The 284782-nt window shown below is 39.2% G+C and overlaps 15 protein-coding genes and 2 non-coding genes across 21 annotated transcripts; 5 read left to right on the top strand and 12 right to left on the bottom strand.

The window, feature by feature from the left end:
• Nucleotides 1–16610: 16610 nt before the first annotated feature.
• Nucleotides 16611–19963, top strand: LOC148082343 (G protein-coupled receptor 26-like). The gene is made up of 3 exons (XM_087788171.1): nucleotides 16611–17356; nucleotides 17423–17536; nucleotides 19696–19963. The coding sequence occupies exons 1-3, from the start codon at nucleotides 16680–16682 to the stop codon at nucleotides 19931–19933; spliced, it is 1029 nt and encodes a 342-aa protein (XP_087644297.1). The 5' UTR covers nucleotides 16611–16679; the 3' UTR covers nucleotides 19934–19963.
• A 4464-nt stretch (nucleotides 19964–24427) lies between these two features.
• Nucleotides 24428–35664, top strand: LOC148082342 (carboxypeptidase Z-like). Its single transcript, XM_087788170.1, has 11 exons — nucleotides 24428–24729; nucleotides 25268–25297; nucleotides 26287–26661; nucleotides 29282–29500; nucleotides 29555–29784; nucleotides 31794–31955; nucleotides 32033–32191; nucleotides 32631–32766; nucleotides 32845–32984; nucleotides 33977–34076; nucleotides 35135–35664. The coding sequence occupies exons 1-11, from the start codon at nucleotides 24630–24632 to the stop codon at nucleotides 35485–35487; spliced, it is 2004 nt and encodes a 667-aa protein (XP_087644296.1). The 5' UTR covers nucleotides 24428–24629; the 3' UTR covers nucleotides 35488–35664.
• A 28704-nt stretch (nucleotides 35665–64368) lies between these two features.
• On the bottom strand, nucleotides 64369–65256 carry LOC148082341 (homeobox protein HMX2-like). The gene is made up of 2 exons (XM_087788169.1): nucleotides 65087–65256; nucleotides 64369–64874 (listed from the first exon to the last, which is right to left on the bottom strand). Exons 1-2 carry the CDS (start codon nucleotides 65247–65249, stop codon nucleotides 64369–64371), a joined length of 669 nt encoding a protein of 222 aa, XP_087644295.1. The 5' UTR covers nucleotides 65250–65256.
• Nucleotides 65257–67595: 2339 nt separating this feature from the next.
• On the bottom strand, nucleotides 67596–70206 carry LOC148082340 (uncharacterized). The gene is made up of 3 exons (XM_087788168.1): nucleotides 69828–70206; nucleotides 69431–69571; nucleotides 67596–68023 (listed from the first exon to the last, which is right to left on the bottom strand). The coding sequence occupies exons 1-3, from the start codon at nucleotides 70204–70206 to the stop codon at nucleotides 67596–67598; spliced, it is 948 nt and encodes a 315-aa protein (XP_087644294.1).
• An 11847-nt stretch (nucleotides 70207–82053) lies between these two features.
• Nucleotides 82054–85081, bottom strand: LOC148082339 (alpha-2 adrenergic receptor-like). Its single transcript, XM_087788167.1, has one exon. It carries the CDS (start codon nucleotides 85058–85060, stop codon nucleotides 83813–83815), a length of 1248 nt encoding a protein of 415 aa, XP_087644293.1. The 5' UTR covers nucleotides 85061–85081; the 3' UTR covers nucleotides 82054–83812.
• A 14685-nt stretch (nucleotides 85082–99766) lies between these two features.
• Nucleotides 99767–125936, bottom strand: LOC148082338 (protein Dok-7-like). 3 transcript variants are annotated; one of them, XM_087789499.1, is made up of 13 exons: nucleotides 125831–125936; nucleotides 125691–125736; nucleotides 123573–123803; nucleotides 122398–122598; nucleotides 116941–117060; nucleotides 113740–113838; nucleotides 112885–113636; nucleotides 111518–111566; nucleotides 110819–111334; nucleotides 109693–109781; nucleotides 108345–108414; nucleotides 104449–104607; nucleotides 99767–102142 (listed from the first exon to the last, which is right to left on the bottom strand). In XM_087789499.1, the coding sequence occupies exons 1-13, from the start codon at nucleotides 125882–125884 to the stop codon at nucleotides 102006–102008; spliced, it is 2523 nt and encodes an 840-aa protein (XP_087645625.1). In that variant the 5' UTR covers nucleotides 125885–125936; the 3' UTR covers nucleotides 99767–102005. The 3 variants fall into 3 exon arrangements, with proteins under 3 accessions (XP_087645625.1, XP_087645626.1, XP_087645627.1); XM_087789500.1 differs by lacking the exon at nucleotides 104449–104607; XM_087789501.1 differs by lacking the exon at nucleotides 110819–111334.
• A 620-nt stretch (nucleotides 125937–126556) lies between these two features.
• Nucleotides 126557–143507, bottom strand: hgfac (HGF activator). The gene is made up of 14 exons (XM_087788165.1): nucleotides 143291–143507; nucleotides 143159–143222; nucleotides 141907–142000; nucleotides 138063–138136; nucleotides 137852–137995; nucleotides 136445–136576; nucleotides 134522–134632; nucleotides 134122–134296; nucleotides 133198–133295; nucleotides 131220–131481; nucleotides 128692–128831; nucleotides 128316–128456; nucleotides 128092–128234; nucleotides 126557–126868 (listed from the first exon to the last, which is right to left on the bottom strand). The coding sequence occupies exons 1-14, from the start codon at nucleotides 143339–143341 to the stop codon at nucleotides 126692–126694; spliced, it is 1806 nt and encodes a 601-aa protein (XP_087644291.1). The 5' UTR covers nucleotides 143342–143507; the 3' UTR covers nucleotides 126557–126691.
• A 5000-nt stretch (nucleotides 143508–148507) lies between these two features.
• Nucleotides 148508–183134, bottom strand: rgs12a (regulator of G protein signaling 12a). The gene is made up of 18 exons (XM_087789498.1): nucleotides 183017–183134; nucleotides 180564–182381; nucleotides 178393–178479; nucleotides 164784–164805; nucleotides 162515–162684; nucleotides 161058–161150; nucleotides 160586–160729; nucleotides 160038–160220; nucleotides 159216–159366; nucleotides 158755–158852; nucleotides 158459–158650; nucleotides 157871–157944; nucleotides 157653–157779; nucleotides 157232–157328; nucleotides 156459–156520; nucleotides 155839–155950; nucleotides 155094–155645; nucleotides 148508–149313 (listed from the first exon to the last, which is right to left on the bottom strand). The coding sequence occupies exons 2-18, from the start codon at nucleotides 182334–182336 to the stop codon at nucleotides 149054–149056; spliced, it is 4197 nt and encodes a 1398-aa protein (XP_087645624.1). The 5' UTR covers nucleotides 182337–182381; nucleotides 183017–183134; the 3' UTR covers nucleotides 148508–149053.
• A 1536-nt stretch (nucleotides 183135–184670) lies between these two features.
• Nucleotides 184671–187052, bottom strand: msantd1 (Myb/SANT-like DNA-binding domain containing 1). The gene is made up of 3 exons (XM_087789497.1): nucleotides 186425–187052; nucleotides 186067–186344; nucleotides 184671–185708 (listed from the first exon to the last, which is right to left on the bottom strand). Exons 1-3 carry the CDS (start codon nucleotides 186671–186673, stop codon nucleotides 185408–185410), a joined length of 828 nt encoding a protein of 275 aa, XP_087645623.1. The 5' UTR covers nucleotides 186674–187052; the 3' UTR covers nucleotides 184671–185407.
• A 4254-nt stretch (nucleotides 187053–191306) lies between these two features.
• On the bottom strand, nucleotides 191307–202952 carry dtx4a (deltex 4, E3 ubiquitin ligase a). 2 transcript variants are annotated; one of them, XM_087789494.1, is made up of 9 exons: nucleotides 202854–202952; nucleotides 202446–202660; nucleotides 199126–200311; nucleotides 194826–194887; nucleotides 194141–194302; nucleotides 194005–194066; nucleotides 193365–193685; nucleotides 193194–193283; nucleotides 191307–192494 (listed from the first exon to the last, which is right to left on the bottom strand). In XM_087789494.1, exons 2-9 carry the CDS (start codon nucleotides 202651–202653, stop codon nucleotides 192264–192266), a joined length of 2322 nt encoding a protein of 773 aa, XP_087645620.1. In that variant the 5' UTR covers nucleotides 202654–202660; nucleotides 202854–202952; the 3' UTR covers nucleotides 191307–192263. The 2 variants fall into 2 exon arrangements, with proteins under 2 accessions (XP_087645620.1, XP_087645621.1); XM_087789495.1 differs by having other exon boundaries at nucleotides 202818–202926.
• A 320-nt stretch (nucleotides 202953–203272) lies between these two features.
• Nucleotides 203273–203344, bottom strand: trnaa-cgc (transfer RNA alanine (anticodon CGC)). Its single transcript has one exon. It is a non-coding gene; the product is annotated as a tRNA-Ala (tRNA).
• Nucleotides 203345–205161: 1817 nt separating this feature from the next.
• LOC148082332 (uncharacterized) lies at nucleotides 205162–206923 on the bottom strand. Its single transcript, XM_087788164.1, has 3 exons — nucleotides 206814–206923; nucleotides 206621–206705; nucleotides 205162–206092 (listed from the first exon to the last, which is right to left on the bottom strand). The coding sequence occupies exon 3, from the start codon at nucleotides 206078–206080 to the stop codon at nucleotides 205484–205486; it is 597 nt and encodes a 198-aa protein (XP_087644290.1). The 5' UTR covers nucleotides 206081–206092; nucleotides 206621–206705; nucleotides 206814–206923; the 3' UTR covers nucleotides 205162–205483.
• Nucleotides 206924–207478: 555 nt separating this feature from the next.
• coro1b (coronin, actin binding protein, 1B) lies at nucleotides 207479–219059 on the bottom strand. The gene is made up of 12 exons (XM_087789493.1): nucleotides 218927–219059; nucleotides 218683–218812; nucleotides 217822–218027; nucleotides 217613–217735; nucleotides 215471–215600; nucleotides 213121–213302; nucleotides 212915–213034; nucleotides 210959–211063; nucleotides 210744–210889; nucleotides 210615–210672; nucleotides 208898–209224; nucleotides 207479–208680 (listed from the first exon to the last, which is right to left on the bottom strand). The coding sequence occupies exons 3-12, from the start codon at nucleotides 218023–218025 to the stop codon at nucleotides 208558–208560; spliced, it is 1518 nt and encodes a 505-aa protein (XP_087645619.1). The 5' UTR covers nucleotides 218026–218027; nucleotides 218683–218812; nucleotides 218927–219059; the 3' UTR covers nucleotides 207479–208557.
• A 982-nt stretch (nucleotides 219060–220041) lies between these two features.
• trnar-ucu (transfer RNA arginine (anticodon UCU)) lies at nucleotides 220042–220128 on the top strand. The gene is given in 2 exon segments: nucleotides 220042–220078; nucleotides 220093–220128. It is a non-coding gene; the product is annotated as a tRNA-Arg (tRNA).
• A 463-nt stretch (nucleotides 220129–220591) lies between these two features.
• On the top strand, nucleotides 220592–231231 carry LOC148082329 (oxysterol-binding protein 1-like). Of its 2 annotated transcripts, XM_087789491.1 has the most exons (17): nucleotides 220592–220888; nucleotides 221634–221804; nucleotides 223462–223670; nucleotides 223762–223930; nucleotides 224406–224517; nucleotides 224605–224788; nucleotides 225222–225339; nucleotides 225586–225643; nucleotides 225779–225943; nucleotides 226849–227094; nucleotides 227335–227455; nucleotides 227616–227719; nucleotides 228330–228425; nucleotides 228502–228689; nucleotides 229129–229364; nucleotides 229483–229521; nucleotides 230286–231231. In XM_087789491.1, the coding sequence occupies exons 2-17, from the start codon at nucleotides 221665–221667 to the stop codon at nucleotides 230426–230428; spliced, it is 2328 nt and encodes a 775-aa protein (XP_087645617.1). In that variant the 5' UTR covers nucleotides 220592–220888; nucleotides 221634–221664; the 3' UTR covers nucleotides 230429–231231. The 2 variants fall into 2 exon arrangements, with proteins under 2 accessions (XP_087645617.1, XP_087645618.1); XM_087789492.1 differs by lacking the exon at nucleotides 229483–229521.
• Nucleotides 231232–231884: 653 nt separating this feature from the next.
• Nucleotides 231885–237735, top strand: LOC148082328 (N-acyl-aromatic-L-amino acid amidohydrolase (carboxylate-forming) B-like). Its single transcript, XM_087790204.1, has 8 exons — nucleotides 231885–232285; nucleotides 232489–232725; nucleotides 232782–232977; nucleotides 233044–233137; nucleotides 233213–233320; nucleotides 233615–233727; nucleotides 235483–235751; nucleotides 237720–237735. The coding sequence occupies exons 2-8, from the start codon at nucleotides 232493–232495 to the stop codon at nucleotides 237733–237735; spliced, it is 1029 nt and encodes a 342-aa protein (XP_087646330.1). The 5' UTR covers nucleotides 231885–232285; nucleotides 232489–232492.
• On the bottom strand, nucleotides 235854–240149 carry LOC148082327 (claudin domain-containing protein 1-like). The gene is made up of 4 exons (XM_087789490.1): nucleotides 239616–240149; nucleotides 238462–238569; nucleotides 238213–238350; nucleotides 235854–238100 (listed from the first exon to the last, which is right to left on the bottom strand). Exons 1-4 carry the CDS (start codon nucleotides 239905–239907, stop codon nucleotides 237880–237882), a joined length of 759 nt encoding a protein of 252 aa, XP_087645616.1. The 5' UTR covers nucleotides 239908–240149; the 3' UTR covers nucleotides 235854–237879.
• Between the last annotated feature and the right edge of the window lie 44633 nt (nucleotides 240150–284782).

Below are 284782 nucleotides of genomic sequence, written 5' to 3'. Positions count from 1 at the left end.
ATTGAAACCTGTTTCTTTCACATAATGAATGATCTCACGGATTGAACTCCACACTGCTATTTTTTTGAAAACGCCACTTTTACTTAATTAGTCAATTACACAGACCCAGGAGTATTCATATCATTAAAGTTGGGTCTGTTGGTTCCTCTGACTTTACTACACCTGCTGGTAAATTATTTTCCATTTATTATTATGTTTTATACCAAAAACAGTGATTTATCTGGTTAGTCATGTTGGACTGCTATTATTCTGAACATAGCTGTACTTACTTACTTACCTTTATACATTTATTCATTCCATATTATTTGTTGAATAGAAAAGCAGTGATTAACAGAAAACATGACTCCCTCTTGTCGTGTCGACAATGATTCTCAAATGTAATGAATATGCATTTCTAAACACACAATGAAGAGTTGTATTTTATTTAATAATTCAGATCTCCACCAATATTTAAGCATTAGAAATATCTTATATTTGGATCAATAATAGTCAAATTCCATTTTCTAGTACATCTTTATGTGCTTTTTATAAGCGAGCAGGGAAACGTGACACACAGCAGTAAAACACAAGTGAGATAAAATCTCAATATAACAATAAAATGATGATTAACACACAATAGAATACACGACTCAACACAAAAGCGCATTTGTAAGAAGTGTTTTTAAGAGTGAACACGTCCTCGTCTCCTCAGGGTCTCACTGATTGTTGGGTCAGCAGGATGGAGGTCCATCTTCCCGACCTCCTCAGCAGTATGCAGGTCACAAGCCAAGCAGAGATGATTGCGTATTAAAGAGCTGTGGGCGAAGGTCAAAGGTCACCAGGTCCTAAAAGAAGCCAGTCCGCGCAGAACTGACTCCCGCTGATTGGTTCAGGTGATCCTGAGCGACCTGAAGCAGTGCGACAGCACTTGTCAATTGATCCATTATTCGGAACAATTTGTTTTTTCCACCTGCTTTTGTCACATTGTGTTCGATAACTGTGTGTGTTCATCAGCATTCATGTCACAAACAATCAGCTGCATTTGATGGATATCGATCACCTGGATATTAGCAGCAGAAGAAATTCAACCACTTTTGTTTGTTTACATGTTATCGTCTCTTAGAACTGGAGTTGACAAAAGTCAACATGAACTGACCATAGAATGACTTCAACGTTTCACTTCGACAAGGTTCAAACTGATCATGTATTATGAAGATCATTCAAGTTATCGTACCAACTGTTCATTGATGTGAACTGTACCTAAATTATTTACTTTAGGTATTTTAAGTCAGTGTTTTTCAACCTTTTTTGAGCTTAATCCTCCACTGCAGACAAGTTCATGAGCGTCAGGTACAAAGATGTTCGTGGATTTCCTATTAAAAACACTCAAACCCTGAAAATGGTTCTAAAAAATATCCAGATGTATGAATCTGTGCGCGAGCACGAATCCGAAGACTTTTCCATTTGTTCATCCAAATCAACTAGAATTCGGCGCAGAAGGGTTCATCCCTTTCCTCGCCTCTATTTAAGTATGTCAATTATATTTAAATGAAACAGAACCTAAGATGTATATTCGTGAAAACATGAATACAAACTTGTTAATTTTAAACATAACTGACATGGATCACTCTTGATAATTAGTTCAGTTCAGTTATAATAAGAATACTTTCCCACCAAGTATTTTTCGGTCCTTAAACTTCTAGGCTTTACGCAGTCTAACACTGGTCTAAAAATGATATTTCTTTTAGCTTTCTAGGCTTAGACTAGCCATCCAAAAGATGTCCAACATAGGTCTAATCTTAGATGTATTTTAGATGACTAAATAGACGACTAAAACATGATGTCTAAGCCTAACTTTTTTTCCTCAAAGTCATTTTCCTTTTTTTCCCAAATATATTTTTGATATTTTGAGAAACAGAGCAACATAACCACCAGTGATCTTGATGTGAACCGCTGGTGTAAGATTAAAGCGATCAATTCATATTTTCCAACACTTGACGCTACAAACCCTCCAAAAAATACGCAACTTGAGGCTGCAGACATCGATAAAGGAAACTAACTCGTACAGAAAACACATGGAAAGCTTTTTACTCTTTATTAACTGTGTGACTTTAGATCTTATTCTAGCTGGACATCATGACGACCACCAAGACAAAAACCAACAGTAGCTATTTGAAGTAGTCATGGGTTCAGTTGATGTCCATCGACCAGATGCCAAAGTGGATCGACGGAACAAAAACATATTTCTGTTTTAGGTTTCCTTTATTGACTCATAGAACCCAGGCAACAGGTAATTACTAAAAAGGGAATTGGGTAACATTCTGGCAAACAGCAGTGGAACTGCACTCATCTAGGAACTGCATGGAAAAGAAGACGCGAGTTTGCTAAATACAGACAGCTGCACTTTTGATTCGAGTCCCACATTATGATCCAGTTCACTGAAGATCCCTGGCCTGACTAACAGAAGGACTATTGCAAGAGTTCAAAGCCGTTTCTTACATAAATAACATGTTCATTCACTCATTTTAGGCGCAGGTCCTGTTGGCGTCGAATGATTCTGTTATAGTCAAGGGAAGTGTGTTTTTGGTCAGGCAATAAAAAATGGTCTTTCTTAGGAGATTTTAACCCTTGTGTTTTCTCAGGGTCAATGTGACCCGAAGATGTTTGTGGTAACCCTTTTGTTGCGTCAAAATGAATGACCCCCCCTGACCGAATACATATGCGGTGGTGGAGGTCGTGATCCAGAGCTTGCACAAAGAATAACACAAAAACGTTTTTTTCAGGCCTTTTGGTCATCTTGACCTTGAGATAACATAAGGGTTAACAAAACTTTGGACCATTTCCCCAAAAACTGTGGAATAAAAAAAAAAGTATTCTTTTGAAATATATATAAAAGCATCAGTCTACAGATACTTACATACTTAGATTTCAGGGAGTTGTTTTTGGCTCATGGTTGATAAATAATAAAAGCTGAGGCTTAAAACCATTACAGAGCCAAAGGGGCTGCTTCACTTTTTATTATTAAAACATATTGTTTAAATAATGTTACGTATACCTTTTTTTTTTACATAAATTTAGCTTTTTAAAACTTCATGTTCATTTTAGGGGCATTGATCTTTAAAGGGGTACTTCAAAATCCCCCTAAACAATCTTGAAATAACAATGTTTGGCAAGATAAACTAAAAGAAAATAATCATTAAATTTATCTAAAACAAAATTACCTTGAAGAAGTGACGAGAACAAAACCCAATCACAGCACTAACAGATGAAAGTTGCTTCATAATTCATGTTCTTAAAAATCTACTCTCCGTCAAATGTAGGTTAAAAAGAAGTCCCACAACTTTCTCTTATGATTTATTCATGGTGGCACCATGGGGGTTCATCTAGTGCAGAACCTCTGGCAGCTGTCACAGTGCTAGTCTGCAAGTGCTGCCACAGAAAAAAAACAACCTTTTATTCACTGTCGTTTAACAAGCTAGCGGTGTCTAACTCGGTATCTTAAAACAAACAATCCTCATTAAAAAACATGTGCATCCATCACATCAATGGACTCAAAACATCAGCACTGACCTATATCTTCAAGATAAATCCGCACAATGGTTATATGAGGGTCAAGATGTGGTCTCTTGTACTGCACACTAACCCACTCTTCTCCACACAACATATACGTATCAAACTGAACAAAAGGTTTGGTTTTGAATGTAGAACATCACCAACCAACGAGGAGCGTTACTCACTCATTGTTAGTTATCCTGACCGAGATCATGAATTATCAAGAGGCGGGTGAGTCACTGTGTAGATTGTCCTGATGATGTCACACACATGAATATTGAAAGCTCTGACTCCTGTGATGGCAATAAAGTTGATATCAGTGTGTTTTTTCAAGGAGCACAGAGTCAAGTGGGACCACCTACAAACATTCATTTATGAGGGTTATAACATCAAACTTTGTTGATAATGAGATCATTTTCATATTCAATGTGAAACTTCTCTTCTGTTTGCCTACGCATATGTACCGGTGACTAAGCTGAGGTATTTGATTCTGTTTTTCTAACACTTTAATCACGGATGCACAGGGAGGTGGTTATTATTAGTTATACCCATGACAAAAATGACTGAAAAAAAATGACTGACAGCCTGCTAACACTGGTAAGACCGGAGAACAAACACACCTGAGAATCACATCAGAAAGAGAGTATGAAATAATCTTTCTACCTGAGCAAACCAAATATAATTTTCTCCACAGTCGAACAGTCGATCAATACTTGATCTCAAGGCTGAGCAGAAGCTGGACTCAGTGATCACACTCTCACCGTACTTCTCTGTACTGAGACTGTCATGATGTATCCTTCAGTTTGAGTTTTATTAAGTAAGCCATCATTAAACAACATTTACAATTCTATAAACCGAAATGCTTTCCTTGTTGTACGTGATCTGTCTTCAAGCACTTCTCGATATGGTTTACTGGCCACAAGGTTATAGGTATGAGCCAAGACATGAGTAAATGTCCAGCTCCTGCTCGTCATCCTCCTACTAAGAAGTGAGCGGATTATCACGATTATCATCATTATCATCAATTAACTGTATCACGATACAGTTCAAAAGTCCACTAGATGGCACCCTCCACGAAAATAATTCCTTCCTTGAATTAGTAGATCAGAACCAAAGATTAGAAAGAAGAGAGCACCATCTAGTTTCAAAAGTTTTAAGACACTGTATTGTGATACAATGTATGCAGTATCATGAGGCTTCATATTTCACTTTCACCTTCCCGCTTTTATTTTGTACAGACTTTTCCTGGGTTTCCTTTGTTTTCGGTGCTCTCTTGACAGTCAGTGAGCGCAATGGTTGGCAAGATCCACAGCTGTCGACTAGATAGATAGATAGATAGATAGATAGATAGATAGATGGATAGATGGATGGATGGATGGATGGATGGATGGATGGATGGATGGATGGATGGATGGATGGATGGATGGATGGAGCATAAAGAGTATTCTGCTGGCCTGAGTTGCCGTCAGCATGTTTTCCGTGGACCATCAATAAACCTCTTAGCAGTTCGCCTTTGTGACCAACTTTGTATCTTGGATGCTAACTTCCTGACTGCCTTTTGTGTCAGTGCTTTTTGTTCTATTGTGGTGAGTTCTGGATTTTTTCTGTTTTTACAGTGGATCACGCGCCTCACAGCCACCCTTGTCCTTGTTTCTTTGGACTTCTGTTTTTTAATTGTGATTTATTAAACTGTATTTTGTGAACCACTGCCTGTTGACTTATTATCCTTCGCTTCTGGGTCACCTTTACCATCTGATTCATTACATCATAAACCCATCACTACTTTGTAGCTAAGATGTTAAACCAGATGGATAAAATCATGGGCTTATGCTCTTTAAAAAAAAAAAAAGTTTTCCTGCTTCCTGACAAAGAAAAGGCTACAAAGTGCCAACTATTTTGTATAGCTGTGAACAGGACAAATTGTAGGTGCCACTTAGTCTTGAACTCTTTAACTTTATCTGTCTGAGCATGTGATATTCCGGTTCTTGAGCAGCCCTTTAAAGTTGGTCTCCTGTGTGATTTCCAGACATGAGGTCACCTGAGCTCCACAATGCCAAGGTGCTAATTATGGATCTGATAATGGAGCTTCAAAATTCAGTTGCACCAAAGAAGATGGCGGACTGTAGACTGAATCACCGGCTGTAGTTCCTCTGTTTGGAGAATGTACATCCAGGCTTCTCGCGCGCAATCGAGCATATATTCATGTTTAAAGTCTCCCCTGCTACAAGAAAGCCTCTCAATAATACAATGGTTGGGAATGTATCCCATAACACCCAAAACGTTCACCAGGTGCATCCAGGCGATTGACTGGTTAGTCAACTAGGTTTTTTTGTGAATCCGTGGAAGTGTTTCTGGTACTGTGTCAGTAGATGTTCTTCCTCGATATACTGCTGACTCGGCTCGACAGCATGGCTTGCAGAAGAAGGCGTTCTAAATAATCTCTGACTTGGTATTGGAGATACACTTGTCGCTGCGACTCCTGTTGGTTCCATCATTACCCACTAGTGCCCCACAGATTCAAACTGTAGTTCCCTGAATGTGTGACACGTTTCTCTTTGCTTGGATAGGATTTTAAGGCTCTCATTCCCCTTCTGGTGGCCAGTAGATCATTTATGTTTCAATTAATAAGTGTAAATAAAATGTTTTGTATGATTCAGTTTAATAGTCTTTGGACATGCTTGTCCTAGTTGCATCATGTAACTCGAGTTACTCTCCAGGTAAATACCATTTATTGATAGTGGACAGTCCAGCAACAGTTATAAGGTATGAAAAAACAACATGTATATAATATAACACGAAATAAAACGACAGATAAACAGTTTACAGAAAAATATAAACGAATATATATATATATATATATATATATATATATATATATATATATATATATATATATATATATATATATATATATATATATATATAAAACGATACAATAATGATAATAAAATTAAAATGACAGCAGCCAGTCGAAACATCGAGAGAGTTAATGAAAAGGGTCAGTGAGTTTGGCAAAAAGTCATTATTTTATGATGGAAGAGAAAAATGGCCCAAAATTTCAGATCTAATGCATTTTGCACGAGATTTTACAATATTATAGGCTATAGAGAGAATGTAAAATAGATTAAACCAGTAGGAGGTCAGTTGTAGTCATGACCAAAAGAGATCAGAACCATCTAGGGTTGTCATAAGAACTGAAAACTTGGTACCAGTTCGGTACCAGCAGGCAAACAATATGACGGTGCCAGCTTGTTTTGGTAGTGTAAGTATCGACGTGTTCTATTTCTAGTAAAACCTTGAAATGGAGTTGATAAATGTATTTAAATTGTTCAAGTAGAACATTTATACAAAATGGATTCTTATAGATGATTCTGTTTTATATCCTTACATAGCAAAGTGAAAGTGAGTTATTATTGTGTGGTAACTGTTACACACTGAGATGAATCTGGGTTCATTGTTGAGTTTAGATCTTGTAACATATGTTCTTCAAGTTTGATTTGTGATATTGTATGACATCAGACACAGCTCTTGGTTATAATGAAGCTCACACTCTCGGTGCTGCCGAGGTGTTGTTAGGATCTGGACCTCCTGAGATAATCAACTCAGCCTTTTAAACTGTGTTCCTGTGAAACTGATAAGAGAAGCTGTTCACCACGTTGGAAGAGAAAATGGGGGTTACCATAGAGGCAGACAGAGATGGGGATGCTGTAACCAGGGGCAACAGGCCAGCATGACCTAGATGGCACATGTGACAGGAGCCTTCAGGACCTCCCTGAAAACTGCAGATCCATCCCAGCAGCCTCGTTACTTTACGATGAAGCGGCTTTGCTCTGACGGGAATTTCTGGAGACAATTTGAGACGAGGCTGGAGAGAACTCACGTTCAGCAGTGAATCCATCCTCAGCTGAGCTGTAGTCACGACGCTTAATCCTAAAATCCAAACAGCTGAATGCAAATGAGTTTGGAAAACACTTGTTGGATGAGATGATTCCTCCCCCACAGACAGGCTTGGCCGAGAAAAAGAGCGTTCGTTCTGAGAAGTGAATTATAGTTCTGGAGCAAGAAGCTCTTGGACAGTCCAGCTGCTCCTGCTTCATGACCTGGGTCGTAGTTTTCTCACGTTTACTTGGTTGACTATAGTATGGGTATTCCTGGTGAGGCAGTGATGTGATTTGATGAAGAGAATCACCAACATTTACCATATATTCTTTAGCTTTTTAACTAATATATTTATTTAAAATGCTCTAAAGCCACTGTTCTACATAACAAAAGTGCCACATCTTGAGCTACTTCAATTAAAGCAGCAATTGGTAACATTTTATCTATGGTTTTAACGATGCTCTTCACTATGTGACTTTTTCTGGACAACCAAACAAAATGCTTTAAAGCAGAAGGGCATAGACAGTTTTCATATGAAGTACTAAGATCTTTTTAAGGTTACCAGGAAGCTTCAATAATAAACGAAAGCCTTTCTCTCCTTTCTGTAAACAAATGTAGTTACCCCTTCCTTACACTGGGGGAGCCAGAAACAAACATATCAAACGTATGCATTTTGGCTTTAAGTTATTGCTGTTTATCTTTTATTCGGGTAAGTACAACATCACAAGACTTCCTCAGAATTGAACATGTATTGAAGACAGTGTTTACCTTTAATGTTACAGTTAAGTTAAACAGACACTGAGACCCTAACCTCACCTCTCCTGACTAGACATAGAAAATCAAGATTTATATTTGAGATAATATTCTCGTCTTAGCTTCGATACAAGACGGATGTTTTGAAGCTTCTTTTTGGACGATGAAGACAATGATCACTGAGCTCTGGTTGCTACATTAAAGTTAACATACATTTCTGTCTATAACTCTAAAAAGGAACAGATTACTTGAATTTAAACTATTGCTTTAAATGAAAATTTAATGCAAAACATAATTTGTGGTTCGCTGATGGTTCTGTGCACACACTTTTACACTCCTAAGCTTTGGAACAATCTTCCTCTCTCTCTGTGTTTGATGGATCTACTGACTCTTTCAAGAAACATCTTAAGACATTCTTATTTGTGCGGGGTTTTTCTTAATTCTCTTGGGGCTTCTGGGTTTGTCACGGCCTTTTAAAGTATGTTTTTTAACTGTTTATACTGTTTTTGATCATTCAAGCACTTTGTGACCCTGGTCTGAGAAAGGCGCTTTACAAATAATTACTTACTTACTTACTTGCTTAATGTTAAAATATGTTTAGGATATGATGAAATAATGCAAAGAAATAAGCAAAGCACTTTCTTTTGGTATTTATCTAATATTAATTGAACTCTAATTCATATAAACTAAGTTGATCTTGCTTACAAAGAAAATAAATATCGGAGTTATCAATACAAAATAAAAGTAGACTAGCTTCATCAATATACCTTAATATCCAAGCCTTAAATGTCTTATATATGTTTAATTCAGTTTATTCTTGAATGAACATTAGAATTAATAAGAAAATAAGACAATATTTACTTGATCTAAATTGAACAAATCTGGAGTGGAGATATTAAATATTCACCATCTAAAAAGAAGTTCCTACATCTCACATAAATCTTGCTCTTAAAGTCATTGTGTCCTAAATTCTGTGATGTGTGTAATATGATGAGTAACTATGTGAATATTTAAATATTAAAAATTGTTGCAGCGCATGATTAGATTATACATACCACTCTGTCCCATGTTTGAAGTAACCTGAGACTTTGTATTGATATGAAGGTCATTTTAAGGACACTTTGAAGAGGCTGATCATGTGACAGATGTTTTATGTTTGCTTATTATTAAACAGCTTGTATACAACGTTGGATATTTTATTTATTATAACTTCATGTTGCAAAATGACATCATCAAAATCACAAGCGCTCGGACGGTTGAGAAAATTGGAAACAATTGAAAAAACACAGATCCAGATAAACATGATTTCCTGGTGTCCTCCCTGTATTCTATACTTTGACTGATCTCCTCTTGGTTTAAAGCACCTCGGTCCCAGGAGACACCGAGTGGGCGTCGGTAGTCGAAAATAGTTGGATGCTCAAAGCGGATGAATCACCTTAATCCTAATTAAAGATTAAGCAGCGATCGCGGGCGGGTTTTTCTAAAACCTTGCTTTACTTCTCCGTACGTGCTTATGCAACACCTGTGAATACTTCATGAGTCAGTACTGAAAAAGTAATGACATCTGGCTGTGAGGTGGAATCAATCAGAGGAGATAAATCCGAGGAGTGTTAACACGGTCATAACCATGTCAAACACGGATGCCTGAAGGTCCAGACGGATCGACCAAGAGGGGATGTTCGCCAACTCATTGTGAGGATGAAGATGATGATGAGGCGGGGACACAAACTCTGCACTAAAGCTGGTGTGGGTGGTATGTCGTTTGCATTCTAATGCCATACGTTCCCATGATTACCGATGCACACCCCCGGCAATCCTTCAACTATTAAATGATTCCCTTTAACCATTTTCCATGGATCCAGGGCCTCGAGAAGATCCTAGCAGTGGACAGAGGTCAGTCAGACATCCTGATCTCTCTACGGTCTCACATCGTGGATCCATCAGATCACATGAAAAACAGTGGATTCCAAACATCGTCAACAAGTAATTACGTTCCTCTGTTAAGGATTAGGGATTCAAATTAGATTAATCCCGGGCTGGAAATAAAATTAATGAAAGACTGTAAATCAATCTGAAATCTGAGCGTGAGCCTGATGACACGCAGAGGTTACTGAAGAAAAACACCTCGCCGAAAGTTTAGAACTGAGCTTGCTTGTTGAGTTTAGTTCAAAACGGGTAGATCTGAAGGGGGCTGTTTAGGGGATCAAACAAGGGAGGCCGTTCAAACATATGGATGAAGCTCATCAATAAAACACTAAAGGATGCAGCTCTCAGATGTGTCCCTCCGTCCTCACCTGGTCAAAGCTTTCTATTTATGCTACCTGTCCACCCCTGCTATCAGCTGTCCACTCTTTCAGGTCAGCAGATAGAAAGAGACTTGTGAACAATGCGGGGGGGCTGACAGAACAGTGGACTCACGCCGGCTACCAAACCGCCTCCCGTGGCCTTTAGAGATCACCCGGTCTTTCAAGCCAATATTGCACCGACAGTGTATATCATCATCATTTATGCAGAGAGGCGGATCGGTCTGGACTGTCGCTATGGCAACGATGACAGACAACATGACCTCTGGGTTTACCTTTGCCATCTATGTGGCCCTCCATGTCTTCCCCCTTTTCTATTAAAAAGTATATTTAACCCATTCATTTCCATTTTTACTTGATTTAAATGGCATTATTTGAGAGATTTAAAACGTGTTTTTAAACTAAAATAATAAAATGAAGTTTTATCAATTTGTATTATAATAAAAAAATATTATAATGTTTATTGTTATGTTGTTAAGCAAGTCATTTTGAAATCCTGTGGTGATCCCTGCTGATGAAAATAAAGTATGGCCACTTATTTTCTCTTGAGCATCGTCACAGAGCAGTATTGTCGAACTTTTCATCATATATGTTCGTCCAGTTCTACAGAAAACCAAGATCTTCCTCACAGACAGACAGGAAATAGCTTCACTCTGTGCTGTTTTCATTACCCGTTAGATATTGTAGTAAAAAAAGCTTGATTGAGAATTGAACGTTTCATTTGTACATTTTACAATAAAAAAAAGTATAACAGAGACCGTGGGCTGCATGGAATCTGCTTGAGGGCATCGAGCTGGAAATACCTTTTTAAATAAACTATACTTATATTTGTAGCAAATTGACAAATATTAACAGATGTGTCATACAAATACTTGACATATAAGTGTCATGTCTGATTTTATTTTAAAAGTGGTTTTGGTTCGTCCTTACTGAGTTCCACAGCACCTGTTGCTCTGACAGTAGCTGCAGCTCGTCATGTAACCACCACCTCAGCAGGAGAGCTTAAAGCCACCTCTCCTGCAGCAACAGGTGCCAGATTGTAATCATCACACCCTGGTATGTATGTTCTCTATTCTCTCTCCGTGGATTACATTATTTGTTGTTCTTAATATTCATCTCCTTCTTGGGCCTGAGCCTATTTTTTGTTGTTTTTTTTTATCCAGCGTGTGTGTTTTCTCTTATCAACGCTCTCTTGTTTTGTTCTCCGCCGGACTTGTAGTGCGCTTTTAGTTTCCCTTGGACTTTGATATGGACACTTGAACTTCGTTTTTTGTCATTAAACCGTTTTTGATTCTTTGAGTTTTTGTCTGTTGTTTGGTTGTTTGCATCAGCACTAGTCCAAACCTTACAATAAGCCCTGATAGCAATAAATAACACATATATAACACCAATATCTATATAAACCTTTATTGTAAAAAATAATTATACTTGATATAATATTATATGTATGCATGTGCTGAGCAAGTAGTCATAGGTTTATAGTATATACACATACTGTACATACTACGTTATTAAATATATAGCATGTATGGAGTTCATGGCAATATAACCATGAACATGATTCATCATCTCAATGTATCACTCGTCGTCCCCAGTTACCACCTCTTTAATTTACTTGTTTCAAAATATGTTTTGTACCTTTATTTTAAAGGATGTTTATTTGTACTACAGATCATTCTGTCGGTCTTACTTCTTCGATAATCACCCCTTATCGTCACAGACCTCCCAGCGAGACGCTTGTTTCTTTGTGGTGTTCCGAGAGTGTTGTCACGTAGTGAGGCATGTGTAGGAGGCCCATCTGCCACTGCAGCAGGAACACGGTAAACACAATCCTGAAGTGCCGTTCACGACCGAGCCAGAGGTGCTTGACGTCACTCCCGCGGAGGGTAAATATCCGGCAGCAGCCATCGCCGCTGAAAAACACTCGATGTGTTTGAAGATGATTATTATCATATTCTACACCCTCAACATAGTGTGTTCTGTATTGATCTGATGCAGCCTGGGGACTCGCATCAACTTGTGGTCGATACTGGGCGATGCAGGGATCGTATGAGCTTTAACGGACCTATTTTTAAGGTTAATGATTTATCGAGAGTTTGGATTTGATTCTCAGTGCAGTTATTTTCTTGAGCAAACATTGATTGACAGGCTTTTGTGCATCAAGGTAGACAAATAGTGAAGGAGGAGCTCATCATTCCCATGTTTTTTTTTTACTGTGTCCCTGGCTAACTGGGACACACAAGAGCATAGAAACATCAAACATACAACAATCAGGTAAAATACAAAAATAAATACTGAGATAATGCTGACAATTAGTATAAATGAATGCAATTATGCAATACAATTATAAAGATGAAAATATATGAAAGTAAAAATCAAATCAAATTGTAAAATAAAGAAATTCAAGCAACGTTCTGAATATTTTTCTGCTTCCCCATTTGACGTACCCGCAGGTGACTTTTTGACGTCTGCTCTTAAACAACAGCAATTGTATTTTATTTTAATTACAAATTACTTGTTTTATTGTATTAAATATTATTTAAGGGCAACTAATGTGTTGATCATCAGTATGTGTCTGTTTGTAGAAAACTCACAAAACCTTTCTTTGAAATATTTACATTACAAAATCTGATAAAGTGTTTTGCGAAATGCGTTTCTCTGGAGATAGAGAGATGTTTATCACTGAGCATAATCGATCCCAGAAGTCTCCACCTCAAGGGTACTCGTTGTATAAACAAAGTGAGGCGTGATAACAGCTGACTGGAGGAGGAGTGGAAACATTATTATGTCATAATGGATTCCGCTCACGTAAGCTCTTGTTTGCCGAGATTCGAGGGGGAAAACATGTACGTGAGTCAGGAGAGTTGGAGTTTGACATTAGTTGCCCTTTAATCTCTTTTTTTTTCATTCTATTTGTTCTGTCAACACCACAAAACCACTTGTCGACTTTACAATGCTGACAATAAAGGTGTTTGGATTCAGTTTTTATAACAGGAGTGAACAATCCATTATGTTGTAAGAATGACTTCTTACAACTTGTGGTCCTTTGTCGTTGCAACCATGGCGTCACCACATACACTTACCTCAGTACCGTCACAGAGTCTTCTGAGGATTCAGGAAGGACACAACAAAGCACTGTGGACCTGAAACATCCAAGGTCAGGAAGCGTTGTATGGATCAAGAGCAGAGAATCGCTGAGGCACAAATTTGTATTCAGAAACCACACTCATATTCTTTAATTAAAAATAAATAATGATGAAGATAAAGGGGGCACTTAGGTAACATAAGATAACATTTCCAAAATGTTTATAATGAATGAGGTTGATTTTCATATATTCAGCTCCATTCTGTAATTATAAAGTTAATAATCCACCTGAACCTACTTGATCCTCTCTTCAGATGAGTCTAATCTATTGTTGTTCACAGCAACACAAAACAGTTCTTGGAATAAGAACTATTCCAGGACAATGCGTCCATATTGACCCTCTCATCTGACTACACACACCTGAGTGGACAGAGTGAGACACTATTATGGAGGCTGAGCTCCAGACGTCTTCAGGCGTGAGGAAACCTAATCTTGCTAATTACTGCGCTGAGTGTCTTTTGTGCTGTGAGTTTCACCTGGTTAGATAATACAGTGCCACTTAGAGTTTTACAGCAAGTGACACCACATCGCACCTAAAAATAGCTGTGCACTTTCCCCGGGGACCAGCTGCAGCGCTCTGTCAGGTGGCGGCTGTGCCGTTTGTAGGATTGACGTCCCTGCCGCTGACTTTTTGACTTCAGCTCTGAAACACCAACTCATTTATGGCTCCTATTTATGGCTCCCTCGGCTCTGAGGTTGACTCTTCGTGTTGGTGTTACACCAAGATGATGATGGTGAAGATGATGGTGAAGAGGATGACGATGATGATGACGATGATGATGACGATGATATTATTTGATCCCTCTCAGGAGTTAACAAAAGAATAAACAACACTATGCAATAGATGTGTCTACAGTCGTCAGCCTGACTCTCTAAGTTATTTTCCACCCATCCATCCACTTCTGTCAATCCATCTCTCCATCCAACAAATAATTAGCCATTCTTTAACCTGTTTATCCATCCATTTATCCCTTCTGTCCATCCATTTATCCACTTAAGTCTAGTGATCCATCCATCCATCCATCCATCTATCCATCCACTTCTGCCCGTTCATCCATCTATCCACCTACCAATCCATCCATTCTCTTCAGTCCATCCATCCATCCCTTCTGTCCATCCATTTATCCACTTAAGTCTAGTGATCCATCCATCCATCCATCCATCTATCCATCCACTTCTGCCCGTTCATCCATCTATCCACCTACCAATCGATCCATCCTCTTCAGTCCATCCATTTAATCACTTCAGTCTGTCCATCCATTCTTCCATCCATCAATGCAACCATTTTAGTCTAGGTATCTATCCATCCACCAATCCATCCATCATCTTAAGTCCATCCATTAAGACCCACCAACCCAGCTAGCCACTTCAGTCTGTCAATCCATCCATCCGTCCATCCATCCATCCATCCATCCATCCATCCATCCATCCATCCATCCATCCATCCATCCATCCATCCATCCATCCATCCATCCATCCATCCATCCATCCATCCATCCATCCATCCATCCATCCATCCATCCATCCATCCATCCATCCATCCATCCATCCATCCATCCATCCATCCATCCATCCATCCATCCATCCATCCATCCATCCATCCATCCATCCATCCATCCATCCATCCATCCATCCATCCATCCATCCATCCAACCACTTTAGTCTATGTATCTATCCATGCACCAATCCATCCATCCACTTCAGTCCATCCATTCATTCACTTCAATGTAGTGATGGGTCGATGAGGCCTCATGATACCGTATTGGTTGATGATATATACATGTTATCTTTTAAAAGGCCACTAGATCTTTTGGCTCTCATCTACTAATTTAATGAAACCTGGCATAATTTTCAGTGAGGGTGCCATCTAGTGGTCTTTCAAACTCTATCATGATACAGCATCACCTCATGAGGCCACATCAACCCATCAGTACATTGAAGTGAATGAATGGATGAACTGAAGTGGATGGATGGATTGGTGCATGGATAGATGCATAGACTAAAGTTGTTGCATTGATGGATGGATGGACGGACGGATGGATGGGTGGATGGAAGGATGGATGGATGGATGGATGGATGGATGGATGGATGGATGGATGGATGGATGGATGGATGGATGGATGGATGGATGGATGGATCAACTGAAGTCCATTCATCAATTCATACATCCATCCATCCACTTCCGTCCATCCATCTCTCCATCCATCCATTATTTTCAATTGCTGGTGAACTGTCCATCAATTCATTAACTAAAACATGTAGGAATTATTGATTCATAAACCATAATTAAATTAGGACCATTCTTGTGTATAGAACCTTTTTTGATCAAATAAATTAATTTGTTGTCGAACAAAACCTCAAGTAATGTAAACATTTAAAAAACAATCTTCCTAGGATTCCCCTGCTTCCTATTTGATTTGATATTTATTTCATACAGGGTTGTATACCTGGCTGAATGTCTTCTGACGTCTATAAATAATTCATTTGGGGGAAAAGGATCTATCTGCCTCTCGTTGAGCACCTGGTGCCATCTGACTGAAGCGTCTCCAATTATCCAGCAGCAGCAGCAGCAGCAGCAGCAGCAGCAGCAGCAGCAGTGAGTCAGTGCGCGTGTCCTCCTCACATCCACTCATTTGGAGCCAAACTCTACTTTCCACAGTCCTCCACAGAAGACACTTCCACGCGTGATTTTGGCGGATTAAGTCTCTCAAAGTAACCAGGTTCACCACCAGCCTTGTGTTTTTGGTCACAATTGCCGAGAGTTTCACGTTTTTCCATTATTTTTCCCGCTGGTGAGCGCGCACTCCAAACGGATCCTAGGTGATGCTGAAAACCTTCAGGGAGATGGAACACGAGCCCGCGAGTCTTCCCCGTCACTCGTGGACGCGGGTGGGAAGTGAGGAGTCCGCGTGAGTCGGGGGATGGTGTCCAGGACCAGCACGCTGGACAGCTCCTGGAAGTCGGAGCGCACCAAGGGCGCACGGGAGGTGGACGTGACGCGTTCGTGGATCAGACGTGAACGCGCCGCGATGGCTAGTCTCTGCGTCGTGGACCACTTTCAATAAGACATGGACTTTGCAGAAATCCTTTTCTCTTTATTCATCGTCGTGGTTGCGGTCGTGTCGCTGCTGTCCAACTTGCTGGTGCTGTTATGTTTCGTCCACAGCAGCGAGATCCGCCGGCAGGTGCCGGGCGTGTTCACCATGAACCTGTCCTTCTGCAACATCCTCATCACCGTCCTCAACATGCCCGCTACGTTCGTGGGGATCGTCCGGAACCAGCAGCCGTTCGGGGACTGCCTGTGCCACACGCTGAGCTTCTTGGAGACCTTCCTGACCGTCAACACCATGCTGAGCATGGCGGCGCTCAGCATCGACCGCTGGATCGCGGTGGTCTTCCCGCTCAGTTACTCCACCAAGATGCGCTACAAGGACGCGGTGGTGATGGTGGGCTACTCCTGGCTGCACTCCTTCACCTTCTCCCTGACCGCGCTCCTCTTCTCCTGGCTGGACTACAGCCACGTGTACGCGTCGTGCACCTTGCAGCCGCGCGGCAGCCGCGGAGGCGCGGACTGGCTCCAGTTCACCATCTTCACGGTGGTGTTCCACGCCACCAGCTTCATCCTCTCGCTGCTCATCCTGTGCTTCACGTACTTAAAAGTGCTGAAAGTGGCCAGATTTCACTGCAAGAGGATCGACATCATCACCATGCAGACTCTCTTCCTGCTGGTCGACATTCACCCGAGGTACAGTACCTGCTCCACCGACGTTTACGCACACACTTACTCAAAGTTATCCCTCTTTTTTTTTAGTGTGAAACAAAGATGTCTAGTCGAACAAAAAAGGAGAAAGCAAAGAGCCACCAAGAAGATCAGCATCTTCATCGGCTCCTTCATCATCTGCTTTGCTCCTTATGTCATTACAAGGTAAGTTTAACTGATTGAAACGCATTCATAATTCATCTCACAGCAAAAAGTGATCTTAATACATTTTTTAATATTGAGATATAAGAAACTGGTGTTACTCAATGAACAAAAGATGACCAAGATAAATATAACTTCATTCTGAATTAAAATAAAATTGGCACACCAAAACAAAAAATTGTATTTGAATTAGTTTAAATCAACAACAGTAAGTAAGTCAGTAAGTCATTTTTATTTATATAGTGCTTTTCCAGACCAGGGTCACAAAGCGCTTAAACAATCAAAACAATATTCAATAAAGTATATACTTTAAAGGTCAAGATAAAACTGAAAACACAACAGGAGTTCCAGAAAATCAAGGAAAAGCCTGAACAAATAAAAACGTCTTTAGATGTTTCTTTAAGGAGTCAGTAGATCCATCAAACACAGAGGGAGAGAAAGATCGTTCCAAAGCTTAGGAGCAACAGAAGTGAAGCATCTTAAATAAAAAATTCCATCAAAAACATTGATAATGCATAATAATGTGGATATCGTGAGGAGGATTATTATTATCTTGATTCCCTCCAGGTTTTGTTGCTCCAATATTAAATAAAACATGATAATTATATGATGGACAAAAAATATTAAATTCCCTGACATTAGAACTTTGTTTAAAAAACAACAACAAAACATTTATATTTAAATATTATTATTAAAGACAGTAAGATAATATAAGAAATTGTCGGGGTGGTCCGTTTCCCTTAGAGTAGCAGCTATAAGAGATATGTTGTTTATGGTGTGTTCATCAATTTAACTATTATGGTCTATTTAGATCTATGCACAACCCAATGGAAGCACAACTCGATGTTTATGTAGCATATTGTGAATCCTGCTGTAATCTGAGCCCGATCATTATTGCCCCTGTGCACTCACCAAGTGGTTCTGAAACCAGAGGAGACTGTTAACACGTGGTGTAGTGGCAGCAGCTCCACGACACATGAGACGTTTGTCACCAGATGTGATGCCGGTGATCCATCAAGTCTGTGTTTGTGTGTGTGTGTGTGTGTGTGTGTGTGTGTGTTAGAGATCCAGAAAGGAGGAACGGCCATTAAGAAGAGAGAGTGATATGGAAATTGAAGTAACCCTGTTACTACTTCCTCAGACTGGAAGTTACAACAAAACACACATTTTTTAGAGCTGACCCTCACTGATATTCTTACATCCATCCTTCCATTCGTCCATTTTATCTCGGCATAGTCAGGAGTAAGGATAAATTATTTTACCGATGTAAGTGTACGAACTACACAAATCATATGCTTCAAATGAGTGACGTGTCACAACTGATAAAAAGGCATTTTCTAATGTAAATATTTCAATTAGAATCATTTGTTGTACAAACGTGGAAAGTGTGATTTATCATAAGGAGATAACACCATATTTTCTTACTTTTTCAAAGTCATAAAATGGCTTGCATTTGCCAGTAAGCAAGATTCAGTTCAGTTATTTAGCTTTAATAAATGCAATATGTAGCGATTAACGTCGAACCGTTGTATGCACTGTATGTGTAACTGTGCACGTATGTCCTTCAGTGACTGAAGTGATATAACATTGTCGTAAGACATTTTATCTCCACATTTACACAAGTGATTCTTGTTGGAAAATATCTTATCTTTTATTTTCTAGTTTCTTCCTGAAACCAAATCTGTGTGGAGCTGAACTACTGTGCTAGTCCTGAAAAGAAGGCAGTTGTCCCAGATACTTCTCTAACTGTTGAAATGACCTTGACAAAAGTCTAGAGTAAAGAATTTTAATGAATTCCAAATTACTGCCACCATTCAGTCATGCTAAACTGGGGATTTTGATTAACACAACACACAATCTATAATTTAAATAGAAGCATACAATTCAGGTTTTTTTTTTTATAATTCAAACACAATTTTCTCTTCGCACAGAGGTAGCTCAGATCTAACCCACCCGATCGTTTGCTGAAACCTAAAGTAGATTCATGTCCATGTAGTTATAGTGACCTATTAAGATGCACATGTTAAGATAAAATACAGAGATTATGTATGTATATAAAAGTAAAAATGAGGAATTTGACGAGAGTGAAGGGAATAAAGATAGATTGAGCCTCCCAGAATGAAAACGCATTTTGACTCTTGTTATCTCTGCCTTCCCTGCAGGTTGGCCGAGCTTCTCCCCTTCGTGGATGTTGACCGCCACTGGGGAATCATCAGTAAGTGCCTGACGTACAGCAAAGCTGCATCCGACCCCTTTGCCTACTCGCTCTTACGTAAGCAGTATAAGAAAGTCATGGTTACCGTCGTCAATCGCCTGCTCCGCCGCGAACTGTATCCCTCGTCCGGCCATAACAGCTCCTTGGACACGGAGAACGATTATTGTCTCCAGAGGATCAGCTAATGCTTGAGGCGTCGACGTGACGGATGCTTGCTCGAGAGTGTGTGCTCTGCAAATGATAGGAGACACGACGGTGGTGATGAGATGGCGAAGGTGTGAGAGTAGCCAGAGCGGATTCATCTGAAACAAACAAACAATTCAGACATGAGCTCCGTCAATAACGCCGGGGTTCACATATAGATCAGTTCAATTGACCAAAGCCGTTGGTTCACGCTATGGTTATGGTTGGATACCTCGCCGGCTCTGCTTTCACTTCCTAGAATTGCAGGGTTGTGGAACTCGCCAGGTTGACCTTTCCTAGTCCACAAAGACTGTAGAGAGCCAGACGCTCCACAGGGACCATGTGAAAGGCACCAAAGAGCGTCGGTCTATGTTAGCAAATACAGTCTTCGCCACTGCACATAGTTGCCATGTTGCAAACTGACTGTGTCTCACAGCTTTACACTGTCATTGAAGTATTAGCAAACACACGTTTGAATTCAAGATATATATTTGACCCTCAAGAGAAACATGATGTGTGAAACCACCTGTGTCCACCAGCATCATAAAATAAAAGACGGCCAGCATCAGACTTTTGTGACTGAACTGGGTTATGTAACTGTAACCTGACTGTGTACCGTATCAAGACAACAAACCTCCGCCGCAGAGGCTTGTGTTACACAGACATTAGACTGAGTCTGGCGTAATCCAAACAATGTTGTGTAATCCACTGATACACACCTCAATGAGAAGTTTGTGTAAAACGTTCAAATCGTAGTTTTCACTTGAATACTCACAATACACAATATGAGGGGTGCTTGCTTTCACAATAGTACACAACTAAACATTACAGCAACATGTTATCATGCAATAATACTTGACACAGATAAATTAAATCATCAAAGTATTGTAACACCACTAGACACAAGTAATGTAACCTCGTTCAACATTAAAATATATTTTTTGTTTGTATTTTATGTTTGAAAAGTGGAAGAGTAGAAATCAAAGCTTGAGTACCCTTGTTGTGTTTTGTGATGTACACAATCTTTTGTTCTGAATTCAACATTATATAACGTATTCTGATAAAAAAACAAAACACAATCTTAAGCAACACTAAAATATATTGTATAACAGGGTCCCCAACCACCGGTCTGTGAGGAATTCTTTACCGGGCTGCACGAATGCACACAGAGAAAGAACAACATTTACAGTTTTGTTGTATTGATTAAAACTCTAAAATGTGGTTTATTTTTAAGTAAAAACAGACTTTCTATTAGCCTGAGATAAGTTATGATGCTTGTTTGGGTTAACTTTATTCAAAAGTAAGATTCATAAATAAACACAAACTCTAAATGGAGTCATCTTGTTGCTGACTCAGCATTATGATAAAAATGTCATGCACTTAACTTAAACTTAAATAATACCTAAATTTAACCAGTCCCTTGAAATACAGTTTGGGGATACCCGTGGAATAACACAAATTAACACTATGTTGTATTCGATTTTATACAACAATATTTAAAATATGACACATTTCACAAAAAGTCACCATATGAAGGAAATGTTTAAGGCAATGTAGCAGTACACAGTGAAACAATGCACGACACAGTGATATGAAAAATTGTGTACATTGGTCAAAAGAAATGCTACACACACTGATAGTAATCAAGCTAACAAAAGCAATGACTCACAACAAGGTAAAAATACTAAGTTCTTTCAGCTGTGGTGTAGGCTGTTTTGAGATCAGAATGCTAGACCTTGCTAGTAGGGATGTGTTAATGAGGCTTCATGAAGCAGCTGATGGTGTATCATGATACAGTTTGAAAGACCACTAGATGGCACCCTCAGTGAAAATGATGCTAGGTTTCATTGAATTAGTAGATCAGAGCCAAAGATTATAAAGTAGAGAGTGACATCTAGTTTTTAAAAAAGAACACTGTATCATGATAGAATTGATGCAGTATCATGAGGCATCATTAATTACTACCCACTAGAAACATTTGATGAATCTCAAATTACACTTTGAACTGACACAAATAGTGGACAATAAGGAAGGAAAGATAAAAAAAATGCATAACAGCAAATACCATAAAAAACACCAATCAACATGTCATACCACAACACAACACACTACAGAGTAGTTTATTGGAGTACACAATGTCACTTAATGTTGCACTTTGAGCAATACAACAGATCATAAGATGGTTTCAATGCACAGTATATGACACATTAAAGTTTTATTTGTCATCACAAATTCATGTTACACATTGTAACACACACGTTCCTCTGTTATGAAGGTATAAATCCAACATATTCTCACCAGCACCTACAAACATCCACTCAGTATCTGTGTTCTTGTCACAACTTTTTGCTGACGTTGACAAAAGCTAAGTGTCGGGGTTTTTTCGCCGCTCATGTTGCACTCATGTCGATAGTGTGACTTTGAACATTCCAGCGGTCGTGTTAAAACTTGACTGATTAATATGCTGATAGGATTTGCTCAAAACCATCTGCGGATAATCTGACAGTCGGGAATATTACTGGATGTGTCCTGCTCAGAGTCAGATTGTAACTGAATGTATTAGAAAATTACTATTTTAACGTCACATTTATACCAGTGAGCTTCATTTCACTGCTAGAGAGAGTTTCTATGTCCATGTTGTGTATATTTTGCAACGCACAGAAAGAAAAAAACTTATTGTGTAGGTTTTCTTAAAGAAACAATGTAGCACAGGGAGGTTTTCAACATAATGTTGTGTTCCTGCTGGATTTAAACATGTGACTTTTATAACCTGTTGCTTTATAATGGACGAGTCTCTGGATGTGTTTGACGCACATGTGTCGTCTTCTGTGAGCCACTTGCTGTTCTATGGCAGTGCGATAGAACTTTAGTTGAATATGTGCAATAAAACGTGTCAATTAACAAAGTATAATGATTATGTATCTTTGTTGTTGTTGTGGCTGGACTATGACTCCAATGACATGATATTTGCTGATTTAATCTAAGTGGCTGAGCAGAATGAATGTAGCTAATAGAAACGTCTTGTTGGTACAGGCAATTTGTGGGATTGAATCACTGGATTGATTTAGATGAATAGCTTAGTTAAAATAACATCTTGATTGTTTTGCATCAACCTAATTGCTGTAATTATGCAGCGGATGATAAGAAGCAAAGGCCACAGCCCAAGAATAATCACAGCGACAGGTTAAAGGTTATTATTTTCCTAATTAGTCATTCTGCCGTATTGTTACCCGCAGACCGAGAAATGTATGAGCTTCATGATAATGCTGTTAGGTTGGTTTCATCGGTCTTTTTCGATTCACACATCCTGAGCCAGCATGAAGATGTTATCTCATCATCCATTTCAGATCCCACATTCATTCTCCTTTCAACGTGGAGAACCAGCAGCTGCTTATCTTTAAAAGCTATTTCTTTCAGGCTAACCAAAGGTTATATTTATAGGTAAGCGGTGGAAATTTATTTTTTCTTTTCTTGAATAAACTCTTTATGTCTTCTTTTGGAGTATTTGTGTGTGTGATCATTTTTCTTCCTGATTTGTTCTGTTATCAGGGCTTACATCTTAATATTGATTCATCCATTCCTTGTGAAAGAGATCATCGTTCCAGCCTCTCCTTGTGAAACACATTCATGATGATAAAACATCAGTTTGCCTGATTTGTATTTAGCAACCTTGCTAAGAAAATTGTGCTTTTGCACAGTTTGATAATGACTTGGCACCGAATCAAAATCCAGTTTTCTCTCCATGACCCTCCCAGGACTCAGCTGCCCAACTCTATACTCCTCCCTCCCTCCCTCTTTTCTCCATCCATCTCCCCCTTCGATCCACCCTCCCAGCCAGTCGCAGCAGGAGGTTCTGAGTCTGGTTCTGCTCGAGGTTTCTGCCTTCTTAAAGGAAGTTTTGTTATTTACTCATTGTTGAGTTGCTTGGATCCGTTTTTATTTTCTCCAATATAGTCATACTTAAACTGTTAAGTGTCTTGATATAACTTTAACTTTAACACTCTAAATAAAAATGTAATTAAATTAAATTAAATGTCAACAAATATTATTCAGAAATAAAATAGAAAACATATTTTATTCAAAGAATGTCTTGTACTTGATGATTTTAGATTAAAAGCAAAGCTTTTTTCACATTTTCATCTTTCGCCCAATAAACTTAACTATATAGACATATAAATGTTCACCTGTAGCTTGACACAGTACAAAAGTAGAAATGTGGAGTACCAGGATCAAAAAAAATGAGCACAATGAGAATGTTATTCTGACATTTGAGAACTGTTGTTTATTAAATATTTAAATTAAGCCTACATTTGAACTGTAAGACACACCACTCCAGTTAGCCTTGAGGTCCACGCTTGTTGACATTTTATTTTTATTGGCCGAAGAAAGTCACGTGTCTGCATGTCTGGTCGCGCTTTTATTTAATTTGAGTTAGAAAACGCAGACAAAACATAAATCCTTGTCATTGATGCCACGTAACAAATGAAGGTAAAAAAAAAAGAAAAAAGAAAAAAGAAATTCATTCCACATGATCACACAATGATCTGATAAATACGACATTTCCCAGCACTTGTTCAACGTTGCAGCTCATTTTTTGTAACTTGATATTTGACCGTAATACTTGTAATAAAAGCCAGGAAAAATCTCTGCGGACGTGGGGAGCTCGTGCACGTTCTCAGCTCGAGGTGCCACATCGAAATGGAGGGGAAAGCGCTGGGAAAGATCAACGTGATTTTACTTCTGATTTCCATTTCTTTCGTCTCGTCCTCTCCTCGAAGATGCGACCCAGGATCTCGTGGTAAAGTTCTTCTTTCCGTCTCGAGTTTAACGTCAACGTCACACTTTTAAAGTAACAACCTGCTGCACAGTTGAGCATGTACACACACACACACACACACACACACGTTTGATACAAACACAAATATTAATGCTTATAATATTGATCCAGAACAAAATAGTTAGTGAACACACTTGTTTAACTTCTACGTTGCACGTACATCTAAACTCACACGTGGACACACACTTACAACATTGATCCATATACACAAACTAAATTACACACCTTCCCACTCAGACGCAACACAATCTTTAATACACAAACTAACTGTTAATACAGAACACAACCATACATTTGCACACATGTATTAATATGATGCCAGAATTTAAAGCTAAGAGGAACACATTATAACACTTTACATTATACAGTTATTACATCACAAAAACACACATTTATGTGTAATATTGGCGACAATACTGCCTTGTAAATCATGTTTGACTTTGGGCCATAACTTATGAAAACTTGCAGCCTGATGTTGTGATTCTTGTGGTGTGTTTAGGGTTCTGCAGGGTGACTGTGCAGGACAAGCGTGAGTACAGAGACATGTTTTGTTGACCTACATCCACTGTCCTAGTGATACTTAGAAACTTGCTGTGGACTGTGAATTTTGGAAATAAAATTAATAATAACTAATAAAAAATAATTTGAATATGTGGTTAACAAACACATCTGGTGAAAAGCATACAGAGAACATGAAGAAGAATTTTAAGGATTTTAATATCGCTGCAGTAGTTTTGTTTATATAAAGGGCGTGTTACTGTGTCTGCAGCCAAAAAGCCAATAAATAGTTTAATACGACCATTAAAGCCTCTGCACAGACAGATTTCTGTGGCCTTCAAATCCATTCAAAGCATGTCTGACGATCGTGTTTGTAGAGACCTGCTCGTCTCTGTACCCTTAAGTCTCAGATTCAAGTCACACCCAACATTTGTATTTTAGCTCGTGTACAGAGCATGATAGGACCTCGTACTGTAGACATGGGCAAAGGATGATCATGATTAATCTGATAGTTAAATAAAGAAAAATGCTGTTTTCCACTTTTCATTTCCACATATTTTTTCAAGTTGTTCTCTTAATGAGTATTTATTTATCTTCAAATAATTTTGTAGTGAATTGAAGAAGGATTTTTAATTCACTTTTTATATTATAGTTTAAATATACTAAAATGACGATTATAGCTTAATAAGCTTAGCTATAAAATGTTATTGTATGTAGGTTCTGTTCCTTATTTCGATTGGCTTGACGGCCCCCTACATAATTCACAGTATGGGATGTGGCCCCTGAGGTAATTGCCGCCCCTGTCCTACTGCATCAAAGTGAAATCCCTTCACTACAGTGATGAACTCCAGTATCCACTGATCCATCATGTGTATTTTTAGATGATCAATGGCTGTATAAAATATTCACATGTTAATTTTCCAGGGACCTATGATGGAGCACACCTCTGATAAATGTTATATGGGACTTATAAAGCAAAAGTGAAATCAAGATAAGTTGAATACTTCCGTTGTGTTCCAGCCAAGTGCACAGAGATGATGCTGTCGTACTGCGATGACATGCCTTACACTCGCACCATGTTCCCCAACATCCTGGGCCACAAGTCCTGGGAGGAGGCGGAGCTGGGAGCCGAGTACCTGCTGATGAGTGTGGTGGAGTCTCTGCTGCAGGGCGAGTGCAACCCCGAGGTCCGGATGCTGGGCTGCTCGGTGCTGGCCCCCCGCTGCGAGGGCGGCTCGGTGCTGAAGCCGTGTCGCCACACCTGCGAGGAGGTGCAGAGGCGATGCGGTCACGCGTTCGAGAGGATCTCCATGGCGTGGCCCTACTTCCTGAACTGCGACCGTTTCTATGGCGGTGACCAGGAGGGGTGTTACGACCCACTGGAGGGCCTCCAGGGTGAGGACCGTTAGCTTTCATAAATATCAGGCCGGGCTTGATGAACGACACACACTCAGCACACGGACAGTTTTAGAGCAGCCATCTCCCTCCACGCACATCTGGTCTGCACACATCTGGATCAAAGTAACATCCTTAACTCAGCACTTACTTACTTACATAAGCCTTTAGCTCAACATTTTGTTAAAGGCTTGTGTCAGTTACAACTATGTTAACACTTAAACTACACAGAGATTCACAATTAACATACTGTAATATTATGATAGTTTAACAATGTTCTATCTATCTATCTATCTATCTATCTATCTATCTATCTATCTATCTATCTATCTATCCATCCATCCATCCATCCATCCATCCATCCATCCATCCATCCATCCATCCATCCATCCATCCATCCATCCATCCATCCATCCATCCATCCATCCATCCATCCATCCATCTTTTTTCCAATAGCCACAGAAATACAGCAATTTTTCATGAAAAATAAAAAATAAATCAAAATAAAATAAGAACAAGAACATAAAGAGAAAGAACAAGATAACACAATCTAAGTCTAAAGATAAAGAAAAAGAACATAGATATATCTATGTATAATAATGTGAAATTAAAACTTTTAAAATGATAATTACATAGCAAGTATGTGCAAATGTACAAATATTTCCAGACACACAAAGAGAGTAAACACATGTAAATGGTCCAGTGGTGTAAACTATACAGGCAACACACACACCTCATTAACCCCTCCAGGTTAAACGCTGATGTCACGAGCGCCACCTGGTGTCCTTAATGACAAACAGCAGACATCGAACATATGTTCACCATCACTCATTGTATATTTAACCTTATTTAACCTTTCAGATTATGTAGAAAACAATCTAAATATCTGTAGATGTTAAGTCTTCTCTAACTAAGAAATGGAAGGAACCATTCGACGTGTGTCCTCATTAAACATATGATTTCAATATCAATCTAATGAATCAACCCATTTTTTTAAAACAAGCTCATGGAGTTTTCTACATTACAAGAGGCACAATAACAAGTCAGCAGCTACGAAGCTGTAGTTTCAGGTTTCTATTTATAGACCATGCGTCATAACAAAGGTAGCAACAGAGCTTGACTTTACTATCAGGAAATATCGACACTAACACGTACTTTGTGTAAAGCATTTTAACAACACACTTTTATTAGAGCAGAGAGGAATAGACTTTGACATCAAAAACCGACTCTGGACCACCTGATACCATAAAATATAAACTATATAAGTCCCTAGTGTTGTGGGTTTTCTCACCATCATTGGAGGCATGTCTAAAGGTTTCAGAAGTAAATAAATTTTACTGTTTCAAACTAAAGCTACTGTCAAATGGCCTTTATTCTTGAAGTTTTAACTAGATTTGTAAGAATCTTTTCTTTCAATCCAAGAATGAATTAACTGAAAAACAGCAAAAAATGTTGTGTTAAGTAGCGAGATGCACACCTGAACAACAAACAAAATCATTTTTACTAAAACATGTGTGTATATTTTCATAAAACAATGGCAACATATAGTAAGTTAGTTGGTAAGTAAGTCATTTTTATTTGTATAGCGCTTTTCCAGACCAGGGTCACAAAGCGCTTAAACAATCAAAACAATACTCAATAAAGTATATACTTTAAAGATCAAGAAAAAACTGATAAATATAGCTGCAGTTTTTCGTGGTCTTTCTATTTAAGATTGGATATAATTAAAAAGGGCATTTCAAAATGTTTTTCTTGTAAAATTGATAGATAGAAAGAAATGAATGAGTCCCTGAGACTATTAGTGTTGTATCATGGGAGGAGTATTCATGCTCCATCTGCTTCTCTGCTCACTGATGACAGTGTTCAGAGGACGACTGTCATCAGAGATGCTACATTTGTTGCTAGTTGTTTTCAAACTAGACAAAGCTGCATTGTATTGTTGGAAATTTTAGTGGAAGCTCACATCTCCAGGTCCTCCTCCATGAGCAGCAAATGATCTTGTTGAACACAATTTTATTTGTATAGCGCTTTTCCAGACCAGGGTCACAAAGCGCTTAAACAATCAAAACAATATTCAATAAAGTATATACTTTAAATATCAAGATAAAACTGATAACACAACAGGAGTTCCAGAAAATCAAGGAAAAGCCTGAACAAATAAAAATGTCTTAAGATGTTTCTTGAAGGAGTCAGTAGATCCATCAAACACAGAGAGAGAGGAAGATCGTTCCAAAGCTTAGGAGCAACAGCCTGGAAGGATTTCTCTCCTCTGGTCCTGAACCAACATGTGTCTCCATGTACTCCATGCGTCAGTCCCTTGTTACCTACCCACACAGCTGGATGAAGCTTTGATTTCATTTTAATTTTGATTCAAATGACATGAGGTCCAAGACATTTGTATGTTTACAGAGAAGACGCGATCCTAGCTTTTCATCCAGTATTTTTCTCTCCCCCTTCTTTTCTGTCTCTTGCCTCATTGGACTTCTCATGCATTCCATGAGCTGCTCAGAGTTTCTAGTGTCAGAGTGAGTGCATACCCAAAAACAACAGCAGATCCAGATGATTCTGCTCAGACTGGACAGAATCTTAAAACATAAGATTGATCTTTTGTCCCGTTTAGGCCGGGCTGACGAAGAAATGAACGACGAGGTTCCTCCCGCGAGCCTCTCGACCTCCATCCAGTACAGATACCACTCCAACAATGACATGAACGGCATCTTGAAGGACGTCGAGAGTCGATGCTCCGACATCTCCAGGACGTACAGCATCGGGCAGAGCACCGAGGGACGGGATCTGCTCGTCATCGAGTTCTCCAACAACCCGGGACAACACGACCTACGTAAGTCTTGAGAGTCTCCTTCTCTTGGTCATGTGACGAGACCTTGTCCTGCAGTGGAGCCAGAGATGAAGTTCATCGGGAACATACATGGGAACGAGGTCTTGGGGCGTCAGATCCTCATCTACCTGGCCCAGTACTTGTGTTCAGAGTACCTGATGGGGAACGAGCACATCCAGACGATCGTCAACACCACTAGAATCCACATCCTGCCCTCCATGAACCCGGACGGCTACGAGGTGGCCGTCTCCGGACAGAGGGAGAGTAACTACGGCGACGAGGAGGAGGTCAGTTTATCTTTCATGGATCTTTTAAACGTCTTCTGGTGCTGCTAAGTGACCCACTTCTGGTCTGATACATCACACGTCAGTGATTTGTGGTGCTTGATACTCATTGGTTCAACTTACACCAAATACTCTCTTCACTTTGTAGAAACAATTATGTTAGTTCAACCTTTACCTTTCCTCGTAGTCCCTCAAAACCAGGCATGTGTAACCACAAAGAGAAAAAATTATGTATATAATTTATTTTTTATTGATTATAACTGTCTTACAGGTGTTTTGTTTTGAAATAAGATGGTATTTTCTCAGAAGTAACATTAGTCTCTGACTCTTGACACGTCAAGACGCTCGTTTCAGTCAAGTTTACTCTAAGAATAAACCTGTTAACCAGTTGAAGCATTTAATAATATGATGGTCAGTCTGTGAATGTAATGTCGACATCAAACCGGGCCTCGGTGCAAAAAAAACCCCTGTAATCGAAAATGGTGTAAAAGTGCAAGACCAGGCCCTTCAAAATAAAATAAAAAACAACATGGTTGTCAATGACAGAAAAATCTATTTCAATCAAATAAACTTCAAAAAAGCTTGGGTGCTCACTTTTACTTGTCTATGGACACCAAGCAGGAATTGACATTAAGTGTGAACATAGTGATAAATAGTAAATAACAAACGTTACTGGAAGAAAAAGAGGAAAGTTTGAGTAAAATTCGAATTGAGTTAAACCTGGGATTAGTCAATCAGACGATCTTATTTTTTTTTTTAAGATAGTTTATCACTCATTTTACAAAATTGAGTTCTGTTGCCAAAATATCTGAGTTCCCAGGATGTGACTTAGGGTTTGTTAATCCTGCTTCTTGAAACAATCCTCTGATTCCAAATCATGCAAAAGGTCCATTAACTCGGGACCAGAATAGGAACCAGTGACAGGGAACAGTTGTGGAAACACGTGTTAGATTAGTGCAGTGTCATGTAAACAGACCTTAAATCTTGGATCAGAACACATCAAAAGACTGCAACTGACAGCTACTAGAGCAATAAAACAAGGATTACAATAAAACAACTGGCAAGAAAGAGCTTGAACGTAAAAGTAAAAAGTATCTTAAAATAGTGTAATATAATAGAATGTGAACACTTCAAGGCTCTTGGATGAAAAGGAAACCAGTGCCAAAAAAACAATCGGAAACATTTACGATCTTCCACAGAAGCAGAAGTATCGACAATAGTTTAGGATTTAGTCGATTTAATTTCTCCATTTTGCTCTCTAAATAACACAAGCTTGATCCTAGTATCAGATGTTGGTTAGCAACTCTTGTTTTAAAACCTGGAGACACCAACACAACAAGAGCCTTGTCTCGTTTGTCGTACAGACAGAAATTTGGCAAATGCAGATGGAGAGTTATGAGATTGCAGTTACACTAATCCAACACAAACTATATTTAAAAAAAACTACAGTGCTAGTGAAGTGGTTGATACAACTTTTTAAATAAAAAATATTGTAAATAAATATAATTGGAATATTATTCCACCCAGGTTTGTTTAAGGGGAGCTTCAGAGTTCTATTCACAGAGAATATCATGCATTTGTTAACAGGATAGATTTATACAATAGTCCTCTACATGTAAATAATATCAATTATGTATAAAAAATTGTGATAGACGGAGCAAATAAGGAAAACTGTGTTCTATGAAAACAGATCTAAAGGAGTCCTCACTGTGAATTCAACAACCCTCATTACTAACTTAGTTTTGAACATTTGACTTCAGAGTCAGATTCTCATCTCAATACGGTTCATTTTAATTCAGCTGAAAATCTTGATCAAATACCTCTGAGTTAACATCAAGCATAAGCATGTTTCCGTCAGAGGTGGTGGATCAATATAGAAGATTTACTTTGATATTACGTATTTCTGCATTTCAAACAACAATTCATTATCCATTACATACAATGATTGTTTTTGTTTAGTCAATTCTTCATGTGAAGATCTGTGTGTGTGTGTGTGTGTGTGACCTCCGCAGGGCCAAACACACAACACCTGGAACATCGGTCGCACTAATGCTCAGAACATCGACCTGAACAGGAATTTTCCAGATCTGACCTCGATAGTTTACAGTCGACGCAGGCAGAAGCGCTTCCGCACCGACCACATCCCAATCCCAGATTATTACTGGTTTGGTAAGGTACGGTAAGAACGCCGGAATACTTCGAACAGGTCCGACCACACAGTGTGCTGCTGCTGAAAATGTTCTGAATCCAGGTGGCTCCGGAGACGTATGCCGTGATGAAGTGGATCCGATCCATCCCTTTCGTGCTGTCGGCGAGCCTCCATGGAGGAGATCTGGTCGTGTCGTACCCGTATGATCTGTCCAAACACCCGCTGGAGCGCAACATGTTCTCCCCAACACCAGACGACAAGGTTTGAGCTGAATAATCTGGTGTTATTCTAATTATTCAAAGTTTATGGTTTGAATTTTGCATTTAAAAACAGAACTTCCATTATGTCTGAAGTTTGAAATCATAAATAAATATGATTTTCTGATTATTGGCGTTTTAACATTTTTATTTAATCTATTATAGCAAAACTAATATGAATTATTACAGTATAATTTAATACAATCCCCATTTACTACACATTATCTCATATTCAAGAGATTTCTTAACGTACAAAAGTACATTAAACACATCTTAACCTATGTTTATAACTTTTTTTAATTTTTTAAATCAAGTATCTCTCTATAATAATTTCAATTCTGAATAATTTGTCTTAGTGTTAACAGTCGATATGATAATAACGTTGTTTGATTTATTAAATACAAGTTTCGTCCTCCGTAACATGTTGCTTTCGTCTTCCTCAGGTTTTTAAGTTTCTCGCTAAAACGTATTCTACGACCCACGAGACCATGTCCAATGAAAACGCTCAGTGTGGATCCTCTCGATCCCTCAGTGAGAAAGGAACCGTAAATGGAGCTCATTGGTCCAGTATCGCCGGAGGTAATGAACATATTCAACCACCAGAGGGCGCCAGTTATTTAATTTCAGAAACTACGGTCTGTTCTCGTCCCCGAGCAGGGATGCAGGACTTCAACTATCTTCACACCAACTGCATGGAGCTGACGGTGGAGCTGGGATGTGACAAGTTTCCACCTGAAGACGATTTATTCATCGGCTGGCATGAAAACCATGAAGCATTGATCTCCTTCATTGAAGCAGTAAGATGTGATTTTCTCGCAGCCAATATGTGTGTATTAAGGATTAATAATATACTTTAATATTTACATTTCCATGTATTATTATATTGTAATTTCATAAATATAATTATATTACATTAATATTAGAAAATAGAAATTAAAATAATCTTCATCAAATCCATATTAGTATTGTTGGGAATAATAAAAAAATGTTAATAATAAGTGTTTCCCCACTGTTGGGAAGTTATTACAATAGTCAGCTTGTGCTAGCTCTGTGTGTGTTATTGTGTTGTGTGTGTCTATGTGAGTGTTTTTGTGTTTGAGTCTGTGTTTGTGTCTGTGAGTATGTTGGCGTGCATATATGTGTTTGTGTTTTTTTTGTGTGCCTGGTTTGTGTAGGTGTATGTCTGTACGCGTTTGTGTGTGTATTTATTATGCATGTCTGTACATGCTTCTATGTGTGTGTGTGTGTGTGTGAGAGAGAGAGTGTTTCTGTGTGTGTTGCTGTTTAAAAAAGCCAATTACAGCCTACTTGTGTGCAAAACATACAATAATATTATATTAATATACAATTATACTAAGTTATTAAGTAAGTAATATTTTTTTAAATCGCTTAAACAACATAGTTGTTACATTCTATGAATGAGATGATCTAAACAACTATTAAAGTCTTATTGAATTGAAAGTGTGAGGAAAACAGAAGATATATAGAATAAGACAAATTAAATTAGGGAAAATCTAAAACTTTTTTTTATAGAATAACCATGGAAATAAATAAAAAATTCAAAGGAAATACACAGCCCAAAATGGTAAACATTATCAGTGTAACTGTGTGCGCCCCTTACTTTTAAACTTTTGGTTTATAGTCAGAACGTGACAGTAGTTGCATCCTACAGTATCCACCACTAGAGGGCACTGTCGGTTTTACTATCAGCAACAGCCGCTGTGAACCGCAACTTACCCTCGAAACACGGAATAATAAGTGACGCCGTTGTTGTTGTTCTCTTGTGGAGGTTCATAGAGGAATCAAAGGCATCGTTACTGACGAGCAGGGGAATCCAATTACAGGAGCAAGAATCGCAGTGCAAAGAGTTCGACATGACATCACCACAGGTACATTTTCTTTCTTTTCTTGTCAGCAAAATAGACCTTTTTGTTGACCGTTAGTGACCTTTCACATGTGCAACGTCCATGTTTTTGCTGTTTCTTATTCATATTATATTAGTTCTTGTAGTATTTGAAGCTAAATGTTTTTATAATTTTAGAGTAAGTGAGTACACAGGTTTTGGATTTGTATGAATGATAACTACTATCATAAGTTTCATTAAAATAGATCATCATTTATTTGAATTAATTATAACATCTCTATATTTGGACATTGGGATATCTGTTTACAACTTAATATAGTAACTTCATTGATGTTATATGTGATGAAAAAAGAGCAACTTTAATTCATGGTATTTTTCAATAAGAAAGAAGTAAGTAAGAACACATGTTTCGTTAAAAGATGATCAAAATAACGACTGGAAAAATTCAATGTTATTGCTTCTTGCATGCATGACGAGGATCCCTGGTGAACTAAATTACTCAGAGAGCTGATATATAAGTTAGAGGTGAATATTGACAATTAAAATTAAAAGAACAAATGAAGACCAAACTGTTTAGTTAAAAAAAGGTTTTCCATTTTATTTATTTCTGCGCCTTAGTTGTGTTTATATTTATTCAATTCATATCAATATATAGGTAAAAGTATTGGAATATATTAATATATAGATTTCCACACCTCTAAAACAAATCAAAAGAAGCTACATTTCTAATATATGTTTTAATAAATAAAATAATATTTTAAATTAGTTAAATATCTGTATGATTCAGAGTTAATTTTATCGGTAAATGCTTCTAATTTGTTTTAATTGAATTGTGTCACCTACATTTCCACAGATACACACACATGGCAATAAAAGACCAAAAGGAAAGCTTTTTATTTCCTGTTTGACTCGACATTGGTCACTGAAGTGAATACAGATCAGGATCACTCATGAAATGATCAATGATTTTCATCATGTGCTCTTGAAAGGATACATGTATCCATCTTTCCTGGTACACAAACTGCTGAATCCTTAAACCCCAGCAACACAACAGTGAGTGAGTGAATTCTGTTTGTTGTCCAGTTGACACGGGGGAGTACTGGCGCCTCCTGACCCCGGGCGTTCACATCGTGTCCGCCTCGGCTCCCGGATACAAACTTTCGGCGAAGAAAGTCTACCTTCCTCACGGCATGACCCAAGCCGGGCGAGTGGACTTCGTGTTGGCGAGAGAATTTTCGGCGAACGACACGCTGGACGAGGACGACACCACGACCGCCTACCAGCGCTTCGACCCCTACAACCAGTACGAGCGCTACATCCAGATGCGTCTGCTCAGCCAGCCTCAGGAGGAGCGGGCCGAGAAGCCCTGGTGGTGGAGCTACTTCGCCCAGCCCGGCAGTGGACCCGTGCCAACCTGGCTGCTCAAGCCCCAGTGATGCTCCTGCTGTCCAGGAAAAGCACACAAGGACCATGTTTGTTTGTCTCGCAGTAACTATCAGAGTAATTGGACGTTGTTGTACTTTCAGCTCACAATAGAAGCAACTATGCTACTGTTCTTCTTGTTCGCTCATCTTGATGTTCACTGCTTTAGATAATAAACATCACAAATGTTGCTTCAGACTTTTTTTTTTTTAAGGACAATCAGTTTAAACTTTATTTTATCGAAACAACAACTGAGGAAATCTGGTGCGACTCATCAGGATTATTTAAAAACAGATGGTTATTAAACCAAACCATAATCTTCAAAACTAAAATATAATGCCATATAAGGATTACTTACTTTGTTTAGCTTTATGCTATTACTATACTACTCTGTCGACTACTCTGAAAATAATCCTAACCCTGAGTCGACGTAAGGGTGATTAGAAAATGAGTGAAGTTTGAACATCATTCTAAGCATGAACAATGTTTTGTACTGTATTTTGAGTTGACTCATGTTTGTTTATAACTATGTTCTTATGCAAAGCATTTTGTGACTCTGAGAGGATATATTATCATCTTAACCAGGTCTTTCTTAACAGCTTTGTTGTACACAGACTCTTATTTTGAGAGAAAGCGGTAAAACAATTCAAGTAGTTAACGCTAACTATTCAATGGATGGTGGAAAATCAATCCATCGTTAGTGAGAGCAACTTTAATAAGATGATGGAAATAGTGATAAGGTGAAGATTAGAGATCTTGCCTCTATAAGCAAATTTAGTTTTTGGATCATACCTATTTAACCCATACATGTACAATATGTTTAATTTGCGGCACTGAAAATTGTCAGCTACTCCTTTTTATTCTCAACTGCTGGCTCAGGACCCAAAAGTGGGGGCGAGGAGGATTTTCCTGGTAAAAAAAAATCAGTTTCTATCCAGTATAACTACAGTTAGACTGCAACATGCATTGCTGTGATTTTTAAATTTAATTTAATACAGTTCCATGTTTTCCCTGATTAAAGACGGACTATTTACCATAATCATTTTTTACATTTCTGATCAAATTAAAATTGTATTTTTGAACTAAAGTAAAATACTGCAAGATGTGTTGTGCATGTTACTGTTCCTTTAAGACTGAGACAGGTGAGGGAGCTCATGTGAGCGCGAGCCTCAGCGACAGTGCTGTGTGAAGTTGCGTCTTTTACCATAACACTTTTGTTGTCAAATAAAAGTGTTACTCGTTTTTCATGCATCCCTTGAAAAAAATCTACGGAGCATTTGTATTAAATATCCTCATCATACCAATATTTATTTTCAAAAAACTCAGTGAGCCGCATCAGAGGGCTAATAGCCGCGGGGTTCCCGATATTCTCCAACACAACCAGACCAGCACTTTCTCCACCTGGACCATTATTGATGGGCTGATGAAGCTTCATGAAACAATGTCCTATTTTTAGAGCTCAGTAGGTGGCGCCCTTGGTTCAAAAATAAAGTCAGGTTTTAATAGAACAGCTTTTCAAACAATAGATTATAAAGCGGAGAGTGACCTCTGCGTTATGAAGCTCCATCAACCACTACTCACCGTCCTCTCATCTTTTTTTTTAATTGTTATTGTGTCATTTATTGTAAAGATTGTTATTTTATTAAAGGCCCAACCTGTGATACTTAAGTATTGTTTCTGGCTCCCTCTAGTGTAAGTACAATGTTGGCAATTTTCTGCATTAACATTTGTGGAACAAGATAAAGGCTCTTGTTACACTGTCTCTGAACCAGTAAAGTAGTTTGATGGTCACATGACACTCACAGACTCTGTGACGGTGTGTCGGCCAGACAAAGTAACTTAATGAAGAACATTCTTGAAAATAACAGCTGGAGAGTTAAATTTAAACATGGCAAGAAATACAGAAATTATATAATCTGTTCCTTTATGTTGCACTTAGTGATATTCTCCTTTATGATGCTATTTTGGCGGTAAATGGTTATGAACCTAACAGTTTCTGTATACCAACAGTTTATAAACAAAACCAAGTGATCAAGAAGATTTAAAAAAAAATTAAATGACATCAAAACTCACCTGCAAATAAATAAGTTCCTTAGTTTATGTTTTACTTTGATGTGAGATATAAGAAATTAGACAATAATGAATGAGATGGTTCAAACAAATAAAGCTGCAGTCACATACAGCTTAAGCTTTTGAATCACTGACCACAACCAAACATCACAATCGTTTACATCATGATGGAAGTTTATGGAAAGAACATTTTATTTAATTATTTTTGTTCCTCAGAGGATAAATTACAATATTTGTTTTTTTAATGAAGTTTTGTCATTGACAACTAGTCATAATGACCAATATGGGTAGTTGAATATATTTTAAGACTTATTTATCTAATGAATCATATCGTGTAATTGAACTTTTGAAGAAGAGAGGTTGACGAATGATTCAGGAAAAAACTAGACTACAAAAATTGTGTTTATTTGAAGAAAAGAAAAAAAACGATGTCCACCACCCCCCCCCCTTAATGTTGTGGGGGTTTTTTTAACTCAACATTATAAACGAATTGACGGTGTCATAAAAAGTAGTTTAGTTCATGTTAATACATTTGACTGTACATTGTACTATAAATAACCCTAGTCACCTCCTAAACTCTTCTTATAATTCTCATTTTTTATTGATTGAGTAGTTGATTTGTCATATAATGGAAACAGGTCTGACCAAAACTGGAGTAACTAGACTGAATGCAAAATTCATAAAACAAAATTGTATGTTAGAATTGACTAAATTTAGCGACAAAATAATATTAACATAATGGACATGTGTGCATTACCATGCAAGTTATTTTATTATTCACATTTTTAGAAATATCAATTTTAACTTAAGGGTTTTAAAATACATCTATTTTTCAGTTATTGTTTAAGCTCCAGCACGTTTTTAAAACAACTGATGTGGCGCCGGTGACACCACACAACCCCAACAGGTCAAACCATGTTACTGAAATTGCAACGATAATGCAAGTGTAAAGCAGTTATGACCCAGTTTATGACTCGAAAAATGTCCTGCTGTCGTCTCATAGTCGAAGTACACTTTAAGACTTTAGTGGGTTCACTGTATCATGTCTCTTGGTCTACCGTTAAAAACTCCAATCAAGATAAAAACTCATTTCATTTCCCAAAAACGGCTCAGTGTCAGGTCCAATTGCCTCTGCTGGTTCAGCGGCAGCAATTACTGAGTGGTACATGTGCAGACAACTGCAGCGGTGGGTGATAATAAGCCACTTTCTTTGTTACAGAGCTTGAATCTCAACCGGGAACACGCGAAGCAAAGATAATGTGTCCAGTGAAGTGTGGCTGTGTACCAAACGGCGGCCAACATTCTTGTGAAAAAAATCCCTCGTCCGTGACCAGAGCAGGTCCGGCAGGGGTTAAAGTGATTCTTGATCCTCGGTGTTGTCACGTCCAGCAACAATGGAAGATACGAGAAAAACTCTTTTGACAACACAACGTTTTGTGTCCGGTCCCAGAGAGTGGCTGGTGTTGGTGACCTCTGGGAGAACTTTCACAGGCTCCTGTTCTGTTGCTGTATTTAGAGCTGGTCGTTCATCGTGACGGTCGCAGGTCATCGTGCGTCGAGACCACACAGATGTGGGAGTCTAATGATGAGTGGTGTTTGTTGACATGTTCATCCTCGGTTTGATTGTGTACGTTGGTATTGATTGTTGCTGTCATCGCTCTGATACTTCCCACTTACCACGGGTCAACTGCCCCATCGACTGAAACCACGTTTTGTTGAAAACATAGAGGGAGAGTTTGTGGACATGAGAGTAAAACTAAACACACACACATAAACACTGATTCCTATATGTAAATACACAACTTCATGATGTGTAGATTATTTATTCGAATGATTTCTAAAAAGGCTGAGAAAAGCCCCCAAATAGAGATATTTAATGATTTAAAAATACTTGGACAGGGTTTGGCAAAACCACTGATATTTCAAAAGTCAACTTGAAAACAGAAACATTGAATTTCGCAATTAATTCATTTTTAAATAGAAATGAATGCTGAATATAATCACAAATCTTATGCATACATTTCTTACATGTACAGTATGGGGAAAAAGTTTGGATCGACACACCTTCTCATTCATCGCTTTGTTTTCATGATTATTTACTTAATATATTCTCACTAAAGGCATCAAAATATAGATGAACACATGCAGAATTATGTTCTTGTGTGTGAAATAACTACAAACTTGTGGTTTCTTCACAGTAGCCATCATTTTCTGATGAAATGCTACGCTAGGCTATGCTATGCTATGTGAGCCTTTTCAGGGTCACTTAGTGCCTTCTCAATGGGGTTTGGACCATTAGTTTTGTTGTGCGGAAGTAAGGTCGATATATCCGTAATTGACAACCTTATAATTCATTTTATGGGAAGAACCAATCAGCTACTTAAAGAAAAATGTGTGACCATCAATAACTTTAAGAAATGAAGATAAGTCAGATGGAAAAATTGCAAAAACTTTGAATGAGCCCTGAAGGTGTTTCCAAACTTCTAGCCTGTCCTGTACAATAAACACAACACTTAATCACACAAATCCTGTTGTTCATACACAACCACATACACATATGGCACATTAAATATATAGTAACACACTGAACATTAACTAACATCACATGCACGTTTGTTATTTAAACACAAACACAAATAGCAAATGCACCTGCAAGGACACACTCACAAACACAAACACACAAGCGCATGCACACATGAACACATACATAGGTACACACAGGAACATAAACAAACACACATGCACGCAAATGCACACAAAAACATAAACACACAGGCACACACAAGAACACATAAGAGCACCCAAACGCAAACACACAAACACATTTATACTCCCATACACACATGCACACTCACACACCCATATGCAAACACACAAACACTGGCACACACATACACAAACATATGCACAGACTGTCACACGCTGACGTTCACACAAACACACATGAAGAACACACACATGATCCCCTCTACACACACACACACAAAAACCCCAACACACACACACGTCACAGGCAAGCCCACATGCGCACACATAAACACACACACACACACACAAAACATGAGAACAGAGACAGACACACTGAGCTGGGCTGACTCTGTTAAGGAGAAGTTAATAAGAGTTTAAGAATGATGAGCTGAGCTAAGAGCGTAGAGAGACTGACGGGTCAGGAAGTTATTCTCAGCACAGTCTAGACGCTGCTGAATTATGGCCAGAATAAAACATAAAGCACAATTGAAATAAGTGTTCTTGATCTTAATGCACATTACTGCTACGTCCCCGGGATAAAACACTTAAAAGTCAGTCGTGGGGAAGAGAGGCCAGAGGGCTCTTTAGACTGGGTCCATGTTCAGGATGCACCGAGCTACTTTAGCTGTCATGCAGCTACATCTTGAAGGCCTCGTCGGGTGCACCCATGCTTGGCTTAAGCCATTTAGCAGCAGCTCGGTTAACTGGAAGTGACAAAATTTCTGATTCCAGCCTGATCTTGGAATAACACCCCTGGCGTTAGCGAGGCTGTCTCCCCCGGTTTCAGTCTCTCGCAGTCCCACGACTGCATTTGTGGCTGACAGAAAATGCAGACGACAGAAATTGCGAGGAAGATGCCTCATGAAGTTACAACTGTTGCCCTGAGAATTCAATTCAATGGAAAACACAACAATTACGGGAGGAATGTGATCCGGCTGACAGCCGCGGAGGGAGCACTGCTGAGACTATTGCTCCAAGAGAGAGGAGATGGGCACAAGTGTCTTCACATGAATAAAACAAGATGGCATTTGGCCACTTAAAGCCGACGCTTGCCGCAGGGCTGGAGTGCCGGATGAGTTGGGAGTAGCTAAGAGTTGCTCCTAGCTAGCAGCAGTGATCATGAGATCAACAGAGCCAAGTGAGGAGACTTTACAGCTGACTAGACACGAGTCAATGAGCTTCAACAGGACAACAGTACTGTTGCAAATCAACGATACTTCTCAGACAAAGTGCTTCTAAAAATGATGTCGTTGTTTTTGGTGTATACGAATCAAGGACCTCATCAAGGATTAAGAAAAGTACAACAAGAAACTAGCTCCTTCCCCCATACACACAGATCCCACTTAGGTTGGACATGCATGTTTCAGTTATTCACAAAATACAAGCTACTTTGTATGAATTATTTCTGTTCTTCAGAAAACTTACTTATTTACTTAGTTTCAATGGTCTTTGGTGAGCCTATCCAGGACCAGTGTCTCAGAAGGATGTTCCACCTGTGGGCAGGGCGACCCTTCTTCTACTATTTCCTGTAAAATCTTCTAATAAAATATTGGCATGAACGGAGACAGTTTCACCCTGAGACACTGGGATCCTCTAAAACAAGCTTAAAGGGCAACTAAAGTGTTGATTTGAATGTCTTAAATATAGCTTGGACCTCTATTGTTTCATCATTTTCTATTTACATTAGAAAATGTGCTTAACTGAAAAATATTTCCCCTGGAGATTAAATATTGTTAACCATAAACACACCCACTCTGCTGTGATTGGCCAAGCATCCCACAAGTCTCCACCTCCAAGAGACTCATTGTATAAACAAAACGGACATCATTACATCTGGCTGGAGGAGGAGTGAAGCCATTATTACATCATAATGGACTACGCTCTCGTAACCTCTTCTTCGCAGAGATTTCAGACTGGGGGAGTAATAAGTTATACTTACTGCATCTTGGAGAGGAAGACCTTAACATTTGAAACATGTGAGTGAGTCAGGAAAGTTTTGATTTCACATGAGTTGCTCTTTACAATATAGACGTCCTTTCCAATCTTTGGAACATTTGTCATGTCTAGACTTCAATACAAGTGGTATATTACAGACGAGCACCATGGAGGTGTATGGATGTTTTAAATGTGTCTTTTTTGGAAAAGCAGGACAAAGCAAAGGACAAAGAGCACCTTTCGCGACTGTCATATGGACAAACATTTCTCACAAATGACATGTGTGAACGTTGTGTCTCTTTGAGATATATTGCACTATATGAAACAAGGCTCCTCAGCTGAACAAAAACAGTTTTATTGTCTCTTTATTAATGGAGGAATGGGCTGCAGGACACTCCACCTCTTGTGATTATTTTCCTTCTGTATTAATAATACACACAACCCAAACATTGAAACCCCTTGTTTATAAAGCTAATGAGCTTCGATGCCAGCAAATTATTCTTTATATAGTATGTATACAATTTATTTTTTTAACCTCAGCCTCGGCCTTGATCTGGAAAAGTCTTGGTCAAGTCTATGAGGGACAATGGATTTCTCGGGCTGCAAAGCAAATACTGTATATCACTGAGAGGCAGTGGAAGGCATGTTGAAAGACTGGCTGAACTTTCACATCTCATCAGGCTCGCGAGTAAAACTAAAAAGGTTTGGCACCCTTGCCTTAAGGATTTTCCAGGCTTTCAAAGACTCTCCAAAGTCTAAAGAAAGTTGATCTTTGAGCCTCATTCAAAGTGCTCCAGGGTTCAGTAAGTAAATGTGTTCCACGCAGACGATTCAACAGTTTCAAAGTATCCTTAAAATGTATTCATACTCAATTCGTCTGAGATGAAAATCACTATCATCCTCAACAACAATAGGAACTGTGTTCATCTGCATCATAGTAGTTTAGATTGGAATTTCACTCTGTGTGTTTTACTCTTCATCAGTTTTAAGATTATTTTACAAGAGGATGTTCAGGAAACATATTTCTGACTATGTACATTCCATTTGGTGCCTTTATAACAGTTTTTTCATTTTCAAGGATTGATAATCTGATGGGAGAAAATAACTATCATAACTTAATGTTGTGTAGAAAAAAAAGAAAATAAATTGAAATTAAATATAAACAAATTAAAGCTAAGTTAAATGGAGATGACTTGTGATTACAAAGGTAATTATTTAGATTATAACTCTTTGTTGCATTGATAATAACTAATAAATTAATCTTCCTAAAATAGTTATATAAAAAAGAATCCCCTTCATTCATAGCAAAGAACTGTATATTTGTTTATGATATGAGACAAACAGTCTGTGTTCAACTGCACTGCAATGTTTTCTCTTGTAAAACATAAAATTACTGCTGCACATAAACAGAGACCATTTAAGATGCAAATAAAATGGCCGAAAGCCATTCTTCCTGATGAAGTCGGTCTGGTCCAGAGAGCCAGTTAGGCACAGTCCTATGCACATGAACTTAATACTTGTACTATGTGGTTAAAAAATGCACAATGAGCTAATTATGTGATGATTTATCCACTTCGACAAGCGGTAATTTCTCCATGCTCTTTAAAGATAGCGGAGAATATGGCGGATAACTGCTTAAAGCCCTTGGGAGTCGGCAGCAGCTATGCTAAATGTGGCAGCCAGTGTCAGACCAAATCAATACACGCTTCCCAGAATTCCTTTGGTGCCATAATCCTTGCTGTGCTGGGCAAAGAGCAGACGGAGGCCTGGTCTTTTGTTTTCCACCCCTGTTTTCTCAATAGCGGCTGCACATACGGACATGACAGGACAGAACATAAGCTAATTACTTTTCTAAATTAATATAATCTGCATTTATCATGTTATAAACAATCAGAAGGATTTTGATTGTAACACATTTTTTCCTTCTATTCAAACCTGTTGCCTACCACAGACATTTTTTGGCCTCATGTCTGAACCAACTATATTTAAAGTGCCTTGCCCTTGGTTTTATCTTCATAGCCTGTCATGTACCTTAACTGTCACAACAATGATTGAAGCTCTTAATGTGGGTCAGAAGTACACAGATTTACATCAATAGCATTTGTTGAGATACAATCTTCAAGTTCTCCAACAGGGCACTGGTCAACTCAGGCTTTAATTCTCTCTCGTACCTTCTGTCACAAGAGCTTTCATGAAGGGGTATCATACCTCTGATATGACGCTACTGTTATATGAACATTTCTTGTTAAATAGGCTTCTAGACTATCCATCCATCCATCCATTTTCTACCACTTATTCCCTTATGGGGTGGGGCTGGAGTTTCCTCGGCGGAGATGCGGAGGACACCCTGGACAGGACAACAGTCGCAGGGCACACAAAGACAGACAACCTTTCACAAACACATTCATATCAACAGACAATTTCCCAAAGTTCCCAATCAACCTTTGTATGTTTTTGGATTCTGGGTGCACGGAGTAAACCCATGCAACATGGTGAGAACATACACATATACATAAAACATACTCCAAGTCTTTGAACTTTATATATAGCAATCAAGGTGCAATGGACAAAAGTACAACTGTAGCTAAAACAAAACAATAAAATAGTTGAACTTTATAGATAAAGTCAACACACAGTGTTCTGCAAACATTAGATATTCTAAATAGAGTCAATTTAAAAACATTATTCACTTAGTTGTAGTTTACCTTCGAGTACGCCTTTGATCATGATTTGTAAGGAGAACAATCATACAAGTATTATCTCTAATTCATCAGCAAGGGGCCCCAAAGAGGGGAGCCTCAGTGTTGGTTTAAGTAGTTCCTTTGGATGAGGATTTGCTCAACTCTTTCACCTCAGCAGGTTATAATTTGAGAAGCATGAAGTGAATTTCACAGTGAGAGGCCCCAAGAATCTTCCGTCAGATTTCACAGATCTCATTAAGTCATAATCTTGCATTATCTGCCTTAAAATAACAGGAGATAATCCCCGCATCAGGCTAATCAGGTGTGGAATTGAGGAGACTCCAGGGCGGACTAGGTTCCCAGGCAAAAGAAAACACTGCTGGCCTAAAGAAATGGGAGGTATATGCATTATGAATGCTATTTTCCTTTTGTACGCGTACGTCTACTTCCCTCTCACACCAACAGTGGTGATTTAATCCAGAATGAGGAGCTGAAGGTGTGGGGCGGAAGATTTCCAGAACATCACCTCTACTCTCATAAGCCGCGCTCCCTTACTTAAGCCATCAGGCGTTCATAAAAAATGTAAAATTAACGTTTTTAAAGTGGAACATGATTCTGTTCTGCGCTCAGGAGGCAGTGATGCGTGATGGTTGCATATGAAATGCATTTGGTCATCCCCCTGGCAACAGGGAAGGAGAAGGTGCACTGAGTGAAACGGGAGCAGAGTGTTTTTATTCCTATTTTAATGGGTTATTCTAGTCTCCGTGTCTCTGATGCACAGCTACTGTAGAATCTTTTCCTGCTCAATTGAGGCAATAGAGAAAATGTAGGGACAAGCCTCGGTGGGAGTGTTGGGGAGCAGTCGAAGAATCTTTCGTGTTGCAAGTGTGGTGGTCTTAATCCTTCATTGGTTGTTCAGGGACAAGATATCCTAGAAGTATGGTGCTGCAGACCACCATCATGATCTCACGGCCAACATGGATGGTCTCAACAAAGACATGGGCATTCTGGCATACTTCCTTCGGAAGTGGCAGCTTCAGCTCAGCACGGGCAAGACAGTGTCGTCAGCCTACCACCTTAACAATTGGGAGGCAAGATGGGAACTAGTCATGTATGTTGGCAACAACCGCCAAAAAAATGCCAAAAAGCCCCCCCAAGTACCTTGGTGAACACTTGTCCCGGACACTGTTTTCTAAAAGCAATATCAGGATGAATTGAAGGCCAGGGTCACATCTAAGTTCTTGCTTATCCGCCGCATGGCAGGTAGCACTTGGGGAGCTTCCCTGTGACCATACACAGGCACAAATAAGGTAAATACTATCATGAATACTGCCCTCCAGATAGTAACTGGTTGACTGACTGAAGCCTACCTCAGTGTCTCACCTGCCAGTCCTCACTGGAATACCTCTGGCCAGTCTCCGACGAAATGGGGTGGACTGGCACATCCTGCTAAAGGCGCCAATAACACCAGCACCACCATATAGGCTATAAATCTCACAATCCCTACAACAAGGCGGCACAAGAATTGCTAAAGGCTACTCCTGAGGACCTGTCCAAAGAGGCCTGGCTGGCAGTATCCTGGAAACAGACTTCTGAGAAGACTGGGCCATCTCGCATGCACCGATACTTCCAGGGCCCATGTGGCAGTGTAAAAGGAACTGACCTACAATGCCATCTATGGACCTCGCTGAACCGTCTACTCACTGGGGTAGAAGTGTGGCCTATCGGACACTACGGCATGCAAGGGTGGTATGATTGAGCAGACTGCCGAGGATATAATTACCAACTGCGCCCTATACGGCCCACACAAGCCGGCCTCTTCGACTAAGGGCCAGTGACAAGGACACTGATGCACGACACAGTTAGCCATTGGATGATACATGGATGATACTAGTTATATTTATAAAGCTCGTCTGACTCCTAAACTGTTCAATTTGTTTGTCATAGTCGACCAGAGTTTCAATACCAGAACACATGAACTACTGCAAGGGCATTCAATTTGTTTTCTTGGTTGCTCTACTTTAATGAAACATCATGGTCTTGGCACAAAAACACACCTTCTAGGGGGGAGACTTAAGAGTATGAGGTAAACATGGACTAGAAAGATACATAGCAATTAATATTGAGAGCAAGTACTGTAAGTTACACAATCACACAGTCATCTATACCAGGATAAGTGCTATCAATGATCTTGATTGTGGCCAATTATCCATATGGCTAAAAAGTCATACTTGAAGTTTTTTTTAGCAGCAGAATCTTTCACAACAGGGCTGACCTTCATATAGCAAATCGTTAAACAAAATGCATTTTATATCATATTTATTCTTCCCTCCAATTTTCTGAGCCCTCTTCCGGCACCAGGGGGCTGCAGCCCTCGCCTTGAAAATCACTGCTCTGCACCACTCCAAATGTAGATGCAAAACTGGAAAAGGTTAAGAAGGAATTGTCGAAAAATGAAAAATAAAAGTACATCAAATGAAAATGTAAAAAATATATCAGGAATAAATCAGCAAGAGTAAGTATAAACAAATATTTTAATGACATTTGATATAACAACAAACAGTTGCATATTATGAGATAAAAGTGAAATAAAAATTAAAATAAGAGCAGAAATTAAATTATATTCAATGAGGAAGGGAAAGAGGAAGGAAACACAAACAAGGTTGCCTTCGCCAATTTGTTTCAAGCTGTTTTGACTTGTAGTTTCTAGTAGTACAACACAATAAAATCTGGTTATTTGTCCATAAAAGAGGTTTTACTAAAATACCTGAACTTCACTGACTGAATTGTGCTCAGAGGAAAATATGTTCTTGCGTGTTCAGTCTTTGAATAAAAAGATAAATTAAGAGAAGCCAAGAGAAGCCACCACAAGAGGAAATAATCTTGATCCAGCGCAGCAGCGACTTCTGACTCTATAGGCACAAATCATTTCCCCTTCTTGTCATCATCAATCATAATTACGCTACAGTTTCTTCACCTTGGATCAATTTGTGCCACTGAGATCAAACAAGGATGTTAATGGGAGCCCACATTTCTCTTCAGGTAATCTATGTCATGTGGCGAGTCCCTCACTGTTTCTGCACCAGCCTGCAGCTAGTATCGCAAATATTTCTGTAACTCCCCTGCTCTTCGTGTCGCTGGCCCAACATGGAAATCTCACAACGGCCAGTCTTTAAGCTACGCCTAGTTTGGCAGGAAGATATCTGCTCTTTAAAGCTGGTCTCAGTGCTAACCAGCAGTGACATGCAAACACCGTCTAATCATCATTGTTTCAGTCACAACACAAACCGGCTCTCCAAAGGTTTCACCCACAGTGCAATTAAAGCAAATTACTCAGCAGCCGCCTGGCCTCTCAGCCGGAGGAGGTGGGATGTATGTGGAAGTGTTTCATTTTAACACTCATTTTCTCGTAGTTAAGTCCCAAAACAGTGTGAGATCCTTAATCTCACTTTTCAATGGGTGTGAGACAAAGGTCTTTCAAGTCTTTATTAAAAGGTTTCTGCTTATAAGACAAAAAAAATATGAGAGAATAAAATCAGTGTGTTCACATTCCCATCCTTACAAAGATAACTCTAAAAGTTAATTGTATACCGCTATCCTAGCTACTTGGGGCGAGAGGTAGAGGTAACCCTGAACAGGTCAAACAAAGAGACATGCAACCATTTATTTACTCTCAGACCTATGGACAGTTGAGATTTCTTGAAAAATGACTTTTTGGATGTGGGAGGAAACACCAGAGTGCAAACCTTAAGCTGTTACACAACTATGTGCCACCAACAAAGTTTATATTTCCATTTCATTATCAGATAATTTTACCTTTAATCAGAAAAAGTTTTATTTTCCTCAAGAAATTGCTTGAGAATGTTCTTTCCTTAATCCCGATCAAGGTCTAGGTATGATGGAATCTAAAGGGTCAATGTTAGAAAGAAGAATTATTATTCTGTGTTTAACAATAAAATTGAATACAATTTTGTTTTCATGAACTACATCCTGAAGTGGACGATTGCGATGTTCAGTTCTTGAAAGTGTGTCAAATGATGGCGCCGTCTTGAACCTCAATGAGTGGAACCACAGATGTAAACAAGCCCCAGATCATGTATTTGGGGTTTATGTGGTTATACCCCAGATACTGTGTCTTTTTGCTTTTGTAAACCTCCTGAAAACAATGTCTGTTCTCCTGACTTACCTGCTGTGTCAGCAGCAAATGTTGCTTAAGTGAAATAAACAATCGCACTCTTCTTATTGCATTCATTTGATGAGATATACACTACGATTTTGTAATGTTCTAGACAGCAAATTCTTTATTTGGGGACCTTAAGCAAAAATGCGATTAATTTAATTAATTAATTACAAATTCAGTAATTAATTAGATTTAAAATATAAATCGTAAATATAATTTATATTGTAAAATGATGTATGATGGGACAGTGTCCTCTATTTGAGGTGAGTAATTATTTTAATCCTTGCGTTATCTCAGGGTCAAGGTGACTACAAAAACACATTTGGTTTTTGGACTTCGGGTCACCTTGACCCTGAGATAAAACAAGGGTCAACTTCTGAAATTAGTCAGCGTTTGACTTGAGTGTTTGCTTGTACAATCCAATGCTATGATGCCTAGTGAGGAAACACCAGATTCCATTCCATTATTCCAGTAAACATAAAAAAGGTTAATGTAAAAAGTTTGTCTTTAGTTTAACATGTACAGATATCAACTTCCTCTGCAGCCCTCAGGTCAGTAGCACAGACGTGATAACTGGAAGCAGCTTCTGCATATGTTTACGTTAAAGATTGCTAAGTGTAATCTATATGTTTTTTTTTTTCTTTTAAAAGGGCGTCAATTCTCTCACAACATTGCTGTTCCGAACACACCAGACCCTGTGACCAAATGATGAATGAAGTCGGGGTTTAGCACGACTCTGACTCAGACGTGTAACACAATAGTGTTGCATGAGAGCTCCATCACTGTTTGTAGTTAGGGGGAGGGGGAGGGTTGTTTTTTAGCCACAGGTCTTGTAGTTTAAACGCCTCGTCACTTTAAACTAGTGTGATGTGAAATTTGGCCGGGTGACTGATGAGAATGCTAATGTCTGAGCAACTGCATCCTGTGGCTCTCTTGCCTCAAATCAAACCCAGAGCGCCACAAAGAAGAGATGAACAGCAGCTCTGCCCGGGCCAGACACGCTGGTAATGGAATCCTTCAACATGTCGTTTTGGATGAAAGAGTGTGTAACCCTGATGTGACTCACCATTGAATACAGACTTGAGACGGTTTATTGAGATGGGAACTTGAAGTCGTGACATGTGAAACCTGCTGCTTTCTTTTGTCAATATTTCAATTTCAACAAGTACGCAAACAGAACGATGTGTATCGAGGATATTGATTGGAAATCTCCTTAATGTTTTTCCCTTTTCTTTGGCTATACGTTTTGTGGTTTGTCCGCAAAATGTCGGCAAAGTTTCATGCATGTTGAGAGGATTCTCTGCTAGCTAGTCAACTTAAATCACTAATCCTTCGTCGCTCTAGCGACAAAGTTGTTTATCTTTCCCCTCACAACAAAAATACACTTTTTCATCAGCTAGGAAGAAAAAGAAATACATTAGAAACGCTGACCATGAGTTATTTATCCAGGACGACGCATCATCGACGATTGTTTGTGTGGGTTACATCAACCGAGGTCTACTGAATGTTGTGGATTGCAACACAATAAATAACAATAAGTACTAATAACCAGACAGTTGAAAATGATCCGAGAAAATCTGGTATCTGAGTGAGAAGCTCTGCCCTCTGTGTAACAAGCTCCATGTTGCAGTCAAACGCTGCGTTTAAGTTGTACATTTCACAGCCACGGTGACTTACTGGTCTCTAATTTCTAAACGTGTGGGCATTAAATGAGGCCGAAAACATTTTATTCTCTCGCTGTAACGCTGTCTACAAAATTGTGCAGCGCAGAGTGTAATCATGCAACGCTATCTGGCACAGACAGTCGACGGCGGCAGTGAGGCGAAACCTGCAGCCCAGAACTGCTCCACTTAAGGGGAGTTGACATGAAGGAAGCAGACAGGCGAGAGTGGAAAGCCCTCCAGTCATGCAAAATGCAAAAGAAATATGACTTTATTACAGCTCCCTAATGGTGACATAACAATCTGTTCAGCCACTTCCCCCTCGATTTTCAAATCATTTTTGAAAAAGTACTTAAGTGTACAGCAGACGAAGAGATTGAAGAATTCCCTCTATGAACGAGGAAAAATACAACTCATTTTTTTCTACTTCTGTCCATTTAATTATCTTTATATTTTTCAAGATTCTGCTAAAATATCTGTTCGTTATTTTTCATTAACTTATATCGGAGAGGAAAAAAAGAAGGCGACAGAAAACTTATTTTAGATGTTTAAGAATAATTAAATTAATTTACTGGAGCCTTTCCTAGCAGAACAGACATGGGACACCCTGGAAAGACCACCTGTAATGTAAAAAAAAATAACACATCACACATTCACGTCTGCGGAAAATTTTGAGAAGAAACCAATGTCCACGTGAAAGAAAGTGAGCTAATAAATACACCTAAGTGTGAGCCACGGCATTTTCTCTGTGGTTAAATGACAAGAAGTGTTGGTAACTGTGTTTATATTGTTGTTTACCTTGTCAGGAAAAGCTTTCCTTCGGTTCACTGTTCATCTTCATTCATGTATTATTGACAAGAACATTTTGCATCCATCTATTTGTCAGTTTTGTTGAAAAAACAATGGATTTCTCTGCGACAGGGTTGGAGTTTCAACGGTGAATAATAGATGAGTGAGAGCTTCTATCTGTGAGTCGTGTCTCATTCTCATATAAATTCATTCATTAGTTTATTTTCTGCGCCGCTTGCTCCCTTATCCTATCCCAGTAGCTCCGGACGGGAGGCAGGGGACACCCTGGACAGGATGTCGATCCGCAGCCACACAAAGACAGACAACCATTTACACACGCAATCATAACTACGGACAATTTCCCCAAGTTCCCAATAAACATCTGTATGTTTTTGGACTGTGGGAGGAAATCGGAGTGCCCGATATATACTACTAGAGAAAAAAACACACCACAGAGATTTGAAGTCACGACAAAGATTGACAGACAAAGGAGGTTTTTGAACACACAACAATCAAGGGGAACAGGGATCAGGTGAGACAAAGACACAGATGACAGGATCAGGAAGTTAACAAAACAAGGATCAGGACTTCACAATAAAACCAGGAAGTGAGATGTAAGGGAACATAAATGACAGGACAGAACAATTTTAAAGTAGAGCATGATCTAATGGCCTTATAAAATGAAAACACTGTAACTCTATGATTTTTGTAGTTGGTCTCATGACACATTCACTTCTCAATGCATTCGCTACATAACCAAATTTAATGCCAAGATGATTACAATTAAATCCTCTTGAAGTTCTCAGTACAGGGGTGGGATGTCTAGTCTTCCCTGTGTGGAGAAGCTCACGTATCAGTGGGATTCCTACACTCCGGGGTGAAAGTTGGAGAAACAACCTTTAAGTTCAAAGGTTTTAGAAATGTATTTCTCCCAGGTGGTATATATATACACCTGTATGTTTATTTTTACTTAAATTGACTATGACATATCTGACTCTAAGTTGTTTATTATGACATTAAGTCATGTTTTCGTTACTTCATACTTCAAATAGAGTCCTTTGAACGTGTAAAACACATCAGATGATTATTTGAGGTGAGCTAAGCAGAGCTTGACTTCTCTTTCAATTCAATGAGCATTTTCTACAGAGAGAATCATGTGTTGTCAGCATAGAAGAAAATAGTGAAACAAAACAACTCAAAGAAAACAAGTTAAAACTTCTGCCATCCCTATAGCTCACCGTTTTCCAACATGAGGACTAACTGCTATAGATGATTTGAGGTCTAAGGACAATTTCATGATGGTGACTATGTGACGCTCAGACTCACTGAGAGCAGCTTCTTGCACCATCTGTAACGGCACACTGCTCATGGGCATGCATTTGTTACAGTTGAATGCTCCGAACAAGGCCAGGGTGCTTCAATCTGAGTTAAATGTGTGACTTTTTGAGGGTTAGTGAAGAGATCAAAGTACAAATGTGGTAAACAGCTTCAGTATGTGGTTCATTTGATAATAAGGCAGCACTAGATAGACTCTTTTAGACATGGATCTATATAGAGATGTACATGGCTCTGTGATAAACACGAGGCATTATCATTATCTATATTCCACTCAGTACGATGACTTGAATGAATGAAAACTGACATGTTAGACGTTGAAGCCACTGAATTACAAAAGGGAACGAACCACAGACAAAGCATTTCAGTCAGACATGACTGGAAACGTATGCTGTGTCTCAAATCGCATACTACTCTTAGTATGCTAGAAGTTAGTATGCATCAGTTTAGTGTACGTACTAACTAGTACGCAAATCCTCCACAGATAGTAAAAGATCTCAAATCAAACACTGCCGCTACACACTAACCGGAAATCACATGACAGCTTCTTCTTCTACTTCTATTTAACGATGTTTCAACCAGCTGTTTGAACGCTATCGCCGACACCTGCTGGCAGCATGTTTTGCAACTTTGGAAAAAGAAATAAAGGAAAAATAAGAGAATCTAAATAATTGCGAGATATTTAAGCTGGTATCAGCAGCGAAGACGTGTTTATCCTCCTACTGCTGTGGAAAAAGCATCTGTAAGTATATGAATATATATGCATTTATATATGACGTAACTTCCGTTTAAAATGTCACTAAGATGGTGGCTGTTTAGTGTGGTTAGTGTCCATCGAACCATGCTCAGTTTTGTGGGCGTGTTAGTACACCAATTTAGTGTGCATGACGCACAAATTTTCGCATACTAAGAATTGAGACACACTAACGCACTAAAAATACTAACTTTTAGTACGCTAGTATGCGATTTGAGACACAGCAATAGTAATAAAAATGTAGTTTTCCCTATGAACAAAATGTTTCTTCTGTCCCCTCCTCTCTCTTATTTATTAGGTAATAACTCACAGCTTGTATGAATCCTGCAATCATCTGTAGCTGTTTTTAACTGCTACACATTTTTCTGTTTATTCACTTTTTGTTCCTTCATTGATCCGTTTTTTTGTTGTCACATATATCCTTGAATATGATTCCGACTGTGTTCCAACTTGTTACTTAATTTTGCGTTGTCGAATTAAACAGTTTTATACAATTTTGAAGTGATAATCATTTTCTACTCACCATCATGTCGACAAGGGTTGAGATTATTTCCAGAGTAATCTGTTACTTTGTAGAGTTATGGACAAAAATGTATGTCCATGTTGATGAAGCGATTGACACTCGTCTGTAGTATCCATCTTGTATTGAAGCCTCGACGAGAAGAATTGTTCCATAAAACATTTAATAAGTCCAATTTTAAGCTTGCGTGTAACAAAAGTTAAAGAATAACAAGTGATAAAGTACTCTGGATAAACGGTGTAAGATCATATAGACTAGCTGTCATCGCTCGCAATATTTACCCATAGTACTTAGCCAGTCAATTACAGTTCCAGCTGCAGATCTTCAGAGGTGAAATTGACCTCCACGTGTTTGCATATTTTGAGGACTAGAATGTTATTTGTTTAACCTCCAATTTAATGACAAACCAATCATTTTACAATGTGAATTGAGGCCATTTTATGACATTGAATTAAAAAAATATATATTTCTCTATTTAAATAATGGAGTGAATCTGGTCCAATTTCAGTTGACATCCCAAAAATAGCTGGACACCAGTGGTCTGTTAAATAGGACTCATTTATTTGTACACAAACACATCACACATCAGTTTTGCATTGATAGAGGTGTGTGTTTGTGTGTGTTTACTGCTGACAGGCTAGTTAAAGAGGCGCAGGTGATGCCACTAACACTATCACTCAACAATGAACAACAGCCTTTCACTGCATCAACTGCAGCTTGACTCAGATTCCACTCAAATGCCGATTGCTCAGTGACACGTCTGTTTACCAAAGTTGAATTCATCGCCGTTGCACTTGTGATGATCAGACCCAGATTGAGCTGAGCGTCGCACAGCTGCTCAGTCCTGAGGGAAAACTGATCCGGGAGCACATACGGCCGATCCAGAACCGTCCCAGTGCACATGATCGGGTTTTTGTTGCGAGAGATGTGGGTCAGGTGTGGGTTCTTTCACCAATTGACTGGAAGAGGCGTTTAAATCAGCAGGAAATACACCTGCTGTCAATTAACTTTCACACTCAAGCTCACACCGATACAGTTTATGGAAGGAAATGTATTAAGTTTTTTTTTTAACATTTTATTGTTAAAGTAAGAATAAAGCACATTAAAAAGATTTTTTTAAGAACCCAGTTAGAGGTCAGACAAATGCAACACTGATGATGCCATAATGCTGTTTACCGACAGGCGTTGACAAAGTTAAGCTTGGATAGGTGAGGAAATATAGATAGTGGTTTTAATATCTCTATCAAAAAATAAATCTGGGTTCAATGTTACACTGTTTAAGTCTCATGTGAAGCAAAGCATTTGTTCGTATCTATTGCTGGCTGAATGTCTTCGAAACTGAACTCTTCTCTTGAATTTTATTGATGAGTTATTTATAATGACTTATTACTGATCATTAATAAACAGACTTGACCCTCCAGAGCCTCTCTCTCCCGCCCTCCCTCACACAATGACACGCTTATTTGGCCACAAGCGAATGCAGACTTTGAGCCTCCAGCTCACATGTTCGTCACATTAGCTTCTTCCCAATTCAGTCGATAAGCTTCCATTAAGAGCGGCTAGTTTGTCAAAGCAACCTGTGACCTCCCCTCACCCCCCAGGAGCCCGATGGCGTGCGATGTCCGTATCAATATGAATGTCAGCGCCTTCACCCATCAGCCACAACTCCCTGTGTCCATTAGTCTCGAATATCTGTTTCCTCTCATGTACTATTGATCTTTTTTGTTTCTTAAGTTGCATGATGACCAACGACCAGATTCTCTCACAGACTCTTTATTTACTCCTTAAACGACCGACTCAAACTCTGGCACGGATCATCCTGGCTTTAGACTCCAGATCAGATGTTGTTTTGTTTGTCTCTGGTGCCCTTAAAGGTTGCCGTGTTTCATCCTTAAGGCCACAATGAGATGGTTTGTTTTCCCACAAAGACATTCAAACAATCTGGCCGTTCATTACCAGAGGTCAAAAGGTGCTGCCATTTTAACACCACACATGTTTCTCACTGGGCTTTTCCTGACATCCTAAACACTGGAGAGCTTTTCATAAACTTGATCATATAATATACAGATCTCCCTGCCATCTTTTTAGGGCTTTGTAAATCACATCTTTACCTAAGTGTGTTATGTTTGGATTCAACACAATTGTATAGGAATGACTGTTGAACTAATTATAACACAAAGTAGAGAGCATGTTGCTTGTTGCTGTGGGCCCTGACACTTTGGTACTCCCTCCTCGGTTTCTTGAGTTTGCTGCAGAACTTCTTTGGTGTAGGTGGATGCTTCCTCGTCCTCATCCTCAAAGCGACTCTCTCCAACACATGCTCTATTCCGAAATTCTGGCCGTTCTTCTCTCCGATGTGTGCTAGAAAAGCTTGCACTGCCTTGTTTGTTTTTGATCTCATTTTGCTGATGCTGTAAAATTATTGTTTTCAAAAAAGGCTTCTGTGGCGACACTCACTAAAAATATCTGCCGTTACAAGTCCACTCAGATATGCTTACACTCTCCCGTCCAATGAGTGGCGCCCATACAAGTAATACTAATCATGGTCCGGTAGGGGACGGTTGTTTTGGCCCCTTTTGACAGTTGAAATGTCTGTATTTGGGTAAAAAGCCAAGACGAACTGACATTCTAAAATATTACCTTTAATATTTCTTTAAGACAGCAAGACAACATCCTCTACCTAAACCTCTATAACATGTCTCATCATGTCTATCAAGATTTCTTAATCCATTGACCATTGGAAAATAGAACCATCAACATCCAACCACAGTTTACATCTTCTGTCAGAAGACTCACAACAAACACTATGTTTAATAATTACCAGCAAAATATATAATAATTGTTTGAACATGCACTGCCACTTTCCTGCCACCGGGGAAGTGTCTAAGTTGGTTCCACACGCTCTTGAGAGACAAGGACGTATGACCTTTGGCTTTATTTGTGTCGTCGCCCCCTCATGCAGGACCTTTTCATCAGATACGGTCACCGTGATCCCTCAGCCCCCTTTCAATTTACAGGCCACTCTGTCACAGCAGACCACTGGAGTGGACGGATCGATACGACCCCTGAAAGGCCCTCGGGAGGGTTGAGATGCTCCCCCGGTCGCTATCACATTTCAGCCATAATGAATGGGTTGTTGTTTATGTTGTAACGTGTAGCGTCACTGAGTCCTTAGAACAAAACCATCTCTTAGTCCAGGAATTAGTGCACCAGTGGTGATGGGGGGGAGGTGGGGACTGGGGGGTGAAGACAAACTCTGGTCGCAAACCATCCTAATCGTGTGTCTTCTTGGTGATGACATAATCCAGTTTAATGGAATGGATGTAAGACCTCAGGTTGGATACATACAAGTGTTTCAAACCATTTTAATCCAGATGTGTTTTTTCTTTCTGAAAGGGTGATCAGGGTAAAATGTTTTCCTCACATGTACCTGGCATTGATTCCCGTGGCCCCCAACAGATTTTCCTATTACTTGCAAACAATGCACAAGTAGAATCAATTAAAAAAAGGTATATTATAAATGATAAAAATGTTTTTTTTAATACATTACTAGCTGAAAAAAGAAGGTATAGGTATAGGTATAAGAAGGTATACATAGAAGTAGTTGAAGCAGTCCTTGGTAGACCACGGAAAAAGAGGAAGCCATGGATCAATAAAGATTCTTGGAGCCTTGTAGAATAAAGAGAAAGAATAAATAAGACAATTCTAGACACAATTTCGGAAAAGATCAAGAAGCAGCTAAAAGAGAAGTATGCAGAGAAGAAGAAAGAGGTGGAGAAAAGTATAAAATCAGCCAAAGAAAATGTTTGAAGAACATCGCTAGTGAAGCCGAATACGCCGCAAGAAAACAACACATGAAGACACTAAAGACATTATGTAAGACCCAGACAGAGTACAGCAGTACTAGACAAAAATTGTAACCTCATCAGTGGAAGAGACGCAATTAAGTTAAGGTGGACGGAACACTTCAAGGACGTGTTTAATAGAGAAGAACCAGAAAACCCAATAACAGAAGATGATGAATGCGGCTTCAATGACAGAATCGAAGAGATTACAGTAAATTAACCATCAACAGGTGAAGTCAAAGAAGTAATACAAAGACTGCAGAATAGTAGGGCACCAGGAATCGACTCAAATTACTAAAAGCTAATGTAGAGTTCTCAGCAATAAGGGTACACAAATTGTTAGCGAAAGTATGGAACCATGAAAAGATCCCAACAAACTGGAAGAAAGGGCTTATCATCAAACTAGCAAATAAAGAAAACCTCAATGTAAGAACTCTAGAGGTATAACCCTAATCTCTGTTGTAGGAATGATACTTGGCAGGATTATTGTAGACCGTATAAGAAATGGAATTGACTGCAGACTGAGAAAAGAACAAGCAGGTTACAGAACAGGAAGGGCAACAACAGAGCAAGTCTTCATACATCATAGAACAAGTCAATGAGTGGCAAGCAACACTATACATTAACTTTGTAGACTTCGAAAAAGCTTTTTATTCTGTCCATCACAAAAGTGTCTGTGGATAATCATGGAAAAGTATGGAATCCCAGCCAAGATAGTCAGAATGGTCAGAACGTTTTATGAAGACTTGAAGTGTGCAGTTGAAGATCAGGGAGAAATATGTGAGTGGTTTGATATTAAAACCGGTGTCAAACAAGGTTGCAATATGTCGGGATTCTTATTATTGATATAGAACAGTACGCAAGAAACCAGGAAAGAATTCAGATAAGTGGCCAAGACATTGAAGAGGTTGAGAGCAGTTCCTTTACCTGGGAGCAACAGTTTGTAAAGGGGGAGGCGGAATGAAGGATCTGAAGAATAGACTGTCAACATCAAGAGGTGCATTCATCAGACTCAAGAAGATCTGGAGCTCCAACAGAATCACAAGAAGAACGAAGCTAAGACTCTACAAAACGCTAGTGGTGCCAGTCTTGTTATACGGATGTGAAACATGGAAAATAAACAAAGGAGACAACGAAGCAGTTGATGTGTTCCATGGTAGATGCTTAAGCCGAATACTGGGTATACATTGGCAAGATCACGTCAGAACTGATGACCTGCTAGATAGAGCCGAGATGAAGCCACTGAGTGAAAAAATGAAGTTGCGTAGATGGAAAATGATTGGACATGCGGCAGGACCACAACAACGATTGCAATATAGCAATGACATGGGCACCAGAAGGGATGAAAAGGAAGACCGAAGACCACCTGGAGGCGTAATGTCGAGAAAGAAAGACAGGAAGCAGGAAGGACACCATGGTCTGAAGTGAGGACTGCAGCAGCTGAACGGGAGAAGTGTAAGCGCTCTGTGAAGGCCTTATGTGCCACAAGGCACAAAGCGGATCGGTAACAGGTAACTAGCTGAAATACTTGACATGAACGGGTTGCCTTCCCCCCTAAAACCTTCACTGAGTGGTGAGTATTCTACATCCTGTTTTTCAATTAATTTTCTTTTTCATGGAAATAGATTTCTCCTCCACAAATGTATTTGTTGTCTTGGTTGTGTTGCAAAAATAAGTATCTTGTACTCATACAGACTAGAGAGTTGATGGTGAAAGCGCTAAACCAGCATGTCTAGAGGGTTGTGTTTATCATATAATCATCAGCAGCTAATGATCTTTCAGAATGCACAAAGAAAGCCGATGGCAAAAGACACGCCTTGTTACTCAGCGCACAAAGTGCCAAGTGTCAGTGGTGTTGACTAATAACTAATTATAAGGGCAATTAAACAACAAGTCAGACATGCAGCCAGCTCAGAACAAGATCACGGATGAATTGCTGATGCTGAGATTCCATCAGAAGGATGTCATTCTGCATTAATGTGTGTGGGACGTCAGTTAGCTCAAGCTCTGGTATGTTCTCAGCCTAGTCTCACACAATCATGTGTGAAATCTTTCACTCTCTTACAACAACGACCTTCCTGTGTTTGTTTGTCAACATCAGACAAAAACAGAGATGATCTCCAAACTTTCCTTTTAATAAATTGTTATTTCAAACTGAATATTGAACATTTATGATGGGTAAAAGTTGATGTACCTTACCAGTACTCTCATTTATTCATTAGTTTTCTGTGACGCTTAATCCCTTATGTGGGTCGCTGGGCTGGAGCCTATCTCAGTTTCATCAGGCAAAAGGTGGGGGACACCCTGGACAGGACACCAGTCTCAGGGCACACAAAGACAATCATTCATACACACACTCATAACTACAGACAATTTCCCCAAGTTCTCAATCAACTTCTGTATGTTTTTGAAAGGTTGGAGGAAACTAGGGTTCCCGGAGTAAATCCACGCAACACAGGGAGAACATACAAACTCCAAACAGAAAGATCATATGTTCCCTCTTGAAGGAAACCAGCAAACTTCTTGCTGTGAGACGATGGTTCTAACCATTACACCCCGAGAGTCCCACTTCAGTACTCTCAGCTTCTGCATAAAGATTTTTTAGCCAACTGGTGATGATGTCACAATGAGCAGCTGCGCAGAAGTAAAACATGTTTTGTGGCTACAATGAATCCTGCTAAGGTCAAAGAAACCTGAAAAAATTATGAAAAATACATTTTTTAAAAAGCTATTTTTTTCACAGAAAAGCAGCTCTTGTTATACAGAAAGTTATGTTATACATCAAATCAGAATTCACATCTAGCTTTTACATCCACTAACTTTCTTGTACTAACTTGATTTTCTAATATATTATTATAATAATATATCTAAATATTTGAATGGAAAGAGAGTTTTGTGCAAGCAAACACTTACTGATGAGTACAATAGAAGTCCAAGATCAAGAGACACTTACTGTATATCAACACTTTAGTTTCCCTTTAATGTTTATAAAGGTGTTTGTTTACAGTGACTATGCTATTTGAATTCACTGTTAAAGTAAATAGTCAAACAGTTTTCAAGACCTGATATCTAAAGAAATGTTTTATGTACTTTTAAACCGTTCTATGTTCTATAATAGCCACAGAACAACCTTCAGATAAAAACAGTAAAAATAAATCATATAGAGTTTGGTTTCACTCATTTTTTCACAAATTTTCACTAGTTTACAGGGTTTGAACAAATGTACATTCAGAAATTTTCGAGTGGTGAAACCATTTTTATTACACTATTTAGTCACTAGGGGGAGACAGAAATACTGTTCATATGCTATTGATTAGACCTTTAACAGGCGTACAAAAGCAAAATATCAAACATACTTTCTAAGTACTCTTACAGTCCAGAGACCCAACTCTGCTGCTGTCGAGACACCATTAGTATAACTTGACTAGTTATCCAGAACTCATTACGTTTTCACAACTACTCAAAGTGACTTCTCTGTGTTACGTCTCGGTATAAGAACTGTAAAGAAGTAAAACTCACGCTACTATGCTACCAGGCGTTTTCTCACGCAGCATTCGACATCTAAGAAATCACGCAAAAGTCTTGAGGGTTTAAACGTCAGTAGAAGAAGTGGAAACATGTGAGGGGGGGGGGGGGGCTCTGATGGTCAAACTGAAGCACTGCTGACAGTTGTAGACGACCGGAAGGTGAACATCAGTCCAGAACCAGACTCAAACTGAGTTGGCAGTTTGTCAATTGCATGTATTAAAATACATCAATACCACTAACTGAGCGCAGATGCTGTCTTGACTTGATCTTTGAGTCTGGTTGATCAGGTGGAGATTTCTAATGGATTTATGGAGGGGGGGGGCTGGTGGGTGGGATGTGCTCGACCAGGGCAGGTCATTTGAACCTTGTGGTTTTCACGGAGCAGAGTGCTGAGGCACAAAAAGCCGACACTACTGCGTTCACGAGTGTCAGACTGCGGGAGAGTCAGGAAGTCTGGCGACTGTGGACCCACACCCTCCTATCCATCTCACACACACTCCACCAATCACTGCTGTCGATTTACATTCACCACTGTGCACAGTCTCTATTAAGGCTTGTGGCTACTGCAGAAAATAAAAAATCAATGCTGTGTGAAACTAGTAATTAAACATACTCCATTCAACTTTCTTTATTTTTTGGATTTAAATCAAATATATAAGTAGTTAGTGAAAAATATTTAGAAAGTTCTTGTGGACACAACACATTTTTGGAAAATCAAAAGTATTTAGAATGAATTGCATAATTCAAGCTCAGACTAGGAAAAAAGTTTATAGTGTGTATATAGCTCAGTAACAACATGATAAATGTATTGTTTGTATTGTATGTTGTATGAAAACAATTATGATATCTGCCTGTTATCTGTAAACATCCACATTATGTATTAACTTGTGGCCAAAAACAAGTTTATTTTGTTTGCTCTAAACAGTGTTTATCAAAGGTACAATTAGCAAGTTTGTACATGTGTGTGTCTGCAACTGTGTGTGTTCTTGTATGAATGCCTTTGTGTGTGTGTATAGTTGTAAATATATTGATATCATCATTCGACTGAGCTATCGGTGGGGAGATACAGTACTAGTAAGCTGGGAAAATTAGTAATTTTCAGGCGGACTAAGTGCTTGAGTGAACTAGTTAACATTGACGAGGCCTTGAATGGCTGTGACAGGGTGAGAGGCTCCACCACTGAAGAGGGAAGTGACCTGGAAACACTGTGCATCTTGCCGGGCCCTTAACAATAAAATCTCTTCAGAACTGCTGAAGCACAGCCACCTAAACACACTTTCCTCGTATTTCTCCCACTCTCTCTCGAGGAGAGTTTACAGTCTGTTTACACCTTCAGCTTGAACCTGAAAAAAGGAATCAAGCAACTGGAAAATATATTTCTTGAAGCATTAACTGATGAAACTTCAGGTTTAACATTGCATTATTATTTATTAGAATAGAAAATCATAAAATGTCACATCGTAAACAAAAAAAACGTTAACCGTGTATAATTAAATATACAAGAAGTGATATTACTGAATAGCTTCAATAAGAAAAAATAATTCATACGCGTTATATTTTGTTGGAGATAAAAAGGGATTTGTGTGTCTTTTAAATCTACTTTTTCATGTGTTATTAAAACACAGAAGAAAGTAAATTTAAATTGAAGTTAACTCATAGATTGGGAGTATTGTTGCTTTACAGAAAGTAGACAGTCTCATCATAAATTAGCTACCTTTGGTTATTAGATTTGAACAGTCTGGATGCAGATGAAAACAAATCTCCACTTGTAAAAGCAATCTCTGGATCTCCAGGTCGGAGCGAAGGTCTCCAGATACAATATACATTTTTTTAAATAAATGTAAAATAAAGTGTATTAATAACGGATTATACTGCAAGCAAATTACCTTATTTATAATATTACTATTATTAATATTTATTTATTATTAGTTATTTATATACTTTAATAGTAATGTGTTTATTTGTTAGTAGCTCGACATTTCAGGGATGAATTAACTATTTTTATTTATTTTGTTGTTGATTCATCGTAAAATTGCGTTGAATACCAAATATTATGTTGGTCTTTGTGTGACATAACACTGAGCTTTGTTTATATTGCCATATTTCCATGAGTGACCACCAGTGCACTCCTAAATTATCTGTGGTTGACATAATGTTCACAAAACTTTTTTTTGAAATAGTTCTTGATTTATTTTAATTTGCCTTTCACACTTTTACTTAAGAATAATACAATCAATATTTTTTTCTTGAATCACGGTTCACCCTTTAAAGGCATTTATTTTGTAGCTAGCGAGAGATGACAATATCAGTTTGTCTCTGAAAAAAACTTTTGTTTCGTTTTCCCTGAGTTTCTTTCTACAAGTTTTACAATTTCACGTCAGGTTGAAGGTTAACACTTATTGTAGAGTTAAATACTTAAAGATACATGGGATGTACGCTGTGTTTGCACGCTGTGTAAAAATACAAACTATAAAATATGAAAGACAAAATAACTGGAATAAAAAGTTTGAAGTTTTATTGTAAATTCAATCGTGAAGAAATGTTGACAAACGGAATTAAGTCCATCAACTGTGAATAAAACATTAACATATAGTGTTTCATAAGCTGTATCATTCGTAGTTTAAACAGAAAAACGTTACGAAAATATTATTTGCAGCACTGTGAACAGTAAGCATACATTCAAATTACGTAGCAATAACAATAATATAACAATCATAATATTAATAATAATAGAACCAGGAAGACTGTTTGACGTTAAAGTTCTTACTAATATACAAAAATAAAGAATTTAGAAAAGCTATTAAAATGAAGACAGGCTGAAAGTGACCTTCTATAATGAGGTAAAACTTTCAGTCTCCATCGAACAGTCCCAAGTATTTCCCACTGTTGGATAAATACATGTACGGCGATGCGTTTGCTGCGGGGTAGAGAATGGGAAAAGACACGGGCACCAGGCATCCTCCCAGCAGACAGTTGTCTTTATAAAAAGTCGGCATTTGCATGTTGTTCCCGGCGTCTGAGAACTTATCCGGAACCAGGGAAGGGTCCAAATCCGAGCAGGACAACTGTCTCTTCAGCTTATTGCGTCGGTTCTGGAACCAGATCTTGACCTGGGTCTCCGTCAGCTGCAGGGACGAGGCCAGACACGCCCTCTCCGAACTGCTCAAGTAGCGCTTCATGTCAAAAGTGGCCTCCAGCTGAAAGATCTGTCTCTTGGAGAAGATGGTGCGGGTCTTCTTCCTCACGCTGGGCTGTGGCTCCGACGACTGGGCCTGAGAGTCCGGGCCCTCGGAGTCTCCGCTGTTCGCCAGGGAGCGTCCGGTCCTGGGGGGGGAGAGACCCCCGCGGTCCGATCCTTGCGTCCGGGCTGAGGGAGACGATGAATCTGTCGGTGAAAAAACGAACGAAAGATTTAAAAAGTGATCGAAAGAGTTTGTTTAATAAATCAAACTTAAAGTATAGATTCGCGAGTTTCGAGGACGCAACAGTGTGTGTATGCGTGTGAGAGTAAACGTGTGTATCATGCTTCTTTCGTGCGTTATGTAATTTTGATATTATTTTGATAACTACCTGACTCGTGTTTTCTTCCTCGCCCCTGTTCGTCCCGGCGCTCCGGCTGCTCCCGGGGCTCCTGCTCCCCCCATGTCCCCACGCGGGTCTTCAGGTTCAGAATGTTGTCGATGGTGAACTTCCACGACGCGCCCCGATTCGGAGCCTCCTCCGTGCTCATCGTGGCCGATCCGTGTCCGGGACACCAGCTGGTAGGACGTGGTCCCTGCAGGACCCTGCGACCACCATCGCTGCCGGACTCAGACTGACAGCACCAGAGTCCACCTCACAGTGTGCGCGTCTGGGCTCCTGCGGCTCGTGATTGGAGAGCGCGAGGGCGGGATCCACATCCACGGTGAAGCTTTAAATAATTCTGTCACTCTCGTTCGGACTACACTCGCGCCAAGACTTTGGGGTATTTGGGTCAAATTCAGTTTTAAAGACACGCGTGTTTTTTTATTGGCCCCGAAGAGCCCGAGGAAGAAGAAGAAGGTGACGGAAGGAGATTCATTATTCAAAATGTTCTCATCTTTCTGGGCCCACGTGTTCATGATGAATAAGTCATTTGGCACCACTTTATGATTTTCCAGTACCACAGCACTTTTTCTTCACCCCCCCCCCCCCAGTGTCCTTGTTTATTTGGTGACTTTGTTCCACACCATTGACTTTTACGACACACGAGAGAACAACACTTATACGACAATTACAACAAAAATAGAATTCATCTAATGAGGTGTATTTTCTTTCCTTGAATTTGACTTTCTACTTTAAAAAAAAGTTTATATAAGTTTTGAATTATAACCAAATGATTACAATCCAAATTAGTAAGTGATTTTTACTACTACTACTTTTTTTGCATGTTGTATTTTTTGTAAAATGGTTATCTGTTTGCTGTTCTTCTTATGCTTGAGTTGTTGGGCTGAAAATCGGTCAGTCCATCCGTGAAGTACACATTAATTGGTCTGATAAATCGAATAATACTAGTTGTTTTACTTGTTAACTAACCTACTGTAGATAGAACTAATCTTTTATATTTTCTAATTATTTTTTATAAAGGAACACAGCAATATCCAGCCATGACTGAACCACGTCTGTTCAAATCTATATAGAACAATAACTTGCTTAATGGATACACTTTTTTCTTATATATCAATCAATACATATACACACTAATGGCTCCAAATATTAAAAACAAAATAAAGTGCTTCTCTTAGTTATTTTTACATCTGATATCTTTAAAAATCAAATTGATTACGATCAGGATGAATTAATTTTTAATCTCTTGAAAGAAAAAAGTTAAGTTAAAATACCACACTAATGACAAAAATGATTGTAAATGTGTGTATTATCCATACAAACTGTATACATTAAGTGGTGTAGCGTTGACTCTTAAGCTCAAATTCATGGCTGCGTTGACATGCTGGTCCCGTTGTTACATATGGTATTTTTTAACATTGTTTTCAATATTGTCTCAACCTCTTGATGGTACACCCGGCATGATCCTCCACCCTCATTCAGTGTTTGGCTAACTTATGGAATCAACTTTACCAACAACAGAATTTGCATTACATTTTCAAAAAGCTTACGAATACATTCAATAAATTATCTTACTGCAGCCATGAAGGCAAAATAACGACTTTCAAATCAACTTTTTAAACACAATGGCAGGTTAACTTTTGACTTTCCTTTTTAGGTTTTTCATCAGATCCATTAAAAGATGCCAACCTAATCCCTGGGGTGTTACTAAGCGTTGCGTATATACTTTACGTTATGCTCTTAGAACAACTGACTTTTACTGAAAATGATCAATCATGTGTTTTTTCATCGCAGCCATGTTTTTTTTCCGCGTCAAAACCTTGAGTTCAAACTTTTCAAAGTTATTATACTGACTAAATGTATTTTATTTTCAGATATCAGACAGAATAAATCCTATAAACGCATTTGAAATTTGCAGTATTGTATTAACCTCAATGTTTGCAGGGACCGCATTTTATTTAAAAACATTTGCATTAAATATACCTTCTTCTCGCCACGCACCAATGTAATAATGTGGATAGTTATTGTCCATTAAATCATTGTTTTACGGATTATTCTAATTGAGATCGGAACGTTACGTCGAATTTAAAGAGAAACACACAACAGTGTTCGCTCCGTAAACTTTATTCACCTGTGGACATTTCTGTGTACAAAAGTATTTTAGAAATAGTTTTCATTTATAAAAGGCGCCACAGAAAGCGACGAAACAGGACAAGACTGTAGCGACTCACTCGAACGGTCTCTCTTTACTCTGGGAAACATAAAAATCGCGAAACAACTTATATTTTAGATGAATCCTCGTTCGATCTTCAGGGAAATGATGAAGAATATCTGTTGAATCTGTGGAACAAATGTAAAGAATAACACAAGTGTTCTAACGTAAACTAAAACAATCTAAAGATCAACTTGTTTAGTTTATATATATATACATATATATAAAATGAAAACTATTTTTTTTAAATAAAAGTATTATGGATCAGAGTCTTCAAGGTCACACCAGTCCAGTCATCTGTGGTGTGAGGAAGGACAAGGGGCTTCCGAAGTGAGCAGTCAATGGATAGTTCAGGGAGTTGCTGAAGCCCACCAGAGGGGAGGGGACTTGATGTAAACCGCTGAGGGCCACCGGACTGATGGCGTTCTCGTGATACAACATGGGGACCCTGACGACCCTCTGAGCGGCGTAAGGTCCGGCGGGGCTGCCGGCCTCTATGTCTGCAGCGATCTGTCGCTTCCATTTGTTCCTGCGGTTCTGGAACCAGATCTTCACCTGGGTCTCCGTGAGCTGCAGCGACGAGGCCAGACCTGCGCGCTCCGAGCTGCTCAGGTAACGCTTGAGGTCGAAGGTGGACTCCAGCTGGAACACCTGACTCCGACTGAACACGGTGCGGGTCTTCTTTTTTCGGGCCACCTTCACGTCACCTGTACCGGAGGAGTAGGAGGATTATAAAGACGCATATTTGCCAATAGCGTGAACACAGACAACAACTTAACAATGTGTCTTGTTAAGGTTCAATCGTGTGCGACCCTGAGGGCGACCTCTATCACGATCACGTGACTTCGGGGTCACAAGTGAACATGGTGGATACTGCTCGGTGTGTGGCATAACAGAAACTACAACAATTAATGATTATTAAGTCACAATATTTATTAACGCCCTTATTAATACTCATTTTAAGGCTTGTTACTCTCTGTCGTGCAGAATGAGCTGCCATGTGTATTCCAGTTCTGGCTAAGGTGTGTGTCTATTTAAATACTACTGCCACCAGCTGTCTGATAGAGCTGGTATTCATCAACCATATTGAAATACTTAAAACAAATTAAACTATACTTGAGTCTCACCAAACTTACCATTAAACCCTTTTTGGCATGTTTTGAAACTTTAAACGTTTTAACTTAGTCTTAGTAAATCACCCACAATCTTATATACACAAACTGGGACCCTAGTAAATCTCCCCCAATAAATCCTTACATGACGTCAGGATATGACTTCTATAAATCATTAAGACTATATTTAACGATCTCCCCCACATTTTTATTTTTAATGAATACTATAGATTTTCAGTACACTTTCTCACTAGGTCTGGATTCAAAACTGCAATACTACAACCTGTGCCAGCAGGCGTGCTAGTGATGCTAGGCTAAATCTGGACAATACAACAATGTCGCTATAAATAAAATATGTGTGCGAAGGACAGATTGTAAGGAGAGACTGAATAAAATGATGATGTAGCCAAGGGTAGAATATATTACCGATTATTTACAAACATGTACCTTATTATTTATTTTATGATAATAAAAACACATTTTTTTATTTTCTAAAAGTATAAACAATAAACAATGGTTCTGAGAAGTAATCGTTTTTTCTGTTAATATATCATGACGTGCTTAAAATTATTGAGCAATTTACTTCTAAAATATGTTGTAAATTACTTTTTCCCGCGGGGCTAGGTAAGTCCTGATATAGTAGAGGTCCCGTTATTCGTCAACGTTGTTGTTCAATGATTTTATATTTAATATATATGCTTGAGGTAAATATATTCCAGTGGGTATAACTTGTATACACGTGGTATATTAACTGTATAACCCCTTGAGGAGAATTGAACCTCTGATTTTTTTTATTTATTGATACTTATTGAATTATTTTCCCGAAACAATTCCATCTGTGAATCTGTTATTTATTGTATCCCGAACTATTGAATTCAGTTAAACTTCAGATTGTCCTAAAATGCAAAAATCATTCTGAACACACCAAAATCCCTCTAAAGCCACAGTAAGATTTTATCTTCTTATAAACCGTTAGTTTATTTTCCGCCTCCAGGGCCTCACCGGACTCGCTGCTGCTCTCCGCGCCGCAGGGACGCGCGCTCTCCTCCGGGTCCTCGCTCTCCTCCTCCCGCCTGCCCTGCTGCTCTCTGGCGGACACGGACTCTGGGTTTTCGTATGATATGCTGCTCAGATTCCGTGGACCTGTGGTGGACGACACAAGAAAATCAAATTCACCCAAAACACTTTTCTGTGCCGGCTTGGCAGCGCAGACACAAGAGGCTGTTGTTCGTCTGCCAAACATTTACGCATGAACCAGGACCGAACAGCCTTTTTTTTTCTCTCTGGCGTCTTATTTCTTATCAGGGTCACTAAGGGCACTTTATCAGTCGGTAGATCCATTTTTTTTAAAGAAATCACTGTAAGTCTCCCAGAAATATGAGCCATGAAAGCAGCTTACTCCTCCAACCGCCGCGGTCCGCGATCGGTGAACTCCCGTTAGCGCAAGACGTTCCTGAGCCAGGTGACGCTTCCGAAGACGGGGATGCCTCGGTGGACGATGTCACGGTGCCCGGCGATGTCATGGGTGACGCTCCGGAGCTCGACAGAGACCCGTTAACCGACGCTCCGCTCCACGCCGCGGTCCTAACCCAGCCTCGCTCGCCATCGTCGGTCAGGCGTCGCACGTCCAGCTCGGGACACGACCGGTGGATCGACACAGATTTCTCTCCCGCTGGTCTGTCTCTGTCATCCGAACTCCTGAGGAGGTTTTCGATGTAAAAGGACGATCCTCGGGAGGCAGGAGGGAGTTTGGACGCGTGCACCGTTTCATCCAGCATCGTACTTTCTCTAGTGATCCAGAAACGCGTCTTGATTCCAGAGAGAGGTGTCAGTGGAAACCATACCGACGCCAAACTAGAACCAGGATCGGAGGTCAACAGGAGCCCGTCGTGGAAAGACCTAGGATGGGAGTCTCTCTCTGTGTCCCGGGCTGGATGCAGCACTGCTCACATATTTAGGTCAATTAGGAGCAAAGACACAGTCCTGAGTCGCAGAAAGACACAGTACCGCCTATTGGTGGGATCTGTCCACGCACACGCAGCGCTCCTCAAATCCTCGAAATTCAACTTGGAATACAAGCAAACTTCTGTAAAAATGATTTAGGTGTAATGTCTTTTCCGGGGATTTTGGGTTTTCGTGTGCGTTTGCATTTCCCCATGTATAGAGCACACAATAAATATTATAAAGTATTATAAAGCCAGTAGAAACAGATGTCTTTGTAGGAGTGACGCCATTTATTTTGAAAAGTTGGAAAAAGATGGGCAGTTGCAGAAAAAAAAAGTAAAATGGCAACAACGCAAACATGTATCAAACAATCTATAATAAAACATGTGTAACTTTCACGCGAATTAAACATTAACATCAAGTGCTTTCATTTAAAAACATACAATTTATTATCAGCAGCTTTGTAAATAATGTAAACATACATTAAATAGAACACTTTACTACACTACTGCTGCTGCTGGTACTACTACCACTGATAATAATAATATTAATAATAATAATAATAATAATAATAATAATAATAATAATAATAATAATAATAATGTTTTTTTGCTATATTAAAATGATCGCTACTTGTGTGAATAAAGACATTATCAGCCATTATCAATATTATTATTATTATTATTGTATTTATAATTATTATGATTATTGTTTTTATTATTAGTGTGGTGGAGGTACAAGTTGAGTTTTAAAGCATTTTAGTTTACGTTAACTAATAATAAAAATGTCCTTTCGCAATATTTTGCAAAATAACATTAATTCAAAAGTTATTAAAATTGTTTAAAATATGCTTGCTACAACAACGTAGTTCTACATAACCAAGCTGTGTTATCAGTGTTATCTTGTCCTTTAAAGTATATACTTTATTGAGTATTGTTTTGATTGTTGAAGCGCTTTGTGACCCTGGTCTGGAAAAGCGCTATACAAATAAAAATGACTTACTTACTTACTTACTTACCATGTATAACATACATTAATACATAAACAAACGGCAAATAATATATGAAAGTTTAGTTCCATATTATTATTTTTTCGTTATTATTATATATATTGTTTATTATTTTGGTAGATGTGGTCGCGCCTGAACCAGAAACGATTCTTCTCCTGAACAGGCCTCGAACCTCAGCTTCTCCTCTAAACCTGTGAGTGGATTTGTTGACCTCAACCCCGCGACCTTAAACGACCATTTATTGCAGATCAACATGAGTTAATGAGAGCTGAAGGACTGAAAATGTTTAGTCAGCTTCAAACCTGTGACTAAAACTTTGCGTTTGGACTCGTAATAGGATTGAGGAGCTTTACTTTTATGTGTGAGCAGCAGGTTCGGAACATTCCAGTCCGGCATTGCTGCAGTTTGATCCACATCCCTCCGACTCTCCTGAGCTAGAAACCAAAGTGGCGTGAATGTTGCACAACATGAAGGAGCGAGGCTGAGATCATGCAACTGTTGCTCTCCAGGTTGACTTTTCCCTGCAATCCTCTTTAAGTATTAGTCTCGCGGTCTGCGAAAAAACTTCACATATTTGACTCTAACGACTTCAGATTTATTCAGATTTTTTCCTTAACAAATGAGTTGATAAAACGTCCCTACGACCCTGGTGAACTGGGACTATGCGAACTATAGGTCTTCAGACGGAGCAGCACTGAACGGCGGAAAGTTCAATTAAGTTGTAATTTGATGAATGAAAGAAAAAACAGAAGCGTTATATATAATTTATATGTTGAAATATAAATATAACCTTAAAAATAGCATCAATGGAACATGAATTACCTACGACTAGAACATTATTAGAATTATTAATTAATTATTAATTATTAAACAGATACATGGTGGGAATCAATTAACTCTTTGTCATAGGAAATTGCAAATAGTTCCAATATTTATTTCATTAATAGAGATAATAAGTTGATAATAGATTCATGTTTAAATGCATAACTGACCAAATGACTCCCATACCATGAAAAACGTAGGTCTTACGTTGCCATGACAACTTAAACATGTTCAAAAGTTTAAACGTGTGAGAGTGGGAAAAATGCTCTAATAGTTTAATTTGACAAGGATAACATTAAAAACAAATTGTTCTTATATATTAAATATACAGTTGGACTGTCTTGACATTGTTTATACGTTTTTTTTATTTGGGAGCTGAGGTACTTTGAGGTACTTTTAGCTCTAGTGACCAAAGTGAATAGTGAAAAAGCATGTTGAGCCACATTTATTAAATCTCTTGCACACTTCAGAGCCGATCTTGTGCCGGGACTAGTAAGACTATTAACTTCTTAAATGTGGGATCAAGCTATTGAAACACTTCGACGGAACAAAATGTGTTTGTAAGAAAGTGAACAGGAAGATTTGGGCACTTCATTCAATCCTTGAAACATTGGCACCTCGGTTATGTTGGCACATCAGGTTTACCAGCTTAACTGCAACAAGTATTAGTGTCCGATATTGTGTGGTTGTTGTTAAACCAATATGACGCTGTGTTGTTGTTTTTCCTCACACAAGTTAATTTGTGCAGACATGTTTGTGCGTCGTGATCTTATGCCACTTCGCCAACAGCCACAACAACCACGATTCGTCTCGTCTATGAACTTGCTGTGAACCGAAAATCTCTTAATTGATGCTGGCGGGGCGCGTTTGCAAGGTGGACTGATGGATGGTCCTGCGTTCGTGGCTCTAGAACACAGTTTGGAAGAAGAAATGAGCACTCAGAAAGTACCAAAAGCTTAAAAAGATACTTCAAACTTAAAGCCTTTAACTATAACGAAAATTAAAATTGTGATTAGTTAAGTTTTCAATCGTGGCTAGTAAAAGATCTTTGGAAAGGTTACATTTATACAAATCAATGCATACCATTATACTTATTAATTAAACATTTCATTATTTAATGTCACTACACACTAAGAGTACAAGGTTTAAAACAAATATGATTCCAAATAAAAATAAGTCTGGAAACGTACTTATAATATATGAAATACAATAATCAAACCAATAAACTGTTTTAATTTCACAAGAATAAACTTAAAAAAGATGTCCAACCAGATTGTTACAATAACACAACTGATAAAAAGTGGCAGCACATAACTTCTTCTGTTCATCTTTTGATCTGAACCATTCCCTCGGACTGATGCTTCAATATTTCATGTTTCATTTCATTTTTCAATATCCACTGGTTCTCTGCACATCATAGTGGAAAGATAGAGACAGAATGTGCAGAGATACTTTGCCATACATCAACCACAATGATGACTTTTCTTTCATTATGAAGAAGAAACAGGTTGAAAATTTGCAGCCTGTGATGTGGCAGAAGATGTTAATACGAATGATGTTATGCTCATTAGCTTTACTCTAAAATAAAAAACACTTGCGCCAAATAAAATGGCCGATCATTCACAGAAGTAGTCAATAATTAACTGCATTTTTATTTTCCCTTTAGACTTAGTGGCAAACCCATCAAAGAGAGAAAAGATTATGGAATTCCATTGGGAATTTTTGGAAATGTTCCTTATGTTTACGTCACGGAGCTACTTATGGAACCACAAAATATCAACAGGCACCATTGGCACTCGCTGCTAATGCTAGGTTGTAAATATGACGTCAGCTAAAGCACGGAAAGTAACATGGGTTGCCAGATATTGTGTCAACAGAGCTATAATCAACTCGCTTCTGTCTCAAGTGGACGAAAAATGTACAAAGTGCAGCTCAAGGCCGGAACCGATCCGGCTCCGTCGCCCACCACCATGCAGGGAGGATGATCATGCTGGTGGGGAACCCGCGTCATGGCCGCCAGCAGAAAGAGCCACTTTGGTGACGCACGCTGCTGAGGGTGAAGCCTGAAATGCAGTTGTGTGTTTGAGGTCGGTGAGGTCCAGACATCTTAGGTCAGCCCAAACGGGGGCAGTCAACCAGAACAGCCCTTTATGCCACATCGAGTGTGGGGCCATTGACGAGTCCGCCTGACTCCGGGCTCTGACACAGCCTTCCACTCGCTCTATAGGTTCAGCCCGCGAACAGAATGGACCATCAGAGGAGATTTTAAACGCAGGCCGCTCCCTGTCTCGCAGGTCAGCGAGACCTCCAGAACCCTGCTGTCAGTCATGCCAGCGCTCCTTCCTCCTCATTTATACCTGCTCCCGACTCCCAAAAGAACACTCCAGGTTACAACCATTGAAAGTGACACATAGTTCTGGGGCTTAATCCCCATTAGACGCCAGCTCAGTGCACTCACTTCTCTGGGACCGGCCACATTGTGGGAGCTTGTTTGCTTTATTGCAAAAGCCTTCTGCACAAAAGCCTGTTAACAAAAATAACCTTGTTGTTTCTACGTGTGTGAGTCCTGATCTGATCTGGGCAGCAAACAAAGCACTCTTCAGTCTTTGCTGGGAATAAACTATTAATGCCTGTTTGTTTAACCCTTGAACGGCGAATTAACCCTTGTTAGAGACAGCTTGTCAGGCGGGTACAAAGGAGGAGAAAAATGCTTGATTTTGGGAAACCCAGCGAGCACTAATGCCAGACATCCCCACGACCTTATCCACGACTCAGTGGGCAAAGCAAACATGAGCAGATGAGATCAAATCAGCCTGTTCGTCTCCTGCCACTGTGGAAAAAGTAGAGACGCAACCGAAGAAAACACTTCACAACAGTGAGAAGTGGAATGAAAATGATCCAGATTAGCAACAGATTCCACCGCTGGAACAAACACTTGATGCAGGAAATAAATATGGTTAAAAGTTTAATTCAAATGCAGAAATACTAGTTGAATTTCTAGCTTTAAATACATTTTTACATTTATTCCACACGTGGTTTGTGCCGTATGAAGGCTCTAATCAAGCCTAGAAAATATCCAAATTAACCACCATCTTGCATTATTTACTTTCATAAAGTAGACTTTTAGTCAAATTAAAAATACGTTCTACTGTTGAGATCCAAACTAACTTTTTGTATTCTGTTAAAAATCTTAAAAACCTTTTTTTAGTTTTTTTTTTAATGTTGTTCTTCCATTTGCATTGATGTTTTATTTATATTAAAAATGTTTACTATATATCTATTCCACAACTGCCGCTATTTTTAAAAAGATTTAATGATTTATTTTTCTCATTTCAACTGGTTTATTTTTAAATAGAAAAAAAAAACAATTGAGATAATGCAACAGAATATATAATAATAAGGCTTCAACCTGCGACCGTCTGATCTCTAAAGAAAATTTACTTAAAAGAAGAAGAGTCGTAGTTCATGTTTATTCTTTAGTAGCCACAAAAGAATAGAAGAATTGAAACCAGTGTGGCCGATAACGGTAAAAAAAAAAGTTTTGTTTTGTCTGATGTTTTGTTTCTCAAAAAAACAAACACTTTTGACCCGAGGATCGTCACTGAAAAGTTCAGCTGAGAGTTTGTTTACCGTTAGACCACTAATAAAAACGATTGAACTATCTGAGATTTGTGCGACTTCCAGGCTCTGACTTAAAATGTTTGTCACCAGGAAAAGTTACGCCTGTGGTTCTAAATGGTTGTTAATAAACTCAAACTCAACAATCTCTGATTCAATCCATTTTAAAAGCAGGTTAAATTAAGCACAAATTCATAGACATTGCACACAATTATGTTTTTCTTATGGTTCTGGCGCTGAACCTGAGCAACACATGCAACACTTTAGAGATGATGCAACTTCTTGACTTGTGAAATGATTTTTATATGTACTGAAAAAGTAGGAAATCATAGTTCTAAGTACTTGTTTTAAGGTAAATACCTTAAAACAAACGACATGTGGACCAAAAATAAAGAGTTTTCAGAGTGAGTTCAGTGATTCTGCTCTTGAGATCAAAGGCGTTCACGTCTTATTGTAATTTGTATTTCAAATGTGTTTTTAAAGTTGTAATAACTACTTCTTCTCAATGTAATTGAACACGATTAGTGCTGCCATACACAGGAAGCAAGCTGGACAGACCCCTCAGGGGGGGTCATGGGGCACTTTGGATGGACCGCAGATGCACATATACACACTTATGGACATCAGATCGATGAGAGACATCTTCTGCTGATCCAAGAACTGCGATCCGACCAGACTTCAAATAAAAGAATTCTGTCAATGACTTCGGTGAATGAAGGACTTCTCTTGGGTTGAACTCAGTGTGACCCTGGAACCCCCCGTCCTCAATAAAGAGCCCTAATACAAACCCAATCAAAATACAAAAGGAAAAAAAAAACATGTTGCCTTGAAAGCAGCAGTAGAAGTTGGGTTGTAGGAATCGCGTGAGAAGGAAGGCGAGCCGCCGAAGTAGCAGCTGACTGAGCGGAGAGTGCAGTGGCCCCGAGGTCAAAGCACTTCTGTCATATTAGCTTATACACAGAGCTGAGATTTTCAATAAATCATGGCCTTGAAGGATGCTGGGAGGCTGTTAGGACTGGCCCCCCTCCGGCCCCCACTGAAGAAAGCGCCTCTCAAACTGAGTATTCTCTTGATTTTATTTATTTCTTTATATTGATTGAACACCATCGACATATTTATTCGTTTATTTTGATCAAATGCAATCTTTTAAATGTATATCCATGATGCAGTGCACAAAACTGTTTTAAGATCCAAATTGAAAGTGATTCAAAAGTTTCATGAAAAAAAAGAAGAGCCTTTTTTTATTAATGTTAGAATTTGTAATGAGAAAAACGTTAAATGATTGTGTGACATTTATTTAACGTTAATTAAACGTGAGAAAACTGTCTTATTTCATGTTTTTATTTTCTGTACAGCCACCACAAAAAAAAAAAAAAGGTTTACGACACTGGCAGTAAAAGTTTCTGATTCTGATATATTCAGAGAAACCTTTTGTGTATTTTGTGTATAAATATTTTGTGCGCTGGTACAACGAAAAATATTTTTCCAACTAACATAAGAAAATCTTAAAGGCAGTTCAGTTCAATGTCACGGTAGATATGAAACAAGAAAATACGAAGCTCATGCTCAAAATTTATACGAAAGTGAATGTTGACATGATTCTCACATTTAGCGACAAAAAGGTTAATTTTGAGATTCGCAGTTGAGAAAACACGGGACAGCGCAACAGTGCAAGAAAGTTGCGGGTTTAGTTCCAATAAGTTGCAATGATCACAGGATGCGTGGGGTTTTCTACGTTTTTTGTGGCGTAAAATAATGTGTTTTATCACCTTGAACGTTAACAATTATTACAATAAATGGATACATAATTATATGACATATAATATATATTGATAACAATTTACAAAAAATATATATATTTATTCAAAAATGTTGAATATAACTATAGAAGCTACATGGCCGTCGAAAAATAAAAAAAGCATTGAAAATGACCTCTCATACGCACATACACGCACGCACACGCACACGCACAAATAAAAAAACTAAATAAAAACTTGACAAGAAGTTTCATAAGAAAGTCTATAAAACTAGTGTGACAGTGTAGATTGTTTTTTTGATTTATCTTTGAAGGCTGAATTACATAGAGGTTTCCTCCACTTTTAGATGTAAATCTTGACTTAAAACACGAGCTTCGAACGTTATCAATAAAATGTTAAAGTCACTTCTAAAAAGGAAGGGCACTCGTATACAAACTTTGAAATAAGACAGACAAGCGAGTGAAATTTTGTCAAAAACCTCTAACGGAAGCACGAAAATTAAATGAATAAAAATAAATTAAATCCATTGTATTCGAACGTTAATTTTGTTGAGTTGTTTTTATTTGTTGCTTCTGATTTCGAAATGAATTTCATCGTCGCATTGCGACGATGAAATTATGAGACATATGAGAGAAAACAAGCGGAAGAAGTTGTCTGTAAGAAATTAATATTCAATAATAAACGGAAAACTTTACTGTAAACTTCCAAATGATAAAATGACAGAAAAGCGATGTGAATATTCTGCGTTTTATTTACTCTTAAAGATAAACCGACGGTTCTGTTCCTTTATAATTGTCTATTAATTTTCACCATTATTTGTCTTAGAACAAAATAAATTCAAATATCAACTAACAAAAGAATATATGCTTTATTTTATACAAACCGTTTTTCTGGTTATTTAAAAAATCAAGAGTCTTTTTTGTAATCATGCACTATCTAAAATGTACGTTAGAAGTAAGTAAAAGTAAGTTAGTAATAGTTACTTGTAAAGCGCCTTTCAGGGTCACAAGTCGCACAAACAATCAAAACTTCCTAGAGTATGAACAAAACACAAAAAAAGAGGCAGCGAACAATGGAGTGATTATTTTCCAATACTCTATCACACTCCCACAGGCTATTATCAGAAAACACCAACTATTATCAGTAAACAAAATTATAAACGTTAACAATAAAATGAATACAACTGCGATTGGTAAGTTTTACCACTAGATGGCAGTATCGTGTGTTGCCTCGTCCTTTTTCAAGCGTTGCAGTATTCGATAAAACGGGGGAAAATCGAATGAAACCATAAAGAACTACAATTGAAAATGTGAAATCAACAACCTGAAACAACAACATTTTCTGTTAAACTGATACATTTTTAGACTGGGGAGATTTTCATCTCACTCACCTCTTATTATTTTCATATTCATGTTTTTTCAGTGTTTGCATGTACTTTGTGATGTAAAAACCTGATTCATCATGACTAACCACTGTTTTCAAGACCTGATCATGTGGAAATATATCAGACAGACAAAAACAAGTTGTATATTTTTTTATTTGACTTATTAATGCAATGTCATTTATTCATTTAAGGACATAATTTTAAATATATTGAACAAAAACGTTTACTAATTAAATACCATTTATTATATTATATTATATTATATTATATTATATTATATTATATTATATTATATTATATTATATTATATTATATTATATTATATTATATTATATTACATGGTTCCTTTAGGAATTGAAAATTCCTACTTATTACTTACTATCCAGTTTGGGACTTTAACATGCAAGTTATTAAGATCTGAGATACTTCCAAGTTATCTTTTTCCCTCCACACTACTTTAGGTCAGCTCCATTGGAGCTACATGAATGATGAATGTTGCCCAAGCCCCTCCTTAACCCACCATTGTTTTCCCCTCTGCTAAACTGTTTGTGCAATCTTAGTCGATCATCTGCAGTCAGTGGTTCAGCCATCAACACTTAAGCGCGCAGAAACTGGGTTAAACTGCTACATTTTCCAAGAAAGGTTGTGCACAAACTTGGAAATATATATATATTTTAAAGCTCCTGTGTTTGACCTTGTCCAGCATATAGTAAACAATTGGTTGAAAAAGGCTGGATACAAAGGAGGTCGATCTAGAAGATAAAGACGTACAAAAGTCTTGCTGAGAAGATAAAATGCTGATCAAGACCATCTGGCTCAAGAAAAATGGACATCATGCTGACTGACCTCGTGTGGAGGGGTCAGCAGCTTATCAGCAGGGGGTCACTTCATGTACAGGTGGAGGACACACAAGGAGAGCAACATACATGCTTGTGTAAGAAACAAATAGTTTAACAATCAAACACCATGTGCAACTGTGGGAGGAAACTGGAGTGCTTCGAGAAATGTGATACAAATGAGGTGCTCAACAACAAGTCCATCTCACCTGATTTACAGTCTTCACACAGCTCCATAATTATGGGACGTCTGCTTTGTTTCAGCCTCCTGAGTAATTACACATCAGAGGAACACTGATTGCACAACACCGCGGGGACTTTTCTCCACTTCCAAGCATCTTTTCACACTCAATGGCTTCCTTATGTACGCTTGACACGCGGGGAATTTCTTCTTTCATAATAATTTCAGTCGCTGTTGTAATTACACTGTGAGATTTATTAAAGTTAAAGGTCCGGAAAATGTATAGCAATGTAATTATCATCTGTAGCAGATGTAGTGTTTGTAATGACCTCTGTTAACTCGCGGTCACCATTCCTCTCCTGCTGCTGGGTAAATATGTTCCCTGGAATAACACTGGAGGATTGAATCCAGCGTTTAATTACGCAACATGTTGTGCGCTAATACATTTCCTGATACTGTGGACAAAGCCACAGATGTTGATCTCAGGAGGATGAAGTCAGTCCTGATATCTGTGACTTTCATGTGTAAAGTCCATTCATTTTTCAACCAGTTTTCCCTTATTAAGGTGGCCGAGGGTTCGAGCTGTATCCCCTCGTCCTCAGTCATCGCCGAGATCTCACAGGGTTTCATTTTCTTTAGCTGCGGGGGACGTAATGACTGCTGCCATCTAGCAGCTGGAAGTTCTATTTCAACAATAAATTGAACAAACGCCCTATATATTTCCATGTTCATTTAAAATAAAAATAATTTTGACACAGTTCTCAATGAACGTCTGTTGTTTTAGGACTAAAATCACCCAAGCAGAAGGAGAAAATATGGACTCAGGGCACGTCTGTTACTCTGTAGAAACAAAAGCTGCTTCAAAATAAGAACAAATGGGAGAGTAATAAGAAGTCCTGCTGAAGCTTACAGGGTTTTAAAGGTACATGTTCTGCTGTAGTAAACGTTAGTCAACACTGAACTGCTGTGACATTCGATCACAAAAGAGACTCATCAAGATGTCAATTAAGCACAAGTTTCTTCATCACCTTGTCAAACGTGTGTGATTAGAGGAGTTGTGTTGAAACAGACATGACTAGATGATCATCGCTGATCCTGCGAAGTCTTCTCTCTTTATCTCCTGATGTGCGTATGAAGGATTTTAAACAGTCTTTTGTATCATTCTTCCACTGTGCCGTTTATATATATTGACTTCAGCAGCAGAAGACGTTCTCAGTGTGTGGAGGGGAAGAAGAAAAGAAGTCTGACAGCAGCAGCAGGATGTGTGAGAGGACCACCGCAGCTCGTCTCCCACAGCTTTGTTCACATGACAAAGAAGGCATGTCACGCTTATGCATTTCTGCTCCCGGCTGCACTAATACGAAAAACATTGATGTTAATGTGATGTTACATTGTCTGCCTCTACTTTCACAGATTTAAATGTCATCATTCACGGTTCCTCGTCTGAACATGCTCGTGGACGACAATAGCTTGAACTCTCTGAGATGATCTGCTCTGGGCCTGCTGATGAAGGTTCGCTGGAGGGGAGACGCAATAAGAAAGATGATCCATGCAGCGTAGAGTCGGTGAACCTCTGAGGCGTTTTTTTCCGGCATAAATGTCCGGCTGTGAGCAGCAGCAGATGGACTCATAACACTTAACAAGAGGCTTGAGAAAAACACGGTCAGTGGCGACAGACAGCAGAGCATGAGTTTACGTGGGGTCTTAAGGCTTTACCCCACGTCTGCCCTCGGGGTCTCTGAGGGGTATTGGATTAGGAGGCAGTCAGACCAAGACATCAAACTTCAAGAAAGGTCACAGACAGAGTGAGGACCGGAGGGACTCCACATCAGAGCATCCTCATCACTTTCACGAGCTCGAGTGTGCTCCTGCATCCGGCTGTCGTCTTCACTAGAAACTAATACAAAAAGATTTCCTCACGGACTTCGTTGGAACCACAAAAACAGCTTTTAATTTCAGGACAAGCTTGTTTTTTACACTTTTCCACTGACAATGAAATCTATAAACTCTACAAAACTGTTGCCTTTTCATGAGCCTCTGAACATAAACGTCTTAAATGAGCAACACGATAAATTGAAAGTACAACTTAATCATAAAATTGACTTATTTAAAGAACGAGAATTATAAGCTAATAATAATTCATTTAAATGATTCAGTTGATACTGATTTAAAAAATAAATAAATAAAACAAACATCAAATTCCTAAATAAAAAACTGATTTACGCCAGCACTAAGAATGTTCCTGCTATAATAAAGGCACTGTTTCTAAAAGTAACACGCTTAACCCTCTCAGGGGCCAAGGTCTTAAGCAAGCAAGTTTCGACAAAATTTGATTTGATTTCTTTGCTGTTTTTCATAGGTGGAAGGTAGAGTCAGTTAAACTTAACTTTACCAACTTGCACTTTACAATAGATGTCTTACCACACATTTAAAAAGGAACATTTGAGACAAAACAAATACTTTTATTTCCAGGCCTTACATGTATATCTTTCACAGTGTCTCCTCCTAGATGATTTATTTTGTTGAAGTGTTGAAGTATGTAGGACGTCAGCTTCCTCTGAGACACCCACATATGCTGGAACAAAACATAGACGACAACATGACAAGCAAGTGTTTGTGACTTTCAGAAACATCATTATGTGCTTGATTAATTTCCATTAAGACCATAAAAAAATATCAGTACTTAGAATTGCTTCAGTAAACAACGCATGATTTGAAAAACTACACGGCAGCAGGAATGATAAGCTAAAGCACCAGGTGAGGTAGTATGATAATAACATCAAGTCAATAAATAACATATCATTTTATAATCTGGAGCTACAGTCCTTCACTCTCAGTCAAGTCTCATTGTAACGCCGCCACTGAGGAGGCGCAGCAGACTGTTTGAGCAAGACGTGACTGTAAACATGACCTCGCCTGTTAGAATCTGTCAGTGTCGGAGACGACTTTCTTAACAGGAAGTTAAGACGAGAAACATACCCAGCAAGAGCCTTTATCTCGTTTTTGTACACGCACAAATAATTGGCAATGGAAAAATTGAGTATTGCAAGATTGCAGTTACATTATTCCGACACTAAGGGGAGACAGAAACACTATTTAAAATCTTATGGATTTTGGCTTTATTACTTTCAAGTAATGTGAGGTCACTCAGTGACATTTTGTGGATTAACAGAATGGCTAGGCCTTGAGTTTGACTCATTTGATTAGGATGATAGATGATGGATTTAGGTATCTTGCTAAATGATCAATAAAATGATTGAAGATGATCTCTGGCTTGATGGAAAAAACACTACAGAGTAACAATGTGTGGTATCTTCAGTATCAATTCATTAATTGTTATATCAACAACAAACTGTTTTAAGTTTAAAGGAAAGTTGCACAGATGTACAGAGATGGACTTTTGACAGAAACAATTATAACAGAATACATAATTTAGTTTGTTATCATTTCAATTGACCGTGTAGATGACAGGAACCTTAGGACACCAGGTCTAAAAGGGAGAACGTCCATGAACTTCCCAAGTTAATTTATTGACTTCTATATAAAGGGTTAACTTGGTTAATATGCCCAGTGGATACCTTTCTTGTGAGGCGTCAATTTGGGAGGAGGCCAATGTCTCTCTTGATACTTAGATGTTGGATGGAATATCAGTGCAGCTTTACAATGGCATTGATTTAAAATACATAAGTTAGAAGATGCCGTTAGCACTAACCACCCACATGTACAACCGTTTAGATGTTGAGAGATTTTAAAGGATGAAGAAAAATGAACAAGAGTGATGATGGAACAAGACACAAGTGCATATTTGATGAAGGCATTCGGATCAGGGGGAACTAGAAAGACTTCCTACATGACTTGCACAGAATTTTCTGGAAAGCCCTTCTGAAGTCTCTGTTGAAGATGGTGTAGATGGCCGGGTTCAAGGAGCTGTTGCAGTAGCCGATCCAGAAGAAGAACTTGAAAAGCGGTTCCGGGATCTTACAGGAGTCCCGACATACACTGTACAAGCTGTAGCTGAAGAAAAAGGGAAACCAGCAGACCACGAAGACTCCCATGACCACGGCTAGGACGAAGGTGAACCTCTTCTCCCGGGCCTGGCTGACCTTCTTCTTGGCCAGTGAGCTCCGTCGCAGTTTTCTTCTTGAAGTAAAAAGGTCCATGGACTTGTTGCTGACCCTGGAGATTCTGGTGGAGCGTTTTGAAATGGAGACGATCCTCTTTGCCGTCTCTACAGAATTCGATTTGATACTTTTGACCTCAGAGGAGGAACTCTCGTCCAACTCGACGTCCTCCGTGGGACCCACCGTGACGGTGGGGCGACTGGGCGTGGGTGGACTCCCACAGCGGCCATTCTCCTTCCTCTCGTGACACGGCGACGGGACTTTGCTCACGCCGTTCTCCGTCTGTGTCACGCCATCTGACCTGGCCTCTTTGACGGACATGGCTCTGGTCCTGGTCTTGGCCACCTGGTAGATCCTGACGTAGACCAGGATCATGATCAAGCAGGGGGCGAAGAAGGAGGCGATGCTGGAGGCGAGGATGTACCAGGTCTCGTCGTTGAGCTCACACTGAGGCTGAGCGCTCAGGTCACTGCTGTCGATGGAGATGAGTGGAGGAGACGAGATGGATGCGGAGATGAGCCAGACGATCAGGATGATGCACTTGATGCGCTTGGGAGACCTCTTCAGGTTGTATTCCACCGCCTGTGTGACGGACCAGTACCGGTCCAGACTGATGGCGCACAGATGCACGATGGAGGAGGTGCAGAAAAGAACATCCAGCGCCAGATAAATCGCGCACCAAACTTTCCCGAAATACCAGTATCCCATGAGCTCGTTCGCCAGGGAGAAGGGCATCACCAAAGTGGCCACCAGAATGTCGGCGGTGGCCAGAGACACGAGGAACAGGTTCTGGGGGGCTTTCAGAGCCCGGCTGGTCAGCACCGCGATGCCCACCAGGACGTTCCCGATGATGGTGAAGAGGATGAGGAAAGTCACCAGGGCGGCGATGCCCGCGATCGCCGCCAAAGAATACCCGCCGCCTCGATCCCAGGACGCGCTCGCGTTATTAAACGGATCCATCCTCGCGCTCAGAAGAGACGCGTCTCCCTCGAATCCCGTCCGGACCCCGGGTGTTTCTGGAAGGACGAGACGCGGCGCGCACACCTGAGGATGCACGCGCAGTTGGGGAAAGCCTTCATTCTCCGCGCACAGACGCGCATCCTCACGCGGAGTCAGAAGCGGAGTGAAGCGCGCTCTGCTCCCTCAGCTCTGGTGTCCCATGTGTTATACAAGAGCGACCCTCCTCCCTCCACCTGCTCCTGCTCGTCCCTTTGTTCATGTACTTTACTTCTATTATCACTCTTTTAATATGTTTGATGATGATGATGATGATGTCACTTTATACAAAAACACAGTGAGGGGAAAACCTGTTATTATTTTGATGAGAAATTAAAACCAGCTTTCAGATTGGCCCTTGTAAAAAGTAAAAAAAACAAACGAAAAGGAAACATTTAAATAAAGGACAGTTAAGGATTCACAGCACGTCCAGAGGTGAGCAAAGATATTTGGCACATTCGTTTTTGAGTGAGTGGAAGAAGATTGGAGTTGACGTCTGTTTAATAACATCCATGTTTGCTCAGGATTATTGGAGATGTGTGTGTGTGTGTGTGTGATGTCATCATTAACACCCTGATCTTCATATCTGTCCAGCGGTGTGTACTGTGTGAAATGTGTGTGTGACAATCATTACATAAATGTGTGAGCAGAGCAAGCAAACTGACAGACAGGAGGAATATATATATATAAAAAAAAGCTTCATTGCTATAAATCAATTGCAGCATCTCTATAATTTCCCACCATTATTCACGCACCGCCTCAGCCAGAGTGCTGTAAATGTTTATTAATCAACGCTCAGGTGACAAAGTGACTCATTCAGATTCAAAGTCAGCATATAAACCAGATCAATCTTTACCAAACTACCAGAGAAGGTAGGCACTATTACGAAGCCCAAATGTCTGGCAGTTGAAAAGTCGGGATAAAGTTCTTCAAGGGCATTGAAGTTTTCGTACTTTCTACCAGGAGTCCTTGCAGCAAGAAGAGATAAGAACTTTGATGCTAATCTCTGTTTGATGGGAAGATCACCTTTGTACGCATGGAAACCTGCATTAGATTCTGTAGAGTCATTACATAAAGACGAGGATGTGTCTTTATGTAGACCTCTTTGTTCCTGTCACTGAGCTGCTGTTTCACTCCTGATGAAGTCTCTTTTGTTGAAGCTTTGGCCCTGCAGCAGTAGCGTGTTCCTTAACAATCAATCATATCCAGATCAAGGACCGAAACCACACTTAACACACTGTGAGGAACTCACATAGTCATTAAAGTCCTTATGTGGCATTGATTTGCATCAGATAGAGACCAGAAAGTTTTCTTTAATGGTCTTGAGGGTCACCCAGACGTGAGGCGGACAAAGGTCAAACCCACCAGCAGATGGAGTAATTTACTTCACTCCGCCCTTTGAAAAGGTCAAGTTCACAACTGACGCTAATTCATTCAATTGAAGTTGATGTTGTTTTATTTTAAGGTATTAATTCACATCAAGTTGTTGTGATCTTGCCACTCAATAATTGTCAAGGAAGTTAAGACGAGACAAACACTTGCTGTCATCCACTAAACTTTTGAGGTTCACCCTTATGATGAGTTAGATGATAAAAATAACTCGGTTGACATCACAAGAGATTTTAACAAATTTGGCAAAGTGGTCTGTCATTGTCATTCAGGAAGAGATTTCTGGGTAAATCAAGATCTGATTGGCATATCACATGTATGACCCTTTAAATTATGTTAGAATGAATTTATGCTGTGTCTTTATATATTTTATTTTGAAGTCATGAAATATCCTAAAAAGTTGTTAAAGGGCCACTAATGTGAAAACCCAACTTTCCTGACTCACTCACATATTTCTAATGTTGAAGTCTTTCTCTCCAAGACACAGTAAGTCCATCATCATGACCATGTTTTGAACTTATAACTTTATAAAGTTCTCCCTCGTCTGAAATCCCGACGAGCGAGACGTTACGTTAGTGAAGCTCATTATGACGTAATAATGGCTTCACTCCTCCTCCAGCCAGATGTACTCACGCCCTGCTTTGTTTATATAACGAGTCCCTTGGCGGTGGGGACTTCCCTGACTAATGACACGTGCTGTACCAGGGTTGGCTGTACAAGTCAATTTAAAGATCAATTTAAGAGACACTTAAATAAACACATTATTTTTCTGCATAGTGTCTACAGCAAACATGAAAAGCGAGACATGAATAACTTAAATAAGCCTAGCACTCATGTTAAAGGGCTATAAAGCAGCAATATGAGAGGTTTAAAAACTTGTTTCTGAAGACTCTAATACAAACAGGTAAGTTGAATGCGCTATACAGTTCTACTACATGGGTCATGACTATTAAAATTGAATCAATCATTTCAGAAATAATTATAATATAATTATGTCAAATGTTACTAATTGCTGTGTGTTATCTGGGTTATATTTCATTGGTGCTTTACAATGCATGTAAAATATGACATAAAATACAATTATGATATTTACATACAGATTTTTGAGCGCTCGTCCTATTTAGCATACTTATTACTGCCACACTACTATGCATCATTTTAAATGGACGGAGGAACTGAAATAAACCAACTCAGATAGTAAGTAAGTAAGTAAGTTATTTATATACAGTTTTAGGTCATCTCTGTCCAGCAAGTTACCTCAGAGTTCTCAGCCCTACTGGGAAATAAACAGTAAAAAATAAAAAGGTCACAGTAAAGATTAGTGATTAGATATGAAAGTATTAATTTCACATGTGTTGACACCTCTGCTGGGCTCTTCCTCTGACTTGTTGCAACAACGAAGGTGTAGTCAGCGATAGAAAACATAGATACTTCTCGTAAGAAATCAGTTTCAAATGTGAAATATTAAGGGCAGTTCCAATTGAGGATAGGAATAAGGACAAGGAGACTTGAGGCGGAATAATGAGGGACAAATAGGACAGAGAAAGAGGTAGCTAAGAGTAGGACAGATATATACAGTGAGTTAAAAGAGACACTGGAAAGCAAGGAAAGACGTATTCAGGATAGTCAAGTAGAAATATAAGGCACCATAAAAAGAGCAGCAGGTCAGATTAAAGATCTGGAAAAAAAACTTTTGATAGAGTTTCTACAGAAGTGTTCTACTGTGTGTGGAAGTCAGGAGCGTCCGAGGAAGTGTTTTGATGGATGTGCAGGACTTGCATGAGGGCGGTGAGGAAGTGTTGAGGTGTGCTATAGAAGTGATGTCCTTCAAGGGAAGAGCAGTAAAGGGGTCTCAGTGAACCATGATGTTTGCTGATGATGTAGAGATGTGTAGGGTTTGTAGAGAAGTGGATGTTTGAGATGGAGAAATGATGAATGAAGTTAGTAAAATGAAGGTAGGCAGTCAGGCAAACAACAGGTTTCTAATGTGAGTATGAGTATATGAACAAGATAGGAGTGACTGTAAATGACACACAAGGGATTAGGGGAAAAAACAACCCCATTAGGAAGATTCTAGATCAACACCAGGCAAAGGTTTAAAATTGCACATCAGTAACTTGAGCTGAAATGATTTAAAGAGTGATTCCTGTAAGTACTATCATTTTACCTCATTGTTTTGGCAACAATATTTCATATTTGTTCCCTGTTTGGGGCAATGATCAGGTGTGTTTCGTGAATGTCTACCCAACGTTCATCTCCCTCGTGCCTCCTGACGACTACGCTGGAATTTAAACGAGCCTGCCTTCACTCCACCTTGCACCTGTTCCAGCTCTGTGTTCATTCACACACAGCCGGGGATTCAAACGTGTCCTCGAGCACGGCTGGCGTTTAAAAAAATCATGACTCCAAAACATTGAGTTGAATGCGATGAGAAATTGTTCACAAATAAGAACAAAGAAATGGGTTTGTTTTCTTCGACTTATCAGCAAGACTGTGACATTTCTTGACTCTAATTCTCCAGCCCAGAGCAATGTGAACAAGGTTGACTGAGTAGTTCTGAGCGTGTGACTGAGCCGGAGCGCTGAACACCATCTCCTGAGGCACCAGTGTGAAACAAGTCTGACACTCTTGCGTCTGTGCGCTTGTGTTTGCTCACCCACTCTTTGACAAGATGATGGATATGTGCCCAAAGAGCGGAGCTTCTCTGGTCCGGCAGGCTTGTAGTGTGACGTCTTTGTAGAGGATCTACCACAGCATTAGCTTCTTCAACCTCAGCGGTGTCATGGAAAGTCTCACAGAGACTGACTGGCATTAATGTTACACCAAACAAGATTTTGTGACACTTGAACATCACTTTTATAAAAGTAGGTCAATTGGCTGCCATCTCTGGGTCAATCAAATCCTTGAGATTGTTGTCAACACCTTCTTTAACTCCCTTTTCTCTCCCCACCCAATCTGCGTCTGTCACTATACTCTGGGCTCTTCATTCATAAATGCGCCATTGATTTTTCAACTTCTGTCTTTGTTGCTGTTGCACTGAGGGCAGTTAGACACCAGACTGACATTCCAATGATTACACTCCTTAGAAACCTGATTGGTTGCAACAGAAACCTGCACCCACTGAACCCCTTTGTGGAACACTTTGTGGGCCACCTGCTCTATGGCATGGATGTGAAATAGAAGGTCCATCTTGTTATATTATAAACGATCACAAGAGATTTCTCAAGAGAGTTACACCTCAATTCCATAGCACAGAGAGTGATAGAAGACCATCAAAAAACATAAACCAAATCTTAAATATAAGAAGTTTAATAGCGTTCACATGTATGTTTTGTACAATAATATTGACATAAGTGAAGCGTCATTCAAGGTCAACTAATCTGTTGATTTAAGTGTGTTTTAAATCGATCTTGGACTTCTATTGTACTCATCAGTATGGGACTGTTTGTAGAAACCTTGTATTTGTTTACATTATAAAATGTGCTTAATCCCCGCCCACTTGTTTACCGTAACCACACCCACACTGCTGTGATTCGTCAAGCATGAAGGTTTGTCACCGAGCGTCATCGATCCAGGATGTCACCACTCCCAACGGACTCGTTGTATAAACAAAGCGGGGCAAGATTACAGCTGGCTGGAGGAGGAGTGAAGCCATTATTACATCAAAATGGACTCCGCTCTTGTAACCTCTTGTTCGACGAGTTTTCAGACAGGGTAGAAGAAGGAGAAAAAGACTTGTTTAAAACAAGTGAGTTAGTCAGGAGAGTTGGGTTTTTACATAAGACTCCCTTTAATAACTCTCTCTCTCTCTCTCTCTCTCTCTCTTTCTCACTCTCTCACCCTCTCACCCTCTCACTCTCTCACTCTCTCACTCTCTCACTCTCTCACTCTCTCCTGAACTAATGGAGATTGAAGCCTGGATAACTGTTATCTTGCTGGTCTGGTTGAGGTTCAACATGGTGTTGTCAGACTGGCTCTTTTATTTTATATTCTTCTCATCGATTTGTCCCCGATTTAGACCCACTATTCGCTTTTTATTGACCTGAATGTTTTGGCTTGAGGCCAGGACCTTAAGTGAAAGGGACAGGGACAACAAGGAGAGAGTGCATCAGGCCAGAGTACTTCCTCCGCTCCAGCCAATCGAGAGCCGGCTAAATGTCAGTACACAGAAAGGCCAGGCTATCTAATGAAGATTGCTGTTGACTCGCGGAAATGTCAACTAGTAAACCTTCATATTGGTCCATGTAAACACGATAAGATGATACTATCACTTTCACCTTCTTTGTCTGGGTCTATACACTCTTTTCTCTTGGTTAAAAACAGTCCAACAAATTGTGTTATGACTCTCATACGTATGTGAATGTAACATACTGGTTTAGAAATGATCATCAACTCAAGCGTATTCACAGGTTTGTGTCAATCACTGCTGGGATCAGTGTTGAAATCAGTGTTGCAATAGATTTTTATCTTCCTCGTCCACAAGTGCTCAAAGTCTCGTTGGACGGCGCGACAGACAGATGAGTGTGAGAGTTGTGTGTCTGGGAAAAGATTAGTCACACTGTTGAGTATCAACACTCAGCCTTGTTTTCAACGGCCTCATCTAACAGAAGATAACTTTTTCCTTTTCACAAAAAAATCTTCTCTGAAAGAGAAAAAGTCTTTGAATATTGGTGAAAACCTTCACATAGAAAAGGAAAAAAAAAGGCAATTTGAGTGCATGGCCATGAAGATGTTTTCCACCAGGGACGGAGTCCAATCTTTGACAGTGACATCCCTCATTGCCTGCTTTTGTCTGGAATGAAATGATGTTTCTGGGCAAATGATACTGGGCTGAGTAGTTTTTTAACAAACAAGGAGTCTGACATATAATACCTGGTGGGTTTTCCAGTGATACCTTTTCTAAAAAACATAAATATAAACAATTGAGTGAAATAAAATGCTTATTTTCTTCAATCTCTATGTCTCCTCTCTAAGTAAAAGTCAGAGAGGTTTTTGTAAGGTGTGCGCCGCAGAATTGACAAACTGCGTAGTTTTCTTCCGCTTGTTCGCTTTCAGATACGGTCGCTTTGGTTTCTGAAACCAAACACACAATGATTGTTGAATTCGCCAACGCTTTCTCTGGCGACTCTCCCGGGCGCGTAGTGTCGGCAGGTTCATCCAAGTGCCTGACACCGGGAAGCAGCTGCAGCTTGTTTTCTCCGTCGGTCTGGACTGGTCTTGAACAGAAATTCCGAGCAAATGAGCTTTTGATACCGAGAACCTAAAAAAATAGTTTCAAGGCCAGGACCAATCTTTTTTTTGGGGGGGGGGGGGGGGGGAGCCTGCATCATGGGTCTGCTAAAAAAAGAAGTGCACCTTGTTAGGAGGATATTGCAGATGCTGCTACTTCCTACTTGATAAGATGCGTACTGATGCAATTGCACTGTCATAGTTTTGGAACAATTAGTCGGGGCTGTCAATAGCTGTTGAGAAACTACAAAAAGACTTGCGACATGCAGAAGATCTTTTCGGGTCAATAGACATCAACGAGTTGAAGGCTGTGCTTTGGTCTGCTTTGACCTGTCGTCCCTTTCTTCGCTCAGTGTCCATTTCATCTCGAACAGTGTGGTTTCTGAGGCAGGGATCTTGGATGAAAGATGATGACTCTTGGTCCTTCTTCCCTCAGGTGATCTTCAAGTGAGCAGTCAAAGGACTTGAAGGGTAAAGTTTGCACTCTGCCTTTTTCTGAACACTTAAAAAGGTCACACATGTGAAATGGAAACGCAGACACATCTTAAAGCCAAGTATACGGTGGCCCTGAAGGACAAAAAGGAATATTCAACGGAAGAACAATAACAGGAAATGGAGCATCTATCTATTGCGACAAGGCTTGTTGCTGATTGGACGGATTGCATGTCTATCTATTGGCTAAAAACTAATCACTATAATCTCTAAAGGTTTCATTAAATATGTGATTTTATTTTCTAAATGTGTCATCATTGAGGCTATATTCTGTGTCTGCCAGATGAACAAACCCCCTCCATTCCTGGTTGGTGGTTTTCAGTCAACAATGTTCAAGTCACCGTAACGTAGATTCAACAGGCAAGCCATCCAATCAGCAACAAGCCTGATCATGGCAAATACATGTGACCAGGGTGTGTATTGGCAAGAATATCGGAGATTTTTATGCTTCACGTAACAGGGGAAACAATACGATATATTGTGATACTGTAGGAACAAGGATATTGTTTTAAAACCAAAATATGTCCAAACGTCAACTTTAAAAGCTGCTGGAGTCGACTGTATCTGCTGGTCCTCAGTCATTGCAGAGATTTCTTTGGATTTTGATCTTCCTATGGCTGTATGTAATGACTGCTGCCATCTAGGGGCCAGAACTTTAAAAAATCAACAAATAGAGTTAATATTTGTATCAAATTATATTGTAGTTCCAACATGACATACTAACACCAAGTCAGAGGGGAAAGACGTATAGAAAAGTATAGTAGGAGAGACTAGGGAGGGTGTTTTAAGTTAGTTACCAGGAGACTGACTCTCTGGTGGAAACCCCTGAAGGGAAATGTTAACAGTGAAAGGAGAAATGCCAGCAGGTTCCCTGTAAAGACAAAGTTTGATGAATAAAACAGAGTTGATTAAGAACAAACATGAGCCACACATGATATGAAGCCACTACTGTCTAGAGCGGCATTAATGGCTCACGCTGGGATGAGAAGCAACGTTCCACCCAGTGAGAGGTCGAGGAAGATACGGAGCCTCGTGGCCCTCAACCTTCCGCTTGGTTAGCTAAAACCACTTTGGGTGGATCTGGTGGAAGAAGTGAAACGACAACAGGAAAAAATTTCAATTTGAATGAACATTCGTTAAATCTGAAAACCTAAAAATGAACTCATAATTCTTAAACTACTGACTCACTCACAAATTTTAAATGTTGAAGTCTTCCTCTCCAAGATGCAGTAAGTCTCTCATAATGACCATGTTTTGAACTTATTACGTTATAAAGTTCTCCTCTGTCTGAAATCTCAGCGAACAAGAGGTTACGAGAGCAGACTCTATTATGACGTAATAATGGCTTCACTCCTCCTCCAGCCAGGCCTCACACCCGCTTTGTTTATACAACTTGGATTGATGACGTGGGGTGACAGACCGCAATGTTTGACCAATCACAGCAGAGTGGGCGTGGCTTTACAGGGAAAAATAGTGTTTTCAGTAGGTGTGGGTAGTAGTGGCTTAAGCACATTTTCTAATGTAAATATTTCAATGAAAGGAGAGTTTTCTACAAACATACATACGGATGATACAATAGGGTCCAACATCTATTTAAGACTCACTTAAATCAACACGAGTTGCTCTTTAAGAGTTTTTCAAAGTTTTGTCGGACATGTAGGGTCGTCTGGTGGTTTCCTGTCCCAGAGTGGGGACCGTATTGATTCAGATTCTCTCTTCCACCCATTATCAGGCTTCTACCAGGACGGTCGGCTATCAAATTCTCCCCTTCTACGCAGAGGTTGGCGATAAGCCATCAAACTTGGCGATTATGATACGCTATCACTGTTGTCCCCTGCGACACACACACACACACACACACACACACACACACACACACACACACACACACACACACACACACACACACACACACACACACACACACACACACACACACACACACACACACACACACACACACACACACACACACATTTACTCCAATCCTGGCTCATCTGCCTATTAACAGATAAAAAGCTCTTTCATCTGCTCCAAACTCAGCGACCTTTGTTTTTTTTGTGTTTGCTGCGTCTAATGGAAGTCGTCAGCATTTCCAAAGTATTTTGGGGAACAAAGTGACACACTCGGGCGGTAGCTACAAATATATGTTCACTTTCACAGGTTCCATCAAAGAAGGCGGAAGCAACTGTTTGCACATTCCCCTTATTTATCAGCTGTGAATCGTCCAGCAAGACATAGGAAGTGTTAAACTTTCAGTAGCTCTGACTTTGTTTATTTAATTTTGTTTCTTTATTACTCAATAAAAACTTTTTTTTTATTGAAATCGTTTTTTATTAAAGCTGTCTTTTTTATTGATTTATATTTTTTGGATTCAAGCAATTTTTCTTTTTAAATAATGAAGAAACAATGAAAACACATTAGAGATTCTGTCGAGTGTGAAAAATAGTTTTTCTCTACTGGATTATCTGTCATAACAAAACCTGGTGAGAATTACCTGCAGTTGATTCATCCATTGAATATAATCAGGTATTATCTCACTGTAGGAAGTGAGATAAGATTATACACACACACGCACTAGATTCACACATACTTGGTTCACTTTCGGGGAGATTTGACAAACACACCACCATGGGGGACACCTACATGTGTCGATTTGTGTAATCGTTTTTTTCCTAAACCTATTTCTTTAGTTTTATTAAATTGTCTTTTTCTCAACATCTTTGATGACCGTGAGTTATTGTTGCAGGTCTGGAGTCGGTGGTATGGGTCTGGTCTGATGGCCGAAGATCTTGTGCTGTAATAGTGGTCTTGAAGCAAAGTGGACTGCGATTATATTCCCACCGTCCATACAGTCCAATCCATAGCAGACGAATCAATATAACGCTTATGTTCTTCAACTCCAGTTGAATGCATCACTTGAGCACCAGTTCAGTGGCAGGTGTTCTCCTCCCAAGAGCTCCAGGGTTCAGAGGTGTCTCATGGAAAAACTGTCAAGACACGGCTGTACCCTTCATGTCCGCTTTCTGGACATCTGCATCAACCACTATAGTCCAGGAAATAATATCATTGTCACGTGAACTCTGTGTTAACCTGAAGAAGTAAAATACAAATCGAAAATAATTATCAGCTTTGCTATATTCTTTTCTTATTAGTTGAGATAACTATGATTAGTCACTTTAAATAAATACAATTGAATTAAATAATGATTTTATTTTTCTGATGGTCTTGGACATGCTTTTTCTTAACATTCTTTGGTAGCGTGTTGGTCTCGGCTGAGATGTGTGGATGTAAAAATCTATATACAATTCAAATGATAAGATTGAACAGGTTCTGGACACATCTCCTGGTGACGGGGAACAATGAAAATTAATATTTTAAAAACGTTTTCTATTTGGTTCTTTAAATTTCCGCCTCGAAACAAAAAGTGAATGAACGAATAATACAGAGTTGGAAATGACTGTGAAGCTGCTCATTGTTTTAGTTAACCTGTTTCAAGTAGTGATGGGTTGATGAGGCCTCATGATACAGTGTCTTCATTTTAAAAGGCCACTAGATGTCACTCTCTACTTTATCATCTTTGGCTCTGATCTACTAATTCAATGAAACCTGGCATCGTTTTCACTGAGAGTGTGTCAGGGATTTTCTCCCGGACAATCGGAATGAGAACAGATACAAGAGTTAGAATAACAACCAAATCAGAATCCAGATTTTACCACCAGCAAGGAGTGGAGGCGCTTCTTACGACTTGTCCCAAACCACTGATGTCCTTCGCTTCTTGCTGCCTTTTTATTCGAAAGCTCAGAGCATGACACACTTAAATACAAACAGTTTGTTCATTTGTTGCTGGACGCAGCCAGCAAAAAACGGTTTTCTGTATGAGTCAGTGAGCGCGGCATAACAGCCTGGACCAACTTGCATATCTTGGTGAGGTCACTGTATCTTAATGCGCAAACTGTCATTTCTCGAGAAACTAAACTCTGACTGGGCACATTCCTTCTAGCTTTTGTGAGCCGCAGCAAGCATGACTACATGTTTATTATGATAAGACTATAAAAGCAACATAAATTCTTTAACGGGGTGCCATCTAGTGGCCTTTCAAACTATATCATTAGCATCAGCCGCTTCATGAGGCCTCATCAACCCATCATTAGTTTTAAGTATCTGAAATAAATTATGCTACACTTCCAGATATTACAACTATTCGTGGACAACACTCACTCGTGTGTTGAGGAGTCTCACTGTTCCATCTTCTTTTAAAACGTTTTTTTTCAAAAATTATGTGGTTCAGCCATTAGCAACAAACTGAACCAATTCTGTACAGTTAGAGACCAATAATTTTTTTTATTCTTCAAATGAACCTTTTCCAAATTTGTCTTTTTAAAATGAACATCATGAGGACAGACAGGTGTCACAAGCATTATGTGTTGAGCCGAGATATGATGATTAAACAGCAAATAAATAAAACCAAATCAACTTGTGAAATAAGGTAACAAAACATACACTTCAGTGTAAGAAACATTGCATTTCAATGAATTCCTGAACTTTTTGAGTCCAGGCTGAACATTCGATGGATCAGGTCTTGACCTGATTCTCAATACCTTTGACCCCTGTGTGACCCTCAAAGCTTACGTATGTAGTATCTAAATGTTTCCTATTTGTAACCAGAAAACAAGTAGCAGTGTAGTATTTCTTTATTTATTCTATGATCTACGTTAGAGTGAGTCATTAGCTACAGATTGTAACTGTTTCCGGAAGCTTCTCTAGGATAGTAATGATGACATCATCAGGTCACCTACAATCATCAGTCATCGTATCAGTGATGCCAGCGATAACAAGATGAGGAGGCGTCCATGTTGGTCAAACAAAGAGCACAATTCGAGCGTCTTTCTTATTTCCAGCCTCAGTAACACACGGCAGTTTATGTTGTGTTCATCTTCCGTTGTGTTACGTAACCACGAGGAGGAGGTGTGTGTGAGAAAAACCATGGCAACCTCAGGGAGTCGGCTTATGGGAACTTGACCGAAACCTATTTTTGGTTTGTTTTTGTGAGACACAATTGAGTTTAGCTGATGTCCAGGGTCCAATGACACACACACTGGAAAGGTCAGCGACTGTTTATTGGGTTGTTGTTTACAAACATGGTGAAACCCTGAGGCTTCAACCATTTGCAGCAAATCACCTCCAACAGAAACACGGTTATTTATCGACGTTCAGTTGTGGGAGACACGACTGTGTGACGATTACTCACCCGGGATCTTGAGGTTGTTTTTTAAACACGTCATTCATTTACAGATGTGATAAAAAATCCATTAACAATGACCAGAGTTGCCCTTATGCTCAGAAATATGGAGTCAGAAGTGGGCGGGTCACAGGGGGGCGTTTGAAAAGTCCGCAGCACACACCCAGTGACCCGAGAAATGACGAGGGATGAGTTAAACGGGCCGTTGACCCACAGATTGTAACGTGTGAATCACATGGTGTCGTTCTCAGATGAAAGGGTTTTATGCTCGTCACCTTCTCAAGGCGGAGTAAATGGCGGTGAAGGCCGTCAAGGTCGTAACCTCTGGGGTCGAACATGATCTGAAGGACTGACATTCAGTTACAGATGGTCCCCTTATTATTATTATTATTATACTATAATGTTTTTATCATTTAACTCTTGTTGGCCGATCACTTTAGCATCAGGCTGCATTTTATTTAGAGCAGGGAAACACAAAATACTGCAGACAATATTATGGATACGATTAATTTTAAGTGGCGGACGCGACGACACTATATCTCAGACTAGATTGTTTTGCCACAAAGCTATTTTTACTCCCCGTTTAGGACATACAAAAGTATTTTAGATCCCCATCTGACACATTTTAATTCTCTTTAGTAGATCCTAAAATAACAAACTAAGAATCTCATTTAAATCCAAAGAATGTGCTTAAAAGGATATTTTGATGGTTTGGACATGAAGAGAAAAAGCAGAAAGTTACAAACTCAAAACTGCTTTTATTATCCTTAAAAGTGAAAGTGAAGAAAAATCAATTCAGATGAAGCAAGTGTTGCTGTCATACATATATACAGTTGAGGCCAAAACGATTAGTTAGAAAATGTTCCTAAAATTCTTCCCAATGTTTGCAGCATTGATAAAAGTTTGATAGCTTTTACACCTTATTAACCAATCAGATTTTAAACCCCGCCCACGCAAACTCTGAGCTTTCAATCAGCATCAAAGTAAGTAAGTAAAGGAATCCAAGGACACATTGAGGAACGTTCACATTGACAGGGATTATTTTTACTCATCATTTCAAAGACAAAGGAAATCAGTCTTGAGCTCAGAAAGAAGACTTGTTCGGCTCAGGAGATGGGAAGGTTATGCCATTTCCAAGCGTGTCACAGTGTCTAGAAGTGCTGTACGTTGCATCATTGCCAAGTAAAAGGAGACAAATTTAGTCAGAAACTAACTTGGGTGTGATGCAAGATTTCAAGAACTCTGGAGAGAAAAAAATGTCAGATGTCATCAAGAACCACCAGACATCTGCAAAGATGATTGTTGCTGATCTTACCTTTTCTGGAGTTGCTGTTTCAAGGAACACAGTTGTGAGGGAAATTCATTGTTATCGTCTGAGAAGAACCTCTTTACCCAGGGGGCGCCACATTAAGCAAGAGTGAAGTTTGCCTGTGAACATTTGAAAGGTAAAGATAAGTTTTGAAAGTCTGTGCTTTGGTCTGATGAGACTAAACTGGAACTGTTTGGGCACATGGATGTTAAGCAATGAGAGGGAGAAGCCTTCATTCCAAAGAAGACGGTTTCCACAGTTAAACATGGTGGTGGGAGCATCTGGCTGTGGGGTTGTTTTGTAGCCTCGGGCACAGGGAGTCTTGTTCGGGTGCATTGCATCATGAAACAAGATGAAATAAAATACAGAAATCTGCTCGTAGTCTATAGGTCGTCTCTGAGTCTTCCATCAAGAAAATGACCCAAAAAACATCGAAATGAGTCCAAAAGTTTCTTAAGGATACCAAAACAAAGGTCCTGGAGTGGCCCGCATTGAGCCCAGACCTCAATCCTTCTAAGAATCTGTGGCGGAGGCTAAAGGTGAAAGTCCGTGCTCGGAAACCACGCAATTTGGAACAGATGGAACCATTTGAAACTGAAGAATGGGTCAGATCCCTCAGTAGATCTGTGCCAACCTAGTAAAGATCTACTCTAAGAAGTTGTGGTCAGTTGTTGCTCAGATAAGAGGGCTAATCATTTTGGTCGTCTCATGTTTGCCCTTTCTTGTTTCAATTTAGTCTATAAAAAAATATATTCTGGTCATACTTTGTTTGAGGTCAACACTTGTTGTGATAAGAGTTCTGTCTAATTTCAAAAGGGGGGGCTCATCATTTTGGCCTCAACTGTAATTCTCTGCTGTACCTGGTTTACTAATGGACTCCCAGAAAAGTCAAGATACAGGACACTCAACAAATAGTCGACAAGATAAAAGCATTTTTCTGTTTATTGGATGTATTTACACCATAGTATCCAAATGCAAATGTCTCCTTCAGTATGTGTGAATATGAAGCAAAACTATGGAATGAGAACAAACATGATGCTGTGCTGCAGACACGAGGCTCAGTCAAATGGAAAAAGTCCTACATTTTCTTACATGAACAAAAACTCACAGCAAAACAGTTGTGTCGCTAAATAAATCAATAATTTACTGCACAAATGTTGAAACAAGAAAAGAAATGGCAGAGGGACACACACACACTTTCTTCTCTCTTTGAACACATTCCTGTCCTCACTTGTATATTTTACTGAAAAACTTTTCAAAATAAACTTGTTTCTCCAGCAGAGGACGAACATGATCTTGATTCAAAGGAAGCGGATTATTGGGGCTCATAGCACTGCTCGGATGAAGCTTGCAAGAGAAGCATTTTTGCAGTGGTAAGTACCTGTGAATAACAGGGTTGTTATCTAGACAAGGCTACTTAGAGATGAGTCTGGTTCACTGTGTCTCTATCACTACACAAACACACACAAGCCTGAAGACAAGACAAGAATAGAGCTCAACCGAACACGAATGAGAGCTGTCATTCATATCATAATTAAAAAAGGAATGATTTCATATCGGACTGAAGTGTCAAAAACACATTTGATTATGAATATATAAAAATAGACGCAAACCTTGCAGCGTCAAAGCAGAAGTACGATGTTAAACAGTCGTGTCATCGGTGAAAGAGAGTGAGGATTGAAGTAGATCGTGAAATATCAGGGCTGCTGTACAGGTGGAGAGAGTTCAGCTTTCAAATGGTTGTTTGTTTGAAACCCTGCTCGCCGCGAATATATGTAAACATGAGCTCATTTTGTCATTAAGATTGTTTTTTGGTGAAGTCGTTGTTTGGTTGAAAGTTAAACTATGAATTCATGAAACCGTTTTTACAATATCTTCATTAAAAGTTAGGAGTTCAACCAACCAGCTGGATTATTGTTATGTTGACAGATGTCGACGCTTTTCAGGATTATACTGCTTTTGTTTGTCTCAATATATTTTGATTTTTTATCAAAAATTGAAAATGAATTTGGACTAAACAAAATCATCATTTGTTCGACAAATACAGTATACGTTGAAATTGAGAAAAGAAAGAACTGGAATATTCTGGACAGCTGACTTACCAACTTTTAGAAAGAAGTGAATTCTACGAAGCTGTAAGAAAAAAATATATATATATAAAAATGTAATTTCCAGGCTATGAGGGACCACTATTTTGAACGCTTTGACCTATGCTGCTCCAATTTATGGATATTTAAGGGTTAGTGGTGTCCAGGAGGTGCAAGATCAACTGCTATTAAACTAGAATAAAAGAACGATAGTTTGATCTTGCTTCACACACAAATACATGTGATGCAGCTTTTAGGTTAACGGTGAAAAATCTGGCTGTTGAAAAAGCAAATAGAGATTCTGCACTTAAACTTGAGAGGTGCTGGAGACGGCAGCGTAAAGACCAAACATAAGGCAAAAAGTCGACAAAAGCAATTTGAGCAAATGAAATCAGATGAATCTACTTATTTATCCAGCCGGGTAATAAAACATTAAATATAAACTTTCATCTTATTGACAGTTGTCAATTTGTTTTTTTTTCTTTTTTTAAATTTAGTTAGAAAGGCTTATATTCAGGTGAGCTCTATAGACCAGAAATGACAGATTTTTTTGTCATTGAGGTTAGTTTCCTGCAACATCTGTCGAAAACACTGGGATGGAAAAGCTCCTTCTTTTGCTCTATTCTTCAACAACATTTGACTCATCTTCTCTTACAAGTCAAAGTTATCTTTAGAAGCCGAAAATACCAAAAGTAAGTTCTGAACGATGGATCATTAATGGTTTGGAAGAGGGGAAGAAAGATGAAAGTGACTCAGACACGGAGGATAGAAAGTTGGCACATGCTCAGTGTAAGATCACGGTCATGTGATGAGGAATTTCAGGGAAGCATTTTCACATATGAGCAAAACCTTGAGTAGAGAGTGAAAGCGGCAAGAGACAAAAATAACATGATTGGTGAACTTATCAGAGCTGCTGACTCGGCGCCGGCTGGCACGTCTCCGCGTCGCAGCCTCGGGCCGCCGCGCTGATGTGATGCCATTTAATGAGATGCCAAAAAGTCATCCAGTGCTAAAACACTTTCCGAGGAGGCCACATCGTCGCGTCGCCTCACGATGACATCTGTATCCCAGCACAGTGATGAAGGTGACGTCAGCGACGCTCCGAGATCCGCTTTTTCTGCTCGTCCGGTTCTTCCCATGAGCTCGGTCAACGTGTCACCGTCAGTGTTGTGTCGTCCGGCGTCGCAGATCCAGAGTGTGCAGGCCTTCCTGCCGGCCCAGAGCGTGCTGCGTCCCCACTTTGTGAGCCGTCTCGGTGGCGGTGATGTCGATCTGAGCGTACTTAGTGCAGCTCTTTCCTGTTGAACACAGAGAACTTTTAAACATTTCAACACGTCACCGTGAGGCTGGTGCTGCTTCTTCATGTGCTACGCTAACACATAGACTGCACTGCAAACTACTCTTAGATCAAATACATGATGTGACACAGTAGATCATTTTCAAACACAAGTTCACTAATTGTTTTTGCAAAACACATGTCACTGGGGATTGACGTTCACAGTAACTACATAAGAAAACAAATCATTCTGTGCATGAAATCCCTGATGGGTCGAACAGATGATGATCATTATCACTTAACAAAAACAAAAGCGACAGTGTCGAGATGAACTGAAAAGGTTAATTTGAGGTAAGTAGGAAGACAAGAAAGTGTAATATCAATTTCCTTTTCCCTGCTGCTCCAATTCAATTACAAGTTTATTGATGTAAATGAAGCAGCTATCGTTGTTTGTGCCGTCATGAGTCTGTGCTCATCTTTTGTCAATCAATTTAATTGTTACTAACAAATCAACAACATCACTCATTTAAGCAGGATGACTGTTCCTTTGTGTGAGTCATGGGATCAGTAAGGTCATTTTTGAGTTATAAATTAATATTAAAGCAGTAATAGAAAAGATTGAAAATATGGTTTTGTGAGAACAACACTGTCTGGTTATTGTCCGTTGCAGAGTTGCCAAATACAGTATAGAGTTTGCACCTGTGGGGTGGCTCGAGAGTTTGACTACATTAGTCATGACTTAAACATTAAACAGATTCTTTCAGAAACAATTAAAAAAAACAATGATGTCAAAATGTTACATTTTGTTGCTTTAATATACATTTAAATGATTGTTTCCCATTTTTGTATTTTGATTCAGCGAGCACTACGCCAATGACACGGAGGGACTTCAAGTTTGATACTCCTTTTCGACAGAACAAAGGTTCTGTCAAGTCAAAGCAGTACATTGAGAAAAATATCTTTTTTCATCTGTTTATCCATCCATGTTAAACAAAAGAGCATGTTTAATGTTAAAATAGAAGAAACATTAAAGATTGAGTTGTTTAAACAAAAACAAAAAATGAGAGATTACACATGTATTTCTGAAACTTTGAAGGAGGATATAATGAATAATAATGAATGAGTATTAAATATTTTCCAAAATATCAATCAGTCATTCTGTGTTTATTTGATGTCATCTGTGTTGCTCCTTTAGAGGACTTTGTTTATGCATGAGGAGGATTGTTGTCCATGAAGATTTTCAATGCTGTTGGCTGCCTTGCAGACAAACTAAAAAGTCGCTTCACGTTCCTGACGTCTTCACTAAATTGGCCTTTTTTATCTTCATAAGAGGTCAGTCTGCGGTGGAGGCCCTTGCTGCCGACATGAGCTCGAGAGAGCACGGCTACACATGGCTGAATATGCAAATGCCTCTCATGAAGTTCCCCTCATGTGCAGAAGAGTCGAGCTCTGCCTCCCACATTAGCATCGCTCTGCTCTCAACCGGCTGTGTAGCTTCAGTCAATGACTTGTCACAACCATCCAAGGCAACAAAAGCTTGTCATTGGACAACCTGAGCGTGCTCCAGAGCACACACGAGTGGTCACCAAAGAGAAACTCATCAGAGGCGCTGACGTCACACCTGTGATTGGCACGACCTCTGACCCCTTCGTCAGTGACCTCAGCTGCCAGATTGATGAGGCTGCACGTATTGCTGACACTAGCTATTGACCTCTCGCGATATATTTAACTGCTGCACATGTCTGGAAGGTCACATGATAGAGGTAGAAAATGCATGGAAATGTGCATTACGGAAAGTGGAATTAAGTGTGTTGGAAGGGTTAACGTAAGAGAGACGTAATTAATAGGTAATAAAATAAATTCACTTCAAGGGTTACAAGGTGAAAGGTGGTGAAAGTGAGCAATGACTGTTCATCTCTTAACTTGTTGAATGAACATGTTATAAAACCATCTTCTTTCTCTCCCAAGAGTGCAAGAAAAATGCAGGTATTCGGGAACTTTTTATCGAGGCCATTTAAAAATGGACTTGAATATGAAGGTGTATTACACAGAATACTGATTTTGATTGAATCAGTCAGCTCATAATATCATATAAAACAAAACTATATCTTCAGAGTTCATAGTCATCATTCACATAAGTGAAAATTAATAATAATAACGTCAAATCTGTAAGACCTTTTGAGAAAACATTTTGTGTATGTGTCTATAAAACAATAATGAAAAAACTAACAACATCCTTTAAAAACCACCATTTTTGTTTTTGCCTGCAGTGTCAGTGAACTGTGAATAGTTCTGGGGTGGACTGAGTTAGTTCTATTGCATTCTTACTCAGCAAAGGTGCGACTGTCCCCCGGCTGCCTGGTTCCAGCAGCTTCAGCTCCATGTAGTTGAGCTGCTTCTTGGATGTTGGACTAACGGGAATATTAACATAAGTCACAACATCACGTTCAGGTGGTGGCACCTCGAGGGGAAATACGAACACTGCTCCTGTCGATGCAAGAACAGTGACGAGACTCAGTCAGGGATGCAACCAGTTAGTCTGCTTCTGTTAGTGGCCGTGCTGTCATTGTTCGTGTTAATGTCTGCGCTCACTTTGAGAACGGGCGACACACTCCCAAACCATATGTGCAATCATGCACCACTGGGGGTCTCTCGCTTGAGAGAAAATAGGGTTCACCCTCACTATGCTGATGCCTTTCTCTGTAACACCACCCTGTCTATTATTGTGTGTTTCTATCACAGGTGTCAGATTTAAGAGGTTGATATGAGCCATGTGTTCATTTTACTCCCCTGTTTATGCAACCCATCAGAGATTTTCTCTTGATGGAGGGATGTGAGAGTGCTCTTGGTTGGCACTTCGGCAGGATTCAGAGAATCACTGTTGGTCAACTCTGTGATGGAGGAGGAGAGAAGTGATGTTCTACAAACAAAGGGCTTCACAGTTGAAATAAACTCAAAGGCACAAGGTGTGTCTGTGTTTGCCTGCTGCAAGAAGATGAGACCAAGAGTGTATCCTCTCTGCGCTCAGCTGCAGAAGAAGTTATTCTGTACAATCACCACAACAATTCTCCCTGAAAACCACACAAGGAAATTACTGAAGCATAAGTTGAAACACAAGAAGTGGCTTATGGACAGATTAAGATCCCAGTAAGTGTGTGCAATCTGCTTCTTAGTCAGTAAGGACAGAAATAACATTACGATAAACTTCCTACAAACAGACCCTCGACAACTGTTTTATCATTAAGGATTTAAAACAACCAAATACAGCAAGTAACCATTAAACAGACCTGTGGTGGTGTCGGTTTTTTTCAGGTTTCTCTGACTGTATAGATACTGTGCAAAGCTGAGTAGGGCTGGGTATCCATTGAAAATGGTTGATAACTTGATAACGGTTCCTAAACAATCCTTTTTTTTCGATGCCAATTTTATCGGATCAATTCTAGCAAGTAAAATATTCAGCTTTACTAAATATCCACTCTGAGCTGTTTTCTTACAAAAAATATTTAATAGCAAATACTTTCCTGTTCAAAAAAAGCACAAACTTTAGCAAGTAATAAAAATCGCTTTGTTTTTTTACTGCCTTTGTCAATTATGAGTTGACAATGATTCCCATCTGAAAACTTGAAAAGTCATGAAAAGGTGAAGCATGTTTTGATACTAATTACTTCCGAAGCATTTTGTTTGGTGACACAGAAGCACCGAAGTTCAATACTCAGCCCTACAGCTGAGGAGCAGGGACTCCATATTACAGATGAATACAAGAAAATATTTATTTCCAGAGAAGTCACTTGGCACTGACCCTCGTTAAATCGCCACAGAAATGCATACCACAACAAGAAAGTGGTCCATTGTGGCACCGATGACTCAGCCTTCGGCCACGTTCTACAGGTCTGAAACCCTCTGAAGAAGACATCCACGGGCCAAGGTCTTGTTGAAAGGACCTTTGCAGTGGCTGCTATTGCGGCAGCCGCTGTCCCCCACAGCGAGACCTGGGGTCGCTAAGGTAGCTTCGAAAGCATTTTCAACTGGTTTGAGAGAAAGAACAAACATCCAATGGTAAAACCACCCTCAGGATTTGAGTCGTGTCAATCTCTCGAACCTCCCTGTTAAGTGAAAATAAACGGTGAGGAAACTGGGACGCATTAGGTAAGATATGTTCAGAAGAAAAACTGCTATTCATCCAACCCATGGTCCGTTGTAGATGTGCTTGATAAAGGATTGAACAACCCACATATGTATAAAACTGCAGACATAAATGAAGTAATCCTACATTTTAATTAGTTATTTTGAGTAGGAGATGTTCTTTCCATATGTTTTAATCCTGAGAAGTCAGTGCCTGGGTTGACATTAACAGTAGTTGTATAGTCAACCAAAACAGAGAGCAGGGACACCACAGAGTGAGCTGCACATAAGAAAAAAAAAGTAAAAAACATAGCATTCAACAAACTGAGTGAGAGCATTGCAAGCGATCTGCAACAAGCACAGCACAGCTAAGTCCGCTGCCTGCACGTCTCAAAAAATTAGCTGCTTGGTCAGGCAATGCGATGAGGAGCGTGACAGCCAACATGTGTGGGTGTTGGTGTGCAGGTAGGTGAATATGACAGACGGCTTTTGTGCAGCGTTCTGACAGATGCAGGGACTTAAGAGAGCGGGTGAGCATTGAACTGAGGGCGAATAACTAGCTGTGGGATGTTCAAGTAGCCAAATGTCCCCTGATAAATGTCATTTCACCTCCCATTAGGGAAGACAACCCGTCACACAAATGATTTTTTATGAAGGACATTGTATACAGAGGATTTAAATCAGGAAGTCTTCCTAGGTACAGAGGCTGGACCTGTGACATGAGCCGACAGGTACGAAGTTTGGAATTTAGTTTCTCTTGGTTAAGGTTAAGGGTTAAGAAGACCCTTTATAAAAGCAATGTTGTAACCAAGAGCTCAATTACACTATAATGATGGTGCTAAAAATGAAATTCAGGTCATTGGAATTTATCTTTATTTCAAATCCTCGTTCCCTTGGAGTAATTGACGGTGTGTAAGTTGAATAACACAATACTGTATAGCCATAGTTAAGAAAGGGAAGAACATAAAATGTGAGTAATTAAGCTATTATTTGCATCCCTTCCTTTGCAGACTGAGTAAAGCATTCATTATATATAAACATGGATAATAACAACTACCACTCCATAACAGCATACATGAGGTATTTGTTATGCATGTCTTAGTTATTCTCAAAACAATAAAAAACAACAACTTTGCCTCAGTGTTCAAAAGTTTTGTTTGGGGGGTCAAAATGAATTAAACTTAAACAAATTAAATTGGTAAAAAATATTGCTACTATACAGTATATGATGATGGAGTATATGGTGCTGAGGAATGAATTTTAAAATAAAATAACTTAACATTGTTTTTGGTTTATCCAATATAAGCTCAGGCTTAAACTAAAAAAAACATGACATCAAATCGAGGTTAGCAACATTTTCTGACATGAGCAAAAGGTCCAACAGTTGTGTTGTGCTATTTTTGACAGTTCCTGACACTTGTTTCTTCTGAACCCGGCCATACATCTCATTTAAAAAGGCGTGTCCACATCATAGAAATGATGGTCCAGCCCCTCATTCAATCTAGATCTAAATAGTGTGTCATATTTAGTGAGCCCCTAAATGTCTGTAGTCAGAAATATAATGTGTGTCCCATTTGCTTGGAAAGACACAGTAAAAAGGTTAAGAGTAATATTTGAATATACTTTACTTCAACAATTTTGGTATCAAAGTGAAAAAGTGGTTCCAAGGTGCTGTCAGACATCACTGCAGTCACAGATTAGGAGAATGGTTCAACTGTGTCGAAGGGAATTAAAGGATTTACCCCAGGAACAATTTGACAACCAGAGCTAGATTCATACATAATCTTTGAGTTCATGAGTAGGTCCATAATAGTACAAGTATCGACTGTCTTTGAAAATATACAGTATGAAAACAACTAGTTTTGCTGGTTAAGGTCTATTTTACCTGTGCCTCATTTTATACAGAATGTCCTTGTTTGTTTCTGGGACTTGTTGTTAATCCTTATTGGTTGGTTTTAGATCTGATATATTGAATGATGTCTTCAGAAGCCCACAAGAAAGCATGCACTTAAAAAAATGCACTAACACACTGTAAAGTGTGTGGTGTAATGAATGGTAGCACCAATCAGGCTTGAATGTTGCATGTATGTACACACACTCACCCTCTGTATCTTGGGAAAACCTTTGCTGTCCACAGATGCCCATCAGTTCATATTTGCTTTTTTCTTCTCGCTGAAAAACACATGCAAACATGATTAAACACAAACACACACACAATGAATTGTGCATTTAACTTTAAGGCCCACAGCATATGACATAACCAATAAAAAGAGAAAAAAAAAGGAAAGACATTTTAAAGATGATCTTCAACAGTAACACTTTCTCGACACTAGAGGGAGCCAGAAACACCATTTCAAATCCAACAGATTATGCTTCAAAAACAGCATTATTTATTAATTATATCTTACTTAGCAATGTAAATCTCTAATAGTTTAGGGGCAATTGACACGGAGAGAAGAATTCACAGATGATCAGGCAAAATAGATTTAGCCGTTTTTTATAGCAAGGAAAGTATGAATTTCATGGAAGGGCATCATAATTGCATCGTATTTAACACAAATTCATTTGCTGAATGAAAGTGATGCCATAAATGTGTGAACATAGCAAGCTACTACCAGTTGTGTATCTGGTGATCAAAGCTGCTCAAACTAAATTCTTCAACACAATGACAAAGCTTCAATAAGTGAACAGATTTCAGCTACTCATACAAAGATAAATTAGACTATGAAAACATTTGATTACTGCCTCTATTATTGATGTATTTAAACAATAATATGTTTAAATGAAAATAGGGAGTGAGGCCAGATGCACGTAGATAAGTTAACTACCACAATCTTGAGGAAAAGGGAAAACTTCTAGCTTGTTAATATGGAAACCCACAGCTGGCTAAGCATTGAGGCCCTTGAAGAGGATGACCATTAGGTCTGCTCAGCCACAGCAGTAGTAGCTCCAGGGTGGCTGTGGATAGATATGGGTGATCTATGGATTATTGCTGCCACAAGGCAAGTCGGGATTTGATCACGCCTACTGGGCGGCCTAGATGATGAGGGTGTTTGATGAAGTAAGAAACAAATCGTCCAATTGCCCTCCAGTTACATCACTGAAGATGTGTCATAGGGCAAGAACAGAATTAAATTTGCTTTTCCATTGAATTTACATAACTCAAAAATATCATTTTACAAAATTGGATTTCACACCACCATGAATTAACTGCAAAACTCGTGTTGAAACCTTTAAAATTGATGTCAAGGTTTAAGCAATCATGCTTAAAACTGATCCTTAAAGTCTACAATCCACAACATGATTATAACTTGAAAAAAATAGAGAAACTTGTGTAAATTGTTTACAAATAAGCTATTATATAATATGTTGTAATATTTACTGATGTAGCAGCCAGAATGTGCCAGTGAAGATGAGATGAAGCTGTTTAGAAGGATTCGTATCTTCTACCTCAGAGTTTCTCTCTGACGTCCGACTCTCCATGATCTCGTAAGCAGGATCAGCCCGACGCCGTTCTTCTTTGATACAAAGCCTTTTGTCTGGAGAGATGGAGAAAGTGGTGTGAAAACAGTATAACAGCTTTAAATTTCTAATTTATGATCAAGACGCTTCAACAGGAACGGTTGCCAAAAGTTGTACAAAGAGGTATTCGTCACCCGTTAGTACAACTTGAGTTTATTAAATCATCCATCATAGATACAGCACACTCTGCAGGCAAGAGAGAAAGAAAGATTCACAAGAATGTTTGATATTATACTTTCAATCCCTGGGTGTCTCTGAGGCAGTTCAAGGTAAAGGTTTGGTTGTTTTTTAACTGTTAGGGTAAATTGTTTTCAAATGTTCTTTTCTTTAGAGCTGCAGAAAACATAGTAACTAATGTACGTTTGATCCTGAATATAATTAGCTGCATAAAAAGATTACTCTATGTTTAATTTGACTGGATTCCATGTATGCATGAGTGCATATTGTCAGAGAAAACTAATGATACTGTATAAGTCATGTGTGTTATTAAGTGATTTAAACACAAAAAGGTCACCTGACCACAACATGGGGTCACTATCATACATGTATCCAAATGATGCAAGCACATTAATAAATGGTTAACCTTTTGCACACTCACTGATGGTAGTAGGCCGCAACGCAGAACAAGCTCCACTATTAGGACCAATCAGAAATAAGTGTCTTGCTTTAGGACACAGCGACATACAAATCTTGTGCTGGAATTGATCAGGCAACCTCTAAATAACAGCCCAAGCATTGTACCGCCCCAATTAATGTTTTGATACTCTGATTGATTTCTTAACTGAAAAATATTACATCCACATATTTACACGTGTTGTTATTTATTTAATCCTTAAAAACCTTGATTTGTAAAAAGGAGATAAAGAAAAGAGAAGAACAGAAATGTAAAGAAAAGGCAAAGCTGGTTTCATTTGACAATTTGCAGAACCGTAAAGACAGAAAGTAAGAAGAGGAAACCAGGTGGAAAAAGTTTTATTAACAATTGAAAGGTAGGAAACGAGTCCAGTGGAAAGGAGAAGACGACTTGAAGCAAGAGTGAAACCGTTGAACTCACCTTCCCTGGTCTCTTCTTGATCATTCATCTGTTCCCAATGATTGTCCATGTTATGTGCTCGCAGGCCTGAGCCCCATTTATGAGCATCCTGCTGCTGGTTTATGATATAAAGCTGGCTGGTTAAATGGGTTTGGGATTTGAAAATTACTTTGTTACGGAGCATGTGAGCTGGAAGGACACGGGGAAGTGGCTGACACTGGGCTCCCAGACATTTCAGACAGTTTTCATAAAGGACTGGGTTTTTGTCTTTAAAGCCGTCTGGTACTGGCGTGCAGAGTTTAGTCGATGACAGGTTCATGGACTCATACAAGTTGAGCTTCCCGATATTTACTTCTGGCTCTCGATCTACTCCCGGATACATCAGTAGATCAGCAAGCAGACTGGCTAGTTTCGTGTGCAGTAGATTCTCCTTGTTGATTTTCCCATTGGTGGAGCCAGACGTGGATCTTATCACAGCATCGTTGTCCTGGATCCCTTTGAGTGTTCTGCCTGGCCAAGTGTCTTCACCTTGATCTGCTGGATTATAAACATGATGTTGCGGAGGCAACATACTTTTTTCATGTCCCTGACGTTTTGGAGTCGGTGCCCTGACTCTGCTGTGTCACTCTATCAAACGTTCATCATGTCATGCTCACAAATCCGTGCTTTGTTCATCTCATAAACACAAATCCATGCTTTGTTCCATAATTATAGACTCACCTGGTACGGCTGGCACCGCCAGATTGTTGGAAGGAATGAAAGGTGTTACCTGTAAAATGACACAGAATATGAGATGGCTTAGATAAACACTGCAGATATAGTTGTGCCTCTGAGCCAGTGAGGAATACCATGATTTAATTGAAGAACTACTCAGATACTCCTTGTATTTTATACCTTTCAATTTGAAGACTCCTCAGCAGAAGGAAATAGATAAGATCATTTTGTCTTATTGGTTGGTTTCAATCTTGTAACTCACTCTCATATTTGTGTATTCGGACAGAAAGCTGTATTGAACTCAGTGGCGCAAATCATCTTTTAAGTTCAGTTAATTCACAAATGAACTCTTGTCCTTAGTCAAACTCTCTTCAAACTGCTTAGGCTGGAGGATAAACAACACATTCTGTGCCATGGTAAGCAACAGCCAGCTGGTGAGAAAAAGAAAATATCACAACAAGGTGTGAGTCTGCTGTCACCCAGACGGCGTTGTGAGACAGATGGGTCGTGGGACAGTAAGTTGTTTGGACAAGGACTGCAGTGACATCACTGCTCCACATTGTAAACAGCAAGGGACAGAGAGGATGAAGATGGATCACGAAGAAGCTTGCTAATTACTACAGCAGTTTATGATCATCATATCAAGAACACAGATGCCTTTCAAGTGTGATCTCAGCCAGCTATTCATCCTTCTGACCCACGACCTTCATCACTTTTCTTTTAAATTAATATTATTTACATACATGTCAGAGATGTGTCAAACTGTATGTGATCTGCTGGTGAAAATCTAAATAGATGTTCATGTTGATATGGTGACCTATAACTATGACAATTTTTAAGATAAGATAAGGAAGACTATGGACGTCCAAATAAGTTAAACTGATGTTGAAGGAAAATGTGATATTTTTGTGAAGCGCAGAGATAGTTAAGATAAATTTAGCCTCAAAAAGCAGGTACTACTGCTTTCTTTTAGGTAAATCTATATCTTACTCACTTTTACTATAATCGCATTTTAAAGGAGAAAAATACATCCATGCATCTTTGAGTTAGATACAGACTTTTGAAAGCATTCAGTCGAGAGGTTTCATTTAAATCATGTCTGGTTTCGTGCACTACAAGCCAGAATATTTGAATAGTCCCGTCCAGTCCCATTGCCACTTCTATCAGATACACTCATCTATTGATAAAAAGCCAGTATAACTGACTGCCATGCTGTGATGTGAATATGCACTCAATTCCTCTCACTCTCTCTTTCTGTTCAAATGGATAAACAATACAATAAAGAGTTTAACTGCTTAAACTCTTAAACATGGGGCCATTTTAAACCACAAAATATTTAACATGAACAGTAATTGTCAAGATAAAGTTCTTACCTTGAATCCACCACACACTGAGCAGATGGTTATGATGGTCTTGGAGACGGATGAGACGGAGCTACCGGAAGAATGGGCTTCAGGATGCAGATTGTCACTAGCAGGCAATATCGTGGCTCTCCTTCTCTGACCCTGCACCTGGTCGCTCACTGATTGCCAGATATTGTCTGTCGGACTCTGGGGAGTCTCTGTTGCAGTTGAGGCTGCGTCCCGAGAGTCCTCAATGTCTCTGGATGCTCCTCCTCCCTCCTGCACCAGACTCCTGGGGCTGTCGTACAGGTACCTCAGTGATGTTGGCACCTGGTACTCATGTCCTGGGATGCTTGGGCAGGTACAGGGGCTCAGGTCTTGAACCAAATGGGGTGGCAGGCTAAAAACAGAGCCAAAATCCTCAGCAGGTGTGATATCCAGACTGCTAGTATACGAGGAGAAGCTTCCGGTGTAAGAAGAATGGCTGCCGGTGGCAATACCACTATCCGATGAGCTCTGGCGGCCGATTTCTTGCAGCTGCCGCGGTGCCTGGATGCTAGGTCTGGTCCCCCCCACATGGTTAACAGAAAGCTTCTCAGCAGTTTGAGAAGTGCCTTTTATGCCCACAGGAACACTATTATCAGCCTGGTTGGTGGAAGGTTCACTCCAGATGACTAGCCTGCTGCCAATGCTGCCGTCTGATTGGCTGGTGTCTGAGGTGTCAGAGGATCCAGAAATGCTATGATCATCTCCACCAGGAGAAGGACAATACACAGATGACACTGTAAAGAAAAAATACAAAAATAACTATTTAATGTAATAACAATTGTATAACAAGCAGAAGTATGCAGTATTTGGATTTTCCATTTTGAGGAGAAACACTACCTGTGCTGCTCCTGTGGGACAGCATGCTCAGACGCTTCTCTAACTCCTGGGTCTCATGGTTCAACCTCTCTTCCGAATTAGTCTGACTGGCATTTGGATCTAAAGGAGAGGGACAGATCACAAATCAATAAATAGTACAACTCAACCTGCTAGAGGCTCAGCAGTTAAGAAAACATTTTGGGGGAGTTTTTAAAGAACACAACATTAACAATTAAGGATATAATTCACACCCAAACTATTAATAATTAACTGATAATTAATCTTATATTTCTTTATTCCTGAGGTGACTTACAATAATATCTGGGTTTTAAGTGTACCGTGTAAACATGTTGAAAAACAATGCTGATACCACATATTGTCAATATATTAAAATCGTTAACCATCGCCTCTGTTTAAACTCACTTCTGTGTGTCTCCTTGCCAGTTCATTGAGGCTCATGTAATGTACTAGGAGAGTAGTATACGGTAGTATACGGTCTCATCAGTTTCAGCCATGCGAGTGTTCTTGTTTTGATCCCTGCTTGTGTGCATGGGTTTTACCTCATTCAAAGGTGCAACATGTAAAAATGTACATCCCAATTATAACAGCTGCTGGAACATGCAATATTCATGTACTTTTCCATGTCCTTGAAGGAGAACATGCATAGTATAAGGGGTGACATAAAGCAGCACTGGAAGTACTATGAGCCAGTATACATTATGTGACTTGTTTCTTTTCTCATGGTGTTCCTTCTATCAGCTATGGTGGTGATAAGAGGCCAGTGGTCATGATAAAGTAACTGGATGTAATCCAAACCAAATACATTTGTAAATAAGACACTTGTCCCTGGTTACAGGCTCCCATGAGATGCTGCAGATCATTTAAACCCTCAAGAGAAGCAGCAGGAGAATGTATGAAGCATAGAGAAATATGTCAAGGAAGCTCAATCAAGCAGTTTCCATCTCTGCCAGAAACAGAGGGAGCTGGTCATTTATCCTTTCACTTGATAATGAAACATTGGACGATACTTTAATGAGAGTTATGACCCATGAAAGGGAATGAGAATCCCTCTTGCTTCCCTCTTGATGCAACCTCTTCAGCTCCACTGCATAACCTTCATGATAGAAGTCAGAGACGATGTAACGGTAAGTCCTGGAATTTTCTTCATGCTTCATAAGTCATCAGCTGTTTCATGTCGTTGGTGCGGGGGACGCTGTCATTTACCTCCACTATAATCCTTGCTTCTATTATCACAAAGTTTAGTCAAAACCTTCTCTGTTCACCTTACAAAGTTTTACTTCAGATACTTATACACACATATCGAGGCATTTTGATTGTTATTATAGTGGAGAAGATGTTTATTGTTTGCTATACTCTATTTCTGTAAATCATGCATCAGATGACAGTTGTATTCGCATAAACTCTGTTAATTTGATATCAGAATCAGAGTTCAACCAATAACTTGATACACTTGTGCAACATTAAAAATGAAAAATATGATCTTGAACATAAATAAGAATGCAAATTTAACTATTTACATAGGTGTGAAATATGTAAAACCAAATGTAGCATAGATTTATATAAAAGCCTTCTACATTCAATCATATCCTGGCGTATTAAAATAGTCTGTCACTCTATATTATGAAAACAGATCTATATGTGTGTCTTTAGTATTCCATAAACATCATTTATGATAATGAGACAAAACAAGTTTTCAAGACTTAGTCTGACATTTCGGCATCAGAGTCAGATGGAAAATCTTTCGGAAAAATCTGCTCAGAGCCTCATTTATTTATGATTGTGGTGTGTGTAAGAATTAATGTTGCAGGTGGCTGTCAATGATCTTCATAACATGATGGATTGTCTTAAAAGAACAGTTTTTATATCATTAATAATGCATAAATGAGAAAGCCAAACTCCAAATGAACACTTAAGGAGGAGGTGGAACATTGCAGCAATTAATCAAAACAGCTTCTAAAAAGACAGTAAAATAGAGAGGCAGGCAGATGAACTGCTGAGGTGAGTCAGACAGACACTCAGACAACAACCATGAGCGAACTGTGTATGTCTGTGTTGGTGGGGGGGTCTTGGTGTAAGTGGATTCCTATGGATGAGGTTACATGCATGCATGGAGTGATTAGAAGGCTTTGGCTGCCCTGCGTATGTGAACTGTGACTTTGACCTCCTCCCTCACTCTGGTAGCCCCATCGCTATTTATTGTACAACAATAATACGAGTATGAGCTCAACCTGTGAGCAGAAAGATTTGGTTCAACTAAGAATATCTGCAGTTGCCACATTACCTACTCAGACACAGCATCAGTGTGATGGGTGCCACAACATGCACATAATAGGCCAAATGCATTAAACCATAAGGAGATGCAGTGTAGACGTCCAAAGTTGAGGCTAAAATCAAAAGCCTTCTCCATCAGGACACCTCGACTTTGGAACGACTTGCCCAAGGAGATAAGACTGGCTGAGTTTGTGACTTCTTTTAAATCTCTTTTTTAAAAAACACATTTTTACAGACCGGTTTTTGTGTGATGTCGCCTTTTAACCCTTAACTGGGTTCATCAACGGGCTTTTACTCTCCTTTATTTTCAGTGTTTTATCATTTTATTTAATAATATTTTCCCTGAATGGAAAGTGTGTTGTTTTCTCTTTTTTTATAACTGTGCTGTTTTAATTGTTATTGCATAGACACGTGCATCACAATCTTTCCGAGAAATGACTCTGAATCTGGTACAGAATTTCAATTAGGTATTCAATAATGTTGGTATTATATACAGTATAGTAAAGACATCTGAATGTTTCTACTGACCTGTGTCTTCCTCTGTCCATGTCCGTGCTTTTATCACAGCAGTACAATATGTATTATTCCACTCATGTTAAAGGTGACCCCTGCTTTAAATCCACCATGTGCACATGACGAAAGAATTGGGATGACTAACTCAAAGTGAAGATGCCTTACTACACAAAACAGCTGTCACTCAATTCCGTCGCATCAAAGCATTTCCACTCAAGTCAGGAATCTGACTCACTATCCAAAAGGATGTGTTCCAGGAAGTGTTTCACCTTTGTGCTCCACACATCAAAGTGGACTATGTTGACCAGCAACAGCACATGTATTTATTTCATCCATAACATCTTCCACAAACAGAGCAAGTTTAATTATTAAGCTGCTGATCTTTTGTAAAGTGTTTCGAATACATCGCATACTGACCTGGCAATACTGGCCGCAGTCCAAAGGGGCCTCTTGTGGGGGAGATGCCTCTGACGATGCAGTCGAACAGAAAACTGATATGTTCGCTCTCAGCAGATGTGAGCAGAAACACACCGGCCCCTGTGCAACAAACATTTCATTAGTGTCAAAAGTAGATAGAGAGTCAATGATCAATGATCTGTATTTAATATTTTTTATCGTCATCACTTTTTTTTTGTATATCAAGGTTACAACTATATTGTTATATACATGTATTTTTGCAATATAATTTGATACCTCTTTGAAACTGTTAATAGCAGTGAGACCGATTGGACAGCATGTGACAGAAGTGTTATGTAACTGCCTTAAACAAAACACACACTTGACAACAGCATGAGTGCAATGACAGCTTCCTGTGAACCATTCAGGGATATTTCCTCAAATGATTTAGGGATCCAGATGGTAATTTGGATCACTAGCAAAATATTATCTATATAGATATATTCATTCATCTGTTTTTGAGGCTTTTATTTTCAGAATAGTAATGTTCTTATGAGCTTCTAGAGCATTTCTTTCTCAATCAATCACAACAGACTTATGCACATTTGCTCAGCAGTTGGTCCACTTTTATCTTTCACTCTTACAGAACATATTTTATTTGATTATCTTACCTAAGCTTTTGCTCTTATCCTTTATTTTATTTGAATCACAAATTTGGGTTCGACAGTAGAAACTCTGGCCGAGGTCAAAGCTTATTTATGTAAACTGAGTGAGAACCAAAATGACCAAGCTTTAGACCGACAATTGAGTGCACCTGGAAAGAAAGTGGGACGGAGTCATGAGAGAAAAAGTGTATCAAGGACAAGAAGAGAATGAAAGAAATTTGGGACTCTCAGTTTCAGGACCGTAGACTTCAGCAGTTAAGTCCAGCCAACTTATCGGTTAAACAACCATCAAACGATTCTAATTATAGAGCATGGTGCACATGCCTCTATCTTACATTACCGATCACAAGAAAACCAAACACTCAGCAGAAGGGAAGTATTGTAAAATGTGACTTGAGTAAAATAAAAAAGGAAATCTAGGAACATCTACTCTAACAACAAATAAATGAAACCCTAGAATTTAGTATTAGAGTAGTACAAAGTAAAATAGCTGTGTACAAACACATTGATAATCAATTTTACAGAAACACTTCAACTAAATTCCCTGCCATGCGTTTTGACCCCAATAATGTTCTCCTTGATACATACAATTTAATGAAAAACCCAAATGTTTAAATCAGTATTACGAATACATGTGTGAAAACACAAAATCAAGGATAAAATAAACACATACAGAAAAAGGGTTTTAAGAGAGATGCATTGTAAGTAAAGTAAAGTAAAGGTTATTTGTAAAGTTTAATTTAATTATAAAAAATAAACAAACTGTAATCTATGGTATGAGCTTTTGAAGGTGTTTCAAAGCTTAATGTGAAATCATTTACCTTTATATAACACAAGCTATACAATAGTTATACCGATAATAATGTAGTGCAGTAAATGTTCTAATTACCCTTAAAATATTTCACTTAAGTAAAGCAACACAGTATTTTTGTTGCACAGTTATTGTGTATCTCTGCCTATCAGACACACGTCTAGAAACCGTCCAGTCTTCTGTTCTCAGTCAGCCGAAGACTTTCACACCTTCTTCTTCTGTTCACCAAAGTTGTAGCGAGGCAGATTTGAACTTTAGGTACCAAATCAATCATATTCCCACTTGGGGACTTGGTGACTGTAATCTTTGCAATTTGGGGAACTTTACAGCCCAAATTCTTGTTTGTCCTATTGCAAAGACACTGTCTCGCTATGACATCACATTCAGCAGCTAATAGACTGATCATCATTATGGTTATAGAAAGTTAAGGGCAGGATTTTGATGCAACAACTGTGAAACGTCAAAATCATCTTCAATCTTGACTCCAATAATTGTGAGTTTACAAAAGTATTTTCAGTTGGTCAGAGAGTTCAACAACTACGATTCAAATAAAATTGAAAGTAGAATATTATTATGTATTAAAAGACAGTGTAAAGGCACGGACGAATGTCTTTCCTTGATGTTTATGGACGGTATTAGGACCAGACACTGTTCGAGTAATAAAAAATACATTTCTAAACTATTCTTTCATACAACATTATTTGTATTTAAGATTTAAACATTAATCCAGCCTGCAATCTGTCCTACTACGATTCTTAAAGCTTAAGGTGATGCACCCCCCAAAGCCTCTTCCTGACTAAACAAATGATGTTTTACAAGGCGGCAGGTGGGTCACACATTTCTGAGACCACCCATCACCTCCTGACTTCACTTACATTCCTAACACTCAAGGATTGTTTGACGACATGGTTAAGGGTCAGAAGCAAAGCCTATTGAAACAGCATTTTCTTGAAGAAAACTCTCAAATCTAGACCTTACACCATACATATACAAGACTATATAGTTGGATATGACCTCATGACCAAGTTTTGTTTTTAATTTTGTGATGATTGAGTCTTGAAAACCGGTGATTAAATATCAGGTGCATTGTGAAAACAGCAGCTGGCTTCTAAATACATAGGAATCTTTTTTTTAGCAACACAAACATTTTTTGTCATCACCAGCTTTCATTTGATAAATTGATGCGGTAAACTAGGCAGAGTAATTACTTTTTACTTTAAAGAGGCATATGTCAGTGAGGTAGAAACATTTGGTCGATTAAGAAAAATGGATCCACGATTCTGGCATGAAAAAGATGAAGCTATCACAAGACAATTTCACCAAATATCTTTAGTTAAGGTCATAGTTAATGGTTAAAATATAAAACCAGACAAGAGTGATTGTTTTTTACTATAAAGAGGCATCTGTCTGTGAGGCAGAAACATTTGGTCGATTAAGAAAATTGGATCTGCAATTCTGGCATGAAACTGACAAGGCTGTCACTAGACAATTTCACTAAATATCTTTAGTCTAGGTCATAGTTAATAGTTATTATCTGAAATTTAAAAAATACATTACATCATGTTTTCTCAAAAACACAACAAAGTTGCTTTTTATGCATACAGTATGTTAAAAAAAAGATTTTCAAAGTGATATACATTTTGAAGATTGTGAAAATAATAAATGGATTGCTTTTTCTTCCCTAAATGGGCACATAAATGTGCATTTTATCTTGGAGAAGATTAAAGGACAAATATGTATTTTTTTTTGTATTTAACATTACGGTTACGATGAGAATTTGAGGTCATTTTCACTCAAATACAAGCCACTAGAGAATACTCACGGCTCGCCTTTGGTTCATAACTGGAACTTCAATATAGTTGTTTTGTGAAACTGTGACTACCACAAAGGAATGGTGAGTCATAACACTGGCTGACATTTTTCTGCAAACAACTCAATTAAATTAAATTAAAGAACAATTAAGTGAATCATTTCATTAACTCACCCACATAGCAACAGGAGACCATGCGAAATGAAAAATGACTTATAAAACACCAATCATAGGCAAGACACAACAACACTTTTGTAATCAAAACAAGTAATATCGTAATATTTGTCAGCTAAGTGGGTGAAACAGACTTAGAAAACACATAACATGTTTCAGAAGACTTAAAGCTCTATTAAGTATCTCTATGAGGTCAGATAGGACTGGGAGAAAAATCACAATTTCATGATCCAGGTTAAATTTAAGCCACTGTAGATTCTATACGAAGAGAGTCTAAAATTTAAAACGTACTTACAAGCCTGAGAGATATAATGCAACCAGCCCAACAAAGTCTCTCTGTAAGACAACCAGTATCAAATGAGCCATTGAAATATGGTGGCACCATAAAGGACATCAAGAAGCTGTTTTCACGTTTCAAAGGTCAATTTCTGGGACAACAAATCTGTTTTCAAAGGATGCTTCTGTATGAAAGCATGACAACAAGACAAGGCCTTCAAGTCCAGCAATCTCAGACACACAGGGATACATTCCTAAAATGTTTCTATAATTTAAAAAAAATTTGATTAACTCCTTAGAAAAGTATTGTACGACAATCAGATTATTCCATGCATTCCGTTAGTTCAACGTGTCAGGCAAAGAATAACAATGGTGCAGCAGGATATGATGCAAGACGACTGAGACCAGATGATATAATTCAGGCCGAGGCAACTGAAATGCATGACCTGTGTATGTGTAACACAACACCTCAGGCATGTTTATATCATTGAATGCTATGTTTTACCACCAACATAATTTACATTAAACTTCCAAGTAAGAAACGTATAAGCGACCTTTATTACCAACATTTTTCAAAAAGGCTTAATTAAAATGATCAAAATATGTTCTGATTGTCAGATAAATTATATTCATAAATTATTTCCACTTAGCCGCATTGAAAAGACAAGAATATTACCTTAAATCATACACAAAATTGTTACCAAGTACCATAGGAACAGGCAGTTTACTTTGCTTGACCTTCTGCCCAACATATAAGATGATTTAAAACATTTTCTTTGGAGAAGAGAAGAACGACTGTCTATGTGGAAGGCTTCAAAGGATTGGATGAAACTACAAAGTCTGCAGAGAGATACAAGAAGTTTTGGTTTGCAGACTCTCACAGCCCAAAGTAGAAATGCTCCACCAAAGAAGTGAGCAGAGGTGGCTATGAACAGCTTGTACACATGTTTCCTAGACACCCCCCGGGTGAGATGTTCCCGGAATGTCCATCGATGAGAAGGTGAAGAGATTATGTTTCTCGAGTGACCCAGGAACACCTCTTTGGCTGCTGTTCCCACATGGATGATTTGTTGCAGATCTTATTGCCCCTTTTACACCACATCAATATTGCCACAGCACACTCGCATGTTAATAATAGAACTCCTTTGACAACATGACAATCATCATCATATCTCTTAATAATAAGCTTTGGTAAGACATCCTGATTGGCTGTTCAAAATAATAAGCTAGTAAACACGACAGGTTTCGAATAAAAACTTAGAAGGAAATAGTGTTCTATACATCTTTATCGACTTCAAATTGTAACAGAGTGATCCGATAATCCTCTGACTTAGACTCTGGACGCAACTCATGGTACTGGGAGGAGCAATTTCACAGTTGAACAAAAGCTGCAAATGAGCCACAAATCAGTCCTTTAATGTGAGCGAGACGTATGGAAATCACAGCTCATGACGAGAGGACGTAGTGAGCCGTTATAAGAATGTGACCCAGTTTACATCAGACACTCTCTTCTTCAGATGTGTTGAGGATATTCTCTATTGAATGATGAATTTGTTGTTTACATTTATTTTTGTACTCTTACTGTAACCCTTTGAAATAAAATAATAAAGAACACACATATATATATATATATATATATATATCTTCATTATTTATTCATTATAAATCAATATATTTGGAGTATAGTTTCAAAAAGATAAATACTAAATTCATACAAAAATATACATTTTCAAAGCACTCACAGTAGCCACATCTGGTTCCTCCTTCAAACACAAATCCATTAGGTACAGGTCCATATCGGCGCAGGTCGGGAAGGTTCCAATGGCCGATGATGGTGGTGGGGTTGTCCCGAGCTAGAGCTAACAGGTTGTTGCAAAGATGAAGAGTGGCAGGTCCACTTTCTAACTTTGTCCCGGGCAATACGCCCACACTGAATCTGTGAACTGCAGAAGCACAAAATTAACAGGAGGGACTCAAGGCATCTTAAAATGGCATTTGCATTGATGTTTTTGCAGTGGAAAGTTCTGTATTAAAATAACACATCTTTGTCTTAAATTTCAATTTGAGAAAATGGTCTGTTTTGCTTATAGTGCAAACAATGAAAATTCAAATCTTCCACCAATTTTGAACACATCAATCAGTCACAAATGAGCCAAAATGTGTTTAATACGAGATTGAATATGCTTCACTGGATTGTTTGCCATGTGATGGAGCAGCTTGCCAATATGTCCTCCACAGGCATCACATCATCCGTCAAGTTATAAAAGATTCATTTACCCCAAGCTTGCAGATGACAGGCTCGCAGCAGCACCTCCCAACACACATGCACCTCTACGTGTGCGCTCAAAGATTGGAATAGCCACGGGTCTTTTAATACTGTCATTAGTTTGAGCTTTAACGTTGAGCTGGACCGCAGCCAGCAGCTGTGCTAACATCCACTATTTATAGAGACCATTTGTTCCTCGCTTACATAAGTCATTGAAAATAGTAAGAAAGTAAACAACCTTTTCCCACATTACTTTATTTATTTATCCTTTGTTATTACTTTTATTGCTGTTATTTATGTCGGCTGCTGTACGGCAATTAGAATTGTAATTTCCCGAAGGAACCTTCACGGGAGATAATGAAGCACTCTCTATCTATTACGTTCAAATGATGTTTAATTAGCATCAAGTGAAATGTCTTTGCTCGTGGGCAATGTAATAAAGTAGAATGGAATCTTGCATTACTCTAATTGTGTTTGTATCTTTAACTTCTGTCTTTTCTAGTTCCCGTCACATCATGCTAAAAATGTCACACTATGCGTCAGAGGACAATATAAATCCTTATAATCCCTTTATATACGTGTCGCTCCGACCGCATGAGTGCGTTTCATGTGATTTCAGGATGATATCTGCTGACGTAAATATGGGCTCACCTTCTCCTAGACTGTAGCGTAAACGGACCTCCCAGGCCTGCAGAGCCTCCCTGCTGTCAAAGCCCAGCAGAGCCGCCTGATTCAGGCAGAGGATGGTCAGCGTGAAGGCCACGCTCTCGTACCACTGTCCTGTTTCCAGACCACAAATCTCCTCCAAGGTGACACTGCCACGCTCCTTGTTCCCCTGAGCTTTGTCAGACTTGTCCTTAAACACTTGCAACACCAGGCAGTCTGTGGGAGTCAGAGAGTGCGTGTGAAACTCAATCTCATGTTTATGTTTCTTGTGTATGTGTTACAGCCGAATACATGGAAATGCCCTTTAAAACATTTAAAAATAACACGGAGAGGATATCTATCTAAATAAGAGCATGAATATGACCTGAATAAAATGTTATTTGTGCAAAGCAAAGTGACAATATTATGTAATAGCAACCTTCACCTTCGCTTTATAATGCATTAAAATTGGTTATATGGTATGTCCCAGAGTGAGTCTTTTCTCTCCTTGTCACGCACACACACCTCTTAACACATAAGGCAGGCATGTGAGACAGCTGTGACAACACGGGTATCAAAGCACGGAAGAGAACCGGCTCACGTTGACCTGCAGCAGCAAGTCCACTGGTAAATACAGTAAACAACGTAATTCTTGGTTAGGAACTGGAAAAAACACCCCTATGTTTTCAAATAACATCTCACACCAGGGATTACTGTAGCATGTAAAATTATATTTAAAGATAGTGATAGAGTGCATTTGTATTTATGCTTTTCATGCCCCAACCACAGGACCAGGGAACGGTTCTGGTCCCCATAGCGTTTGGGCTCAAAGAGAAAAATTTAAGTTGTATTGTATAGATTTTCTACTCTGAGTTTTATTTAAAACAAAATGTCATTTAGAGAAAATTAGTCGAGACAGCATCAATTGAGATGCATTTTTATTCACTTAACGTTTGTTTTTTGCAGGTCATGGCCATGCCGTAAAAATTATACTAACTTTAAACCAGTCCATGGTGCAAAACATGTTGGGGAACCGTTTTATCGGATCCAGCAATTATTTTTAATAAGAACATAAACAAAGATCAGACATCTCAAGCTTGTCTAGTCTTTCCTTGGCCGACTTCTCACTGAATGTTGTTGGTTAATATGATGCTAAAGCCATATTGTGAGTTCAAGATATACATTGGGGAAAAATGGTTCCTTAAAAAATATATATTTTTTACTTGGAATACAATTAGATAATTGTAAATTTAAAAATGATTCATAACATTTATCCCACTAATATTTACATATCTCGATAAATTGAAATGAAAACTGAATGTAAATTCTGTCAAAGTTAACACAAATAAATTCATCACAAAAAAAATACTGGGAGGATTTAAAAGTTTATATTAATCGAAATATTAAAATTTCAAATTAAAAAACACGTCTGTGTACTATAAGATAAAAAGGATGAGCATTCTCCAAATATTGAAATTATATTTGTAAATTAAAAAAGTATATTCATTTGATTAAAATTAGAATAGGAATGGAATACGTTTTACTCAGGGATCTCTACAGAAACTTGTTTTTTTTTCTGTAGATTTTTTCAGTTGTTTTTCAGATGAGAATGTATATCTATATGTATGTCTTTATTATTTTATGTTATGTTATCACCATGTGCCCCTGGTGTGAGTGTACATATAGTTTTATTTAAATAAATGTATGCATGTCTTGTTTCAACTTTTAATAACTAATATTATTATTAATTAAAATTAACAATAATAATAATAATGCATTTAAAAATATATATATATTGGAAATAAAATGTTTCTTAATGTTAACACAAAGTTGAATTACTTGTACTTATTATTAACAGTTATTGACATGAATAGTAACATTTTAAAATAGCGACATGTTCATTATTGTGAGAAAGTTACAGGTTTGTACCCGGAAGTAAATAGATTAAACCATCATAAGGCGCCGAAAATAACATTTTAAAATAATAAAAACTCGGTAGAACTGAAAGATGTGCGTGTTCTCTGTGGCTAAGCTAAGGTCACACAGGTTCCATGAGTTCTAACAAAATCTCTTAAACGTGTCAAATGAATTCAACATGGTGTTTGTTCTCCAGGAGCTTCTTACCTGCTACAGGCGAGGGTTTGCGAAGGACGAGCCACCTTGTTTTCCACTGCAGAACAAACACACTTTTTTAAATAACTCACTAGAAGTTTAAACACCACGAAAAACACATGCAGGCGGTTTTAAAAATGAAGTTTATCGACCTTTTTTCCATCTCTGAGTCTAGCGTATCCTTCCACAACCACAGAATCCGTCATCTTCAGTCATGGTTCCGGACAGCTGCTCGTGCGCGCGAGTGACACTTCCAAATAGCTGCTGGTGGTCGTGCGCGCGCGCGCGGGCGCGTGTGGACGTGTGTCACCTGGTCTGCCTCGCGACCACCTGTTGAACCTTAGAAACATTCCTTAAAGAGTAGCAACAAACGAGTGGTTTCTTTGTTGTTACATCGATTTAAAGTTACTGGTGAGAACATGACGGCCTTTACGTGTTTATTTGTTTTTTATTTTTAATTTTCATCAACTCATGTAACAAACTTTTAGATTTTAAATCAAAGTCCTAATATTGAGTAAATTATTCTTTTATTTTTCATGCCAGTTAAAATGCATTTTACAATAAGAGCAAAACTTTATTCCTACATAGTGTGTATTAGGAACGTTGCCATCTAGCGGCCAAAAGATCTCCACGCAGCTGCGAAAGCAATACATAAGTAAGTCATTTTTATTTATATAGCGCTTTTCCAGACCAGGGTCACAAAGCGCTTAAGCAATCAAAACAATACTAAATAAAGTATATACTTTAAAGATCAAGATAAAACTGATAACACAACAGGAGTTCAAGAAAATCAAGGAAAAGCCTGAACAAATAAAAACGTCTTAAGATGTTTCTTCAAGGAGTCAGTAGATCCATCAAGCGCAAAGAGAGAGAAACCATCAGGATATTCATTTATTTTGAAAATTATACAAACTTTTATTCAGTATAAACAAGTTTCACAAAAAATAAAAAATAAAATGTTTTGTACAATGCATAGAAAATACAAAATGTTGATTAAAGTTCAAAAACCTCTGTCATAAAGCATTTTTAGGTTTGCGTTGGATGACTGACTTGATCCAGTCAATGTAGTTTGTCACTCGGGTGTAAACACCGGGTTTTCCAGTGCGTCCGCAGCCGTCGCCCCAGCTGATGATCCCAAACAGGAAGCTGACGTCGTCCCTCTCGCAGGCCAGAGGGCCCCCCGAGTCACCCTGAGGAGGGAGACACACACACACACACTCAGATGCTCGCTCATAAATATTTGTGCACACAGAGTGAGTCAGACAGTTGAATCCAAGATGAATGTACGCACACCGACTTCAGAGGGGAATCCCCATTAATGTTGCAAACTACTGCTTTATGTCACTGTTATGAATAACTCACCAACATAACAGGAAGGTTTCTCATCCAACAAACTCCAAAATAGAAAAGACGTAGGTTGTTTAAAGCTTGTCACGAAGAGGCAGTACACAATGTTACACTTCATGAGCTCAATAATTGTCTGTCAAATGGAGGCTTAGATAGTAACTTGCATATTAGTTCTGATAGTTGTTCCTTGTTGACACCGGTGACATCTTGCCACGTTTTTTTATTACCATCTGCGTTGTAAAACTGACCTTTAATATGAGAAGAGAGACATCAAAGCTCTGGCTGATACTTCACTTTCATAAAAACATCACAGACTGTTATCTCGTTCAAAAATGTCCTGATCGTGAACCGAGAAATGATTCGAGGCAGATGTTTCGGTTTCATCTGCTCTTCTCAACAAATCTTCTATCCTCATCTCACTTATTGAGATTCTTTAAAATCTTCTGTCATTTTTGAGAAAATAAAACTGCACAGTTTGGATTTAAAAAGGTGGCTTTATACCAATATGCTACCTTATTGCTACTCTCTTTCTGTGATTGTGGCTCCAAAAAGTTTAGTATGACAGATGATTTTGTCTATGTTGTGTTTGTAGGTCAATTGAACATATTAAAAATGAGCAAAAGAAAAAAAGGTTTTCAAAATCCAAATTTATTTTGCTATCTATAGTAGTAAAGCTATGATCATAGTCATCCATGTGAGGTGTATACAGTATATATACAGTAAGGTGCTTTACAAATATAAATGACCTACTTATACTCATTTATTCTGACTTGACACAAAGTCTGTCATTTTTTTTTTAATAAAGCGTATAATAACAGTTATATTAGTATCACATAACCATCATCGCTCTTCTGGAAGAGTGAGTCATGAACAAACAATTGATCAAATGTTTAACATCACTTAAGAATATCTGAAAAAAGCCATTAACTTGAGTCTTTTTCTTTTGTCTAAATAATTAGAGCCAGAACTAGAAATGATAAATAGTCAATTTTGAGGTGAGAATTTCAAAAATAACCATGACAGTAATTGATTTATCCCATAATTAATTCTAAATGAAAATACAAACCTGACATGCGTCGGCGCAGCCGCTCAGTCCAGCGCAGATCATCCCGTCAGTCACATGGTTTCCATAAACCTCCGGTTTCGTGCAGGTGTCCTGTGAAATCAGTCGGACTCCGGCCTCCTGTAGAGTGGTGAAACCCTTCTTCTCTGTCGGGACGACATCACACCGAGATTTGAACCTTCAACCGTCGGAAAGAGGAAGACAGAAAAAAAAAAAAAGGAACTGACTCTCGCCCATGGATCCCCAGCCGCTGATGCCGCAGCAATAGTCGTCAGGAAACACTGTGCTTTTGTCCGGCAGACAGATGGGCCTGATGAACGGGGTCTTCTTCACACAGTGGCCGTCCTGCTTCTCCAGCCTGATCAGGACTAGCACACAGAGTTGTGGAGTTGTGAGTGAAAGTAGGTATTGTGTATTCATCTGCACAAACTACTCTCATTGTATAATTGTCTGAGGTGAACGAGAATCCAAAAGTGACACACTCTCTAGACAATCTCACTGTTTACACAACTGCTACACACATTTGTTCACACAGCTGCACACGCATACACACAGCCGCTCAGGTGAGTCACAATCGCGTGTGTGTGAGACAGAGATGATTACCTATGTCATGTTGCGTTGCATCGAAGCTGACAAAGTGCTTGTGAAAGACGTATTTGGCCACTCGGAAGGTTTTGCTGTTGGGATTTGTGACGTTTAAGTTCTGCTGACCCAGAACCACACGTAGTTGACTTGGGAAGGGGCTGCAGAAGACAAGCAGGTTTGATTAATTACACAGCTTACATATATATATATATATATATATATATATATATATACAATTTTACATTTATTAGTAGATTTTATTTTATGTAGTTGAATTTCTTGAAGGATCTCCTTGACTTCAATCATATAATAAATATAATAAATAAAGATAACCACACAAATCATGAATCAGCTAAATCTTCCCCTATTTCCATAACTCAGTCTCGAGGATCTGGAGCCTATCCCAGCTACACAGGGTGAGAGGCGGGTGATGCATTGGAAATCTATTTAACTTTACATTCTGAAACAAGCCATAGATCAAGGCACGTCTACACCTGCCTCAGTTTTATTTTTAATACCTTTTACATTTAGTAATCGTTTACATTTCATTTGACTTAAGAAAGCGACTACATTGTGGCAGCCATGAGATACTCTGGGCAGATCTCAACACAAGGGTTTACCAGAATTCACCATTTTTTATCATATACTTAGTGTTTCATTTGAGCTGTAAAGTGTGATCTTCCTTTCTCTTTCTGTCAATGTTGAATTATTCTTCTCTTTTCCGTGAACTCCACTGACATCTGGTACCACAGGTGCGTTGTATCATGACTTATTAATAACCCTTGTGTTAGCTCAGGGTCAATGTGACCCGATGTTCCGAAAACAAATAACTAACAACCTCCACAACTGCATGTGTATTTCTTAAAGCCGGCAAAGGTCGTTCACCGTGGCCAAGTGGCAACACAAGGGATACCACAAACACCTTTTTTTTAGGGCTGTCAGGTCACCTTGACCCTAAGACAACACAAGGGTTAGGTCAAGATACAAATAAGGGGGTAATAATTGTTGCCTTAATATTAAATATAAAGCCTGACCATGACTCTAGATATTGTATTTCTGACCAGTTTCCAGCTGAAAGCGCCTCAGTGACCTTGACTGAGAACACATTCCTAGTAATTGACATCACAAGGTGACGGATGCTTGTGCATGTAAACAGACGAGAAGCGTGAGACCTTTTTAGGTTTTCCTCGAACTGTTTGTCTAATTATAGGCAAGTCCATAACGCCGGGATGCTGAGGGTCAAAGGCTTTTAAGCGTCGAGCACACGACCTCTGCACCAAAGATACCAAAGTATCTGGAGCTTGAAATATATATCGTAGTGTTTCTGACAACATTTGTAACCACACGCATCGAAAGGAAATAATATTGGCTTCCATTAAACATTATAGATAACATTGTGTGCCGCCTCACCGCATTATAGATATTTACTTATTGTTTAAGAAAAAAAATATGACCAATGGATAGAATTGTTTTTGTTTTAACCAGCGATGCAAACATTTGTGCTTAGATTAGATTTGTACAGTAGTTTAGAGTCATTAAATGTTCCATTTAGATGATATATTTGACTGAGGCATTCAAAGGTAACTGAGGAGTTGCTGTTTGATCAAATCACGATTTGCATTCGCTTTTGTTAAAACTGGGGTTTTTTTCGGTTTACCATCACATTAAAATTGTAATATAATCTATACTGAAAACCTTCCTTAGAATAAAAAAATCAATATTATTTCTTCGGATTCTGGAATATTTACATTGACATGTATTTTGAAAATGACTTTCAATGATTCTCCATCATATGATACTGTAAAACATACTGTATTTATATATTTTGTATAATCATCTGCACTGTTCACAATGTTAGCAATCCATGGTGACATGTAACTGAAGTCGTGGTACATTATTAAATAGTAAATATTCTGTTCATATACTGACCTTGACCAATTGCAACACAGTAGGAGTGGACTGGTAGGAAACTTATTTCTGCTGTACATACTCCTACTTTTGTGGTTTATACACTGAATACATTTATATATGTTATACATTTTTACAAAACCCTTGAGCCATCCCCTTATTCAGGCGAACAATATTCACAGGCGAACGGAAAATATCTTCTTTTATTATTGTTCTTCAAATTCTGCAGCCACATTTACACAACTACAAATAAACTGCATTTCAGTATGTTACCGATATTACATATTTATTGCCACAGATGCTATTTACACCTTTAACCCATTGTGTTCTCTCGGAGTCAAGATGACCCGCAGGCCTGAACACAAATGTGTTTGTGGTATCCCTTGTGTTATCTCAGCCTCAACCTCCCTGGCTACTAGAAATAAATATGCAATGGTGTGGGTTTTCCACCTTGAGCAAGGGAAGGGATACCACAAACATATTTGGGTAAAAAAGGGGTAAAAAATGGGTAAATAATGAAAAAAAGGTTAAAAAAATGAAAAAAAAATCGTTCTTATTATGTATCCACAATCATTTATAATATCCCTTTTTTTTCGGTTTAAACAAAGTACGTTGAATATATTTTCAATAAGACTTACTTGTCAAAGAAGCAATGTGCCGCCGAGACGATCCAGCAGGAGGAAACTAGAGTTCCAGCACAAAAGAAGGACTCGCCCTCGTAAATGGCTGCCACCCAAGGGTGAGTACCAGGCAGCGCGGAGCTTCCGCCAAGGATTCTTCCTCTAGACACAGTCAAGCGCTTCTTGTGCACCGTCCCACACGAAGGCCTCTTGGCTGGTTTGAACGTCGTTGGCTTATTCGCTCCTGGGATGGCGTTGATGCTGACTCTTCTAGAAGAGGCTGTAGACAAAAAACAGGATTAGTAACAGGTCCTTTTAACTCACCATTCTACCAATTAAAGATACAGAATCAAAATTATACGTTTATAATCCATTTTTTCTTTAAGGCTCAGACTTTTCCAGTGTTAGAGTTTAATGCCAACAGTGCGCCTGAGTGGCAGCTCGTCAGGACACAGACTGAATTTTCCTCTCAAGAATATATAAAATAAAAAGATTAATATAACCGTATCCCTCACAAAATACTTGCAACGAAGTCTGTAACCATAACATTTTAAAGCAGACATTGTCAAGTGCGGTCCAGGGTCCACATGTAGCCCTTAGTGAGGTCAGAGTGAATAAAAAAAAAACAATATATAGATGTTCTTGGTCTGTACATAAAATGTACTTTAAAAAATGTACTTATAATTTACTTACTAACTTACTTATTGTAAAAAGAAATCCATTATAATCGAACTTGAAAAACGTTTTATATCCTTTTTTCTTACAAAAGTATTCTGAATGAAAAAGTGAACAAACATTATTTGAAAATAATGTTAAAAAATAATATTTTAATTTAATGCTAGTTTCACATATTCCAAATACCCTTTGACCTTAAACCTGGATAATATTAGTTTTACAACGTTTTTATTTTTATTGTCTGTCAAAATAAGTTGAAAATCTATTTGGAAATAAAGTTTCTTTATATAATTTTTTTTAAATGTTTTCTAGTTATTTGATCAGTTATATTGAAAATATTTAACTGAAATAAATGTAAAAAAATGAAATAATGTACAATTTGTTTAGTGTGTAATATAATAAACTTTTCATAAATTTTGAAGTTGCTCCATCATTCCAAGGCTTTTTCTGTATCCCTTTTTTTATTTTCCTCCATGGTCATAGTCATAGCACACAATGTGGGCCTTTACAGAACTTTATTGTTCACCTCAGACGTACACACAAAGACCTGAGCGAGTGCTTGTGTGTACGTCTGAGGTGTTGATCACAGAGTTACTGTGTTGCACCTCAGAGGAATGAGTCTGGCCCTGAAAGTGCTCTGGTGTGTGTCCAGCACATTATAAAGTGTGTGTGTTAAACCGCCTAAGACGACCTGCAGCTTGAAAACTTTAACAACATCTCCAAGAGTCCAGGTTCTCTGAATCAGTGGCACCAAAGTGTTTGAATGTTTTCACATGAACTTTTTCACGCCTGATTCCAACTAGTTGAATACTGACCCAAGAAAGTAGCACCATGAACAATGCAGTATCTCTGAACACACACCTCTTAATATCTCTCTTAATAACGCATTATTAATCGTCCCCGAAGAGCAAACAAACTCTATTCCAAAAGAGCTACACACATCTGTCAGAGACACAGCTGGTAGAGTCCAAGCACACTGCTGGCAGCACAACACACACACCTGCGCCAAGTCTCTCGCCACATTCCACCTTCCTCTAGTCCTTGTTATTAAAAGATATAATCACTGTTTCTACAGCGCGAGATGAGTTGATCGATTAACAACACTGACAGGTTTTGGAATCTATTTACTACAATGATAAATTCCTTCAATTACAAATGGGTTATCATGTGACCATAATGTGAAAATTATTACATTATTCTTTTAGTTGTCAGGAATGTGACTATATTTCCTAAAAAAGGTGTCTCGCTTAATACAAAAAAAAATCTAGTCTACCAACTAACGTGGAGAAAATGTCTTTAGAAGCGTGGATAGTTGACTCACACATAGCCATGACACAAGGAGGAATGTCACAATACTCCCAGGAGATGGCGCCGTCATTCAGCGTGTAACACCAGGGCATGTTGTCTCCATCTGGATTCCTGTGCGCACAGAAACGAGCATGACATCATTGTTTTGAACTGATGGCATTAGTCAGAGGAATATATTTCTGCCTGAGAGTCCACTTTTCCTTTCTTCTGTGTTGTTTAGAAAGACCTGCCTTGATCGACTAGAGTTGACTTTGAGTCCCATTACACACATGTTAGTGTTTGGAAGGTTTGTCAGAACTATTTATACCTACAGGATATCTTGTCTTTTAAAAAAAGAAAACTATCGCTAACAAGCTCTGTAGTCATAGCAACAGTTTCAGCAGAAAGGAAGAGGTGGATGTATAGAGAGAAGTCATAATAATGATCATCACTGACTGAGGTTCCAACTTGAGGATGAAAAGTGGATGCGTAGTGAATTATACATGGTTGAAGCTCAATAAAGATACTTTTATCTAGATGATATTTGAAGAGTGACAGTATTGTGGGTTCATGTGACAGATTTGGTAGTAAATGGTAATAAACAAAATATATATTTAATAACTTTTCAATTAAAAAAAGGGGATCTTAGTTCCCTTTCACTCTAACAAGACACAAGATATGATTTTTTTCAAGTCTTCAAGTGTGTTGAGTAATCAGCAGATCTGGTTGAAAATGAAATATCACAGCTTGATTTCACAACCTTTGGCAGAATCTCAGTCAATTCAGCTGAGCATGCAGAACGCCTGACGTCAGTGTCACACACTTTACGACTTAACATGTGCTTTAAGGAAGATTGTTGGTTCATTCTGAGGAACAAGAAGTCCTGATGGACAACAAACTAGTCTTGTACTTTTAACGTCAACATGTATCGCTGCGAGTGGATCATGCGAGGACACACCTGCAGTAGGCGTGTTCTCCGAGGCCTCTGAGGGGCGACGCTGCCACAGTGCCCACGTGCAACTCATCGTACAGCAGCTCAGAGTTCCAGGGCAGACACTTAGCGCCGGACTGCGTGGTGTTGGCCAGCCCTCTGTAACCTCTGCCCCGGCTGGAGAAGCACTCTGTGTCTGGTTCTGAAACACAAGAGAACATCTGTGATCACAGGTCCAGGAGGAAAGTTCAATATAATAGCATGCTTAACACATGGAGCCAGTTCAAGACCTTCTGAAATATTGTAAAAATGAAAAGAGAGAAATATAGATTCGATTTAAACTATACGTATCGGTAAAAGTATTCATAATTATTGAGTTTTTGATGGACAGATTATTACAGGTCATCAAAACAAAGATGGCTCTCACCAAGACTGCAGTCCGGACCGCTGTAGCCTTGCCTGCAGTAACACACTTTCTTGCCGGTGTCACTGATCATTCGACACAATCCTCCGTTCTGACATGGGTTCGCTCGACATTCTGGAACACATCAAGCCCCATCAGAAAAACTCAGTTTGAGGCGCAGGGAAGGTGCAGCGGCAGAATAAATAAACCTGGAGGGAAAGTCTAAACATATGGTCCGTGAGTACAAACATTCATGGGGCAAAATGTGCAAGTTCTGTGCAAGTGAAAGTTGGGGTGAGGATTAAACAAAAGACAAAAGTCTTTTATTATTTAAAAAATAATTTGAATAATTACACAAATAGGCTTTAATAGGTATGTTTGGTTGAATTAAGTACATTTTTGTTTCTTAGTGTTTAAATGTATTAAAATGAAATCATTAATACCACAGACATGTCTTAAATGTAAAAATAAAATAATTAAACCATTAAAGATTAAAATATAACATGAAATGTTCAAATATAAGCTTTAAAATATGTTAATATTAATATAATCTTAAAAACGAAATATTCATACACAGAAAGGATAGTTTACTTTTTTTCTACTCACCCTCATATCGACTAAAGGTTGGGATTATTTTCAGAGTAATCTGTTCCCCTTTAGAGTTATAGGCAAAAATGTATGTCCATTTAAATGTAGCTACTGGCGCTGAGTTGTCGCCATTTTCATCTTTGTCAAGACACACTAGCAATATTTACACGCATTCTGTGTAGCATGTTGGTTCTTTAGCTTGTGCAACAAACAATCTTAAAATATAGACATGTTTAGGTTTTATCAAAACAATTATTCATGTCGAGGCTGAAATAAAAGATGGACATTACAGACAAGCAGTATGGAAGTGTTTGGATGTAAGGTAGAGCCTGACCATGAATAGATCTGAAAGTAAGAACAAGAATTTTAAAGTTGAATTAACTAGCAGCCAGTGAAGAGTTTTAAGAATCAGGGAAATGTGAGTTCTTCTACTAGAGCGGCTCAGAATTCTCGCTGCAGAGTTTTGTATTAACTGCAGGCGAAGCAGCTCCTTCTTGTTTAGACACCAAATAAACTTTTACAATAGTATAAACGAGAAGACACAAACACATGGATTACAAGCTCCAGATTGTGTTGTGTCATCATTTTCCTAAGTTTAGAGAGTTGTGAGGGTGAGTAGAAAATGAGTGAAGTTTGAATACTGGATCACTTTACGATATATCTTTGAAAACATGTTAAAACAATCCAAAGATGTTATGAATGTGTTAAAAACATACACAGAAAAAAAGATATCCGAGCACAAATACAGGTTTAAACACATGTTTTAAGAATACACAAGGATGGAGGCTCACTATCCCACACTTTGAAAACCACTGGCCTAAAACAAAACCAACACCGGCTTGATTGGTTGCTTCACCCTCGACTGAGGAGAGCTGTTGACTCCACTGGTCCGGCAGAGAAGAAGCATATCTTAAGAGCATCTCCAGCCTTGTGGGGCTATCACTTTATACAATGTTATTATTACTGGGAGAACTGCCCCGATCCGTATAACAAAATAAAGTTTCGGCTGAGGAAGCACGAAACCGCCCAACCACTTTCAAGTCTTACACGGATGGGATCCTGCCACACATCCCTGAACGCCCCCCTATTGAAGTGAACCCTCCAAAAGGACCAGCGGGGCGTGTCCTAAAATACTTAGTCACACTGAGTCATAGAATCTTCCATTACAAGTTTGAGTAACTATGGAGCTGTGATCAAAGCTTGGGAAGGGCGCTCACTAGAGCTCAGCGCAGGAGTCGTTCGAGGTCGAGTCTCACATGTCAGGTGTCCAAATATAATCTAAGCTTCGATCAATCCCCTGCTGGGTTTCATTCCTTCCGACCAGAGACGCTGCAGGAAGAGATGAAAAGGTGTTCTTACTTGTGTAGGGCACTCGCTCACACCTGACGTCTCCGGCCTCACACGAGCATTGTTCCACGTTACGGAGGTTGATCCGTCCCCATGACTCTCCGGTGTCATAATAGTGCAGGTGTAGGGTTTCATAGCACTTCCCTGGAACAGAGGAAGAGAGGAGACATGAAGGGCGAGCTTTCACTGCTTCCAGGGCAGGCAACAAATGAAACATCTGTGAGCCCTGGCCTGCTGATGAACAACCACTGTGACTTAATGCTCAATGTTTCCAGTTTACTGGAGTGTATGAAATAGAAAATGAAAAAAATCATTGAACAGAGAACAAGATTAAAAGGAGGTTGTACAAAATATTTACACATGGTCGGTGCAAAGACAACATATTGGACAGGAATAGATGGATGGGGTTGTTCAATTTCAGGTGACATGTCATGTGACCAGGTGAGTGAAGCTCAAGCCACAAGACAGAAATTTCAAAGAAAAAGAGCTTTATTAAAAAATAAATAGTAAGTAAGAAAAAATCTGATTTGAGTCGTTGTTTTTGTTTTAATAAGTAATTTGAATGGAAATAAATGCATTAAAGAAACAATATGTAACATTATGACATAATTATATATTTTCATAATACCTGTAGTGATGGTTTATTTCCTAACAGTCATGACTCTAAGATTCATGTAGTATAACTTTATAGCTGTTATTTTAAGAGTGTTGTCTTCAAAGTGTAACTTTGTCTGGACCACACACTGGTCTCTGAGTGTCATGTGACCACCAAACTGTGTTACAGCAATGGTTCATATGAAGTATTGACAGACTTTTTTTTTAACACACCAGGAAAACAAAACAAGAAACTGACACAATAAGAGCTTGTCTTGATCTTTGAAGTATGTACTGTTTTGAGTATTGTTTTGTTTGTTAAAGCGCTTTGTGACCCTGGTCTCGAAAAGCGCTATATAAATAAATATTACTTACTTACTTACTTACTTACTATCTTGCTTTCTAAATAAATGTGTATGCTGGATTTGGAACCTCGGACATTTAACGTAATTTGACATTTTTGTTTTAAAATATATATTTAGCTCAGTTCAACTTTTTTGTTTAACGTCTCATGAGAATTTAAATGAGGATCTTGGTCAGATTTAGACAAACATCAATTTTTGACCCTGGTCTAGATAGGCACTCTAGAAATAATCATTACTTACTTACTTAATAATAATAATAATAATATGTTTTATTTATAATGCACTTTACATTTGCACACACATTTTAAAGTGCTTTCACTTTATCACTGTTTCAGGTTCACTACACTGGACGTGTGCAGAATTGTTGAACATAAACAATGGAGGGACGACTAAACACTATAAAAACACACAGAAGGAAAGATGGTGGACGACCTCACTCAATCCAACCACTGACACTTACTCTGCTCACACAGTCTCCCAGAGAAAGCCTCTGGACACTGGCACTCAGAGCTCGGTGAGTCCGGGTAGCTTCTGCACAATCCTCCATTCTGACACGGACTCCCTCGACACGGGTCGGTGGGTCGGCGCGAGGTGTGGACGGAAGCTGAGACACGGAGACAAACAAGTTAACAAAGTGAAAGCGCAGAGCGACTTTCGGTGAAGGCTCTGACCGTTTGACCCACGGTTCTCCAGCGCACAGTATCCTCCCATCCTGTCTCGGTCGAAGTTCGAGGTGAGAGAGCACCTGTCGAAGGTAAAACATCACGTCAGAAATGTAAATACAATGATCGTAGGACAAGTCGCATCTCGTAGATTACATCATCTCACACACAAGGTTGATAAAAGAAATCAACAAAACACATTAAAGACGATGTTTCTAGCACTCTTCAAGTCTATATCTCTCTTGGATCCTTCTTATTAACGATCATCATTATGTCGAATTATGTCGTATTTAAAGTAAGTCATTGGCAGGTTGTTGCCTGTCTATTTAACCTACAAAGGAAAAGTCTTAATCCAAAAATCTGTTCTCAAGTGGAGTGACAGCAGGGATTCCCACACATCCATTTTTATCTCTTCTTTCGGTGACACTTCCAAAACTACAACTCCTATAATTTACTTTAATACTTTTCCTGTGTCAGAACTTTCCCGACATGTTTATGGAAGTCTCACAGTACTTCCATGTACAAGGTATATATCTTAAGAAAGGTTCTACAAAAAGTTTAAAATTGAATCAGACTTAAATTTGTTTGAATCTTTAGAGCTTAACATGAATAAAATGTAAAAATAAAAGGCACTTTTCTAGGCTGCTTTGAATCAATGTCTCTGCTAAATGACCCAAACCAAACCATGACGCAAAAATATACATATTTAGTTCAACAAAAGTTATCTGATTCAGGACCTGCTGTGACCCGTTCATTGTATTTTGTGTCTCATCATTCACTGTCTTGTCACACCTGGCCCTCCCTTGTACACAACATCAGCATCTCAGTGCTGCCACTTAGATGACCCTCATGTGTCCTACCGGCACATTTTCCCCACGTCTACTGTAACGAAAGTCTTTTCCTTCTGGCTCAGTGTGTTGCACCATCATACACTCAAAGCTCTTCTCTAAGGGCCTCAAACTTGAACCTGCAGATCGACGGCCATGATGCTCTTTATAATGTAGGCATCATCATAATGACGTCTTCTTGTGTGTCATCACACACTGTGTGGAGGCTGAATTATGATCCCACACATATTTCTTATCAAAGACCGGCACATTTATTCATTCTACATTCATACCTGGAGGCCCCGGGAGCTCTTTTATACGCTCGTGAGCACATCACTGAACAATGCAGCGTCACAGGCTGAAGTAGCAGGATGTGTAGGAGGACCTAAGTACGTAATCGTATCAGTCCATTCATGTCTCCTGAGGAGCTGGATTCCTTTTGTCACTGTGGATGCAACTGTGAGGAACATGAGATCAATTCTGTTGATAGACCTCATCAGCTTATTTCTCTTGTGGAAAACTTCTCTTTGACACTGCAATGTTGAGACATGCAGTGAGACAATCCTGGAGATCTACACTGTGACCAAAATCTTCACTCATAGATAGATGACAGGTAAAGATCCAGTGTGACCTTCAGTGTCTTGTTTTAGGAACGGAACCAGCGCCAGTGATACACTTTCAGCATCAGTTGTTGCCTCAGATGAGAGCATCTCATGACATTTAAAGAAAGTTCAAAGTGTTGTTAAGGTTTGTGTGGTACATGACATTTTACAAAAGGGACCTTTTACTCAATTGAAAATGTAACATTTACTCAAGTATAAAAGGGAATGTTCAGAAGTAACACACATTCACGTATAAAAGTAACATTTTCCTCAAGTACAAAAGTAATTTTTACCCAGTAATTATTGGATTATAAAAGCATCATTCACTCAAGAAACATTTTACTCAATTAAAAAGTAGCATTTTACTTAAGTACAAAAGTAATATTATAATAAAGTACAAAAGTGTAACACCTACTCAAGTACTAAAGTAAAACTTTACTACAGTACAAATGTAACATTTCACTTAAAAACAGATGTAACATCTCAGTCACGGATCTCAGTTATGTATAATTAAAGTGGTGGAATTGTAAAATACTGTTAGACAGGGGTCTGGGCGCTGCAATCCCCAAGTATGGTCCACGGTGAAGAGTTTTGGCTATTTTTAAATCCCAAAACCATTTGTTTTATTGGCAAGATTTTGGAACTGTGGAAATAATAAGTACTTCTTGGTTAACAACCAGGTTAAAAAGATACATTGTATAAAATACCTTTTCTTTGAAAATACTTCATTAATTTTTCAATAAAACAGCTTGACGGCATTCTACTTCTTCTTTTTGGTTATCTTAGTTTACATGTGAAGTCTTGTTGGGTACAGGAACCTGGAGAGATGTTACAATTTTAAGATAAGTTTTAAGACATTTCCTATAAAAAATAATAATTTAAAATTGCAAGAAATCTTAACAATGGACATGACATCTTAACAATTGTCAATCAGATACTATAAACTTATATTATCCATATTATTATATTATTCATTCCAATAATGTACAACAGCATCCATAGTTAATTTAATGTGTTTGTTGTTTTTGTGGAGGAAATAACTTCACCATATCATCTTAGTGCTTGAAAATGAATCAAATGAAGTGGGTATTGTCAACCACCACCAATTCCAAGAATTCTTTATCGCCATATCTAACCCAGACACAGTTCCGGTATGTCTCTTCTGGAGGATATCGTTCCTCCATGACATGTTGATGTAATCACAAGTTTGCCAAAGTGCACAATTACACAAAACATGTATGACTATGTGTTATTACAAATCAGAATCACTGCACAATATTAACAAAAACCCAGACAATTAATTTTAACATGTTAATTTACCAAAAAATATGAAGATGTTTAGGTTTGTTTTGGTCTTTTTATCGTGCAAAACCGAAACAAACCTACATCCGCGAAAACAACCAAGACAGGATCAATATGTTATATATATATATATATATATATATATATATATATATATATATATATATATAATATCTGATTCACATCTTTCTACAGCTAAATAGCAGTTGAGGCGGTGTGTGCTCACAAACTTCTACGAATCTGTTACAAAAAAGTACAGTAAGTAACATTTTACTCAAGTGCAAATTTAACAGTTTATTCAAAAGCAAAAGTAACATTTTACTCAAGTACAAATTTAACAGTTTACTCAAAAGCAAAAGTAACATTTTACTCAAGGTAACAGTACTTTCTTGGCCTTTGAACTTGAAAAAGGTTGGTATAGTTTGTGGAAGGCCTTCAGATTACATGAGACAATGTTTTTTTAAATGTAAACTGTCCATAAAGGCAGGATAAGGTTCATCCCATCAGAGATGCTGCATTTTCAAGTGCTAAGAACAAATTGGTGGAAATCCTCGATTGTGTTAAGGATTCAAATGATTACCTAAATTTATTTGTTTTTACCTGTATCTGCATTTATTTGTCCTCCATTTTGGCCACATGTGACTGATAGTTTGAACCAAGGGTCGCCAAAGGAGCTGTTCAGGAGCAAATATCTATTTTTCATACAATAACCATCTTATTATGTTACATTTTTTGTTTCCTTTTTTTGTTGCCACATCGGTCATTATTCAAGAATCAATAATGTGATTGGTTCATTGGAGAAATATCATTGATCCATAATAATATATATTGAGTTATTTCAAGTGTGAGCCAAACTCATGGTAGCCCTTCGGGTCACACGGTGTCCTTGGATTATCTTGCAGCTGCAAAAACGTAAATCACCATTTCTGGTGGTATTTGCAGTCAGTTTCCGACCTAATATGAAGTTCATGACATGTAATGGAAAATAACACCATTACAAAACATGATGATGTCACTTCAGCAGGGTGAGTGTGCGTGTGTGCGGTGATATGTGTGTAGTAAACATGTCTTGATTCCATGATTACACACACTTATAGTCAGAGGAAGATGAGCAGGACTCACCATGGAGTTTTGAAGAGCTCGCTGATGCAGTGATGATGAATCCTTCCACCCTGACGAAACGGGAATTTACACTCTTTCCCTGACGTTGTGAAAACTGCCGACACAAGACATCAGATATAAACTAAATTTAAAAAGCCATTTGACTCTATTGGGAAACCATTATTGCATTAAAAAATATATATATATTTGACTGCTCTGTAATTTTAACCATATTTCGCTCATATTGTATTGCACACAAATAAAAGTGTGTCATCATAATACCTCCAGAAAATGTCCTTCAGATGTGAGAATAACATGTAAGAATGGCACAATTGTCTATGATGACTTGTTTGGAATGTTTCCTCCACTTCATCATAGATTTTACGCTTCAACCACAATATGAAAAACATTTATTAAACTTTGAGGGAAAAAAATCTGAAATTTAATTCTAATGACAGCTTCAAATGATTTGACTATATCAATGTGACAGCCTTGACTTTGGACTCGCCCAGTGTGGGTGTGCAATTACATTTCCTCAGGGGCCACATTTGATACAGTGGCTTAAGATAGGGGCCATCAAGCAAAAATAATGGAGTGAAAGGTATAAAAGTAAGTAAGTAAGTAAGTAAGTAAGTGATTTAGATTTTCTAGATCAGGGTCACAAAGCGCTTAAACAAGCCAAAAAATAATAGTCAAAAAATATATACTAAAAGATCGAGATAACACAGAGAAAAAACACAGGTGTCCCAGATCAGGGAAAAGCCTGCACGAATAAGAAAGTCTTAAGAAGTTTCTTGAAGAAGTCAGTGGACTCCATCAGGCGCAAAGAGAGAGGAAGATCATTCCAAAGCTTAGGAGCAACAGCCTAGAAAGGATCGTAATAAAATCAAGCTAAATATGCTTCAATTATTATTTTACTATAAATTATATAACCTTTATTGAAAAAAATCTGATATAAAGCACCTTTTTTTTTCAAACTATATTTTTAAATTCACTAAAATATTTTTGGTGTGCAATAAACAAAAATAAAGTGGAGGAATAAAGTCCTAAAACAAACATTGATGGTTATATTAAGAAACTGGTAATAACTGCTAAATAAATCATCAATAAAGTAAAATAATAAGTCAAAGTAGGAAATACAGGCTGCATGCACCCAGGTTTGAACTTCTCTGGTCTCTGAGATTGCGACAGGTGGGATGAAAAGCAAAAAGGCTGGAATCCAACTGAAAGTATATCATTGGATATATTGATGACCAAACTATTTTTGACGTACCTTTCCCGCTGCCTGCGGGGGTCAGCGTGGAGATGACTGGACCGGGTCCAGGTTCTAAAGTCCGCTGAAAGACACAAGAAGTGTTGGTCGGGATCGCATGAACAGTGTGTGCTGTGTTGCGCACAGACTCACCCCCCGGCTGCAGAAAAGAACAGGTAGAAAGAGCAGGAGGATGTGGAGCATGGTGGAAGTGTTGCGGTTCTGGAGGTTCGGTCACGTTATATCTGCCGGTGTCGCCGTCATCGACCCGCCTCCGCTTATAGAAGCCGCTGCAAGTTCGCTCCTGTCCCACGCGATCCCAGGCCGGATAAAGTAAACCCCGTGAGTCATTGGGCTTCTCGAGACTGAGGCATCCCGGACCGGACCGGTGATCCCGTGCACTGGGCCGGAAGCTGAGAGACTCCCGGGCCGTACTGGAGAGGGAGGAGGAGGCGCAGCAGGGCCGCTCCCCGGGGGGGGGCGGTGTGTGCTCACGAACTTCTACGAGGTATTCCATCCAACATAATGTCTATACACTACTCCCATGTATCCACTTTTTTGCCACTTGCAATGCAATTCTCTGAAGGGATACTGGGTACCAGGAGTAAACATCAGAGCAAAACATTTTTCTATGAGCCTGTCCATTTTCAGCTGGGTTTGTTGCGTAAGTGCTAAGGGATCCATACCCAGCCAAGTCTAGGTTTGTCCAGCCAAGGATCCGTTTTTATGACCATGGCCATCTGTCATGAAAAGATTTGCGGCTCCATCTCTATTAAAGATTTAATACGCGTCGTGTCTAAAATTGGGATGTTAAATGAAAAGCACATTTAAATAACAAACTAGTTTTTTCCATTTGAAAATGTTTTACCTGCCTGGAGGGCTGGCCCATTTCTATTTAAGGGCAGGGGCCCTTATTAAGTGGCCCGTGTGGGTCATTTGCAGCCATGACATTATATTATGCAACCCTCCATTTATTGTGTCCGTTTTTAGAAAGTGAGGGCAAAACAAAGGGATTCGATGATTGTTGAACGCCAGAGGGTTAAGGAATTAAGATCATCACATCAAATCTACCTTAATTCGATGATATACTACATATTAAGATGGAACAGATAACAAAAGAATGTAACATGAGGAAAAATGCCCTAAATTCACAACTATATATATATATAAAATGTTGAAGTCTTCCTCTCCAACAAGATGCAGTATTTTCTTTTAATGTTATTACTTTATAAAGTTCTCCCTCGTCTGAAATCTCAGCAAACGAGAGCATAATAATGGTCTTCACACTTCTTCCAGTCAGCATCATGCCCTGCTTTGTTTATACAACGAGTCCCATGGAGGAGGAGACTTCCGGGATTGATGGCACGCGGTGACAAACCCTGACGCTTGACCAATAACAGCAGAGAAAAAGTGTGTGATATGTTCATTCTTCAATGAAAAGAGACACATACTGATGAGTACAATAGAGGTCCAAGATCTGTTTAAGACACACTTAAATCAACACATTAGTTGACCTGAATCTGATGAAAGACCCCCTAGCTAGCTACTGGCCAGTTGAGTTTGAGACCAGTGTTTAGAGGCTTAAAACAATGTCAGGTTTTCTCTGCTCTGATGTGGTTGGATCGCTCAGCCCTGACCTGTTTAACTCACTTGCCAATTTTCAGTGTTATTGATTTACTTCCTGGACACTTGAAGGCCTTAACAAAGTCTCTTTGTAGGACAGTCGTAAAGAAAGGTTTGCACCCAACAAATGGTTAACATGTAAAATCAAGGATAAAGTCATCGGTTTGGTCGTGGTTTCTGAGTAAGGGTCTTGTCTGAAGGCAAATTAGCAAGAAAGTGGATGTTCATGGTGAGTTTTGATAGTCTTTATTTTTCTGTCATAGTAGCTATTACGTAAGCTTAAACGCTAACTAGAGTGATGTGTAATCACTGCGGTGAATCAGCATAGTTTATCATTTCGAAAGAAGTTGGGACAGAACCAGCCCAGAGAGGAAGACGCAAATGATAAAAATAATACTGTATAGTGTGGTTTAGATGAGGTTTATGACCCAAAAGTCGATTTATATGGAAAAACTGCCAGCTGTGAAGTGGATCATTGATCAATTCAACTGTCATTTTAACAAAATGTCTGTCCTTGAACAAATGAATGAAGTGTACTGTAGAAGTATACACTTGATACACAGTATATGGATCTGTTGACACAAGTCGTGCCAGTCCAATGGAAACAATTTATAAAGAATCACCTTAGTGACCTGTTGTGTGTGTGTGTGTGTGTGTGTGTGTAAATGTGTGCCCTGCCAACAACACAGATTCACAAGATCTTCCCACCAATGACGGCTCAGTGTGAGAACGACTGTGAATAAAGATGTGTAATTATCTGGCCACACCCTCAAATCTCTTAGGAGACGATGATCTACAGCCTTAGTCATTAGTTTTAAAACATTAGCGAGATCCTGTGGTTGAAGAGCCAATATTTATGTAGACACACATTTCATTGGCTTTGATTTGTGAAGCGAAGAGCGGCAACATACAGAGCGGAAGAGGTGAGGATGCAACAAGAACCGGTGCTTCTCGACCCAATTAGGACAAATGAACCGGCGCAGGTTTTTGTCAGCATTCCAGCAGCGACATGCTGCGTCAGGCTACTGCCGTATTCTAACCTACAATTTAGCCCCGTAATAATTTCCCTCCAGATGCTATGCTGAGATCACAAGGTAGAAGGCCGGTCAACGGTTTCACATCCTGAGGTGTCGGACGAGAACGTTGTCTTTGGCAAGATTCATTATTGACGACATTAACTCTTTCGATGGTTATTCTTAACTACGTTACGTAAGAGTTTAGAGAAACAGGTTCCTCGAAAAGGAATATGACAGAAGAAAATCGATTCGCTCTAATACTAGAGTGATAGACTTCAAATACCCTTTTTTTCTTACTTCTTTTCTCTGTAATGTTTAATGTTGTTAAAAAGAAGACTCAATTGTGTAAGAAATCATCAAGTGTGCCAGGAAAGCTTATTCTAGGTGTATCTGATATCTTTTAGTGTGTCATGGATCCCTGTGCCAACTCAAACCAGCAGTTTTAAGTGGAAAAGTTTGGGCTCAGGTTCTAGCGTCATGTCATCATGAGGGATTGGTTCCAATATTCTGTACCGTAATAGCACCGGTTCTGACTTGTACACTGTCTGTACAAGTGTTTAAATGTTTGGTCTAATACACAAACACCATTTCAAAAGTAATGGCTTGGCACTGATATTCCAAAAATAATAAAAATCCCTGGTTTATATTGCAATTGTAACCAGTGAAATTAAGCCATGATAATTTACTCAATGCTCAAAAGTGGGGTAACCAAGCATCTGATGGAACAGTATAATAAATGGATGTACGATTTAACAGTAACATTTGAGCAAATGTACCATGATATTTTATTCCTTTTTGTTATTAGTAAACACTGAACATTCGTTTTCTTATTTATACTTCCATGGTTTAACAAGGCTGGGAAACATTCTGACTATTGAACTTGCATGCTTGAAACCTTGGCTCCAAGGGTTTGTGTGAGTGTCATCAGCGATCTGCCAGTTCATTGAAGGAATCCAGAGCTTGACACAGAAGTGTTATGGCGTGGTAAATGATGACCAGTTTAATATAAGAAACACAGTGACATGAGGTGAGGTTCATGGTTGGTGAGACACTGACTCCTTTAGTGTCAGATTTACAAGTATATAAAACCAAAATGGAAGCTTATTCAATTGACTACTGGTTATTTCATATATTAACAGCATTCTTCACACAAATATGAAGTTTAAAAAATATTGGATTTAGTTCTCAACAAGTCTGTATTGAATTGTTGTGATATGCTGTGGGATATTAGTCTACATCCTCTAGATCTATGGCAGTCATCGATTGTGGATGAATATTGATTTATAGCATCATAAACCTGTCATCTTTGTCATTGACATAAGAGTCATAGCTGAAATATTATGTTTTAATTATCAATTTATTTAAAGTTATGTTTTCAAAATCTTTAACCTGCCATATTGAATGATCTGACACCTTTTAATTGGCTGAAAGTTTAAATGATTTTTAAACAAGAAAAAGATGAATTACATATTACAGGACGGTGGTCTTCCTGCTGGGCCTGAAGCCTGTCGCTCCTCCAACGGTGCCTGTGGTTGACTGTGCATAGCAAGGGCATCCTTCCCCTGAGCCAGGCCGAAGGCTGACCGCATACCTCAAGGTTTTTTCTTTGTTTTGTTTTGGGGTTTTTTGCCGCACTGTCTTCAGCTGGAGACCAGTGGTGATTGACGTTTTGCCCCTTATTCCAGAACATCTCCTGGTGGCGGGGCAGTGCAAAGGGACGTCTCCATGACACCCCCTGCGGCAAAAACCCAGTTAGATGCCATGTGCTCCCGAAACTTTGTCACGTCTTTTCAGCCAGAGCCAGTGGCTTGCTTTTCGGATTCCTCAGAGAGCTCTTTGGTGGTTCTGCCCAGTTTGATTCCACGAAGTCCCAGGTCTTTTAGCAGGTGTGATGTTGATCTGCCCACGAAGCCTCTGATCAGCGAAACTAAATAAGACACTTACAAACATTAAACTTCAATGGTTAAAGACATCAGCCAGACTGTGAAAAACCAAGGCATATAAACATATCTGTGAGCATTATATTGGTGACATTCAGAGATACGTCAACTGGCCCACCAGCCCCAGCACGGACTGTTTACACTCCTGCCCTCAGGCTGCAGGTACAGGAGTGTGAAGTGCAGAACAACAAGACTGAAAAACTCTTTCTTTCCAACCGCCATCAGACTCCTCAACAGTTAAATCCACCATCTACCTCATGCACTAATTGTACTTATACTTGTTTTTATGCTGTAATGTTGCTGTGTTTTAGATTTTAGTTCTTTCAAATATAGATATATTTATTTATACATGTGTATATATATTCATTTATATATATATATATATAATATATATATATATACTGTGCACTTTTGTTGGGGGTACAAAGGAAGAATTTCATGGTACGTATGACAATAGACGCTTTGAATCTTTAATCTTTGAATCTTGAATCTTGGCGCGTGTCAATTGAATGTATCCAAGCAGTTTGTGATGGATTGCGCATTGAGAGGTGAGGCACTGCCTCACCTACCTCCCCTGACGGCACGTCCCTAAAGAAATATCTGAGTGATTCTAAGAAATTGTCAAATACATTTGTTTAGAAATGAGAATTTTTGAATTACATTTAAAACAAGTATGCAATTCACAAAACCTAAATTATCCTTTTAAAGTTCGATTTTAAAGTAGTGACCTGCTGCAAGTATTTGCAGGATATTTTATCTGAGGGTTCATATGAAAGGCAAGGAGAGACACGTTAGACTGGAATCACTAGATTTTTAATCATTGAACATTGGAAGACCACTGACTGGAACGAAGAGCACGGGCAATAAAAGTACCGTCATGATCTGCACAACTACCATCATAAAAATATTACTTGAGAAACTTTTCTTCCCTTTTCATTCTAAATCAAGAGTGCACAGCACAGTCGCCCCAAAATGTGGGACCCCACTTCCCACTTCTGAATTCTTCTGCTTCAACTAAAAACACGAGCAGCCATTTTCTAAACCATGTTTTGAATAAAGTTACACAGAATTTAATACACATTTAATAAATAATCACTTTTGAAAATCCACTGAAATCGTCTACCATCCCTGGAGGTCGATCAGAAACGGAGTCATTTGAAACAGAATGACGGAACACAGAGCCAGACTAGAACAGGAAGCTCAGCCTCACAGAAACTAGAACAGACTAGCTCTTGCAAAGTTACTATATTGATCACATGACATTGAGGGCCGGAGCTCTACACGCATCCCTTTATGATAAAAGTGCAGCAGTGTTCTGAGGGGAGGACGGACGAGCTTCAGACGACCGTGGCCTTAAAGAGCTCCGTCTGGCAGTCGCTGCACTCTGGCGGGGGTCTGCCGGTGGTGGGCAGCTGGACGTTCCTCATCTTGCTCTGGCACTGACGCAGCTCGGCCACGTAGCCCTGGAAGCTCAGGCTGAGCTCAGAGTCCTCGGTCTGCGACGTCTCCACTTTTCCCTCCTCAAGGTGGACGCCCTCGACGTCCCTCACCTCCTGGACTTCCTGGGAAGCGTCGGCCGGCGACTTGGGACCCACATCTGTGGCAGGAAGAAAGAATAGGCACGGGTGAGTGCGAGCGAGTGCATCAGTACAGACGTGTAGATCCAGAGTTTCCGTGCCCTCTCCTGCTCTGGATCTGGACACTGACTTGACTCTGGTGTTCAGATGAGAAGACGTTGTGGTATTTGAGTGACAGGCTTTAAGAGCCCTCGTTGCGAAGGTGTAAAGACAGAAGTGGTTATTTTCTCAGGCTTCGCTTAAGTACAGTTCTGCTTGAGGGTCAGGGCGGGAAAACCTGCAGGTTATTTCGCTCCACCTCTACCTCTTTGGTCTTCAGGTCCTCCTACTTTAAACTGTGTTTAAACCCCCTACAACTGTCTGTTCACGACAGAGTGGTTTGTCCACCAATTGGGCCTCTTAGAAAAAATAGTTGGGTAAAGTTTGGCCTAGTTTTCACAACTTTTTGCAGGTTTTTATAACACAAATGTAGCATACATGAAATGCTACTGTGATGTGTGGTCAGTGTACCTTATCAGTGGTTGGAAAAACAACCAAACCATAAGTAAGTAAGTAATAGTTATTTGTAAAGTGTCTTTCTAGACCAGGGTCACAAAGCGCTTTAACAATCAAAAGCAATACACAGTTAATATGTATACTTTAAAACAGGGGTCTCCAAACCGGTCCCCAAAGGGCCGGGGTGGTGCAGGTTTTTGTTCCAACCAATAAAGAGCCCCCCCCCTTAACCCAATCAGGTGTCATGGAGTGTAATCAGTTGATTGACAGTCTGGTGTTGCTTGTTTAAGCTGAACTCGCATTGGTTAAACTGTACATGCTTGATCGGTTGGAAGAAAAACCTGCACCACCCCGGCCCTTTGAGGACCGGTTTGGAGACCCCTGCTTTAAAAGGTCAAGACACATAAGACAAACACAAGAGTTCCAGAAAAATAAAAATAAAACATGTTTCTTAAAGGAGTCAGTAGATCCATCAAACACAGAGAGAGAGGAAGATCGTTCCAAAGCTTAGGAGCAACAGCCTGGAAGGATTTCTCTCCTCTGGTCCAGTAAGCATGTTCATGAACCATCAGTAGATTCTGATCCACAGACATCGAGCTGGGGTGTAAGGCTGGATCAGATCACTGATGTAAGGAGGAGCCTGACCATGAATAGATCTGAAAGTAAGAACCAGAATTTTAACGTTGTTCCTGAAGCCAATGAAGAGTTTCAAGGATCGGAGAAATGTGAGTTCTTCTACTAGAGCGGGTCAGGATTCTCACTGCAGAGTTTTATATTAACTGCAGGCGAGACAGCTCCTTCTTGTTTAGACACGAAAATAAACTGTTATAATAGTCTAAACGAGAAGACACAAACGCATGGATTATAAGCTCCAGATCATGTTGTGACATCATTTTCCTGAGTATAGAGATTTGAAGGAAAATGAACTTTTCAAATACAACACCCAGGTTTCTCAGGCTCAGTTTGACAGACTGACCTAAGTCACCAAAGTACTGACTCAACCCTGGAACCTTATCATCAGGCGCAATAACCAGAGTTTCAGTTTTATCCACATTAAGCTGCAAAGTGTTTTCACTCAGTCATTGTTTGATTTCTAGCAAACAATTGACTAAGCTGTTCAGCCTCTGGGGCTCAGTTGGATCAAATGAGCAGTAGAGCTGGATGTCATCAGCAAACATGTGGTAAGAAACATCAGGAAATCTCTGAATGAGAAGGTACGTTAGACTTTACTAGTCAAGCCCAGACTTGCCTTTTATTTGGTTGGTTATACATTATGTCTGGGCTGGAAAGAGTCATATCGGGACCCTCGCTTTCTGGACGACAAGCGAAAGTTCTTAAATAAGACAGAAGATGTAAGACTCCAGCAGTTTGCTCTGGTGAGAATAAACACAATCTATAATAAATATTCGTATTGTTTTGGTATAGTCCCAATCATGCTAAATAGATGTGTTGCACTCCATCAACAACCGTGGAGCTTCTCACTCAGCCAGTGTGGAGTCATGTATGAAAATGAATGGAAAGGAATCTCTTCGAAAAGCGAAACAGTTTCCCGTGCATTTGAACCGACCTGGCGAAGTGATCAGCAGCATTAGGGCACTCGGTGCTGGACGAAGTTAACGGGAGGCTGTCCTGCTCAGTGTATGGGATGCATAAGATGTCAAAAGCCGCAACTTAAGATAGCGTTTAAGATTATTTTAAGGGGAAGGACAAAGAAAAACAAACTGGCTTCTGAAAAACACAATGACCTTCTCGCTATTTTTACTGGTTTAAAAAACCTTCCACTGTAAATGATGTTAAAAATTTAACGACAAACTCTCTCATCAACACGTGTCAGTCGTCTGATCATGGTTTTCCTCTCTACGAGGACTCGGCGGTCGTGGGATGATTAGACTTCCCACTGGTGACATTAAGAGCATGATGAGTGATAAACTCTCTGCGCTCTGCTCAACCCCGTGGCCTCTTTGACTCTAAACATAGAGGCCCTCTGTGATTCAAGCACTTGAGTGGGGTGCCTCGTATAACTGTATCGCAGATGTAAACACCCGCCTGCAGCTGAAGCTTCACAGGAGCCGTCTCACTCAGATGAGCCCAGCGGTGAGATGACAGGATATCGGTGCGTCAAGATCTGCAAGCGAAAGCCCACATTGGTTGGTGACGCATCACTGCAGCTGCTGGCTTTTTAATGAATTGCACCATGAAAGATTATCTCAAGGATCTGGAATCAATTACTTTTACTTGAGTTGCTAGTGCTCGGCTTTTGCTGACTGGAACAGATCTCAGTTGCTTATTTAATGTTAATAAAACTAATATAAATGATAACTGAAAAAAATGTGTGAGAAAAGTTTTCATTGAAAGGTACCTAAAATCTAGGTAAAAAAAAAACTATAAAAAAAATGTTCAACAGGAAAAGAAAGAAAAAAACAGCGTTAAAAAGTAATTCATAATTTACATAACAAATGAGCGGGAACAGAGCCACGCCCCCCGGGTTAAGTCTGAGTTTAAAGCCCCAAATTCACTACTAATTCAATGTCTCCCCCTGGTGGACACAATATTTACAATAAGGGAAGGACATGATGTTGCGTTAAATTGATTTGGTATTACGTTAGAAAGTGATGGATTTATCTCAGTGACATTTAATGCATTTATTAACCAAAATCATTTTTTATTATGGGACCCTCTCATTTTTTTTAAATCCATGTTGTCATTACTTTATTTTAATTTCCACCATAAATAACTTAAAAACAATTTGTGCCAGGATTATTTGATTCCCAATACAAGCAATTTAATAATTTGGGATAGAAATATTGCTGTGCTACTACACACTCTTTAAAAAAAAAAAGTAGCCTACGTGTTAAACTTGCCAAGAATTAAATTGAAAAGTCGTTTTTTTTTTAACTGTAGATGCGTACATGAGCTTCATCAGTGCTTGAAACACTAGAATTGCTGCAGAGTTATTTTGGGGAGTGGGTGAGGAAGAGAGGGGGCGGAGGGTAAATGAAAATCAGGAGTGACAGTTTCTATCTGTGGCTCTGTCAACTGCTGGATAAGGTTACCATGGTTCCCGTCGCAGGGAAGATTCAGTCCGATGGACTTAGCAACCAGAGGAAGAGGAGTGAGAATGAGACGCTTTAATTCTGCCTCCACATCTTCCACTGTGGTTGAGGTCAAGGTGGGAACGAAGCAGCGTTTTTCTCACTCTGAAAGCGTTTTCATCAGGATCAAATGAAACCAGCTTTACGATCCAGATAAAAATAAAGTTAGGTTATTGCACACACGCACTATCTATGCCAAAATGCCTGGTCAAGCACATAAAAACAACATGCATATCAAGCTACAAGTCAAAAACTAAAAATCATAAACATGCACTTAGACATACAAACACAGACTTACAGGTAAAAAAGTCAAAATGTGCAGAAATATCAAAGCAGCAGAATAACTCAACTTGTCTTGGAGTAAGATCCACAAGCAGCTGAATTAAACACACATTCTATGGTTTGGTTTTCATATCATTGTAAAATACTCACACAACAGAAGCTGGACTAGCATGCCGGCGTTGTACTAGTCAACCACCTTCAATCATTCAAATTTCAAATCACATCTTCATTTTTATCATAGTTTTTTATAGTTTATATTTCAATAATAATAATAACGTAATTATAATAATAATTACTATGCAAATATTCAGTTTATTTAATCTTTTGTTGCAGTTAAACTACTGCCCGCTAGATGGCAGCAGTCATTACATTTTCCACAGTTTGAGGAAAAATGTAATCTTGGGAGTTCCTGGCCATGACTGAGGAACGGATGCTACAGTCGACTCCAGCATATTTTAGCATCAAAAACAAATGACAGCTATAACAACCCAGTCATGTCGTCTGTAACGCCAGAGTCAAGTACTCTGGAATATATTCTGGTTCCTACAGCATCACAATAAATCATATGGTTGTCCCCGTCTCTTACCGCCAGATTCTTGCCAATACACACCCCTATTACTTTTGAAAACTTGGAAAAAAACTGCAGTTGCACAATGGGAATACAAAAGCTAGGCAAAGTCCCCCAAACACCAACTTAATTGAGCATGTTCTTGCCACAAAACACCACAGCAAAAGATCACCACCATGACTCAGAGACAGAAGGAGAAGCCAGACACATGCAGGTCACAAAGAAGGACACAAGCAGACGAGAGGAATCATGTGGAAGATGAGATGGGGAATTAGGGGCATGCTGAGGCATTGATGATCATGAACGTGTAAAAAGACAGACAAAAATCGATTTCAAACATTTATTACATCTAGTCAATCAAAAAAAAGATACAGAGTTTATTAGCAGTGATTATCTACATCAGGCATATAGAGGGCGTGAGAGCCCTGAGTTGAGACTGACAGGCAATTCAACAACGTCACCGATCAGCTGCGATACTGATCCGAACAATCGCTTCGTCTCAGATGGCTGACATTTGATAATGACTCAGCGGTCTGGATCAACGTTGCCCTTTTTGACGTTGTTGAATTGCCCTTCACGAGAAGGGGGTGGGATGTAGAGGGTGATGATGAGGGGTTCACAGCTTCATCATGGTGACACATTTGCTGCAATATTTGTGGTTCTGACTCTTCAGTTCAAGACTACTGATCATTATTGCACACACATAAATGATGGCGCTCATTAGTGACATCTGCGTTTTGGCATTATGGGATGATTGGATCCCGTTCATGTGGACAATTGAACATGTAAAGACCCGAGTGCTTACACGGTGTTCCATTCCTGCCACTTTCCAAAGCCAATAAAAGATGATGGTGATGCTTCAAGATCCAGGAAAACATTTTAAGGGAACCACATCCACAAAAATCTGTCTGAAAGCATTCTTTTGTAAAGACCTCAGTGATAATCATCCTTAAAGCAAGTTGTTATTAAAACCAGTCATTCCAAAACTGATCATAGAAACTAGATTTAAATGAAGAAGGATCGTAACTTTAGTCTCTGGTAATGTGTTATTCCATGAGAATCATGAAGGAATATTTGCACATATAGATGCAGATTTATTTCAAATAATTACCTTTTATTTGTAACTTATATTAGCCTAGTGGATGAAAGAGGATTTCTATGTGGACATTAGAAGAGGAACTTGAGACGTGGCAGAAACAGAACGATGCTTGATTCAATAGTGGGATCAGCAAACTGAGAAAGTTTGGACTTGTTGATAAAGTGCATCATAGTCAGTGTTTAAGAGGGTTATCAGGACACACACACACACACACACATACATACACACACACACGGATGACAGGGTTCTACTCTGATGAAATACCTGAAGTGGGTTTTCCTTGTGTGACACTGTCCGGGTGGGAACATGGCGGCGGTGGGGTGAAGTTGGCCTCGGACAGGCTGCCCTCCAAGCACAGCAGGGGGGACGGGGACGGAGGCAACAGGGTGCTGTTGGGGCTGTCGATGTCTCCCTCGCCCACGAGCGTGAGGTCGGCGTTGGTGTCCTCCTCCACGGTGCGGAGGCCGGGCCTGGAGTCGGAGGGCCGGGGGATGGGGGATAAGTGTGTGCCGAAGGGTATGTGGCGAGTGGGGGGCATGAGGCAGCGCCGGGCCCCGGAGTATCCGTTGGCGCTGGAGCTGAGAGACGAGTCCAAGCTCTCGGATCTGGAGGTGAGGGGGCCGCGGGAGGGCCCCCCGTTCTCCCTGCCCTGTTTGACGGAGTCCGGGGTGGAGTAGGCCAGGTCGGAGGTCACGGAGAAGGAGGAGGAAGGGGCCAGGCGCAGGAAGTCCGGCAGCACCAGGTCTTCTTTGCTCAGTAGTCCACGCTGGTCGTTGGCTCGACTCATCTGCGCTCGGCTCAGGAGCTCGAAGAATTCTACAAAAACACCAGATCAGGTTTTTGATTCACACATGACTTCTCTGCAGGAGGAACCAGTGGTTAGTCTTGAACATGCAGCGCACCGGCGTCACACCCGACAGAGGCAACAACCCACCACACACGCAGATTAGTCGCAGCAGAGCGCGGAAAATTCAAGAGCCGTGGATGAAGAAGAAGAGAGGGGGTTTACCTTCGGCTTCATCTATATTTATCTTTTTCTGTTTTCTCTTTTCCCCTGCGAGGGCCGAGGCTGCTCCACCGGCTTTCAGTGAAAACTCCTTTGGTGTTGACCTCTCATCTCCCTGCAGATGCAACAATCACAACGAACTCTGTTAGGGGGGCTTAGGAGGGCTGAGGTGGGGAGGGAGGGGGACAGGGCTGATGTAGGGGCCAGGCATGTGCTGTAGAGGGAGCTACTGAGCAAAGAATTATTGTCTAAACTCATCCAGCTGCCTCTTCTGACTCTGGACTAGAAGGTTTTTTCTCTGAACTGGTGGAAGCAGTGGCGGAAGGCTTCACCTGTCACAGCGTGACACCCAAGCCAGAGTTCAAGCTCTCACAAGATGTGTTTGTTGCGTACTTTGAACAGGACAAAGACAAACAGATTCCGTAACCACCGGATGAGTGGTTATTGAAAGTACACTGTGACAAATAACACACAAGCGGTGAGTCAGCGATAGGCAGCGTTAGGGTGAGACGACAAAACACCAGAATAGGCCTGAGCATCATTTGCGTATGTCTATTATAACATGTATGTGATGTTGCAGAAGCAGCACAGCGAAGGGAACAACATTGTATTTGGCTACTTACTGTTGCAGACAGACTTCTTGTTGGTGGGTGTCCTTTAAGAGAGGAAGACTTGGATTTTTCCACTGGGGAGAGACAAGAAATATTTTGATTATAATTATATGATAGTTCGGCCTTTCTTCTAATATTCTCATGTCGTAGAACTAGCTATTATTTAAACGATGATCTTCAGAGTCAGAATCTGTGAGTTCATGTGACCATCAAACTGCTTTGAAGAAGTGGTTCGGACACAGTATTTGCATGTGAAAAGGTTCGAAATGAGTTTAAAAAAACACTGTCCTGAATGTTCAGTGTAATTAAAATTGCATGTGTATTGCAGGTGATATGAAGGTAATTTAAAAAAAACACACACAAAGATAAATGACAACGTTGTGGTGAGATTGAGTTTGATAGACAAGAGTATGTTGTGTTGTCTTTTTAAATAAAACAAAAACGTATCGTGTTGTTTAATTCTGGTAAAATCATGCTGGGATGTAAAGTACTTTAAAATTGAATGTGTTGTCTCTATGTCAAGGTGAACGACCTCCACCACTGCATATGCATTTATGGAAGCAACGGAGGGCGTTGACCTTGACCCAGAGACAACACGAGGGTTAAAAAAATGGATTTCTGCCATATTATTATATATATTTGACTTTTTTTTACAGTGTCTTCCATTGTTGTGTATATTTGTATAGATATATAGTCATCATATAATCAGATGTATATACTCATAGACATGCATCTACTAGGAAAGGTTTCTCGATCTGGTCTTGTCATGTAAAAATAGTCGTCACCTTTCCCTGCAGCAGGATCCGCCCGATCCAACACGACCCGAAGACCGTCGAGACTGGATATGGGGGCTCCCAAGTCCAAAGGTTCGGATTCTCCATTCTAAAGAAAAGCAATAAAAAAGTGTTTAGATCACTTAAATACTGCTGAGCTTTGTTTATAAAACAGTGTTTGTGCTTCTGTGCAACAATGGAAACCCACAGGACTCCAACTAAATCTGTGAGTGTGTAAGCATTCGTCATTCTTAATAACAGCCCAGCTACTCCATCTTTAGTGGCCCCGTTGAGTCAGAGTAGCCACCACCGCACAGATGGAATAGGATGCGGTTGCTTCCCCTCCAGAACCAGGATACTCCACCCTGCTGCACACGCTACTCAGGGGACCCACGGCATCTTCAAACAGACGATAAAGCGAGTCGAGACTTACTATTTTGGCCACCAGTTCGTTGAGGTGGAGACCATATTTGGCCACCACGGGACGCAGGACCTCTGTGACAGGCTTGGTGGGTTTGGCCTTCAGGCCGACGGAGCGGTTAATGGGAACAAGGTCCAATCTAGGAGTTAACAGAACACAATTGAATTACATTTCACAACGTTCAATACCGATACAGGGAGTTCAAATGTCTCTTCTGATTTCAATCTCACCGAAACAGTGTCCTCTTCTCCAGTCTCAGGTCTCGTGAGCTGAGAGTCATGCAGTCCTGGTCCAACACTAGAGGCTGGAGGAGGGAAAAGAGACATATTAAATATGGTTATGATAAAACATCCAGCTGCACCTAAGAAAATATTGTTAAAACTCTGTTTAAACTAGGCAAAAATGATCAAAGCATGTGGAAAAGAAAAACTTCCTCGGGATAAAGGGGAATCACAGAAGACGAGAGCATGTTTGTGCATGTCTACGCTCCTCTTCTTAAATGTCAGATTAGTAAACTAAAAGCCACCCACGCATCCAATATTGGCAAAACCAACAGCCAAGCACTTTCAGCAACCTCTCATACAAGTGGTCAAAGAAATGAGGAGTGACACTGATGATCTACGTTAATGTAAAAAAATATTTTTCATTCACAATAACTGAAATGTACTTTGTAGTTTTAGACAGTTTGAAGTCTGTAAGGAGTTTAACTTTAAGGGATTTAGGTTGGAAACATGACGGATGCAACTTTCTTGAAGAAGTATTGCACGTTATTGATTAAACAACTGCTTCTCGTTTCCGTCTCCGACTCTCAGACTGACCTTCTCTCCTCCCACGAGGAAGAGATCGACAGCAGCGATGTTGATGTTGATGTTGTGACACAGAACCTGCAGGACCTCCCGGATGGACGACCCGCTCCGGAGCGTGACGGGGGAGCAGGAACCGTCGGGTAGCAGCACACTGCAGTGTTTGTGAGAACGTTCCCAGATTCCAGACGAGTGGCGATTCTCGGACTGAGAGAAGGGGAAACAAACGCAAGTTTTACTAACCAGGATAAATGAGTGGGCGGATTTGTACAAATCTGTGTTGCCATGGTGATCTATCAAGAGATTCTTACCTCGATCTTGCCAGCTGAACAGGAAGTGGCCATGTCTAAACTGGTACCAGAAGACAGGGAACCCTGGGACTCCCTGCGCCCGTTACTTCCCCAATAGTCTGCACAAGAAGAGCATGAGTTCAGTCAAACATGTCAAAAAACAAATCACAATAGGTATTCATCAGTATTTAGAAAAAAGAATTGAGGTGCTTCAACCGCCAGACTGCTGAAAGGTCACATCTGCATATGCTCTTAATAAAAAGTTAAATTAAAAGGCAAATATTCCTTGAAGAGATAGGCCATAATTATCATCAAGTTATTGCAATTCTTATGATTAAAACCTGAATGGTTTAGTCACCATTTTATCACAATTTCAGAAAATTGAAACACTATTTTTCCCTGCATCAGCGAGTCCAAGTGTTTCAATACTAAAGTTTGTTTTAGTGAGTATATAATACTCCTGAAAACTAAAAGACTCTCACCGAGGTTAATATCGCCAATGTCCTTCTTTTTGGGGCCTTTGCCGAAACTCCTGTTGCGCGACCATGAGAAGAATATTCCTCGTTTCTTGTCCACGCTTTCTTCTCGGCTCTCCTCGTTGAGCGAGCGCCCCGACCTCTGCTTTCTTCCCTCCTGGTTGACAGCAAAACAAAAACAGCACATTTAAAACAAGTGCCGCAAGTCATACTGAGCTTGAGATAAAATATAAATGCACGTGGTCATTGAGTTTCTTTTCTTTTGACATTTTTATTGCACTTTAAAAAAAAATCTATTTTTTTTTTTTCTAAAAGCAGCACTTTATCCCATATTTTCTGAAATGATTTGTTTCATTTTGAGCAGTCATGTTAAAATGAATCGTATAGTAGAACTCTTGTTTTACTTGGCAAAGGCGCAACAGAAGAGCCTAGACAATGCATATACACTGTTCTGATCCTGGGGGGGCCAAACACTATATTTTCAATTTTGCTGCAATCTTGCTGTTCCTTATTTTCTACTTCACAACATTTTAATCAATGCTTTTACTAAAGACTTAACAACAAGTAAACTGGATAAAAGACTGTAATTTGAAAAGACTAATTGAAAAGTCCTTCTCTGAAAGACGAGAGAAATGAGCAACTGGTAATGATCTCCTGCGCTTGAAAATAAAACCCACATCTCTGTATCTCTGTGTGGGTGTACCGAGTACCCATGGTGACAAACAACTTCCTAAGGTTGATGATTTGTCACATGGTCTGCGAATGCAGGGAGTATTTGTAACTCATTTCTTCACAGTCAAAATGTTGTTTTAAGGTAGTTTTAAACACCTTTTTAGGAGTGGACAGTGTGGAGCGGTCAGAGCTTGCACTGTGTTTAGATGGTGCAGGACTGCAGGGGATCTGGTAGGGATCCGGCAAGGGCAGCCCCTCCACCTCCGCTCGTATGCACTCCTGGTACAGTGAGGACTTGAGGAATCTGGAATAACTGTCGAACTTCATCAGGTTGAAAATCTGCGGAACGGAGAAGAGAGGAAAAACATCATTGTGGAGTCAGCGGTGACGTTGCAGCAGGTGTCTTCGCATGACTCAAGTGTGAACCCAAAGAAATACGCCGACCATGTGATCGTACGTCTGTGTGTATGAGACATCGTGGATCGTCTGTGGGTGGGTGCCAGTTTGTGTTTACATTTCTTGCAAAGCCTCTGAGCCCTTTTGTAAACAAACCCAGATGGCAACAGAAAGAATCCAATATGCTTGTGCAGAGCAACCGAAAGGCTGGAGGAGAACAACCCCCCAGAGAGAGCAACACATAGACCCTGCTACTCATACATCCGCGATCAATACAACTGGCAACGACACACTCCTGTCTCACTCACCTGCAACTGCTGAAGCTTGAACATGTCCGGTCGCGGGGAGGTGAGGACGTCATCAGCCAGCTGAGCCTGACTGTCGATATTGACCGGCATGGTGGCCTTACTGGACAGGAAGCTGTTGTAGATCTCCCCTGCTCGCTGGGACAGCTGGGAAGACATTTGGAGATCAGGATCAGAATTCAACTGTAGATGTATGAACACATTTCTGACCGGAAGTCACATATAAAACAAATCCTGATAAAGTAATAAACAAGTATTCAATATTTCTGTCACTAGAAGTTATTCGTGTAGAAGACAGCATGCCAACAATATCGTACAAAAATGTATTTTTTTTTACACACCTATAGTGGTAAATCTCCGTAAATGGATTCATGTACGAGGTTGTTATGTTTGAAACGCTTCAGTGAACATTGTGTCAGCATCAAAATAAGAATAAACCTGACACAATAGGTGTGAGTGTGTACTGTGAACCTACCTGCTTCTTATCAGACGCAGGGACATTTCTGAAGTATTCGCAGGCCTGCCAGAACAAGATATTCTCCTCGCTGAATTCCTTCTTGAGAAATTCCTGTGGAGATACAGATAGAGTTCTTAATGGAAACCCAAACAATTGGCAGAACCATTTTCTTTTTCGCTCAAACACTGGCTGTTAAGACTAGTGGTGAGAAAGTTGACCGTGTGTGTGTGTGTGTGTGTGTGTGGGCGGAGGACAGTGTAGGCAAGCGAGTGGAGCTGAAAGAAGGTGAGGAGAAAGTTCTTTGAAAGGTGTCGTGTGCTAAATTCAAGAATCCATCTCTTATGTGGGAGGTGAATTTACTGGTTGAAGCGTTATTCTTCAGAGTTAAGAGGCTTTATAAAAAAAAGAATTCCAGGTAAAGGAGCGACAACAAGATAGTGTTGACATGCAGCAGCCTTGAAGCTCCGCCCACAAGGTGTGAAAATCGTCAGCGTGACTGTTTGTGTCATCGCTGGGAGAACAAAGATTGGCAAGAAGAGGTGCCACGTCCTGAGATGTGAGAACGACCAGTTTGGTGCACCGCATTTGGAGAACAGACGGCAGTGTGGTCCTGTAACTGTATTAAAATATATTATATATATAAACACACACTAAGCTGGGTGTTCTCCCAATCTCAGGTTTACGTCAATAAATACAGTAAATAAAAACACATTATAGTTAATAGATAATCAAGAATGTATTTGACAAATGTCTATGAAACAAAAAATGTCTATAATATATGGAAAACTATAAATACACATCTGCAAAAAGAATATAAATCCAGTAGTTGGCCTAAGACTCCTACAGTTTTGCTTATATAAGACAAAGATATTTTTATTACTAAAAACAGTAAAAAGAAACAGATCCACAAAACAGATTTTCATTAGACTCTCAAGCAGTGATTCCCAACCTGTGGGCCGCGGCCCCCTGGTGGGCCGAGAAGGTATTGCAAAATCGTTTCCGAAATGGTATCATTTTTTGGTGGGAGGATGGATGTAATTATATAAAATAAAAAATACACATAATAAAGTTTTAAATTTAAAACTCGTTACGTTTAAAAGGGTATATTAAACATTTTCAATTTATTGTTTTTCCTTCAAGTATTATACATGTGAAAAGACAGTTAGTACGCATTATAATGCCTTCGTATTTATGGGGTCAGAGGTGGGCCGAAAAGGTTTTTGAGACTTGAAAGTGGGCCCAGAGTTGGAAAAGGTTGGGGCCCACTGCTCTATAGCCATCTTTTGAACAAAGATGGCAACTGTTTCTGACCCAACGTTGCTATAATGTCATCACCATAAACACAACTCTATATACTGCCAGCTGCTCACCCTTGAGCAGAATCTGTTACTGCATAATCATCATAATAATAATCAAACTGTCTGCGGTAAGACAAGCCTTCCTCTTAAGGACGGGGGGCTGAGAAGGTTGCTCACCGAGAAGTAGCGGACACCCACGGGGTCCTGAAGCAGGCGTTCAAAGCAGCTGGCCCAGTTGGACACTCGCTGCTGTGGATGGCCCCTGTGGCTGGAGGCTCCTGGAAGACTTCCATTGCTGTTCAGGCTACTGTGGCTGCAGCAGCCCTGCAGCTGAACTCCACTGTAATCTGCAAAACAAGAGGAAAAGAAAAGGTCAAAGGTAAAGGGGGTGAATCTGACTGGGGAAAAAAAATCAGTTCTTTCTTTGCTGTGTTTTTCTTAAACCCGCCTCCTTAAGAAATGTATTCCAAACAATCACTAACCATATATATTGAATTACATGCAAATTTTATTTTAATTTAAGCCGGTCATTTGATTAATTTGAGGAGTTACTTTTGAGCGCTTATACTTTATGTTTAACATTTTATGTTTTGTTTGTTATTTTATTGTTTAGTTTACAACAATATAGTTTATAGTATGTCAAGTTTTGACTGTAATTAAAGCTGTATTTCTTCTGCTTCCACGACTGTCGGAACGTGGACCTCGGCCCAAGTGCGGGTCAAGTGCCGGAGCCGGAGCCTGATTTACTTGCGCTCCCATCTTTTTTGAGCAAAATGGACTTTGACCTGTCGTATATAAAAGTGCTGTCTGGAACATTTTGGTCGGCCAGCTGTCCTCTCTGAGAGGTTGTGAACACAGAGAAGGGAAGCCTGGTGACGTCCCGGTGGTGCGACTGGAGTGCTCAGACCACCAACTTAAAATAGGGAGAAAGAAGAGGTTTTTCTTTGTTGTTTGAACCACTGACACATGTTACCAAAATGAAAAGTAAAACATCATTTTGTTTTTTAAATAATGGTTAAACTCACAGAGGCAGCTGTGAATGAATCAGAGTAAATCTGTGAAACTTTGGTTGACTTTACATTTTGGGCTAAAATATTCCTTTTTCAAGTCCATTAATAAGGAGTAGAACATGAAATCGTTTTGTTTAAATAAAAAATAAAAGTTATAATCTTAACTTAAAAAATGGAGGAGTATTGTTTAATATTTATTTTAAATAATTTGTCGTTGCTGCTTTGTTTTGTTGTCAGCGTTCATAAATGGTTCTATGAAAAAAGGTCCTGCTCTCGTGTGAGAGCTAAAAAGGGTTGTAGAAAATTAAGTTCCTAGTTCCTACGGAGGGAACTAGAACAATTCAATTTTGGAAATGATAAAAAGGGAAAGTATAAAAAGGCTTATAAATAACTTTCAATTCCCTCATAATCTGATGCTAGTTTACTTAAAGGATTAGCTCACCATCTCATTGTAGCTTTATTATCATGTCATACTAGGAGGTGGATATTTGACCTTAATAAAATTGTGTATAAAATCTTTTTACAGTTGTTCCACAAACACTGTCTGAGCTGCAGTGTGTAATTACCATGGAGACCCCCAATTTCCTTACACATTAATGAAGGGTTTCCCCTGGACCTAAACAATGAAAATTAAACACAGTATCACATCACTAACCTACAGTGAGTCTATTCATACAGAGTAAGGGTTTGAGTGTGAAAACAAGAGGAGGGATCACGTAGGTAAGGAATGGATCTAAGAGGCGAGGGATTCTCAAACTACAGCGTACCTGCGAGTGTGGCAGCAGATGGCCACTTTTGAACTGTACAACCAGATGTTCAATGTGTGGCGAAAGCACAGATGCAAAAAGAAACAGCAGGTTCAATATAAATAAAATATAATTCAGATTGGATCTTTACTCGTTAAAGAAATGTATAGTTTGAGTCAAGTCCTCGGGCAACAAGTGAGACATGTCGATGAACACGTCCAGTTGCTTGCTTTACGTTGGTGTGTTTGGACAAGAGATGGTGTTTACCACGTCATGTTGGGCAGCATGAGCGCATGGCTTCACACAGCAAACAGAGGAACATGTCTGATCTACAGCTTCAGTAATCTGAGCAGAGCTTGAAGCCAGAAGAACATAAAAGGGTCCCGGTAGACTAATAGCACACACCCAAGCTCCACTTTAACCCAGAAGCCAGCTAAAACAGTCTTTTCGCTAATGAGACGTGCCGTCTACACACAATTATCCTTTTATTGGAGCATTTATTGAGAAACTACAAAGTCTGGCTTCTCAGAACAAAGTGTGATTTAAGGAAAAAACACACCCGCCCAGGAAACAAGCGGAGGAACGTCAAGTTAGCTACTTTAAAATATATATATATTTTTATTATTAGGCTTTCAAGTTCAATAGTTCAGTGTGGAACTGTTGATTTAAAACAAAAAAAGAGGTACTCACCGCCATCTGAGGAAGCAGCAGACTGAAAGAGAACAAAGAGAGGCATGAGTGAGAGGCTGCCCTCATGACCTGGTGGGCTGAGAAAAGGGACAGACGAGTGGTCTGATAGCAGCGTGTCTCCAGTCATCCCACCAGCAGCTCCGACTCCACTGAGTGTTTGAAAAGAGGCTGGCTCTCCGGCCCTTTCACAAACTCCATATTAATTAGCGTCAGGGTGGACCCCCGGACCAACCACACAGCCGCAGCTGTTCACACCTCCACGCCGAGGCCCACCCCTCATTTTGTTTTATTCACACACACACACACACACTCAGCCTCTATTCACAGGAGCATTCCTGTGAAGTGCCATCACAAAGATCATCAAGACAGCGGGGCCATCACTGACTCCAATGATCCTCTTTTCACTTGCTAATAAGATCCTTCATGGGTGGACATTCAACAGAATTAAACATTTAAAAGGACCAAAGGGGGGGTTCAACAGCTTCACACCTACTGCCAACAATATGTGGCCCCCACACTTTCTTTTTCTTTTTTAGAAAAAGACAGTTGTTATAATTCCGATGACGCTCATTTTCATTTACAAAACGTTGGTATTGGCGGTAAATAAGTTAAAATTATCCGAGGACATAAAAAGCATGTCTTAGCGCTCAGTCCAAGAACACAGTGTGCGTTGGAGGATTCATCTATTTTCAGAGGCGTGTTTATGCACTGCCACTTCAGAGTGTGAATATTAGAGGCTGATAACAAATCCAAATCCAGTTCTGGCATCATCTTCCTCTGCCGTGAACATCCACGCGAGTAGGAAAGACAAATGGATTAGCATTACTGAGTATGTACACATTTAAATAATAACAATTAAAAAATAATGTTAATAACAGCAATAAACAGCAGAGCAATTTAACTAACATAATAAAACTAATGATAACCAAAACAGAAAATAAGATCTATATTTAGACAAATTAAATATTTTTAATCACATCTAGAACAGTCATGTCAAAACATGACCCCGAAGAGTTGTATACATTGATACTCTTTTCACATCAAGGGGATGTGTGATCAGTAAATTGGGGGTGGGGGTGGGGGGGGGTTTGCAAAAGGTCAGTCAAAGAGTGGAGACTGAAGGGAGAATGTGTGTTGTGTGTTAGTGTTACAAAAGATAAATCAACCTCTTGTTGCGAACAGAAGCTCGGCGGTCAAAGTCGTGTGCTTCACTTGAGCGACGACCATATGTTGGCTCCTTCAAATGTGGCCCACTCGACCGCTAATGTTCTCTCACAGGATTCCTGGTGCTCCATGGCTGCAGGTCCAGCCCGGAACCATCGACACCCAGGAGACAAAAACCTTCTGAGGTGGCCTGTGTGCGGTCATCATGAGCACATGAAGCCCAGGCGGGAGAAAGGGCGGGACGGAGCCAACATGGTTCTTTGGAGCTAAAAACAGACAAACCTCAGAAGCCCTTTAACTGCAGAGTGCAGCTGGGGTGGTTTTGCTGTGATGAACAAGGCAGACATCAGTCATAGTGACATCAACTTTGGGTTTCATTGAAGCATCATTGTTATAGAGGAAAGCACTGTTAAAGATTCACTTCCTTTTCCATCCGATGTGCGAGCGAGGTCGAATTTCACGTCATCATTTTTCCATATGAACTAGTTAGAATAACCTGATGTGATGTTAAAGCAAGTTTTCAATTGCTGAAAAGAAAAAAGCGGCATGAAGACAAATAAAAAGATTGTGAAGTGTGAAAGAAAATTGAGATAACTTAAGACAACAAGATCATTGATTATTTTCTCGGTTTTATTTGATCGATTATGGATCTGTGATTGTGTTTTTCAGTGTTAAAACGTGTGTAATGCCTTTTAAAGTGTCCCTATGATGAAGCTGACACTTGGTGATCGCAAAACAACAAGCAGAAACAGAATATTCAGACCGAATTTAAGTTGAAAATTCAATGCTTGATAACCCTTTCATTCATTGATTTAACAGTCTCTGAGGTCAATGATTTAATTTATATGTTTGGATGATCTATTAAATTATATTCAGTATTAAAGAAATCCAGCTACATTGCAACAAGATGTTTGCGCGACTAAGCTGAACATACTATTTTCAATATAAGTAGAACTATTTTAAAACCCACTCAGACAGCATGAGCAACACACCATTAACCTTGATGGAATGTTGATCTTAAACTCTCCCTTCAAACACACAGTGAACCCTTTTCTATTAGTAGTGATGAGAAGTTTGCCATCTTGGATCTTCAAGGATGCAGATTAATTCGAAAACGTACTGAAGTTCCGCCAGCCAGCACTGAAAAAACAAGTAATTTAACAGGTATATTAAATTAAATATGTGTTATTTGTATTCTATGTCAGGGCTAATAAACAAATGCAAATATTCATTATTTATTTTGGAAAATGAGGCAACAAGTAATACTTAAGATTTGTGATGGTTCTATTGGACGAGCATGTTGACATTAGCAAAGCGTGAAAGAGTGAAAAACATCTCAAGCAGACCAAACATCTGATCACCTCATAGGCCGGTCCCGATCATGTTTGCTCACAAGGCTTTTGTAATCTGCTTGTCTACATGTTGTCGATGTTTTAAAAAAAATGCTGCAAACTTCATAAAACCTGCTGCAGAGCCATCGACTTTATAACTCACTCTCAATCCAACTCTTTGTGTACAACATTGTATGTACTTGCAAGTGTAACATTGCACATGTCACTCTTTGTTTATGGACAACAACGGATTAGTCCAAGACTGAAATGTGACTTTTTTTCCCCCCCTGGAATCGTGACAGACTGAAGACTTGATGAACATGGTGAAAATGAAATTCTGGGCAGGCGTCAATAGTTACTCTTGTTTACATGTATTCATGAGACAGCGGGGGTCAGACCACACACACACACACACACACACACACACACACACACACACACACACGCACGCACACACACACACAGGTTCGTGCTTCCTAGCCAACAAGTCATCCAAAATAAGACCAAAGTGACATCGTCTCTTTTCCACACTCTCTTTTCCTCTGTTGACACCTCTGCCAAAGGTCTGCTTCTCTGTGGGTGGTTCACATGTATTCCTCCAGATTCTGAGGATCTAATACTGCCTCAGCTGGGATTCTTCTCCTATGGAACCCTGGCTCAAAGATTTCCTTTTGGCGCACGTTGTTAAAAGTTACGCCGCACCGTCCTTTTGTCTCGAGGATTCAACACTTATTAAGTTACATGAAAAAAAAATACAGCGGTAGCTTTTTCCACAATTCCCACGCAGGTCTACCACCTCTCTGGTCACAAAGTATCACAATCTGTCACATATCAACTTCCACACAGACCGGGGAAGATTCAATCACCTTAAAAAAAGAACAACCAAACGTCTTCTTCCCTTCAAACAGCTGTTTTAAGCGAGGGAAGGTCAACAGGAGATAAAGGAGAAAAAACAGCTGACTGAACAAAGGAGGGAGAGCAGGCTTGGGCGACAAGCGTTCCATTACTTACGGAGTTGAAGTTCCAGTACCTCTTGAAGGAAAGTCTCTTTTTGAGACTCATTGTTCCCTAGTCAACTACCCAACCAGCACACAGGCGAAGTATGTGTGTGTAGACGCATACCTGAAAATTCCCCACCCAAAAACTCTGCGAACCATGTCTGTACAAGTCGGAGAGAGGGAAACAGAGGGAGGGAGAGTGAAGCGCACATTTGACATAGAACCGGACAGAAAAAAAAAAAGAAGAGGAGGAGTGGGGGGGTGGATAAATGAGACAAGAAAGATTCCCTTACACTGGTTGTTACCATAGCAACCCTTGGACAATACATACATCCTCTGGCAAAGTGGCCTAAAGAATGAGATGAACACACACACACCGACTCCGTGGCTTTCCCCCTCTTTTCTCCCCAGTTCGGAGTTTTCTCTCACACGTGAGAGCAGAAAATACCGAATCGACATTTTGTGTTTCGTACTTTTTGTCTCGAGTCACAGAGTAGAAGTTCTGACCAGCGCAATAGTGTCAATCAATTCTTACTCGTGGACCAGAAGAAAAAAAAAGAAGCAAAATGGGTTTTTATTCTGGCACAGCTTCTCGGCCAGACAGTGATTCTGTGCCGCCACAATTTTGGCAAATCTCTGCAATTATTCTGCCGGCTGTTTTTGGACTGGCCTTTATCCTGACTCGGTGGATGGTTAGTTCTGGGTTTTCCCCACTTATTTTCTCTTACTTTTCTAGAGACAATGAATGTGATTTAGCAGGCATTTAAAATTAATCTGTTTACAACTGAGAAAGATATCTGACTGTTCCGGTGAGGAAGTCATGTTTGAAAAAAATATAGTTTTTCCATTGACAATGACATCCATTATTTCCATACAGAACCATAGTTGCATTTTATACTTCAATATACTTCACAGCTATAACCCCAGTGATGTTTGCAGGAAATAATGCTTATTTTTAATTATTTTTTCCTTTTTTTCATTCCATTTGTAAAGTAATACTAAAAAGTATATACGTTAGAAAACATAGTTCTACTTAGTCGCTCGACTGTTCCGACTTAATACATACATTTTTTTTATTATCAATCACCTACATTACTACTTCTGTAAGAATGTCTTCCACATTTATCTTCAAAATACACATTAAGGTTTTATTTGGTTAGTTTGTATGTGCTATAATATTTAATTGCAGAAGCCTTATAAAAAACTGAAATTTAAATGGATGGAAAAATCTTGTGTTTATTATTGATGTCATTGACCCATTAAAACCCATTGCAGCCATGTATGCACAACTACACATATACATGCATTCCTAACATGTTCAATTCGTCCACACATGCTCTTTTGCAAACCTCTCTCTGCCCTCATAATAAAAACTCGATGTACTTGTGCAATAGGTTGGCACACATTTCACTGAACACAAACCTTCAGTGAACCAGCTCCTGAAAGGTGTCGGAAGCAGAGGAAAAAGTCTTTACTTGTTGATTTTGTCACTCTTTTAATTAAAAAGAAAATCATTTGTGAGATTCACAAATCATCCTGTAATATTATTATTACCATCGTACTCTTATATTTTGGAGGAATAAGAACTTTTTTTTTTTACAGCCAATTGACTGAAAGCAACGTTGTTTTATTAAATACAAATAATAGAATAATTATTTTATTTAGTTATTATAAACTAAAGGTATTTTTTTTTAGCATCTATCAAAAGTGTTTGTAATAACTTAGAACATGATCCTCAAGACATTTGTGTTGGGTAAAAAAATGCCATCAAGAGCCACATATACTGTACGAACATATAATACATAAATAAAATGAAAAACCTAATTATTGTTTGAATGATTGTCCTCCATAGTTGGACCTGAGTCAACATTTTAAAATCACACATTCCTCAGAACTTAATGCATTTTGATGATTCATGGGACTCTAGGTAGGTGTTGCCAGGCCGGTACAGTCAGAAATGAGTCAAAAGGGATGAAAATTGAAAATAGCTATGAAGTCCTGTCTACTATGATTCATTTCGTCACGAGACAGTCGTGAACTCTGACCCACTATTGTGACGCTTTAAGCCGAAGTAAAAAAGGAGAAAGAATTATTCATCAAGATAGACCTTTGATTTGTAGACCAACATTAGCCAACTTATAAATGAAGGTTCATTACGCAATGGTGACTGAAAATCCTGGTGGGAAACTGGTCAGAAAGATCCGTTATCTGTGGTTTCTAACTGAAAATAACATCAGTCTCCTCACTTACAGACTTCCTTTTGAGGTCGAGGGCGTGGTGACTGATAACAAGACAGTTTATTTAGACAAACAACTGTGTGCACAACGCAGAAAGGAATGGATGGATTTTTAAAAACATATGACAAAAGAAAACTAAATTTAACAACATGTGGGCGGTTACTGTTTTAAATAAAGACTTGTATAACGTCTGCTAATGTGAGCACAAATAGACTACCAGAGATTTGTTATCCATTTCTTTGAGGAAAAACAGGTCCAATTTTAACGATTCAGAGTGAAGCATAGTCAAGCTCAAATTATTAAAATATAAATAAATAAAAAGGTGTCCTTTTTAAATGGAAATTATGAACATATTCATAAAACATTGTAATACATTTATAAGACTTTTTTGCAGGTGTTTTGGTCGTTTATAATAATGAAGGGAACTTTACATGAGGATTATGTAAGTGGTGAATTTAACACATTTTAATGTTATTAAAATTAATTTATGAGCGTTTGGTGAAGTGAACACACGGTTATGGTATAGCCAAAAACATAATATTTACAGATTTTGAATTGAATATTCCACTATAATGTACTTTTTATAAACAGTATAATCGTCCAGACATGTCAAAGGATTCATGAGGCCAGAGTCATTAAATCTACGCGTGATTTACATTTGAATGTAAGCAACTCCAGAAAGTCACCTTAATCCTAATGATCAATGTTAATCCTCAGATTGTCCAGTTAACCACAGCAGATGGTTCCAGGTCCCATGCTGCCAGGATTACATGCCATTACTTGATTTGTCCACCTTTGCCAGACTCCAAGAAACTCGTCACATCCACGTCACGAAATCTGACAAAGAATCGTCTTTTAATCATCATTTATTTATATAGAATATAAAATAGTTTCTGTTTCACTCTTATCGCAAATTATCTATAATTAAATGAAAAAAAGATCTATATTTTTATTGCTGGTTTACATCACAGTTACAGTTGCTCTATAAAAGGCATTTGTTTTTTTCATACATGAGTTTTGTCAAATCTCTTTTGGATTTTGTATTTTTTTTTTAACTTTTCAAAGTAAAACTATGGTTAATCTAATAAATAAAGTTTAAGACAATCAACAAGATTAAGATTTCTTTTTGTGTTGAAAAAAGTGTGATTAACAAAAATAATTGTAATGTTACTGTAGAGGTTTAAGGTCATATTTTAACCATTGTTTTATCTCTGGGTCGAGGTGACCCAAAGTCCAAAAAAAAAAAAGGTGTTTTCAGGCCTTTGTACACCACCACTGCATATGTATTTCTGAAAGCCAGGAGGTCGTTCAATGACAACACAAGGGATACCACAAACACATTAGTCAGGCCTTCGGGTCACCTTAAGGTGACCATTTAAAGTTTAACGTTGACATCGGATCAGCATTTTTTTAAACTTTTGACTGAAATTCTTTGACAAAATCTCAACTTTTGGTTTGTTGAATATCGGTTCTTGTTTTTCAAACAAATAGAAACCAACCAGACTAAAATTCTCATTAATCTAACGGACAAGGTCTCAGTATGACCAGCCATGACACAAAAATAGAGCTCAGACGATTCAGTTCATCTTAATATTATTCATTTCCCTTCAAGGTTTGTTTGTTTGACTTGGAAATCTAATGTGAAACTCAGGATACACACTGGTGTTTTTAAGGTTGGATACTGCTCTGAACAAGTTCACAGGGGTTGCTACAGACAAACATTGATAAAAAGTAGAGACGAAAAATTATGATAAAACTCCATGAACAACTTCAAGTTTGCTCCCGACGACGACAACAGATTTTGCAGTTTTAAAGATGGAAACTTCTCCGTGCCAAATAATTGTAGGTTGTTCAGAGAAGGAAGCCAGAAACAAGGACCACCTCCCCTCTGCTCCAAATATATTACCATTAAGAATAGACTTTGCTCACTCACAGTCTAGATGGCTTGAGGTGGTTTAACCACATAAGATGCAACCACACCCTCACACTGCTATTTTTCTTCCATAAAGTCCAGAATGGACTTTCCAACTTGAAACCCGACACTTGTAGTTAGCTTAGTCTCTTTTTCCCCCGTATGAGAAGTCTAAAAAATGGGCTTTAAGGGTGGTAAAAAAGTTACACACTTGATATATGAATCAAAGGTTCAGTATTTGTTGTTGGAGTCTGCTGAAAGAATACCAGGTGTCATTTATCATTGAAGATAGTTGGTGGTTTGGCAAAGACTTGACAATAACAAAGAGAAATACTGCCCATCTTGAAAAAGTGACGCATACCTGTTACCACCTGTTAGCGATCCTATTATATTACTTTTTTTTATTGTTCTGCCCGGAGCTGATTCTCCTACCAACTTGACACAAGCAGCAGGTTACGACGCGTTGAGAGTATGAGATTTAACGGCCAGAAAACAAGAAGAGTTTTATTATCATATTTTGTCATTTCTTTAATAATTAAATAGTAGTAGACATATTTGATTTAAATATGTTATTCAGTACATCATTTTTTCTGGTGATCTGCCCGGAGAGTCTGTGAGTGTCATGTGACCAAACTGCTTTCATCAGTGGGACAGTGTTTTCATATGAAGAACTGAGAGACCAGGATGATCAAACCAGAAAAATACTCATCAAGAGCATCTGTCTTTTTTTCTAAATAAATAAGCATGCAGATAATTTAAAACTGAGAAGCCATGACAGTTTCAACACTAGGGGGGGGCATAAAGGGTATTAAGGGTATTATCAGCTAATCCTGTAGGGGCTCTAAGAAAGGATGTTTTTGGATTAAACATGCCAATTGACGGAAGGGTTAGCAAGGTGTTTGGTTTTACTCTGAAGCCAATTTGTTACACTAGAATCAATTAAACAATTCTAAATGCTGTTAGATTAGGCATCTAAACATCCGTCTTGTTGTTAGAATTACCTTTCTGAGTACACATGCGATTCTATACAAATCTAGAACACAAAGTTGACTTGAGAGAGTTGACTTTATTTTACTAAGACACTGTTCCGTGCACCAATTTCTGCTTCATGATTCCTGGTATAATCACACTCTTACTCTTGTTCACCTTATTTTGACCTGCCAGTGACAAAGTAAATCAGAAGTATAACTTTTTTTTTTTTTTTTACAATAGGACAACAACTGTACATACAGTTTCTACCTTTATGATTGAATAGGCTCGATAAGAAATTAATGAGACAGAGATTACTTTAAAATATGTCCCCAGAATTAAAATCCAAGCCTGGTTTTATCAACATTTGAGCAGCTGAAGGTGCACAATGGCAGTGAGGTTGCTCTGAATTCTTCAACCCTGTTGTCATGCTCACATGGTAAATATACTTGCTGCGGTTACGGAGACACAGATGAGAACAAGAACAAAGCAACTAAGTGACACAAGACAAAAGGAAATGCAAGCTTGATTTAATCAATAAGTCAGTATGAATCTCGATCTTTACTAAGCGCTTAATCAAAATTCCAACAATAAATAATCACCGGTGTTTAATCATTTCTGGAACATTTAATCAACAGTTTTGTTCAAGTGTTCCTCGGGGGGGGGGGGATGTGGCGACATGTCTTCACAACAAACTTGTCAGACATATTAAACAAAGACCTTGGCCCTGCTCAAGATTTTGCACCTGGACTGATTTCGATAGTTTACACTCCACAATCCTCTCAAGTTTAAACAGGCAAAACTGACTGTGTACATGTCAGACTCATTCATTTAATGTGCGGCGAACTTCAGGTGTTGCACAGGAGACTAGAATATGCAGACTAGTGTCTCCAGGACATGTCTAAACTCTTGCCGCTGTGGTTCTGAACATGTACCGCATTTCTTTTTTCGAGTAAGCTCCACACCCAAAGATTCCCTTTCAGTGAGGCAGCGCGGTGGAACAGTGAATCACGTCTATTCCACAGTATTGAGGTGGTCATGGTGCGGTTGCACAACTTTATTTGGAACACTTTAATATCCACAGATGATGTCACCGTGTCTGTGTGACAGTCAATAGTAAAGTTAAGGGAGGATGAGGCAGCACATATTTTCTGTGGTAAGCCCAGCAACCAGAGTCATATCTGGTAACTGGCCACGGCTGTCAAATACCCAATGTGAATGCAGCCAACTCATTGGTTAAAGGCTTGTATTTTATCTATCGTGTGAGCAATAAAGGTGTCGTAACTCACTCTTCTTCATTGATTTTAACTGTCCTTGTCAATACCGATCACTCAAATGGTCCCGGCAGATTCCATTTAAAAACCAAATACAAGTTGTATCGGACAAACACGATTACTGATAAAGAGAAATACAGATAAATATTGCAAAATGTCTCCAAATATTTGTCTGTGGCACATCAAGATGTACAGCACATCAGGTACAATACTATGGGAAGTGTTGCTATATTGTCGAATGGGAATGTAAACCATCCGTTTTTGTGCAATGTATTAGAAGCAAAGATTAGTCGTAATAAAAAGATTTCACATCACTAAAGATAGACGAACGTTCTTCGCTCTTGAAGAACAAGATTGCTACCTCTTAGCATCATAGCATAGCCTTAAGATACTTTGGCTCAACCATCCACCCACTCTCTGGAGTTGCCAATGTGATTCCTAAAGGAAAGCCTAAAGACACTTTTTGAAAACCAACCAAAAACATGGGAAACGAATCCCAACAAGTCCAAGCGCCGACTTGCCAAACCTCTCGTGTGAGCTCCGTGAGTATCATTGATTAAGGAGCATTTGAAATAGCCATTGATCTCTTTTTCCCAGAAACCTCTGGTGACATTAATTGATTTCTAATTGGATCACCGGGCAACTACGCAAGGCACTTGCGCTTTATGGAGTAAGACAATAAGTCTGACGTGCTTGTTATCTATAAGGTTTGTGCATCAGTGTTTATAGCACAATCCGCTGTGTGTAGTTCTGCGAGTCATAAGCTGGATGAGCTTTCAACATCCCAGTGATCCCACAAGATGTCAATTCATCTGATCTGAAAAATCATCAAAGAAAGTGCTCCACATGCAATCTCAGGACACTTACAGAGTTGAACGTTAAAGTTTGCTCCATGTATGGCGCCGTGAGTGGCTCGTCTGTCGGCGCTGCTGCACACGCTCGGTGTGTGCGACGAGCCCATCCGCCGGATCCACGGAGCTTGACTTCAGCGTACAGCCACGAGCGAGCGTGCAGGAGAGCCCGGAATCCTGACAGCTACTGGGAGTTCAAAGGCTCCCCTCTCTTCCTCGGCTGCTGGTTCCGCTCACTCTCTCCCTCACGGCTTCCCTCTCTCTCTCTCTCTCTCTCTCTCTAGCTGTACATTCCTCCCTCTTTCCTCTGTGTTTACCTCCCTCCCTGTCCCTCGAGTCTTCGTGCCTTCCCTTGGTTTCTGGAACGCCCACAGGATAGATTTGTTACCCAAAGGCATGAAAGAATGGCAGCTACTAAGAAAGTCAGAAATAAAGTTCCCCAATTTTAGGGAAAAGAGGAGCATCTATACCTGTGCCAGCAAAAACATATACCTGTAAAAAGGCAGTACGTTTGTATTCGCATTTACAAGCAGAAGCAAAACATGTATATGACTGTATAGTTAACTGTGATTAAATAAACAGCACAGTTGGCACCACATCCTTTTAAAAACGTGTTGTGATATTAGTATTAGTGTCATTAGGTAAATAAATAGAGTTACCCCTTCAATGATTCTTCTCGCTATTCAAATGTGTATTGTATGGATCCTCAGTGGACCCTCAAATTATTTTTGATCTAGTCCAAAAAAAGGGGTTTTGATGAGTCATCGTTCTCGTCCCTGTAACAATGAGTCATTAGGTTCTCATTGGAAACAGGAGCTAATGAGCAGAAGTAAAACATGCTCTGCAGTGTCAAGGTGTGCTGGGATGTGGGATCTCGTTTGCTCGACAACCTGCGTAGAAAAGCACAAAGTAGCGCATTCTTCGACGTGTTCAAACATAAGAGGATCTGACAACAAAAGCGTGCATCAAAAACACGCTTCATCACAGGGGAAGAAAAAAAAAGACTCTGCACAGACACAGAATTATAATGCTTGCTTTTCTCTCCTGCTGAGCCAAGGAAAAGGAACCAGGACTTTGTGTGTGCTCACTTGATGCGTAGGCTGGAACAGCTCTGTGGCTCGGAGACGGGTAGAAAAATAACACCTATCGTTTCTGCACTCTCTGCCATCACCTACTTATCTAACCTTCGCAGAAAGGATGCGTTCATGTTCATATCATGACGAGGAAACGGACGGACTGAACTAATAGTTCGGATCACGTATCACATGTGAAAAAACAATTCTTATTCAATTACGCAGAGCATTAGAACAACTACTAACCATTAGACCTTGTCTAAAGACTCAATGATTTTGCAACCATGAGTAGCTGACCTTGTTGAAGCTCAGCCGCTGAAATGAGTGCATTTGCTGTATGTTAGACAAATACCAACAGGAGCAGAGTAAAATGAATCAAGCTAGTAAAATCTTGCTACAAAAAATGATCATGACGTTGACACTAGTTGTATGTACTGGCGAGAATCTGGCAAAACCATACGTATCATGATACAGGGGTAACGATACTAGTAGGAACAATATATTTGTAGTATTGTGACGAGAACTTGACTCTGGCATTGCAGAAAGAACATGATTCATAACTGCTTTCGTTGTTTTGAAACCAAAATATGTGCAAGAATCTGATTAGTAGCTGGAGTCAACTGTATCCTCTCGCCCTCAGTCATCGCCGGGATGGACGTAATGACTGCTCTAGTGGCCAGAAGTTTAATTGCACATTGTGCAGATTTTCTGAGACTCTTGTGTTTGTCTCGGTGTTGTCTTGACCTTTTAAGTATTTATTTTATTGGGTATTTCTTGAATATTTAAGCGCTTTGTGACCCTGGTCTTGAAAAGCGCTCTACAAATATAAATGACTTACTTAAATGCTGTGACACCCCTAGTCAATACATTGATATCGGTGGAAAAGGAAAGTTAATCCCTGGCCTGTGTATGCCACGCCTGTCATTTAATCAATGAATTAACCATGATTTAATTGAATGTATTACAGAGTAGGGAAAACCCTAAAATAAACACCAAGTTAAAACAATTTGTCGTAGTCCAAAGGGATTTACTAGAAGACTTGTGAAACAGATGGATTAGCAATAAAAGTGAATATGAAAGCGGAAACTCTGCCTTTGACGTAACCTTTTTACAGCCATCTTTAATCTTGCGGCTGCACATCTGGTGCACTGTGTTGAAGCCGAAGCCTCATAGCAACAAGTGGTGTTTTGTGTTCGTTTGGACATTTCCAAGGAGAAGATTTGTGTGACCTGTGGTTTCTTTATATACAATGTGAGGACTGCAGGTGTAAATGTGCGGGGGTGGATATACAAAACCGTCTATATCTGTTTGAACAAGTATAAGGCATGTTTTAAAGTGAATTAAAAACATGATGCATTGGTGTTTAAGTGCCAGAAAGAGAGCACAACCAGGCGACATTAATACAGGAGAATGTGGGCATGATATTCAGTGGAGCAGCAATGCTCATTAGCGAGCGCAAACAGAACCGTGCCTGCATCTCACACAAAGACCGCTTTGTCATTCCACCAATACAGCAAGTGTTGCAGTAACCACGCAGTCCAAAGCGATCTGAATGAAAGGTACAAAACCCATCAAAAACTAGGACGTAACGGGGGGTTGGATGAGAATCAGAGCCTATTTGGATGACCGGTACCACATGCTTTAAACTCCCCAGACGTGCCGACAGGTGAATTACGGATAATCAGATGAACCTCTGGGCTCTTGCACATGATACATCTTGTCTGGAGACACATTCAAAGAATCACAATAAAAGGTAAGTTGTTGTGCAACTCATGCATGGTGCACAAACTTGCCACCCACCTCCAGGTCATCGAGCGATCTTGCCATGTTGAGACGTTTGGATGAGCGCCTCCTGGAGGCTCGTAGGACACCCCACATCCTTGAGCCCTGAGTGGGTCCAACAAAGAGAAATTAGTCCACATTAGCAGAAGGATGACCTAGCGCAGGCGAGGCAGTTTGTAAATGAACAGGATCCTTTCACTCAAATACTGAGAACTACTGGTGATTTGTTGTCACTCTAGGTTTTAGTTGTTTTTTTTTTATTTGAAGTCATTTGATCATCGATACATTTTCATAACTAAGCAAATATTTACATATTCATTATTTCAACCTGTTGTATGTAAAACCTGTTTTAAAGCAGATTAAACCTATCAGGAAGATAAACCCAGGAAGTGAGACTGCTAAAAAAGCTAGGAACACATGGTCATCTAAAATATGAGGCAGCCACCTTTACAGCCACACTGAAAATGGCCACAATTTCTGGAAATGCTTAACAAATAAAACCTATTAAAAAGTAAATTATCTTTAGGAAAAAAACTCTTAAAGACCATTTTCTATATATTTTTGAAGAATTTGTTGTGTTTTGTAAAAAGGGGTCTCCAGCCATGAGCTAATGGTGTTTGTAGGACTTTGACACAGTAGAAATAGTACATACCTTCTATTCTTTTCAGTTAAAGACAAAAACTCAGGGATGAATGGGTTAAGGAAGATATCGTGGTTTGTGTTTGGAAGAAGGAAAATGAAGCCCTGCAAATAACTGCAGCTGCAGCTCCGCTGTGTAATTTAACAGACTTCTTCATAGAGCCTCTTTGTTCTGATGAAGCTGATGAAGCAATAAAAAAAACAAAAACCCACTGATGTACTTATTAGAAGTCTTCTGACATGCACAGCTTTATATTAATGGGTTGAGGGTGGGTTTCTAGGTTGGCATCATACTGATCCTGCGTGTGAGGAGATTCACATTAACGCATGAATTCAGTGACAACTTTCAGATTGGATTCCTATGTGGGCGCAATCTTCTTTGTGCAGCAAGCCATGTCAAACACCGCCCTCCACTGACATTACGGAGATAGTCTCAAGAGACCTACACCCGTTTCCAAATAGGTTTTAAACCCGAGAGTCACGACTATGACATCATAACTGAATATATTTGGACAATAATCAAATAATAATTGATAATCCCTACTATTATCTGTTATGTCTAATCCATCATTAATTGTTTCTGATGGGATTATTTGTAAAATATCACTAAATCAATAAGATATAAAGCATTATCCCATAAATATGATCAATAAAAAAAGAATATTAGATAAACACATGTCATGTGAGGATGCTGTCATTTTGTGCCTGTCTAGATAAAGATCCAATTCCATCGTTTATAAACGAAACAGTATTGTCGACAATAAACCAACAGTTTTATCTCAACAATATTGACAACAATATTGTGTACATATTGACGTCAACAAACTAGCTCTAAAGAAATTCTGTCAAAACAGGGGAATCCTTGTGCTGGAGCTTCTCTTCCAGTGCAGTGAAACAGAGACCTCGTGTGGTCAATAAAAACCAACGCATTTGATTTAACACGTAAATAAATACAAATAAATTGCGACAGGTACTGGCAAGATCTAGTTCACTGTAACTGTAACTGCTCGACCGAAAATAAGACTCATTCTATTTAGAGAAAAATACTGGGATTCTTCTTAACTCACAGTAATCCATTTAACATCAAATTTAGAAAGTATTTACGAAAACAAATTATCAAATTATATAAATATTAAAAGTTCAATATAAATAATAAAAATAATTACTGATATTTAACCAACTTGAGTGAGAGTTACATATTGTGTATATAAAATGTATGCTAAAAAAAACCCTGTTGAAAGTCAATCATGGAATGAAACATTGTTTGCCAGTTCCTCCCCAAAATATTTGAGTAAACATTTTCAATTTGCAAAGGATCCTTCAGTTGATATGTTTGACACTCAAAGCATTTTGAATTGAAATGTAACAATGAAGAAGAGCATGTTTCTGTGTAAGACTGCCATCTTCAACAAGCTGAACAACTAAATCATTAATTTTGGGAAGATTTCCTTTTGAAAATCACTTGAAAATCTATGCTTATCCGAGAACTTCAAGGTTTTGTATCGTCATTGCTTTCAAACTCTCCATATGCCAAAAGTTGCCCTACTCACATTTTTAGTCCCTCCATCCTTCTGCTGTTTGTTACGCTGGTCCAGGAGTTGTTGAGTCCATTCCTCTCTGGGCGGCAGCATCATGGCCTCTGTAGACTGATACCTGTCTGGTGGGATCTCACTCATAGGGGGTGGTAGGTTCTTCAACAAGCCATCACTGATGCTACCGCTGGATAACCAGCTGTCGGTTGCCAGGTTTGATTCTGGCGCTCCACTCAGCGACTTGGCCCACTTTGGCTTTGAAAACCACTTTTGGCTGTTTCTCAGAGGATCTCCAAAAAGGTTTGTTTTTTTACCCAACAGTTGAGGAGGTGGGGGAGGCTTGAATTGGAACTCAAGCATTGGTGGGGGGCCTCCATAAAAGCCTGTTAAGGAATCTGGACCAGGTAGTGATTCTGAAAGGGAATGTGTGCTAGTACTGGACACTGGATTTATTTTCTGGTCATTCTTGGTAAGCTTTAGTTGAGTATGGTCTCCAGGTGAAGGATAATCCCATGGACATCTTGGGAGGAGGGTCTCAGAGGGGGTTTGGATTGCCAAGTGGAAATCCCTGTCTGTTCTCTCTTCAGGGGGGGACGCATTGCCAATACCACTATCCCCATTGCTGCTGGCACTTCCCTGTTTACCGGTGCTATCGCTGTCCTTCACTTGCAGCTGAGCTTCAAAGTCCAGTTTGACCCGAAGTCGTTCCACAGCCTCCCCCATGTCACTGTACAGGACGGTCACAAAGTGAAGGACATCAGGGGGAGTCTGGGGGAACTGCAGGCAACACAGGGAATCAGGATCAGGAGTGCAGTTAAAGCCAAATCGCTGAGCGATCCCCAGATGGTCCTCATGGTTTCCCAAATCTGGATCAATGAAGAACACATGACAGGAGGCTCTCAACGGAGCATCCTCCGGAGCACGGCCATTAATAATATGTGCAGTTGTGACAAGGCAAAAGAACCTTGGGTCCTCTGCACAGACGGCTCCTAATACAAGGTTCTCAGTGGGAAAAGCTGCCATCACAGCGCCCATGTCATCACAAAGTCTAATACAGTCAAACATGATCTTCATGATCACTAGTGTATGCGTGTCCTGCTCTGTCCCCAGCTGTCGTATTCTCTCCCGGATGGCTCCTAGACATTCCTCTTCTGACTCTGCAGTGTTCAGAATGAGTTCAGTGGAGCTCAGATACCCCACCACGAGGGTCATATTCAAAATACTCCAGTCTGAATTAGCATCTGTGTCCATGAATACAGAGTCAGTGTCCTCTGACGACGGCATCGCTACAGCGTTCCATTGTTTCGACCACATTGACATGTCAGGTTCGGACACTGGCCTCTGTTTGGACGTCAAAATGTGATTGGAGTTGGAGGAGGAGTTGTTGGAATCGTCAGAGATGGTGCGGAGGACTCCAACTTTTTGAAAAAGACTTTTCTTGGGGCTTATTCCAAATTTCTCATCATTTAAAATGGGGTTCCCGATCGCCCGTCCTTCCGCATGCACCACTATCTGCAGGGGTCCGACGCAGCTGCCAATCATCTGCACGACGTTCTCGTGGGAAGCGGTGGACACATCTGTCCCATTGATCGCCATGATGCGATCCCCTTGTTTGAGCCCGACAAGGTCAGCAGGACTTCCCTCCAGGATTCCACTCAGCAAACACGGACACTGTCCAGAAATGGTAAAGCCATATCCTGCTCGACCCCGGACGATCTCTACGCCCCGAAGTTCCCCTACATTTAAATCCAGACGTCTCCGGACACTCTCAGGCTGTCCTTGGATCTTCATGGTCACAAAATCTTGTTTCACCAACAGTAGAGGGTCTTTAACATCCTGCATAAAAAAAGGAAAATATTAGAACATTCATTAGAATATAACGTAGCAAATACAGATCAATTTAAGATATCAAATATAAATACACATCGAACAAATATATTGAAAGTTTTTTATTGAACCGTAGCGTTTTCAATAAATTAAACTTGAATTTTGTCAGTATAAGGCAAGAAAACAACATCAATAGAAACCACTGTTTTCACAAATTTAGATGGAAGTTTGTAGAACACCTACTCACAAGTGTAGCCGTTATAAACTACATTTACATGATAAATAAATAAATAAACTTGAGAAGGTTTAGGAGGCATCTCTCTATTGAATCCATCAGGGAGGTAGAAAAGAGAGAAATCGATCTTAATAAAGCAATTACATGTCAATGTAACAATGTCAACAAGATGGGGGATTTGAACCCGAAAATACGGTTTTATACAACCCTCACCATAAAACACTCGGTTTTTGAAAACATGTGTTCAAACATTTATTTAAAAAAAAAAACAACAAAGAATCATGACGAAAACAGAAAGCAACCACGCTGGTCAGACGGTGGCAGAAAGTTCAACAACGGACAAAAGTGATACGTTTCAAAAGTAAAGAGGAAAAGTTTAAAAGGATTTTTTAAAAAAGGTAACAAATACCTGTTTGACTCGCACGCCTTCATAGAAAACCGTCCACCGTTTGCGCTGGACCGTTTTTCTTTTACATTTTAAAACAAAAGCTTACATTTTTCAGAGCCGATCAACTCTTTCTCCGAGATTTGCCGGAGCATATGGCGCCTCCTCCCTGCTTTCACAAAGCGTCTTTCATCGTAACCATGACAGCGTAACGTATTTGTGTCACGTGACCCGCCCACTGACCAATCACCTGGGCGAGCGACGCTGCAGATTCAAACGACGGGAGCGTTTCTATTGGCTTTCACCGGCGAGACCTTTGGCTAAAATGTTTAAAGCAAGGATTTTTAAAAATACATTTTAACAGGTTAAAAAAAAGGTAATTAAATTGTGTTTGTTGAACGGGCTTTTTAAAATACTTTGAGTCAAACGGCCACGTGGCGAAACACGTTTAAACACAATACAGTGAAGTGCAAGGCAAAGGTCTTACCAGTGTAATGTTACAGTCAAGTCTGTGGTCTGTGTCTTCAGTGCAAGTGAAGCACTTGTTCTCTATTCATCTATAAACACACCCATGTGGACAAAGGCCTTCAACGTTTCTTTTGATCACATGACTCTTTTAAAAAAAAATCCCTAACCTGACCTTATCTATGAGCGTCTAGACCAGGGGTCAACAACTTGTTTGGACCTGCGATCTGGTAGTCACTAAGTGAACTTGAAGTTCAAGTGCACTTTGTGACTACCATCAGTTTAGTGCGCACTTCTGAAGTAACTTAATAATATATTATTTATTGTTCAATAATTACCAATAGGGCAACAAGAAAGGAAACACAAAATCGAACAGAATAAGATGGTTATTGTTTTATTAAAGTTTTTTTAACAGGCCCATGGGCTACTCCTTTGGTGTCTGAACTAGACGGTGCACAAAAACACCTAAAATGGGTTACAAAAAAGGCAGTTCTTATACGGTTTGTGTTATGAAACATAATATATCCTGCTATAAATGCATTTAAAAATTAACCATTTGAAATACTTTCAGTCTTTGTAGTTGAATAGCAGTTACACATATGTGAGGAAAATATAATAATAATCATAATAAAAGTAATACATTTTAATTGTATTTTACTTTTCGTCATACATGACCTCAAAGTGCCACATCAGAGTGTAAAACGGGTAAAGGAGAAAGGTCATGCTCAATAAAAAATTAAATAAATAAATAATACTCGATTAACACAAATATACATTTTTTTTAATATCTGCGATCTATCTCAAATGGACGGTAGTTTTTGGACACCTAAGACCTTCTTTTAATTTGTCAACTGACTTGTGCGTCTCAGGTGCCTTGTTTTCAAGTTTCAGTCCCTGAGTTCTGCTGTTATCAGTGTGTCCAATAATGATTAAACCCATCAGGAAACATGGTACTACAAATGTCTTTATCTTGAAAGCAGCAGTATAATGCAATGCTCCACTTAAACCGGACAAACAAGTCTGCGTCTCTCTGGATTTGAGGAGATAAGACGGTATACAATGTTTAAAGCAGAGCATTTTTCTTCAGATCATTACACCTCCACTAGGGATAAGTCGAACACAGAGCACTTGCCAATCTTGCACTAAGACACAAGGAAAATATGTTAAAATCTGTTTATTTCAGCTTAAGTTTAACAGAAAGTAACTTATCATCTTTTACATGGATTTGTGTGCTTCTTCAAGTCAAACACCACAATGTATTTCAGGAAAGAACAACGACTCAGATTCACGAGTGTTTGTTATTGAAGAGCAGAAACCTTCTACAGTCTGTGCTTAGTTAATATTCCATGATTTTAAACCAAGGTTAGCTTAACACTATCAACGGGATACATTAAGCATACAAGCATTCAGTGGTTATTGCTCTTTTAGCATATTATGCTCGGCGAAATGTTTGCGTTCTTCTCTGCCCCATCACCTTAGTTGTACAGTATGTGATGAGTAAGTCAGCTCTAAAACACAGAGACGGGAAGTCTTCTCCACTGTCTGTCACTACAGCTACATGACATGAAGCTTCAGATTAAATGAAAAAGACCACTACACATGCACTCTGGTGTAAACGAAGGGTGCATTTTCTTTTTATTTCACCCTCGGAGCTGGTTGAGGATGGCTGAGGACCTGGGCAAGCTCCTCAGTATCGTGAAAAGCGACTTTACTCCGGTCGAATGTCTGCTGGACGTCCGGAGAATGTGTTTCCTAGGAGGTGTCGAGGAAGAGTTTAAGTCTTTTTGCTTAGTCCTCTTGCCCCTGTGACACAACTTGTAACTAGCGGTGACAAATAGATGGCTGTTGATGAAGCGTGAGGTCTCTAAGATCTACGTTCTCTTCCATTGGTCCATCAATGTATCCACAGCGGTATCCATATTAAACAGGTGTTTGTTTTCTTGCAAACATCTATAATCCTTCAGGGGGTTTTTTGTTCTTAATTCCACTTTGGACCATATGCATAGGTCCGGCCGGGGAAGGCAGAACCATCTTCTCCAGCAGATTCATCATACGTTCCTGCAGCTGCAGACACTGGATCTGAAGTAGGTTCTGCTGGTGCAGGGCTCGACGGACCTCCCGACACGTTTCCTCTATGGCTCTGCTGGATCGCTTCTGCTGTACCAGCATGGCCTGCATCATCTGCAGCTTCTTCTTCTTCATCACGAGGTGTTTGTTGCCAGGTCTTTTCTTTGCTGACACAGGGCGTGAGCTGCGGGATGTAGAGGGAACAGCTTAATTAAATACCTCAAATACTGATGTATGAACTAAGTGACATAATGGAATGAAATCAATCAAATATTTGCTAATGTAGGCTGGAGTTTGCAGCATGAAGAACAAGTTCCGTCTTGTTGTTATAGTACACGTGACGAGGAGCTTAGAAAATACATGATGAGTTTCATTAGCTTCTAGAGCAATGCAGCAACAGGAGAGATACTTCAGGTGTGACTAGGAACTTTTAAGTATTTTTAAAAGTTTAAAAAGAAATACTCATCTAAACATGTTTTTGAAAAGTAAATAACAATAATTACTTAAATTGCATCGTCAGAGCCATTTGGTCCTTTCATTACCTGGAGAACTCGGAGTCAGAAGTCAAAGAGTCCAGCTCTTGCTTTATCTCGAGCTCATCCGAAGAACCGGTGTACTCGGGCATGAAGCCCACCATTCCCTCGTCGGATTTCGACCCCGCCATGTTGTCAGAAGAAGGGCCAGGAATGGAGGTCTGGAAGTCCACGGAAGCGACGCGTCCGTTCTCCAGAGGCCTTGAGAGGATCTTCTCGATGGGTTTGAAATAAGGCCAGTCAGAAACCTCGCCGCACTCCCCTGCCGTGGCTTTTAGGCGCCTGAAAAAGCACAAAAAAAAGATGTCAACATTCATGCATCAGATGGATTTTAGGTCCTAACTCTTGCTAAGTGGACTCCCCTAAATTGGAAAGACATGTTAGTGATTTTCATCTTGATCTCCTCTTTGAAACGCTGCTCTCCAGTCAGCTGGAAGAAGCGCTGGGACATCTTCTCGTAAACCTTTGCGTTCCTCTTGCTGGTCTTCAGCTCGTTGTGGTATTCCTCCCACACGTATAGAAGCGCTTTCATTTCCCCGTCGGTCCAGTTTGGGGCTCGCCGGTGCTTCTCGGTTTGGACCGGCAGCAGGTAGCTGAAACCATCTTCTGAAGCCATTTTAGGATGGTTGTCTGTGGGCCTGTGCTATCTTTGTCTTTGCAGCAGCAGGCTTGTTATGGGCCGAATTTGAAAGCCTTTTACCGCACTGGGTGCTGTAAGAAGGGAGAGTGTGACATGTGGAAGCTCACACACGACTCTCTCCCTGTGCCCTTTCCCCTCGCCTCGCTGAAAGAGGACTCAAAATGGGGCCTAGGGCAGGAGAGGAATCCGGTTAAAAGCTTTTAGTGCCGTGTGATGTCACAGTGACATCAGGTTTCCCTGGCAACAAGAGGGGAGGGCCTTCTTCCTCCCTCCCCCTGCTCTGAACACTCCCCTCTCTATGGCCCAACAGATGCATAAAAAGCTTTTAGCTGAAAGGCAGCAGTGTGAGCCACAGGATTGCTGACAGTTTGAAATATGAGACTCTGGGGAGGGGGGGAACTTAGAGCAGAGACTATGAGCTTCTGTTCCCTTGGCAACAAGGCGCTGGGTTCCATTCTCAGCCCAGGCGCCGTGGATTTTAAAAGCTTTTAATAATAGACACGCAATCCACGAGGAGAGAGGGTGTGTGTTTGTGTCGTTCGTTGCAGCGAGACTGTTTTTGCAGCATGTGGTTTGCATCTGAAAGGTTTTGCACCAAAAACCGAGGGAGGGGGCCGGACGACGGCATGCAGTCGTTAGCTTTTGCATCCCTGTAAGCAAATGAAACATTCAGTGATCAGCTTTCCATTTGGCAGTGTAACTGGAAGACAATGGACAGACCCCTGCAGGAGGGATTCTCTGCCCCCCCCCCCAAACCCATTTCAGTGAGGGGCGTTTCTCTATCTGCTCCCTAATCCACCATAATACAAGCTCTTTTTGCTGCTGCTCACTCTCCTTTCCTCTCTCCTGCACTTGCCTCTTTTAACATTGGTGCATGACAACGGCTCCAAAAGCCAAATGACATAAAAGCCGAACTACATGCATTATAATTTGACAGTTATTGTTTGAAATTGATTGATGGGCTGATGATTATTCCATCACTTTCTTTTAAATGTTTCCATCTATTCGTCATCTTGTCCAGTCAGGTCGCGGGGGTAGCAGCCGGAGCAAAGAGGCCCAGACATTTCTCGCGCCAGAAACCTATCCGGGGTCTTTTGGAAGAACTGTTGCTTTTCAAGGCCAAGCAGCACACAAACCCAGTCTTTCGAGCTATTCCTGGTTTCTTTCCATTTTTACATATCAGGGACGTGCGGTGAGGGGAGGCAGGTGAGGCAGTGCCTCACCGCTTAATGCACAATCCATCACAGACTGCGTTAATACATGCAATTGAGGCGTACCGGTTGCCGTATCTCTGAATGTCGCAAATATAATGCTCACAGATGCTTTTATTTGCCTTGGTTTTTCACAGTCTGGCTGATGTCTTCAACCATTAAAGTTTAATGTTTTTAAGTGTCTTATTTAGTTTCGCTGATCAGAAATACAACCGCAGTGAAAAGGCAAAGTTTGAGGCACAAACTAATTAACCCTCATTAAACTACGTCAAATTGCTATTGAGGCGGAGAAAACTTTTGGAAATAAGGTATTTAAGTAAGGACTTTTACAACAAAGTAACGGAGGTTTGTGTGGCGAAGGAAAGGCTTTACTTACAGATAAAATTAAGACCAGAAATGGTTTTAATCTAAACCGTATAAAAAAGATATATGACTAAGAAAATAGAATAGAATATTTAAAAACGAAATTTTGGCCTTAAAGAAAATATTATCAAACTTATATTATTAGATGGACCCATTTAATACTCAATATTTAGCTTTTCATGATAATAAACTTTGGTCCTTATGCGTAAATCTAGCCAAGCACAGAAGGCACCACACAATATTAACCAATCAGAAGCAAGATAAGGTGGGTCTATCTTTCATTAATAGTCTAACACTGACAACAACGTGTCATGTCATCGTAACTTAACATTTTAATATAAATACAGAGCTGACATCATAATGCTGTCAAGCTAACTATGGCACGGGATTCTTCCTTCTTGGGCCAAATTTGAAGCAAATTAAGAGCATTTAATCAGCTGCATCTTCCTTGTAATCCTTTATTATGACGGTCATACTGTACGCTGTTTTGAATCCATGTTTGCTAGTCCTTTTTTATTATTTATCAGCTATTTCATTTCTTCTACATCTACTAAACAAATTTAGATTTAAGTTTAAATCAGATTTAAATGTAGAGTTTGAATATATAATTTAAAATAAATTGATAATTAAAACAGAATATTTTAGCTATGACTCTTATGTCAATGTCAAAGATGACAGGTTTATGAAGCTATAAATCAATATTTATCCACAATCTAATACTGCCAAAGATCTGGAGGCTGTAGACTAATATCAACACTTTCTGAGAAATGATTAGCTAAATCATATTTATTTTAAACCATCTTCATATGAGTTTGTCAAAGATGACAGATGTATGCTATAACTGGCAATGAGGGGAAGACATCAAATCGTCTAATAAAATCATTCAAAAGTATTTTACAAAAATCACCAAAGACCATGTGTGTGCATGTGTGTATGAAGAATGCTGTTGAGATATGAAATAACCAGTACCAAATTGAATAAATTACCCTTTTGGGTTTGTATACTTAAAACTGTAACGTAAAACTGACACTAAAGGAGTCAGTGCCTCACCAACCATGAACCTCACCACACGTCACAGGTAGGTAGGCATCCTTGACCAAGTCACCTCAACTGGTCTTCTCTCGAGGTGGAGGAGCAATCATTTACTTTCAGTCCCTCCCGAATCACTGAGCTTCTACATCTAATGTTTAGACACCCTGTTGAGCGGTAAATCAAGAGCTTCTTCTTTTGGCTCAGCTCTTTTTTCCCCACAAAGAATTAAAACACGAGCTATTCAGGCATTCAAAGTCAGGCACAGCATGATTGTTGATTTAATTTTGAAGGTCAACTTGGAAATAAAAAAAAAAGTAGTTTATGTTGAGAACTTTACATCATCAAAAATGATTAAACCCATGAATGCCAATAATTTTGTGTTTAAATAAAAGTCGGTAAATCAGACATAACTTCTCATGCTATCACTTTTTCAAATAAAATAAACTATTATCCTTCTAAATCCTCCTTCAAAAAATCCATTATATCCTTTTGCATCCACAAATCACAAGTTGAGTAAGTGTAAAGAGAATAGATATATTCTTTATTTTATGAATTATAAATCAAGCTTTTAAAAACACAGAAAAAAGGTCAGTATATTTTTAATTTGATTAAAGATATATATATATATAGATATATAAATATCTTAAACGTTTAGAAACAATAGCCCATTATGATGCAGAACAGCATGTTCCCCTGAATGCAGGCAATTAGAAGAATTATCCGTGTATATGTTTCATCATTAAAGTGGACGACCAGACTACTAATCCAGGAGACAGACTAATCACCAGATAAACTGGTCAGGTGCTGCTCATTTCTTTGAGAGTCCATATTAGTGATCACACTACTGACCAGAAACATCCCTCACAATTAAAGGCTTTTGTATATTCTTTAAATGTTTAAATGTTTAAAAATACTTTAAAATGTATCATATTCAGTTAAGTGATGTCCGGTTTTATTTAACATCTTTACTTTGATATTGACAAGAATATCGGTAACATTTGGTTTGTTAAACTATAGATAGATAGATAGATAGATAGATAGATAGATAGATAGATAGATAGATAGATAGATAGATAGATAGATAGATAGATAGATAGATAGATAGATAGATAGATAGATACTGTAGATACTGTAGATAGATAGATGGATAGATGGATAGATGGATAGATAGATAGATAGATAGATAGATAGATAGATAGATAGATAGATAGATAGATAGATAGATAGATAGATAGACAGATAGATACTGTAGATACTGTAGATAGATAGATGGATAGATGGATAGATAGATAGATAGATAGATAGATAGATAGATAGATAGATAGATAGATAGATAGATAGATAGATAGATAGATAGATAGATAGATAGATAGATAGATAGATAGATAGATAGATAGATAGATAGATAGATAGATAGATAGATACTGTAGATACTGTAGATAGATAGATGGATAGATGGATAGATGGATAGATAGATAGATAGATAGATAGATAGATAGATAGATAGATAGATAGATAGATAGATAGATAGATAGATAGATAGATAGATAGATAGATAGATAGATAGATAGATAGATAGATAGATAGATAGATAGATAGATAGATAGATAGATAGATAGATAGATAGATAGATAGATAGATAGATAGATAGATGGATAGATGGATATAGCATAAAGCATTATTAAAAAATAATTAGAATATTTATCATTTGTTTTCTGATATATTGTTAAAAATAAAATAGACAGTGAAATCTCAATAGTGACCAACATTGGATGCCATTCGCTGGTTCCTTTTCATCTAGGATCTAATCTAACAGCTACCGATTTGAAGTATACAAATGACGACAAAGAAGTCAAGAATAACCTTTAATATTTGGCGTTTTCTTAACTTTTATATAAGAAAGTAATTCATCACCTGGAAATAATTATATGTGAGCGTTAACTACTTGCGATTAAGAAGGAAATAATAAAATAAATAAGGATCCGTGAAAAGTCAGAGGTAGTATAAAAAAAACATTTAATGCAAACGTGTGCACATAAACACAGATTTACAGTACACTGCATACATCATGTATCATAAAGTATAAATGCTTTCATGTTGGCCTAAATAAGCATATAAACCAATCAGCGTTGGACCCCAAACAGACTTAGAGATCCAAAAAATGTGACATGTTTCAGAAAACGTCCTGGCAACGATACATTTAAATAAATAAAAATATGAGTAACAATTCTGTGGCTGGTGTATTCCCCGACTTTAATAACGTTCTGATTCATTCTGCGTCATATAATTCTGTGCAAATCCGCGCTAAAGTGAGCCTTCCAGCCTGAGCTTGTTTTTTTGGGATGGACTACAGATTATTACATCGGGAATGTATGTCTATAAACCATATGTCACTATAACCAACGTGGCATTTAAACCAGCATTAGGCAAAATCTGTCATGCCACACCAAAAACATAGAAAAAGTAATGCAAAAACAATGGTATAAAACATGAGAGAATCTAAACAATGTTCATTTTTATAATATACATTTTTGAACTCAAGCTTTTAAAGGAATGTAGTTCTGCAGTATCACCACTAGATGTCGGCAGATATCCATGCTCAGACATCCAGCTATGACTTCAATGAATCCTCGATTGTTCATTCAGGAGAATCTCTAAACACTTGAACAGATATATAAACCGTCTACATCAGTCGTTTCAGCAGCAGCAATGTACACATCTTACTAGTTACATTCTTGAGCAGAGGTCTCACAGTATAAACAAAAGCTTCTCCAAACACTGACGTATGTGTGTGTGTGTGTGTGTGTGCTCAGTGCTATCAAATGTCCAGATAATCCAGTTTGTTGACAACTGCACCTGCACCTTTCCCACAAACTCATGCAGTTTGGCTTTCTTGTCTCATATTTTTGTATCAATGTCACATTCGTTTAAGCGCCATCCTTGTGTGTGTGTGTGTGTGTTCAGTCTCTGGGTAAGCACTCCTCCTCGGTGATCCCCTGGGCTTTGAGTTCCTCCAGAACATTGTCCAAGTGGCCCTGGTCTGGATAACCGTGACCTGTCAGGTTGGAGCCGAACTCAGTCTTGTGGTGCACCTCGTTCCAGATGACGGTGTCGGACTCCCCAGTGGTGCTGGACGTCCCCACAGAGAAGATGAGCCGTCGGTCCCACGCCACCAGTAGAAGCTTCAGGACCTAGAGTGCCAAAGAAGAGATTTATTAGCCTCTTGACGCATCCTTTCCTCATCTACAAGAGACACAAGAAGCGGATATTGTTCTCTTTTGTGGCATTTACTACATCTTTGATTGCAAAATGTAGCTTGAATATAATTAATGGAGGAACCCAATGAGATAAAAGCTAAGAAAAATATACTTCAGAGCCATCGTTTTCTGCACCGCGGACCGGTTTAATGTTGGGATTATTGTCCAAGACCTTACCTTCAGATAAAATAATACAATATAAAATTGCATAAAGTGCAACTGTTGAGTGTATTAGAATGCCACCCTAAATATCGCCCAATTAGCTGGTTTCTCCACAACAGGATTTGGAGGATATGGAGTTTGTGTTGCACTCATTTTCATGTCATTACCTATTGTTTTGAGGAAAAAATCTTTTGTTGTGTAAACTTTGGAGAAAATCCTGGCTTTATTTTTATTGGATCTCTCTGCGTGGCCCAGTAACAAATGCCTCATGAACCGGTACTAGTCCCCAGAGGTCCGACAACCAAGGACAAATGGAATTCACTCATAAGCCTTTTTACCTTAAGGTTTTGCTGACTTTCTAAATGTATCCGCTGTATTTATCCATTGAAACAGGCGCATTCATGGATTCAAATTTCAAGGGATATCAGTTTAAAAAACACCTATCACATGGGTTTGCATATTTCTTTTTACCTTTCTGCCTCTCTCACTGTCGGGCAGGTAGCAGTGTCTGGGAAATCCTCGAGCGGTGAAGGGTTTGCCCGGGTTTGGATGTTCTGGTCCCTGAGAGACAAATACAACAACGTGAAACCACGTTCCAGTTGAAGCCTTACAGTACAAAAACTCAAGAGAAAGAGAGCACACCTGGATGCCAGGAGGGATGTTGTAAATAATCCGGATGGTTTTGCAGTCCGGGTGTCCGGGCAGAGAGTGTGGGATGACATGGTACTCCATTTTGCCAGGCGGCTGGTTCCCGGTCTTGACCCCGTAGATGGTCTTGCAGGTTGGACACTGCAAGCTGCCGTCTTTGTTGCCGTTGTTGTACATGGCGACCAGGCACTGGAGGTGGTACTGATGGCCACACTGAGCCAGGCGGCCCACGGACTCAGCTCTAGAGATTCCTCCTATCCCGGGGCCTTTGTATCCCGATGGTCCAGACAGAACCTCCATGCAAATAGTGCAGTCCTGCCATTTGGAAAAAATTCATCCTTAAGATTTTGGATTTGGTCTTTTTTTACACATAAAAATATATCACCTGTTTTTAATCATCAAGGTTTTAACCTTATATATATTTATTACACATAATGGTGACAGTTATTCAGATATATTATAGTCTTTAAGTCAGTTCCAGAACATTTACTAAAAGTGTTTTTCTGTATAGTTAGGCTCTTAAACTATTTCAAAACGACCAGTTTTACTTTCTAATGCAATATAGCCCACATAAAATATGATTTATTATTCTGTATTAATTCATATTTTTTTTACTTCATCATTTAAATCTCACCTCGTCTGGAGGATTGCGGACTTTCTGCAGGTACCTCTTCACGACGTCTTCGGGGGTCTTACCTATGGCGAACAAACAACGTTTAACCATCTGATGGAACATATTAAGGATGAAAAACATTTCCTTCCACACACACCTTTGCGTGCCTGCTTCTTGGTGGTCTTGCGGCAACAGTGGCCGAGTCCAGGTACAGGCTTTATCTCACTCTTGCTGACAGGTGGAGGGTGAAGCACCAGTTTGGGGGGGCGGGTGAGACAGACGGGTAGTCCTGCCGCACTCATCAGGATGCCGGTTATACCTGTTAAAATAGATTATGGTTGAATAATTTGTAATGAAAGAAAGAAATAAAATAAAAATAATAATAAGCTAGAATCATAAAAATAAGATCAAATAATTTTAACAAGAGTATACAAATATTACCGTAGATAACAGCCAACAAAAACAATTTGGAAGACATTAAGTTATAATGAAAGTATAATACTGTATTTTATTATCTTTTTCTTTCTCAGTATTAGGGACAGACAGGGTAGTTTGGGAATTGTAAACAATGCGTATCACATGTATTAACCCTTGTGTGTTATCTCCAGGGTCGAAATGACCCAAAGTGTTGGATCTGGGCCTTCGGGTCACCTTGACCCTGAGATAATCGAAGGGTTGAAGACATAATCAATTCAATATGTTTAATTATTACAGCTGACATGCATTGAATTGAATTGAATAAAAAAAAATGTTTTATGTTAAAGTAAGTTAAACTCATAACGTGGAATGACACTCATATGCTTGTAACTCCTTATAACCTGTTTACAGATCTGTATATTCACCTGCCAGTGCTGGGTGAACAGGACTCGACCCGTTCAGGTTCTTCACCGGGACGGTCGGCACCCTGGAACACAACACCAAACACGTCAGTCAAACAGATGTCCGACAATTAGTCAACTTTATAATTGGATAAACGGTCAACAGGTCTTGGGGCAGCCATATGTCTCTCACTCAACGAGCAGGTGTGAGATTATCTGAGCTGAGTCACACTGTTGACGTGAAACACTGGCCCACAAGGTCCGGATATCTTTCCGTGCCACAAGAAGAGATTAAGGTGTGAACTTTTTATTAGCTGCTGTTTATTTCTTTCATTCTTCAACATTCTTTATTTCCTCCTCAGACGACAACACACAATTTAAGAATTACCCTTTTCATTTCAAAACCAAATTCAATTTGATCTGACATTAAGAGCAAAAACAAACCATTTAAAAAATCAATTCTCCAAAATCCACCAAATAATAAACGATCATTTACAAACGTATATGATATAATAGTAGAAATAAATTAGAAAATAGTAGAAAGGCAAATGTCTTATATATTTAATTAGTGAGGCAATTTCTCTTCAAACAACAACACAGTGTTATATGTTTAATAATGAAAAAATATATATTTTTTAAAGTTAAATGGATTTAGAAAGCCACAAATTTGTTCAGACAGGAACACATCACCTCTCATATTCATTACACCAGACACAATTTCAATAATATATTCAATAACACACTATTATTGTGCCATAGGGAGCTTACATGTTTACCTTCCTACTTTGCACAAAAAAGAATAAACAGCTATTTAGTACCTAAATACCAGTTATTCAAATATACACTTGAACTTCAATCAATCAGTTCTATATTCATTCTTTCATAATAACAGCAACGGCACGACGAGTGTCTGTCAGAAGTCTGTACTTACGGTCTTCCCGTTTTAATCACAGTCATGGCCACCGATTGTAAAAGGTCGAATGTCTATGGAAGACGTTCTTATCCAACTATTCTTCACGCTCGTCTTGATCATTCAGTAAATGTGAGTCCTGCGCGGCGTCTCCTCCCGCTTTTATAGAACTAATCCACCTGTTTCCATCTGTTGACTTAACACGCTGAACGTAAGCCAGTGAAGCATCACGGGGGGGATTTACCTGCCATACCGACGGAACACCGACCAGCTAGAATAAATCCATGACAGCAGAGAAAAGGTGGATGAATTCAATTACCCATTAGCCAAACACAATCGCTGGTTTTATTCAAGACTTCTCCCATGATCTGCTTAACATGGTCAGCTTGTCTCTGGCATTTGAAAGGCTGATGTGGAAACTAATGTCAGGTGATGAGATTAGATTGAAATGACTTTAAAAAGAAAACCATCCTAAGTCATTCTGACTGAAAAGCTACTAGCTTATACTGAGATACACCTGACAGGTGTCGCAGTAAATCCTGTAAATGGTTCGAAATCTTCAATATTTTTTGAGACAACAAAGTCAAGCTGTGGTGTGCCTAATGGTTAAGTATTAGGTCCTCTTTTATTTCAATATGCCTGGCCTCACAGAGTTTAAGAAGATGTTACGCTGCATATAATCATAGCTATGATGATGTCAAACCTCCCTTCATCACATGACCTGGCTCACCTCAACTGCATCTACCAAATGATCTGGATGTTTCAAGACTATTACCTTAGCCTTACACACCACCTTTCATTCACTTCTTACCACCTACACCTGCTCCAAATCTCTGTAAAGGGATTAGAGGGTCAGTTGTGCATCATGACATAGCCTTGAATGAAAAAGACACACTCTCTGGACCAATGCCCACTTTAACTTGTATGTTCCAAACTCACTTGTTGTGTACATTACATATTATGTTAACATCTTCTAGTTTTCTGCAGCTTGATCCACAGTTTTATATGATATGGTTGTATTGTGAACAATGAAAAAAGAAAACACAATTTTTGGTTAACTTGACTGAAATAATAATAAGATATTAGTATTATTACATAATAAAAAAAAAAAACTACAAATAATAATTTTAATAATTATTTATATTTTATGTAAATATTTCAATGAAAATAGTTTTGTACAAACAAACACATACTGATGATACAATAGAGTCCAAGATATATTTGAGACACACTTAAATTAACACATTAGTTGCCCTTCAATAAAAAGATTTATGAGACATCCCTAGTGAACTTTAACACGTTTTTTTTTTAACTTGATCATTTAATTTATCTAAAACAAAACCCAGCACCACTCAGGTTCAAACAAAATCAACTTTAAATTATAAGAAGTTAAGAGTAACGAGATGAAAGCAAAATTAAATGATGTTTCCGGTCTTTTTTCTGTATATGGTAAGGGAGCTTTCATTGGTGTCACATGAGCAGCAACCGTTTAAAAGGTCAAAAGCCACAAGGTGATAACAAGTCGGAGGAAAACATGCGGAGGCCTGTCACGTTTCCCTGCTCACGGCTAATCCGTCAGCTTTAGATCAGCGTCCATCTGGGATGCTGCCTGCCGGAAACAATATGTTAAACACATATGGTGAAATCTTCACACCAAGAGAACCTGATGGGAATTTTTCAAATACTTAAATAAAAGAAGAACAGGTGGTATCAACATCCAAACAGAACTATTATACAAATCAAACACTTGATGCCAAATAATAATAAACATACGGAGTTATGACAGGTACTAGTCATCAGTTGCCAATAATAAGCAGTGTATCAAAGCCCATCTTGAGTTCTTCTGATCACAACAGGAGCTCTATAAGAAGATAGCCCCGCTGTGGGGAGAGAACCTATGAATGACGACACCAGCGAGCACATTTGGCACAGTGATGTTGGATTTACCCGAGCAGCTGCTGCAACAATCTGCTGTACCTAAACCCACTCTCACCTGGTGAGTTGGCCCACCACTCACGCTCACGTGAAATGAAGGTATTACTCTAACAGTGTCACCTACTGAGCCTCGACCTGCTGGCTCTGCTGTCGTCACGATGGTGAGCGTTGAAAACCGTGCTCAACAGTGCCCCGACGAGTCGTTTTTTATCTTTGCAGTGTATGATCAAAGGTGTAGTAGTACTCAGTGGGTTTGCATTAAGGAGACTAAAAAGCTTCACTTTGTTCTATATTGCTTATTCAATAAATATTTATTTGCAAATGTCATTATTAAGTACAAATAAATAATCTCTAAAACTTTACAAATGTGTTTATACAAATGGGATTTAAAGCAGCACTGGGTAGTTTTGGGTACCTTCATATTTTTGTACTAAAATATTTGTGATGACACATCAACTTAAAACTAGTTGAATGACTCGTATAAGGTGACTTGATTTGTTACACTGTAAAAGTTCTAGGGGATGGTGTGAACATGCTACGTATCGCGCTGGTTGTGGTGGTGGAGGGGATTACGGTACACAAACAAAGTTAAAGTTATGTTATTAATGAAGCCATCATAACATTTATCATAGTTCAATATCCACAATCTGATTCATTACTTCATTGGTATCTATCTTTCATTCAGTCAATGGAAGTCTGGAAACAGAAAATTCGTCCAACTGCTACAAACCAGGACACTGAAACTCTAGATTATGGAAAATATGTGCTGTGTCTCAAATCGCATACTAGCGTACTCAAAGTTAGTATTTTTAGTGCGTTAGTGCGTCTCAAGTATGCAAAAACTCGCGAATATTTAGATTCTCATATTTTTTCTTTATTTCTTTTTCCAAAGTTGCAAAACGTGCTGCCAGCAGGTGTCAGCGATAGCATTCAAACAGCTAGTTGCAACCATCGTTAAATAGAAGTAGAAGAAGAAGCTGTCATGTGATTTCCGGTTAGTGTGTAGCAGCAGTGTTTTGAGACATACTATCTGTGGAGAATTTGCGTACTAGTTAGTACGTACACTAAACTGATGCATACTAACTTCTAGTATACTAAGAGTAGTATGCGATTTGAGACACAGCAATGGACTTTCGTCGGGCTAAACACTACCACTTTAGTCCACTGGCGTCGCTCGACTTCAAATCGCATAGAGCTGCTTTAAATAATGATATAGTTTTGGTCTGACACATACCTAAGAACGACCTAAATTTTTAAAAAAAATAAAAATTTCAAGGCACAAATTTAGTTTTAGTTATTGGAAAACCTCTAACATTCAATAAATCCTTCACTTAGACTGAATCTAGCCATCAGCAGCTAGACGTCTGTATCCTTCAACAATGTAAACAGATAAAGGTAAAAAGATCAACAATAAAAATGGAGCTCGGCGATTACACTCTTGAAACCAACGTTATGAATTGACTTGCACCGTCTACTCACCCAGATGCTATAAGGGCACGTGACTGAGCCATGGCGATGCGCTGAAGTGCAGGTCGGCTCAGACCGACAAGGCTGGAGCGAGGTGGTAGGGGGGCGGCACAGGCGGCAGAACTTGATGTAGATACCGGGCCCAAGACTCTTGCTGAAGGCGACGGCGTGCAGGTGGAGGCAACTGTAGAGATGAGTGGTGGGCTAGGAGTGGACACCGCTGCTGTGGTGATGCAGGCAGGAGACATCGAGGGCGACATGGCTGAGTGGGAGGCGGACGGGGCCACAGATAGGAAAGTGGAGGATGGGGGTGGAGGTGGTGGTGGCAGAGGTGGTAAGGGCGGAGGAGGGGGTCTTGTGGATGTAAGGGAGAGGGCAGCAGTGGCTGAACCAAGGAAGGACAGGGATTGGTTGTAGCCTCCGCCTAAGGTAAAACCTGCATTGCTGACGCCACTGCCGCCGCCAATAAAACCAACGCCACCTACATTTCCCATACCACCGACCACACATCCGCCGCCAGTCCCTCCAAATAAAGACGTCCTGTGAGGGGAGAGGGTCCGTGGAGGTGGCCGTGGGAGAGTCAGTGAGTAGGATCCTCCTTGGATGAGGTGACTGTTTATTTTAGGACTAGGGTGCTTGGTCATTGGGGGTCTCCGGCCCAGTGTCTGTGCGGTGGACATGGCCCCTGCTTTGACGCTCAGTAACAGCATGCACTGATGGCAAGCACAAGGCTGTCCGAGAGAAGTGATGGCTGATGCAGGAAGCGCTCCACTTGGGTATGCGCTACCATTTCTAGCTCCACTGACGCCCATTCTGATGCCCGTGCCCACTCCTGACAAATCCACCCCCAGCAACCCTCCAGAACTTGGCATCGGCGTGGGTCCCCAAGCATGGTGAGATTTGGAAAGTGGTCCAGACACTAATGGGTATGCAAGGTCACACCGACGCTGGATACGTCTACAGCGCTGCGTCTGCCCATTTATTTGGGTCATGCTTTCGAAGTCAATGAGGTAGCAAAAACCCAGCGGCGTGAGGTCCAGCCAGGGTTGCTGACGGTCGCAAGCTGCCTGGATGGCGATGCCCACCTCTGTGTCGTAGGCCGTCCAACTGTCAGCGTCGTTCTGCCACTCCCACAACCAGCCCTGGCCTGGTGCTGAGGTGGGATCGTAGAAGCTACGTCGTACTTGTCGAATGGTTCCTTAAAGACAGAAATATTTTAGCTTAAAAAATAATCTTCGTGTAAACAGATGGTAAAACTCTGTTTATTCTCTAGCGTTGTACAACAGTTGTCTGTGGCCACAACCAGGTCTTAAATTTGCACCTCACAGCAAATGAGGAGCTGGTTCACTATTTAAAGGGGAGGTTTGTGTCTTTGCCATGGAATGTGGGAAGTGAGTTTCACATAACATGATACACATGCTCACATGGAAGACAAAACGTGAAAATATGGTTCATTCACACCATAATGTATTTTATAACATTATGTTCTGTTTATTCAACAGACTACAGAATGAGATATCAATTTACATGTGCATTCCTAAATGCTAATTTTAGCATATAGGACATGGGTGGGCAATTAAAATTCTTCAAGGGCCACATTAAATTCCGTGAATGTTGTTAGGGGCCGTAGAGCAAAAAGAAAGACGAGAAAATCCCTAAAGAAAAGGACATTCGTCATATGGCCGTGACATTTATGAAGCTAAATAAGCTGCAATTTTATTCTTGTATACTGTATATGAGGGTTTTTTTCAAAACATTTCTTCAACTAACTTTAAAAAAATGTTTTGAGGGATTAATATATACTCAAAAAATTACACACAAAAAGGAGGGAAAAAAGTGTTGAAAATGTAAATGAATAATTAATACAAAATACACTTTTCAATGTATTAGTACATTGATCATACTTTGACATTACGAGGGCCACATAAATACAGTCAAAGGGCCGCATGTGCTATATATATAGGATATAGCAGTGGTTTATGTCACAATACATGAATTCTCCTCCTTCAACACCAACTACACCTTATAACTTTAAAGCTTTCCCTGTCAAAGCGCACCTGCTTTCCAATATGTGATTACATTCCCTTCCATTCGCATCGATTTCAAGTTTTTTCCAGGTGAATTATAGACATTAAGGACATTTTCTAGCTTATGAAAGACAAAGCTTGACAATTTAACATTGTAGGATACAATATTATTGTATTAGAAGGGATCTGGATTAAACCTTACCTGTCTGTTCAATGTATATACCATATCTGATTCTGAGCGTCATGTTAAAATGTCATTATTTACATCAGAATGAGTCAGTTTACATCTTTCAATTAATATGTTTTAATAGCAAGTTTAAGGAGGTAGTTTGGGACTATAAAAGAGTACAAGTTTTTTCCAGGTGAATTATAGACATTAAGGACATTTTCTAGCTTATGAAAGACAAAGCTTGAACAATTTAACATTGTAGGTTACAATATTATTGTATTAGAACGGATCTGGATTAAGTAAGTAAGTAAGTAAGTAATTATTATTTATATAGCGCATTTCCAGACCAGGGTCACAAAGCGCTTAAACAATCAAAACCATACGCAATAAAGTATATACATTAAAGGTCAAGATAAATCTGAGAACACAACAAATAAAAACCTTACCTGTCTGTTCAATGTATATACCATATCTGATTCTGATCGCATGTTAAAATGTCATTATTTACATCAGAATGAGTCAGTTTACATCTTTAATTATTATGTTTTAATCGCAAGTTTAAGGAGGTAGTTTGGGACTATAAAAGAGTACAAGTTTTTTCCAGGTACATTATAGACATTAAGGACATGTTCTAGCTTATGAAAGACAAAGCTTGAACAATTTAACATTGTAGGTTACAATATTATTGTAATAGAAGGGAACTGGATTAAACCTTTCTTGTCTGTTCAATGTATATACCATATCTGATTCTGATAGCATGTTAAAATGTCATTATTTACATCAGTCAGTTTACATCTTTAATTATTATGTTTTAATAGCAAGTTTAAGGAGGTAGTTTGGGACTATAAAAGAGTATAATAAATGTACGGGGACCCTTTTTAGGTGAGGTCAAAATAAACTCATATTATTATTGAATTGGTGAATGTACACGGGAGACAACATTAGAAGCAGATTATGGGTTATTGTTAAAACCGGTCACACACCACATAAGTAACTTTTATATGTCAATGATAAAATGATTAAATATACATTTAAGGTTTTAAAAAAAAAAAGGGGGGGCCCTCTGCCAAACAAGGCCCGGGCTCAGACTCACTCCCATGTCTCCTCAACAACAACAACAACCATCCTCTGCTCACCTGTGTCCTGCCTGAACTGGTGCATGGAGTGCAGATCGATGATGTAGGGCGAGAGGCGCGGGTCCACCTGGCCGAGGACGAGGCTACCACAGCGCGGGTCGCTCCGGATGACCGCCTCGATGTGATGACAGACGACCGGGCTGTAGGGCCGCCAGCGTCCGCGCTCGTTCAGCCATTCCCAGACCACCACGGCAGACGCTAGTAACATCCTACCCCTGCGGAGAGGAACACACGCAGGTGACGCCCGGGAACAGACGCGAGGCGTCGGCGAAGATGCTGCTGCTGCTGAACACCCGGAGCCCCCGCTGCAGCCGCCGCTGCGCCGCATCCATCTTGGACCACTTATCAACCCCCCAGATGTGTGTCGCTCACCTCCGAGTGTACGTGTTTGTGAGGGGGCGTATGTACCTTCCATGGCGGCGGTGGTTTGGCTCGCTCGTCCGCGCAGCGATGACAACACACGGCGGCGGCTCGGGCTGCAGACTCGCATTTTTGACTCCCTATGCAGATGAGTGACGTGTCTCCTCAGGACCCCTCGCTCCGCCATCAAGTTAGGATGAGAGGGCGACTGGTCCAGTTCAGGGGGGGGGGGGGAACCAGTGGACTCAAAATAAATATTGCATTAAAAAACCCGTGTTATTTTTCTGTGTCGTCACGTGGAATTCTATCGACTCACTCATGCATAGAAATAAAAATATATTTTAACATTATTTTAGATGAGACGTTAAAAGATTAGAGTTCAATGGGTTATTAAACCTGTTCGAAAACACACTATTATATATACCATTATTGTGTATGTTAGAGGTGTTATTATGTACCAAAAGGAGTGGAGATGCCGGGGATTGAACCCGGGGCCTCCTGCATGCGAAGCAGGCGCTCTACCACTGAGCTACATCCCCGATGCTCGCCCTTAGGCGAACAATTTACTTTTTATATCATAGACATCTGCAACGTGAACGTTCTATACGTAGATAGTTCTTTATTTATGACCTTCTTCCACTTGTTACAGAGGGAATTGTTTCAGTTCTGACGGCCTCTGCTGTTTGGTGTCGTCCACCTACTTCGTGGTTGCTTTTTCTAAACCCATTCGCACCAACAGCTGAATGTGTTGTTTTTTTTACAATTGAATTTAATCCTGAAGTAATAGTTCACCCAAAATTCAAACTTCACTCATTTCACTACATCTGTATATATTTCAGGTTTGTTTGTAGCAGGAGCTGCTAGGCCAGCAGAGTTAACCTTGCAATGCAATGTGTTTGAAAGAGGAAAGATTTCAAGCAAATCATCAACAAACAAACTTCAAATATAGACTTATTTTTTCTTGTCGAGATCCCAACCCTTAGCCAACATGAGGGTGAGTAGAAAATGAGTGAAGTCTAAATGTTGGGAGAACTGTGACTTTAATGTTTGTAACATGAAGAGTCTCTACAGCTGCCTTGCAAACCAGGTTTACACAGTTGCCCACAAGTATGTCTGCTGGGTTTTGGGCGTTTCCTGTTGTTGATTGTCATTTTCTCTCTCTCTCTGATGTGCCAATGAATTCCCAAATAAACTATAATCTAGGCAACACTGGTACCTTAAGAAATAAAGCACCATTTGTCATTACATAGGCATCATGACCTTATGACTATGTTGTTCACCTAGAAAAGTACATGTTACTTACATGTGGTTGTGTTGAATAAAAGTAAAGCTGTGTTTCATTGAGGGGAATTCCAATAAAACAACAACAACATACAAACACAAATATTGAACTTTTTTTAATGCAAATGCTGTGGATTGAGTCAATTAAAAACGGCAACCAAATATTGACTCAGATCCCCCAACACAACCACTTTGTTGTCTGTTTTTCAGTGGCTAAAACAAGGAAAAAGCTGTGAAAATATACTGGTAGCCTGACATGGGCCCTCCTGTTGACTGGGATAACATAATGGCTGTGATCTCTGTTTTGCATCTACTTTCCTTTGCACTGGACTAAACCGGAGTTTAGGACTTTCATGGCATCAGACACGTCATAAGAACAGTGTACCATGAAAAAGCTAAGTAGCACGATGTAATAGTTTTAATCAAGTTTTTAATTAGACTAAGTCACAGATAATAAAAGGTTCTTTGAATAGAGTTTTTTCAAATTGTATTATTTAGTGCTTGTCTGTCTGTGTTCTTATATTTTATAAGTTTGTTGCCTCCTGGACTTTGTCTTATCTTGGTACATTCTGTTTGTTTATTTTTCTGGTTCCCTGTGTGCTTTGTTAAAATGCTGAACTCACTTCTGTGCTTTGTTTGTATAGGTGTGTGTGTCGGTATTTCAATAACCTTGTTTGTAGTTGCTGAGGGTCAAGGTGTTGGTCCTGGTGGTTCCCTTTTCCTGAGTTGCACTTTGTTGTGTGTCGGGCGGCTTCCCTCACCCCCCCAGCATTTCACCAGAGGTATGCAGCACAGCAACAACGTTTCTTTTATGTTTCCTGTGTGAGTCTTTTAGTTGGATTTTGTGACCAACAAACTGTATTTAAAGAGTGGAACTACAACCCCTCCCTCTGTCGACTAGTTGCTGGTGTTTTTGCACTTATGTATAGTAAATAATACTTATGATGCACTCCTCTCTGACTTTGTGACAATGATAATTTAATTTTCATGCAAATATTACATATTGTGCCAAGCTACATAATGACATACTTTATATCATTGAATAGTTATATAATGCAAAAGTTTTCAAAACAAGTTGGCCAATACACTTTATTTGTATTTGTATATGTATAGCTGCAAAACAGTTCAGTTCAGGTAATACAAACAAAAACCAACATGAACATAATATCCGAGAGCACAACTTAAAAAAAAACATCAATTTCAAAAGCAAAATTGCATCATCTTCATGTCAGTGTAATTCTAGTCATATGATGGTGAAACAGGAAGTTAAAATGTGAGTCACTCAAGCTCGAATTCTGAGGTCTGACACGTGTTTACATGGTTGAATTAACAGAACTCTTGTTCAGACGAAAACCACAATATTAAACATTTCAAAATGTCATCCATTTGTTAGTCCTTCACAGTGCGGTCACATTGCCGTCACTGTCTTGCTCGTCGGACCAGGTGGCGTTTCCAGAGAACTGGTTGAGATTGATCACAATTCCAGCTCCTCCGCTTTCCTGACCTACAAGACTGATCACGTCTGAATCCTGGTCTGAATCCTGGTCTGAATCCTGGTCTTCCTCCTGCTTCTCCTGTACATCTCTCCTCATGTCTGAGCCGTCGGAACTTCCCTTATCCGACATGGATTCACCTTGCATGCAGGCCGACTCATCGGCCTCCTTCTCATCCCCTTCACCCGTGAGGCTGCTGACCTCCGCCCCCTGGCCCTCCTCACACCGGATCTCCTGCATCTCCTCTCCCTCTCCATCGGAATCCGTGCGAGGCCACAGTCGAACTCCGAGGTGGCGCTCCAATTGTAAGGCAACAGGTCTCACACGATCCCTGAGGCCTCCTGGCTGGTACACAAGTCGATGGATGGAATATTGATTGTCGGTCTCTCTGTTCAAGCGCTTGTAGAGGAAGATGAGCAACCCGATTAAGGCCATTAGAAAAAAAAACAGGATCAGCACGGTTGGAGTGGACGTGTGTTTAGTAATCTTCAGTTCACCCATGTTTGAAGAAAGCTGGAAAAATATTGCAGAATCAGAGCAATGCAAATAAACACAGGTTTGTAACAGTGTTCTTGTTTTACACACTCTGCTCTATAATCTGTTGCTTTGAACAGCTGTTCTCTTGAAACGGAGAGCGCCACCTAGCTCTTAATAATATGACAGTGCCTCATAAAGCTCCATCAATCCATGACTAGGAGCAGGTAGATCATTTATATAAGCATGCATCCATCCATCACTGATAATCACACATATATATCCAATCAACAAAATATTGTTATTTCCTAACAGAGATCATTTTAGTCTGAAAATTGTGACACTTAAAAGATGAGTAATTAATCAATGAGATTACAATTCAATTAGGCAGCACTATTTACAAGTTATGTCACATGTGGAATATATTTGAAGAAGGATTTGTATGTCATATTTTTTATAATACACGCATCAACTTGTGAAGTCATACGAACAACATTTATATTTATTAAATTACAATGCAATTTGAAAGTTTTCCATAAGTTAAGGATGAACGACTTGGTAACTTACCTATGATCTTTGGCGACTCAACCGATGAATATTACTTTAAAATAGTTTTAAGATTAGCTGCCGAGGAAACTTCAAATTTTGAAATCTGAAAGAAAAATGCACACGAGCGTCTGAACATTCTAGGTGCAGCTGGATGTTTTAGAAACACTGCATTACTACCCGTTATGCATTAGTAAAGAGAGTCAATAGTTACCATTCAGTGTGGAGGAAATGTGACCAAGTATGGTAGAGATCTGGAGAGCTGCTGATCTAAGTGACTGCATTGACAGGAAACCAGCAAACATCATGCACTGCTGCTGGTTTCCTGTTGAAGATGCTGTATACCTCACACTCCCCACTAACTGTAAAAAATCCTTTATATTGACTCCCCTTTTTTTTCTTCTTTTATTCATTCTGTGCACTTTTAAATTACACTATAAAGCGGCAAAGGTTTTTGTGTTTTGCATTCGGAAACTGTTCACGGCAACCAGCCTAGGGGAAAATCTGAGTGAGGGTTTTAGAGTGAAGAGAAAAAGAGAAATATATCAGTGAGGTGGTGCCCCTGTCAACGTAGTCCATGTACAAGGAATGTTGTTGCAGACAGTCTGAGAAGTATTACTATGTGGACTGCAGTACAGAATTGCACTTACAGCTCCTGGAGCAGATTGTACTTCCCCAGTTGTGGAGGAAGTTCTTTGTCTGCTTGGCCTTCAAAGCATCGTCATTGTTCTGCAGCCTCGCACACATCACCAGGAAGTCTTCGACATCAGTTGGGTAACAGAAACCAGTTAATTAAAATGCCGGAGTAAAAGTGCACCAGAGGACATTTTAATATATAGCGATCAATCATCAGAGCCAATAATCAAACGTACACAAATAATAAGTAAAACATTTATTCACCTTTGTTACAGAAAATGTATTATCTAAAGACACAACTCGTTATGATGAATTGTTAATTGTGTGGATTAAAATGATTTTACAAAATAATAGTGAAAGGAAGGCCACATGATTAATTGTATAAAGTAATAAGTCAATATAAAAAAATGTGACACAAGAACAGCTTTTGCTGTTTAAATGTTAAATAAATGGAAATAAATGGAAATACAAGGTGAAAGTTGACGAGGAAGACGTCCAATGAATTTGCGGATGCAGGAAAGACATGAAGAAGGGAATATAGACTAGAGAGGATGCGAAAGAAAGGTTTAAAGTGGAGGGAGCAGCAATTGCCATTTTAGGCTCCTTCTTACGCCACCATCTTTGAAATTGATCGGCCTGAGACCCTTTGACAGACCGTCTCCGAACGTGAAAACCACTAAAGTAAGGAGATGCTTAAAAAGATTGATGTAAACACTCTAATATTCATTCCTATGACAGTACACATCACATTGTTGCCAATTTAGTTGACAACACGAGTTACAAAACCACAAGCTCTGCTACACAAAGAGTTTAAACATTTTCATTAACCGTCTCATCAGCGCCAAAACCACTTCTCTACAGTTAGTCACACACATCTCATTTTGGATCAATGACTAAAAAAAAACAACTAAAAACTGTAGTGAGTCGCAACATTGCTCATAATATCACAGTTTAGCAGCAGTAACTACCTGATTACAGAGCTCTAATGATTATAACTGCAAGTCTTTCACTGAAAGAAAATCCAAACAGATTTCTTTTCCATGATGATCATAGTTGAAGGTTAATATTAATGCTAGGCTTTCCTGGCTTTCAAATGAAGGGACTATCAGACCTGCGTTGAGCACATGTGACTGTCACAACATTTCTTATGTAAAACACCAAACAGTTACTGTTCTCTTCAGATTCTTTTTGTTAATCTCAGTTACTAAGGTCTCACTCGTTCTACGACCCCACGCAGCAGAAGGAAGCGGTGATATTAGTTTGGCCCTAATATCTATGAATGAGGAAGAACTTTTCTGGAATGTCGTGGTGCTTCGATCTCCTCATACATCTCCGTCTTCGATCCTAGCCAGCTGCCGCTCAAGGATCTCGATTCTCTGGCTCTGAGCGAGCACGACAGTGCGCAGCGCCTTCATCTCTGCCAACAGTTCTGTCAACAGTTCGTCCTGATGCAGAAGAGAAAAAAAGGTCACACAAAAAATATTTTTAACTCAACATGGTCTCTTTAACAAGCTTAATACAAACCTCTTTAACTACTGGATTTGGAAAGTAACTGATTATCTTAAGCAGCATTTAAAATAGTTGTTTTGTCTTAAACATTTAGCTCTCTTATCTTATCTCTTATATATTTCAATGTAATGTACGCCACCCTCAGATACTCACTTCCTTCTTCGGCCTCTCACCAGCCTCTCTCGTGGCCGCCCGAGCTGGGGCCTCCTCGTCTCCTGCTTCCTTCGCAGAGGATGGAGTGGACGAAGGAGCGGTTGCTGCATTGCTGCCTGAGGTCGGAGCTCCAGCACCAGAGTCCTGTGAGGTGATCTTGGGCTTGCTTCTGATGGTGTCTCTGTGCTTGGACTGTGGAGTGTTGTAGCCAGCGCTCAGTGAGATAAGGACGGGATGTGCGTCCTGGCCGGCGATCCACTCCTCTGCTAGCAAAGCAGGCTCCAGTCCAGCTGTGTCAGGGTAGAGGTCTCCCTGGAAAAGATCTGACTGAAAAAGAAAAAAAGATATACAATATAATTATTATTTTTACCATTTAAGGGATTTACAATTCATGCATATTTAAGCATGTGCAAAATGAACATAATATGCAATTTGGGCTACTTGTGTGCAATTTGTATAAGAAGATGAATTGGTTATCAAAGTATTTAGCATTGTGTTGCATACAGAGTGTATGCATGAAAATGAACACACGGCTGCTGTAATTATAGTGAGACATTATAACTGGAGAGCAGGTTTTTTTGTATTTTTTAATCCACAGAGTACTTTCTCCTTAAATTCATACAAAATCAAGGTAGCACATTAACTTTCTCTGTAACTGAGTGCTTATCAGCCATTGGTTGTGTAGAAGTTTGCTATACTGAAAAATGTTATAGTAAAGATGGATGATTTATTTTCTGGCCGTTTTCTCAAGTTCAGTTTCTGTTGAATGAATAACTTTTGTTGTCGTCAAGTGGCCTTTATTTGCGTTAAAATACTGATTATTGAAGCATTTTTCCTCTTTTCTGATGCAAGCAGTGTAGATGTCAGAAATCAAAGTTCATTAAAGAAGCAATACGTAACATTGCGTCATTTATTTCTTGTATTTTCTGTAATAAATGGTTTCATTTTGATCAGTCATGAATCATTTAGATCCTGCTAGCTCAGGGTTGACATAACATTTTTTTTTTCTAACAGTATTAAATAAAACCCATAAAACTGTCAAAGCAAAAACTTAATCACCAGTGATTCTAGGACACAATGACATTTCCAGATGTATGTGTGACATGTATTCAGTCTTTGAGTCTATAATACGACTCAACAAGGGCAGTGCGTTATGGATCGTAGGTATTTCACTCTTATTGTATATATTTCAATGTTCATCAGTCGTGTGTTCTGATCCTTGATTACAAAAGGCTGACTCACAGAGGAATTTAGAGCCAAACAAAGCAGACATTTTTTAGAGCCACTTAAGGTTCTTATGGTTGTCTGGCTCAACTAAGCTCCAGAAATGCTGAGAGCACTGCCGAGATTTCAGTTCCACATTATTATGTAGCGTTACAACCTCCATTACCAACTCTACAGGATCAATGCAGAAAGGTTCAGCCATCTGTCCAGAAAAACACTACTTATGTTCACATCCATAAGGAGACACTTGCTGGATTTATAATGGCAACTTTGCACCGACTACTTAAAAAGCACTTATACTTCTCTCTGAAACAGGAAACTTGATTTGAAGGGCAACTTCTTATGAAGTTACTCAGAGTCATTGTATCTGTGGTCCAGCAAAACTGTACACTGTGAGGGTCTATTGAGTACATGGATAATCATGCTCAACACCTTTGATTAAATCAGTTAGTCGTCTGTTGTGTGATGAAATGGATCATTATGAACCAATTACCTTCCGTGGTACAGTCATTGAGATGGGTTCAACCTTCCGCTCATGCAGTTTATAGAACCTGGAAAAAGAAGATAAATATGAGCAAAACTAAAAGACCTGAATTGAATCTAAAACCTCACGTAGGCCCACCTTGCAATCTCACACTTGTTGACGTCCACCCCTCTTTTACTGAGGAACCCTGCACCCCTCTGAGGCTCCTTGCTGCTGTACAGGCTGAGGAAGTGAACGTAAGGCGATTCATCGGTAACCTCGAAGTACCGGATGGTGCAGTCCCCCTGAGTGACAGCAAAGATACAATCAAAATTCCCTAAGTTTGAACTTCCTGTCATACAAGAATGCAATACCTTTCCACACAGGTAGACCATGTTGGTGTCAGGGTCATAGTATGGTATGAGAACTCCATTACTTGTGTCCATCTCCTGAACAGCCACTGGCTCAGACAGATCATTCTGTTAAAAAAAAACAAAAAAAACAACAATGAGAACAGATTTCCTGCCGTAAATACCAAGGTTCTTGGGAATTTGAAAACCTCTCTGGGTTTGGTGTACCAGGGTCATTGTGGGCTTCAAGTTCTGATCTGTATTTCCCTTTTCTAGCCAAATCAGACTCTGTCAGGGATGAGCTAGTCACCAGTTTGTTGGCATTTATGGAAATGTTTAAACAGTGAAGCAAGGGTGCAGAGAGCCTCTGGTTGTCATCACTGTTGAGATAAGGATCAAGGCCTCTTAGTTCAAGGTTGTTGGTTAGATGAGATCTTTCCCCCATCTGGAGAACGTCATGTACTTTAAAGTTGTTAGGACGAAGAACCAGTGTGTCTGTTAATCTAAGTCCTAAAGGCTAGGGCTGTGTTTTGGCAAGAATCTGGCGATTAATGTGTGACTTTACGATATATTGTGATACTGTAGGAACAACTATATATTGTTTCTTTAAATAAATTGAACTGTACAAAAACAATCATAGCATAGTAAACTTTCAATGCAATCACATGCTTAACATCAGCCATGCACAAGAGTAACAGTAAGATGTAGAAAGATCATTAACTCAAGATTTTTGTGGAGGAAGATAAGCTGGTCCACATGCCCAGATTTAATAGTGTAGATCGCATATCTCTTACGTAGCCACTTTCTTTCTTCGTTTTAAAGCAAAAAAAAGGGTCCAAACATCAGCTTTAAAAGCTGCTGGAGCCTGGTGTATCCTGTCTTTTTCAGAGACTGCTGCCATTAGGCTGGTTTTGTCTTTACTTTGCCACAGAGGAATTTACGAATGTTGCTAGTTAGTGGCCGGAGGTTTTATTGCAGCACGCAAATGAATAAACGCTGTGAATCTTGATCTTTTAAAGGGCACCTAATGTGCCGATTTAAGTGTCTCTTAAATTGTTCTAGGACCTCTATTATACTCATCAGTATGTGTCTGTTTGCACAAATCTCTCATTTAATAAAGATATTTACATTAGAAAATACGCTTAAGCCCCGCCCACTTGAAAATGCGCCGTTTTGGCTGGAGAAGAAGACTCGTCCAAGCAACCACGCCCACCCCTAAAACTCCCGTTTTGTACATTAAAAACGAATAATAAAAATAAGGTTCGCTGCTTAATGTACACATTATAAAAACACCTAAAGAGTAACCAGAAGTAACTCTCACCATGTTTACATATATATTTATTTTGTTTCACGATTACCATGTAGGTACTGAACTGAACTAGGGCTTCTAGGGGAGGACTTTTCACCAGACTGACGCCAGAATGTTTAATTTAAGACGTAGTCTCGTTTGGTGAGATTTCAGACGGGAGAGAAATGTATTAAGTAATAACTTCAAAACGGAGATACGTCAATGATGAATGATCTACTGCATTTTGAAGAGGACGACTTCAACATTTACAACATGTGAATAAGTCAGGAGAGTTGGGTTTTCACATTACGTGTCCTTTAACTATATATTTTATTAAGTTTTGTCTTCATTGTTTAAGCGCTTTGTGACTCTGGTCTGGAAACGCGCTCTACAAATGTAATTTACTTTACACACACTATTAATAACTAATAATATAAACCATAAAAAAAAAATTCAAAGAAAAACTTTTTTTTTCCCCTCATACATTTTTTAATATATCGATACTGTGCTATTGAATATCTATTAAGTACCTTGAAAACCTTGGATCATTCTATTGTGATCATGAAATAGCTAAGCAAAAATGCAAGTTAAAGCTCTTGAATTACAGCTCTATGAGTGAGCAGCCAGTCCAGATGCCACCCCGGTGAGAGCCGCTCACTATTGTCAATGTTTCACAATAGTTTACAACTTACTGTATCCCATAATGCAAGCTGACGTTCACTCATCCGGCTGAAACCAGTTGTCAGTATTTTCCCGTTAGAAAGGAACACAGCTCTCATGGGCCTGGTGCCATCATGAACCTTCTCCTTCACCTGCGGGGGGGGGGGGGCAACAAGAGGCCATACAAGGTCAGCATCATTAACCACTAATGGATATTTGCAAGCATGTAAGTAACTACCTTGAGGATGGTACCTCTCCGTGGGTCAATAACTCTAAGAGCCTTGTCTTTGCAGACAGTACAGATGGCACTCCCATTTTTGTTCCAGCTCACACTATAGATGAGGTCCGGATGAGCATCGCTCAGCTGGTAAACAAGCTCCCCTGTTCCCACATTCCAGACCAGAATCAAGTTATCACAGCCTGTGGAAGTGAAAACGAAAAAAAGGTCATTTGATCCACTATTGCCAGGATGAAGAATCAATCATTCTTTAATTTCCAATTTTGAGATGACAAAATTAAAAATGTCCTCGCACCTCACACTTTGGTAAGAAAGACGAGAAATAATCTTAAAAAATATGGAACCAAGGCCTGCCATTTCTAAAATGATTCACAACATTTTCAAAAAAGTTGTAGATCCAGCCCGATAACAGTTGAAACAGAACTTGCAGATAAAACTAACAAAGAATGAATAACAATCAGAAATATAATAATTACTTGAAGTCTAAAGTTCTACAATTTAGACTTCTTATCATTACTTTTATTTCTATATTTTGTGTTGCTGTATTATTATTCTTTACAACTATTAACAGTTTGTACTAAACAAGCCTGTTTTTTTTTTCAACATCAACTCTATTTATACATTTTTGACTTTTATTTGTATATTTAATTATTTAAGCATTTCATAATTTTTACCATTTTATTTTTTTATATATTTATACATTTCGTCTTTTATTTATTTCAACATTTTGTTAGTAGTACGCAAATTAAGTCAGTCTGAAGCAGTATTTGGTTGGACAAGCGAATCAAACCAAAGCACTTGAAACGATCGCAGCAACTAGTCTATAGCACCAACACTGGATGAAGAGTGCAAGAACCTTCTCTGATATCTTAGCAAACCAACTTGATAAGTTGCCAGTGTTTATGTACATGATACAGACTTAACAATAAGGGGCCTTTTTGTACCAAGTAGTTCGTGGAATTCCTACTAAAAACGATCGTACACTCAAACCCACAAAATAGTCAGATTGAATCCGTGTGCGACACAAATCCAAGCTGTTTCTTTGTTCATTCAAATCAGTTCTTCCCTTTCAACGCCTATATTTACATCATATTTAAATGAACCAGAACCTGAGAGTCTCGTCTCCATGATTATAGAAAAACAACTAATGAAAACATTAATATAAACTATATTTGTAACCGTTTGTTTTAAACATATCTGACACGAATCACTGTTGTAAATGAATGCAGATAAATGTTTGGATTTTACATAGAGGTTTATTAATAAATTAATAAATAATTTAAATAGAGAGACATTCAGCGACTTATTTGAAACATCTTAAGATTAAGTTTAACGAGAATAAAAGTGTGACTCAGCGCTGAATAATAATTATGATGTGAAGATCGTCTCTGTGCTTTAATAGAATTTGTGACTCACCTGCACAACAGACATATTCTTGTTATATTCATAGAATAAAATGGTTTTGTTTACAAATAGTCATCATGTAAATTACTATATTGTAATCAACATTTGAACCTGCAGCTTAAATTTGACACATCGTTCAGAGGTGATGTTGTTTAGCAAGAAGGTCTGTGACCGTCATTGATCAGACACAGATCATTTTTTTAGTTGTATTATGAAAACAAGCCTATAGTTCCTTTTCCTTTTAAATGAATTGCGTGAAATTATTGATTAAAAAAAAAAATCTGTATAAAACAATCCTGAACAAGTAAAAAATGAAATATATATATATATAAAAATAAAAACACAAAACTTATAAACACATAGTGAAATAATAAAATACATAAAATGAGGAAATAAATAAAAGTCAAAATGTATGAATAGATACATTTATAAATAAAAACAGAAAACTCGCCACTCTTTGACAAAAATAAAATCAGAAGTCATTATGTAATTATTTAATTTGCTATTTGGTATTTATTCACATATTTATTAATTTATCGATACATTTAGTAATGGATTTATACATTTACTTATAATGATGTCATCAATCGTACTTCATACAAGGCGACCCAACAGACGCACTATATACTGTGGCTGGTTAAGGAAATGCAGTTACACACATCTGGTCTTGATACAAACATCGAGCCTAACTGTCAACTACTTCTGGGTTAGCCATACTTCTCGTTTAATTAACAGCAAAAGAAGTGAATTGCTGAGTAGGAGGGTCGAATGACCTGCGTTTATAATGTATAAGTGCACGTACTAGCCGTCACTCAACACCAACATAAGAGACACCTGTCAACTCTCACTATGTGACAGTGAAGTCGTGAACATCCAGGGGCTGTGGTGGAGCTCTCTGATAATGGACCAATAAAGTAACAGCAACAATGAAAAGCAGCATTGTTACCTGCGGTTAGGAGAATGTTGAAGGCAGTGGGGTGCCACGCAAGTATTCCCACCCTCTTACTGTGTCCCTCCAGAGTCATAATGGCCTCAGTTAGTGGACTTGTTAAGCCTGCATCTGGGATCTGCCACAGCTGAAAAATAATACAAATAATTAACATAGGAAAGAACATTTATCACCAATTAATAAACAGCAGCCTCGATGGGGCTTGAAAACTTTTTGGGATCCGAAGAATCAATTTCAGATCCACAAACTTGCCTGCCAAGCACACATTTACAATTTGAATATAAATAAGACTTTATTCAGCGATAATGTTTTCAAACAGACGTCAATATGATTTGAACGGTATCAATGAAGAACATTGTGATATTTATGATGATAAAATGTTAGATACCTTTGCCCATTCAATTACACATTTAATTCACTTGTCAGGTAAGCACCATTAATCATTTAGTGGGCCACACGTTGAAAGTAGTGCAAGAAGAAGACTCGTTTAAAACAGACACATCAAGCCTCAGGGTTAATGCAGATTAAGACATTCTAGTGAGGGTTGCTTCCAGACAAAGACATCGGATTAAGAGAGTAGCCGTGACAAATACAGTTAACAGACATCAGCTCTTTAAACAGAACAGATCCGGAGATATATAATCGAATGTAGGGCAATATATTGTGTGCCATTGTGGCAAAAATGGACCTTAAATGAGTGTAAACTCATGTCACTCACATCCCATCCTAACCCGGCTTTGTTAAGGATCTTTGGCGCATCTTAAAGACATACGAGAGTTGGAAGCAGTTCTAATCGATGGATCCAGGAGCACATGTTATTTGTTTAGGCTTTTTCTCAATCTTTAGGCTGCCATGTTTGTCACGGTGTTGTCTTGGCCTTTTCAAGTTTTTAAATCTGTATTTATATTTAACTGTGTACCGTTTTGTTCTTTAAGCGTCTTGTGACCCTATTCTATAAAATGTGCTGTACAAATATAGCTTACTTAAGCACATTCAACAACAATCCATTACATTTTATCCAACACTCTCCAAAACATGCAATTGAGGATAACATGCACATTTTTAAATTATAAAAATAACTTTTGATTTTATAAAAGAATGCATACCTATTAGATATTATTATATATATATTAGGAAAATGATGTCACAACATGATCTGTACCTTATAATCCATGCGTTTGTGTCTTCTCGTCTGGACTATTGTCTCGCCTGCAGTTAATACAGAATTCTGCAGCGAGAATTCTGACCAGCTCTAGTAGAAGAACTCACATTTCTCCGATCCTTAAAACTCTTCATTGGCTGCTAGTTCTTTCAGGATCCACTTTAAAATTCTGGTTCTTACTTTCGGAACTATTCATGGTCAGGGTCCTCCTTACATCAGTGATCTGAACCAGCCTTACACCCCAGCTCGGGCTCTGAGGTCTGTGGATCAGAATCTACTAATGGTTCCTCGCACACGGTTCAGGACCAGAGGAGAGAAATCCTTCCAGGCTGTTGCTCTTAAGCTTTGGAACGATCTTCCTCTCCCTATGTGTTTGATGGAGCTACTGACTCCTTGAAGAAACATCTTAAGACATTTTTATTTGTGCAGGCTTTCCTTGATTTTCAGAGACTCCTGTGTTTGTCTCATGTTATCTTGATCTTTTAGGGAAAGTATTTTATTGAGTTTTCTTTTGACTGTTTAACCGCTTTGTAACGCTGGTCTGGAAAAGCGCTCTACAAATATAATTTACTTAATTACTTATACCTCATCTGTGAGAATATCGTGTCTTAACTCAGGAAACTATTAAACCTTATGTTAAAATAAAACATTGATTTGATTATTAGCAAATCATTGCTGATCCGAGTGGGAGTTAATGTTCAGCAGTTCAGTCTTTGACACCGATCTGCTCAGAGCAAAATATGGGAACAAATGTGTTTTTTCAGACGGACTAATACTTTGACGGATCAGTGCAGCGGCCCAGCATGATTGATGCATGACGTAAACTAAACAAGTAAACAGGACAAAATTATATTATAAAACAACACACTTTTACATCTGCACAAGTAATTTGTCATGTTACTTAAGCATTAGTAAATGTAATAATGATATACATGTAAAAGGTTTAAATGGAAGTACACACATAGATAAAACCTCACCTTGACAGTGCAGTCTTCTGAGGCACTTGCAATGATGTTGTCATCGTGAGGAGACCACTGGATTTCCAGCACAGGAGCTGCATGACCACACACTGTAGGAGACGACTGATCGATTCTACCGCTCTAAAGTAGGATGACTCAGTGTTAGAACTACTTACACTACTGGAAGAGAAATCAAAACATCCGTTAAGGGTATTTGCGTTTCTTACTTTGCCAATCGGAACCACAAGGAAAGCTCCACCACCTCCGGCTTCAATGATTACTGCGATGAATTTGGGGTTAACAGCACACAGTGGGCTATCCCACGTCACTCGAGACACCCTAACATCGTCGATGCAGTGCTCTGCTTTCCAGGCTTGAGCAAATACGTGCCGGAATTTGCTCTGTCGGACCACCCCTCGTCGGAAAGACATTTCTGCGTAAATTAAAAAAAACAAACAATTTTATTACATGTCAGCCTCAGGAAAAAAAAAGAGATTCATTTCCTGCAGCAATACACCAGAACACATATTATATTGTGTATTCACCTATAGAAATCCCTTCCTTGGTGCCCTAGTTTGACAAAAATGTGTCACAAATTCTCAAATCATATTGTTCAAATTAAATGTAGCATAAAGAGCTCATTTTCAGTTTCCCACTGAATAAAGTGGATAAACCACACGCATGTGTTTTATCTTGAACTTTCAGAATAAAATGTGAAATACAGAAGACAAAAGAGGAGGTAAAGCCTGTACAAAAAAAACATTAACGTGCTGAGTGCAGGAAAGTAGAGTCAGGCTTCACTGATCCACCAAAGAGCAAAACATGCAGAGGCCAGGATAAAGGGGGGTTGGGCAGTGACTCAAATACTTAATAAATCAACATTAAAACAAAGTTACAAGAATACATTTGATATAATATGGGGTTGGACAGAGCCTATGCTGGGATGTGGGAGTACAAGCAGAAGCAAACGTGTTGGTAAGATAAACAAAAAGGGAGTAAATAGCGATGCACACAAAATGCTCTTGCACCTTTAAAAGAGGGAGACATGGTCAAGGAAAAGCGTGTTGTCAGGGATAAAAAAAACCAACCTGGGCTTGAAAATTGCTTAACTTAATTGGCCTTTTATAGATGTCAGGAGGAGGCCAATAAAAATAATCCGCCACTAGCAACAGCAACTTAATCCTCAACTGTGTCCAGGCAGACGTCGATGTCGAAGACCTGTGACAGAAAGAAAGAAAGAAAGAGAAAAAATGAACACGATAACGTTACCCTTAGCCTTCGAGACACGAACAAACGAGCAGTTTTAATGGCGAAACAAACACGGTGTCGTACTGGAATGAGCATGTCCCGCTGTGGAGCCCGGCGATGGAGGAGGACGCGGGCGAGATGCAGACACTTGTCTCCGCGTTCAGACGAGAGTAGATGATCGACAGGATCCCAGACACTTCCGCTTCAGACAGGATGCCTCAAAGAAGATGCCCGGGGAAAGATGGTGACCTCTCTTGCGGTCGTTTGAGACAAAGGCGGACCGGAGACAAGATGGTCATCCCCTCATACAAGCGAGTAAGCGAGTATGCTTATTAGAACGACACCCATCTTGTATCGTGAATTTTCTAGAGGCTACACTTTCTATTTACAATATTGCACGGATGGCTGAATGTTTATATATACATCATTTTGAAATCACACATTTTATCGACGAATATTTTGAAAATTCCTTTACTTTGATAGTTCATAGTAGAACCAGGTAAAACTTCCTGTGTGTGTACTATGAGATTTGTTTACGGGGGGATTTTTTTTTCACACTTACAATTAAATATTCTCATCTTAAGTCTAATTATTTTATTTATTTACTTATATTACCCCCCCCCCCCACCCCCCGACTTTTAATTCACTATGTAGGACACCAAAATACGAAATATATATGAAAATACGTTATAATCAATTTTCCGACCTAGTGCTGCCCTATCTTTATTATTTGGCACAATATTTGTGTCAACCATTATTGATTTTAAGGTGAAATAACTCCCTGTGTTGTGGGGGAAGTAATTCGTATCTGTTGACATACCTACATGCGTGTAGTAAAAGTGCATCCACGCTTGCTACTGACCAACACATGATCAGAATCGGATTTAGAAAACTTTTGCCAAACTTTTTGTAAAAATAACACTGGCAGAATTTGGGTTGACAACATAAAATTAATTAAAAAATATATATATGCAAATACATAAAATAAATAAAAAGAAAACAAAAATATTTTCAATATGATCATCCTAATGTCGAGGATGTTTAGAAAACGCATTTGATAGAGGCACATGTTATAAAATAAGCATTGTTTAATTGTGCATTTTCATGATAAAATTATTTCAACGTATTCGACAGTTAAGAAGCGCAGTTCAGCACTGAAGTGAGGTACATATAGAAAAAACCTCATCGGTGCAACAGGTGGCTCCGTGGCGCAATGGATAGCGCGTTGGACTTCTAGGCTGATCGTAGCGATTCAAAGGTTGTGGGTTCGAGTCCCACCGGAGTCGAATTTTTCTTCCGATTTCCACTTTTTGAAGTTTTTTCTTATTGTTTTTTAAGTCAATCAATCACAATATCAGTCCACAAAAAACATGTATATTATTAGGAAAACTTCTAGTGATAAGTTACGTTTTTTGTTCAATGCCTTTACCCTGGTGGAATGAATACGTTGAAATAATTGACATGACTATGCTGTATGTCGTGGTAACTAATGTGGATGGAAATAGTAATTTTTTGATTCAAAAGACAACGTCACGATCAGGTTTAGGATCTATAGTTATTGTATCATTTGTATCATTCTACATTCGGACCTGTTTAATAGCTCTATGATTTGATTCCCCGTCGTTTAGACAATAGTCAACGTCGTCATCTTCATGATGATTATTTTACACGTTGAAATAAAACTGTGATTTTTCTTACAGACCTTTGGAACGCAGTGCAGTGTTTTGTTTCATGACGGCCGGAATTTGCGTTGCACCGGGTGTAACCATCGAGCTAATGTTAGGCTAGCTAGATAGATGTAGCATTAGTGTTTCCCGGTCATGTACGACTGGACAAATCGGGATAACTTTTAAATGTCAACGAAACTCGTCGATGACACTCCGTTCTACACTCCGGTGCTTCATGTACACGTTATTGCTATTTCTACGGCTTCGTAAGTGCGAGTTAGCACACTAAGCTAGGTAGCTTCCGCCGCGTATGAGTGTCAGAGTGAGCTGTGACTTCACCGGTGTCTGGTTGCTCAGCTCACATTTCGGACACGTCAAGGTAAACTTTCATCTTATTTCCAAAGCCACTGAGGTGAATTAATATTTTTGGATGATGCGTTGTGACTTCAACAAACTGTTCCACTCTTAATGTCAGAGACAAAACTTTTTGGTGTTTTTATTTGTCGAACTTCTTCTTATACTCAACATTACTAGGGTTAGCATTGACAGGGCTCTGCTGTCAAGCCCCCATTTTCTATAAATACGCCACAGTACATCACATTTTTAAAAATGTATCGCCAATCTGTATTGCAATTGTCTTAATATTGTAATATTGATATTAAAGCGTATAACACAGTAACATGTCGACCCAGTAATCAATGAGTCAGGGTCCTTTTTTACACCAAATGCATACTGTTGTGATGGATTTAAATTACTCTTGACTATCGATAATATATTTAAAAAAAATCTCAGTTTAATTTACCCATTAAAATATTACGTAAACTTTTCGAAACGTTTGGACTTTTCTGATGTTATTGATTACTTGGTTAACCTTTGACCTGTTACACAATCCTGATATATCAACATTGAGCCATTTCTGTAGAGTGCTTCAGCTGGACTATCTATCGTAAGTGCACTGATATACTCATTATTCATAGATTACAGCTTTTTAATCTTCTAAATGATAACCGTTCTGCTGTCATGTATGACACATTTTGAACTGTTAGTTTTTGGTTAAGTGCACCAGCTTACTGGGCACAGTTTGAGCCACATTATTCCAACTCCTGTATTTCCTGTTACCCAAGGATTCCCTGAATCCATTTGACTTTGGCTGAGATGTCAGAGCCCAAGACTCCCACCACACCCACCCCGCCTGGTGACACATACAAAGGATGGGTGTTCAAGTGGACTAACTACATCAAGGGATATCAGCGGAGGTGGTTTGTCCTCAGCAATGGACTGTTATCTTACTACAGGTATGCTTAATTCAAACAGTGTCACAGCAAAGCAAACAAAACACAGTTGTAGCAAATGTTTATTCAATGTACAGTTACAGGAATGGCTTCTGTAACTACACGGTAATGCATCATCTTGATTTTGAGTTAAATCACAAATCTTTAATGGAGGGTAAAAAATAGTTTGATATAAGCACTTTTCTTATCTTATGTACTTTACAAATAAACAAAACTATTTAATGTTTTTATATCTTAATTGTTACTCACTGAGAGTATCTGTTTTTTTTTTCTTAACCCAAGTTACACATGTAACATATTTATAATTTGCTCGCAACAATAAGATAAGGGTATACCATAATTCAGTAAGACTCAAATTATCAATTATAATTCTGAGCAACTGTTAGTTGCTGATACATCCTGTCTGTCTGTTCAAAATACTAGAGGAACCCCTTAAAAGAATTGTGGAAAAATATTTTTATTCCGAGATAAATAGAATCAAGGATAGGGTAACTGACAGAAAACCTAGTTTTGTGAAATAAAAAAAGAACATTATTATTTTTCACAGTCTTTAAACCTGAAAAAGGGGTTGTTTAGCTTTTCCCATATAAGTTGAACTAACATTTTTGTGTGACTGAAGTATCCGATTTTTATAATGCTGAGAGAACATTTTCAACACAATAGTAGCTTTTGGCAGAATATTTGCATAAAAAAAATACCTTAAGACGATTTATGAGTAAGTCCACGATATTAACTTGTAAATTGAAAGTGGGTCTGACTTAGAAGTTGGAAAAGACCAATTGACAGAAAATACCTGCTGCCTTTTCATTATAAATGTAAATATTGTAAGGAATAGGGCTTTTGCGCTCGGCTCTGTGAAAAAAAATCCATTGTTGATTTAAATTCAAGCACTTGAAAAGAATCTGATCAGACAAGTTGAGCTTGCTGTGCTTGTGTTCACATTTGCCTGTCAATGTGACTATGTTTTTGAGTGTGTATGGCAAATTAAACAAATGGGTCACATGTCTGGTTTCGGCTGAGAAGGTTAGGGTTAGATAATATGAGAACATTATGTTTATTGCCAGTGTTGGAAACGCATCACAGGTGTTTCCTGCGGTGTTGACAATACAGAGATAAACAGTATTGGGAAAAACAGGCTTCTCTACCCTGCTCTTACAGGAGGCAGTGCAGGGGTCAAAGTATCTGACCTTAATAAAAATATAAAATAAGCAGATATTTAGACAGTCACAACATAGTGAAAATGCATGGGGGCGGGGGGTCTAGTCCAATAGTACAGCTTAATCTGCGTCACATTCTGCCTCTATGATGACTGTTAATGAAAGGAGGAAAAAGGGGTATTATAAGTTGTCCAAATTTGGGCAAATGTCTTAAACTCTTGCGATCATTTATTCACTAAAACTTGGCCTTAGGCAACCTGGACTTAAGGGATCAATATTCCAAATATCTTGGAACGGGCTGAGAGGACTCTTGAACGGTTTGCTAAGATGACTCAAACACTTCAAGACCTTTAAAACTGATACATAATGGGGGTCTTTTTGGTTTGAATCTGCATCACTTCCCACTCTACCATTATCTATATCCCCAAATCCCCCAAATGATTATTGATAATTAAAGCTGTGTTTTGTTAAATCCTTTGTACAACAAATGTTCCCTCTGTCAGGACCCAAGCAGAAATGGGCCACACGTGCCGGGGCACAATCAATTTGGCCACCGCCACCATTACTGTGGACGACGCCTGCAACTTTGTCATCTCTAATGGTGGAGCACAGACGTATCACCTGAAGGCCAGTTGTGAGGTGGAGCGTCAGCGCTGGATAACTTCTCTAGAATTGGCCAAGGCCAAAGCAGCTCGCATGCAGGCAGAATCAGGTACGTGAAGTGCACTATGTCATAATTCAAATGGCAATGCCTCTCACATTTCTTGAAGCTAACCAATCTTTATCTTTTTTTCATTCAACAGATGACTCTGGTGACGACTTCTCAACATCATCCCCGTCAGCGCCACCAGGCCAGGGTGAAGGTGCTCAGAATTTTGAGGTCCAGTCTGCTCTAAGGACTCTAGGCAACAAAGTGGAAGATCTGAGAACCTGCAACGATCTGATCTTGAAGCACGGCTCTGCCCTCCAGAGGTTTGACTATAGGATTTAAGTTTATTCCATTCATTTTAAGGTGGTCATAATTGTGCATGCACTTTATTCTTTTATTGCAATAATGAAATTGAGAGACACATTTTTATGTATAGTAAAATAAGACAAATAGTAGGAATATACAATTTATAAATCATTTGAGATGATGGTATGGTTTTTATGTTCAAGTTTGGGGGTCAGAAGAAGGCAATAAGTGTATGTACATTGTGTACTATGATTCCTACTTTGTAGAACAGAGATGTGAAAGCTATTGAATCTACTTACTCACTACTGCATGGCTCTCACTGGGTTATGTCTTGTTAAGCCGGTTTTGGTTGAAACGGAGCTACTGGTCAGAAACTAGCATAAAGACAGAGCTTCATCAACTTTACTTGCTCTCTTGCCCGAGCTCTGATGCATTTTAGATGCATTTCCCCCTGACGAGGCCATCTATTTAAACAATATTCCAACATTCCAGGTCCTTGTCTGAACTGGACAACCTCCGTCTGACAGGAGAGGCTGGGGATAAAATTCGGCAGGTGACTGAGAGAGCAACTCTATTCCGCATCACTTCCAATGCCATGATTAATGTGAGTATTACCTACTGGTTTTTTAAATACCTTATACATACAATTATTTAAACTTCCTTTGTGATGGCCCGATGCTTTGTATTCTAGGCATGTCGAGACTTTCTGTCACTGGCTCAGGCCCATAGCAAACGGTGGCAGAAGGCACTGCAGGCCGAGCGAGAACAACGAGTAAGGCTTGAGGAGACGCTAGAGCAGCTAGCAAAACAACATAACCACCTGGAACGAGCTTTCAGAGGTGCATCACAAGTCAATGCTACCTCAGACAATAAAGGTAATAGTTAAAGGCCATGGTCTCATGCAGTTAAACTGTTTAGTCACTTAAGATCTACAAAACGCTGTTAATCTCACTTATCAAACTTCAATTAATTTTATTCGGAGTGTTTAAGATAATGCTACAATTCCAGTTCGATTTTAGATGCAATATTGAAGCATAACTGTGAAATAGAAGGACATTAGTCAGTAACGCTGTCCATTTTTAGTTATCATGTTCAACAGTGATGGGGTTCTGTTGCCCTCTTGTGGTTGTGTGAAGAAGCACGAGTTATCTTTGAAAAAAACTCACGTCTGTCTCAAGAGGCACAGAATACCATTCTTTCATATAAAGTGAATTCTGGAATGTTTAAACTTCTAGTTACACAATTGCTCTCTAAAAACGTGATTAACTGTCATTTAACTGTAAATGAGTCTAATTGAATGTGGCTCAGGTGCTGCTGGACCAGGAAAGGGCGAGGCTAGTGACGAGGAAGACGACAATGAATTCTTTGATGCAATGGAAGAGGCTCCAGAGTTTATCACTGTGCCTGCAGACCCCCATTTCCACAAGTCAGTACACTTGAACTTTGACTGGTTCTCATTAATTCTGACACGGGTTTTGACGATACATTTTTAGATAGTGTAATGTGATGAGGAACTAGCATTTGTTTTTGTTATTACTGGAACCTTATACTGAAGTTTCCGCATTGTGTCCTTAAAATGAAATCCTTTATTTTTTATTTGTTTTATATGGAATTTAGGGGACTTCCTACTGATTTACTGTAACTCTTAATGTTGTTGCTTAATGTCTGACAGGAGGTCAAGCAGCAATGTCAGCGGTTTCAACAGTGAAATGTGTCCTGATGATCAATCGGTAAGGTCTGACTAAACAGTTCAGTGGCTTTATAGCCATTCTCAATCTACAGTAACAGTTTTAACATGGATCTTTCTTTATCTCTTATGCCTGCCATGAGTGTAATCTTTCTAACATTCTATTTGTGTCATTCAGCTTAATGAGGAGCCGCTAGCCATGAATCAGGAGTTGCCTTCACAAGAACTTCTTCCCCTGAAAAAGAGGCGAACACGTATACCAGACAAGCCCAACTACTCACTCAACCTATGGAGCATCATGAAGAACTGCATTGGCAAAGAGCTGTCGAAGATCCCCATGCCTGTGAGTCACACTCAGTTACTAACTGACGTAGAGGGTGTAGGGGCTGGAGGGGTGCTCTAAATTGACAGCTATTTTCCTCAATCTATTAACTTCAGTAATTTTCTATTTTAAGTGATGAAGACATATTTATAGTGACACACGGCTTATTAAAATACCTAGGTGAATGCCAGGGAATTAAATATAGGTTGAACCACATTCTCTTGGTTCAGGCTGGCATAATTTTTTTTTTTTTTTTCAGAACTATCTTTAAACTTACCATGTCCCTTGTAAAACTTTCAAGTAAAAAAAGCAGCTTAATTATTTTTCAAACAACTACTATAATTAGTTATTTGAAATTATAAACATACAACTTGTTGTTATATCAATCAAACATTAAGGTCTTTGCCATGGTATTCATGTATCCCAAAAAAAAACAATATGTAATTTTATTTACCATATTAACACCCTGTTGAAGTATATAAACTACCAAACCCTTTTATGTTATTTAAATAAAATAGTTTTTTCAACAAGACAATTTCATTAAGAAGTATCCAAACATACTAATAATGATATGAATAATGTTTCCCTATAGGAGATCAAGTATGACTGCTTTATTTAAAAACCTCAATGGACAATTTTCAAGAAAGAAACACTGTGATATCAAAATCTAAATGTAGATGATATTTCATATGATTACTAAAGTTACGTGTAAAAAGACTATAAAAAAAATAATGTATACACAAAAGTTGCTGGCAACAATTGGGAGGAGTCTTAAATATAGAATGTAATGTATTGTAATTTAAAAGGAAAGGCCAGATTCATAATATTCAAATATGCCATGTTGGTCCCTTTTAAATATATGTTGGCAACAGTAACATCATTGCTGTAATAACGTTGTATAAATAACTTCTGGCCTTTGTTTCTAGGTGAACTTCAATGAACCCATATCCATGCTGCAGCGCTTGTCGGAAGACCTTGAATATCATGAGTTGTTGGATAAGGCAGCCAAGTGCCACAGTTCCCTAGAGCAGATGTGCTATGTAGCAGCCTTCTCCGTGTCATCCTATTCCACAACAGTCCACCGCACAGGAAAGCCCTTCAACCCCCTACTTGGAGAAACCTATGAGTTGGACCGCCGGAGAGAAAGCGGATACCGTTCACTTTGTGAGCAGGTAGGTTGCGAAAAACTGATTATTTTTCTTTTTTTAAAGAAGGAAAAAGTTTTTGGATTTATTTTTCTGTTTCACATTGATCTCCCATAACCTTTCTTGTACACATGTGATATGTGGTCGGCTCGGTTTTTGTCCCGTTGCCACAAATCATGTCCTTGATTACACTTGGAGTTTTTCAGTTGGGCCTTTGTCCCAGTAATAACAAGACATTCTGATCTGTTTGCTAAATGTTTTTTTAAGGTGAGCCACCACCCACCAGCTGCTGCTCACCATGTGATTTCTGACCGTGGCTGGGTTCTGAGGCAGGAAATTACAGTTGCCAGCAAATTCCGTGGCAAATACCTGTCAATTATGCCCCTAGGTAACCTAAACCTGCAGTGTGACTTATTAGAACAGCCTGTTGTTGCTCTGAACATGATTCTTATTGTACAGTTGTAAACAAGGTGTAAAAAATCAAGAAGAATTACAAAAAAATATTGTTGTGAGGTTTCAAATCGAATATGTTTTTAACTTCTCTGCAGGGACCATCCATGCCATCTTTGAGAAGAGCAAAAATCACTACACATGGAAGAAGGTTACCACCACTGTACACAATATCATCGTCGGAAAACTATGGATCGATCAGGTGAGACCACCACAGTGCACTTAAATATAGTTTAGATCTATTGACTGACCTGAACACGGACGAATATACAATCTTTTTTTTCCTAGAAATGGCAAAATTGGGTTCATAATTGTATCTTTTTTTTATTGATCAAGTTTAAGATGTTTAACTATTTGAACAGTAGAATATGGTTGTTGTTCTGGTTTCATTCTGTCAAGATAATGATCATGATTATTTCGGTTAATATTACTCACAATTATTAATTACGTTCACAGGAAAAATATGATTTTGGGCCACACGTGCCGGGGGGTAAACTTTGAATTGCATTAAATGCAATTAACATTTTGACAAAACAAAAACAAACTGAATAAATATTATATAAGATAAATAAAGTGCATTCATTATACATTTAAGTAAAATGCATCTTAACTGCATCTTAAATGTATATATTTTAATATATATATATATATATATATATATATATATATACTTTTTCAAATTTTCATGGAGATAATCATTATTGATCATTTTATATTATAACTAAGTATTTCTTCTCTGTAGAGTTTTGGTACAGTGATCTTTTCCATTTTTCAGTTTATTGATAATAAGAAACATTTTTCCTCCCCCTCAGTCTGGGGAAATCGATGTAGTGAATCACACAACGGGCGATCGCTGCCATCTGAAGTTCGCACCGTACAGTTACTTCTCCAGAGACGTAGCTAGAAAGGTAAGAATGAGTTGATCATTCAACACATCTCACTGGCCTTTCCCTGTTTAACCTCCTCTGTCACTGTTGACTCCAGGTGACAGGGGTCGTTATGGACAAAGACGGCAAAGCCCACTATGTGCTCTCTGGTACGTGGGATGAGAAGTTGGAATTCTCCAGAGTTATGCAGAGCAGCCGTGGAGGGGAGAACGGCACAGAGGGCAAACAAAAGACCGTCTATCAGACCCTAAAAGCAAGAGATGTGTGGAAAAAAAACCCTTTACCGTGAGTGCCTTTTGACATTATCCAGTTGCTGTGGTCAAGAAATCTGATAAGGATCATGTTGTCAGAAATCAGAAAACTGAAATGTCATTTAATTTAAAATACATTTTAAACTATGGGCACGAAAATGCCTTTTTTAGGACCCGAATAGCTCCCATATTTGCTGGATTTTTAAGTGTTTTCGACAAACCTCTGATATGATGGACCTTGAGCCTCTTATGTTCCAGTAATGTAATTGTCACAGTGTTTCAGTGGTATTTAAGCTCATGTTGTGTTTTATTCCCTGATTTCAGGAAGGATCTAGAACTTTTCTAAAGAAACAAGTATTGTGGAAGTTTAAGCATTTGTTTCTGGCTCTGTTCTCTGAACCAACATGTGTCAGTTACACTGCTCAACAGTTGGTAGTTTGGATATTAACCATCAATAATGTGTTTGTCTTCAGTGAGGGAACAGAGATGACGTACTTCTTCACCACATTGGCTCTGACTCTAAACGAGCCGGAGGAGGGAGTAGCGCCCTCCGACAGCAGAAGAAGGCCCGATCAGAGGCTGATGGAGGACGGCCGCTGGGACGAGGCGAATGCCGAGAAGCAGAGATTGGAGGAAAAGCAGCGCATAGTGAGACGGGAGAGAGAGCGCGAGTTTGCCAACAATCGCAGTTCAAGTCAATCCGAAGAAGGTGGGGATCCGTGATTGTCTTGCACAATATTAATGCATTTGTTTCATCTTTATGGGGACGATCTTGAAGAAAGGGGTTGAAAAATATCTCTCCTTGATAACCCTCTTTTTTTCAAAAGCTGTCAATGAGGAAGGTCTAACTGATCCTGCACTTAAATGCAAGTATATAATCATTTCACTCTTTGTGCTTTCATGCCGGTCTCTTCTGAGTCCGACCTGTGCAGGTTCTGTCTGGTAGTTTACTGGTCTTTTTTCACCTCTTTATCTAGTTGGTGGTCTTGCACATTAACACTCACAGGAGGGACGTTACGTGCAGCGACATTCATTTGGCTCCAAACACAATGATACACTGGTTATGTATCATGCAGCTGTAGCGTATTTCCTCACCCACTTACCTGACAGATGTTAAGCGTAACGTCGGCCATTATTCACTCGCACACTTCCTGAGTTCAAGCAGTAGAGCTGACCACTGGGCCCCGGTGTGGTTGCACGCAAGATCACGCTATTGTCTGCCAGAAACACTTCTTCAATGAGGGGCTTAACTGTGATGTGAAGGGGGACAACGGTATTCTTACTGTCTGCTGGTGTCATATTGTGTTCGTTTTTCCTTGTTCTTTGTGCGTCTTACAGTCCTTGTGTTGTGTACATGCATGTCTACTTGTGTTGGTTTGAGATTTCACATATGCATGTGAAATTGATGTGTCTTTGTGCATTTATTTTTCGTGTGTATGTTCATGTTTTTTCTGTCAAATTGCCAGGACACCTGTCTGTCATTAGTGATTAGTTCACAGTTCGTTTGAACTGCACTAATGACACCAAAAAGTAAAATAAAAAGGAGAGAAACTAGACGGATCGGTGGCTTAAGAAGGGAGGAGGTAACACATTTGCAGTGTCATGTCTAAGTTTGCTTGTCTTCCTGCAGGGGCGGCTCATGACAACTACAGAGCGCTTTGGTTTGACCGCTGCGAGGACGAGATCACGGGCGAGCAGGTCCACATCTATAAAGGAGGATACTGGGAAGCTAAGGAACGCGGCAGCTGGGACGGCTGTCCGGACATATTTTGACCCTGAGCTCGGCTGACGAGTTACGCCGCACAACAAAATCAAGATGGACAGAACCAGATCCGGTGGCTCCTCCCCTTCAGTGACTCTCTGTTCTAAGAGATTTCCGGGTTGTTCACCGGACTGATCCAGGAGGAGAGCGACTATTCCTCCTCTTCATCCAGAGTCTTAGTATATTTTGCTTGTTGTCTCAATCTAGAGGATTTAAACTACAGGTGCTTTGCTCTTTGATCAGTAAGATTCTTAATGAGCGTCTGTTGCTCATCAGTCTTCGTGCTTTCCACCCTCTTGTCTGCCAGAACTGGGGGTTCTTCTAGACATCGTCGAAATATCCATAAGTGGCCTTATAAGAAATTGCAGCAGATTTCTTGCTTGTCTGATTAAGTGTCTTATTGTAATTGTGGTTGTTGCGTGCGGATCACTACAACCGCTCTTCCGTCACCACTGGCCAGTCCAGTCACAGACGGGCGAAGAGTTCACACATATGCAAGTGTGTCGTAACACATGCGTGTTTGTGCGGGAGGGAGTGAGTCGGTATGAATCTCATATACTTGTAAGTGTACTTAAAATGAAGAATAAAGAATTTAATAAATATTGTAAATAATTGATTTTATAAATGCATAGATATTCAGATCATACTGCTGAAAGCTGTAAGGTAGTTTATTTGTCTTTCTGTGGAGATGTCTTCGTTTTCTGAAAAAAAAGGGAGCTTTCATGCTTGAAGTGAGTGAGGTGTGACTTTGTCCAGTATTTTGTAATAAAGTTGGAAATGGTCTAATAAACAAATACTGTGATGTTCAACCTGAGCATAATTCTCTTGTTTTTCTTAGTCTGTGTTTCTATACTTTATTTTTTTTATAGGAGTCATCCATTTTTAGATTTTTATTAAGAGTCTTGTATCAAGCCAAATCAATCTTTGTTTCTACCCAAAAAATCTTTGATCTTTCAAAATGTTATCTAAATTTAAACCTTTGTTTCTCTTTATTTTTTATTTTATTTTTTCTCAATTTCTTTGTTACCTCAACACACAGTATGATGCCTCATTGTTATTTTTAAGTGATTTTTGTACCACAGAAAATAAAAGTTTTCTCATGTTTTGAGGGATTATTTATGTTTCTTTATAATATTTACTTTTACAATATTAATGTTTTCTTACATAGTTTCTTATGATATCATATAATCTATATTATGTTAATGATTCTTTCTTACAAAAATAAATTACATTTTGCCAATACTTATTTTGTTTTTAAATCTTTTTAAACTTTTTTTAATTCCATTTTTCTTTATAGTTTGTTATAATTACCAGTGATTTGTAATGTTTATTATTATCTTTAGTTTTTTAATCAGATGTATTATTCACTTGGTGCCAGTCATTGTTACCCAACAAGGGAGTCGTAACTATGACATAAGCTATAAGATAGTGGTGTTTTCCTCTGGTGAATGTGGTTGTACTACACACACACTCTCCTGCTGAGTCACGCCAGCAGATTTATTTGAGGCAAATTTTCTGAAAGGCAGACTGGAACCTGCCATCCTATACATGCTGGACAGCGGCAGGCTCGAACTGGGAGGGGCTGACAGCTTACAGATCATTCTGAAATAAACACTACTTGCATGAGTTAGTCTTACTATTAGACTAATGGAAGGCGGGAAGCGCGCCGAGGACATCGCCTGCGTACAATACTGAGAAGTAGGTAAGAGTTTATAGCCTTGGCTTGAATAACAGTGGATGGACAATCAGCGCATGCACAGAGGGAGGGATGCTGAATCAGTAGAAACTGCATAAAAGCCCGGGGCATGTGGGAAGAGGGTAAACGGCAGAGGAGAGGGGAGAGAAAGGTAACAGCCTGGGGAGACTGGGTAAGATATATGATGATATGATACCTTGTCATTCACGTCTTTCTTTCTTTTGAGCCTGAGATATATGTCCAAGATATGTTTACGCCGTGTAAGCTAGAAATGTTATTGCAGTGAAAGGTCCTTCCTGCAGTGCTGTCAATGGAAAGTTTTAGACTAGCCCCAAGTCCTTGTTCCTCAGGGGATTTATTGGAATTCTGTGTCAGTCAGATGGAAGTGGAGGAGGTGGTGCATTTGCCGAGGTTGGCCAGGGTGGCGGTTTGCGGAGGGACCCATGGCAACGAGCTGTCCGGGGTGTACCTGGTGAGGGAACTTCTGAAAGAGAAGAAGGAGAATGAGCTTCTGTCAGTGCAGATGGTGCTGTCAAATCCACGGGCCATCCTGCAGTGCCGCAGATACCTCGACACCGACCTCAACCGCTGCTTCACCCAAGCCGTCCTGAAGTAAGTCACGTTCTCGTGAAACCGGCGGGATTCTGACTCTCACCCGTGCTGCGCAGTGGTCCAATAGCACACAGAGCACCCTACGAGATCGTCCGATCCAGAGAGCTGAATGCCATCCTTGGTCCTAAAGGGAGTCCCAGGGCAGTGGATCTGGTTTGTGACCTCCACAACACAACTGCTAACATGGGGCTGTGCCTGATCTGCTACTCCGACTCCGACTGGATCTGTCTTCACATTTTCAAACACTTACAGGTGAGAAACAAACGCATTTGAGAAAGACAAGCTTTTCTCTCTTCAAACATCCTGTTTCATCCTCAGAAGCAGATGCCAGACATACCAGTGAGGTACATCCATTTTGACGTCTCACATAAAGAGTCATATTCTTTAGATTCAGTAGGAAAACATGGTTTTGGTAAGTTTCACCTTTTTGATATTTATAGGACGAAAACACGTTTTCACACATTTTCTGAGCCATTTTCTTTTACAGCCATTGAGGTCGGACCTCAGCCTCATGGTGTCGTCCGGTCAAACATCTACACAGCCATGAAAGTCGGGGTCAGACACATGCTTGACTGGGTGCGATGCTTCAACTCAGGTGCAAACAATATCTCACAACACAACCTTAACCAGCAGTGTGCTTCTCTACAGAGTTGATACACAATTTTAGATCAACCATAGATTCATTTACATTTGAGATATTATAAGTGAGATTTCTCAAAGATGTTGATTATATATCATTTTTTAAGATAAGAAACTCAAATGACCGTCAATTACATGATGGTGGGTAGTTAAAACAACAACAGGGGTTACAATCATGGTTGCCTTGGTAACGCCTGCTTTTATTAATTAGGATGACAAAACCTCTTCTTTTTCACTTGTCTGTGTCCAGGGACTGTTTTTGAAGGAGGGTCAGTCGATGTGTTTACCATAGTCCGACACATCGACTATCCAAGAGATTGTGAGACTTGCAACATCACAGCAGCGATTCATCCTGAACTCCAGGTAAAAATTACTTCAGTAGGTTACAGAAAAACAAGGGGAAGGTTAAAGGGCAACAGTGTGAAAACCCAACTTTCCTGACTTACTCACATGTTTCAAATGTTGAAGTCTTCCTCTGCGAGATGCATTAAGTCTCTCATCATGACCATGTTTTGAAGTAATTACTTTATAAAGTTCTCTCTGTCTGACATCTCAGCGAACGAGAGGTTACGAGAGTCCATTATGATGTGATAATGGCTTCACTCCTCCTTCAGCCAGCTGTAATCACACCCTCTTGGTTAAAACAATTCAGTCCCTTGGAGGTGGAAACTTCTGGGATTGATGACATGCGGTGACAAACCTTGATGTTTGACCAATCACAGAAGAGTGGGTGTGGTTATGGTAAAGAAGATTTTATCCTTAAGTGTTTTGAGCTTAAACACATTTTCTAATGTTAATATTTCAATGAAAATACATTTTGGTACAAACAGACACATACTGATGATACAATAGAGTCCAACATATATTTAAGACACACTTAAATCAACACATTAGTTTCCATTTAATTTAACCCATACTGATGATTGTGTCGATATGGCTGACTATTTAGTATTAAAAACGAGATGAAACACAAATATGTTTATGTGTAGTTTCTTTAGGAGGGAGGACGAAAGGCAAATCAGAAATTAATATATAATAGGGAAAAGAGAAAAATATATGGACCACAAAGGTGCTTTGCCTGCCGTTTCCTGCTGCCACAGCAAGATGAGCTAGCTTCTCAAGTCTTCGGCTACCACCGGGCTTACACTTGAACCCTTGGCTCCTCCCACAGGTGGTGAGTCCATGGTGGCGTATTTCTTACAATCATGAATAACATATAATAACATCCTTTATAAAACGGATAATTTAATTTGAGTTATTATTACTGTCTTATTAAAATAAATCATGGTTAAAATAATTATCTTCCATTATTTCTTGACCAATGTCATGTTTTATCCACCACACTAGAGGATCTATTCTTAATAGTTGAAACATGTTACTGAGGTACACAAATGACAACTTGTCCTGTTGGATTTTAGTCTTGTCAAGTATTTTAAAGCAACAATAAGTGATATTGAAATATATATTTCTGTTTGTCCCATGTGTCAGAACAGTGTATCTGCATTGTTTGTATTATTTGGAAGTCCCCAACCTTTGTTACACAACAGAGTAGTGATGGGCTGATGAGGCCTCATGAGGTGATGCTGTATCATGATGCAGTTTAAAGACCACTAGATGGCACCCTCATTGAAAATGTTGCCAAAGATTTTAAAGTAGAGAGTGCCATTTAGTGGTCTTATGTATCATGATACACCTGATTTACAAGCTAATTTGACCTAAACAAGTATTTTGACGTCACAATTTGAGGGTAATAATCAATACATTAGTTATATAAACCTTTTTTTCTTTCTGTAACTTAAAGACCTGGGCTGGAGGTTGAGAACCACTGTCGTAGCCACGTAAAACATTTGTTTATAAAACAAGACAAAGGCTCTTATTGATGATTCTGGTTTCCTGGTAAGTCTGTCAGCAAGGGAAACTGCTTTAACCACTTTGGTTCTCTGTCGTCAAGAAATAGTTTTTATGTGAAGATCATGGTTTAAAATAATAGAAGAAGCTCTGGTTCATAATTATGTCAGTCATAACAGATCATTTTTAAAGGAAAATGTTTCAAACTGAGCCCGTAAGTGATCTAGTACTTTTGTGAATTAAGAATAATTGGACGTGTCTTTGGTACAGGACCGGGACTTTTGCCTTCTTAAACCTGAAGACCCCCTCTTCCAGGCCTTCTCAGGTGAAACCCTGAGCTATAAAGGGACTGAATCTCTTTACCCCTTCTTCATCAATGAGTGTGCATATTATGAGAAGGGTATTGCTCTCTCCCTGGCCAGAAAGAGGTGTGTGAAGATCCCCACGGTGCAGATGCAGGAGCAGGAGGAAGGAAAGTGTCTTGTACCTGAAGAGGATGAAGAAGAAGAAGATGTAGAAGAAGAGGAGGAGGAGGAGCGGTGGGATGAGGAGGACGAGGAGGACGGAGAAGAAGATGACTGAGAACACACAGAATAACTAAAACAGTTCATGTGACACCACCAATACACAGCAATGTGAAATATATTGCAAAGGCTTTTATTGACACGTTTGAATGTTCAATTTCTTTGCTGCTGCAGCTTTAAAAGGGACACATTCACTGGAGGTTTAACATTTCTTCACAAAGGCTCTACAGTGGCTCCCACATCTGGACATGAAAATATACATTCACAAACGCCTACTACTGTGCTGCTGTCAAGGAAGTGAGGGAAATAAAATGAGGTGAAAGGACTATAGTTGCATATTGCATCATCTGGCCTTCAGAGCACATGCGTGTACGAAGGCTGAGATGAAGATCATTCAGGGATTCAAAAAATCTTCTTTCCAGAAAGTGGCTCGTATTAGAGGAACACGTTAAAACATTCAAAAGCAGCAAGTCACAGAACTGAACTAACAATTTATCATTTGACAAAAAGAAAATGCATTCAAATATGTCATATGTAATAAAAGGAATGGCAACAAAAATAAAAACAAAAATGATAAAAAACACAAATTCCAAGTGTAAAAAAGCAATGAAATGTCTGAGAAGATAATAAAGTTAAATGAAATTGAAATTGAAATGATTCTGGTCCGACCAGTCTCATTCTGTACATCTCTGTCATTATCAAACGCCTCCATTAAAATACTGAAATATTTTTGACTGACATTTACTGACTCATTTATATAATCATCAGAATGACAATGAACATATATCGTACCAAATTAATTAAATGAATAAACATTAAATGAAATTCAAATATTTCTTCTTAATGTAAGACATAAACAATACTATAAATAAATACAATTTTGTTAAGTTAGAACAAACCACAGAATAATTGAATATATTTCTGATAGATGACTAAAGTTGGCTTTAATATTATTATTCCTGGTATTCAAACAGGCCGATGATGTGAGTTAGTGACAATTGAATAGTGTGTGGTAGCTTCTTCCAGCTCGTAATATTTCAGAACTGGTTCTGCCACAAAACACATTCTTTGTAGGATAAACAGACACGACGTACTTCGTCGTGTCTGTCGTATACTGAAGTTCCCATCAAGTCACACAATGCAGCATTGTTCTTCAGGTGTTAAAATAGACTCACAGCTCACCTCAAATGGCAATATGACCTCAACATCTTACTGATCTCAGGTCATGTGAAAATGTAGCTCTCAATAAAGTATTTAAAATGTCTCTCTTATTATTCTGACATTTAGCAAACTTAACTTTTGGTCCTTTTTATCTGCGGTAGTATGTCTTTTAAGTTAAGTTCATGTAAACCCGTGGTTGAAATGAAAGCAAGAACAGCCAAGTCATATAAAACCAAGACTGAAACAGTGAATAAAAACATTGTTTGTTCAAGTAATAAGTATAATTGTCATGTCTTCTTTTCTTTATCTTTTTTTCTACACCACCAACTCAAAGAAGGAAGTTTAGTGAGTACGCAATTTTATTGCCTTTTTAATTTTTCAGTCATATGTGTCATATGGTATTTTTAAAGCAGCACTTTGTAGGGTTGGTCTGAAGTGCTTTTATTGGAAAGTACATATTTTGAAATCCCAACCTATTTATTTTTTGGACTGATTTCTAGACTGAATCGTCTAGTCACATGACACATATCTTACACAGCAAGCCCTTCGCGTAACTAGGTAAAGAAAGCTAACAACAATCGCATAAAGCATTAAGCCAACAGATACAGAGAAATGACTGATATAGAAAGAGTTGACCATGGCCATGTTGTATCTCTTGGAGGTTAATGTAATAAATACTTTAAAATTTAAAACTCGCTCTCTGATAGAAAATATATCTTCCAAAAATCATTCTATACGTCTTGGGTTTTAAACCCCATTGCAGCTCTAATGTAAACATCTGATTGTATGACCTTTTCCGTACCGATTCCGCATCTTTGACAGATTAAAAACAATCTAGTCTCCTAATGCAGCCGCCAGGGTTGTCGCTATGAAGGACGCACACTTTAATCCTTCAGAGAAAGGAGGCAGATTAACCCGTATGCTCCTCCTCTGAGGTCATTACAGAATGCGTCTTGAGCTCACAGTGCAGACCCACAATGCTCTAGGCCACTCGATAGGCCGTCATCCTGTAATAGTTCTGGCTGTGGCTGCGTGCCGCCCACATTAACAGGGCGGCTGCCATCATGTGCAGTGGGGAGGAGATGAGCGCCAAATAGAGGGACCACCCTAGAGAGCCGTCCACCTTGTCGGGCAGCATGGAGACCCTGTGGAGGAGGTCTGTCCCTGCCAGGTAGCAGCACACTGTGGCCAAGGAGCAGATACCTGTGCAGGCCAAAGGAGAGACATGTCAGCGTCTCAGTGAACTCTTTGGTCCACTTGTTGGGGGATTATTTCTTCTTCCTTCTTTTTAGTTAAAGAGCTTTGGTGGACTTACCTGCAAGTAGGTGAAATATTCCTACACAGAGAGTTGGGCTGAGGCTTCCACAGAGACAGGCACAGAACCCGGTAAACCCTGCCAGCACGACCAGTGCTAAAGAAACTAGTGGGAGAAGCAACTGGCACCGCCACAGGTCTAGAAATGCAAACAGACAGGATCACAAGCTGTTGTTATTTTTGTTTCTGGACCAGATCCATGCACGACTCTCATGTGACGCAGCAAGAAATGTATCATCGGGGAACTCACAGGTCCGCAGCATGTCCTCTCCGCTGTTATGGTTACCTGGCTCCCTATACTTTGGAGTCAGCTGTTGAGGTAGTGTGAAGCTGCGGCATTCCAAGACCCTCTTAGAATCTAAAGACAGAGAAGCTCTATCAGAGTCCACTTCCAATGAATACATATTTACGTGTAACATTTAAAAAAAAAAAAAAGACATATATATTTATCACAATGATTTGAAAACACTCGATACACTAGTCTTGCTAGGATATACACTATAAGAAACACTGAGAAGTATCCAAAAGCCAATTTCAGATACAGTTGTGCAACACTTGGGTTTTCAGTAAAACCATGAGGTCAGGTTGGGAAATGCAACCATAACTCACATAAAACATCAACCACCACCAACATATCGTATCAAATTTAAATTATTGTTATTTAAGAAGTCATTATCAATTCCTTGGCAGGCATTTATGTGCAGTGTAAATACAGCTTATGTTTTGAATATATATGTATTCATTTGACACACAGTTCAGTTATCATGTCATTGGTGTGTAGCAGATGCTATTGGGATCTAGATATAAGATCTGGGATTTTATTATCATGGATTTTCAAATTACTATTTTCTGGCCTTAAAAAATGTGTTTGCAATGAAAAGGACGATGCAATATAGTTGAAGTAGTTGGTATACTGTGCTACTTGTTTACCAAAAGATAGTAAGTAAGTAAGTAAGTAATTTTTATTTGTATAGCGCTTTTCCAGACCAGGGTCACAAAGCGCTTAAACAATCAAAACAATATTCAATAAAGTATATACTTTAAAGGTCAAGATAAAACTGATCACACATATAGTAAGAGTAATGTGTGAAATGTGTTTAAACAAATGGTTAAAACACGCTCATTTTTGGATAATAATATCCCTATAATTATATATATCAGCTCAACCTGGAACTATTCAATAAAGCAACATGTTTCATAGCCTTTATTTGTTTGTTGAAAAATAAGAATAAAAGTGTCCACAGCTTTTCATGACGTTATACAGACATTTGATATGACACGCAAGAGCAATGATGGATCTGTGTAGTCACGGCTCAATGAGAGACCTTATCCCAGGGAAACGAAACTTGCTATGAAAAAAAGTCAAGGTGGCGCAGACGCACCTGTCAAAAGAGACACATTTACCTTCCTCTTTGTTCCACTGGTTCCCGGCCGGCACCAGCACGCACCTCCACCACAGGCCCACGGTGCCGTTGAGTCGGAACAAAGTGTCGCTGTACGTCTTCTCGTCGAACTCCCCGTCCATGAACTCCTCGTACATGGAGCGCAGGTCCGACACGTTGGCCTCCCCGCGCACGGCGGGGCTGCTGTACTGGTACCAGTGCTGCGTCCCGATGGCCACCGACAGATAGACGCTGGCCAGGAGGCTGAGCACGCAGGCGATGACCAGCGCGGTGGCGTAGCGGTTGTCGACCATTGTTCGGCGACTCACTGGCACGTCACGACGGGGGGATTAAGTTGAGTAGATCACCCGAAACACCGCGACATCATCCGAGCGCGTTCAGTATGACGGACCCGAATGTACCATCTGTTCGCTTGTCCTACTTCTGCAGAGGATGATGATGGCAGGTGGTCCCGGATGGCAGGTTTTTGGGATCGTCGGACTCGGAATCATGGGACAAGTGTGACTGGCAAGTTCTGTTTCTGCGGCCGCCAAGTATGTCCAGGAATAATCCTTATTTGTTCATCTTCCGGCAGATCACTCAGGCGCGCGCTCGCGGACGCGCACGCAGACGCAGACGCACAGACGGTCGAAGGTGCGCGGAATATGCCCCACAGTAGTAAACAAAGAATAGAATGTTCCCGATCCTCTTATCTGGAGTACACACAAATATAAACAAAACAATTCTACAATCACTAATCGTAGAGCCCCCCCCACCCCCCCCCCAAAAAAATTGCAGAGGTTCATGTTCATATCTTTAATTTCAAATCAAAATGACTTACAAATTAACAGGAACAGTTAAATAAGCCATAAAGATCTACATACAAGAATAAAAATATAAAGGCTAACAATCACCCATCACTCTTTAATAAAAAGTTTTGTTGTTTAATGTATTGATTTGTATCTTCATCTCTCATTCCTGGAGATTCATCTGCTACTTTAATAATTTTGGTTAGCCTGATGCTTGGAACCAAACTTCTCCGTCCAGTTGTGCCTGGTGTTTTGTGTTTACGAATATATGGACAGAATCGTTGACACCACAACAAGACCGAGAACTGTTACAACACCGATCTCTTGACTGACTCCACCAGAACCTGTGGCAAAAAACAAGAACATTGTAAAAAAAAAAAAGAAGAAAAAAGACTTAAATATATTAGACTACTACGGAGCCCCGGAGGCAACATGGATTTTTTTTTTTTTTTAAATCTCGAGATACTCGCATGTTGCGATACTATCTCGATAGTATCTCTAGCGTTGTTTTGATGCATTAGTTCACAATACTTAAAATGTTATGAGAATCAAATCTCTCTTGATACGACTAGCACGTCATGCGAGTATCTCGAGACAAAAAGAAAACCATCCATGTCACCAAAGGGGCTCAGTATCCAAGAAATGATTCAAACAAAAAAAACTCACTTGCGCCATCAACGAAAATAGAAGTTAGGTCGATGTCAAAGCCAGAGACAGTCATAGTGCTCAACAGTTTTACAATGTCATCGTTACTTGGGACTGATGCAAGCGGAAATTGAGCATCAATATTGTTTATGACTGATCCATTGCTTGAAATAGATACAAGAAAACAGTCTTGTAAAAAATAACAACAACAATATTTAAAACTAAATAATTAGAGCAAAATTACCTAAATGAAACCGCTTGTAAGGCAATGAGGGACGGAAACTCTTCTTTAAATTTTGATTCAAGCTGCGAAATCAGAAAAAAATGAGGTATTAGATCAGAAATTTCTTTTTTTCTTTTTTGAAAAAACTCATAGCAGTGTTTTCATTTGAGACATACCTGGTTTCTGATGAGTGAGGCCCGTTCTTTAAAGGCTGTACTTGATGGATTGAGCAAGTCCTTCACAAACGTGGATGTGCGAGATGTAAAAGTAATCCTCTTTTTTACTGTTATTACAGTAGTTGTTGGGATCCGTGTTACAGCTTTAGTAGTTGGGGATTTTGTGGAAAAAGCCACTGGACTCGCTGTGGGAAAAAGATAAATTCATGGCATAAGAGGCAAACAAACGCATAAATAATGGTCTCATCTAAAGATCTATTGCTGGGTTTGTTGAGGTATTTTTCCAATTCATATTACTCTATTTGTCTTGCTTTCCATGAGCTAAAATTAGATATTCAAGTTTAATGAGAAAAAACTCCATCAACAAAACAGATAAAAAGTAAACAGTAGAAAGCAGTCTCAGTTCACCGTATCTATCATGAAGCTTCACCATCTATCACTAGATATTTGTTCAGTTTTAAAAAAAAAATCAAGGTAACTCACAGGTGATCTTGACTGAGTCAATCCTTGTGATGTTAAATGCCTCAGCCTCCTTGCTGGAATCCGCAATAGTTTTAGTTATATTAGCATTTGTAGGGAGGTCTGAAACTGGAGTAGACCCATTGAATTCTAATTGTAGGTCCACCGCCACACCTGTTGCTTTCACTGATCTTCCAATTAGCCTGAAAAATAAAATGTTATACTTGCAAGTCAAAGAAATCACAGGCAATAATGAAAAATCCTTAAAAAAAAGTACCTTAAAATGATAGAGGACACCCCTTTAAAGTATCGAAAACTTTTAAATATAGATTTTATCTACAAAAAGACAAGAACATATCATGTTAAGATATGAATTCATTTTTTTTTCAATATTCATTTGATTGAAAATAAATTTTAACGAAATACTTACAAATTTTTTAAGTTGAGATTTGAGATTTTCCAAGTCATCTGTAGGTTGATCAGGCAGTTCAAAGGAAACACTGAATCGATGAGCGGCAATAGTAACTGGTTCTTTAGTTGTCCTTTTAATAGTTGTTTCTTGAGCTTTTGCTGTTGTGGATTTGTCTTTACTGATACCAACTGCAGTAGCAACTGGTTCTTTAGTTGTCCGTTTAATAGTTGTGTCTTGAGCTTTTGCTGTCGTGGATTTGTCTTTACTGATACCAACTGCAGTAGCAACTGGTTCTTTAGTTGTCATTATAATAGTTGTGTATTGAGCTTTTGCTGTCGTGGATTTGTCTTTACTGAAACCAACTGCAGTAGCAACTGGTTCCTTAGTTGTCATTTTAATAGTTGTGTCTTGAGCTTTTGCTGTTGTGGATTTGTCTTTACTGATACCAACTGCAGTAGCAACTGGTTCTTTAGTTGTCATTTTAATAGTTGTGTCTTGAGCTTTTGCTGTCGTGGATTTGTCTTTACTGAAACCAACTGCAGTAGCAACTGGTTCCTTAGTTGTCATTTTAATAGTTGTGTCTTGAGCTTTTGCTGTCGTGGATTTGTCTTTACTGAAACCAACTGCAGTAGCAACTGGTTCTTTAGTTGTCATTTTAATAGTTGTATCTTGAGCTTTTGCTGTTGTGGATTTGTCTTTACTGATACCAACTGCAGTAGCAACTGGTTCTTTAGTTGTCATTTTAATAGTTGTGTCTTGAGCTTTTGCTGTTGTGGATTTGTCTTTACTGATACCAACTGCAGTAGCAACTGGTTCTTTAGTTGTCATTTTAATAGTTGTGTCTTGAGCTTTTGCTGTCGTGGATTTGTCTTTACTGATACCAACTACAGTTCTTGGATCAAGCGAGACCGTTTGTGGCTTTGTTGTGGAAGGTTTCTTTGACCCTGACACTGTTAAACCGGCTTCTGAGGGAGGCTGAGCATTGATTGTAGTAAGTGCCAATGATGTTCTGGAAGTTACTGTATTGCCTGGTCTATGGGAGACCATGGGGCTAGTTGTTGCTGGGAAAAACCTGGAAGATATTGAAACCACTGTTGACAAGAGCTTGTGCGTAGAAAGGTCAGACAGAGTTGCTGGTGAACCTGAGGTTGTTGTTTTCTCTACCATTGTTAAAGCACTCACAGTTGTAGGAGATCCATTGTTTGTTGAACCCGATGTTGTCATAGCAACCATCGCAGTTGGAGCGTGTGATGTTGAAAACTTGTGCGTAGATAGGTCAGACAGAGTCTTCGGTGAACCTGAGGTTGTTGTTTTCTCTACCATTGTTGAAGCACTGACAGTTGTAGGAGATCCGTTGTTTGTTGAACCAGTTGTTGTCAAAGCAGCCATCACAGTTGGAGCGTGTGATGTTGAAAACTTGTGCGTAGATAGGTCAGACAGAGTTGTTGGTGAACCTGAGGTTGTTGTTTTCTCTACCATTGTTGAAGCACTGACAGTTGCAGGAGATCCGTTGTTTGTTAAACCAGGTGTTGTCGAAGCATGCATCGCAGTTGGAGCATGTGATGTTGAAAACTTGTTCGTAGATAGGTCAGACAGAGTTGTCGGTGAATCTGAGGTTGTTGTTTTCTCTACCATTGTTGAAGCACTGACAGTTGTAGGAGATCTGTTGTTTGTTGAACCAGGTGTTGTCGAAGCAGCCATCGCAGTTGGAGCATGTGATGTTGAAAACTTGTTTGTAGATAGGTCAGACAGAGTTGTCGGTGAACCTGAGGTTGTTGTTTTCTCTACCATTGTTGAAGCACTGACAGTTGTAGGAGATCCGTTGTTTGTTGAACCAGGTGTTGTCGAAGCAGCCATAGCAGTTGGAGAGTGTGATGTTGAAAACATGTGGGTAGATAGGTCAGACAGAGTTGTCGGTGAACCTGAGGTTGTGGTTTTTTCTACCATTGTTGAAGCACTGACAGTTGTAGGCGATCCATTGTTTGTTGAGCCAGGTGTTGTCGAAGCAGCCATCGCAGTTGGAGCATGTGATGTTGAAAACTTGTTTGTAGATAGGTCAGACAGAGTTGTCGGTGAACCTGAGGTTGTTGTTTTCTCTACCATTGTTGAAGCACTGACAGTTGTAGGAGATCCGTTGTTTGTTGAACCAGGTGTTGTCGAAGCAGCCATCGCAGTTGGAGCATGTGATGTTGAAAACTTGTTTGTAGATAGGTCAGACAGAGTTGTCGGTGAACCTGAGGTTGTGGTTTTTTCTACCATTGTTGAAGCACTGACAGTTGTAGGCGATCCATTGTTTGTTGAGCCAGGTGTTGTCGAAGCAGCCATCGCAGTTGGAGCATGTGATGTTGAAAACTTGTTTGTAGATAGGTCAGACAGAGTTGTCGGTGAACCTGAGGTTGTTGTTTTCTCTACCATTGTTGAAGCACTGACAGTTGTAGGAGATCCGTTGTTTGTTGAACCAGGTGTTGTCGAAGCAGCCATAGCAGTTGGAGAGTGTGATGTTGAAAACATGTGGGTAGATAGGTCAGACAGAGTTGTCGGTGAACCTGAGGTTGTGGTTTTTTCTACCATTGTTGAAGCACTGACAGTTGTAGGCGATCCATTGTTTGTTGAGCCAGGTGTTGTCGAAGCAGCCATCGCAGTTGAAGCATGTGATGTTGAAAACTTGTGCGTAGATAGGTCAGATAGAGTTGTCGGTGAACCTGAGGTTGTGGTTTTCTCTACCATTGTTGAAGCACTGACAGTTGTAGGAGATCCATTGTTTGTTGAACCAGGTGTTGTCGAAGCAGCCATCGCAGTTGGAGCGTGTGATGTTGAAAACGTGTGCGTAGATAGGTCAGACAGAGTTGTCGGTGAACCTGAGGTTGTTGTTTTTTCTACCATTGTTGAAGCACTGACAGTTGTAGGCGATCCATTGTTTGTTGAACCAGGTGTTGTTGAAGCAGCCATCGCAGTTGGAGCGTGTGATGTTGAAAACTTGTGCGTAGATAGGTCAGACAGAGTTGTCGGTGAACCTGAGGTTGTGGTTTTCTCTACCATTGTTGAAGCACTGACAGTTGTAGGAGATCCATTGTTTGTTGAACCAGGTGTTGTCGAAGCAGCCATCGCAGTTGGAGAGTGTGATGTTGAAAACATGTGCGTAGATAGGTCAGACAGAGTTGTCGGTGAACCTGAGGTTGTTGTTTTTTCTACCATTGTTGAAGCACTGACAGTTGTAGGCGATCCATTGTTTGTTGAACCAGGTGTTGTTGAAGCAGCCATCGCAGTTGGAGCGTGTGATGTTGAAAACTTGTGCGTAGATAGGTCAGACAGAGTTGTCGGTGAACCTGAGGTTGTTGTTTTCTCTACCATTGTTGAAGCACTGACAGTTGTAGGAGATCCATTGTTTGTTGAACCAGGTGTTGTCGAAGCAGCCATCGCAGTTGGAGAGTGTGATGTTGAAAACATGTGCGTAGATAGGTCAGACAGAGTTGTCGGTGAACCTGAGGTTGTTGTTTTTTCTACCATTGTTGAAGCACTGACAGTTGTAGGCGATCCATTGTTTGTTGAACCAGGTGTTGTTGAAGCAGCCATCGCAGTTGGAGCGTGTGATGTTGAAAACTTGTGCGTAGATAGGTCAGACAGAGTTGTCGGTGAACCTGAGGTTGTGGTTTTCTCTACCATTGTTGAAGCACTGACAGTTGTAGGCGATCCATTGTTTGTTGAGCCAGGTGTTGTCGAAGCAGCCTTCGCAGTTGGAGCATGTGATGTTGAAAACTTGTTCGTAGATAGGTCAGACAGAGTTGTCGGTGAACCTGAGGTTGTTGTTTTTTCTACCATTGTTGAAGCACTGACAGTTGTTGGCGATCCATTGTTTGTTGAACCAGGTGTTGTCGAAGCAGCCATCGCAGTTGGAGCGTGTGATGTTGAAAACTTGTGCGTAGATAGGTCAGACAGAGTTGTCGGTGAACCTGAGGTTGTGGTTTTCTCTACCATTGTTGAAGCACTGACAGTTGTAGGAGATCCATTGTTTGTGAAAGCAGGTGTTGTCGAAGCAGCCATCGCAGTTGGAGCGTGTGATGTTGAAAACTTGTGCGTAGATAGGTCAGACAGAGTTGTCGGTGAACCTGAGGTTGTCATTTTCTCTACCATTGTTGAAGCACTGACAGTTGTTGGCGATCCATTGTTTGTTGAACCAGGTGTTGTCGAAGGAAGTATCGTAGTTGTACTGTATGCTAAAGTTGTTTCCATTCCGACTGCAAGTGCAAGTTAAAATACAAATTAAAATACACTTAAACTGCCTTAAAGTGCTTTTCAGAAATTTTAATGTGATCTACTGAAGTCATTTAGGGTTGCCAACATTATTTCAAGATTTTAAATGGCAAAAATGAAATGCTACCATTATTTTCTTCCCACAAATATCATTTTTCTTGTGTACAAACTTAAACTTTCTCTATAACTGGTAGCTTCCAGTAATACATGTTTTACTGGGGATGGATGATAATTTACCTGGTCAAACGATCAACTCAGACTCAATCATTGGACCAATTGTCTTCTAATTAAATGCCACAATTGCCGGCTTTCTCTGTCATAAGGTTGGTCTATAGAGTTGTGGTTTAGATTGCCTGAATGTACCAAATTTTAAACAACCGTTTAAATCTTCTCATCTCCAACTTGAAACCGCAGTGCCATTCCAGGATTTGGAAGACCGAGAGTATGTGTGAGTTATCTGGTCAATATGCATGAATTCTATTTATCTCATAAGGAAAATAATAACCTGACTATACCACCACATTATTTGCTGTGAGTCCAGTTTAGTAGTTTGCATGACTCAATTTCATTCTGACAGAATGGGTGAAACAGATTACAAATATCTTGGTTGCGGGGTTCACTGTTGGTACAGGAGATAAAGAAGTCTCTATAGCTGTGTTGAAGTTTGTGTGGATGTAAGATCCAGTGAATAATGTTTTACTGTATGTGTAACTCACTTTACTATAAAGTCAAACGATTCAAAAGTAGTATACCACGATATCGCTTTGCCTTAGTCCTGGTGGACAAGAAACCCTTTTTAATTTGACTGACTGAGGTAGCATGTTTATGTGACCCACATTAAATGTATTATAGGGGTGATTGAGGACCACCAACAAACTGATTGGCTGGTAAAGCAGCTGATATACATTTAGCACTTTGTGCGTGTAGAACAGACTAGCTTAAATAAAGAGTTGGCTCCTTTGTGAGGTGCAGTGTGGGTGATTCCCACGCTTTCATTGGGTTCTTATCCTTTGTATTGTTAATTGACAGGGAGAGACGTGGGGATCTGGTTAAGAAAAACAGGAATTAACGTCTTAGTAACTAAGAAAGTAAGTAAGTAATGGTAAGTCTAAGAGATCTGATTTTAGCTTTTTTTTTTTTTTTGCTTTAATGAACATGAAACATATCTGGTATGTTGTTGACTTCATCAAGTTACACACCCAACAAGAAGCAGCACAGGTTCTTCAAGAAAAATGCCCAAGCATAGAATATGTTGCACAATTCTTTTAATTTATTCTGATGATCAGAATCCCCCTCTCTCAATATTGTCTAAAACCAGTAGAAACATAGAAACATGACTTTGATATGTTCAAGATTCTACTTCTGAAAAAGTGCCCATATATTCATTTTGCATGCACACATTTTCATTTACTTGCTCGATCTGCAAAACATACTTTATTTTCATCATTTGCCAGCTTTCCATCATAATAGTTTCAGTAGGTGGCCTTGATAAAAGACAGCGCTTTGTGGCTTTTTTAACTGCTCTTGTTAATTTGTGAGTCATTTTGATTTCAGTTGACTGCTATACATACATTTTTAGTGGTCTGAGTGGCAGTCATTGTGCGTGACTGTGGAGGAAGAGAGCCTGTCATAAGTCGGGCGGTAGGCACACCTATCTGTATGTTTAGTTAAGAACATACTTCTCACACAGAGCCCCCACCATTAGTAGTATGCTCAAGGGCTCTGTTATTCAGTCCCTAAAAATCCCTTTTAAACAGAACTTTCAAGACCAAAAGTGGTCCTATTATCTTTAAAAAACACAATTAAGAACATTCCATCTGAATTCCTTTGACAAAGAGTTACTGTGTTTTCATCATACCAATGAGGAAGTATTTTCCTAATTTTCCTAAACACTGAAGTTTTTTTCCAATCTTAAACAGGTGGTAGTTTCATTTGTTATTTTTTTTTACTAATTTCTGTCTCTGGACTTCTTCTCCCATCTTTGCAAAAAGCAATGCCTTGTGCAAATTCAGGAACTTCCTCATGTATAACCTGATGTTTTATTTTTCATCCATTCACAACTCATTTTTCAATTATTATTCATCAAGATTGTCCGATTGGTCGTCCCCTTAGTGAATGAATAAATAAAATTAGGCCTTTATAATACCTCCTTCTTCTCATCTTTATTTTGAGCTTTTTCACTAAACATGTCTTTTTCTTTCTTTCTTGCCAAATCACGTACATTAACATGACAGTGTGTGTGTTTTATTTTATACAAACGCTTACCTGAGAGAACCAGGATAATCGTGGAGATCCAAGTAGGCTCCATCCTACCAGCTTCTAGATCTGTTAAAATATAAATGAATTTCTGTAGAAACAATTCTATTTGAGCATCACTGTTCCATTCCTTATAATAATTGAATAATCCAAATATGCAACTACTCAATGTCAAGTATTCATGAAAATCACCTTTCAGCCTTCGAATTTTAATTTACTCTAAAAAGAAGACACAATACAGTTTTTTTTTCTAAAATATATAAAAGAGGCTAAAACACTGAATTTATGAAATAAAAAGTTAACATGTAATTGGAAACGTAATACAGAGTGCCAAACCCTCAATATTTATTAAGGCTTATACATCAGATTTATTTTTTCCGTCCACAGATTTGCATGTAACTCCGTATATTAAATAGGGTAAAACAAAGAAATTGAGTTTTTGCTCACAAATGTATTACTTTCTTTTGTCATATCTTGTTCTCTGTAGATCTGAAATATTTCTTCAGTTGTTAAAGATGAAGCAACTTGCTGTTTATTCTACAAATATAGAAAATATAATATAAAAAAATATATAAATATAAAAATATAGTTGCATAAAATTAATTAATCAATTCATAAAAAGTGTGGTCCCTTTACTTACCTCAAGGAAGAAGAGAAAAAGTCCTTGTTTTTTATGTTAAGTTAACAAGGAAATCTGTCTGTGAAATCTTATCTGTCTATCTACATCCTCCTCATCCCTTTATATACTGCACTAGACACCCTGTCATTATAATTTGATCGCACTGGAATGTGATGCATTTGGCAATTGTCCAATGAACATTTTGAAATGAACGTTTGTAGATGACAAGAAACATGTGTTTGATTAGATATAAATTTAAAAAAGGAGGATTGTCTCAGAGAGAGTTTGTGTCTTAAGCCAGGTGAGTTTTGAGAGAAATAAGAGAAAGAAGCGATGCATCAAAAACACGCCTGTGGATTAAAGGTTCTAACAGTGTCAAGAATATTACCCGTCTGAACAGTTTCAAGAGTGGGGCCCATTATGACGGGCGGGGCTTGAGATCCTTTTCTAATGTAAATATTTCAATGAAAAGAGTTGTACAAACAGACACATACTGATGAGTACAATAGAGGTCCAAGATCTGTTTAAGACACACTTACATCAACACTTTAGTTGCTCTTTAGTATGTGCAAAGTAAACCTGTTTGACAGAGCACAGGAGGGCGCTATGAATGTCAATAGAGGGCTAACAAATCTACCACTTACCTTAATAGTGTATGAGTTTATAAATAAGAGTTTTCTGGCCCTCTGACCTTAGACTAGCCATCTAATTGGCCATATTAGACGTTTGCCACACCTTTATTTTTATGCATGTATAAATGCTTTTAACAAGTTGTAAACAGCTTTGGTCATTTATTTATCATTGTGGTGAAACGATATAATTATACCAATGACGTTGTGGGCATCTTATAGCACCCTGCCAGTTGAAAATGAACACCCATTACAGAGCTTATCATGTCATCCATAGCCTCTTTAAAATTTTCCAAAACAACTTAGGTTGCCTATGTTAAACATAAGATGACACAAATATATTTTCCAATAAGAAAATGTACATTTCAAAGGACTAAACTGGGCAAAAAAAAGGGATATTGGGCAACTCTGTAAAAAAAAAAAGAATAAATAAGTCCCTGCCCTGTGTCAGGCAGGGGGGACTCTGACAGCGCCCCCGGTGCTGGGCCGGGCCTCTCAAAGTGTGGCTCCTGCACGGGACGAGCTGAGCGGGACTTTGGACCCGGGCGTTTTCCACACGCTGGAGAATGCCCGTGCCCCGTCGACACGCAGGCTTTATGCCTCAAAGTGGGGGATTTTCAGACAGGTCCTTGGACCCCCAGCTCCTGTTTCCTGAAACATTTGCTGGATAGCGGACGGACTGTGGCGACACTGAGAGTGTTCGCATCAGCCATAGCGACAAGGCATGTCGGGTTTGAGGGTTCTTCGGCTCGCGCCCACCCTCTGGTGGCACGTTTCTTGCGGGGTGCCTGCAGGCTTCGACCTCCTGCAAGGCCTTCCAGCCCTCAGTGGGATCTCCAGTTGGTACTGGACTCTCTCACAGGCCCGACCTTCGAGCCTCTTGACCAAGTCCCACTGGATATCTTGTCTTTCAAGGTATCGCTCCTTCTGGCACTAACAACCACGAAGAGAGCGAGTGAGCTTTGTGCTCTCTCCATTAGCCCTGAGTGTCTTTCCTTTGGCGTCGAGGAGTCTTCGGTGTCATTGCGTCCTAACCCAGCGTTCGTAGAACCCCTGAGTTATCTATCATAACCTCAGGTTCTACGAATTGGTGCGAAGCCCTCTAACCTCGTCGCCCAGCGGCCGCCCTTCTCGCTGAGTTTTCAGTTGGAGGAAGTGCGGCGGGTGTTTCCCGCCTTTATAGGAAGTGGACTGCCCCCTGCTGGGTGGCGAGTTCATTAAGCTTTCTCAGAGACGAGGCCGCCTCGTCTCTGAGAAACCAATAGCGAAGCTGTTAGAGTGCTTCGCACCAATTCGTAGAACCTGAGGTTATGATAGATAACTCAGGGGTTTTCTATGTCGCCTTTGTGTTTTGTACAGGTTGATGGGGAGGCCATTCTTGTGCTGTTGAAATTTTGTCTGAGGCATGTTTCAAGGTAGTGGCAGTAAATTGTCCGTCGCTGTCCTTAGAATGACACTGGGAAATTGCGTGTGAGCAAGTCAACGGCAAGAATATGTGCGATAGAAGACAATAGTAAACGCTGTGAGGTGGAGGTCTATTAAAATCGGTTTTGGAATTTTACAGAAGATTTTTCATAAACTGTGTAGCACAGACAACTTTTCAATCTGTATCATATTACACATGATTAATGGTGTCAAAAGCTTGGAATTACTTAAGAAGATCCAAAGTTGAATTCAGGGATTAATTATATGAGGGTTTTATCAGAAACTGTCAATCTTCTAGTTCTTCCATAGAGTTGAGGCTCTTTAACTTGTCCAGGCTGGAAACGAGGGTCTCTAGAACAACCTTCTGAGAGAAAAACGTATACAAATAACTTTATATTAAATCACTTTCTTTAATTACCGACGGTATATTATAATGTTAAGATCATAATTATTGAAGCTTGTTATTAAAATATTTAAGCAAACAAAGATACATTCAAACAATAAATAAAACACCAACATGCAAAATAACACAAGGTAGTTGTGATTTAAGAGGAATTCTAAAGTCTGTAATCATCCGGTGAGTTTTTGAGGATTCTCTGTTGCTGGAGGTGAAAGAACATAATTATCTTAACAAGTCACAAAACACATTTGTCACTGTTAAACTCATTAGACAATACATGTAAAGCCTTTGAGTTCAATGACCCGTTGACCGAAAAAAGGTACAATTTTTCACATTGCCATAAGAGCAAATTAGAATCCACTTGAGCTAAGACTGGAGCCAAAATGGGCTATTAGATCTGGATAAAAAAGTAAATTCCATGTGTTACACAGTAAAGGACTGTTGTTTAATTCATTAGAATAGTGTAACACTGCCATCTTCTGTTTATATTTGTTGTTGTTAATCCTGCACTTGCACCTTCAGAATAGAATTGTGGGATACACTCATTGCCTCGAGGGCTGCAAGAGGATGTGATCGCTCTGTGAATATATATTGTTTTAAAACATGTTAAAATCGAACAATTAACTTTATTTAATCGAAATACAATTTTCTGAGAAATATTTTATTTTCATTGTTGCACTTTATAAGCCTTTTTTTGTTTAGTAGCCTTTTGTATTTCCGAGATGAACTCAAAGATCTAAAACTTTTCTACATACACAAGATAACCATGTCTCTTTAAAATTGTACACAAATCTGTCTAAAGGTGTGATAGTGAGCCGAGATAGTCCATCCCACCTCACAGGTGTAGTGTATCAAGACGTGATTAGACAGCAGGATTATTAGATAGGTGTGTCTTATGTCTGATTCACAGGGTATAAGGTATATAAGTATTACCTGGGGACCTCTGATCATTTGTAATAATTACGGCGAATGTCTGAGTTTTAATCCCGTGTGAATGCCTAATGTCTGTGATTTGTAATGTAAAAATTCCGCCGCAAATTACCTACTGTATATCACCAAACACAGACGTCGGGTGATAATACTTACCCCTTGTGAATCCTGACTAGACGTGCTTAGTTTGTGAAAAACCTTTTTTGGACGTGCTGTAAATAGTAATTACTGTTCAGTGGAAATTAGAAATGTACAACTTTTTATTTCATATACAGACTAGACGTGCTTAGTTTGTGAAAGATCTTTTTAGGACGTGGTCTAAAAAGTAATTACTGTTCAGTGCAAATTAGAAATGTACAATATCTTATTTCATATACAGACTAGACGTGCTTAGTTTGATATTGAATGTGTTGTGTGAATGGGTGCGAAATAATTGTTGAAAAGGAAATATTGTGAACTTTAATGAACAAAGAGAATACGCTAAAATAAATAATAATGTCTTGAAAAAAACTCTAAAACAGTTTAAAAAAAAAACAGAAGCAGGATGCAACACAAGTGTATTTGAGTGAAAAAGGAAATGAAGCTTACGTAATCAAGATAGGAAAAAGCAAGTTTTTACACAACAATGCGAAGAAGATTAGAGGCTAGAGAAAGGAAAGGAGCAGAGAGAAAACGACAGATCAATGGTCGTCACATGCTATTTATAGTAGATACTGGAGCGGAAGGAATAAGTACCATCAATTACATTACAGCAGGAGATAAAACCATAAGAGTAATGTCAGCAAATTGAATTGTAAAAAACAGTCCAATCAGTGAAATACTGACTGTTCAGTTAAAACAAGATAGTGATTTCATTACTGCAAAACTTTGGCACAACACCTGCAAGCAGTAAATGCAGCAGTACAGCAGAGGGCGCCAAATGTATCAAATTACATACGTTACTCAACTTGATAAAATCCAAAAAGGACAGTATTTTACTGTCATAGAATTAAGCAATGCTTTTTTGTCCATTCCTTTAGAAAAAGAAAGTCAAGCATGGTTTGCTTTTACTTACAAAGGAGAAAAACCTACTTGGACAAGATGACTACAAGATTACACTGCAAGTCCAACCATTTTCGGTCAAAACATTCAGGCGTGTCTCAGTAACTTTACTCCAAAGAAAAGCAGTCCAATTTTGGTTTATGTAGATGACATCTTATTGGTAAACGAAAATCATGACAAATGCAAAAAATACATTCTCCAACTCCTGGAGTATTTGCATTAAACAGGTAACAAAGTTAGTGAAAACAAGTTACAACTGTGAAAAAAAAGGCAGATATTTGGGACATACGTTAACCAAGGACCTTAGAACAGTGAACTAAGAAAGAAAGGAGGCAAACTTGGAAACAAGTATACATAGGCACTGAAGAAAAAACGTGGTTACCAAAATGATTGTATGTCATGAGTTGACCCTTGTCTCAAACAGGAGGGATGGTAGACCAGATAAATGGGATTTATAACATGCACAGGTTTAATTCCTTCTCTAAGAGTTTTTGTAAGCAGTGTTTAATCTGCATCAGAAATAACTCCCAATGTCAATTGAGACCAAAATGTGGCTCATCCCCTGACTCAACTTATCCCTTTCAGACCATTCACCTAGATTTTATACAGTTATCTAAACAGAAAGGTCTTGACTATTGTCTAGGGCTTATAGACGCCTTCGCTAAGTAGGCTGAGATCTTTCCAAAGGCTTAACAGTAGCCAAAGCATTATGTAAACACGTAGTTCCTCAGTTTGGTATTCCGGAGATCATCAGAAGTGCCAACGGATCATATTTTGTCAATGAAGTGATTGACAACAACAGACAGTGCACATTGGTGACCAGGTCTTCATCAAGGTCACCAAGCGAAAGGCGTGGAACAGTGATCACTGAGAAGGACCGTTCCAGGTTCTCCTCACCACCCCTACGGCTGTAAAGGTGTAATCCCCTTGATTCTTGTTATTTTCTTCTTGTTATTTTTTTTAAATATGATAGTGTATATATAATATAGGGCAGATTTTTATTCTATTCTATTTAGATCTTTCTTTTCATTTTTATTATTCTATTTCTGGGTGTTTTTTATTTGAGGTATTGCGCTTGCTGTTGTTTAAACTGAATTTCCCCTCGCGGGACAAATAAAGAATTTCTGATTCTGATTCACTTTTCCCACTGCGAACTGCGACATCTTGACGATCATGAGACCTGAGCCTGCAGACCACAACTCATCCAAGCAACAATAAGACGCAGGACTTCAAAACTACTGAGCTGAGACAACAACAGTGTTCTGACAGGGTTTTTATCATGCTAGTAACCTCTGAATACCCTGGGCACTGCAACAATGATTTGTCCCCCTTTTTTACGCCAACTCACTACCCTGTTCCTAACCACTTTCGTCATCTGAGCACCACAGGCATGGTGGGAAACACCGGCCACAAGGGAAATCATGGACGCTAAAAAGAACGGTATAGAAAGAGCATACCAAGCCCACGTGACCTAAAAGAACGACCAAGACGAGAGAAAACGTCAGGGCATTGACCCTTGGGTGAATCAAATGCTCTATTAAAAATGTCTAGAAGTAATCCTCTCTGAACATCCAAGTCTGATGATAAAATGTAAAGAAAGCTTTGGTACTGTCACAGTTCAAAAAGTCTTGAGACCCAGGTGTGGAAGTAAAAACAAAGTTCCAAGTAGGAAATCCAAGACGGTTTAATAAAACAGGTAAAAATCCAAAACGTATCCCAGAACGGGTGTCAATGAACAAAAGTGTATCCACAAAAAGGGGGATCAGGATCACAGCCAAAACTCAGGACGCAGGCAGGGGCGCGGCTGGCTGATAACTAAAAAAAGAGGAACAAAAACTCATGTTAGAATGGAGAGGTACGGACAACGTCGGAAACAGGGAAAAGTCCAAAACACGGTAAATTGTCCAGAGACAAACGGGGAAGCCAAACCTAGATCAGGAGACAAAATACTCTGGCGGATTCTTCCGGGACGAGATGCTCCTTAAGACTGGGAAGACACCGCCAAGAAATCAGCCGCAGATCATGCGCACCTGCCTGCGCCTGTCACAGAACAAAACAAAACAAAAGCATCACGTGGTCAAAACATGACATTACCCCCCCCTCTACATAGCGCCACCTGGCGTTCTACCTAGTTTCTCTGGGTGTTCCCGGTAGAAATCCTTAAGCAGAGAAGGGTCAAGGATTAGGGACCGGGAGATCCATGACCGTTCCTCCGGACCATAACCCTCCCAGTCCACCAGGTATTGGTACCCCCGACCTCTGCGTCGAATGTCCAGGATCTTGTTGACCCTATAAGCTGGGTGGTCATCACTAACGAGCGGCGGTGGTGGAGGCTCAGTTGGAGGACAGAGTGGACTGGAGGCGACCGGTTTCAGGAGGGAGACGTGGAACGTAGGATGGACCTTGAGCGACGGGGGAAGCTTGAGGCGCATGGCAGTGGGACTGATTATCCTCTCAATCACAAACGGCCCTACAAACCTGGGGGCCAGCTTACGTGACTCAACTGGAAGGGGGAGGTCTCGAGTGGAAAGCCAGACCCTCTGGCCAGGTGAGTAATCTGGAGCTGGTACACAGTGCTTGTCAGCGAGACGTCGATTACGGGCGGCGGTGCGGGACAAGGCAGCCCTGGTATGGTACCAGACTGACCACTGTAGGTGGGCACGGACAGAGGGAACCGCTGCTTCCCTCTCCTGAGAGGGGAAGAGAGGTGGTTGATATCCATAGGCGTCCATGAAGGGTGACATCACAGGGGCTGATGATGTCAGAGAATTGTGAGCATACTCCACCCAGGGGATAAGTTAGACTCCCACAGAGAAGTTGCCCAATCAGCTGCTCTACCCCGGAGGAGATTTATTAAATAAGCGATCTTAGCGCGACCAGTAGAATATGACGATGGCTGCTGGCTAAAAACTAATTGGCACTGGAGTAAGAAACGTGCACATCCACCCACATCTCCGTTATAATGCTCCGGAGAAGGAATAACTGGTTCACGTAGAGCAGGCTGTCCTTCAGTGTGAGCATGAGCGGAGGCAGTCGGCGCGCGCACAGAGGCTGCGGCGGTGGATGGATCAAGAAATGATGAACTTATGGCTTGCAAAGCGCTACACTAAGCATCCGGATGACTTCTTTAGAGCATGCAAGGCTATGCTTGTGATGGATAGCATGCGAGTGCACATCATGCCACAGTTCAAAAAGAAATTAAAATTTTCAACTCCATACCTGCCATCATCCCTGTAGGCTTAACCAAAATACTCCAGCCACTTGATATCTCTGTGAATAGGAGCTTTAAGGCAGTCTTGCGTAACCTGTGGGAGCAGTGGATGATGGATGGAGAGCACAGCTTCACGGCAACCGGGAGTATGCGCTGTGCAACTTTCCTGGAACTCATTTGATAGATCAACAAAGCATGGGCTTCCGTGACAACCGAAACCATTCTGTCAGGATTCAGAAAGGCTGAGTAATTGGAACTGCTCCTGACGATGAGTCTGACGTAAGCGACGTAGAAGAGGAAGTGCCGCATCTTCTACCTCCGGAGTTAGCGGAGATATTTAAAAGTGACACCGAGGATGAAGATTTCATTGGATTCTCAGTTGTGTCATGGAACGTAAGCATATCGTACAATTATTCAGCCTGTTTTTCCCTCTATTCTATTTTTATTTTAAATTGCCTTTCAAGATGATGTTAGATTAAAAATGATTTAAGGCAGTGGTTCTTAACCTTGTTGGAGGTACCGAACCCCACCAGTTTCATATGCGCATTCACCGAACCCCTCTTTAGTAAAAAATAAATAAATAAATACATTTAATTCAAGACATAGATATGTATATGATATGTTTCTGTATTCCCCGTCTAAAGTGTTCCTTTAGTTTTGCCGGTGCAAGACTAGAGTTGCTCAACTTGGCTTTGCAAATCATGCAGATAGTATGCTCACTCACATTCCGTGATACATGTGGATCCATGTTGTACATATTCCTCCGACCACGTTCTTCTTTTTCCCAACATAGTTATTATGGATTAAAATATTAACAAAGAAATCACACAACGTACTACCACGACAGTTGCACGTTGACAACTGAGCGCACTAAATTCACCGCAGCACGGATTGGCCAAACAGTGTAGCATGATCATCTGCAGCCAGTGATGGCCAAGCGCGGTGTGTCATCACGAATTTATACGATAATTCGGGTGTGTCCGGACCTCCGCGGCGAAGGCTCTGTCGGACCCCTGAGACCGACTCACCGAACCCCTAGGGTTCGATCGAACCCAGGATAAGATCCACTGATCTAAGAGCTTAAACGTTTGAATACACATTCACAATCAACATTTCACTCCAGACTGACACACTGTTTCAAGACAAGCTTGGAACAGACGTAGAGTCATGACAGCGGATACTTGGACGTCTGCACTTTTTCACACCTGGGGGCGTGAAACAAAGAGCGAAGCGGAACACCCAGGAAAGGGGGGCTGGAAGACAAAGGCAACAGGGAAGCAAGGAAGTTTCTCTCCAGGTGACCGAGACATTGACAAACTTGAAAGAACCATCTGCCCCGGAAGAGACGACCCCCTGCACAGGAAACTTTCCCTTAAATATAGCGATGCTCTACAGTTCGGGACCGTCTTTCCCGGAGCTATTGACCTGTAGAGCTGCCGGCAAAGAGCGTGTTCGATCGATCTTAAAAGTTTGTGACTTTGTTTGAATATATCAACTGAATATATTGAGGTGGAATGTTTTGATTAGTAGACCAGTTATGATATGGAAAAATCGAAAATCGCAAGAAGTCACAGTATTTTGATGACAAATGTTTGGCTAAAACATGAATGTTTATTATGATAAACAGGAGGAAAATGTTAAGAATTTATGTTGCTTATAGTTTTATCACAATAAACATGTAGTCATGCTTCCTGCGGCTCACAATGAGCTGGAAGGAATGTGCCCAGTTAGAGTTTTGTTTCCCGAGAAATTCCTGTGCATTAAGATACAGTGACCTTCAGAAAAATAAGGGAGCTGAACTAAGTGTGCAGGAGATGAAGCTGCTCACTGACTCATACAGAAAACAGGTCTTTGCTGGCTGCGTCTAGCAACAAATGAACAAACTGTTTGTATTCAAGTGTGTCGTCATCTGAAATATGGATTAAAAAGCCAGCAAGGAGAGAGGTTCTTCAGTGGTTTGGGACGAGCTGTGAGAAGCGCCTCTCCTTGCTGGTGGTAAAAACTGGATTCTGACTCTGTTTGTTATTCTAACACTATTCGCTGTTCTCATTCCGATTGTCCGGGAGAGAAATCCCTGACAGTATTGCATCATATGAATACAATAAAACAATTGGAACTCAATGTAAAATGAAGTTTCAATTTACTTATGTTCCTTTAATCAAAAATCATAAGCATAGAGATCTATTTCAACCAGAAATGTAGCAAATATGAATCAATATTATGGATAAATTAATTGTATCCAATAAAAACATAATTTTAGATGCATAATACATTAAACTAATTACATCCGAATTAGTAAACACATTTGAACCCATGTAGCCTTGCAAACTTAAGACTTTGATATTGTATTGCAACTTTGTATTTAAAAGTATTGTTTAACCGTTACTGTAATAAACCAAATTGATTGAATAAACCACACCTAAAGTTTTTTTTTAATTAATTTTGGCAATGATTATTCCCATGGATCAAGAAGCCTCATAAACCGTTAATATGAAAAAGCCCCCCAAAAAACAACTATTTATTTGTCCATGCAGTTTAATAGAAGAGAGCCAGTCCTAATTTGCCAAACATACAAAATACTAAGGCACAAAATATATACAGTGGTCAACTTACATTAAGTAATGGTCTTAATAAATATCTCAATTGAACTCAAGAGAAGAAGAAGGTGCATGAAAGGTCAAGAAGAGCCAAGGTACTAAATGTAGGAGCAAATTACACTGGAACCCAATGCTTAAACTCTGGTTAATGATGATTATAGCATGAGTTATAGCTGAGTTACAAAGGGGAGGGCTGGTAAATGTTCAGAATTGTTTCTTTATTGTGAAAAGGAAGGAGATGAATAATGCTTTTCATTGGCACATCATATATTTTAATTGAAGGACAGACATTACAGTGATTCACTGAACTCCACTCATTTTCAACTCACCCTCCTGTCGACTGAAGGTTAGGATTATTTTCATCTGTTGTTTTTTTTTTTTAGTTATAGGCAAAAATTCTGGATTAAAGGCGCCGACGAGGACGGCTGCGTCTTCCAGTAGCTCCGCAGCAATTTCTATAATTTTCAGTTTTTTATAAATTTTTTTTACTATAATTTTTTAAATGGATACTTTTGAACATGGGGAGAATCGTATGGTTTACTCAAGAGAGGATCTACTGTCGCTGAAGTCAATGGCATGGGCTGGAGATCGCCACGAGATCCCGATCGAACTTCAGCGCCGTTACAGAGGCTGTCGGGCAGGGAAGAGACTAAAGGCTAAGCTAACGGACAATCAGAGACGTCACAGACCAACGATCCCAACGATCACGATGGGGAACGTCAATTCACTGACGAATAAGATCGACGAGCTGTCTGCCCTCAACAACCAGCGGATCTACTGAGAGAGCAGCTTGTTGATCTTCACGGAGACGTGGCTCACTCAGCTGACTCCGGACTCACACGTGGAGCTGCCTGGTTTCAGCACCATCAGAGCAGACAGAGATGCGCGCGCGTGTGGGAAGCGCAGAGGAGGAGGTCTGATCATGTATGTGAATAAACGCTGGTGTAGCCCGGGACACGTTACTGTAAAGAAAGTCTCTTGTTGTCAAGATTTAGAACTGTTGGCTGTCAGCATGCGTCCATATTATCTACCGCGTGAGTTCAGTCACGTGATCGCGCTGTGTGTCTACATTCCTCCGAGCGCTGCGGCTGCATCTGCCTGTGAGAAGATCCACACAATGACAGCTCGACTTCAGAATCAACATCCTGACGCGTTTATCATCATCTCTGGAGACTTTAATCATGCCAACCTGGACTCTACTCTGCCTACTTTCTATCAGGCTGTGGATTGTCCCACCAGGAATAACAGGACAATTGACCTTCTTTATTCCAACTTGAAGGACGCCTACAGAGCCAAACCTCTTCCTCCACTTGGAAGGTCCGATCACAACCTGGTCCACCTTCAATCACAGTACATTCCTCTGGTGCAGAGACAGACTGTGACCACTAAGACAATCAGAAAGTGGACACCAGCTGTGGAGGATGCCATCAGAGACTGCTTTGAAACAACAGACTGGGATGTGCTGCTGAGGTCTCATGGTGAGGACATCGAGGGTCAGACACACTGTCTAACAGATTATTTAAATTTCTGCTTGGACGTTGTCGCCCCCTACTAAGACTGTCCGCTGTTCCTAATAATAAACCGTGGGTAACAAAGGAGGTCAAGGATGTCCTTAACAGGAAGAAAGTGGCATTCAGGAGCAGGGACAGGGACGCCATGAGGTCAGCTCAGCAGGAGGTGAAGCGATGCTTAAAGGAGGCAAAGGACACCTACAGGAGGAGGTTGGAGGAGAAGCTGAGCCAAGAAGAAATAAGAGAGGTCTGGGATGGTGTTAAAACCATCACTGGACACAAGACCAAGGCCTCTCTGACTGCAGTGGACACGGTGGAGTCTGGTGGAAATGGTCTTTTTCAACAGGTTTGAGCAGGTCACCTCACCCTCACTGCTGCCCGCCTCAGGACCTGCCCCACCTTCTTGTGCCCCCCTCAGCTCCACACAACCACTTCCCAGCTTCACCTCACTCCAGGTACAGGATGTACTTCGGAGGATTCGTCCAGGGAAGGCTGCTGGTCCTGATAAGGTGTCTACTCGACTGCTAAAGACCTGCGCTGCTGAACTAGCTGAGCCACTCCAGCATGTCTTCAACCTCAGTCTACGGCTGGGGAAAGTACCAACTCTGTGGAAGACTTCCTGTATCGTTCCAGTCCCTAAAAAGACCCGACCGAGTGTGCTGAACGATTACAGACCGGAGGCACTGACTTCGCAGCTGATGAAGACACTGGAGCGGCTGGTCCTCAAACATCTCAGGCCACAAGTCCAGCACGTGCAAGACCCCCTGCAGTTTGCCTACCAGCCAGCAGTTGGTGTGGAAGATGCCATCCTTCACCTCCTGCATCGGACCTACTCCCACTTGGATAAAGGAAGCGGTTCAGTGAGAATCCTGTTCCTGGACTTTTCTAGTGCCTTCAACACTATCCAACCCACTCTGCTGCAGGACAAACTGACTGATGCATGTGGACCCTGGTCTGGTCTCCGGGATTACGGACTATCTTACTGATCGACCACAGTAAGTCAGGCTGAAGGACATCAAGTCTGACACTGTGGTGTGCAGTACAGGAGCACCTCAGGGGACAGTACTGGCCCCTCTCCTCTTCACCATCTACACTTCGGACTTCTGCTACAACTCAGAGCTGAGTCTCGTCCAGAAGTATGCTGATGACGCATCAGGGACAACAGCGAAGACGAGTACAGGAGTCTGATACGTGACTTTGTGGACTGGAGTGAGAGGAACCACTTGCAGCTGAACACCTCAAAGACCAAGGAGCTGGTCTTGGACTTCGGGAGGTCCAGGACAAAGCCACATCCAGTGTCCATCAGAGGCGACGAGGTGGAGATAGTGGACAACTATAGGTACCTCGGTGTGTGGATGGACAGTAAACTGGACTGGTCCTGCAACACAGACCATGTATATAAGAAGGTTCAGAGTAGACTGTACTTTCTGAGGAGGCTTCGATCATTTAACATCTGCAAGAAGCTCCTCTGCATGTTCTACCAGTCTGTGGTGGCCAGTGTCATGTTCTATGCTGTGGTGTGTTGGGGTGGGAATGTGTCCAAGAGGAGTGTCAACAGGTTGGACAGGCTGATCAGGAGGGCTGGCTCTGTGGTTGGAATGAAGCTGGACTCACTGGTGACAGTTGCTGAGAGGAGATCATTGAACAAACTACTGTCCATCATGGATGATGACAGTCATCCTCTGAACACTGTCATCAGTGAGCAGAGAAGCAGAATGAGTGCACGAATGCTCCTACCAAGGTGCAAAACAAATAGACTCAGGGACTCATTCATCCCTCGGGCTATTAAATTGTACAATTCTGAGTTCGGGGGCAGGAGTGCAGTGAGAGTATCTGGATGTTCTGTTCCATGTTAGTCTTTGTATCCTTTGTCTTTGTTGTTTTTCTTTCCTTGACCTATGTTCTTTGTCTTTGTCTTTAGACTTAGATTGTGTCATCTTCTTCTTCCTCTTTATGTTCGTCTTCTTATTTTATTTTTTTATGTATTATTTTTTATGAAAAATTGCTGGCTATTGGTAAAAAACAATTTCCCGAAGGAGACCTCCTGAGGGATCAATAAAGTTTTACCTTACCTTACCTTAAAATGAATGTTCATCTTAATGTAGGACTGCTCAGCTCAGGTTCATCTACCTCCAAAAAGATGCTTAAGAACATTAATATACCTCCATACTTCTTGTCCGTAATGTCCATCTTGTATTGAAGCCTCATCAAAAAAGGGAATTGTGTGTCTTCTCCCAACCAGGACATGGAAGTCAATAACCTTCAGATTAAGTAATATCATCCAGTCTTCTTGATGCCGATTTGATGTCAACAACCAAAACAAATGATTGGCGATAACTTGTTCAAGTAGCCTAGGTCCAAAATGTTATCTTAGAAAAGCCACCCACCATCACTGCAACAAAATCAATTCCTTTTAAGCAGAAGAGTGAAGAGTGGTTGGACACTATCTCTTGCTGATAAGAACACTGCTTCTTGGCAGATGTTTTCTTTTCAGCTGCTGCAAGTCTGAATGAGCTCCGAAAGAGTTTTTCCTTGTTAGTGGTTTCGCTTGGAGGTTGAACTTTTAAGACTTCCCTCTTTTCCTCAACGACCTTCCCATTGTATTAATGTGTTCTCTAAATGCACACACATTCTTACGTCATCTTGAATTCTATTCACTATTGGGTTTGATATAATTATCTTTTCTCTTTATTAAGTAACATTCTTTGTTGACTTTTACTATTAATCCTGTTTCTTAATTAAGGTATATATGGATATATACAGTTAATTAGTGGTATAATTGGTTTAAGAAGAAAAACAAACCAACTCACATTTAGATTTTCTCCTTCTTCTGCTGTGTTCAAGAACAATAACACAATTAACATTGATTGTTGACATCCTTTGTTTCTGTATGTATTAATGACCTTTTCACCCCATTATCTTGACCATCCTCTATTCCCATTTCACATTGTCAATTGACCAACTCACAATTGGTCACATTGCGTGTAACTTTTGGTGTTTTGTCTAAAGCTACTACTGCTTATCTGAAACAAGTGTGTCACTGACTGCTTGCACGTGTGTACGTTTGTTGATATCTAGTTCCTGTTTTCTCTTCTTCTACTCTCAATTTCTGATCTTTGGTGTTGTATTTGCTATGCTGCCCCCTGCTGGTTTTCTCTTTGCTTACTTCTTAATTGACTTTTGTTCTGACTCAATTGGTGTAATTATTTAATTATTAATTAATTGAATCAATTGCAGTTTATTCTGTTTTCTTAATTTTATAATTATAACTTTAAATTACATTTTATTATTTTAACAATTAGTCATAAATTTACTATTTTATTATTTTTAGTAAATTAGGGATTGGATTTTTATCTTTTTAATTATTAGGAATATTAAGTTATGTTGTATTTGGTCTTTAGACAGTCACTCTTATTCCTCTTTGTCAATTGTGCTATATATATATATATATATATATATGCAACTAATTAGGAAGTTAAATAAACAATAAATAAGTTGTTAATTGACAATTGTTTTGACTTGAATAATTTTAATTAATTGGTATAATATTTTGATTAGATCCAATTGCATTTATTATTTTCAAATTATTACATTTAATTTTAATTTTTTCGTTTTTACTATTAATATCTTAATTTACTATTTGTTTTATTGTTTATTATCTCGGATTTTATAATATTTTAATTAGTTAATTAAAGTTTCGGTTCTTAATTTAGATTTTTAGATTCTTCCTCTTATATTTTCATTTAATTGTTTATTTTGGTAATTGCTTCTTTAGCTATTAATTTTAGCATTATTATTAATTTGTTCTAATCATTTATTGACCTCCTCTTTTTCAAGACAAAAGTAACTATTACTACAGGTGACAAGTTAAAGCTCCTAACAGGGAAGAAAAATAAGAATCTTTACCCTGTTTTTAACTTAATGGTAAATCTTATGAGTGGGTTACTCACATCAATGATTTCTGAGAATTCATAATAAATAAAATAGTTACACAAAATGCTCTTATTGAGCTCCAGATACAGCTAATTAAGATTCAACTTAAAGACTTGAAAGAGCTTAAAAATAGAGATGATAATAGTTCTAGGGTCCTATCATAGCTCTCTATTGGCCACTGGCTGGAGTGCATGGGTGTGGCAGGAGAAGAGGACAAGGGTATGGAAACAAACAAAGAATTTGTCAACAATGGCGCATTTTTGGCTTTTAGTCCAGGAACTTTGGTCCAGTTCCCTATTGGAGACACCTACGATTGAAGCAATTTTTCTGAGTTGAACAACTCTCTACCAAGAATGAACTTCTGCTCCAGAGAGGGAGGCAGCTGTACTGGTTCAACGTGATTGAACATCTGATTTCCCTGATCTTGAAAATACTTTTGAGACTTTATTCCTATGATCCACCTTTGGACCCCCCACACTGCACTATGAACTTTGTCTGGGATGATGAGGAACGTGATTATGAAGACAAATGGCACGATCTGGTCGCAAACATGAACTTGACTTTTGTCTGCGGTGACATTTTTGTGGGTCCTGATCTTGTGGCTGCTGAACTAACAACTGAAAGAAGTGTTCTCTATGCTCTCTCTGACACTTCTGTCCCTCGTGTTGCTCTTGCTATGGTTGCTGGTGGAGAAGCTAGGGCCCTGAGATAAATGATTATGAAATGCAAAGTTGTTTGTGATTTGACGAAAAAGCAGACAAATCTAACCTGTTAGATTCATGATATCTTCCTGAGTCTAAAATGTAACAGTAAACAGTTAATCCCAGAATAACATACTCTGATTGCTCCACTCAGAGCTATGATGAATGCAGCCATAAGAAAACAAAACTTGTGTGGTCAACCGATGCAGAATATTATTTTTAACTAATTACAAGTGACTCTGTCTAGAGCTGCTGACTTGTCACCTCCAGACTATACTATAGAAACTATACTATAGAGACTATACCACTCCATCTTGATCAGGTGAAATAGATGATATATTGTTCTTTATAATTAGACTTAAATAGTGAAAATGGTAAAAATAGAGACTAAAATACTGTAGGAGGAAAGGTCAAAGAAAAAAAATAGATTAAGAGATAAATTCAAAGGAACACTGAGAAAAATAAATATGACATTCTTCTCTAGTTGAATAAACCAAGTAACTATAGACTAAAAGGAAATCTATTTGAAGTGAATATTAATTAAATAAACTAGTTAAGATAAGCAAAATAGTAATCTAGAATAGATACTGTATTTCTGTTGTGGGTAAATAATCAAAGAGGTCTGACTCACACCTGATCTAATTAACTATTACATTCATAAAACACATTTGATATCACAAAACACTCTGACATTCACATCGATATTACAAATAACAGTGATCTCAGAGATAAAAACACATGATGTCTTGAATTTTAAATTGAATAAGATAAAAAAAAAGTGTGTAAAAGTGTAAAAAACTTCCTGCCGTCTCCTTACTGCCATAACAATGTCGAATCCTCTTTGTCCGAAAGTCAACAGAACCTGGAAAACATTGTATTATTGAAGTCGTATGATTCTGATCATTTGAAGTTTAAAATCTATTGAAAAAGACTCTTCAGTCTGGTACATTCCACCTTGACAGGCACGACCAAGTGTTTCCAACAACAGAAGCCAGAAAACCTTGGCCATAAGCGTCAGCATGTTAGTGCGTCCTGCCACAGAAATGTATTTATCATTATTACCAAACATGACTATTTTAATGACCAAAGTGTGTATGATGTAACCACCTCACCTGCTTTTGACATGTGTTGACCCCATCCACCTCCGATGGTTAGTCCAGCACCTGATATGCAGCACTCCATCTAACCTAGAAAAGAACATAGAATTGCATTTTAGATTATTTCCATGATGGGATGTGCTGTAGGTCTACAAGTTTGCGTTCACTATTCTTACAAATATTACTTACTCACTTCACATTTGAAATCATTTGGCATGAACCAGAGAGAGAAAGGTTTCATGTCAAGCAGGTCTGGAGTTCTGGGCAGTTCTTGCAGGTCACTTCCATGCAAAAACAAAACAAAAACATACTAGTGCTCTCTTTTAAATATAATAAATCAATAAATATAAGCAATTATACTAGATCATGCATTCAGAGATAAGCTCTCCATGTTTCTTTCATGCATTGTTTGATGGCGTTTCCTTCTGGTTTACCTCTTTATGCTGGAATTTAAAATACTTTATTATTATTTTATATATATTCTTTCATTTAAAGAAAACTACAACAGATCAAATCCCTCATCCAAAAGGGTTAAAATAAACGTGTACTTATATAATTAAATACGATAAATATGTTATCTGTATTAAAATGTGGAAGTGATAAATGAAATCAATATCTTGAATATTAATAAAATAAATCACCTACCATGACCTACCAATATAGCTGTCAGAGTGCAGAACGGAGAAACCCAGGCGCAGAGTTCAATTGTAGAAACTTGATTTTATTCCATGGGGGAAGGCAAAGGCATAATCCAACAGACCAGAATTCGGCAACAAGAGGCAATAACAAGGGCAAGGCAAACTCGGCGTCAAGGGGCAGGAACAGGTCCAATACAAAAACAGGCAGGAAAGAGTCTTGGTGGGAAAAGGGTAAGAAACAAGGTACGGATACTTAGCGTGAACATACGGGTACTATACGATGATGACGACAAGACAAGGATGTGACATAGAGTGGGGGCTTAAGTAGACAGGGGAGCAATCAGCAGCAGCTGGGGGCGGGACTAACAAGACACGGCTGGGAACAATTACTACTCAGACAGGGGGGAAGTAAGACTAGCACAGACACAGAAGGGAGCTGATTTCACAATAAAACCGGAAACACAAGGAGGAACATGTAGACTCATGACAATAGCAAACGTTTTATCGGAATATAAATATATTTTCGTCCTTTCAAAATAACAAACAAAATACGTGTGTGAGTTACATTATAATTTAAAAAGTTAAGTTTTAGCGAACTAGCTCTCATGTTAACACACCACAGAAAGTTACATTACACACTATGAAACCTTATTTCTGAGTCGACTTAAAGCAATAGTTATATCTTACCTCAATAGACGAGTGACGCGCACCTGGTTCCATCAAGTTACTGCACAAACGTGGGCAACAAAAACGCACGTTCTGGGACGAGCAACAAGTCTGACGTCAACATCCGGAGGTTTGGCGGAAGTTGCGTGTGTGGCAGTTTGAAAACTTTTTAGCTGACGCTTAAAATACAAAACTTAACTCGGTCTTTATACAAGCACACATCTACAATTGTATTCCATGGCGCTTTTAAACAAACAAGCACAATATCTCATTTTATTCCTGTGGTGTGACGGCTCTACATTCATGCATGATCAGTTTATTAGCGTGTGTGAAGTCACCTCTGCAGGATCGCGATTAATGTTGACAAACGTCACATAGATCGCTCATAATCGCACCTAAATAAAAAGAAAACATTTGTCCATAAACGCAATCTCAATGAAAGGTTCTATTTTCATAGAAAAGCGCACCGGATTATAAAGAGGATCAAGCGATATAGAACATCCAGACTTTATTTTACTCATTCATAAAACAATGTCAACATTATGGAGTTGTAACACCTAAAAATATGCAATATAGTCACTTTTCCAGGACCTTTTAAGCATGTATTAATCCGCGAGAGCCTCTTGACTTCCGCGATGTGTGAACAATCAAAGCTTCAAAAAATAAAAATTAAGCATTTTTTACCAATTTATGTCGTCATGTATGACCTCAAAGTGGTTCGAGGTCATTAAGCACAATCAGGGGTAGAATCGCAGTGTTGACATTAAACATTTCAAGTGCGCTTCATAGTTTTAGAATTATGGTAGCCAAATGACAGCGACACGTCACGCCACGTTACCATGGCAACGACGAGTTAGACGACGCGTCAAATGTAACCCAGGTCGTTTGAATCCGACGTCGGGAGTGCTCTGTATATTACCGGGTGACCCGGGTAGGCTAAAACCGACGTTTTTGTCCCCCCTGTAACGTCACCTTAGGGACGCGAGGGGGAAATTGCATGGCGTTGGACGGTATGACGCCTCAGGTGTGAGGATGTGTTGATATATTAAAGGGCAATAAAAGACAGTGATCCCGGGTCTGTCCCTAATCTGTGTGGATGGACCAGACTATGAAAGAACGGACTAAAGTGTTAGAAAACACTTTTAAGTTATGTGGTGAGAGTAAAATCCTCGCCGGCTCTGAGTGGCGGAACATGATAGCTTAGCATTAGCAGCGAAGACTTCAAAACATGCGAGTAACTTACTGTTACAGGCTTGAAGCTGTGCGCTATGCCAGTAACACTTTCATAATAAACCTCAGAAGACCAATCGTCCTCCTCGTCGCGTTCTGTTCACAATCGAGGGACGACATCAACCACACTTCTGCTCAAGTTGCTGTGAACCAGACGAAGCTGACAGACAAAACCTCCTAAGAGAGCAAATGCCTGCGTCATTCTGCGGAGGGCAGCCACCTTGGATATCCTCCACTTTATCAGCAGTCCCGCTGAGAAGTGAGCTGGTCGAATCTACTGCAGGAGGGCCATGTTGTTTGGAAGAGATGCTCACCTGGTGGGTAATAAAAGGTACAGCACGTTTTATAAAAGCAAGAACAAAGAGCAAAGAGATAACGAAGTGCAAAAATGAAGAGTATGAATCAAAGAGAAAAACACAAAAACCTTGAAAAAAGATACAAAGATTGACATATGATAACATCATCCCTTCACTTTGCTCCTGCCCCCAAACAAAGAGTTGGCGAGGAGCATTCGTGCACTCCATCTGCTTCTGTGCTCACTAATGACAGTGTTCAGAGGATGACTGTCATCATCAATGATGGACAGTAGTCTGTGAAGTGATCTCCTCTCTGCAACTGTCACCAGTGAGTCCAGCTTCATGCCAACCACAGAGCGAGCCCTCCTGTTGACACTGCTCTTGGACACTTCCCACCAAAGCATAAAACAGGACACTGGCCACCAAAGACTGATGGAACATGCAGAGGAGTTTCCTGCAGATGTGAATTGATCAGAAAGTCTACTCTGGACTTTCTTGTTCACATGGTCTGTGTTGCAGGACCAGTGTAGTTTGCTGTCCAGCCACACACCGAGGTACTTATAGTTATCAACTATCTCCACCTCATCACCTCTGATGGACATTGGACGTGGATTTGTGTCCATCCACTGTTTTGCTTACCTTTTATTTAGTATGTTTCACCGCAGCACCATTTGCCTCCTCAACTACGGGACACATGGTCATAATGGAACTCTGTCACAGGAAGAAAAGCATGACAGGGTAATTGTGTAATTTAATTTTTAACAAATCACCATGCAAACATTGCAATAAGACAATAAATGTTTTTCACTTTAAAGTAAAGGTTTGTTTATCTTACTGTGGTGATCATAAGAAATACCTCTATAAGGTATGAACTAGTTCTCGCGGAACATTCAACACGTCACTAGATGGCGTGGTGACACAATTATCCTCCCTTGCCAAAGAGGTGCCACAACATATTTCTTAGTTCGGCCTTTAAAGCATGCCAAAAATTCCTCGACCTGGGCAGTTCAAAGTGTTCTCTTTAACTTTGCTTTGTTTGTTTCTCTAAGGTTCAATACGTTCTTGTCTGAAAATCTCATCACATTGACAACTCTGCACAAGTACATGTTTACTCTGCTGACTTCCTTTTAGTTAAAAATGACAATATTCTTGATGCCAAATAAAGGTTGAAATTACTTTAATTATCAAAATCATAATTATGCAGATCAACCAGATATTGAGTAAATTTAAACACCATCTTCCTTATATGAAGGGAAATAAAAGCTATTATTTCTAATAAAAATAAATCTTATATACTATTTTTAAACAAAGTAATTGCACCCTGTTGATTAGTATATATAATAACTGATCCAACTTACCTTGTAAATATTTTTGATTTACTCAAGACGCTCAATAGAGTTGTAAAAATTAAAAACATTTTCAGTAGACTTTCTATCCAAGTGTTTTCATTCTAAATAATAATTAATATATGTGAAGGCACTGATCATACTATTGATTTCTCACAACAATTATCAAAAATGACAACAAGGATGGACACAGATAAATATTGAACGTTATTTCTTTTTTATTAAGCTCAGTTATTGTTAAATAAGATGATCAATTGCATTACTACATTTAATTGGGAAAACGTCTTATTTTTGTTAGTGGCTGGTTAAAACCCATTTTAACTAGCCACTGGCAAACCCTTACAACAAATCATGACCTATGTTGCACCATGTTTTAGTTAGCAGTTATGTGATATTATTGTGTAAAGTTTAAAAATCCAACATCTACTTACATATTTTTAAATACATTTTCAAAACCCCAGTTAGAAAATTACTGTTTGGGCCAGAAATGCTGGTGCCGATGAGGATCTCAAGGGGCATCAAAAAATATCTCAACTCAACTTTGTTTATAAAACACTTTAAACAACAGCTGTTGACACAGAGTGCTGTACAAGAACATAAAAATGTTAGACAAAACAGTTAAAAACATTAAGATAATAATAATTAACAAAAAACAAAACAGCTACAGAGTCTCATGCTTTGTTGAAAGTGGGTTTTAAGATGACTATTAAAAAAGGACTGTGAGGGGGCAAGTTGTTCCACAGCCGAGGCGCAGCAACTGAAAAGAAAGCTCTTTCCCCTATAAGTCTCCGCTTTGACCTCAGCACTTCCAGGATCAGTTGTCCTGAGGCAGTTGGCAGGGGCATGTCAGAGAGGCAGGCCTGGGACAACTTCAAAATAATGTGTGTTACAATAATCTGGCTGGGTTGTGAGGAAGGCATAGATAACTGTTTCAAAGTGCTTTTGTTCAACAAAGTGCCCAAACTTTCACCAGCCACCTCAGGGAAAAAAGCTGGACTTAACTGTCTAACTTAAAATCCCTGTCCATCTTAAAACCGATGTTCGAAATACACTGAAAAAGTGCAACATGCAGTTGTTCATTCAAACTAATAACTGTCATTTAAAACAGGATACAATTATTGATTTGATTGTAGAACTCATTATTTTTGCATTTTCAGAAAGATCTGAGCTACTGAAACACTATTGCATTGTTTTACGGTAGGCGCCGTCCTTACCCATGCATCCACGAAAATTGTCCCTGCTCGTCCAAGACATGGAATGGTCTACAAAAACATCTTACTAGGAATCATCCTTCTCAGGAGTCCACACAAAAGGTATCTTCATACAAGTGCTACATTTGTGACAACAATCAACTTTCTACGGAGAATGATTTTTTTTCTTCATATCAATCAACATTTGAAAAATAATGAACAAGTCTCTTGTATGTTTGATGGTTGTTCATACAAAACAAACACAGGACCCACAAATGTAGAAAACATCAGTCGTAAATGACTTAAAAAGTGGAATAATTGTCACATCATCACTCCAATGTTCCAATCCTTCTGAATCATTGAACTCTGGCCTAAATGAAGAAGCACAGCTGGATGAGCCAATCACTGAAGAGGATTTTGAAAAGGAACTGAAATTAGATTCACTTAAACTGGAACATACATACTTTGTCTCCAGTACAGCTGTCAACGAATTGCTTGAGGAGCTACTACATCTTATTAGAACTGTCTCTGTGCCACATAGTCTAAAAACCAATCAATCGGGTTTCGGTACATAACGATTTTCATATAGAAGTATCTGTTGTTGAAGAGTTAGCCACAGCTCTTTATTCTTCCCATCTAATACAAACAGCAATAGTTAAACAAGGCCCATTGTCTACTTCTTGGAAGCGCAAGTTATATTATTAAAGAATTTGGTGTATTGTCACCAGCGGAATATATTCTTGTTAAAAGGAGCTAAAAAATCACTGCAGTATGTATCCTTGCTGTAAACACTGCAACAGATTCTAAATTTAGATTCCATTTTTAAAAAGACTGCCAATTTGAAAGGGACATTTTTCAGAAACAACACACTTTGGTCAAAATACTGTGCAATTGCACTTAACCTTTATATTGATGATTTTGAATCTAGGTAATCTGTTCCCCGGTTGTCAATCTTCACTGTCATCGATACACTTGGCTCTTCTAGTCTAGTCATAATTGAGGATTTGAAGATGTATGGCTATGAAGCAGTACTCGAGCCTCTAATTTGTGATTTAATTTCTTTGGAACAACATGGTTAATAGTGGTGATGCCGTACTCCCCGGGCAGAGGGGACTCTGACGGCACCCCTGGTGCTGGGTCTGCCTCTCAAAGTGTGGCTCTTGCATGGGATGAGCTAAGCGGATGAGTGAGCTTTTTGCTCTCCCCATTAGCCCTGAGTGTCTTTCCTGTCATCAGTGTCATTGCATCAGAACCCAGCGTTCCGTTGTCCGAAGGTTCTCAACTACGCCTTTCGGGCAACAACTCTCACACTGCGGGCCTTCCAACACGAGCCCCACTTGGACCTGGGTCAAGATTGTCTTCACCTGTTGTCCTGTGAGGGTTTTGTTTTGCGGCACCATTCGGTTGCTCTAATGCCTTATTCATCTGCCACGGTCTCTCGTTGGGTGGATCTGCTGCTAGCGAATTAGGGGCACATTCCACCTGTGGTGTGGCAGCTTCAGTGGCTCTTTCGCGGGGTGTTTTCTTGGATGCTTCTTGGGCATCCACCTCAACCTTCGCTAGAGCCTCAGTAGCTCATACTGTTTTTGAGCTATTCCATCCCCCAAGCCCGCGGCCCCAGTGGATTTAGATCCAGGGCCGGCTGGGCCCTAGTGATGATGCTGTCAGGAGCTCCGTCTAGCTGGGTGATTCCGTCATCATAATCTCAGGTTCTACGAGTTGGAGCAAAGCTCTCTAACCTCATCGCCCAGCAGCCGCCTTGAAGTTCATTATGCTTTCTCAGAGACGAGACAAGAACTTGAGATTATGATGACAACTCAGGGGTTTTATATACAATCAATGGTGTCATCAAACACACGGTAATGGTTATGACCGTTTTAACTCCCTGAACGTATTGAATTAAATAAGATTTCAGGGTAAATAAAACGATAAACAATGGGGTTACCATGGTCATACATCTTTTTTGTACACCTGACCTTTTGAGCTTTCTGCACCTGATCGTCAATATATTGTTGTACTTGGCAATAAAACAATGAAAATGATTGATTGAATGACTGATGTGGAAGGAACATCACAGTTGATGCCAAGGGTGGATCCGACATACCAAGCAGTTTTATCCAAGGTGTATCACCTTAGATAACATCAGATGTGTGTTCCAGATTTCTGCTTCTGTCAGCTCCTGCTATTGAGTGTTAAAAAAATTGTTTTCACATCTATTTATGCTGATATTATGCTTAGCTCTCAAAGGATATGTCTCAAGCCTTACAGATTTATGATCGTGACTCTCTGTTTAGCATCAGAAAGTCGATGGAGGACGTAACACACTGGACAGTTAGAAATCAAGGAGAGGTTCCTGTTCTGGTGTACAAGTCAAGAAAAGACAAGCTGCAGCTCGAATGGTATCTGATGTCATCGGACATGCTCGATGTCTGCGCTACATTCCCCCTCGTGATGTTATTGACAATGCGTCAGCACTACAGTTTGCCTGGACCACAACGGAGATCCTGGAGCCTACACAGAGAAGGAGTGATAGTCAGATGATTTAATTTCCAGCTGAAACCCATGTGACCGCTGGAGTAGCCTTTGAAAGGTCCCACTGTCGTCCGCTGTCACTGCCTCAGTGACCTCAACGCGTTGCATATTGGCCTGTTGAATGCTCGCTCCATTACAAATACATCCTTTTCTCTGAATGATTTCTTGAAAGAGAAAAGTTGGATTTATAGTGTCTTTCAGAAACACGGCAGAGGGAGGAAGAGTTCATTCATCGTAATGAACTCTTTCCATCTGGCTGTGTTGTTGAAGGGAAGCCTCGTCCCCGTCGCTGTGGGGGGGTCTGGCTGCAGTTTACAGAGATAGTTGTTCGTGCAAAGTGATTCAGACACAAGAATTCACTTCTTTTGAGTCCCAGATGATCTTGGTTGGTTAAATAAAGTTATTTCCTTGACGATCAGAAAGTCAGTTCAGCTGAGGTTTCAAATATTTTCGACTGTTTTCCTTGGCCAGCCCTTCTTCATTCCACCTGTACTCACTTCCAGTCGCTGCATAGGTGAAGGTAAGAAGTCCTTTTGAGGACAAGCAGAAAATAATTATTTAATTGACATTAATATGATTATAATATAATTAATAATAATTATCAATATAATTGATAATTTGAATTTTGATTTCAACAGCGGCAACAACACTCACTCAATCGTTCATCACACTCAACCATAACTATATCTTTAAAGCTATATCAAGGTGTCAATGTTGACATTAATAAATATGATAATACATTTTGTAAAAAAAGTGCCTTTCAAAAGACTGAAGGTCGCGTAACAGTAAAATCGCATAATACAATAAAATCACTCAGAAACAACAGAGATCAGAGTTGGTTCAAAGTATAAAACCTTTACTTGCAAGGACAGAAGTTGCTGCTCTGAATAAACAAGACACACACACACATATGAGAACTAGGTATATCTGAGAGATGGTTTAAAGACAGATGACAACAGATAAGATTCAAAGATGTGGTAAATGACAAAATGAGAAAAATAGTTGTCACTAGGAAAAGTCAATAGAAAGAGAATAAAAGGATGGATGACCTCATTCAAGCTGAATTGCACAAGAAGTAATGCTCCATGCACATACTTTCATAAGAACTCAACGACAATACAAATATCATTTAATGATGAGCCACCACCCATTTCCACATTCTGAACAAACCTGAATAACAGATATCCATTAACAAGGTATTAGAAAGCCTTCATCATTCTTTTGTTAGACATTTTTATTTAACACATACTCGGGCGGACGTTCAACAATCTGCACGTCACTGATGATTCTCAGAAAGAACAAGCAATGTAGCTGAACATGAGTAGTTTCACCAACATCAGAGATAAACATGTTAATTAGAAATAAAGACCTGACAAAATGTAAAGGAAAGCCACTGAAATACATGTATTAAACGTTTTTTAAATGAATTATATCAATGTGAACTGTACAGATTCTGGTTAGACTGGTATAAAAAATTCAACATGGTAATTAAAATTGTTTTGGGAGTTCCCTGGATTATGATTTCACCCATGGAATAAATTGTATGACTGTACCAAATAAAATCACTCCTCAAAGAAAATATATTTAAAAAAAGGAAAATGATAGATGGCAAAATGAGTAGCTGAAGATTGTTAAACCATAAACATCCACCAACAAAGTGATTTTAAAGTGCGTTTCAAAAAGCTTAATTATACTCAAATTTCTTTATTCATATTTGTTAAATGTTCAGTGCTCGCTAAATTATTATGGACAATATACTTTAAAGCAGATCCTATAATTTACTAAATAAAAGTATTTGTAACCCCGCTCGTCAGGTTTTACACATTATTTCTCTCTGTGTGGTACAAGATAAATTTTTGTTGTTGTACTGCTGCTCAATATTAATACACTTACAAAGGGACCATACAATTAAACAAAACAATTGTCTTTAACATCATATTACGCATACACAAGTATGGTCATGAGGCATGGAAACTATAATAGTCCACCTTGAAAGTGAACTCCTTTGCTCCTCACTACGCCCATTTTGTTGCTACAAACAAAACTCTCAACAGTTTCAGAACATAATTTAAAGCCCGGTGAACAACAACTCACCGCTGTAATGCTAAATAATATCTGCCTGCTTGACCTCTGTATAGAAGTGACACAGTGTACAGTAATTATCGTTGAGTATTTAAAAGTTTCAAATCAAACACTGCATGTTTGGAAAAAAGTGTCTTATTAAAATAACTATTTTATGTTTTCACCTATAATTAAAATGTTTGTATTGATAAGGTATCTCAAATCATTGCAATGGTTTCATTAAAATACTAAAAATGATTATTGGCCAAGAACCATTCAAAGGCCAGATTGCTGTTGCTCATGCACAATTAACAACATATTTTAGTTTAATTATACATTGTCATCAATCAAGTTGTAAGCATATGATAACTTTACTGTAATAAATCATCTGGATTTAACACACATTTAATGATAATGATAATGATTAACAGATGATCTTTCATATTTAATTTATATTAAATAATCATTGCGTCTCTTTCGAATCCATGTGTTTAGCTATTGTTCAGGTCATGTCGGCACTCACACTAAGAGATACAAAACAATCTGTAGATGGTGCCAGCAAGCCTCTGGTACCAAGGACAGACAGCTGCACAATTCAACTAATAAAAAGATTCTCTCTAGAAGATCAACTCTAGTAACTTTCCACGACCAACATGTGACGACCATCTAAGAAATCAAGTGTTTAGAGTATCTGACCAATCATACATGCACGAATGACAAGAGGCATTTACCTGAATATTCATACTATAAAGCAAGGGTTCCCAAACTTTTCAACCCCCAAAATAACGGTGCCAGAGTCTGGCGACCCCCACTATCCCCGGATGTGACTGAAAAACATTAAATAAAATGTGAGGCACAGGCCATACGCACTAGGATTATACAAACATGGGCTTAATGACAACCCAAAAGAACAGAGCAGCCTGTTATGATTTTACATTTAGAAATGTATTGTAATATAAAAGCAGAATGCCTCAGTCAAAATAATATCCAACATGAGTGCACATTATGGCTGTCATGTGCAAACTCAACTTCAAACAGACAAATAATAATAAGAACATCTCAGTCAGTGTTATATCCACAGACCTAAACACCCTAAACCCTAACCATTGTTGCTGTACTATTTTTTTTTCTGTGTTAATCTCATTTAATGGATACTCGCTATGCACGGAACACAGAAAGTCCATTTGTGACGGCCACTCGGAGATCATTCTCCACATTCAGACGCGATCTGTATTTATTTTTAATATAGGTCATCGAGAAAAAGGCTTTTCGCACAGTTCTGTGGAGCTAAATGCCTTCAGTACATAGTTACTCGATACATAGTTAATAATTTTAATAATTATGGCTAATTTTTTTTCTCTTTCTTCCTCTTTCATATTTTCATTTGTAAATTATTTATTTCTTATTTACCTAATATTTTTTAGCTTTATTATTATTATTATTTATATTATTAATATTATTATTAATTTGTTCTATTAATTTAATCACCTCCTCTTTTAAAGAGAAAAGTAACTTTTACTGCAGGTGACAAGTTAAAGCTCCCTGATAGGGAAGAAAATAATCTTTACTCTGTTTTCAACTTAATGGTAATTCTTATTATGAGTGGGTTACTCACATCAATGATTTTCTGAGAATTCACAATAAATACAATATAGAGCAGGGGTGGGCAATTAAATTTCTTCAAGGGCCACATTAAATTCTGTGAATGTTGAAAGGGGCCGTCGAGAAAAAGAAAGACGAGAAAATCCCTAAAAAAAGGACAAGTGCCATTAGGCCGTGACATTTATTAAGCTAAATAAGCTGCCATTTGTTTTTTTTTTCAAAACATTTCTTCAACTAACTTTAAATATTTTGAGGGATTAATATATACTCAAAAAAGTATACACAAAAAGGAGGGAAAGGGTAAATTAAGTGTTGTAAATTAATAATAAATACAAAATACACTTTTTAATGCATTAGAACCATTTATACATGATCATACTTTGAAATTACAAGGGTCAAAGGGCCGCATGTGGCCCCCGGGCCGCACTTTGCCCAGGTCTGATATAGAGAGATAATGATGGTTTTGATGGTCCTATTATAGCTCCCTATTGGCCACTGGCTGGAGTGCATGGGTGTGGCAGGAGAAGAGGACGAGGGGATGGAAACAAACAAATACATTTTTAGTCCCACGGGAACTTTGGTCCAGTTCCCAAATGGTGATACCTACAATTGCAGCAATTATTCTGAGCTGTTCAAACAAGAACTCAACCTCGCCCAACTCTCCAAGAATTAACTCTTGCCTGCTGCAGAGAGGAAGGCCGCTGTGTACTGGTTCAACAAGATTTAACCACCTATTGTTTTTATGAACTTCAAAAGACTTTTGAGACCTGGAAAAAGTGGATTATGCTGCTGCATTCCTATGATCCACCCGTGGACCCGCCACACTGCACTATGAATGTCTGGGATGATGATGACCCTGTTTATGACGACAATGGCACGATCTGGTCACAATTATGAACTTGACTCTTGTCTGCGGTGAAATTTTTGTGGGTCCCTATGGTGTGGCTGCTGAAGTTGAACTAACTACTGAACAAGGTGTTCTCTATGCTCTCTCTGTCCCTCGTGTTGCTCTTGCTGTGGTTGCTGGTGGAGAAGCTAGGGCCCTGAGACAAATGATTAAGAAATGCAAAGTTGTTTGCGATTTGACGAAAAAGCAGACAAATTTAGCCTGTTAGAGACATGATATATTCCTGAGTCTAAAATGTAACAGTAAACAGTTAATCTCAGAATAACATACTCTATTACCTCCACTCAGAGCTATGATGAAAGAAGTAGGCCATAAGAACACTTAACAAAACTGAGCTCAGCAACAAACAAACCAACACATGATGTCTTAAATGTTATATTGAATAAGATAAAAAGTGTTACTGCCTCAACCTGTTTGTGTATGAGAATGAAAACATTCTCCTGAGCCCCCGCCTGTGTTTCTCTCTTCTCCATGAAGTCAAAACATACTGATAATTTGAACTTTCTGCTAACTTCAATGTTTATTCAAATAAAACACATGACAAACTTTAACAGATATCCACAGACCTACAAAGTTTGGAATACACAACTCATGACACACACAACGTCCTCATCACCACCTGAATAGATGCATAACTGACCTTCTTATAACCTCTGATCATTCTTATCCTGTTAGAGGTGGTGTTGAGAAGCTCCAGTGAGGGAGAAATAAATAGCCACTCTCCACTGCAGACTTTTAAATGTATCAAATTATCTCCTTGTTAGAAGGTGAACAAGAAACATGAGCCAACATGTGTAAAGATAAAAACTTCAGACTTTTAAATGTATGTATGAACAAATGCAATTTTAGGGAAACTACTCTTTGGACATGAGGTGAAATAGTTATGAGGTAGAAATTAGAGCTACTTCTAATGTTCTAAGGCAACTATAAAGATGTTATGAACAAAATATAAAGCAGGGAAAAGAATTAACTAAGAAAAGACTTTTGTTAAAGATAAATATACCTTAAATCTAAGTTGATCAAATGTAGGACTAGAGCAAGAGATTGATTGAAAATGAACAAGTTGAGTTATAAATTGACAACATATGGACTTGCAAGTGTCATTTATTAAAGGAATTGAATCATATAAGCATTGGAAAATACTAGTATTCAGTCTACATGACAAAATCATTTGATTAAAGTCTTAAAACATAGTAAATCTAAAATAAACACCAAATACTAGAGTTTAACAGTTCTTGGAGGACAACTTCAATATAAAGATGAAAAATGGGAAGTGGAGTTCTATATCTAACAAAGGACAATAAAATAAAATAAAAGAATAAATCATCATAATCAGAAAAATATTTGATAGAGTAGATTTTTACTTTTAATTTATTTTATTAAGTAAGTCTTAGTTAGTCTTTTGATAATTGATTTAACTTAGGTACAGAAATCTGACAATAGAAATGCTAAAAAAAAAGAAGCATAATTAAAAAAAGAAACAGCTGCAGAAATGATTGCTCATAGTCACTTTTTTCCATTTGACATTATCCATTTACTTCAGAAATATACTTTCAGACCAAATCTAAGAGGAATAATAATGATTCAACTGAGCTTAGAATATCTTCGTTGCTGGTAATGTCATATCATTTATGTCAAATTTAAGAGAGTCAATACCAAGAGTATTATGATTAATTAAATGATTTGAAGATATATTGGAATATAATGTTTGTCAAGAAAACATTTATTTAAATATTAATACATTGTGTTGTTTTATTTGTCCTTCAGGGGGGAGGAGCTGAATAATAAGTTTGTTGCATGTTTGGTGATTCATGTTGCACGGTTCTGCCGGACAACACTGAAGGGGGCTCTGTCTAGATTGCATTCAATTAGTTGAAAATTGATGGTGTAGAAAACAGCTTGTGAATAAGGTACGACTAATTCTGTGTTTGACTATCTCTCTGACTTATGTAGTAAATAGGAAGGGGTTAATGTTGTGTACATGAAGAAGTATGAGTAAATTATGAATATAAAGTATGATTTAAAGATGTATTGTTTTTTGTCCAAAGAACGAAATGCTTTTTCATTTCTTGTTGCAGGATGAACTCAATCATGCACTGTTGACGGGGGAGTACATCAACAACACCACATGAAGAGCCGACATCCATGGTCGCTGAAAACGGGGCTTCTGCTTCCTTTTTACCTCGCTAAAGAGGTTTTTCAAAGAAGTGCATACTGGCTCTACATCAATATATATTTTAACAAAAACTTTACTTGAACATAGGCTTATTCATTTTTATTTTGATTCTTTGACATTCAATTAATTCAGTTTCAAATACATTTGTATGATTTTTTTTGGTTTTCTTTTTTTTTTATACAAGAGAAATACTCACAATGTATAATTGTATTCATTAAATTAATCTGTGTTTGCTCTGTTGCTTTCTCACCAAATGTAATCTTTGTGTGGCACTATACGGATGATAGTTTAGCATGTTTGGCTTGTGATCAGATTCGCGATTATTATTTTGTAATCAGACTTGTCTTTGTTTTATTGCATCAATATTTTATGATGCAATCAGGGGGGATGTAAGGATATGACAAACTTTACTGTAATCGATCATCTAGATTTAACGCAAAATTAAAATAATCACTTGATTAACTGATAATCTTTCATATTTAATTTATATTAAATAATCATTGCCTCTCTTTCGAATCCACGTGTTTAGCTATTTCTCAGGTCATGTTGAAACTCACACTGAGAGATACAAAAAAGAGATGGTGCCAGCAAGTCTCTGGTATCAAGGACAGACAGCTGCGCAGTTCAACACGATCTGGAGCTTATAATCCATGCGTTTGTGTCTTCTCGTTTAGACTATTGTAACAGTTTATTTCCATGTCTTAACAAGAAGGAGCTGTTTCGCCTGTAGTTAATACAAAAATCTGCTGTGAGAATTCTGAACCCCTCAAGTAGAAGAACTCACATTTCTCCGATCAGAAAAACTCTTCACTGGCTGCCAGTTTCTTTCAGGGTCAATTTTAAAATTCTGGTTCTTACATTTAGATCTATTTGTGGTCAGGCTCCTCCTTACATCAGTGATCTGATCCAGTCTTACACCCCAGCTCGGGCTCTTAGGTCTGTGGATCAGAATCTGCTGATGGTTCCTCGCACACACTTCCGGACCAGAGGAGAGAAATCCTTCCAGGCTGTTCAGTTCAGTTCAGTTTATTTAAGGACAATGTGCAGTTGCTTTTAAGCTTTTCCTCTCCCTCTGCATTTGATAGATCTACTGAATCCTCCAAGAAACATCTTAAGAGATTCTTATTTGTGCAGGCTTCTTCCTAATATTCTGTGTTTGTCTTATGTCTTTGCCTTTTAGATTTTTTTTTCAAGAGTATCACTCACTTACTTACTTACTATTCCCACAACTGAAAGGTTGTTCAACATGTCTGTGGAATCAACTTTAGCACACACCCATTCCAATGTGTAAAGCCGTTAAAATAAAAGAGGGATTACGAGGTGGAGCGAAGGAGCAATATTAAAGGAATGCATATTGTCTTTTATTCAGTAGCTATATAAAGGATTTTCTCTCATGCGTCAAATCAGATGTCAAGATCACAATTCTTTAAAGGTGAACGGAGGTGACAGAAATCAACTTTTTATAAAGTAAAAAAAAAACACCCATTTTGTTTTTCTTTTTCTTTTGGATATCATATTTCCTCAACTGAGGGTGAGTACAAACATGATTAATATTGATAATATTTAATTGAGTTTGAGTTTGGCTAAAAGTAGCAGATGCTGTAAATAATAACTGGTCATTTGATATCAAACTTACTTTTTAGTCATTTAAGTAAGTTGTTTAAAATTATCGATTCAGAAATAGCATTGAATTTGGAGCCCACTGTGTCAAATCACACGGCTTCTATCTCTGAGCTGTGTTCCATTTCCCCTCAAACTAGAGTGAGGATATATGTGCAGAATAAGAATCTCTATTACTTTTTTTTAAACAATATCTATATTTTTTGCATCACAAGGCAACTGTAAACTAACGTCGCAATACCAAAAGTGTTGATATTTGAAGCCCCCAAGAAGTCCCCGCTACTGTAGTCTTTATTCACATTTGCTTAATGGACTACCTTGGGCGCAGACCAGGCAGAGCACAGAGCTCTAGTTTGCCCTCGAGTAAAGGGTGCCGCACTTGGTGAAAAATTCTTTCATTTTCGAATAATCATGAATTATTTTGTTATGTGTGTAAAAGATCACAGAGGTTGATGAATATGATGATGGAAATATCGGAGATCTTGTCAGGAGACACTTCTTTTCATTAATTTATTGCCTGTTTCAAGACGCAGCAGATTTTCATTCCATCTCTCAACAAATTTACCCTAAGGAGATTTCCAGAGGGATTAATAAAGTTTACCTATCCATCTATCTTCCTTCTGGATTATTTTCTGTTGGATTTAGCGAACTGGAAAGTTGATCACAATTATGTCTCAGACTCAAAGTTAACAGAGAAATAAAAACTTTGATACTTTGATATTTTCTATTGGGTTGGTCATTTCTCTTCATTTGTGGTTTGATCAAATCGGTTGAATTATTCCTCTACTTGGAAGCTTTTGTTACAAGTCTAGTCCGGGTTTGTTGCACCTGGCCTGGTTTAACCATTTTATTCCATTTTTTCACCATGCTTCCCAGCGCCGCCGCGCAAATGGTGTTAGTTGAATTTTTCCCGAGTTAAAATAGCGTCAAGGTAACAGGCATCTTCGGCCTATACTATCTGAAACTCTTTCATGTGGTCACTTGAGATGTTTTTGATAATATGATTTACTTAGTCAGTACTTCTTCATGATTTAAACATTTTGAAAGCAATTCATAAATCTTCCTTATTTAAGTTAAAAAAAAAAAAAACACTCCAAGAGTGAGTAAACTTCAAGACCCAAAGACAACTTTGTTAAAGAAAATGCATGTGTATTAATCAAGGTTTTTGTTCCAACCGATCGAGTGTGCACAGTTTAACCAATGCGAGTTCAGCTTAAACAAGCAACACCAGACTGACAATCAACTGATTACACTCTTTAGGCACCTGATTGATCAAAAGGTGTCCTCTAGATTAGTTGGAACAAAAACCTGTGACCACTGAGGATTGAGTTTGCCCACCTCTTAAATGTTAATTTTACAAAGACTGTTTTTACAAAAATGCAATGTATACCTTTTCCCACTTTCTAAAGCGAAATATATTGAAAACATTTTTTTTTCATCATATTCTAGAACAAATACTAAGAGGATGTGGTTTTCAACCACATCTATTTGGCTGTTGTTTCTAACAGGTAAGCTTGAAACATACACAAAGCACACACACACACACACACATGTAGACGCATCTTGTTCTGCCAAAGATCGGTTATTTGAATGAAAGGAT

This window comes from Callionymus lyra, chromosome 4 (genome assembly GCF_982586985.1).
Source record: "Callionymus lyra chromosome 4, fCalLyr1.hap1.1, whole genome shotgun sequence".
NCBI classification, from domain to species: Eukaryota; Metazoa; Chordata; class Actinopteri; order Syngnathiformes; family Callionymidae; genus Callionymus; species Callionymus lyra.
This window is presented reverse-complemented; position numbering and strand designations above follow the sequence as displayed.

What these genes read in the sequence shown, in the direction of transcription:
- LOC148082343 (XM_087788171.1), top strand. Translation starts at nt 16,680, where the DNA reads ATGGACTTTGCAGAAATCCTTTTCTCTTTATTCATCGTCGTGGTTGCG. An exon ending in CTGGTCGACATTCACCCGAG is followed by an intron (nt 17,357 to 17,422) that starts GTACAGTACCTG and finishes CTTTTTTTTTAG; the next exon opens with TGTGAAACAAAGATGTCTAG. An exon ending in GCTCCTTATGTCATTACAAG is followed by an intron (nt 17,537 to 19,695) that starts GTAAGTTTAACT and finishes CCTTCCCTGCAG; the next exon opens with GTTGGCCGAGCTTCTCCCCT.
- LOC148082342 (XM_087788170.1), top strand. Translation starts at nt 24,630, where the DNA reads ATGGAGGGGAAAGCGCTGGGAAAGATCAACGTGATTTTACTTCTGATT. An exon ending in CCCGGGACAACACGACCTAC is followed by an intron (nt 29,501 to 29,554) that starts GTAAGTCTTGAG and finishes CTTGTCCTGCAG; the next exon opens with TGGAGCCAGAGATGAAGTTC. An exon ending in ACTACGGCGACGAGGAGGAG is followed by an intron (nt 29,785 to 31,793) that starts GTCAGTTTATCT and finishes TGACCTCCGCAG; the next exon opens with GGCCAAACACACAACACCTG.
- LOC148082341 (XM_087788169.1), bottom strand. Translation starts at nt 65,249, where the DNA reads ATGAGCACGGAGGAGGCTCCGAATCGGGGCGCGTCGTGGAAGTTCACC. An exon ending in AAGAAAACACGAGTCAGGTA is followed by an intron (nt 64,875 to 65,086) that starts GTTATCAAAATA and finishes CCCGGACGCAAG; the next exon opens with GATCGGACCGCGGGGGTCTC.
- LOC148082340 (XM_087788168.1), bottom strand. Translation starts at nt 70,206, where the DNA reads ATGCTGGATGAAACGGTGCACGCGTCCAAACTCCCTCCTGCCTCCCGA. An exon ending in GGACCGCGGCGGTTGGAGGA is followed by an intron (nt 69,572 to 69,827) that starts GTAAGCTGCTTT and finishes CGTCCACCACAG; the next exon opens with GTCCACGGAATCTGAGCAGC. An exon ending in GGAGAGCAGCAGCGAGTCCG is followed by an intron (nt 68,024 to 69,430) that starts GTGAGGCCCTGG and finishes CCTCCGGTACAG; the next exon opens with GTGACGTGAAGGTGGCCCGA.
- LOC148082339 (XM_087788167.1), bottom strand. Translation starts at nt 85,060, where the DNA reads ATGGATCCGTTTAATAACGCGAGCGCGTCCTGGGATCGAGGCGGCGGG.
- LOC148082338 (XM_087789499.1), bottom strand. Translation starts at nt 125,884, where the DNA reads ATGACGGATTCTGTGGTTGTGGAAGGATACGCTAGACTCAGAGATGGA. An exon ending in ACGCTACAGTCTAGGAGAAG is followed by an intron (nt 122,599 to 123,572) that starts GTGAGCCCATAT and finishes GTGCTTCTGCAG; the next exon opens with TTCACAGATTCAGTGTGGGC. An exon ending in GACAGTCGCACCTTTGCTGA is followed by an intron (nt 102,143 to 104,448) that starts GTAAGAATGCAA and finishes TGTGTTCAACAG; the next exon opens with GAAAGAGCTGCACTAAGTAC.
- hgfac (XM_087788165.1), bottom strand. Translation starts at nt 143,341, where the DNA reads ATGCTCCACATCCTCCTGCTCTTTCTACCTGTTCTTTTCTGCAGCCGG. An exon ending in GGAGAACACGCCTACTGCAG is followed by an intron (nt 133,296 to 134,121) that starts GTGTGTCCTCGC and finishes CTGTGCGCACAG; the next exon opens with GAATCCAGATGGAGACAACA. An exon ending in CTGGGGATCCATGGGCGAGA is followed by an intron (nt 128,235 to 128,315) that starts GTCAGTTCCTTT and finishes TCGTCCCGACAG; the next exon opens with AGAAGAAGGGTTTCACCACT.
- rgs12a (XM_087789498.1), bottom strand. Translation starts at nt 182,336, where the DNA reads ATGAAGATCCAAGGACAGCCTGAGAGTGTCCGGAGACGTCTGGATTTA. An exon ending in TCAAGCTTCAGCAGTTGCAG is followed by an intron (nt 160,221 to 160,585) that starts GTGAGTGAGACA and finishes TCCGTTCCGCAG; the next exon opens with ATTTTCAACCTGATGAAGTT. An exon ending in TCCTCGTGGGAGGAGAGAAG is followed by an intron (nt 157,945 to 158,458) that starts GTCAGTCTGAGA and finishes TCCCTCCTCCAG; the next exon opens with CCTCTAGTGTTGGACCAGGA.
- msantd1 (XM_087789497.1), bottom strand. Translation starts at nt 186,673, where the DNA reads ATGGCTTCAGAAGATGGTTTCAGCTACCTGCTGCCGGTCCAAACCGAG. An exon ending in TCACTAACATGTCTTTCCAA is followed by an intron (nt 186,345 to 186,424) that starts TTTAGGGGAGTC and finishes TTTTTGTGCTTT; the next exon opens with TTCAGGCGCCTAAAAGCCAC. An exon ending in TCTGACTCCGAGTTCTCCAG is followed by an intron (nt 185,709 to 186,066) that starts GTAATGAAAGGA and finishes TACATCCCGCAG; the next exon opens with CTCACGCCCTGTGTCAGCAA.
- dtx4a (XM_087789494.1), bottom strand. Translation starts at nt 202,653, where the DNA reads ATGTTACTAGCGTCTGCCGTGGTGGTCTGGGAATGGCTGAACGAGCGC. An exon ending in CCAGTTCAGGCAGGACACAG is followed by an intron (nt 200,312 to 202,445) that starts GTGAGCAGAGGA and finishes TCTGTCTTTAAG; the next exon opens with GAACCATTCGACAAGTACGA. An exon ending in ACATCCCTCCTGGCATCCAG is followed by an intron (nt 193,284 to 193,364) that starts GTGTGCTCTCTT and finishes TTTGTCTCTCAG; the next exon opens with GGACCAGAACATCCAAACCC.
- LOC148082332 (XM_087788164.1), bottom strand. Translation starts at nt 206,080, where the DNA reads ATGGGTGAACTGAAGATTACTAAACACACGTCCACTCCAACCGTGCTG.
- coro1b (XM_087789493.1), bottom strand. Translation starts at nt 218,025, where the DNA reads ATGTCTTTCCGACGAGGGGTGGTCCGACAGAGCAAATTCCGGCACGTA. An exon ending in GGAGAGGTACCATCCTCAAG is followed by an intron (nt 213,035 to 213,120) that starts GTAGTTACTTAC and finishes CCCCCCCCGCAG; the next exon opens with GTGAAGGAGAAGGTTCATGA. An exon ending in CAATGACTGTACCACGGAAG is followed by an intron (nt 209,225 to 210,614) that starts GTAATTGGTTCA and finishes TTTCTTTTTCAG; the next exon opens with TCAGATCTTTTCCAGGGAGA.
- LOC148082329 (XM_087789491.1), top strand. Translation starts at nt 221,665, where the DNA reads ATGTCAGAGCCCAAGACTCCCACCACACCCACCCCGCCTGGTGACACA. An exon ending in GGACTGTTATCTTACTACAG is followed by an intron (nt 221,805 to 223,461) that starts GTATGCTTAATT and finishes TCCCTCTGTCAG; the next exon opens with GACCCAAGCAGAAATGGGCC. An exon ending in GCAGACCCCCATTTCCACAA is followed by an intron (nt 225,340 to 225,585) that starts GTCAGTACACTT and finishes AATGTCTGACAG; the next exon opens with GAGGTCAAGCAGCAATGTCA.
- LOC148082328 (XM_087790204.1), top strand. Translation starts at nt 232,493, where the DNA reads ATGGAAGTGGAGGAGGTGGTGCATTTGCCGAGGTTGGCCAGGGTGGCG. An exon ending in TTCACCCAAGCCGTCCTGAA is followed by an intron (nt 232,726 to 232,781) that starts GTAAGTCACGTT and finishes CGTGCTGCGCAG; the next exon opens with TGGTCCAATAGCACACAGAG. An exon ending in GGTGCGATGCTTCAACTCAG is followed by an intron (nt 233,321 to 233,614) that starts GTGCAAACAATA and finishes GTCTGTGTCCAG; the next exon opens with GGACTGTTTTTGAAGGAGGG.
- LOC148082327 (XM_087789490.1), bottom strand. Translation starts at nt 239,907, where the DNA reads ATGGTCGACAACCGCTACGCCACCGCGCTGGTCATCGCCTGCGTGCTC. An exon ending in CCAGTGGAACAAAGAGGAAG is followed by an intron (nt 238,570 to 239,615) that starts GTAAATGTGTCT and finishes CTCTGTCTTTAG; the next exon opens with ATTCTAAGAGGGTCTTGGAA. An exon ending in AGAGGACATGCTGCGGACCT is followed by an intron (nt 238,351 to 238,461) that starts GTGAGTTCCCCG and finishes TTGCATTTCTAG; the next exon opens with ACCTGTGGCGGTGCCAGTTG.